This window comes from Eschrichtius robustus, chromosome 12, assembly GCF_028021215.1.
Source record: "Eschrichtius robustus isolate mEscRob2 chromosome 12, mEscRob2.pri, whole genome shotgun sequence".
Taxonomy (NCBI): Eukaryota; Metazoa; Chordata; class Mammalia; order Artiodactyla; family Eschrichtiidae; genus Eschrichtius; species Eschrichtius robustus.
Genome location: NC_090835.1, coordinates 89,182,928 through 89,471,285, shown reverse-complemented (window position 1 = coordinate 89,471,285; position 288,358 = coordinate 89,182,928). Strand labels below are relative to the sequence as shown.

General features: G+C 39.8%; 2 protein-coding genes across 2 annotated transcripts; one reads left to right on the top strand and one right to left on the bottom strand.

Annotated features, from left to right (window-relative positions):
* Positions 1 to 86,187: 86,187 nt before the first annotated feature.
* Positions 86,188 to 96,103, top strand: NRSN1 (neurensin 1). The gene is made up of 2 exons (XM_068558827.1): positions 86,188 to 86,376; positions 95,705 to 96,103. Exons 1-2 carry the CDS (start codon positions 86,188 to 86,190, stop codon positions 96,101 to 96,103), a joined length of 588 nt encoding a protein of 195 aa, XP_068414928.1.
* A 19,859-nt stretch (positions 96,104 to 115,962) lies between these two features.
* DCDC2 (doublecortin domain containing 2) lies at positions 115,963 to 273,165 on the bottom strand. Its single transcript, XM_068557832.1, has 10 exons — positions 272,828 to 273,165; positions 268,431 to 268,485; positions 219,208 to 219,284; positions 218,944 to 219,075; positions 214,560 to 214,706; positions 212,418 to 212,472; positions 202,639 to 202,801; positions 135,191 to 135,291; positions 118,110 to 118,409; positions 115,963 to 116,987 (listed from the first exon to the last, which is right to left on the bottom strand). Exons 1-10 carry the CDS (start codon positions 273,118 to 273,120, stop codon positions 116,889 to 116,891), a joined length of 1,422 nt encoding a protein of 473 aa, XP_068413933.1. The 5' UTR covers positions 273,121 to 273,165; the 3' UTR covers positions 115,963 to 116,888.
* Between the last annotated feature and the right edge of the window lie 15,193 nt (positions 273,166 to 288,358).

Here is a 288,358-nt window from a genome sequence, read left to right as displayed (position 1 = left end):
TTTAAGGCAGGGATGTTGCAGCCAGCAGTGATAGAGTATGCCTTGCTCCTCAGCTAGGCCTGGCCAGAGGGTAAGAATTGTCCATGGACAAGCTGGGGGTATAGTTTGTTCACTCACTAGCCTTTATCAGCCATAATATTGGGTTGGCCAAAAAGTTCGGGTTTTTCCATAAGATGTTACGGAAAACCCCGTATGAACTTTTTGGCCAAACCAATACATCACTTTCGTGAAACAGATTCCACATATGCACTTCCCTGAAGGAAGACTGGGAAAAAACAGACAAGTGGATTGTCTTGTCACAACCAGTTCTTACTCTATAAGGAACAGAATAAAAACTAACCCAAAGTGGGCCTTACCAATCATAGTACACACATGTTATTCTCTAAAAACACAGAGAGTTTAGTATGTTACACTCATTTTACAGGTAGATAAACTTGAGTTCCAAGAAGTTAAATACCTTGGCCAAAGCCAAATAGCTGGAAAGTGCAGAGCTGAGGTTCGAAGGTAAATTCCTTACTTTCTTACAGTCCCCAATACGAAATAAAAGGAAGTTGCACAAGAGCAAGTCAACTGATTCCTAGCGTAGTCCTTTACAGAGCTTTATTCAAAAAGATAATTGGCTTCAGAGTGTATGTTTGAATATACAGTATACGCAGTGGGATCTGCAATCAAGACCTTCAACAATAAATCTTCCCAGATGCTTGGCTGGTGAGATTGTTTTCCCTGTTTCTTCCACCCACTAGTCTGTCTACTTCCCTCCACCTTTGAGTTTTCATTTCTTTCATCAGTAGCCATGGTAACACCCAAAGATAAAACACAGGCAGGAGAGTCTCACAAGCATCTTGAAAGGCGGAAGCTTGCCAGCATTTTTCATCAGGGTAATACTGTGTACCACACAAACAAAGCAGCACCCTTCTCATTCTTCCCCATTCATTTCCCACCCACTCAGTGGCAGCCAAGGCCATTTGTGAAGCTTAGGAGATGACTGTCTGGTACATTTGTATTCATAAACTTGCAGATCAGTCTTTCAATGTTTCAAAAAATGCTTGAGCTGGAAATGGTTGGATTTGCCTCACCCTTCCCTATTAACCCTTTCCTAAGAACTAGGAATTAGCCAGAAATGAGCCTTTCTGTGAGATGGTCTGTTCATTGTTTACCTTAATCAGAGGTGATTTTAAATCATAGCACTCCTTCTGGCCTCCCACATAGACTGGGTATTCAATGGCATTTTACCACAAAGAGCCTCTTCTGAATTTTCTGCTAGATTGTGAATAGTGAAATATAGGAGAGTGGAATCTGAAAACAGGCTTGGTTCAATGTGTTTTACTTAAAAACAGCCTTGATTAGACTCATGAATATCTGGTTCACCCAGCCAGAATACCTAATTTTTTATTGCACTGCCATAAATCAGAGGAGATTACAAAATTATGATCATCTGTCTGGAACACAGTAATACATGGAGAGTTTGTAGGCATGAATGCACTGTGGATGGGCACACTGTATGTATGTTTGAGGATAGGTGTGAAAACAATAGTCTTTTTTTTTTTTAAGCTTTATTATATCTCCAATTGCCTGATTTGGCACTGATGATTATTATTTAGAGTTCTTCATTATTTTTTATGGGCTTTCTCTACAAAATACTGATGACTTTCTAATGGACAAAATCCTTAAACAAACAGCTTACCTCTTTAGGATGCAAGACACACTGACCTCATGTTTCCTTGACCACCTCAATTCTAGCAATAGATGTTTTGTAAGAGCCTATTAAGTCACAGCCACTGATGCTTTATATACATACAATAGCTCATTCATTCTCCCCACAACCTTTTGGGGTATGGATTTTTCGTCCCTGGGTCACACAGCAAAGTAGTAGCAAAATGGGAGTGAGATGAAGACCCTGTTACTGCTCACACTCTCTTCTTCCAGCTTCAAATCAATTACCCAGAGCTGCAGCACTTCGTTGGCATCTGAAGATATTCCCCTGACTGTGAACCCTCCTTCTGACCACCGCATTTCTTATCTTTGCATGTCTTCCACTGAGTTCTTCGGCCCATTATCCCTTCTTCGTCATAGTGCACCAGCATCTTTAGCACAAAATCCTTCCTAGCTCGACCAGTTCAGCCTTTCGTTCAGCTGCACACTTGATTCCTACAAATCTGTTTCCAATTCTTCAACTGTACTCACCTTGGCACTTACCCACCCTGAGTAAATCCTACACCTGGAGGTCACTGGCCAGCAATGGATAAAGGCAAGAAAACAAGTGGATTGTTTTCACATAAAGCAATGCTAATCAACCCCAGTTTAGTTCTCATCATTCCTTGGTAAGCCTTTACTACATCTCAATTTGATCCCCAGTCACATTCCTCAAACTCTATTCCAAAACTTTTGCCCTCAAACTCCTAGCCACAGTCCCTCATATCTTTATCTTAACAATAGGTTCACATTCCATTTTACCAAAGTGATTGAAGCCCTTTAACACAAAATGCACAGCTTTCTCCTCTTCATCTCAATCATTTTTTTTTTCTCTTTCTTCCACCTTAGGGGGAGAAAAATGATTCATCTCAGAATCTCAACCATCATGTATCGCCTTTCAACAAACTAAATGACACAAGAAGAAAATAATCAGTCAAATGCGGAATATGAGACATTCTACAATATAAGTGGCTCCACATTTTTAAATGGCATGGGAGAAAAGGATTATAGGGGAAAGACTGTTAGAAATTGAAAGAGGCTTAAAAGAAATAATTACCAATGCAATGGATAGACCTTACATTGATGCCGATGCAAACAAGGTGTATATAAAAGGACACCTGGAGACAACTGACGACAATTAAATAGGGGCTGGGTATTAGACGACAGTGAGAAATTGATGTTAATTTTTAGGTCTGATAATAGCGTTATGGGTGTGAAAACAAAGGTCCTTATTAGTTTAGAGACACATACAAAATTATTATGAGTGAAATGATACATGTTACCTGGAATGTGTTTCAAAAGACTTTGGCGACTCTTTTTTTCCAGTGTGGGGAATAGATGAAACAAATTTTTGAAAATGTTGACAATTGTCAAAGCTGGGTGATGGGTACCTGGGGAATTATAGATTGACTCTACTCTTGTGTATGGTTTGAGAATATATATATTGAAAATTTTGGAAAAAAAACAAAGTATAGGGGAGCAAAATTTGCCACCCCAAAATGTGTCTCTTCGGCATGAGTATTATTTTAGGCTGATTATTTTCAAGAAACAAACTACACAGAAAGTCTTTATTTTCACACCCCCTTTAGCTGCCTAAAGAATTTAGATAAAGGGCCTGTTCCCTAAATACAGCTATCACCAGAGGTATCTGCAAAGAATATGGGCTCCGAGGGGTGGAGGACTCAGCAGGGCCTAAAGAGCAGAGTCCACTCTGTGTCCCATTGTCTTTTCGTGGCCCGGAAAACATTTTTTTTTACCAAACATTTGCTTTTCCATCTCCGTGTGAATTGCCTTCCTCCCCTTTAAAGTCCCAAACCACTACCCACAATGTCCTGTTTTGTCTTTAGCTGAAGAGGGTATTTAAGGTGAGGGCTTCAGCCATTTTTGGCGAATTACTCAGTTCTCCTGGGTCTCTCCCATGTACCCACGTTATTAAACTTTTGTTTGACTTTCTCCTGTTAACCTGTCTCATGTCAATTTAATTCTTAGAATAGTCAGAAGAACCTAGAAAGGTAGAGGAAAATTTATTCCTCTCAGACAAAAGCAACTAAAAATCTTTTTTAAATCATTATTTAAAACTCATTCTTTTTTTCTAACATCTTAAATCTCCCTCTATTTGGTTGTTCACGCACCCTCCGCCTTCAAACAAGCTGGCCTCTTCTGTCTTAATCTTCTCTGAATAGTACTGTTTCCGGAAGCTGTAACTATCTCCCTATCTTTCTTGAAACCCTGAAATTTTAAGAAAGGAGTCCAGTTCACTTCTGCCTTTCCCAAAATTGCATTCACTCCTTATCCCCCCCATTTCCTCTCACCCCTGGCAATCTGATTTCTGCTCTCATCACCACTTTGCCAGTTCTAAAAATCTAAGGTGCTACAGGACTAACCTTTACACAAACAGAAGTCTGTCTCTCTGTCTCTTTCTGCAGCCACCGTCTCTTCTCTTCTAGGCCATTCTAAATGCTTTACTTACATTTATTAACTCACATAATCATAATCATCCTAACAATCCTATAAGGTAGGTACTATCATTATCCCCATTTTAGAAAAGGGAAAAATTGAGGCTGAGGAAGGTTGAATAACTTGTCCATGGTCACACAGCTAGCAACTGGTGGGGTTGACAGCCTGGGCATTCTGACCTTTTGCCCATGCCCTTGACTGTCATGCCAAATGCCTTTTATTGGAGATTAGCATAGGACTCTTTCTTCTCCACAAGCCTGTGTGTGTGATGTACAGTGCCACAAGGAGATAAGTACATTCAGGACTGTAAAAAATTAATAAACAGAAACCTCAATTAAGTAGAGTCTGGAGACCAGAAGGGTGAGCTTTCATGCCCTGTGATGACAGCAGAACCCAACAGGAAGAAGAAAGGCTCCTCTTCTTTCCTGGCAAGGACTCAGCCAATGAAAAACCATGGACTCCGTTTTCTAAAACCCTCCCAACTTCCTTTGCCTACCTATAAAAGTGTTCTCCGTCCCTTGCCGTGCAGGGGCTTGCACATATCTCGCCATGGTTGCAGACTCCAAACTGTAATTCTCTGCTGATCCCAAATAAACTCCCATTTGCTAGAGAAATATCTGGCAGTCTATTTATTTCAGGTCAACATTTTGGTGGCCCTTACAGGAACCAGAGAAGATCCCCGAAGGCTCCAGGGCTGGTGAGCAAACAAATGCTTTACCTACAAATTGACCTCCTTGAGCTCACTGCTTTTCTCGCCAGCCTTGGAGTTTGAAGGTACCTCTTTCTCCTGAATCCAAGATCACACTCTTTGCATTTGAAGCTCTCCAGGTTTTATTCAGGATCTGCTTAAAGGCTTTGTCCTTCTGAGTAAGGCCTTGTTCTGTATGTGAATACTCATTTGACACTTTGGTCTGATTTTGAGATTAGACTGTTTTAATCAAAGCTGGCTGAAAATGTCTTCAGCCCATTTTTTCAGAAACAGAGGTTGCATCTCTGAAGCTGCCAGTTTTTCAGCCTTCAGCCTATTCCTCTGGAAGGGATATTCTTGGGAAACTGGCTAAAAAAGACTTCGGTATGTCTCCTCCAGGACCAAGCTGTCTCCTTAGAACTGGCTGGGATTAGCCTACAAGCAGTTTGAATTGAGTTGCTTGAGCTGTTTGAGTTGTTTGAAAATTGTTCTTTTACTCCAGAGAAAAACCTCTGAGAAATGGGACCCTGGTTATCTAAATCTTCACACACACACACATACAGTTGCTCTGGACAATTTTATGTTTAAAAACCACAGTCCTTCCTCAGGCACATTTCTAACTAAATGAACAGACCTGACCAAAGGCAATTTAGAATACCAATGGCCATTACAGGGAACTTTTGAAATCCCAAACTTAACTTCCTTAAAACTGAATTAGACTACAATAGCTCAAAAATTTCCAAAATTGAGTGGAATGCTTATTACTTCAATTGGTATTTTGAGGTCTCCCTCCCAACATTATCAGGGGTATAAAATTGTGTCCCTGCCAAATAAGATTTTAAGATTAACTGAGGCAAACAAACAATTGAGAAAGATAAAATGGCTCCCAGGGCCTCAGGCTCTTCTTCTTTGGCTACTTTGTCTCAGGCTCTGTCTCTTTGGGCCATCTTATCTGTCTCCTTTGGCTCCTGTGGACCAAACTCCACCTCCAGTGGCCTCTTCCTCCTTCCCTTCTGTGTTGCCTATACCTCCTCTATACCCTCAATTCCCCCACACAAACTTCCCCTTTTCACTGAAACTCTCCCCACTCTCTTTTCCTCTGAACTTGTCAGAACCTGTCCCTGTAAAATGAAGCCTTATGAGGATCCAGAAGCTAAACCTTTAATTTCTTATATTCCTTGGACTAAAGCTGAACTGCAAGCCACAGTCAAGGATTTTCCCCTAAGTAACTGAAGATTCTCACAGATTTGCTGAGGAATTCAACATAGCCATTCACACTTATCAACCTGGTTTCTCTGACATATACCAGCTAGTTTATATGCTTCTCAGTGAAGGCCAGGCCAGCACTGGGTGAAAACCGCTACCTGGGAGAATCCTGAAAGATCTCTAGAATTACAGCTGAGAGACCAGCCCGCTAACTTACTGTGTGATCATGCTCAGGCAATTGCTAGACAACTTCATGGAGCTATTCCCAGGGCTTTTCCAAAGTCTGTTGACTGGAACGAAATTCAGCCTTGCACACAAAATTCTAATGAACCTGTTCATGACTATTACAATTGACTTCAGATTATTTTTAAAGAAGATCTTGGTCTTCCTTCAGATGTTGATTCTGCCAGGTAGTTTTCAACTCTGTATTTATTAATGGACTGAACTGAGATCCTTCCTTTCTAGTGAAAAGGACCAGGATGGAATTGGAAACTGTCCATTCCAGATTTAGTTAATCTGGCAAACCAGCTCTCTCACAATCTAGATAAGTCACCTAAAAGTAAGACTGCAAAGATTCTTAATCTTCACCTCCAGAAAATAAAGGCTCCTAAATGAAACCAAAATCCTCCTAGTTTCTGCTATTTTTGCAAAGATCCAGGACATTGGAAAAGAGATTGTTACAAATTTAAATACTTTTAGATGCCTTCAGTCCTCTAACCTGCCTTCCTCTAACCTGCCTTCCAACTGCTCCCAGTTCTCAATGACAGGGCTCCAAGGAACTACAGGAGGTTTTCCCAATCCCCCCTCTTAATCAGCTTGGAGAAACATTTCTCCAGATTCGGGATGAATCTCTTCCAGTCCTAGATGACACTGGAGCCACTCTCAGTGCTCAACCTCACTGCTGTAAAACAGCCCCTGCCTCAGAGTACTAAAACAGTTCAAATAATGGTAATTTCTAATGAACCTCAAGAGGTTCCTATCTCTGAACCTGCTCCCTTTTGATTAGGCCCTTTGAGAGATACACACCATTTTCTCCTTAGTCCCTCAGCTCCTACTCATTTATTAAGCCAAGACTTCCTAGAGAAGTATCATGCCAGAATTTCTTTCTCCCAAAAAAAGGAAATAATTGTAGAATTTGACAGTAGTCATAAAAGTACCCAAGAAGGTGAATTAAAGGACCCTCTGACATCTTTTATTTGTTCCATCTCTGATGGTACTAGAGCTGATTCTGGAAACACTGATCATTTGTCCTTATTGAATCAGCTACCACCTTTCTTATGGGTAAAATCACCAACTTATGCTGGCAGAATTCACAGCACACCTCTCATCAAGATTCAAATAGATTCCTCAAAACCTCTTCCCAGAGTTAACCAATACCCTATAAGTAAAGAAGCCCTTCAAGGCATAAAACCCATAACAGAGATTACAAGGCTCAAGGCCTCATTATCTCTCGTACTAGCCCCTGTAAGGCTCCAATTTTACCCATAAGAAAATCTAAGGGCCAAGGCTGGAGATTTGTCCAGGACCTCCCAGGAATAAATGACATTGTAATCCCACAACACCCTGCTTTTCATAACCTTCATACCTTACCAACATCCATTCCCACCAGAAGTAAATTATTTACTGTAACTGATTGATGCAGTACATTCTTTAGTATTCCAGCTAATGAAGCTAGCCAATACCTTTTTTGCCTTCACTCAGGAAGAAAAACAATTCACCTGGACAATAATGCCTCAGGGTTTTACTGAGAGTCCGTCTTATTTCCCACAAATCCTGACGGCTGATCTGGATAACATAAAGTCCCCTAGAGGTTCTATTTTGTTGCAATACGTGGATGATTTGCTTCATTGCTCTCCTTCTCAAGCCTCCTCACAGGAAAGCAGCATCCATTTGGCAAAGCTTTTAGTCTTAAAGGAATGTAAGGTTGCCAAAGAAAACTTGCAGTTTGTCCAAACCCAGGTTCAATACTTAGGGCATCTGATATCAGAACAAGGGCTACACCTACATCCAGATAGACTTCACAGTGTCCTAAGTTTCCCCAAACCCAAAACTAAGCACCAATTGCAAGGTTTTCTCAGACTAGTTGGTTATTACCAAAACTGGATTCTAAATTTATCTCTTATGGCCAAACCTCTATATGTTTTACTAAACAATAACAATCCTGACCCAATTTATAGGAAGAACCAGAAGATATAGCCTTCAAGCCCTGAAAGGAGAGTTTGATAAATCCACCTGCCCTTCAGCATCTCAATTAGCAGATTCCCTTTTTGCTTTTTGTATATGAAAAGGAAGGGAATGTCCTTGAGGTACTCAGCCGAAAACAAGGGCACCCCATCTACTCATGGGGTATTAGAACCAGCAACTGGCCCAGTGGCACTGGGATACTCCCTTTGCCTCACAGCCATTATGGCCACTGCCTTTTTGGTTAATACCATTGAGAAAATCATTGTGGGGACCCCTATAGCCATTTTTATACCTCATGAAGTTGAGGTTCTCCTGAATTCTCCTGACACTCAACATTTCTTAGCCAGATGCCTCACCTCCTATAAAGTCCTTTTGTTAACTGCTCCTCACATAACTCTTTTACACTGTAGTAACCTTAACCCTGCTGCTCCTCTCCCCTCCATCACGGACAAAGTCCTTCATGACTGCTTAACACTGATGACTGATGGACTACCTCCTAACTCCTCCTGATGATCTGCAAGAAGCTCCCTTGGGTAATGTTGACTTCTCAAGGTTCACTGATGGGTCTTATTTAAAAGGTAGCAGTGGCAAATATTGTGCTGAGTATGCTATTGCAACTCTGTTTGATGTTGTTGAAGCAGCATCTTTACCTATGGCTACTTCAGCCTAACAGGCTGAATTATACACCCTTACATGGTCTTGTACTTTAGCCAAGGACAAAACTGACAATATCTATACTAATAGTAGATATGCTTTTGAAGTAATTCATGATTTTGGAATATTGTGAAAGCAATTTGGATTCCTTAATTCCAGTGGAAAAAAAATGTTAAATGGCCCTTATAATTGGACGCAATACTTTTGCCTGCTGCTTTACCTGTTATTAAGAGTCTGTGGCATTCTGAACTTGACTCTCTGGAAACTAAAGGAAACCACCTTGCTGATATTTCCTCAAGGAATGATGGCCTTAAAGGGACCAACAGCAGCCAAACATCTGTCATGGTCCAAAGGGAATTTTCCCAAGTAATAACTTAGAAAAACTGGCTAGGGAAGCCCAACAATTGGCCTCAGAAAAGGAAAAACAAGATTGAAAATTCAACAATTTTTGGTTCAATAAAAATAGTTTGGTTTGGACCAAATAACAACCCAGTCCTACAGAAGACTAAAATTCCCACTCATCACCACTGTACATGCATTAAGCCATTGGCCTGCTGCCAAAATTATAACATTCATAAATCAGTACTGGTGCAGAAACATTAACAAGGCCATAAAAAGTGCCTACCTCACTTGTCCCACTTGTCCAAACTACAATCCAAGAAAGCCTGTTTGTTCTCCTCTCAGACGTTTTAAACTACCTAATGGACCATTTGAGGTCTGACAAATGGATTTCATACAGTTTCCTCTATCTCATGGATATAAATATGTTTTAGTCATGGTCTGCATGTTTTCACAGTGAGCTGAAGCCTTCCCTTGAAGACAGGCTGCTGCTTGTTTTGTGGCTAAAATCCTTTTGGAAAAGATTATGCCCACCTGGGGAACTCCTCATTTACTGGACAAGTACTTCAAAAAGTCTGTGCTGTTTGGCTGGTTTTACAACACTTTCACTGTGCTTATCACCCTCATCCTCTGATTTAATTGAACACATGACAGCATTATTAACACTCAACTGGAAAAATTTGTAGAGGTCCTCCAAATACCTTGGCCAAAGCATTGTGATTGGTCCTTCCAAATCTCAGATCCACCCCTTGTGAAACTCATAAACTCTCACCCTTTGAGATAGTCACAGGATGCTCAATGCACTTGGCTACTGCTTCTTTTGACCAACTACCGATAAAAAGGAGTATTGCCCATATTGTTTTTATTAAAATAAAAATTGCCTTAAAAAAATTGCCTTTATTAAAAGTAACCATGTTTTGGTAAAGCAATATTTTTACAGTGCATTCTCATGAAACAAAGACCTTAAACATCACACCTTGCAACCTAGAGATTTTGTCTATTGGAAAAGACATCTCCAAAAGAACTCTCGTTAATCTCACCAGAAAGCCCCCTATCAGGTACTTCTAACCAAGCTTTATGCCACCAAACTCCAAGGAAAATACTCTTGGATGCATATAACACACCTAAAGAAAGCACCAAACACTGACTGGACCCTCACATCATCTGATGACCTAAAAGTAAAGATTTCTCAGAACTGAAGCAAACAGCATCTGATGAGACAGCTTTCCCAAGATTACTGAACCAGGCCTGTTGGAAGTTTGTTGCCAACCCTTGATGATGACATAACACTTCAGATGATCGCCAATGTCTATCATCTTAATAACATATGGACTTTAGATAAAAAGTGCCTGAGAGTTCTTCCTCCTATTCCTGTTACTCACATGTGATCTCAATAGGTTTGTAATCTGTACTTTACCTCTGACATGAAACACTACACCTAGGAAAGGTCCTTCTCAACACTGAGGGACAAAAAGCTGCTGAAAATAGAAAATCTGACTCTTGATCAGTGATGGCTTTTAGAGAAAGATCTTGATCACAAGGGGGAAATGTAAAAAATAAATAAACTGAAACCTCAATTAAAGAGAGTCTGGGCATCAGAAAAGGGAACTCTAACACCCTGTGATGACAGCAGAGCCCAATAGGAAGAAAAAAGCCTTCTTTCCTGGCAAGGACTCAGCCAATGAAAGGCTACTACAGTCCTCCCAACTTCCTTTTCCCCTTTATAAAAGTTTCTTTTTCCCTTGCTATGTGGAAACTTGTACGTGGACCACCATGGTGGAAAACCCCAAACTGCAATTCTCTGTTAATTCCAAATAAACCCATCTGTACTGTAGAAATTATCTTTATTTCAGGTCAACAGCACTTGGAGGTTCTTTCACAGTGTTCTGAAAAAATCACACCTAGGATTTTAACCTGAAATCGGACACCTCATACATCAATCTATCTGCTCTACTGAGTTTTGACTTCTTGAAGGCATCAGTTATGACCTACTTGTCTTTGTTTCTCAATTCAAAGGAGATGTTCAACCACACAAAGATTCTGTCCATTGAATGAATAACTGTTTCACCTGAGCATATTTACTTGGCTCCAATTGGGAAACTGGGTATGGAATATGCTTGCTCTGGTTGTCTTATCTATCAAATCTTAAAAGGTCCAAATTTAATAAACTTCAACAATGTCATACCAAGATCCACCTGATTCAAATCTGTCCAAATATCAATTACAGTACCTTTTAATAATATGAAAAAAATTGTCTAATTTATTACATCCAGAATTAACACAGAACTGCTACTTGCATTGTCAAGTTCATCACATGCTGATTGATTCTGTTGCTCATGACAAAGGTTTCAAAAGTACTGAGATGACCAAAAAGTTTGTTCGGGTTTTTCCGTAACATCTTGTGGAAAAACCCGAACAAACTTTTTGGCCAACCCAATATTACAAATCTGATTCATGATCAGAATCACAAGATTTACAGTGATTATTATTTTAACTTCCCTTCATTCATTATTAATGCCAGTTCATCTCAGGAATATCTGATTCTGTTTAGCCTAGTTGTTTTCAGTTGTTTGGATATTGCATATTCTAAATTGTTGGAACTTGCATACAATGCCTTGAAGGTTTCTTTCTTCCCAGGCAATCTGCAGGGAAAGCATGGTATCAACACACCTAGAGGAAGGGTTGTGTCTTATGCCTCTTTCTCTTTCAGTATATACTACAGATCCTGTCATGCACTAAGGACTCCGTGTACATTTGTCAAATTGAATTGACTTACATTCTATCTTGAATGACTGATACTTGAATAATTGTCAGTATTACTTGGTCTTATTTGGAGGGAGAAGGGCTTATTTTGCGGAGCACAATCTTGTAGGGGCAGAAGATTTTTTTCCCGCTTTCCCTTCTAGTTTCTTTTGCTGGCCTAATAATTAAATTGACATAAAAGAGATTAACAGAAGAAAAACACTTTAATTATGTGCGTACAGGATCCCCATAAAGACATGAGACTCAAAGGCATTCAGGCAATTGAGGCTTATATGCCATCCTGAGTGAAGGAGAAGGGGGTAAGGGTCTGGGGCTTCAAAGGGGAAGAAGACAATGCACAGGAAGATGAGAAGAGCAAATATTTGGTAAACAAATGTTTGCCTTGCCATGCAGGTAAGTCTTCTTGATATAAAAAGTTATCACTGGTAATATCTCTCCTTCTTGGTACAGGAACCCTATCTAAAAAACAAAAAAATTTTTTAGGCAGTTAAGGGGAAGGTAAAAAGTTCTTCCTGAGTCTGCTGGGCCTTTATTGCCTTCAACTCAAAATAATCCACATGCCAAAGTGGCATATTTTGGGGTGGCATATTCTGCTCCCCCTCAATCTCTGGGTTATGACTTCCTGGTTTTTCTATTACATTTCTTCACATATATAAATTACATTAATAGAATCTTAGCAAACCATAAGAACATTTTAGATTTTATCATCTAGTGCCACCAGTCTTGCTTTTGACAAAATTAGATATTAACTTTTGATCGCACATATTTGCAGAATATTAAGCTTTAATAAAGTTGAAGATAATATTATTAAGTTTTATTAATCATTTGCAAACTGGTGTCCTAGGTATTCTAAAGAGATTGTTACTACTTCTTCCTTTGTTTATTAACTTTAAACCACAGAGTTTCTTTACTCACATCTGTTCTCTTTTTCATTTTAACATTCTGCCAGGTATTAAGTATCTTTTGTAAAGACTGGAAAAGGAGGGTGTTTTCTTGTGTAGAATGATGGTGCATGCTTGAAAAATATGTTATAGGTACAAAAACATGGCACAAGTAATAAAAAATACTATATGAAAGTCCTCAACAAAGCCATAAGGATAGAAAGACAATTAATGCCAAGTGAACTAAGAAAAACAGCCAATGCACAGCTTATTGCCTGTGTTACACAAGAAAAACAAAACAAAAAATCCTGTTTCCAGCACTTTGTGAACCTGCTAAAGACTAAATGGAATCGGATATATAGGCATTTCTCTGATAGTTAAAAGAGGTTAGTATCCAAGTACTTCGTAAAGACATTAATTAAATCCAGTTTCAGTCTGTGCTAAGGCACTGTTGTGTTGAAGTTGTAAATAAATTAGAACTGTTCTATATAGATTAAGTACACTGCACTCCAAAGAAAAACAGGAGTTTCAGCATGTAGATAAATGCATTGTGAATTAGCTCTTTTAGGAAAAAGAAAAAGGAAAAATAGAAAAACAAAAGTGAGATATTATTAACATCACTGAAATTCACAGACCACAATGCTGCTGTTGGTGGGCCTCTCATACATAAATACATATTAAGCCCCTACTATTTGTGCATCATACAAACATACAGTGCCCAAAGGCCTTCATAATCCAGTTGATTAAAAAACACATAAACACAGAAAAAAGCATTGTCATGATTTTCTACATAGAAAATCACAAGGGATATACCCCAAAAAAGCTCTAGAACTAATACATGGGGTTCGCAAGGTCACAGGATACAAGATCAACACACAAAAATCAATTACATTTCTATTCACTTATAACGACCACGCAGAAAACAAAATTTAAAAACACAATGTCATTTAAAATCTCTTCAAAGAAGATGAAATGCTTAGGTATAAACCTAACAAAACAAATACAGGATCTATATGGAGAAAATTACAAAATGCTGATGAAAGAAATCAAAGAAGGCCTACATAAAAGGAGAGAAATATTGTTCATGGATTGGAAGACTCAACATAGTAATGATGTCAACCCTCCCTAAATTGATCTATAGATTTAATGCAATTTCCATCTAAATCTCAGAAACATACTCTGTAGACATAGACAAGTTTTCCAAAATTTATATGAAAAGACAGGCTAGAATAGCTGAAATAATCTTGAAAAAGAGGAATAAAATAGGACGAATCATTTTATCCAATGTTAAGGCTTACTATATAGCTACAGTAATCAAGAGAGTGTGGTATTGACACAGAGATCATCATATAGATCAATGGAATAGAGAACTCAGAAATAGATCCACACAATTATGCTCAACTGATTTTTGACAAAGGTGCAAAAGCAGTTCAATGGAAAAAGTATAGTCTTTTCAACAAATGGTGCTGGAGTAATTGGATATCCATAGGCAAAAAATGAATATCAACCTAAACCTCAAACCTTATGCTAATATTAACTCAAAATCATCACAGACTTAAATGTGAAACAAAAACTACAAAATGTATTAGAAAATACATACGAGCAAATCTTTAGGACCTAGGGTTAAGCAAAGAGTTCTTACACTTGACACAACCAATGATATTCATAAAAGAAAAAATGAATTAACTAGACTTCATCAAAATTTAAAAATATTTGTTCTGTGAAAGACCCTGTTAAAAGGATGAAAAGATGAGAAAATATTTGCAAACCGCATATCAGACAAAGGACTAGTACTTAAAATATATAAAGGACTCTCAAAACTTAACAACAACAAAACAAACAAGCAATCCGGTTAGAAAAAGTACGAAAGAGATAAAGAAATATTTTACTGAAAAGAGGATACAGATGGCTAATAAGCACATGAAAAACATGTTCACTATCGCCAGCCATTAAAGAAATACAAATTAAGACCAAGATGGGATATCACTACATACCCACCAGAACAGCTAAAATAGAAACTCATGATAACACCAAGTGCTGGCAAGGATGCAAAGAAAATCAATCTTTCATACATTGGTGATGGGAATATAAAATTGTACAGCCATTCTGGAATACAGTTGGGTAATTTCTTATGAACACTAAACATGCATGTAAACAACAGTGTCCTACTATATAGCACAGAGAACTATAATCAATATCTTGTAATAACCTATAATGGAAAAGAATCTGAAAAAGAATGTGTATATACTGTTTTAAATATACAGTATATACACAAATGAATATATATATCCAGATTTATGTATCTGAATCACTTTGCTGTACACCAGAAACTAACAGAACATTGTAAATCAACTATATTTCAATTTGAAAACAAAAACAAAAACACACACACAAAAAAACTAAACATGCAGTGACCATATGACCCAGCAGTTGCATTCTTAGGCATCTATCCCAGAGAAATAAGAACTTCTGTTTACACAGAAACTTATTTAATAGCAGTTTAATTTATTATAGTCAAAAACTGGAGAAAACCCAAATGTCTTTCAAGAGGAGAATGATTAAACAAATTGTGAAAAAAGACAAAAGGTAAATATGTCAGGTGACGGATGTGTTAACTCAATTGTGGGAATTTTCATAATGTATACGTATATCAAATCATTATATTGTACACTTTAAATATATTACAATTTTATTTATCAATTATATCTCAATAACGCTGAAAAAAAAAAAACTATGGTACATCTGTACCATGGAATACTACTCAGCAATAAGTAGGAACAAACTATTTATGCTCATAAAATCTTGAATGAATCTCAAGGGAAATTCATTGAGAGTGAAAGAAAAAGCCAAACTCAAAAGGTTATATACAGTATTCCATTTTTATGTCTTTCTTGAAATGAAAAAATTAGAGATGGAGAACAGATTAGTGGTCGCCAGGAGTTAGAGATAGGTAGAGGGGGAGATGAGGATGGCTGTAAGAGAGCAAGAGGAGAGATCCTTGAGGTGATGGAATTGTTCTGTAGTTTGACCATGGTGGTGATCATATGAATCTACAAATGTGGAAAAATGAATAGAATTAAATACAAATACACACAGGAGGACAGGTACAACTGGTGAAATCTAAGACGGATGGATTATATCAGTGTCAATTTCCTGGTTGTGCTATTATACTATAGTAATGCAAGATGTTATCATTGGAGGAAACTAGGTGAAGGTTACAAGGGATCTCTCTGTATTATTTCTTACAACTTAACATAAATCTACAATTTTTTTCAAAATAAAAAAATTATTTTAAAAAAGGCATTGTCGCTTAATAATCTAGATAATGCGTACCACAGGAATTCATAGCAGTAGAGAAAAGTATGGTCTGGAGCTACAAGTCAAAGACAGGACTTTCCTAAGTGAGTTCATGAAGTATGGTAGGATCTGCTTAGGCATAAAGGAGAGAAGTGACAGCTTCATTCATAGACTAAAAATAAGGAAGCAAAACTTCCCAGTTTCTGCTAGGAAGATGTTCAATAACATGGTAGGCAAGCAATGGAGTTCCTCTGCCCATTTTTTAATCAGGTTGTTTGTTTGTTTGTTTATATTGAGTTGTATGAGTCCTTTATATACTTTGTATATTAACGCCTTATCAGACATATAATTTGCAAATATCTTCTCCCATTCAGTGGGTTGCCTTTTCATTTTGTTGATAATTTCCTTCACTGTGCAGATGGTTTTATACTAACTGGACCAGAGGAAGCAAAATCAGCTCAGATTTCATTCCTTCTTCTCTTTTGAAAAAATGCGTCTTTCATTTTAAAAGGGTAGAACAAACATGTTACAAAGGAACAGGGCCTAATATTCATCCATTCCTTCACTGATTCATCAATTAAAATACTAGGCTCATGCAATATGCTTGGTATTTTGCAAGAGGTACAAAAGTGACATAAACATGGTATAGAAATAAAAATGTGACAAGGGGCTAAAAGTGAGCAAAACCAGGGGGCATCTGTTTCCTCAAAAAGTTTACCAATTTAGTGTAGGAGACATGCTAATTCAATTGTCACCCAAACAAATGTAAAATTATATTTCCAACGTGTGATGAAGAAGAAGCTTACCGGGCCATGACAGCGTATATTAGGAAGATTTGATTTAGAGGAGCAAAGGATTGTGTGAGGAAGTGGCTGGGAAAGGCCTCCTTAGGAACAGATGACTGAGCTGGGATCTGAAGACGCATGGGTGTTAAATTAGGAAAAAAGCATGGCGGAGAAGAGCCTGCCTGGCAGACGAATTATGAATGCAGGAGCCTCTTAATAGGGAAGCAAGGGGTGCCTGCTCAAGTGCTGTAAAGAAGAAGGCAGAGTGCAGTGTAGCTGCAGAGGTAGGCAGGAACCCCCGGACCTCACTTTCTAAGCCACGGTCGAGATTTTATCCCAGAACAAAGGGCATTTGTTGATGGGATGGTATAATAAGATTTATATCTCAAAAAGACCACCATGCTTATCAGGATTAGACTCGTGGTGCCCAATTAGGAAATACTGCATTAGCCCAGGGGAGAAACGATGTATTTTGAACTGGTGTGGGAGAAATGGAATTAACAAGAAGGGGAAAATGCGAAAAGTATTTTTAGAAGGTATAATCCATTGAATTTTTTTATGGATTAAATATGGAGTAAGAAGGTATCCATATGACTATTTTCTAGTGTCCCAGTTTGCAGAACTGACCAGATGGTGGTGCCCTTCAACAAGCTAAGAAACAGTGAAGACCCCAGCTGGGGCTGGAAATCATAAGTTCAAGATAGTTTGAATTATGTTTGAGACATCCAAGTGGAGATACCAAATTGACAGTTGGATATGTAATTCTGGCACCCAGAGGCAAGGTTTCAATCAGAGAAGAGATTCTAAGAAAGCCTTTTGCTGATTCAAAGATGTTAAAGTCTCCCACATAGATATAGTTGTAGATCTAGAGATACAGAGAGAGACATATATTCAGGTATTAAGAGAAATTATAGAAATAAACTTGTATTTATGGTTCCAAATACTTTAAGAATTATGCATTAAAGTATCAAATACCAAAAGAATGCAAATGGACAAATATTTTGAAGGGAGAAAGGCTGATTCCACAAACATAAACTGGTGAGTTCAAAGTTAAGCACCAAAGGACCCTAGAACAGATGAATAAGAGGATGATTTGTGAGCTCTTCAGAAAGAAAACCATAATCACTAGGTGCCAGAACAGGCCAAAGATTAGTCAAACTCATTCTAATCCTTTTGTTTAAAGAATTATCATTAAAATGTGTCAGACTTAGGATCTGGATTTCAGCAAGGCATTTGACAAACACTCTTAAAATACCCTTATAAACAAAGAACAAGCTAGATGATGACATTGATAGGTGCTAGAAAGTTGGCTCCAAAGGTAGATTTGTGGTCCATCAAGAAGAGGGTAATGGTGATCTGCAGTGCTTTTACTACAGTGCTGTCCTTTTTCTAACATTATTACGACATTTACATTTTAACGTTTGGCTGTGAGAATATTGATCAAATCGGCAGATGATAAGGTTAAAATTTAAAATAAACAAACCCTGAATCTTAATGTTTCCAGAGAAGTCAGTAGTTTATCAACTGGTGCTGATTTTGCACCCCCTCCCAAAGATATCTGGTAATGTCTGGAGACATTTTTTGTTTTCATTACTAGGGGGAAGGGAGGAAAGGGGTAAAGTGGTGTCACTGACATCTAGTGGGTAGAGGCCAGAGATGCTGATAAACGTCTACAGGATGTAGAGGACAGCCTCACCCCTGCCCCCATCAACCAGGAAAGAATTATCCATTCCAAATATCAATAGTACCAATGCTGAGAAAACCTGATATAAATGAACAGATTAGAACAAGAATTCAAATGTAGCAAAATAAATAAAGATCATTATAACATCCTATATTTACTGCCTCCCAATATCAACTGTATAAATCATGGGCAAGGTATTAGAGTCCCTTCCTTCCACTACAGTAGGGGCTGGAACGAGTCTTCTTGCTCCAGCTATTCATTCAAAAAATATAAACCCATTTCCAGAGACTGATTTACTTTCTCAGGGCTTCTTTTTCTTTCTTTGTAGAAAAAGAGGTTGAACATGATGGTATTTATTGTAGGCTAGAAAATGCCCCCCTCCCCCAAAGATATCCACATCCTAATCTCTGGAACCATATTTGGATAAAGGAGGTTATGTGTGAGATACGTGCATAAAGTAACAGGTTAGATAACAGGTCCCAGGGGTCCATTCAAATATGATTCTATAATTCTACTGCCATTAGGAGGAGTGGAGTAAGTCAAGTTTCTATCCTACATTTGAAGATTTGTTCGTTTAATGCTTAGCTTCTTTTCCAGACCAAAAATTGTGACTTCTTTTGCCCCTACTGATGGTATTATCATCCAACATTAAAGCACTCTTGACCTTCTCTGAATACTCCAAATTCTTTTGGACTTCACAGCTGTAGAATCTCTTATAGAAACCAGTCCTGAATCCAGGTGTGACCAATTATAAGCAGAACTAGATAACAGCTGCCTATATTCTATTTTCCTGCTAAAGTACCTACCAACACAAACTCACATTTGCTTTTCTAAAATGGTGAACAGTTCAACCTTTCCATCTTTTCTGAGTATTTTTGAACTTCATTTTGTAAAGATCTTGCTGATCCTCCCCATATGAATAAGATAAACTTGGCAGGAATTGAACTTAGCTCTATTCGTTTCTGACCTCTAATTAAATGCTAATCCTATCCTTCAGAGGGCTGGTGTCCTCAGCCAACTTATAGTGTATTTTCTCTTCCCTTTCTCATGTTCTCCAACCAACTAGATAAATAAGAAAGGACCCAAGAGAGAACTCTGAACCCTCCTCTTTGGCTGTGCCTATAAAAGAGAAAAGCAATGTGGAAATCAAAGAGCCAGTTATTTAAGAAATATAATATCAAACTACTGTTTTTTTTCTAACATTTTAACTGCTTCTAGACCAGCAGAGCAGTTATTATCTCCTCCCAAGCCGAAAGTGCTTCATCAATTACCATTTTCTGGGCATGACCTATTATGCCCATGACTCCAGCCTGTGATATAATTACCTAAGAGAAAGCAAAACTTTGTCAGTGGTTTCTAAGTATTCCACAGAAGCCCACAATTCTAATACAGGTTCCCCTTTTTAGAAAGAGATCCTTGAAAGGTACCATTAATATGCATTATTATTTACAATATCCTCACTGTGATATTATAATTTATAATAAGAAATACATATTTGGCCTTCTTCCCCACTCCTGGCACAGAGCTCTAAAACTTCTGGAATTTTCTAAGTGATGAGAGCAATAATGATGTTCTTCAATTATGTTAATGAGATGAATTTGGAAAGCCCCTAGGTAACCTAAGGATGGGGGCTGGTTGTCAGAAGGACCAACCGTGTGATTAGACAGTTGGAATTTTCAGTCCCACCTCCTCACACCAACCTCCAGGGAAGGGAGAGGGGCTGGAAGTTGAATCAATCCCCAGTGGTCAATGATTTAATCAATCATGACTCTATAAGGAAGCCTCCATAAAAACCAAGAAAGGACAGGGTTCAGAGAACTTCTGGGTTGGTGAATACATAGAGGTTTGGGGAGAGGGGTGTACTCAGAGAGGTCATGGAAGTTCTGAGCCCTTTCCCCATACTTGCCTTATGTATCTCTTCTATCTGGCTCTTCCTGAGCTATAACCTTTTAAAATAAACTTAATATGGTAAGTAAAATGTTTCTCCAAGTTCTGTGAGCCATGCTAGCAAATTAATGGAACCCAAGAAGCAATCTATTGTAATCTCCAATCTATAGACAGTGGGTCAGAAGCACAGGTGATAACCTGGATTTTCAACTGGCCTCTGAAGTGGGGCGGGAATGGGGGAGTCTTACAGGACTGAGCTTTTAAACTGTGGGTTCTGAAGGTATCTCCAGGTAGATAGTGTCAGAATTGAGCTGAATTGTAGGACACAAGAGAACTGCTTGGTGTGGGGGAAAAAAAAACCAACGTATTAAAGATGGGTGCAGAATTGTACCCACCAAAAACACGTAACAGTAGGTACTAAAGGGCACACTACAGAAAATTATATTCGCAGCTACTTAGACTTGCTTCCACTGCACATAAAAACCTTGTCTAACCTATTTTTGTATGCCATTTTGATTTCAATTGTCCTGTAACAAAATTCATGAAAACCAATTTTAATCAATATGCCAATTTTATTTCTGAAACATGCAAACAAATCAGTAAAGTTTTATTTGAATCCACTGACAATAATATACAAGTGAATTCTAAAGTCAGGATCTTCAACTTAAATCTAAGCTTGCATCAAAAAATTGGAAAATGGAATGTTATATCCTAAGGTTGTTTCTGTTTTCTTTTATAGAGACAGAGCAATTCACTCATCAACCAACACAAATTCACTGAAATCCCAAAAGGTACATGATCATCGCCAATAAAAATGACTGGGTTTGAGATGCATTTTATTCATATAAAAATGCCATGTAAATGCTGAATAATTATAAGTCATTATTTCAAATCTGATTTGTGAGGCAAAGCATTTGTTTGGCAAAGACTTGTTCCTCTGCTCCTAATTACTCAGCAACCATGAAAATGACTACAAATGATTGACACCTTATTTACAAGAACTTTCATATTTTCAGGCTATAACATTTATGCTTATATTGACAGTTCTTATTTAGTCCACCTCATGGGGAGTCACAAAAGTTTAGACATGTACAGTGAATAGCAAAAATATTTTCTAGGAACTAAAAACTTGGCTTCCACAAGCAAGATAAATAGCATGCCTTCAAAAACATGATTAACTGGTATATTAAAGTGAGTTTACTAAGCCAATTAGGTATAAACTATTTATTAGCACAGAATGTATTAAACTCCATTCTCCCTAAAAGCTAAATGACTACCTCTTTCCTTCATCCTATATTCTATCAAGTATTATGGTAGTTTTCAAACTGTGTTCAAAAGGGCCTGAGGCATCCTGCTCTAGGCCAGAATCCTACATGTGATCTTTTGGGCCCAACCATAGGCTTTGCCTGGCAGGCCTCATGTTGAGAAAGCTGCCATTCCCACCTTAGACTTGGTGCAGAGCCAGTGCCCTGCCGTCTCTGCTGTGAGTTGTCTTCCACCCACCCCACCCACCCACTGGCCATGCCCGTATTTGCATTCCTAGCCTAGGCACCTCCTTTCAGAAGCCTCTTTGTGTATGTTGGGGGCGGGGGGCAGTGTCTCCATTCTCCTAGGCCCCAGGTCCATAAAATGGCAAGAGCCTTTGATTTGGGGCTCCCTTAGCAATGAGACCACCTTCTCTCCTATCTGCACCAATCCATCTGATCTTTGTCCAGTGCTAGACCATGGGGAAAAATGGGACATTGGGGAAACTAGCACCCTTTCTTTTTGGCTTCTTGCTTACACCATCACAGTAGTGAATGAAGGCTTAATTGTTACGTTCCATTTGACTTGTCCTGATTGAACACTACCATACCTGGAAGCTCCTTAATGAAAGAGTTCCATGGAGGGACCTTGAAGACGTCATGAGGGAGGTGAAGTCAGGTAACAACAGTCCTCCCAGCAACCCCCCTTCCCAAAACACACCTACTGGTTTCCATCAGAATAGCTCTGAGTCTACCTGTTTTATATGTTGATGTTATGAGCAAGATTTCAACTGAGAAAAGAATTGTTCAAGGCTTACCATAGCGCTTGGTACATCAATAAATATTGATAAAAAAGAGATCAATAAATATTAGTTGTTACGATTACTGCAAATTTAGAAAACATTATGCTAGTAGTTCTAGTTTCTAGATTCTAAATAGTCCTACCATTTTGGAAAGGAAAGAGCCCAGCGTAAGTATCAAGGTCAGCATTCATTATGGACATTCACCCTCAGACTAGGGAGGGCTCCACCATCACAGTAAAGAGGGATCTTGAGACCACAATGAAGTTGTAAAGAATATGACAGATGTTAGAGCCTATCATTACCGGAATCTTCCACTCACAGAGAGGAAAGAGATAGAAACATGCTGTAATCGGGCTCACAGATGAACAGAGATGAGGATTCTCACCATCATCCTGGTTGTCATCATACCCTAACAGCTACTGTTCAGTGAATACTTATAAACACACACCAGACAGGAAACTTACATGCTGTCAAGACTAATCCTTTAACAAAACCCTGAAGTATAATCTCCATTTTACAGATTAAGAAACTGAAACTTGAAGGGATTGAATAACACTTCGAAGGTCACACAGCAGATGAGGAACTCCAGCTATATTTTAACCAGTTTTATTACAAACCTCATGCTTTTATCCCCTACCAATAATGCCCCCTCCACCAACGTTCCAACTTGCATAGAGTGAAATAATATCTGTCCTATAATTTATCACTGTATTGGGTGCCTTAACAACAAACAACTAATTCTTCTAAACTACCAACAAAGAAACACTCCCAGATCATCAAAACAAATTACCCATCACTTGCTCAGACATATGCAGTTAAAGAAAAGCAAACAAACAAATTAAAAACAAAAATCTAAGAGCCTCACAAAATTTTCAACCAGTCATTGGCCCAATCCATACTTGATCTCTTAACCTTTCCATGTAACCATCTTCTCTCCTAGCGTGAATGGTGAACATGAATCTCATCAGCAAACTGCAGAGATATCTGATTGGACTTTTCCCCTAGCTCCTGAGATCACTTTCAGTTGCTCCACCCACACTCTCTCTCTTGCCCTATAATCCAAACTAGGTCTTCTGATTGTGACAATAGAATAGAAAGATGTTAAACTGGCCTATGTGGGATGTGAACACTTTACACCATGGGTTTTATTTACCTATATTTTAATTAATTAATTCACAGTTCACAATCCCCCACTCACTCTTAGCCTACTATGAAGTGCGTATGTTCAAAGAGAGAATGTACATTTCAGAATGTACAACACCTTAAAATTAGCCCACTGCCCAGCTATTTCTCACTTGAATTAATTTGCATCCATGAATAATTAAGCCAACAGGGTGTATTTCTGTGTCCTCATGAATGCCCTGTCTCTCACTAGTCAGTATGACTTTATTGTTAACCACTTCCCAGAAAGGAAATTTCTCCCACAACTTCTCTATGACTTTCATGGTCCTTTAAAAGAGCCCTAACTAGCTGCTAATCGATTCACCCAAAATTCAATGAGGTGTCACTATAAGTGATATAAATGGAAAGTTTGCAATCTACTAGGACAGGTGTCACATGGTCTCCACACTCAACCAAAATATAGATGCTCAGTGCTAGTCAGGGCACAGCTGACTCACTTGGTGAAGGATGCAGATGACTCACTGTGAAATCCAAAGATACCACCGATGAAAATGACTCTGTCTAGTGATGTCTTTCCAATCTGCCAACTTAGGGAGGGCTGTATTGCCCATTTCCTGTGTGGTTCTTTTTTCTGCCTGAAAACAATAAAAATATCCAAGTCACTTCTAGCCAGGCTGGCCTGTGTCTTTTTTTTTTTTTTAAAGACTATTGTCTGTGTTGGCCAATTATGTTCCTTTTTTATATATTTAAACTTATTTATTTATTTATTTATTTTTGGCTGCGTTGGGTCTTTGTTGCTGCACGCGGGCTTTCTCTAGTTGCTGAGAACGGGGTCTACTCTGACGTGGTGCCCATGCTTCTCACTGAGGTGGCTTCTCTTGTTGCGGAGCACGGGTTCTAGGCACGCAGGCTTCAGTAGTTGTGGTATTCGGGCTCTAGAGCACAGGCTAAGTAGTGGTGGCACATGGGCTTAGTTGCTCCACGGCATGTGGGATCTTCCCGGACCAGGGCTCGAGCCCGTGTCCCCTGCATCGGCAGGCGGATACTTACCCACTGCGCCACCAGGGAAGTCCTGACCTGTGTCTTTTTTGATGTTACTTCAAGACCATAAAGGGCAATGATTATAAGAAAGTAGTACTAGAACCACTAACACACTTGAAGCACAGTGACACTGTGCTCATTACCACCACCTGGCTGAGATGTGATACTGACAGAAACTGCAACTGTTTCTAAGTTGTGTGCACTCATACAGAGAGGAGCTGAGGTCAGTGAGGCAAGGAATGGACTCTGGACAAGGAACATTTGTATTTTAAAAGGAATCGACTAAGATGCCACTGATTCCAGGTTTCAAAATGTCGGTACCTCTGTAAACCCTTCCACAAAATAATAATAGCAATGATTATTATTTGTGGAGCCCTTACTATGTGTTAGGCATTTATACTAAGTGTTTTAATCACATCATCTCACTTAATCCTTGCAACCCCAGGAAGCAGGTAAGAATGACCCTCTATTCTTACCTGTGAGGCAGTTGAGCAAAGTGGTGATGGAATCTAGAGCCAATTGCTTAGGTTCAAATCTGGCTCTGCCACCCATTAGCTGTATCATCTTGTTCCTACTCCATGGAGTGGTTTGGATGATTCAAGGAACTGACTTATGGAAAATACTCAATGTGCAGGCTAGCTATGATTATTGCCATACCACCAATGGTTAGCTGGAAGCCACAGAGCTGGGAAGGGCACGTGAGGTGTGATACAATAGCTCCCTGGAGACCCGGCTCAAAGCAGCACTGCTAGCGAGGATGGTTGACACTTAGGGGCAGCCCTCATCAGGGATGTTAACACACATCTTCATCCTTCCATCTGCTGCTTGTTTATCCATCTACATACCAGGAAAAGGCAAGAAGATGCTATTTCTCTGTTATCACTAAAATCAGATCCCTGTTTCTAGGAAAAGAATGCACCCACAGTTCTAGTCCTTAAGTACAAATTCTGACCCAGTGGCAGCTGTCTATTCAGGATGAATCTCCCTCAGACTAAAGTAAGTATAGTTCTTGTTTTAAGTGGGGTTCCCTAGAAGCAGAGCCTGAGACAGGGATTTAGTGAACATGATTTATTGAGGAGGTGCTCCTCAGGAAAAATCTGAAAGGGAAAGAGAGAATCAGGATACGGAAAGGAAAAGAATTAAGCAAGGATGTGGTCTCAGGTAAACTGTAGCCTTAGCCTGATCCATGGAGGACTCTAGAACATAAATCACACCAGAAAGTTATTCCCACTTTGAGGCAAGGAATCTGGTACCTTTTTTGTTTTTTTGTTTTTTTTTTTTTTTTTTGGTATCCTCCTATTAGTGAGTCATTGGCCATGAGATGCTTCCAGGGGGAAGCAGCTGCAATCAGCCAAGGGCAACTCCAGGAGAGGCAGAGGATGCAGGTGGTGAGCCCAGAGTAGCCAGTCCCCACATGACCTGGAGGATTTGGGCAGAGCACCAACAGCATCTACTACAGTCCTATCAGGCAGTAGGACTATAAAAACAAAGTTATTGCCCCTCACACCCTTTATACAGGCACATGACTCCATAAAGAGCTTAATCCAATAGATTAAACGACAAATTTGCCTTCTTACTTTAAAAAAAAAAATCTAAATAAAATCTCTGAATCCTAAAGATCTACCCAAGCCAGGCAGATTCTCCAAGACTCTTTGTTTTAGGAGGGGATGAAATAGGCTGCGGCTCCAACAAGAAGTTCCTGTTAACTGACCTCTTGCCCAGCCCCTGAATAAATCTGTTCCTCTGACTTAGTTTTGCCAAAATGGACCCAGGCAAATGGAAATCATTCCTGATGCTTATTGGCAGGCTACCATATTTCCTACCTCAGAGAAAGTCAGGGCAGGGGAGGGTGTTCCCAACCTCCTTTCTCTAAGGAAATTACAAGAGTGAGACAGTTCAGTTACAGGAGTGTAATTAATGTCATTAAACCACTGTTGGGGAATGATTATGCCTTAAATTTAGAGGTCACCTCCCTGTAGGGATTCACAAAGGAAAAATCCTCACCCTTACATTGTCTTACTCATCCTGACAGCACCTCCTGTGAGACAGGCAGACAATCTGCTTTGCTCTATGAGGCCTCTCTGGGCAAGAACACACATTTAATTTAGCATCCTCTGGTACTTCCCCTGGAGGTCTTGTCTTCCATATCCCTTCCTGGGATGTACGTAGGTCCAGTGCCCTGGACAGTGGCACAGGGCACCACACTTAGAACTGCCCCATGTTTGGTTTAATGTTCTGATGTCATTCTCCTAGAACTCTTAATAATTTCTGAAGAAAGGGCCACGTATTTTCATTTTACACTGGGTCCCACAAATCACGTAGCCATCCCTGGATGTACGTTTTGAGCCGAACCTGGGATATGAGGAAATACTGCAGCACCCTGTAACCTCTGCAGGGATTGTGTACCCCATGGGTGTGCGAGTCATTAGTACTGTCGACCAAGTATTTTGGGTTCTCCTTCCAGACACAGGTAGGATTGAACCAAAACTTGTTGTTGATGAAATGTGAGGAGGAAATGATGATGTCACATCTGGGCAAAAGGTGCAGAGGCCAGCACTCCATTCGCCACATTGCCTTTCTCCTGCCTGGGTCATCAAGATGGAGCTTCCCTCAACCAGTCCCCAAGAAAGACAGAGCCCCCAGAAAACCTGTAGTAAACACGTTCTGTGAACAGAATAAACCTTTGTGGTTTTAAGCCACTGAGATTGTGGGATTATTTTCTCCCATAACTTAGCCTATCCTGATGGATGCAGAGGGTCATAAACAGATTCTCAAAGCATCCTTTGCAATACTTAGAGACAGCCTGGGAGAAGAAGCAGCGTGAATGGTGACAATGTCTGATAATGGGGAAGAAGACTCCCACACAAAGATATGATGGGTTAGAGGAAACCCACAGAGTATTGTTTAGTACTGATTTAGTCCAACTATTCACCACTGAACCTCAGAAAATATATACCATTAGCAGGCCTCACTTGTAATGGTCTCAACAGCAAATGCATTTGAATCAGAGGAAAAAAAGTTTGATTAAATTTGTATGTCCTTCCATCCCCACCATTTTGCTCCTCAAATACTCAGCAAATGCAAACTGCTTCTTTCTTAGGATGAGGAAAATAAGGAAAGATAAAATGACCCTAAAAGACCCCAAAAGTTTCCTGGGGTTGACTAGTGAAGCTCAGCAAATAAACAGTATTTTAATAAAATGTTTGATGAGCTTGGGAGATGCAGCAGCTGAAAATAAAATCACCCTATTTGATATTTGTCTCTCTCACAAGCAAGGAACCAAGGTCAATGTGAATTTACAGTAGCCCCTGGAACAGCTCTGTAAAGAAGGGTCTTGTCCTGCCTGCAAGTTGGAACATTTGCAGTGTTCTTTTATTCATGACCAAATGTTTCCAGAGTGATTAAACTGGCATTGTAAATGTGCAGTCTGTATCAACTGAGTGACAAGGATTAAGTGAGATTCAGATTAAAATGCTAAGGGAGTTTGTACCAAGATCAAGCCAGATATATAGTTAACACTAAGAAAATACGTGCTGAAGAAGAAGTGTAAAAACAACCACCTAGAGAAAACTTCAGAATAACAAACTGCACCAGAGAAAATGTCTTGAACGGCAAGTCAGTCAGTGGCGGCTGAAATTACCTTTTTGAAAGTACAATTGCTCAGCAGTATTTAGAAAAAAAATATGCAGCCAAATAAACAACAGATATATTCACAGTGGATATGGTTCAAAAAGAAGGTACAATAATAAAGTCCATTTTATTGATACAATAAACGTTGATAAACAAATTTCAGAACAAAATATAAGTTGGAAACCAAAAATTAAGAACTGCTAGATTTATTACTTCAAAAGAATAAAAATGCATTGAGTCTTACAGAGCTTTTCTCTCCCAGAATCCACAATTGAAAGCCAAAATGAATGGAAATTTATTATTTACCAAATATTATTGCAATAGATAGAATAAAAAAAGAAAACACCATTAGAAAAAATCTGTAACCACTATATGAACAATGTCTTAAATTTTTGTTGTGTAACGAATACAGAAATAAAATCACAAATCCCTTGCCAGTGACATTTAAAGTGACCTGAGACACTGATTAATTAACACACAGTCAGCCCTCCATATCTGCAGGTTCTGCATCCTTGGATTCAACCAACTATAGATCAAAAATATTTTTTTTTAAATTCCAAAAAAAAAAAATAAAAAATTCCAAAAAGTTCCAAAAAGCAAAACTGGATATTGCTGTGCACCCGCAACTATTTAAATAGCATTTACATTGTATCTACATCTATTTATATAGCATTTACATTGTATTAGGTGTTATAAGTAATGAGATGATTTAAAGTATACAGAAGGATATATGTAGATTACATGCAAATACTCTGCCATTTTATATAAGGGACTTGAGCATGTGTATTTTGGTATCCATGGGGGTCCTGGAACCACTCCCCCTCAGATACCCAGCGACGACTGTAAGTATGATGTTTGAACTGATCACCCTCCAACCTCCCTGTCTATGGATTTCTAACCTTCTCTAAATCAGCTCACATTCCATGGAATTTCTACCCCATTGATCTGCAGGCCTTTGCTACAACCTGCATTTTTGGATCTTCAAAGAGAACAAGAAGGGCAGCAATAGACTGGCATCTGTATGAATTCCAGGTAGCAGATGTAGGGGAGCAAAATTTGGCACCCCAAAATGTGTCCCTTTGGCATATAGATTATTTTGAGCTAAAAACAATCAAGGCCCAAAAGACTCAGGAAGAAACCTTGATCTTCCCCCTAACTGCCTAAAAGAATTTAGATAGAGGGCCTGTTCCTGGAAGACAGCTATCACCGGAGTTTTCTGCAAAGAATATGGGCCAAGTGTGGTGGGGGAAACTCGGCAGAGCCCAGAGAGCAGAGTCCGCTCTGTGTCCCATTGTCTGTGCGTGGCCCAGGAAACATTTATTTACCAAACATTTGCTCCTCCATCTCCATGTGAATTGCCTTCCTCCTCCCCCCCCCCCCCCCCCCCCCCGTGAAGTCCCAAACCACTACCCGCAACATTCTCTTGTTTTCAGCTGAAGATAGTATTTAAGGTGAGGGTTACTGCCATTTTGGTGAGTTACTCATTTTTTGGGGGGGAGGGCAGGGGGGTATCTCTCCCATGTATACATGTTAATAAACTTTTGTTTAATTTTCTCCTGTTAATCTGTCTCATGGCAATTTAACTCTTAGACCAGCCAAAAGAACCTAGAAGGGTAGAGGAAAATTTCTTCTTCCCCAACATGGCCTTCTGCCTGAGAAATTTCCCAAGTTGGCTTCATGGAAACACTCCTTCCCAGACATACACCCCCTTGATCCTGAAGCACTGAATGGGAACAGTGGACTGGTGATTCCCTGTCCATCCTCAGTGCCAAATGAGAATGAGGAAGAGGCCAGGATAACGTAAGTTAGAGGCCAAAGCACAGCACACTGCTTGAGAACAGGGCCTCTGAGTCCATCCAGCCTATGTGCAGACAACATATCTGTTATTGCTCTAGTTTCCACATCTGTAGCACAGGGATGGTAATAGTACAAAACAGACCATAAACCAAATAATCTTTATACAGAACTTACAGGTTATCATGCACACACAAGTCAGTAATATATGGTTGTCATTATGATTATAGTGAATTCTCTCTCTTCTGGGAAAAATTTAGAGACACTCTGAGCCTCTTGGCTCCTTCTATCCTCTTAGAAGAATCACGTATCTCTACTTGTGTGTTATGGATGCTGATTCTATCAAGTAGGTGAACAGATGTGGCTGTCCCAAAATTGGACAGAAAGATAAAATACAGACTGTTGAAGAAAGGTCAGGAGGAGGCAGCTGCACAGGAAGAGTAAGTCGAAAACAACATTCAAGGTCCAACCCCTGACGAGGTGTTAAATGACGGGTGGGAGCAGTCCCTGCTGTAATCCAGTTAACATTTAGCACCTAATTATCACTTCTCAGTGGAGTCCAGACTAGATTATTGTGAACTGCAACCTCCAAGCTACACAGGAAATGTTTGATGCTACTAAGCAACAGATTCAATCATTGAAGAGGCACTGGCTATCCAGAAGCAAGTAGCAAGAGATGCAGAATATTACTCTAGTTAATCAGTGAAACGTCATCCCTTTTCTGGATCAGCCTGCAGTTCAGCAGATTCTAGCCAAACAAGATGTAGATGATTTAATCCAAGATTTCCTTCTAAAATGCCTTTTATAACCAGCAATCATGAATATAGCAGAAAATGCTGTCTGAGATTCCAAACCTAGATTTTCCTTCACATAGGTTACAAAGCAATGCTAGTGATTCACCACCCTTTGCTTTTGGGGGGTGGGATGATAAATTTCCTAATCCTTTCAGTCTTCAAAAAAACCATTTTCTCAGTATGTAAGTGGGATAACTTCTAGGGATAGAATGATGACTAAAACACAGGTCCTACCCTTGAGAAGCTCTGATACGGAAGTCTAATATGGAACACTGAGAGAGGGGGTAAAGGTTTTCAAAACAGTAATAAGTATAACAAAATCATTTGAAAAAAAAAGATGGTGGGAACCTACAAGACAGAGCACTTAAATCTGCCTAGGAAAGGCTTGGAAGGCTTTCCACATAAACAATGATATTTATGTTACATCCTGTATTAACAATACAGGCATTGTTCTTACTGACAATTCCTTGGCCAGGGTATTTGAGTACCTGGTTCCTCTGCTGGAACAGCCAAATTAGACCTCAAAGTCCATATACCCAACCTGCTAGATACTATCACTTTTCCATGACACTCCACCAACCTGTGATCAAACAGTACATATGCACCCTCCAAGAAACACACTGATTTTTATTCTATAAAACTGAGTTGAATATTTTTGCTATTGAATTACACTAACCCTCAGGAAAGTTGAAGAAGGACTCACACACAATATACAACACACATACACACAAACACAAATTTATTTTGTAGGTATTTTAGAGAAAGACAGGACTTCAATGCTTTTAAAATAAAGGCAAAAGATTTAACTCTACATTATAAAAATTTTCAGGTCATATTAGGGTACCTGAAGAGAGAGGAGAAATTAGGGTAGTATATAAGGAGAAAGGATGAAAAAGAGGGGAATATAAAAACACCCTATTTCCTCATTCCTAAGACATTCCTTCACAGACCATTCTCTGAATTCAGAATGCATCATACAAGTGATAAAGTTTTATGATCATGAGGTAAATGTAATGCCAAAGTTTTGTGAAAATCTTCCCGTGACAATTTCTGAAAAGATCAAAATAGCAGCAGCATCAGAGCACACTAGAATTGGTGAAATGTAACAAGAAATGAGGGAGACACTTGGGGCAGTTCCATAGGCTTCAGACAAGCACTTTTGTAGAAGATGAATTGCTCTTTTCACATTGTAGAGTTCCCTGGAATTTGAGGGACAGCAAACTATGCCCTGGTCATCCTGCTCAACACAGAAACTGTCTTTTGTACCCTAAAAAACACATTCTATTTGACAACCATTGCAATGTCAACCCAAAGCAACCATTGTTTTTTTTTTTTTTTTCCAATAAGCACATTTTGGGGGGAAATTTTACAGTTTTTCAAAGTATGAAGAAATGACTTAGAATATTAAAATTGAAAAATGAAGGGTATTTAAGCGTTAAATTCTTGGTTTTACAGACTTAGAAAATCGAAAGACAAAAAAATTAAGTGATCTGTGCAAGACTGTATTTAAAGTATATTGAGAACTCAATATTCTAGATAGCATGTAGCTTTTTCTATTATGCCATGCTGCCTGTTCTTAGGTTTTAGTGAGTCCTAGGGAAAGACAAATGTAAATTTACTACCTATGCCAAAAAGCTGTTACATCATCTTATCCTAATCTTTAGGAGTTACGGCTGCTTCAATTGGTAATACCTGAAAGTTACACTGAACCTTTCAAATCAAAACCAGACTTCTGATCTAATTGGATCTTAGTTTGTACAATATATACTGTGTTTTCGTTGCAAAAAAAGTGCCAATTATTAGAACATTCACCTCAGGGACACTGCATACGATGCTTGTTTAGTATATAACAAACTCAAATAAAAATGAAATAGAACTCCTTCTGATATAACTGTACGAGAAGCAATATTCATAGATCTTCAAGTACTCTTACAAAGTATTAAGAAGTTCTTCTCTAATTACTGTGGCCAACAGCAATCCAGTGCTCAGCCATAGAAATATCACTCCATCTTCTACTGCAGGGTCTCCTACCTAGGGTTCACGGCACCTCTTTCAGGCTCTCTCATCTCTTTCTTCCATTCTTGTTTCTGGTGTTATTTCTTGGGCTTAATTTATTAAGCTTTCAAGAAGAATACCAATCAAACACATGCTTTCCCAGTCCCATTCCCACTTTAAGCTTTTCAATTCCCTTCACTATAAGAGGTTCTGAGAGTCTCTCTGGAAAATATTCCCAACTTATTCCTTGTTTTAGACTTAAGCACTGATGACCTATATTAAGGCACATGTAAAATTGCAAGGGAAATTTATGAATTGTGCATTATCAGCCATTACTACTGGAGCTTTAATTTGTTTATCAGGTTGAGCTGCCAGTAACCTAACAGGGCACCAAGGGAGGGACATAGGAGGGATAAATTTTGATTAAAAAATGTCTACATCATGGGTGCTCTCAGAGAAGGCAAGCATAGCTAAGCAAGCTCAGGGAGCGGTGTCAGGAAAACACTAGAGGCAAAAAGAAAAACAGTAATAATAGGGCTCCAGGAAGAAATTTTCCTTAGTGACCTGGGGTGAGATCTGACCTCTGAAATACTGTCTTCATCCTTCTCTCTCTCTCTCTCCCCTCGTCCCCCCCAACCCCGCCCCACCCTCTCTGTCTCTCCCTCCGACACACACACATACACACACAAAACAAATGCTCACACACCATTCCTATAATTTTAGCCCCATATTCAGAGGAGAGATAATATTCTACTTCATGATGACCATTATTGCTATTGCTATGTGGTTAATGAGTTAATATATGCAAAGCATTTAGAATTGTTCCACATATATGGTAAGTACTAGGTAAACGTTAGCATTTATTATCACTATGTCCACCTATTTATATATTTTTCAAACAAAATTATTGAGAATTTCGTAAATGCCTAGCTCTAAAGTAGGTGCTATAGAAGTAAGGGAAACTAAACATGATTCCTGATTTTGAAGATCTTGCTGTGATGAAAATACATGAAAACAGGAGTGGTGCTCAAATCCTTCTGATAACCTTATGAGTCAAGTGTTATTATTCCCATCATACTCATGAAGAATTTACAATTCAGAGAAGTGTCTTATGAATCCACATTCATGAAATCAGAAGTTAAAACCAGGTCTGTCAGAGAGACCTTCACGATGGCAGAGAACTAAGACGTGGAGATCACCTTCCTCCCCACAAATACATCAGAAATACATCTACATGTGGAACAACTCCTACAGAACACCTACTGAACGCTGGCAGAAGACCTCAGACCTCCCGAAAAATATTTTTTTCTTTTTCTCTTTCTGTGAGTGTGTATGTGTATGCTTCTTTGTGTGATTTTGTCTGTATAGCTTTGCTTTTACCATTTGTCCTAGGGTTCTGTCTGTCCGATTTTTTTTTTTTTTAGTATAGTTTTTAACGCTGCTTATCATTGGTGGATTTATTTTTTGGTTTGGTTGCTGTCTTCTTTCTTTATTCTTTTTTTTTCTTTTTTTTATTACTTTTTAATTTTTAATAATTTATTTTAATAACTTTATTTTATTTTTTTCTTTCTTTCATTCTTTTTTTCTCCCTTTACTTCTTTTTTTTTCACACTTTACAAAGAGCATCCTTTATTGTGCATAAAAGTCACTGAGAAAAATAAGGATCAGAGTCACTGGGATTTTCAAAGAGATGAAATGCACATAAACATAGAAAGGAAGAAAAGCCATCAAATATGGTCTAATATTTCTGTTCTTTAGGAACTATTCTGTTTCTGTCCAAATCAGGAAAAATACTCTAAAAACACTTAAGTAGTAGACATTTTCGTTCCTATATATATTATGTTCTCAAGGCATTTTGTCTTCTTTGATTCAAATTACATATCATGATGTGGTCAAAAACAGACATATTTCTATTTTGAATTTTGAAAGTTAGAAAGGTCAAATAATTTTCAAAAAGAAACAGGTCAATAACAGAGTCAGGACTCATAATTAACATTACTAATTCTCTATCTCAAAATTTGACCATGAATGTTATCCATTATAAAATTTGAAAAAATACAATTGCCTTAGGTTGTCCTATTTCAAAGTTAGATCACAAAAGTGACCTGTAAAAATTGAGCATTGAGGATGAAATATAAGATCATTTTATTTCTTCACATTTCTGCTCTTATAAGAGTCATCTAAAGTGAGTATTTCTACAAGTCTCCATTCTGACGAGGGCATGTATTCTGGATAATGTCTCTATACATATATCCACTGTATGCTTGTATAACTTACTATTGAGTTAGCATTTATTTAAATGTAAGCAATAAAGTACTTTAAATTGTTATAGACAAAAGAAAATCAACACGTAATCACCAAAGAAGAATATCTGTTCTACTCCCTGAAACAATATATTATCTATAAAATGTATTTATGTTAGAAATCGAAAACTTGACATGCTCTGTCTCTTCAAAGCTTCCTGTAAAATAAAAGTATTAAATTCTTACTTACATTTCCCAACACATGTGCATGCTCACATACAGATGCACATACAAACATTCAATAAGTAAAGGGGAAAATCACCTAAATAATCATATAAGATCTTTTTAAAGCCCTCAGAATGTGTACTATCACTATACAGGTTTGTGATTTCTTAAAAATAGATCTAAACTCACCAAGTAAGCAAGATAACTTCATGATCAGTCTTCAGAATAGTTCTTAGAATTTAAAAATTGCCTATAAATAAAATGACTTACAGATCTCTTTGTTACTCACATCACTCTGTTGTTGGTCAAATCAGTCATACAATCAACTGAGTCATTCTATCATTGGATGACTTGAATAATATATATATATATTTTTTTATACAGCAGGTTCTTATTAGTCATCAATTTTATGCACATCAGTGTATACATGTCAATCCCAATCGCCCAATTCATCACACCACCACCCCCACCATCCTGCCTCTTTCCCCGCTTGGTATCCATACGTTTGTTCTCTACATCTGTGTCTCAATTTCTGCCCTGCAAACCAGTTCATCTGTACCATTTTTCTAGGTTCCACATATATGTGTTAATATACGATATTTGTTTTTCTCTTTCTGACTTACTTCACTCTGTATGACACTCTCTAGATCCATCCACTTCTCAACAAATGACCCAATTTTGTTCCTTTTTATGGCTGAGTAATATTCCATTGTATATATGTACCACTTCTTCTTTATCCATTCGTCTGTCGATGGGCATTTAGGTTGCTTCAATGACCTGGCTATTGTAAATAGTGCTGCAATGAACATTGGGGTGCATATGTCTTTCTGAATTATGGTTTTCTCTGGGTATATACAGAGTAGTGCCATTGCTGGATCATAAGTAATTCTATATTTCGTTTTTTAAGGAACCTCCATACTATTCTCCATAGCGGCTGTATCAATTCACATTCCCACAAACATTACAATAGGGTTCCCTTTTCTCCACACCCTCTCCAGCATTTGTTGTTTGCAGATTTTCTGATTATGCCCATTCTAACTGGTGTGAGGTGATACCTCACTGTAGTTTTGATTTGCATTTCTCTAATAATTAGTGATGTTGAGCAGCTTTTCATCTGCTTCCTGGTCACCTTTATGTCTTCTTTGGAGAAATGTCTATTTAGGTCTTCTGCCCATTTTTGGATTGGGTTGTTCGCTTTTTTGATATTGAGCTGCGTGAGCTGTTTATATATTTTGGAGATTAATCCTTTGTCCGTTGATTCATTTGCAAATATTTTCTCCCATTCTGAGGGTCGTCCTTTCGTCTTGTTTATGGTTTCCTTTGCTGTGCAAAAGCTTTGAAGTTTCATTAGGTCCCATTTGTTTACTTTTGTTTTTATTTCCATTACTCTAGGAAGTGGATCAAAAAAAATCTTGCTGTATTTATGTCAAAGAGTGTTCTTCCTATGTTTTCCTCTAAGAGTTTTATAGTGTCTGGTCTTATATTTAGGTCTCTAATCCATTTTGAGTTTATTTTTGTGTATGGTGTTAGGGAGTGTTCTAATTTCATTCCTTTACATGTAGCTGTCCAGTTTTCCCAGCACCACTTATTGAAGAGACTGTCTTTTCTCCATTGTATATCCTTGCCTCCTTTGTCATAGATTAGTTGACCATACGTGTGTGGGTTTATCTCTGGGCTTTCTATCTTCTTCCATTGATCTATGTTTCTGTTTTTCTGCCAGTACCATATTGTCTTGATTACTGTAGCTTTATAGTATAGTCTGAAGTCAGGGAGTCTGATTCCTCAAGCTCCGTTTTCTCCCTCAAGACCACTTTGGATATTCACGGTCTTTTGTGTCTCCACACAAATTCTAAGATTTTTTGTTCTAGTTCTGTATAAAAGGGCATTGGTAATTTGATAGGAATTGCATTGAATCTGTAGATTGCTTTGGGTAGTATAGTCATTTTCACAATATTGATTCTTCCAATCCAAGAACATGGTATATCTCTCCATCTGTTGGTAACACCTTTAATTTCTTTCATCAGTGTCTTATAGTTTTCTGCATACAGGTCTTTTGTCTCCCTAGGTAGGCTTATTCCTAGGTATTTTATTCTTTTTGTTGCAATGGTAAATGGGAGTGTTTCCTTAATTTCTCTTTCACATTTTTCATCATAAGTGTATAGGAATGCAAGAGATTTCTGTGCATTAATTTTGTATCCTGCTACTTTACCAAATTCATTGATTAGCTCTAGTAGTTTTCTGGTAACATTTTTAGGATTCTCTATGTATAGTACCATGTCATCTGCAAACAGGGACAGTTTTACTTCTTCTTTTCCGATTTGTATTCCTTTTATTTCTTTTTCTTCTCTGATTGCTGTGGCTAGGACTTCCAAAACTATGTTGAATAATAGTGGCGAGAGTGGACATTCTTGTCTTGTTCCTGATCTTAGAGGAAATGCTTTCAGTTTTTCACTATTGAGAATGATGTTTGCTGTGGGTTGGTTGTATATGGCCTTTATTATGTTGAGGTAGGTTCCCTCTATGCCCACTTTCTGCAGAGTTTTTATCATAAACGGGTGTTGAATTTTGTCAAAAGCTTTTTCTGCATCTATTGAGATGATCATATGGTTTTTATTCTTCAATTTGTTAATATGGTGTATCACACTGATTGATTCGTGTATACTGAAGAATCCTTGCATCCCTGGGATAAATCCCACTTGGTCATGGTGTATGATCCTTTTAATGTGTTGTTGGATTCTGTTTGCTTGTATTTTGTTGAGGATTTTTGCATCTATATTCAACAGTGATATTGGTCTGTAATTTTCTCTTTTTTTTTTGGTATCTTTGTCTGGTTTTGGTATCAGGGCGATGGTGGCCTCATAGAATGAATTTGGGAGTGTTCCTTCCTCTGCAATTTTTTGGAAGAGTTTGAGAAGGATGGGTTATTAGCTCTTCTCTAAAAGTTTGATACAATTCACCTGTGCAGCCATCTGGTTGGACTTTTGTTGGTTGGAAGATTTTTAATCACACTTGCAATTTCATTGGTTGTGATTGGTCTATTCATATTTTCTATTTCAACCTGGTTCAGTCTTGGAAGGTAATACCATTCTAAGTATTTGTCCATTTCTTCCAGTTTGTCCAATTTCTTGGCATACAGTTACTTGTAGCAGTCTCTTAGGATGCTTTGTATTTCTACTGTGTCTGTGGTAACTTCTCCTTTTTCATTTCTAATTTTATTGATTTGAGTCCTCTTCCTCTTTTCCTTGATGAGTCTGGCTAATGGTTTATCAATTTTGTTTATCTTCTCAAAGAACCAACTTTTAGTTTTATTGATCTTTGCTATTGTTTTCTTTGTTTCTATTTGATTTATTTCTGCTCTGATCTTTATGATTTCTTTCCTTCTGCTAACTTTGGGGTTTTTTTGTTCCTCTTTCTCTACTTCCTTTAGGTGTAAGCTTATATTATTTGTGATTTTTCTTGTTTCTTGAGGTAGGCTTGTAGAGCTATAAACTTCCCTCTTAGAACTGCTTTTGCTGCATCCCATAGGTTTTGGATCGACATGTTTTCATTATCATTTGTCTCTAGGTATTTTTTGATTTCCTCTTTGATTTCTTCAGTGATCTCTTGGTTATTTAGTAACGTATTGTTTAGCCTCCATGTGTTTGTGTCTTTTACATTTTTTTCCCTGTGATTGACTTCCAATCTCATAGCATTGTGGTCAGAAAAGATGCTTGATTTGATTTCAACTTTCTTAAATTTACTGAGGCTTGATTTGTGACCCAAGATGTGATCTATCCTGGAGAATGTTCCGTGCGCACTTGAGAAAAAGTGTAATCTGCTGCTTTTGGATGGAATGTCCTATAAATATCAATTAAATCTATCTGGTCTATTGTGTCATTTAAAGCTTCTGTTTCTTTATTAATTTTCTGTTTGGATGATCTGTCCATTGGTGTAAGTGAGGTGTTAGAGTCCCCCACTATTATTGTGTTACTGTCGATTTCCTCTTTTATAGCTGTTAGCAGTTGCCTTATATATTGAGGTGCTCCTATGTTGGGTGCATATATATTTATAATTGTTATATTTTCTTCTTGGATTGATCCCCTGATCATTATGTAGTGTCCTTCCTTGTCTCTTGTAACATTCTTTATTTTAAAGTCTATTTTATCTGATATGAGTATTGCTACTCCAGCTTTCCTTTGATTTCCATTTGCATGGAATATCTTTTTCCATCACCTCGCTTTCAGTCTGAATGTGTCCCTAGGTCTGAAGTGGGTCTCTTGTACACAGTATATGGGTCTTGTTTTTGTATCCATTCAGCAAGCCTGTGTCTTTTGGTTGGAGCATTTAATCCATTCACGTTCAGGGTAATTATCGACATGTATGTTCCTATGACCATTTTCTTAATTGTTTTGGGTTTGTTTTTGTAGGTCCTTTTCTTCTCTTGTGTTTCCCATTTAGAGAAGTTCCTTTAGCATTTGTTGTAGAGCTGGTTTGGTGGTGCTGAATTCTCTTAGCTTTTGCTTGTCAGTAAAGCTTCTGATTTCTCCAGCGAATCTGAATGAGATCCTTGCTGGGTAGAGTAATCTTGGTTGTAGGTTCTTCCCTTTCATCACTTTAAGTATATCACGCCACTCCCTTCTGGCTTGTAGAGTTTCTGCTAAGAAATCAGCTGTTAATCTTATGGGAGTTCCCTTGTATGTTATTTGTCGTTTTTCCCTTGCTGCCTTTAATAACTTTTCTTTCTCTTTAATTTTTGCCAATTTGATTACTATGTGTCTCGGCATGTTTCTCCTTGGGTTTATCCTGTATGGGACTCTCTGCATTTCCTGGACTTGGGTGGCAAATTCCTTTCCCATGTTAGGGAGGTTTTTGACTATAATCTCTTCAAATATTTTCTCTGGTCCTTTCTCTCTCTCTTCTCCTTCTCGGACCCCTATAATGCGAATGTTGTTCTGTTTAATATTCTCCCAGAGGTCTCTTAGGCTGTCTTCATTTCTTTTCATTCTTTTTTCTTTATTCTGTTCCTCAGGAGTGAATTCCACCATTCTGTCTTCCAGGTCACTTATCCGTTCTTCTGCCTCAGTTATTCTGCTATTGATTCCTTCTAGTGTAGTTTTCATTTCAGTTATTGCATTGTTCATCTCTGTTTGTTTGTTCTTTAATTCTTCTAGGTCTTTGTTAAACATTTCTTGCATCTTCTCGATCTTTACTTCCATTCTTTTTCTGAGGTCCTGGATCATCTTCACTATCATTATTCTGAATTCTTTTTCTGGAAGGTTGCCTATCTCCACTTCATTTAGTTGTTTTGGGGGGTTTTATCTTGTTCCTTCATCTGGTACATAGCCCTCTGCCTTTTCATCTTGTCTACCTGTCTGTGAATGTGGTTTTTGTTCCACAGGCTGCAGGACTGTACTTCTTCTTGCTTCTGCTGTCTGCCCTCTGTCTCCCTTTTCTTCTGAGCCATGTGGCTGACACGGTCTTGGTGCTCCGGCCGGGTGTCAGGCCTGTGCCTCTGAGGTGGGAGAGCTGAGTTCAAGACGCTGGTCCACCAGACACCTCCCAGCTCCACGTAATATCAAAGGGTGAAAGCTGTACCAGAGATCTCTATTACAACACTAAGACCAAGCTCCACTCAACGACCAGCAAGCTACAGTGCTGGACACCCTACGCCGAACAACTAGCAAGACAGGAACACAACCCCACCCATTAGCAGAGAGGCCGCCTAAAATCATAATAAGGTCACAGACACCACAAAACACACCACTGGATGTGGTCCTGCCCACCAGAAAGACAAGATCCAGCCTCATCCACTAGAACACAGGCACGAGTCCACTCCACCAAGAAGCCTACACAATGCACTGAACCAAACTTACCCACTGAGGGCACACACCAAAAACAATGAGAACTACGAACCTGCAGCCTGCGAAAAGGAGACCCCAAATACAGTAAGTTAAGCAAAATTAGAGGACAGAAAAACACACAGCAGATGAAGGAGCAAGGTAAAAACCAACCAGACCAAACAAATGGAGAGGAAATAGGCAGTCTACCTGAAAAAGAATTCAGAGTAATGATAGTAAAGATGATACATAATCTAGGAAATAGAATGGAGAAAATACAAGAAACGTTTAACAAGGAACTAGAAGAACTAAAGAGCAAACAAACAATGATGCACAACACAATAAATGAAATTAAAAATTCTCTAGATGGAATCAATAGCAGAATAACTGAGGCAGAAGAACAGATAAGTGAACTGTAAGATAAAATACTGGAAATAACTACCACAGAAGAATAAACAAAAAAGAATGAAAAGAATTGAGGACAGTCTCAGAGACCTCTGGGACAACATTAAACGCATCAACATTTGAATTATAGGGGTCCCAATAGAAGAAGAGAAAAAGAAAGGGACTGAGTAAATACTTGAAGACATTATAGTTGAAAACTTCCCTAATATGGGAAAAGAAATACTCAATCAAGTGCAGGAAGCGCAGAGAGTCCCATACAGGATGAATCCAAGGAGAAACACACCAAGACAAATATTAATCAAACTATCAAAAATTAAACACAAGAAAAAATATTAAAAGCAGCAAGGGAAAAACAACAAAGAACATACAAAGGAATCCTCATAAGGTTAACAGCTGATCTTTCAGCAGAAACTCTGCAAGCCAGAAGGGAGTGGCAGGACATATTTAAAGTGATGAAAGGGAAAAACCTACAACCAAGATTACTCTACCCAGCAAGGACCTCATTCAGATTCGACGGAGAAATTAAAACCTTTACAGACAAGCAAAGGCTAAGAGAATTCAGCACCACCAAACCAGCTTTGCAACAAATGCTAAAGGAACTTCGCTAGGCAGGAAACACAAGAGAGGGAAAAGACCTACAATAACAAACCCAAAACAATTAAGAAAATGGTAATAGGAACATACATATCGATAACTACCTTAAATGTAAATGGATGAAATGCTCCAAGCAAAAGCCATAGATTGGCTGAATGGATACAAAAACAAGACCCATATATATGCTGTCTACAAGAGACCCACTTGAGACCTAGGGACACATACAGACTGAAAGTGAGGGGAAGGAAAAAGATATTCCATGCAAATGGAAATCAAAAGAAAGCTGGAGTAGCAATTCTCATATCAGACAAAATAGACTAACATAAAGACTATTACAAGAGACAAAGAAGGACACTACATAATGATCAAGGGATCAAACCAAGAAGAAGATATAACAATTGTAAATATTTATGCATCCAACAAAGGAGCACCTCAATACATAAGGCAAATGCTAACAGCCATAAAAGGGGAAATTGACAGTAACAAAATCATAGTAGGGGACTTCAACACCCCACTTTCACCAATGGACACATCATCCAAAATGAAAATAAATAAGGAAACACAAGCTTTCAATGATACATTAAACAAGATGGACTTAACTGATATTTATAGGACATTCCGTCCAAAAACAACAGAATACACTTTCTTCTCAAGGGCTCACGGAACATTCTCCAGGATAGATCATATCTTGGTTCACAAATCAAGCCTTGGTAAATTTAAGAAAATTGAAATCATATCAAGTATGTTTTCTGACCACAACGCTGTGACACTAGACATCAATTACAGGAAAAAATCTGTAAAAAATACAAACACATGGAGGCTAAACAATATGCTACTAAATAACCAAGAGATCAATGAAGAAATCAAAGACAAAATCAAAAAATACCTAGAAACAAATGATAATGAAAACACAATGACCCAAAACCTATGGGATGCAGGAAGAGCAGTTCTAAGAGGGAAGTTTATAGGCATACAATCCTACCTCAAGAAACAAGTCACGTGTCAAATAAACAACCTAACCTTACACCTAAAGCAATTAGAGAAAGAACAAAAAAACCCCAAAGTTAGCAGAAGGAAAGCAATTATAAAGATCAGATCAGAAATAAATGAAAAAGGGATGAAGGAAACAATAGCAAAGATCAATAAAACTAAAAGCTGGTTCTTTGAGAAGATAAACAAATTTGATAAACCATTAGCCAGACTCATCAAGAAAAAAAGGGAGAAGACTCAAATCAACAGAATTAGAAATGAAAAAGGAGAAGTAACCACTGACACTGCAGAAATACAAAGGATCATGAAAGATTACTACAAGCAATTATATGCCAAAAAAATGGACAACCTGGAGGAAATGGACACAGTCTTAGAAAAGCACAACCTTCTGAGACTTAACCAGGGAGAAATAGAATATATAAACAGAACAATCACAAGCACTGAAATTGAGACTGTGATTAAAAATCTTTCAACAAACAAAAGTCCAGGACCAGATGGCTTCACAGGCGAATTCTATCAAACATTTAGAGAAGAGCTAACACCTATCCTTCTCAAACTCTTCGAAAATATAGCAGAGGGAGGAATACTCCCAAACTCATTCTATGAGGCCACCATCACCCTGACACCAAAACCAGACAAAGATGTCACAAAGAAAGAAAACTGCAGGTCAATATCTCTGATGAACATAGATGCAAAAATCCTCAAGAAAATACTAGCAAACAGAATCCAACAGCACATTAAAAGGATCATACACCATGATCAAGTGGGGTTTATCCCAGGAAGCAAGGATTCTTCAATATACGCAAATTAATCAAGGTGATAAACCATATTAGTAGGCATAGAGGGAACTTACCTCAACATAATAAAGGCCACAGCCAACATCGTTCTCAATGGTGAAAAACTGAAAGCATTTCCTCTAAGATCAGGAACAAGACAAGGTTGTCCACTCTCACCACTATTATTCAACATAGTTTTGCAAGTTTTAGCCACAGCAATCAGAGAAGAAAAAGAAATAAAAGGAATCCAAATCGGAAGTGAAGAAGGAAAGCTGTCACTGTTTGCAGATGACATGACACTTTGCATAGAGAATCCTAAAGATGGTACCAGAAAACTACTAGAGCTAAACAACAAATTTGGTAAAGTAGCAGGATACAAAATTAATGCACAGAAATCTCTTGCATTCCTACACACAAATGATGAAAAATCTGAAAGAGAAATTAAGGAAACACTCTCATTTACCATTGCAACAAAAAGAGTAAAATACCTAGGAATAAACCTACCTAAGGAGACAAAAGACCTGTATGCAGAAAACTATAAGACACTGCTGAAAGAAATTAAAGATGATACCAACAGATGGAGAGATATAGCATGTTCTTGGATTGGAAGAATCAACACTGTGAAAATGACTATACTCCCCAAAGCAATCTACAGATTCAGTGCAATCTCTTTCAAACTACCAATGGCATTTTTCACAGAACTAGAACAAAAAATTTCACAATTTGTATGGAAACACAAAAGACCCCGAATAGCCAGAGCAATCTTGAGAAAGAAAAACAGAGCTGGAGGAATTAGGCTCCCTGACTTCAGAGTATACTACAAAGCTACAGTAATCAAGACAGTATGGTACTGGCACAAAAACAGCAATATAGATCAATGGAACAGGATAGAAAGCCCAGAGACAAACCCACACACATATGGTCACCTTATTTTTGATAAAGGAGGCAAGAATATACAATGGAGAAAAGACAGCCTCTTCAATAAGTGGTGCTGGGAAAACTGGACAGCTACATATAAAAGAATGAAATTAGAACACTCCCTAACACCATACACAAATATAAACTCAAAATGGATTAAAGACCTAAATGTAAGGCCAGACACCATCAAACTCTTAGAGGAAAACATAGGCAGAACACTCTATGACATATATCACAGCAAGAGCCTTTTTGACCCACCTCCTAGAGAAATGGAAATAAAAACAAAAATAAACAAATGGGACCTAATGAAACTTAAAAGCTTTTGCACAGCAAAGGAAACCATAAACAAGACCAAAGGCCAACCCTCAGAATGGGAGAAAATATTTGCAAATGAAAAAACTGACAAAGGATTAATCTCCAAAATTTACAAGCAGCTCATGCAGCTCAATAACAAAAAAACAAACAACCCAATCCAAAAATGGGCAGAAGACCTAAATAGACATTGCTCCAAAGAAGATATACAGATTGCCAAAAAACACATGGAAGAATGCTCAACATCATTAATCATTAGAGAAATGCAAATCAAAACTACAATGAGATCTCGTCTCACACTGGTCAGAATGGCCATCATCAAAAAATCTACAAACAGTAAATGCTGGAGAGGGTGTGGAGAAAAGGGAACCCTCTTGCACTGTTGGTGGGAATGTAAATTGATACAGCCACTATGGAGAACAGTATGGAGGTTCCTTAAAAAACTATAGATAGAACTACCATATGACCCAGCAATCCCACTTCTGGGCATATACCCTGAGAAAACCATAATTCAAAAAGAGTCATGTACCACAATGTTCACTGCAGCACCCTTTACAATAGCCAGGACATGGAAGCAACCTAAGTGTCCATCAACAGATGAATGGATAAAGAAGATGTGGCACATATATACAATGGAATATTACTCAGCCATAAAAAGAAATGAAATGGAGGTATTTGTAGTGAGGTGGATGGAGTTAGAGTCTGTCATACAGAGTGAAGTAAGTCAGAAAGAGAAAAACAAATACCGTATGCTAACACATATATATGGAATCTAAAAAAAAAAAAAAGAAAGAAAATGGTCAGAAGAACCTAGGGGCAAGATGGGAATAAAGACGCAGACCTACTAGAGAATGGACTTGAGGATACGGGGAGCTGGAAGGGTAAGCTGGGACAATGTGAGAGAGTGGCATGGACATATATACACTACCAACTGTAAAACAGATAGCTAGTGGGAAGCAGCTGCATAGCACAGGGAGATCAGCTTGGTGCTTTGTGACCACCTAGCGGGGTGAGATAGGGAGGGTGGGAGGGAGAAGCAAGAGGGAGGGGATATGGGGATATATGTATATGTATAGCTGATTCACTTTATTATAAATCAGAAACTAACACACCATTGTAAAGCAATTATACTCCAATAAAGATGTTTAAAAAAATAGATAAAATAAAATAAAATAAATTAATTTTTAAAAACAGGTCTGTCCAAACCAAATCAGAGCTATAGCTCACAGTGTAGGATGCATGGTTGCCATAGCTACAGTAGACTTGTGGTTCAATAGCTTGGGCACGGTAAAAAAAGAGCAAGGTAGAACTAAATGTACCTGGGGAAACCAGTGTAAGTTTCAGAGAGGAGGTAACACTTGAGCAGAGAGGATTTCAAAAAGAAGAGAGGGTAGGGAGGCAATGAGGCACTTCCACCTAAGGAGCAATCTCCTACTGGGGTTTGAGTGATGGGGATCAAATGAGCTCTGATAGCTATTTAAATCCAATACTTTCCACTTCCTTGTTTGGGACAGTTGATCTGTTCACTCCAGTAGTATTTATCGAGCAACTACTCTGGATGAGGCACCACATTAGGCACTGTCATGGATACAAAGAAGATTCCAAAGCACACTCCACCTCCAAGGATCTTCCCCAAGGAAGGAGCTGACTAGGTTAGCTCACTCTTTTTTTCTTGGCTGCGCTGCACAGCATGTGGGCATCTTGGTTCCCCAACCAGGGATCAAAGCCGTGCCCCCTGCATTGGAAGCGCTGAGTCTTAACCACTGGACCACCAAGGAAGTCCCGGTTAGCTCACTCTTTATCCCTTTTTCTTCTGGTCTCGCAATGCATGTGTAGTTCTCCTCCCACCCTGGTATAGAAAGCAGGTATAAAATGTTTCTGATTAGAGCATAATTCCTGTTACTCTAAGATTGACTATCTCAAATAACAGAATACAGGTTATAAAGAATAATTTTATTTTCAGGAGAAGCAAAAATGTGTCAGTGTCCAAAATAATAAATTTGAAAAATAATTAGGGCTCTAGTTTAACCTAGACTATGAATATGAAATGTGATCCAAAAGTGAGTTGACAGAGAGAGTATGACGTTTCCATGGAGCGCACTTAATGATGAGGAAATCCAAGCTGGAAATATGAAGAGGTGAGCTCATGGTGCAGGCTGGGGAGCAGAGTCAGAAATTGAATCCAGGTATAGACCAAATGTTAATGAGCCTTCGTTGAGCCTGGTAAACACGATGAGAGGTTATGTAGATGGAAGGAAAGTGATTAGAAAACCTACTGCACTTTTAATAAATTTGAAAACTTATTACATTTTCTATGATTGTATGACAAAGCACGATTACACCACTTGTGCACACTCTATTTGCCCCAGGGAAAGCTCACTGGGTGAACACGATGTGCCCCCTTTTCCTGTGCATTCATAGTCAAAGTTGATAGGAAAACGTGTAAATAAGCACTACTGTTACTACTAATGACAATAATAGTAGCTAACATGTAAGGACTGCCTTTTATGTGGCCAGTGCTTTATCTTTATTTTCTCTAATCCTTACACATACTCTGAGGCAAGTATTATTAACTCCATTTTACAAGTAAGTTGACCAAGACTCAGAGAAGTTTAGAAACTTTCCCAAAATGACACAGCTAGTAAGTAGAAAACCCAGACTAACTTCAAACCCAGATTAACTCGAAAGCCCACAGTTAAATGCCTCCTCCAAAAGGCTCATATTGCTCAGAGTAAGAGAAGAGATTGCCATCTCGGACATGGTAACTGGTGGCTGAACAAGATAACAACGCAAGAGACCTGGATTCAAATCTTGGGTGTGCTACTTGCTGAGTCTGTGAGCCTTGAGCAAGTCACTAAACACATGGACCTTATGTACAGAATGGAAGTGGTTCTTGAGAGAATTAGTATATCTCATTTCATGTTACAAAAGTGCCAGAACAATACATAGCACATAACAGATTCTCATTTAAAGCAAGTTGAACTGAGTAACCAAGTATATTTCACTTTAGGAAACCAAAACTAATACGCCAAAATTAGAGTTAACCAAACTCATATTTCCATTTCCAAAGAAAAGGATTCCTCTAGGATACCATTAACAGAAGGATATTCTTAATGTGTATAAAATATAATTTAGTTTATAAATATTAACTTTATACAGCTTCCCAGGCACATTTATTTCATTTAGCAAAGTGTACCAGAAGTCTAGTAATTGAGACAACACATTCTCCTTGCATTTCTAGATTTTAAAAACTGATCTCAAAACAAATCATTAGAAACATCATAAAACTTAATCACTCTATTATTTAATATTCAAATCAATGATGACTTACAAATGGTGAAGGAAACCAGACTGTACTATGTTTCTCTCATGCTAGGTTAATTACATAAGTTTCACTAGGCAGCTTTACTCATAAGGGCCACAAACACTACACTCTTGAAAATTCCAGACCCTGGGATCGTGTCAGTCATCCAAACTCCCAGAGGAACAATCAGTCTAACTACAGAGATTTCTCTCATCTGTAATTATAGTGACTTCAAATATTCTCTTATCAGACTATGTCTCCCAATTTTGAGTTTGAAAAATGTGTTCATGGTATCTTTAACTTAGAGCCTATTTAAAGCATGGGTTTCTCAGGAAGGAAGGAATGGAGGGAGGGAGGGAGGAAGGAAGAGGGAAAGAAAAGAGAGAAAGAGAGAAAAAGGAAAGAAAGGAAGGAAGGAAGGAAGGAAGGAAGGAAGGAAGGAAGGAAGGAAGGAAGGAAGGAAGGAAAGGAAGGAAGGAAGGAAGGAAGGAAGGAAGGAAGGAAGGAGGGAAGGAAGGAAGAAAGAAAAAGAAAAGAAAAGGAAGAAAGGAAAGAAAGAGAGAGAGAAAGAAAGAGAGAAAGAGGGAGGAATGAAGGAAGGAAGGAAGGAAACTTTCCCTTTGCCCACACATGGACCACATTAGGCATGCAGCACACTCATTTATCCAGGAGATTGATGTGATAGCCACAAGGGATTCATTTACCAGGGAAAACTACAACCCTCAAAGAGGCAAAAAGTATGAGTACATCAGGCTTAGCAGTAAAGCCTCGTGCATTTGCAGGTCTATCTGTCCTACCATCCCCCACCCCAACCTCCCCGCACCTTTTTATGTATTTCATGGTCTTTTGTAGAACTAATCAACTGCTGGAAGAGGTGTGAATTTGGGCTCCTTTGCTTGTATTTGGCAAGACTGCTTCCCCTACCCTGACAAATTAATTACCTGTGAATACCTCCTAGCAGCCCCGTTCTCTCTTACATGAAAGAATAGTGGGTACCCGTGCTCACCATTGCAAAACAAGAGAATAAATGAAGTGATCAAAACACAAGGCTCTGACCTGGGGCCAAGGACAGAGAGCCTGCTGGGGGTTTTTTTCGACACTGTTTTCCTCAGCATCAAGTACCACAGAGCACAAGTCCGAGGAATGCCAGCAGAATAGATTTAATATTGCCACATGGGAGGATGGAAAAGTCACAGGGGCAAAGGAGATGTTAGGAGAGAGGCCCCTAGTAACTGGGAGGCCTCAGCCTGGAAAGTTCTCCCAGAGAGGGAGAGCTTTTAAAACATGGAGGAGAAAGAGAAGGTGAAGCAGGAGAAGCTGCCTACCCTAATCAGAGACAGAACAAGGGGAGGCCCCACCTGCACAGGGTGTCAGAGCTGGTTCTGCGAACACCAGCTCCCTGTGTTATATTAGCACTTAGGGCTACATTTTCATTATATTTGCAGGAGCTTGCTTCCAAGTTACCTTGCAATTTCTCCTTAATCGTTCCACCTAGATCTGAGCCTCCAGCTGGTTTTAAATGTCTCAAGGGCAGGAACCAAGGTGGCCATTTATTTCATTTATAACTTTCTAAAGGGCTGGGCAGCAAAAGAACATTTGTGTAATGCTTTCTAGCTTACAGATGGCTTCTTGTACATCAGCCCATCTGTTCTTCATCATAACCCTGAGAGGTGGGAACTATTATTATCCTTATTTCATGTGGTCAGTGCACACATGAATGCTGCTTTATCTGTGGATGATTAGTCCATTTTGCTAAGAGGCTAATATATATTTATATATATACTTTATATACTGGGTACCTATAACATATACAGAGAGAAGAGGAAAACATGCACAATTTTTTGAAAGACGAACTATATACAAGTTTAAAGGCTTGGAGAACTTTAAATATAGGCTTTAGTTTCAAATACTTCCCAGGAGTATAAAAGGATGTGACAAAAAAATGAGATTACATAAGATAGGCCTTGGTCTTCAAGTACATCCAGCTGAGAGGCTTGCAGAATTCCCTGGAAGAGAAGTTCCTTATCTGTCAGCACAAGGGGTTCTCCAAACCTTGTGGACACCAAGCACCATCTACAGCTGAGTAAGTAATATGTCTTATACATACATATCCATTTTATAAGTGATGCAATCATACTCAAGAATTATTTCACTCACAGTAGCCTTTTATCATATATGTATTCTCAAACAACAATTCCTAGAAGAATAACTGCTTTCACATGAGAGCCATCATATGGGGGGGGGGGGTCTCCACACAGTAGGTGGTCTTACTGCCCAAGAGCCGGTGTAATATCTTGGAATGGACCCTGGGTTCCTGAGCCCCAGATGACCCTCGGGACGTGTGTGAACAGGTCAGATGCCACACTGGAGAACATACCAAAGCATCAGCTACTCCTGAATGATGCTTGACCTCCTTAATCAAAGGTCTCTTCAGATTGCATCTGTGCTTTGTTCTAAAGAGACTTCAATCAGGGAAAAGGGCTCATCTAAGGAGAGAAACAGTAAAGAGAGAAGATGGCTCATCACCATCACGATCATCTTCACTTGTCCCAGCTGATCCTATTTGGAAATCCAGGAAATGCTCTGACAGAAATCAGAAATCCATCTTTGTCTTCCTCATCAACAGGATCATTATCATCATCACTTCCCCCAGAATAAAGCTACGCATTCAACATGATTTCAATCAAAGCCTGGTAAATTTCTTCACGAAACATTCAAACTGATTCTCGAATTCATTTGGAAGAGCAAATGGGCAAGAAGAGCCAAGATAATTTTATAAAAGGGCAGAATTGGGGCTTCCCTGGTGGCGCAGTGGTTGAGAGTCTGCCTGCCAATGCAGGGGACACGGGTTCGAGCCCTGGTCTGGGAAGATCCCACATGCCGCAGAGCAGCTAGGCCCGTGAGCCACAATTACTGAGCCTGCGCGTCTGGAGCCTGTGCTCCACAACAAGAGAGACCGCGACAGTGAGAGGCCCGTGCACCGCAATGAGTGGCCCCCACTTGCCACAACTAGAGAAAGCCCTCACACAGAAACGAAGACCCAACACAGCCATAAATAAAATAAATAAATAAATAAATAAAATTAAAAAAAAAAAAAAAAGAGCAGAATTGGAACCAGCCCTCCCACATGTCAAGACATTAAACACTATAGCAATTATATAGTATCCGTGTTTGAATAAATGGATTATTTGAAGAGAATCAAAAATAAAACAGAGCTCTGTATATGTAGGAATTTATTTGATAAAGATGACACTGTAAATCTATGAAGAAAAAGATTAGTCAATAAGTGATGTTGGGAATAATGGACTTTTTTTGAAGCAAAAAACAATTTGTTCATATGGAGATTCTATATGAATTAAAGACTTAAATATAAAAAATATACATGTAGCTATAAAAGTGCTAAAAAATTAGGGAATATCTCTGTGACTTTGAGGATAGGGAAAGTTCTCCTTAAACAAGATGCAAAAATGTAAAAAAATCACAAAAAGAATGATAAATATAGGCACATCAAAATTTAAACTTCTATTTATCAAATGACATCATAGACTAATTGAAACATATGGAAAAATTGGAAGAAAATATTTGCAACATAGAGGACAAAGGATCAGTATCCCCTATTAATAATAGAAAAATGGGCAACATATATTACCAGGCAGTTCACAGAAAAGGAAATATAAATGTCCAATAAAGATGTGAAAGGCTACTCAATCCCACTGGTCATTAGCACATTAAAACCACAAATGATATATCTTTTCTTTTTTATCCACAAGATTAGCAAAACTGTTAAAAGTGTTGACAAGTTTGACAAGAGGATAGGGAAAAGAACTACTCTTATGTGTTGTGGTTTGAAATTTAAACTGGTAGAGTCACTTTGCTGGTCATGGTGCAGAAGTGGTTGAAGCTAAAAATGTGTGCACCTTATGATCCTACATATCTAATTCCTGATGGCTTCCCCTAGAGAAATACTTGCACAAGAGAGTTGGAAAGGTATTTATTGCAACATTGCTTTCATAAGTGAAACACTAGAATTTACCTAGATATCCATCAATAGGGAAATGGCTTTAAAACATATCATGCACACTTAATAAGGGACTCTGCAGTAGTTAAAAATAAAGTTATTTTACATCTATTAACTTGGATAGATTTTGAAAACATAGTGAGTAGAAAAAAAAGCTGTAGAATAATACTATTGATATGTACTTTCTCTGGGGCAAAGAAAGAAATTTTATATATTTCAATACACAGCAAAAGACCAGTAAAGATACACCAAAAAATGGCAAGAGTAATTACCTCTCAACAGAGGGGCAGAAGGCTAAGAATGACATTTTTTTAAAATAATTTTTAATAGATTTATTTATTTTTATTTATTTATTTTTGGCTGCATTGGGTCTTCGTTTCTGCTCGCAGGCTTTCTCTGGTTGTGGTGAGTGGGAGCTACTCTTCGTTGTGGTGCGTGGGCTTCTCATTGCGGTGGCTTCTCCTGTTGCAGAGCACGGGCTCTAGAGCGCAGGCTCAGTAGTTGTGGCGCACGGGCTTAGTTGCTCCGTGGCATATGGGATCTTCCCGGACCAGGGCTCGAACCCGTGTCCCCTGCATTGGCAGGTGGATTCTTAACCACTGCGCCACCAGGGAAGTCCTAAGAATGAAATTGAGGAGGAGAAATGGCTTCAAGGAAATGGCTTTGTCCTTATCTATAATATCTATAATATTTCAATATTTTTACAAGGGATGACATATCTGTATAAAATTAAAATTTAATTTAAAACTGAAACTGTTACTTGGTGTTTGTTGAAAAATTTATGTCAGACACTATGCAAAGTCCTTTATAGGCATTACTTCATCCAAAACCCAAAACAAGCCTCCATGTGTTATTATTCCCATTTTACAGGTGAGAAAGCTGAGCCCAAGAGATAGTAAGTTATGGGTCTGCTGTCTTCTCCTAGAGTGAGTTTAAAGAGTACTTAAAGATAGCATTTCTCCTGGCTCGCTTAAGTCTTTCTCTAAAACGGATGTCGGGAACTTGAATTTCTGGGTCATAAAGTACACACAGATTCAGCTTCAACAGATTAAGTCAAATGGACCCCTCAGGGATGCTATGCCAATTTATACCAGAGTAACCCTTTCAGCTGTTAGAAGAGGAGAGACTCTGGCCCAGGGACCAGAAGACTAGTTAGTCCCAGCGCCCAGGGTCACCATCTTACCCACTATATCCTACCACAGAACTTCATTCCAGTCCCAGACTGACGTTTCACACATGTTGAGCTGATGGGGCAATGGTTGACATCCATTAAGTGAGAGTCAAAGGCCAAACAGTGTTAATCTTCCATTGAAGGGGCCCTGTAGCTACTGGCAGTGGGTTTCAATTGAGTTTTCTTTTAAAGCAATTTTCTCCTCAGTGATGTATCATAAAGAAATGAGACAAGTCTCATTCGGAAACACTAATGAATTATTTAGCATGGACCAAGCAAAAAGGAAACACAACCTCTGTTAGACTCATCTGGGGTAAAGGAAGACAATTTTGAAGACACAGGTTAAGAAGAGTACAGGACATGGGGGAGCGGAGAGTTATGTATTTATTTTTTTTGGCTGCGTTGGGTCTTCGTTGCTGCACGCAGGCTTTCTCTAGTTGCAGTGAGCTGGGGCTACTCTTCGTTGTGGTGCGCGGGCTTCTCATTGCAGTGGCTTTTCTTGTTGCGGAGCACGGGCTCTAGGTGTGCAGGCTTCAGTAGTTGTGGCACACGGGCTCAGTAGTTGTAGCTCATGGGCTCTAGAGCACAGGCTCCGTAGTTGTGGTGCACGGGCTTAGTTGCTCCGCGGCATGTGGGATCTTCCCGGACCAGGGCTTAGAACCTGTGACCCCTGCGTTGGCAGGCAGATTCTTAACCACTGCGCCACCAGGGAAGCCGAGAGTTATGTATTAAAACAGCTCTCTACACAGTGCCCCTCCCTCCATGGGACCTCCCATCCAAATCTATCCTGTACCAATTCACAAATCTTGATACAATTCCATTTGACTGATGTCCCTGTTTTTCACTAACCCAGGAAATAAGGATAAAGGTCCTCAGTCTGGCGTTCCAATCTCATTCTGCTGTTTCCCCCCTTTCTGGTCTTTGCCTTTATTCTCCCATAGAAACAGGATGTGGCTACATTTCTGAGCTTCACAAATGTCTTCTTCTTTTTCTAATCGAGGTTAACATTGGTTTATAACAATGTTTCATGTGCACAATATTATATTTGACTTCTATATACACTACAGCATGCACACCATGAAGAGTTCAGTTCCAACTGTTGACCCTCTTTATCTATCCTGACCTCCCTCATCCCCCTTCCCCTCTGGTAACCACTACCATATTCTCTGTATCTATGTGGAATACAAAAAAAACCACAAACAAACAAAAATAAATAAGCCAGACAAAATAAACACGAGTGTCTTTGTAAAGAGCCTATCCCCACTGGTACTAAGCACCCCCTTACCTCTGCACAGAGGAGACCTGACTCGGGAAACTTAGACCCGGTTTGTCCTCACACCAACAACAGGCCAGACCTGTCCAAATCTAAAATCCCAGCACGTTCTCTAAAGATTTCAACTAAGCTTGACAGCAGATTCAATCACAAGCATGTGTGATAACGAGGAAAACGTCACAACTTACAGCAGCCATTTCTGCCAGCAATGGGAACAAAAAGATGTTTCTCCACAAAGTAAGCTTTTTGAAGAGGCAGTCTGCCGCTAAAATGGCTCTCCAAAAGAACACAAAAACAAACCAAAAGCAGAACAACAACAAGTTCGTAGCATTTACCAATGTCTATGGTGTAAACACTCCTGCTCTGGCCCATTTCAAACTATCCGTGGGCCCTAAATTCTTGAATATTGAATGATCACCTCTTTCAAGCCAGCACTGGCAGACTCCATCACACAGAAGACTCTGATTGGATTCTTTTAATAGGTAAGGTAAGCCCAAAGGCAGAAAAACAAATAGCAACTGAATTATCTATCTGTTCACTGAACCTGGCAGTTGACTCAAGCAACAAAAGCAGTAAAAGGAGGAGTTTGAGGAGGAGAGGAAGCCAATGAGAAACTTGTGATGATCTCCTCTGAGGACTTTTAAATCAGGCAGGTTATGTTTATTTGATTTAAGTGATTTGCAATGTTGTAATATAAATTCCCTCTGTAACTCTGAAGCTCTTGGTACGATCAGGCTCCCTCTCAGCCCTGTGGAGATAGTATTCTTGGGAGCAAAAGCACACCAGAGGGTTTCTAGCATGGAATAATATTCATTAATTCAACAGGGTGCTGAGGCTGAGACAATCCCTATAAACTGGATGAATTCAGTAGAAGCAAGTAAATAGAGTTAATGAAGGAAAACAATCCATCTCATCCTATTCATTCAAAAGCCCCCCAGACAGACTGGGAGCATCCCACTGCCAGAAGAATAAAGGTTCAAGTGAATTCCATTCGACTTTCAAAAGCCAGTGTGACCCCAGTGAACATCTGTATTACAGAGTCAAATTAAATTGCTTTCTTTCATGTTTTGCCTTTATGTATCATGTCTTAGACACCAAAAAATAAAATAAAATGAAATAAAAATAAGGCAGACTGGAAGAGTCAGTCCCAGTGTCAGTTGATGTGAGCCTAGCAGAAAATAAAGTTGGTTATGAGCAAAGTATGTGGCCAAGAAATCGTAAGTAGAACGACAGATCTGAACCAAAGTCCAGGAGGCAAGCATGGGTGAGGGAGGAATAGGAGGGAAGGGTTTTCCAAACGGGCAAGTGAGGTTCTGTGTCTAGAAAGTCAATACAGTTGAGTAGGACAAACATTGAAGTGAGCCAAAGATAAATGAGCAGCACCTCCGGGACCAGGGACTCAGCAGAAGCAGAAGGGAGAGGCCGGCATCCCAACAGACGGCTCGGAAGCTAAAGGGGCAGCTTTCCCCAGGTGGCTGGACGCTGATCATCAAAACAGCAGCAGATGCTCTCTGCCCAGGCGTGGGGTCCCCTCCTCCACGTGGGTGAGCCAGGTTGTGGCTGAGGTCTGCTAGAAAGAGGCGGGATCACAGCCTGAGGCTACCTACAGCTCACAGTCTCCTCTGGTGGTTTTAATGATCTCTCAGCTCTGCTCGCAGGGCACGTGGCAACAGCGTAGGCCACAACTTCTTTGATTCAACTACAGGCGGATGACCAGTCGTCATCCTTTGCCAGTTTTTTTCCTCTCTGTGCGAAGCCAATTCTTAAGGAGAGGCTCCTGCCAGCTGAAGTTTAGTTCATCCCTTGTAATGAGCCTGCTGACTCTATCTGGACAACTATCTTTCACCTTTGGAAACCATAAAGGAAAACACAATATAACAGCTTTGGTGAGAGGAGGGGAATATTTTAATGGAAAATTTGACCATCAACAAAATAAAAACCAGGAAGCATTAGTGAATACCAAATACCTCAGGAGCCCCATAGCAGCAGTAATGTAGACCAGGAATGTCACGTCTGGCTACGTGGAGTCCTTTTTGTCCCCCTTTGCACAGAGAACAATGAACTAAAGGAGCAACAGACTTATGAGAGGGCTGATTATTTTGAAACGCTTGCACATTTTTTTTCCATAGGAATAAATTCTTTTGGTCTTTAGCTCCATGCAGCTCAGAAGAGAAGGATCTTGGCAATCAGCATGCCACTTGCACACTCAGAAAATCTCACACAGTCAGATACACCCTGGAATTCATCTTGGTGATTTTATTAAGTCTCACTCAGCTCTAAATTACTGATTCTGAGCTCAGAAATGGCACCACAGGGGGCTGAAAGAGGTCATTTGGATTCCCAGTGTTTCCACGTCCTCCTGAGTCTTCTGGCCAACACACCATTGCTGAAGAAATTAGGCAAGAATCTAAGGATCTAACCATTTCTCAAAGCCCTCACTTCTCCCCAGCCCCCTGACACCCCCCCAACTCTGACCCCTGTCCTTTCCTGGAGGTCTTCCCACATCCAATCTCACCCCTTCCCAACTTCCACGTAGCAACGTAGAGTGATCATTCTAAAGAACAAATCTGATTATATGATTGCTCTGTTTAAAAGCAGGTTAAGGTCTGCTGAACGTGATCTGGCCTCTGCTTTCATCCGTAGCTTTATCCTTCACCACTGTCCTCACCACATGTCCCCTGCTCCAGAGACATTAAATTTCAGGTCCTGGAGCACCCTTCCTCTCTTCAGTCTCTGGACTTTCCTACTTGCTGTGCCCTTGGGCTGAAACAATGACTCTCTTGCATCTTTGCCTAATTAAGTCTGATTCACTCCTTCCAGGTTGGATGCAGTTTACTCTGGGAAGCGTGTCCTGATCCCAAGGCCTGAGTGAGGGACTCAGCAGTGCTGGCCAGCATCTGCCGCAGCCCTTATCACACACTCCTTTGTAACACGCTCTGATTGCTTGTCTGGTCATCGCGGCCACACTGTCAGCCAGAATTCTGCAAAGCCACAGGATATGGACATTACTGCACAGAGTACATGTACAGTCAATACCTACTGACTATATAAAAGAAAACAAGAAGCATAGAGTAAGTATAATACACTGCATCCGCATTATCTCAAGTAAATTAAAGAAAGATAGTAACACTTGCATAAAACCTTAACATTTTTTTTCTGATTTTGTGTGTGTGTGCAAATCTCTGAGCCCGTCACAAGTGTTAGATTAGGGGGCTGACAGGCAAGTGTTAGTTTGCAACCTCAGGAATTACCCCAGGTGAAGTCTGGCCCCCATGCAGAGAGGCAAGGAGAGACAGAAGAGACAGGCCATCCAGACTGGTAGGTGGTGGGTTTAATAAGCAAGGGGACTCACCTGCAAGGCTTATCTGGGTGGCTGCAAGACCAGGAGATCCGAGCACCCCCCTCCCCACCAGAATCTTAACAGCTTACATAGAGCCCTTAACTGGGTTCAGTCACATATTCAGTCCAGATGTTGATTCAGTCAACAGCACACTCTCTCTAGGCTGTGTCCTTGAAAACAGCTCCCACTGTGGGAACAGTGGGCAGAGTGTATATTCCAAGGATGGAGGAGGGGGCGTGATTGCCTGGCTCCAGCTCAAGAGTCAACTGGCAGGCACATCCTCTCGATGGCCTCCTCCAACAGCAAGCCATGAAAGTTGGGAGATTTGCACCTTGCCTAAGTCCTCGTGCAAAGTCTTCCTAAAACCTGCGCTAGATGCCCTCCACTGCACAGGCAACCCATTACTGCACATGGGGGAAAAAAATCTTGACTTCTGGCAAAGAGAAGAGCCTCAATGGGTTCTTGCATGCAACATTTAGAGAGCAAAAGAAGTCACCATGCAATCTATGATTATCTTCAGAGAATTTTTAGGTTGTCAACTGTTTTCCATTTTCTTCAAATTCTTGGAAGAAAAATAATCACATTGCAGACAATTTCATTTGTCCGTTTCATTTTTTAATGGGAATATATTAAGGTGAGAGGAGAAAAAAATCTAAAAATCAAAGAAAGAACCATTTTCATGACACTATCTAGCACCAATCAAAGGGCAAATGCAGGGAGGAGGCCAGCTGAGGTAGGAGAGGGAAGCTGGCCAATAAGAGAGCCCAGCTCGTCTGTTTCTCTGCTCTCTTGAACTTGTTATTGCTGAACAGACCTTGATTCGAGAAAGTGCCACCCACACCCAGCAGCTGCTAAGAAGCCCTGACTAATTACCTAACTGTCAGAGAGACAGAAAGAGAGAGAGAGAGAGGGAGAGAGAGAACCACAGCCAGTCGTTCCTAACTGCCTCCAAGGGAACAGCGCAGTTGTAAGGGTTTGAAAGCATTTGGTGGTAACAGCCCTTCCTCATCTGTCCTCCTTACAAAACAGTCTACAAAAGTTTCTTAGCAGCAAGAAATCAACAACAAGACATTAAGCACCCACTATGTTCCTGGCCTTGTGTTTGGTGTACTCCAGTATTTAAGGAAAGTATAATAGGCAGAGCCTCTGCCCTCACAGAATTTCAAATCTCACTGGAGAGCAAACGCACATGGAAAAGAGAAAGGTACACCATGGACAGAGAGCTTTGTTGAAAACAAAAACATTGAAGTCCAACTTGCCAAACCACAATGAAATACCATTTCACAACCACTAGAAGGACTAAAATCAAAAAGGCTCAGAACACCCAGTTGGTACTCTCTTACACTGCTGGTGGGACTGTAAAATGGTGCAACCACTTTGGAAATCTGTTTGGTGGTTTTTGATAAAGCTAAGCATATACTTAACCCAAAGATCCCACTGTGGTACACAAAAGACATGAAAATATATGTCCACCAAAAGGCTTGTATGAGAATGTTTATAGCGTTCTTACTCATAAGTAGTCAAAGCTGGAAACAACCTCAAATGCACACTAACAGGAGAATGGATAAATTGTGGTATATCTTTACAATGGAATGCAACCCAGTGATTAAAAATAGTTATCTACTGATATATGAATGAATCTCAAAATATTATGTTGAATGAAAGAAACCAAGCACAAATGAGTATATACTGTATGACTCCATTTATACGAAACCCAAATACAGGAAAAATGAATACACTGTGAGAGAAATCAGAAAGCCGTGGAGAGTACAAGTTACCAAAAAGATGCAGAGAACTTTCTGAGGGGGATGAAAATTTTACATATCTTATTTTGGGTGGTAACTATATAAGTGTATGTAACTGTCAATATTCATCAAATTTGTCTTAAATCCATGTTTTATTTTATGTTATTTCTCAATTAAAAAAAAGAAAAAAGCCTAATTTGCCAATTTGGCAAAAGTAGCCCTATTCAGAGTTGCCAGATCTTCCTGGTCTGTATAACTTTACTACCAAGTCCTTCCTTCTTAAAACTTTTATATGTCCCAAACCTCCCAGAAGAGGGACTTGTCAACATCTCCAGGTTTTGAGAATAGATACGGTCTTTGGGGAAGGCAGATATTATTATTCCATTTTACAATAGGAAACAGAAGCTCAGAGAAGTTAAGCAACTCTCCCAGTGTCACCCAGCTGGTGAATGACAGAACCAACATTCAATGTCAGGCTACCTGTCTTTAAAGTTGATGTCCTTTTCAATACCCCTATGACAGCATTCTATAGGGTAGATACTTCCCAAAAATTCAGTACCACGATTCTGCATCTGGTGTTCCAAAAGAAGGAGGAAATTTTATGACCCACGGAGTTTCTCAGGGAAGAGGAGATTAATACCCATTAACAAGGAAGAAGAGGAGATTTACTCAAGAACAAGGAAAAGCAAACCCTTGCAATGTATCTAACAAACAAATCTTAACCTCCAAAAGACATAAAGACCTCCTACAACTCAGTGAAGAAAAGCCATTAAAGAATGGCTGAAAGATCTGAAATAGCAATTTACAGAAGAAATAAAAAAGCCAAAAATCATGCACAATCTTTTTAACAATTAAAGAACCACAAGGTAAATAATGAAATATGAATTTTGTCCATAAGTCTGTCAAATGTTTTTAATCATTGATAACATCCTATGTTGGCAAGAATTTGGAGTATTCATATATGTAATGTAAGAGAGTTATATTGGTACAGCCTTCTGGGAAGACAACTTGGCAGTATCTATGAAAATATAAAACATAAATTCACCCCAACTCACAATCCCACTTTCATTGTACAGAAATACTAACACAAATCCACAGACATATGTCCAAGGATTTTCATTAAAGCATTGTTTGCAATGAGAATAACTAGAAGCAATATAAATGCCCATGAAGAAAGAACTGATTAAATATATGACACTAAACCACAGTAAAATACTATGCAACTGTTAAAAAGAATCAAGTGGTCTTAAAGTAGCAAAGAAAGGGTTATACTTGCAAAGTTGTCTATGATAAATACCTAATGGAAAAAGCAAGCTGCGCAGAATATAAGTAAAATGTTGCCATTTTTATTTTAGAGCAAAGTAGGCAGGAGCTAAACTATGCCCTGAGCAATGATTCCTCATTCACTAGACTTTCAGGTATTGAATAAGATTATGTATTTGAGCATAGTAGGAACTCAAATACGATTTGAAATTTAATTTCAAGAATGCTAATTTAAGTAACCAGCAAAGAGGACAGATGCTGATTCTTGGCAGGAATCCTAGGAGTTGAGGCAAGGTCCCATCTTGATAATCCACTAAAATATAAATGACAGCAGTGTTTTTTGTTTCTTCAGTACATCAGAGTTTATGAAGTACTTTCACGTGTATTCTCTCATTTAATTTAATACCCTCATCAATTTCTTGAGGTTGGCATTGTCATCCTCATGCTGTGACAAGGAAATCTTCCAGTAGGTTAAATGAATAACACATGCCAACTCTAGAAAGCCAGAGATCTAATCTGATCAATCCCCCCACAGGATCCCAGGCTCCTATCACAGTACATCACAAAAAGGGTGAGGGGGCACTCAAAAATTTATTTGATGAATGTGTGAATGAGTGAGTGAAAGTGAGCAAATTTGCCCCCAGGTCTTCAGTTTGTTGATTGAACCTCTTTCTGTTACCGACTCAGGTCCTTGGACTCTTTAACCAATAGAAATTGAGCAGAGGCCAGAAGAGGAATTCAGGCAAGGCTTTACTGGGACTCATGCTGCAGCACAAAGGAGCGAAAACAAGTAACAGGTGCCCTTGCTCGCTCCCCGAAGAGCGCGACCTAGTCCCTTTAATGGGGTGAGGATGGGGGCAGATCGATGGGTTGGGCAGGTGGGATGGGATGGCTTAGGTGCCCTGCTGACCCCTTTGGTGGTGCTGTGTGTGGGGATCACGTGCAGTACCCTGCTTTTGCTCCCAGCACCTCAGAAGTGGCTGTTAGGTTTCGGCCTTTTTGTATCTTATTGTTCATAATTTGCATGCAATTACTTTTAGTCCCTTGTAGTTTCTTTGTATTCTGTTGCTCGAGGGAACGCTTGTCTAGGTGTAAGTGCTCCAGTAAAGGGTCCCAGGTCCCGGACTATCTCATTTCCACTCGATGCCACCACGGCCAGGAGGTAGGCAGGCAGGAGGTGATCAATATGAGACAAGAAGGTCTCAAGAACAGAAACCAAAATGTCCAGCAGCCTCATCCCCATCTCCTATAGCAGTGAGAGCCAAACTCTCTAGGGCAGAAGCAATGGCACCTAGTTCTGAGCGCCTCTGCGGCACAGACTTAGCAATGCCAACAGATGCCAGCAGGGCAGTCTCTGGGGCCCTCCCATTACTGTGAGTTCTAGCTCCCACAAACTCCCTGATGTCTCTTGCATCAAAACGTGGTGGAGTGCGGCAGAGACCTGACTTCACATCTCTGCTCTGCCCCTCACTACCTTCATGGACTGAGGCAAATCATGTAACTTCTCGGAGCCTGTTTGTTCATCTGCAAAAGAGAGATGCTAATAGTTGCTACCCAGCAGGTATATGAAGGATTAATGGGATCATGAACAGCATCTGATACCTGGCAAACACTCAATAGTTTGCTATTAGTTTCTAATTATGACATGGTAGGAAAAACATCAAAAGTATGGCCACAGAAGATCTGCAGAGAACACAGGAAGCCAAGATTTATGTGTACAAATGTGTTTGTGCATGTGTATACATTCGTGTGTGTATGTGTGTGTTTAAGGAGAGCGGGGAGTCTGGGTCCTGAGCAGAGGTGGTTTAGTGTTTTGATAATAGAGAAAGGGCTATTTAGAATAAGCTCTCTGAAAAGTGAGGTTCTCAAACTGTGTTAATGCCCTTTTGGAAAACCATTAAGACAGTTCTCAGGCCCAGACTAAAGGTTGGAGTCACCCCAGGCATCTCTCCCCTGCCTGAGTGGCCTCTCTAACATCCTTTCACACACATGGGTACAATCGGGGCTCCTGTATAAAGAAGGCATTCTAATTGGAAGCTTGCTGTTCCATCATTCAGCCCCCCAAGTAGTAATGTTTCGTTATCTGATTATTGTAAAGAATGAAAGTGATGCCACAATTTGCTGAGCTTTTGTGATCCAATCGCATTTGTTAATCAAGAGTCTCTATTCCAACATGGTACCAAAGTGTTAGTCCTTCAAACTGGAGATGCCTCCATTAGCAATTTTTTTCAGAGTCTATAAACACTGGGAAAATGAAAAGAAATAGCTTTTCTGTTATCACTCTCATCTCCCACCGGAGATTCTTCACACTCCCGTTATTAATAGAGCAGTGCCAATCACAGGGACTCAGCTGTGTTTTTCCCACTGGCAATGTCGCCACGATACTCTTGAGCAGGCTGCACCGGAGGGGCAGAGCCTGGGCTGGGCTGTCTCTCTCACTAAAACCCTCTAATACAAGATCTTAAGAAATGTCATGGAGTGGCACAGGCAGCAGAGGAAGGCAAGACTTTTCAGAACAATCATGTGGCTCCCCACACCACACCAGCCCCTGCTCAAAAACTGAGCACCTCCCCAGCAAAACTGCCTCTGCTTTCTGTTTCTTTCCAAAAAAGTAAAAAAGGGCAGCTGTGGTATACTCCTCACCAGCCTGCCAGAATTCTAATGAGCTCACATGGGGATAGCCTGCAAGGACTGGTGGAGGCCGCCCATGGCACTTAGATACATAGTAATGCAGAAAGCCATAGGGTTGCAGGGGGCAGTGAGGAGAGAGGGAGAGCTGGCTGAGTATTGCTAAGGTAAAAGGAAACCGGTGGCCCCTTCCAGTAGTCTTTACATGAGCTGTCTGCTACAGTCTCCAAGTAATATTCCTAAAAAGGCCAACACAGAAGTTTCTGTTTTGGGACACCAACACGTGTAGATCATTGTCCTAATGCTGAGTATATAAAAATGAGCATAGCACAGTTCTGGCCCTTGAGGAACTCGCAAGCTAATATTAAAAGGTCCTCGGAATTCCCTGGCAGTCCAGTGGTTAGGACTCCACACTTCCACCGCAGGGGGCACAGGTCTGATCCCCGCTGGTGGTCGGGGAACTAAGATCCCGCATGCCGTGTGGCACGGCCAAAAAAAAAAAAAAGAAGGTCCACCTGCTTACCTGTTGCTCAGATTTTAAAAAAACAATGACAGAATATGATACTGTTACAGCTTGAACTGTGTTCCAGAAAAAGATATGTTCTAAGCCCCCAGTACCTGTGAATGTGACCTTGTGTGGAAATAAGGTCACTGCAGATGTAATCAAGTTGAGATCAGATCAATTAAGGTGGGCTCCAGTCATTATAAGTGTCTTTATAAGAAGAGGAAAATACCAGTGAAGACACAGACACACAGGGACAATGTTATATGATGAGAGAGGCAGAGATCAGAGTGATATAGCTGCAAGCCAAGGATTGCCAGCCATCACCAGAAACTAGGAAGAGCCAAGGAAGGATTATCCGGAGTCACAGAGGGAGCACGGCCCTGCTGACACCTTGATTTTGGATTTACAGCCTACAAAACTGTAAAAGAATAAATTTCTATTGCTTTATGCTACCCAGTTTATGGTACTTTGTTACAGCAGCCCTAGGAAACTAATAAACTCATCAAATACTGTTAAATGAAACAAAAAAATAGAAAACACAAAACTTTTATTCGCTAACTAGTGAGTTAGTATTTTTCACTATATGTTTACTGGCCCTCTTAGTTTCTTATGTGACTTATCTGTTCACACACTTCCAGGAAAGGTAATTCTTGAGGTTGAGAATTAGTCAGCTCTGGGTGCTCCAGGACTGACCCCTTGGCCAGTCCCCTTGAGTCTCCTTTGCTCTACTCAGAGCAGGAACTCAATGCTCTGAGGGTTAAAAATCTCCCCTCCATTGCCCCTTAGTTCCCTTCCAGCAGTTGGTCTGGCCACTGACCTGAGCTTCTTCTTTGGCACAGAACAGATTTAATGCAAAATTATTTAGCTTCAATTACTCCCAGTGTTTGAAACACATTTCCTGTTCCAGGACTACAGAATTAGTACAAGTACAATAGCTTAGGAACATTAAACACTGCATAAATTGCCTGATGGGACTCACTGTTGTCAAGCTTTTGGCTGACCTTCCTTGGAATTTAAGATGGGTCCAACTGGGCAAGATGCATATTCCCTCCTGTCCCTTTCCTTCCTCACCCAAGCCCTCCACTCTCAAAACCCAGCACTGTGAGGTGGGAATTCACAGGCATGAGAATCTGCATACTTGCCCTCCTCCCTCCATGCCCCTCCCCATCTACAGCAAGCCTCAGACTCTCTCCCTCTCCAGAGGAAGCTGGTCACAGGGAAAGGCTGTTGATAGGGGGGCAGGGCATGATCATTTTACAGGACACACTTTATGGCATCAGTTGCTTACTGAGTAGCTTCAAACTATTCACCTTGCTAATATGTAGAGATTTCTAAATATAATCTGCAGTCATTACTGTAAAATTTTTCACAAGTAACCTATTACCTTTTTTAATCCCAAAATAATGAGTCTCAAATTGGGACAACTCAAAGTAGCTATCGAGTATAAACCCTGATTCTCTTATAGCCTTTATGTGTTGTTTTATGTACAAGCATGGTTTTATGTACATGTATGGGTTTCCATACCAGACTATGAGCTCTTAAGTTCAGGGTCATGATTTTATTTAATTGTGTATCTTCCTAGCTTGTACCTTGCATGGTACATGCTCAATATAGTCAATGTTTTTTTTGTTTTTGTTTTTGAAAGATTGTCAAAAGCTTAATCTGAACATCTTCAGCCCCAAACTGGCACAGGATGGAGGGACATGTAGAGAGAGGTACAGAAATAATCAGGATACCCTTATGGAGTAGTAGTTGGAGCAGTTTAGACAAGGTCTCTCGTATGAGGTGACCTTTTAATTAAGCCTTGAAAGGTGACTATAATTTCATCAAATGGGAAGGGGAAATGATTCAGGAACCAGCACAAGATGGTGTACAAGCAAGTCTTTGGAAAACTGTAATTAGCCTGGTATGGCTGGAGCATAAGATGGAGAGAGGACCCAACGGAAACTTGCAAAAAGTTGCGAAGCGTTTTTCCAAATTAGCCCTTCACCAATAATGAGCACAATCATTGTACTGTGGTTTCTTCCTTACTTTCAATCCAACCAGTCTTTCTCTCATTCAGCAAGCACACTGAGTATCTACAGAATTTGGGGCACTTTGTTAAGATTCAGTATCTGCGTTAATCCCACCCCTACAGTAAATCATCCATTGCTTCAGAAATGTTATATGGATGTTTAATGTAGTTTGCCTTAGCTCTGATCTTACAGGATAAGCTAGAGATTGCATCTTTAATTCCTTAATATCTTTCCACACAATCTGCATAAACGATTTATAGACACTGTTGTTTAATAAATGCTTTTGAACTGAGTTAAGCTAACCTCGAGTGGAAGGATAGTAGAAGGAAGAGGGTTAATAGGCAGAAAGAATAAATGTGAAAAGGAAGACCTAGAAAGGAAAATATTAGTGCAAGGAAGGAAAATTAGAACTGAGAATAAAGGAGAATTAATTAAAAGATGTTAAAGAGCATAGAATCTTAGGTCTAAAAGGGATGAATCTGAGGTTTAGATGGATTTCTAGAAGCCTCCACTTAAGGATAACTAAATTTTGTAGAAGGATAAACAGGCCTCTAACATTCACTCTAATGTCAAGGTTCTAGGCAGCATACAGCAATATTACTTTGACTCATATTTGACTAGGCAACTGTAAGACTATTTAAATACCCCTCCCAAAGATGTGGCCCTTATGCCCACATTCTGAGCCATCTGGCAAAAGGTGGAATGGTAGTTACAGCAGCTGAAGTAACTCCTCAGTACTGGGAAAATTAGGTCGGTAGAATTTCAAAGCGTTTTTTAAAAATCACAATACTCTTTCTTCGTTATTTCAAAACTAGAGTGTTCAAGTTCTGAGCCTGTGAAATCAGAGGACCCTGTCTGGATTGCATTATGTATCCACATGCATTATTTCTGACAGGCCAAGTTAACAACACTGTTTCTACCTTGTGCGAATCACACTGCTCTTCAAATTTGCTGCTTCCTGATAGAAGAAACATTCCTCCAAAGTCCTATCTCTCCATTATGGTCTTGGTGGGCATATGGGCATCATAATAGTGACACATAACTCTCCTGTACTGTTGTTATTACATCAGGTTCAAGGGGACCTTGGGCAAAAGATGACTAATGACACCCCCTCCTCCTTCAGTGTGGCATAAATGAATCAGACACCACACCAGGAAGCAGTGGAAATAGAAGAAGACTATGAATCAGGAGGCGTGGGTCTTAAAGTTTTGTCTCTAGCTAGTGATGAACTCTTACAAAAGTCCTTCTTGGCATCATTGATGACCTCCTCTTTAAAATGTGTCCCCATTAAACTTTAATATTACTGACTCTTGACTAGTCCCCCCAATCTAATTGAATTGCTATTTATTGTGAAATAGGTTTTATATTTTCATTGTCTGAATATTTTGGAGAACAAAGTACTCTACCCAGGTACTTGGATACCTGCTGAGAAAAACCCAGCTTATGCTTCTTTGTCTCCATGACAGCAATTTAAAACAGAGAAAGCGTGCGGCACTGATTCCTCTGGAACTTAGAGAAGCTACTTCATACGAGGTCTGCCATTTAGTTAGATGGAACTTTTTAGGGCTTGTGCATGCAACCAGCAAAGCTGGAGCCAAGGTAAGCTAGGAGAAAGAAGCTATTGCACACACTTAGTCATTTTACATTATAAAATCATGCTTCCATTTCTTCAAGAATTCAAAGCATTCATTAGACTATCAGGTTATACTATTAGACAGAACCCAGAATGGAAGAAATCCGTAGTCACTTACTCCACAAGAGGCAGGGACATCATCAAATTCTTTGATCTACTCCATTCATCTTACAAAATAGTATAAATACACTAATATTGTTACTGATGGTATTTATATTTGCCATGACAACAAAGAGGGAAGTCATCCAGCTTTAACCTAGAGAACATAAAACTTCAGAAGGCAGCTATCATCATGATTGCCAAGCATTTATTGAGCATGTGCTAGGAACAGGAATTATAAAAATTTGAGAAGCTTCAAATCGAATTGGAAGGGGTAGGACATACGCAGAAAAAGAAAAAAAAAAAAAAGAACCCAGAAGTAAAAACACTTCGATTTCCAGAGCTATGAGGGTCCACAGGCATTTCACCAGTTCCATCTCTGAATTTCCTCCCTATAGTCATGAGTTTAAAAATCTTACTTATGTTTCAAGATCCACGCCATTCGCAGACGTATAGAATGGACTTGAGGACACGGGGACGGGGAAGGGTAAGCTGGGATGAAGTGAGAGAGTGGCATGGACATATATACACTATCAAATGTAAAACAGATAGCTAGTGGGAAGCAGCCGCATAGCGTAGGGAGATCAGCTCGGTGCTTTGTGACCACCTAGAGGGGTGGGATAGGGAGGGTGGGAGGGAGACGCAAGAGGGAGGAGATATGGGGATATATGTATATGTATAGTTGATTCACTTTGTTATAAAGCAGAAATTGTCACACCATTGTAAAGCAATTATACTCCATGTTAAAAAAAAAAAAAAGATCCAGGTCATTGACCATACGTTTCTCAAAGGCTTCCCAGATCTATCCCATTTATCCACATATCAGAAGTAATTTCTCAGCTCTTTTAACTCCAACAGCAGCTTATCTATTTCTCTCCTAGGGTACCTTCTACCTTGCATCATAATTATTTATGTACATGTCTTATTTCCAGGGCCTGATTAGATTAGAAACTTCTGAGAGACAGAATCTTATATATCTGTGAATCTCAACACAACCTAGTACAGAGCACTGGCCATAATAGGTAATATATATTTGAGGAGTGAATCATTCATTGTAACCTGCTCATTTGACAGTTTAAAGAAGTAAGAACTAGAGAAACTATTAAATATCTTGTCCAGGGTCACACTATCAGGGCTGATGTTCAACTGGGAAGCTCCGGTACGACCTTACAGGATGCCAGAATATTGAAACACATCTGTGTCAGTTCGTAAGTAGCTACTGATCCCAAGTGGCCTCCTGCTGTTCCAGCTGTTCCAGAATATCCCTTGGAATCTCTTGGGTCCCTCATCCAGCATCTACAAAAGTGATAACCAGCAGAGCAGGGGACTTCCAAGACACTGCTAGTTCTGCCGCTGACATCCACCTGGATTGTTCCATGCTCCTGCTGAACCAGTTATTAATGTTTTGAATATCACCACGAGCATAAAATAGTGACTTACAGGGCTCTGACAAGAAACAAATGTCTTACTGCTCTCCCCAATACATTGATGCTAATTTAGCATATGATAAACTGAGTTCTACAGAACAGAATTCACAGCAATGAGTTCTCAGTGACTGGACTTTTTAAAAGAAGTTGAACCAGACCTCAATGTTGAAAAAATAAGAAGGAGCTGAATAAGCAGAGTTTTGGGAGGTCACTCTGAGCATGAAAATGAAATCACAGAATGGCTTAGGAGCAGATCTTTGGTATGTTCTGTGTTGGCTACATAATTTGCAGAACCTGGTATAAAATAAAAGTGAAGAGCCTCTGGTCCAAAAAGCAGGAAAAAGTCTTTTTCCTTTCTTGTGGGATCTCTCTCCCAACCTGTCATGTGTTCTTTATTTGCTATTTAATGTTGTGCTCCCTTGAGCACAAGATAATCACAGAGCAAGTACATACCCTGATAGGAGTCCAGGGCCCCAGTTATATACATATGACCTCAATTCTCCCAGTGTCCCCACCAAGCCCAGGCCAGAGAGAGCTGAATGAGTGGCTGGGAATCTGTCCTGGGAAGGTGGGTGGGGAAGCAGCAGGAGGTGGGACCACATGTAAACCAAGGCTCCAAACCCCGAGCACATGCTCCATTTTCCCACGAGACTTCACTTACAAAACACAAATTAAAATATAAAATTATTAAGAAGTTCAAGATGGCAACCACAGAGCAGCTTTCAAGCACAGAGCCCTGTGTAATTGCACTGGCTGCATGCCCATGAAAGTGGAGCTGGATGTGTCCAGAAAGCAGCAAACAACAGAGTTAGGTGGGAGTGTGGGGTCAGTGTAGGGGAGGAGTAGGATGAGGTGGGGCAGGAGAGGTGTAATCTGTAGCGAAAGCCCAGAAGCCACGCATTGCAACACACAGCTTAATTTCTATGTCCCACAAATCAGTTACTTTGGGGACCCAAATAAAATTAAGCAATAACAAAGTTTCTGGCTACCCCTTTAAGACCCTCCCCTTGACTTACTTCTCCAAAACACTAAAAAAGGTAGTCTAGAAGGAGAGGGGAGGAGAGGAAGGAGGGGGCAGAAAGCACACTTGAAGAAATAATAGCTGAGAACCTCCCAAATCTGGGGACAGATTTGGATATCCAAATTCATGAAGCTCAAAGCTCACCAAATAAAATCAACTTACAGAGATCCTCTCCAAGACACATTATAATAGAACTATCAAAAATCAAAGACAAAGAGAGAATCTTAAAAGAAGCAAGAGAAATAAAGCTTACAGGGGAACCCCCATAAGGCTATCAGGAAATTTTTCAGCAGAAATCTTACAGGACAAGAGAGATGGGATAATATAGTCAAAGTGTTGAAAGAAATTGCCAACCAAGAATACCTTACCTGGCAAAGCTGTCCTTCAGAAACATTAAAGCGATTAAAGAGATTAAAAACATTCCCAGACAAACAAAACCTGGGAAAATTTGTCACCCGCAGACCTACTTTACAAGAAATGCTGAAGGAGCTCTTCAAGCTGAAATGGAAGGGCACTAATTGATAACATGAAAATATAAACCACACTGGTAAAGGTAAGTATATAGTCAGAAAACTATAATAATGTAGTATGGTGGAGTGTTAACCACTTAACTCTAGTACAAAGGTTAACAGACAAAAGTGTTACAAATAACTATAGCTATACTAAGTTGTTAATGAATACACAATGCAAAAAAGAGGTAAATTGTGACATGAAATAGGAGGGGAAATAGGACATACAAGGAGAGGAGGCAAAGGATAGAGTTCATGTGCAATCAGAATTAAGTTATCAGCATGTAATAGACTATTATATCTGTAAAATGTTTTATGTAAGCCTCATGACAACCACAAAGCAAAAACATATAGTAGATTCACAAAAATAAAGAGAAGGGAATCAAAGCATACCACTCTAGAAAATTATCAATTCACAAAGGAATGCAGCATGAAAGCAAGAAGTGAATGAGGAAAAAGAAATGAAATGGAGGTATTTGTAATGAGGTGGATGGAGTTAGAGTCTGTCATACAGAGTGAAGTAAGTCAGAAAGAGAAAAACAAATACAGCATGCTAACACATATATATGGAATCTAAGGAAAAAAAAAAAAAGGTCATGAAGAACCTAGTGGCAAGACAGGAATAAAGACACAGACCTACTAGAGAATGGACTTGAGGATATGGAGAGGGGGAGGGGTGAGATGTGACAGGGTGAGAGAATGTCATGGACATATATACACTACCAAATGTAAAATAGATAGCTAGTGGGAAGCAGCCGCATAGCACAGGGAGATCAGCTCGGTGCTTTGTGACCACCAAGAGGGGTGGGATAGGGAGGGTGGGAGGGAGGGAGATGCAAGAGGGAAGAGATATGGGAACATATGTATATGTATAACTGATTCACTTTGTTATAAAGCAGAAACTAACACACCATTGTAAAGCAATTATACTTCAATAAAGATGTTTAAAAAAAAAAAAGAAGTGAATGAGGGAATACAAAACAGCCAGAAAATAACAAGATGGTGTTAGTTAGTCCTTACTTTCCAATAACTACTCTAAATGTAAACAGATTAAACTGTCTCTCGAAAGACAGCAAGTGGCTGGATGCATTCAAAAACAAGATCCAACTCTATGATGCCTGCAAGAGACTCACTTCAGCTTTAAGGACACACATAGGCTCAAAGTGAAGGGATGGTAAAAGATATTCCATACAAGTGGAAACCAAAAGAAAGCAGGAGTAGCTATACTTTTATTAGACTAAATAGCTGTTAAGTCAAGAACTGTAACAAGAGACAAAGAAGGTCATTATACGTTCACAAGGGATCAATTCATAAAAAAGATACAACAATCTTAAGTATACCTGCACCCAACATCAGAGCACCTAAATATTTTAAGCAAATGGTAACAGATCTGAAAGGAGTATAAACAACAATACAATAATAGTAGGGGACTTCAATACCCCACTTTCATCAATGGATAGATCATCCAGAGCAAAAGCAATAAGGAAACAATAGACTTAAACTATACTTTAGACCAGATAAACCTAACAGACATGTACAGAACATTCTACCCAACAACAGCAGACTACGCATTCTTTTCAAGCACACATGGAACATTCTCCAGGATAGATCATATGTTAGACCACAAAAAGAGTCTTGGAAATTTAGGAAGACTGAAATCATACCAAGTATCTTTTCTGACTGAAATGGTATAAAACTAGAAATCAATAATTTAATATTATTATTAAATTATTAATAATAATAAATGAAACTAGAAATCAAGAGAAAAGCTTGAAAATGCACAAATATATGGAAATTAAGTATCACACTTCTGAAGATATGAGTCAAAGAAGAAAACAAAAAGGAAAATCAAAAAATACCTTGAAACAAAAATGGAAACACAACATAACAAAAACTGTGGAATGCAGCAAAAGCAGTTCTAAAAAAGAAGGTTATAGTGATAAATGCTTACATTAAGAAAAAAGAAAGATCTCATATAAACAACTTAATTATCTCAAAGAATAGAAAAAGAATGACAAAATAAGACCGAAGTTAGCAGAAGGAAGGAAATAAAGATCATGGCAGAATAAATAAAATAGAAACAACAACAAAAAAAAAAACAGAAAAGATCAACAAAACTAAGAGCTGGTTTTTGAAAAGATAAACAAAATTGACAAACCTTTACCTAGAATAATCAAGAAAAAAAAAGAGAAGACTCAAATAAGTAAGATCAAAAGTTAAAGAGGAGACATTACAACTAATACAGCAGAAATACAAAGGATCTTAATAGACTACTGTGAACAATTATAAGCCAACAAATTGCACAACCCAGACAGAATAAAAGGATAAATTCCTAGAAACATAAAACTTACCAAGACTGAATCATGAAGAAATAAAAAACCTGAACAGACCAACATGAGTAAGATTGAATTAATGTTCAAAAACTTCCCAACAAAGAAAAGTCCATGACCAGATGGTTTCACTGGTGAATTCTACCAAACTTTTAAAGAATTAACACCAGTCCTTCTCAAACAGTTCAAAAAATTGAAGAGAACACTCCCAAACTCATTCTATGAGGCCAGCGTTACCCTGATTCCAAAGCACAAGAAAAAAATTACAGACCAATATCTCTGATGCATAGAGATGCAAAACTTCTCAATAAAATATTACCAAACTAAATTCAACAGCACATTAAAAGGATCATACAAATTGATCAAGTGGGATTGTTAGCACTGGGACTCAAGAATGGTTCAACAAATGCAAATCAATAAATGTGATGTACAACATCAATAGAATAAAAGACAAAAATCATATGATCATCTCAATAGATGTAGAAAAAGCTTTTGACAAAATTCAACATCATTTCATGATAAAAATTTCAACAAATTAGGTACAGAAGGAATGTACCTCAGCATGATAAAGGCCATACATGACAAGCCCAAAGCTAACATCATACTCAATGGTGAAAGGTTGAAAGCTTTTCCTCTGATATCAGGAATAAGACAAGGGTGCCCACTCACCACTTCTAATCTACGTAGTACTGGAAGTCTTAGCCAAAATAATCAGGGAAGGAAGGAAGGAAGGAAGGAAGGAAGGAAGGAAGGAAGGAAGGAAGGAAGGAAGGGAGGGAGGGAGGGAGGGAGGAAGGGAGGAAGGGAGGGAGGGAGGGAGAAAGGGTATCCAAATTAGAAAGGAAGAAGTAAAGTTGTCTTTGTTTCTGAAAGATATGATCTTATATAAAGTCCTAAATAGTCCATCAAAAAAAAATAAAGTTAGAACTAATCAGTAAATTCAGTAAAGTTTTAGGAGACAAAATTAACACACAAAAGTTAGTTGTGTTTGTATATAGGTATACCTCTCATTTTGTTGTACTTTGCTTTATTGCTCTTCACAGACATTACATTTTTTACAAACTGAAGGTCTGTGGCCACCCTGCATCAAGCAAGTCTATCAGCACCATTTTCCAACAACATTTGCTCACTTGGTGTCTCTGTGTCACATTTTGGTAATTCTTGCAATATTTCAAACTTTTTCATGATCATTATACGCGTTATGGTGATCTGTTATCAGTGATCTTTGATGTTACCATTACAAAAAGCTTATAACTTGCTGAAGGCTCAAATGATGGTTAGAATTTTTCAGCAATAAAGCATTTTTAAATTAAGGTATGTACATTTTTTAGATATAATGATATTGCACACTTAATACATTACAGTATAATGTACTTAATAAATTACAGTAACTTTTATATGCACTGAGAAACCGAAGAATTCATATGATTCCCATCATTGCAATATTCGCTTTGTTGTGGTAGGCTGGAACCAAATCCACAGTATCTCCACAGTGTGACTGTATGCTAACAGTGCAATACCTGAAAGAGAAAAAAGTACTCCCTCCAGTCACCTGCTCCACCCGATCAAGGCTAAGTGCCGCTGTCGCTCCTGCCCACTGCACCCTCTGTCCACACTAATCTGCAAAGCGAAGATTTCCCGCAAAGAGGGAGGCTGGGCCTCAGAACTGACCAAACAGAATTTCTCAGCCCAGGATTTCAGAAAATGTGAAATTGGATCTTGATCATTGGGAACCTGCCACCATCATGAAGCAGAAAAAAGCAGACAGACATCTGTTCTGTCCAGGAACACAGAGAGCATACTAATCACAAGCTACTGCCTGGTACAGAACACTGTGGCCTTGGCATGGCAAGCTCACAGCCAGGCAGGCAGAGGCTGACCAGGCTGCAGTAATCCCTGGAGCAATCGAGGCCACCACCAAAGTGTCCAGTGGCTGAAGGCTCTGCCTCTCAACAGTGAGTAAATGAATAACATGGAGTCCCTTCTCCATCCTCCTCTTAGGGACCCTAAATTCGAGGAACAAATCTGAGAACTGAGCCTGCAAGCTGAATCTTGTGCTTTTTTATTCCCTAAGCCTGTCATAATACTCTCTTCTCTCTTCCTTTTATCCAAAACTTATCCACCTGTCTCTCCAGATGGCATCATTCATTTACTAATTTATTCATTTACCATAAATGAGCGCTTAATTTTTACAAAGTGATGTACTAGTCATTGTATAGATTACACAGTGAATTGTAGGTAAATCCTTCCTTCACGATGTTTACAAGCCTAACAAGGGAGAGTAAATAGATATATAAATAATGCCAATACAAGGCAAAAATAAAAGTGGCAGTACAAGACAGGTAAGGATAGATATGTTTATATATATGTATATGTACATATATATATTCAAAATAAAGAACAATGAATCAGGGCTTCCCTGGTGGCGCAGTGGTTGAGAATCTGCCTGCCAATGCAGGGGACACAGGTTCGAGCCCTGGTCTGGGAAGATCCCACATGCCGTGGAGCGACTAGGCCCGTGAGCCACAATTGCTGAGCCTGCGCGTCTGGAGCCTGTGCTCCGCAACAAGAGAGGCCGCGATAGTGAGAGGCCCGCGCACCGCGATGAAGAGTGGCCCCCGCTTGCCACAACTAGAGAAAGCCCTCGCACAGAAACGAAGACCCAACACAGCCATAAAAAAAAAAAAAAAAAAAGAACAATGAATCATATTCAAGCCTATCAAAGAAGGCTTTATGGAAAAGATACTCGCCATGCTAGGACCAAATGGCCAGCACTTGGAGACACAGATATGAGGGAAGAAGCATAGAGAACCACTGAAATAAATGGAAGGAAGAAAGTACAAGCTGTGTTTGAAAAACACCGAATATGTTCAGTGCGATGAGAAATGAACTTGGAAGGGGAACAGCATCCCTCTGGAAAACAACTCAGGAATTGGCAGTCTCTCCTGACCTCTCTCTTCTCTGTGACTTTCCAAAATGCTTCTGCTTGTACCTCACCCTTTGTGCTCTAAATGGCAGACACTAAATAAATGTGTGTTGAATAATGAATTAATAAGACATTCGCTGGTAAATATTTCTATGTAATATAACTCAGGCAAAATGTGCAGTGTGTTTGAAGTGAAAACTTAACTGCTTCAAAGTGATCTTCTCTGTTCCCTAATGTTTGCAAAACTCATTAATAAAAACTATGGTTTGTAAAATGCAAGATAATGGTGATAACTCACATTTTAAGGGCATCTTGGGGTGTTTAACTGATATCTTACTTTATCTCACTAATTCATGTTACTTCAGATAGAAAGAAAACCAAAGGCAGATGCACTAGTGAATCTGGAAGACCCGTATTGCCCCCAGGTTCCTGGATAGGTATGTCCATCCCTGTGTTACTTCATCAGAAACTTCCAGAAAGGCCAGAGATGGCACAGGTTGGAAACGGATCTGGTAAAAGGAGATGAAGCAAGTGGATAGTGCCTAGGAATCTTAGAAGGCTTGAGACTCCAAGCTGAAAATATTCATAGGCTCCCAAAAGGTTTAACTAAATCATCAACATCATCATCATCACATCATCATCATCATCACCATGGCTATCATTTATTGAGTAATTTCTAAGAACCAAGCATTGTGATAAATGCTTTATAAATATAATTTCATTTAATTCTCATAACTACCATATGAAGTAGGTATTACTATAACCATTTTTTAGATGGAGAAAATGGGGTCTACAGTGGTGAAGCAACTTGACCTGGTTAAACAGCAGGAGGTTATAGAAGCCAGGATTAAACCCAGGTCTATCTGATTCCAAGCCCTATTTAGACTAACTCTCTGGATTAATGGATGATAGATTCTTCGTGCATTGTCAAAAGAGACCATCACACTTAGCAGAAACCAACAAGAAGTCAGCCACGCCCTTCCCAAAGACTAATCTCTGAGAGATGTACAACTCTGAGCCCCTGAATTTTTCCACATGTGCTGATTCTTTTGGACTTTCAAGAATAGGAAAACACAGTAGCCACGTCACAATCTAAGAATAAATAAATCTTCACCAGATCCACACACTGAATATGGAAAAAAGCAAGTCAACAAGCCACAAGTCAAAACTCCTGAAAGATGCACTTTCATGAAGACTGGGAAGGGAGAAAGAAGTGGCACCTACAGGCTTAAGTGGTGTTGAAACTGGGACATGAGTTGCGAACCAAAACAACGTGGAAGACACAGCCATCTTTTGGTTCTCCTCGAAGCATCTGCTCGACATTTGCTTTGATATAGCCACTGTTTAATAAAAACAGAGTTGTTTCTTAGTTTTTTTAAGCAAAATATCACTTATACCCTAAATCCTCTCCAGGAGATAACCTTGTAGATTCCAGTGCCCCTCCACCATTTAGCAGCTGTGTGACCCGTGATGAGCAATTGTGAGCCTGTATCACCATGGGGGCAGGTCACTTCTCTCTATGCCTCAGCCCCCTCATTAGTAAAATTGGAATAATAAAGAATAACCCCCACACATAGAGCTGATGTGAGGGTTTAATGATTTAATATGCATATAATGAATATATATATGTACGATACTGAAAGCAACGCCTGGGACATAGTAAACACCATGTAAATATTGGATGTTATTATGTGTAGAATGGCTGTGCAAATATTAACTATTTTAGTCATCATTTTCAGCATTATGCCACTTACCAGGGGTCTGCAGAAAGTCTCCTGAAGCAGGGGTCGTTGTATTTATATGCTAACCTGCTCACACCTACACACATTTTTCTGAGGTGTTCACAGGTAATTTTCTAGTATGTTCTTGCCTTCGTGCATTTGTGTGTTTTTCTTGAATATCATCATTTAATTCATTTTCTCCATCATTCTTCCATCTCACCCATGTAAGGCTAAATGACCTTGGGATCGGGGGCGAGGGGAGACACTGAAAGTGCCCAACGCTGACAGAAGTGAGAAGGTTCTTTCAGTTGGGCACCGCTCTGCCAGCCAAAGTTCCTCACCTCGGGTCTCGTCAAGGACAAAAAACAGGGTCCGGATAAGCCTTTACAAATGGGGGGCTGGGGCGAGGGAGGGGTGTGGAAGAAACACACAGCAGGTCCGTCTGCCTTCCCCATCCATCTAAAAAATACGTGTATGGAGCCTGCTACGGCCAGATATTGTGCTGGGCAGGAAAAGAAAACTGGAGAAGGCAGAACGCGGAGAACATGCCCGTCCCCGTGGAGCTTCCGCAGAGCAAAGTAACCAGCCTCCCAGAAGACCAGCCACCCTCCTGTGCGGACAACCAGACTCGGGGCGCCGGAAGCGGGGCTGGCCAATCCGGGCCCCGCCCACTCGCCTCACGTCCGCGCAGCGCCGACCCGGCCCCTTCGGCGGCGGCTGCGCGGGCCTCGGATGCGCGGGCACGCGGGACGCCCAGCTGTCAATCACGCGCAGGTTGAGCTCAGCTAGGCTGGAGCAGCAGCGGCGGCGGCGGCGGCGGCGGCGGCGGCGGCGGCGGCGGCGGCGGCGGCGATGGGACCCCAGCGAGAGATCTGCGGCTAGCAGGCTGCATTTGCTCCACGGGTCAGGGGATCGCAGGGGGCAGGTAAAGCCTTGCGGAGCCCAGGGGTGAGGTTTTCTAGGCTCGATGTGTCCTTCTCCCGCTCCTCCTTTTTCTTTCCTTCCTCTCTCCACACGCACAAATATTCATATTTTCTCTCTCTCTCTCTCACTCACACACACACACACACACCACACCCCTAACTCGTTCACGTTTATTATATGGACACAAATCTCTACAAAACCCACGCGTATTAAAATCCACGAACACGTACAAATTAGGAGTAGCCAACTCCATGCTTTCGCGGTTTGTGGTTTGTGTTATGTAAGAATTTGGGAGGTATACAGGGAAAACTCAGGAGTTTCTTCCCTGTGAGACAAGAAAAGTTGTAATATTAGATAAGAGTAAAAATGTATGTATTTGGAGTTTGCAAAGCTGATATGATTTCTTTTCCAGGCTGAATTTACCCCCTCCTTGCCTTCCCCACTCCTCTGCCGTATCTAAAGACGTTTGAGGTTTTGATATGATCTCAGCACCTACTTCTTTATGTTATTAGAAAGGGGGCTTGGGTGGGGGTCCTACCAAAGCTGATGACCTCAAAGAAAACAGAGCTGGAGTTGAACAGCTTATGTTTACTTAATTGGTTCCTGGCTCTGTAGCAGAAATGTTTTCAGCACCTTGAAGAGCTCCTTTGGCTCCAGACCAGGCCAACCTTTGGTGAAGGGCATGTGTGGAGTCAATTCCCTCACAGAAAAGGGGGAAGGCTACAGATAAAAAGAAGGGACATTTACTGAGAGAGACAGGCACAGATGAGAGACAGACAAACAGACTTGTTTTCTTTTACTTATCCAGACCCAGAATCCTAATATAATTTGCTTCTTTGCCCAAATCTGCTCACATACCACCCACAAAATAAAATTTCAGGACAAATAAATGAGTCTTGAAGAAGGTTGGCTTGGCCATGGTACATACAGACTGAACCTGGAAAATACTGAAAACAGTTTTTCAGGGCTCAACTAGGCTTACACACCTCAAGTCTTTGAGATTCTCCTGCATATGGATGGGGAACTGTTCATCAGAAAGAATTCTTAATGCCTCTTGAAAAATATAGCCCCAGTTATTTTATTTCACATGACTACAGTAATGTAGGAAACCAATAGCTCTATAGCTGGCAATGGCTTTTTAATTAAATCTTGCATGGGCACCTGCTTTTCTTAGGCAGATGGAAAGTAAAATGATCGTGATAGGAAGAAAATGGATATAGGAGTAAAAATCAGCCTAATGAGTAAATCATCCAAAGAGCCTTAGTAAGTCTAAAATGCATGTAAATGGATCAGAAAATACAATGGCTATAAGATTAATTTATTTTACACTATAATGGGACAGGCACCAAAGAGATCAAGTCTGGAGTATCTGGGAAGCAAGTTATCTTTTTCTTTACAATTTGTAAAACACAAATTGGTCAGTCTAGTTGGTATTATTGACTACATGGAATAGAATTATATCAAAATGAGAATATATTTGTATAATGTGTTATAGTTTACATAGCCCTTTTCATTTATATTGTCTCATTGACTCTGTAAACTCTCATGAGAGCCCATTAAAAAGTTATAACATATGTTATGCTTTTGTAAAAAAGAAAAAACTATCTTTGCTCTTGAACAGGAAGTCCTTTGTCAATGTTTTTGTCAATACTAAATGACTCTTTACAAGTTATAAAAATGACTTATGAAGTTTAGACTTTTATCTGGATCACATTCTGCAGAGATTTTTGTTCTTAAATAGGTTTGAAGAATGAGCCATTAAAAGGAGAGGTCAAAGAGCAAACAACAAGAAGAGGAAGAGGAGAATTTCAAAGGTAAGACTCAAACCTTGTCACATGTAAATTCGTAAGCACCTTCTGGTCTGCACATCGATAAAGAAGAGGTTTAAAGAGAATATGGGTTCTTTTTCTCTTCTCATTGCGGTTTTGGACTTTATTTTACCTTACTTAAAAGTACATCTCAAAGGGGCAAAGTAATAAGATAATTGCGTATCATTACCCCCTTTTTTAAAAATTATAAAAGTGGCTGCATAGCCACTGACTTAGAGGAAATAAAAACTCACAGTGCAGAGCAACAATCTCTACCACTATTCCAGGACAATAAAATATCTCTGAAATGGTTCATTGGTAGAAATACATTTTCAAGTTTTAAGGTTATGCTTATGTAATTCCAGAAGCCTGATTTAAATATGAAAAAGCTGTTAGCAGGCTTTCATGCCTTCCTGCATCCACTCTTGAGTCTAACTGATTCTTTTAAGCGAATTGACCTTTTGGTGTAGTGTTGGATAAATGGTCTAAATCAGCTATGCGCCTATACCTTGCAGCACTGGCCCTGTGGAAAAGTGTCTCTAATGGGAACTTCACTCTCATTATCTCAGAATGATTTTATGGGAGAGAAAAGCAGTGTGAAAACTTGAGTGATCTTTCAAAGAGAATAAATAGAACAGGGCCTGTGCCTGGCTTCACAACTGACTCACACGTAGAGCCATGGGAAAACACTCATCCTTTTTGTGCCTCAGTTTTCTGCCTCTCTTCTCTCAAGGAGACCATGAAGACAAATACTGTAAAATCTCTGGTATTCTTAAGGTTTCATGAGGCATAAAGCCTTATTTCTATTTCCATGGCTATGAACATTTTTCAAGTAAAATAAAGAGTAACTGCTTCTATTAGACTGAAATTCAAATTTCCAACAAACTGATACTGTAGTGTAGTAGTACACATATAGATCATGGTAACACATACATGGGTTTGTTTGCTGAATAGAGTAATCATTCAAGGGATTCTCAGCATTTATACTTCTTCCTGCTGCAAATACCTCATTTTGGTGCCCATTTTGTTGCACTTACTGCCTCAGAAGTGTTTCTTCTTCTAACCCAAGAGTCAACTGAGAGCAAAATGTGTGCCCCACTCATCTTTGTAAGCACCGTCTCACGTAATCTGGCATATAACCAGTGGTTTAAAAACACTGAAGGAAGGGAGGAATGAAAAATCAAGCACCACTCAGGCCATCATCCACACCAACCCATCTGGAACTCTGTGCCAAGAAATTTCAAAGTGGTAAACAGGACAGAAAATGTCCCTGCCCTGGTGAAGTTTACATTTTATCATGTACAAGGTCTATCAGACCATCAAATAAACCACATAACAGAGGATCAGGTAATAACAAGTTCTATGAAGGGGAACAAATCTAGACAAGGGGATAGAGAGTGACAGAGGGCTGATATTTATTATGCTCACTGTAGAAAGCCTCTCAGAAGAGTTTGGGGGTTTGAACATCCATTTACTGTGTAACTGTGCATGCGGTTGAGATAGATACCATAAACAAATAATAGAAAGAAGAAAACCATGGATGGATCCTCACTTCTCAGCACCCATAAGGCCCTTCAGGAACAATGAAAACAATTCCCCCTTCACAGATGACCAAGTAACCAGACACCAATGCTGCCTGTGCTCCACCACGATGGCCATGCTGGCGGTGAAGACGCAACAGGCTCCACCAGAGTGTTTATAAAATGAAAACTCACAAGGACTCACTTAAATACAATACTGGAGAATATTTTCACTCACCTCCCCCTATGCATGTACTTCCTAGGATGTTAAGTCTTTCTCTCAAGAAAGGAGCCCCTTGAGGATCCATCACTAACAGCAGCCATAGATTTAACATTACTGTTTTTGCTGCCACTACTACACCTATTGAAACACAAACACCACAATTCTCATGAAACCTTACTCATTAAATAAATGCTGAGGCGAGCTGAAACGCCTTTGCACATACCTTCCCTTTCTTCTCAACCCTAGTTTATCGTATACTCATTGCCCAGCTTTTAAAGTGACTTTATGAAATGACCTCATGTATCCTCTTTATGATACTGGAGGTGTCAATCAACCAAGTAGATTCCAAATAACTGTAACATTTTCTATATTGGGACAAAAAGTTACCTATGAGGAATGTAACTCTGTGTTGAGATTTTGCAAGTGCAAAATTTCTACTCTAAAATGTTATATTTTAAAATACATGTTCTACCAAGTGATCCCCTCCTCTAACAGTGAATTCCAACAAATTATATGTTTGGAAAGATGTATGAAACCTCTAAGACCCCCCAGGGACTACTATTTTAGGCAACATACACTATACTGAAATAACTTATTGAACAAATAAACAATACACAACCATTCAGTCTACTGAATACCAAGTAACTAACCTAACTAGTAGCTTCTATACTCTTTTAAACTAAAGCTTCATGCACACTATAATAAAGCAATCTGACAATCAATCACTGAGAGCATGGGAGGAGATGGGAAATCCCTAAACCCAGTTGTTTATCGAACAAAAATAATCGACTCATTCTGTAAATTCATGGCCAAAGACTCTTGAAAAATCTATGTCTAGAAGGAATTAGAGGTTATCTGGTCCAGCCATCTTATTTTAAGGATGATGCAACCATAGCCCAGAGAGGTTACTGAGCTTACCTGAGATGTCAAAACCAGTAAGTTGCAGATCAAGAACTAGCATTAGAGCCCATTCTCTGCTCTGTGTGGTTATCACAGCGCAGGCCGTGTTCTTGTACTTTGTGTGCCTGGAGGAAAGAATAAGACTTGTTGGGATTTCTCTTCTGGAATGTATCTAACATCACTAAAAATCCATTCTGACTTAGAGTAGAGCCATCTATCACTCAGGCTCAAAAGCATTTGTTTTATGACATTTTCTATCTCTTTTATGATTTTACCTATATTGTGTTTAACCAAGTTGGACTACTGAGTCTCATCCTATAAAGCAGAAACATTTAACCTAGTGTGCTGGAAACAAGCAGTGCAGGGAATGACTACAATATGTCACAAGGTCCTGCTCTGCACCAAAGCTAAATCCTGAGAAAGAATGATTTTAGCATCTAAGGAAGATAACTCTTACTGTTGCTATGAGGGATTGTTTTTATTCCTATCATATCTATTTTTGTCCTTTTTTCATGTTAAAGTCTTCTCCAATGCTTTATTGAAAACCTGAACATATATATTTGTATGAGTTGGTTCTGATTATGCAAATATATGATTCAATCTATACTCCTGTTTACAGTATTGTCATCTTTCATCTGCTCCCTGACTCACGATATAACCTTTAGCAGATGATTTTTCTATGCCTCAGTTTCTTCAGTGACAAAGCAGACTTAGTAATACTAATCCCATTTCCCCTTGACTGAAAGTTTATTAGAATGTCTTAAAAGAAAGTGCCTTTAAAATTATTCTACTTGGATATCACTAGTAATGGGCCCTTATTAATCATCTTCATTGTGTAAGCATTAAATCAAAGGTACTGAAGAGATCATCCTAGCATTTAAAATATGAAAACTAGGTTAACAAAAGAATTTGGTCCATTGGACATTGCGGCTCTAATCAGACAAAGTCCCTTCTGAAATCTTGATTTTTTTATGAAATAATATCCTTCTGAAATGTTAAAAAGCAAAAGAAAAAAAAAAATTTCCTTCCCTGATCTCTCCTCCTGGGTGATTTCTTTAGATGGTAGCTGGACCTGAGACAGGAAGAAGTCACTAGGAGGTAGGCACTAAATGTTAACATTGACCAACACTTTAAAAGATGAGGTTATCAGTCACCATCAGTTATACCTGTTTGTATCATTTTTCTAAGGTCAGGGCCATATTTTCCTGAATTTGACCACATGTTCTAACCAAAACCCACTTGTGGCTGAGGGCACACATTTACAAGATATTCTTAAGGGTTCACTTTGTGGCTATGGGACAGTGGGTCCCTGGGTTCAACTTTGACTTTAGCCCCATGATTCTATACAACCAAACTAAGTGGCCACACAGGAACACCTGCTAGAATTTTAGATTAAGTTTTTCTTGTAGGTAAACATTACTACTTGGTTTCTTGGCAAGTAATTGGAAACATTTAATATGTCTTCTTATTGCCTGGATTATAGCACAGGTCCTGAGAACCTGGGTCAGTGGGAAACTTATTCTCCTTCTATATTGTTCCTTGCTTTGTCATGTTGAGACAGGGAAAACTGTCTAGAGTTTAAAACTATGTCCACACAGGGAAAACCATCTAGAGGATAACTGAACAATCTAAAAAAGTATTTCACATTTCTAGCTACCTATTTATCTGCTTATATGGAGATCAGAAAACCAAAGAACAAACAGAATAACTGAGAATTCTCTTACTCACCAAAATTTCTGCCCTTCAGTAATTCCTTTTTTTTTTTTTACCATGAATTATTAACTACATGCCTCTCTCTAAGGTCAAATTAGATCAGATCAAGTTGAAATTTCTATCTGAAGAAGGCAGAGTCCCAAACAACCCACCCAGAGCTTAGTTTCATTAAACAATTCTCTGTATTTTTTATTTATAGTAGACACTTAATGGAAAATAGTAAAAGGTAGGTCTACCCTCTACATTATGCTCTAGCATCCCACGTGGACAGATGTATCCACAAATAATGCCTGAAATATCTGGAGTTAGAGTCAGTGAGGTATCAATTATTGGCCAAGCCATTTGTGATAAAGCATGAAGTGTAAGTTGCTCAGCAACTTTTTAATAAAGCTTCTGTACAACTTGACAATTGTTAGAGCAAGATACGTGAGATCCGAAGGCAAAATTTCAAATAGCTACGTAACACCATGTAGTTCCCACAAGAGAACATGGTTAAGCATTGAAGAGGACAGTCCAGGACAAATTCCATCTGTAGCAAGTGAGAGTGCCTTCCTAATCCTTTAACATGGAAGTGTAAAGACTACTGGATTCTAAGAGATTAAAGATTTCTTGTCAAGACACTGAAAATCTCAGCTTCTTTGTTGCCATTTCTCATGTGCTTCCTGCTTAAATTTTTGCATCATCTAAGTGAGCTGTGCTGTTATGTCTCGTTTCATTTATGGAGAACCAGTTCTAGTCATTGAGTGTTTGGGATAATTTTGCGTTCAGTAGAGAAGAGCAGCTTGGGTAAAAAAGGCAGGTCTTTAAACGTGTCTTTTCTTGCCAGAAGAGAGCATTGTTCAAACAGGCTGACGTTATTCAGCCTGGTTCTTACCTTTAATTTGCCTTTTGATCCTGAGGCCAGAGCTCATGTGGTTGATGCCTGTGGGTGCTGTCATTCCAGCTGGGAAGGATGAGTTCTTGCAGCAACGTTTGTGGGTCCAAGCAGGCACAGGCTGCTACCGAGGGCGGGTACCAGCGCTATGGAGTCCGGTCCTACCTGCACCAATTTTATGAGGACTGTACCACCTCGATCTGGGAGTATGAGGATGATTTCCAGATCCAGAGATCACCTAACAGGTGGAGCTCAGTATTCTGGAAGGTAAGTAAAGAGCATGTGTTTAACTCAGGAAGTGGAGAAGTCATTTGATACAGGAAATAATTCAGCTATAGAGAACTGAGAAGTCTGGGACTCTGTGTGTGCATCCCTCTCAGTGACACTAAGTGCAGTTTTCTTCCTTAGGAAAGGAGACTATAACCCTTGGTCTGAAGAAAGCCTCTACACACAGCACAACTGTTGATTTGCAGGTTAAACATAAATAGATATAGTTGCCATCGTTAATTATTATTTTTGCTATTGTTATTAATGTGCCACTAAATTCACCAACTATGACAGCCGTCCAAAGGCAAAACATGCTTTAAGCCTCCCTTAAGGTTTGGTAAGTATCATTTGACAAATTACAATAATTATTAAAAGAAATAGTTGGATACTAGAGAGACTTAATACTGAGACATAATACAGTGGTCAGTCTGCCAGCTCTGCCTCTCCTGGATATGTGGTCATGAGGCTTTATGAGCTTCAGCTTCCTCAAGTGGAAGGAGCCTCACTAGACAATAAGTTCAGTCATTCAGCATATAATTACTGAGCACCTACTCTGTGCCAAGAAGTTGCAAAGTACCAGAAATTAAAGTGGCAAATGGGAGAAGAAAAAGTCCCTGCCCTCAAGGAACTTACAATCTATCGTGGGAAACAGACCATAAACAAATAAACCACACAACAGAATGGTAGTGGCAAGTGCTATGAAGAGAAATAAATCAGAATAAGAGGATAGGGAAGGATGGAGAACTGGTATTTAGTTATGCTGATCACAGAAAGCCTTTCAGAGGAGATGACCTTTGAGCAAATACCAGGGAGTATACCATAAAATTACGTGGCTGAAGGTCACTGTAGGCTGGGAAAATAGCAAGTCCAAAAGCTCTGAAATGGGAACACTGGTGTGTTTGAAAAATAGCAAGAGGTCCAATCTGGTTGGAGAGGAATGAGAGAGGGGAAAGAACAGGTGATGGATTCAGAAAAATAACAGGACACAGATGATTTGTATGGAGCCTTGTAGGTGACAGTGAGGACTTTGGTTTTTACCTTGAGATCCATGGGAAGCCACCTGAACATTTCAAGCAGATGAGTGACATGACCCGACCAGTATTTTAACAAGATCATTCTTGCTACAGTACGGAAAATAAATTACAGGAAGGCAAGGTTAGAAGCAGCTAGATTATTTAAGAGGCTGTTAAAGTATCCAGGCAAGAATAATCGTGGCTTAGATTACGGTGGTGTTAATGGAGATGGCGAGAAGTAGTCAGATTTAGCATAAAGTTTGAAGGCCAAGCTGTCAGGACATGTTGGCAAATTAGAAACGAAAGAAAGAAGAGTCAAGCATGACTTAGAGACTTGCAGCCTGAGCTCTTTAGTGGATGATGTTATAATTCACTGGGACGGAGAACACCAGGAGGACAGTGGGATGGGTGGGGAGTCAAGAGTTTGATTTTGGCATTGCTACACTGGAGTTGCCTATTAAACATGCAAGTGGAGATCTCTAGTAGCAATTTAAGTATACCAATCTTCAGCTCATGAATTGGGAGTCACAGATATATACAGTGTATATAAGGTACCAGACTAGATAAGATCACCTAGGAAGAGAGTATAGACATAAGAGAGAAGAGGGCATCGGATGTTCCAACATTTAGAAATCAAGAAAAGGACAAGGATGTAGGAAGGGCTACTGAGAAGGCACAGCTTTAGATGATGCCTCGGATTCCCTCCAGGTTTAATATTCTGTGTTTTGGAGGTTTCTGATCATCCCCAACTTTCTCCCAAAAGATCCCAGAAACTTTGACATTGATACTGACATACATTTACAATGTACTGGCAATAGAGTTTAACAAGAGGCAATGTAACATAGTGATGATTATGAGCACGGACTCTGTCCTCAGATTACATGGGTTCAAATCTCAGCTCTGTAACTTTGGGCAATTTAATTGACCTTAAATGAGCCTCTAACAGTGATACTTATAGTACCTACCACATAAGTTGTGAGAATTAAATAAGATAATAGATGCAAAGAGCTAAGAACAATGTCTGGTAGGCACTCAATAAGCACTTAATATATTAGCTCCTAGTACCAGATGTCATATGGAACACTGAGTTCTGAAATAGAAATAAAACTGGAAATCTAGTTAATAAATAAAATATTGGTAATATAGTTGTTACTATGGATTACCCAAGACCTGTGTTGATTCAAAATCTTACTAGTGTCAGGCACTCTGTATTAGAATTGGTCAAGCCAGCCTTCTTATTCTGTACAAGTGTCACCTCTGATGACTCCGTACTGGCCTGGACCAATGAAATACATAGCCAAGCTTGGCACATCTTGTATTTACCCTGGTAAGTGGGTGGTTGCTTCTCTATATGTCAAAAAAACAAATATTTGCCTCACAGGTCTACTGTGCCAAGAGCCTAAAATGCCACTGACATACAGACTATTGCAAATGCTAGTGGTTCCAAAGCACTAGTGGTGATATGAGTTGTGAAGCTATAAATCCATCAAATAATACATGGGTACGGATTTACAATAAAGAACTCTCAGTAAATTACCAAGCCTAGAATTCAGATTTCAGTATTTTCTCTCTTCTGTTTTATGCAAACAAGATCCAAAAGTATTTGTTCCCTGTTGTGCTGGACCTACTTAAGAGAATAAAACCGGGCAAAAGTCCATGGCCTCATAGAGATTATATTCCAGCAAAATCCAAATCTTAGACTCACATCCTAACCATAAAACACTAGACTGGGCACTCAGAAGCCTACAGTCAACCTGAAAAACCAAAGAATTCATTGTCTTAGAGACCTCACCTCTACCAAGGGAATAAACCAATCATTCTTGGGTTTCCTCCTAGGGAATATAAGGGAACTCATGCCAGCGAGTGTATGACGTGCTTTGAATCAACACAGAGAAAAGCACTGATTATGCACGTGTTTCTATTATGATACTTTTTTATGTTCTTTCTTTCATTTCAATCTGCATCCTGTAAGTGGTTCAAGATGTGGGCTCCCCCTTCCCCCTCTTCCACTATAGCACTGCTGAGGCCACATGGCTCTCTCACTGGGGGCCACGCTCACAGAGCCTCAGGAGGACTCTGCCGCTGAGCCAGCTCCTTAGCAGTGGGCAGCAAGGAAGGGCTTAATGAGAACACGGATTGGAATCAAATGGGCCTGAGCTAGAAACTTTGCTCTACCACATGGACCGATGTAACCTCGCTCTCACAATGCTGTTCTTTCTACACGTTTATATGTCCCCTGTGCACAAGCCTCTGTGGTGGGCTCTGGGATTCAGTTGTGAACACAACACTGTTCTTCACCTGACAAAGTTCACAGTCAAATAAGGAAGGTAGATGTGTACAGAGATTGTTACAATCCACCATGCCAGTTGTTGCAGTACTTACTGGACAGACCTGATGCAGCCTGGGGAGGAAGTGACTCCACAGAAGAGTTCACAGGAACAGAAAAGCACTATAGAAAGAAGAGCATCACAGAAGCTGCGTCATGAGAGAAGATGGCATGCTCAGGAGATGCCAACAGTTCACTGTGGCTGGGGTAAGAGTTAGGGGTGGAGGACAAAGGCCAAGAGATGAACACGGTAATGTATACAAGAGCCAGATCACAGAGACTCAAGCAAGGCTGTGAAGTAGAAATTTCTCCAGAACCTTCCTGCTTGATTGAGTACAGTGAGAAGGTAAGATAATAAAGCTAGGCTTTCTTGGGAAGGTTGTCTCACAATCAGGTGTAAACAGCCCCTACACACACACACACACACACACATATACAGTATTATACACATTCTCTGTGCCTCATAGCTTCTGGATTACTGCATGGTGGCCTCTGCCACTGCTAATTTACCTGCAACTGCTGCCATTTGCAAAAATCTATGCGACACGGTCCCACCTACCCCCTGCCACCCACTGCCTCTGCCCAAGGACCTAACAGGCTGTGGTGGAATTTTTCTTTCTCATCCTTGCACTTGACCTTGACTAAGACTGTTGCTACTTGATTGTGCAGCAGATAGCTGAAGTACTGCAGGTAATGAACTAATGGGAGTAGTTTTCTTACCCCAATCATTCTTTCCTCACCCCAGGATCCTCCTCCTCCTTACCTTTCCCTCAACCAATATTAGAAATCTCCCAAAGGGTGTTAAATAGCAACGGGCAGGTACAAGACAAGACCGCTTCCTCCACAGACTTACTAAAAGTGAAAATGATGCTGGTACCTGTCCTTTCTCTCAAGACCCTCCTCCTACCTGTCCCAATCTCTCCAGTTTCCCCCTTAAGCTAAGTCAGAGTTTAAACTTACATCTTGGATTTCTCTTCAAAGTCTTGCTGGATATTAAGGAGATGGTTGTATTCTAGAAATGAATAAGGAAGTTCCTTAAGAGGAGAAACCATGTGGTATTATTTAAAAAAAAAAAATTTCTCAGATGACTCTTGAAAAATGGACAAAGGATGAGACTAGCCATGGAGACCATCAGAATGCTGTTGCAATGATCTGGGCAAGAGTTAATAATGCTCTGTTACCATTAGAGTAGCTGTAGTGATGGAGAGACAAGATTCAAGAGAATTCTATGAGACAGAATCAATAAGATTTAATTATCCATTGACTACGAATGTGAGGAAGGACTCAGTGAATGGGCAGGTGGCAGGAATGCAGAAAAACTGGGAAGGAAAGAAGAAAGGAACACCATTTTGAATATTTGGGTTTTGCAGAGCCTTTGGGACATTTTTGTGTAGATCCTCCCACTGGCTGTCATAAATGTGGGGCTACAGCCCAGGAGAGAAATCTAGGCTGGAGTTGGACATTTGGAAGTCACTGGTATATAGGTGGGAGTTGAAACTGCGGCCACAAATTAAACCGTAGAGAGAACATATTGAGTAAGAGATGTGAGTCAGGGCTGGAACCCTGGGGGACACCAATAATTTAAGAGTGTCTGGCAAAGCAGGTTAAGAGTGAGTTGTAAAAGACAGAAGCAGAAGAGAGTTGTGTCAGGGATAACCATTGGTGAGGGTTTTAAGAAAGCCTAAGTACTTAAAATCAATGACTGCAGAATATGCAAATGAAGAAAAGAAAAATTGGATTTGACAATTAGGAGGTCATCAGTGACCTCAGAGAGAGGGGTTTCAGTGAAATGGTGGAGGACTAGGCTTGGCTACCAAGGGTAGGAATGAGTTCAAGCAGTAGCTAGTGGGGGACACAGGGCTCTAGAATAGGTTTTGAAGATGGAAGCGACTGAATGTGCTGACAGGCTGGAGGGACAGAGGCTCTGTAAGGCAACGGAGCCAATGCGGGATCCTGCTACCCAGGTGAAAGAGGGCTGTGGAGACTGTACCAGGTGACGCCTATGTGGAAGGACCTGATCCCAGCCCGGCACTGGTCATTGCTTTGCAAAGCTCAGTGTCCCTACAAGCAGGTCAGGCAAGAGGGTCAGGACAGACGAGTTAGAATCTGCCATCACTCTGGCAGGTGACAGCACTCCGAGCTCAGGTCCTGCTAAGGAGCGGTGGGCAGCAGCCCTCAGGGCTGATGGAGAAGAAGAAAAGCCAGTCTTCACTCTTGCTGTGCTTCTTCTGAATTTTACCTCTAACCCAGAAGGCTTCTTTCCCATTTAGCTCCATCCAGCAATCTCCCCCCACACGCCGCTCTTCCCTGCCATGCTGGTTCTTGCTTCCACCAGTCATTACCGCCTCCTCTCTGCCAGAACAGCTGCGTTGCTTCTGCTGCCAGCTCCGCTTATTGGAGTGAACTGCATTTTCAGATCTCATCAGCTCACAGACAGACCACGAAGGGGATGCTGGTCAAAACAACAGCAGCTTCTGGCTTGTGGCCCCCAACAGCAGAATTTCTGGAATCCAAGCTCTCCCCCCTGTCCAATCCTCCTTTCCAACAGCAGGGACTGGGTTTTCACCCATCCTTCACACAGTCAAGAGAGTCATCAGAAGTCACAGCACAAAAACTGCTCTTGCTGCTGTCTTTAAAGTTTGCTTTTCATCACCTGGAGAGGCCCTTCTCTCTCCCTATTGGATGTTGATCTAACATCCCACACCATCAGGCTACTCTGGGAAGCCCCTCACCCAGCAGCACTGCAACTCTTTGCATGGCTCCAAACAGAGCTGGTTTGCTCTCTTAGAACCTTTAAAAAACCTCTGTGTTGCATTTCTTAAACTATTTAATAGAACCCCTTTTCTCTTAGACCTGGGACCACTTCAACTTAGAGCTGTGTCCAGAGACAAAGTTTATGATACCATATGGCATCACTCCCAAAATTTTTATTCCATTCAGTACTCCAAGATGGTACCAGGATTAAGCTGATATATCCCAGCATCCCTCCTCACCACTACTACACTCTCAGGGAAGTATTCCCAGCATTTTCCCTTCATGCCTACCATCCCACGCTCTCCCTGACATGTTTGAACAGGTTTGGAGTCCCTCTCTGGGCACATCTTTTGGAGATCCTCATTAGACTTGCATTGATGGCACCCTCAGAATCCTGGGCATTACATACTATTCATTACGTCATGCTCCCCTCCACAGATGGCGGGCCTCTCTCTGATCCTCTGATTTAACAGGGAAAAGGGAGAAGGCTTGGGGAGGCCAGCCACTTTCTAATTCTTGAAATAAGCAGGAGTTCTGCCATCTGCAAGGCAGGGTTTGCCTTTTAGCTTCTGAGTGATATTCCAAAAGTGGATTTTAATCTATAAAGCACTGCTCAACTGAGGAACAGACTGCTCTGAGAATCAGTCACCTGGCTCCGGATTCAGCAGTCTGGTGGTTTAAGTTAGTCAGTCAGGAATATATATTGGACACAGGCTGAACTGACTGCTATGGAGAGAAAGACAGAAATAGAACATGGAGCACCCTGGCCTCCCTTGCTCTTAAGAACCTTAGAAACGCAGATGGATACATTTTTGCTGCCCTCAATTTTTGAGAATCTGTACCAGTTCTTGAGGAGGGAGGTAATTTAGTGACACATGAAGCATGTCACCATGGATATTTAAGTTAATTTAGTTTGTGCATTCAGAATATTCCAACATGAGTCATCTTTTAAATATTATAAATAATGGTTAGTCTTTGAAAGTGAACTTGACACCATTCTTCAAAAAATGTAGAAAGCCATCCAAAGTGTGATATTTTACAACCCAATTTTTTCTGCAGTACTTATATCTTATGTACAATAGTTTTTTTTTTTTCAGAAGACATTACACTGACTCTTTTTGTTGGTTTTTCAGTTTCTTTACACTATTACATAATGGAAATTTGTTCGTATATAGTGACTAAAACTTTATTGTAATTTTTTAAAAATTATACAAGTAATGTACAAAATAGTAATTGGTGAAGTATCATGGGAGAATGAAAGTGGGGAGTGGGGCTTAGAAGTCATGCAGACCTGGGTTAGAGACCACATGCTTAAAGAGTGGACTTTGGACTATGTTTCTTCAACCCAATAAACCTCAGTTTCTTGTAGGTGAAATGGGGATAAAAATATCTACATCTCATAAGATGCTGGTGAGGATTAAGTGAAAAGCGCAGTGCCTAGGTCATAATCGATGCTCAATAATACCAGGTCTCTTCCCCCTTTGTTAGAGTGATGGATTTGCGAATGTTTTCTATTATCCAAACCTTCTACTAAAGAAGTATCTAATAAAGTGTATTACCCTGAAACATAGTAAATAAGTTAGGTAAATATACTTTAGATGTTCAAGATTAAATGCTGTTATATATTTGGTTATTTTTCCAACCTTGTTATTTTAACTAAAAGCAATTAGGAACAGGAGGAAATGAAAAATGTGTTTAAAAAATAAGCTGTATTAGTTGTTCTTTATTCCAAGTACTGAGTGACTGTTGCAATGCTCTTGCCAATGTAGCATAATTTTACAAGAGGCACATTTTCAAATAATAATAATAATATCTACTTATTACAATGTATGACTTAAGCAGGCACAGAGCTGAGTGCTCTCATGCATGGTCTCGTTTTGTCCTCACAGCTTTATGAGGTAGGTACTATTATCATTTATCATTTTATAAATGGGAAAATTAACGAGAGTATTTAAGTAACTTTCCTTCTATGATTCAAGTACTAGTTGGCAGTGCTAGAATCCAAGCCTGAGTCTGTTAATTCCAAACCTCTGAGCTTAAACCACCAAATGGTATATTACTTTCCATTTTCAGTGGGTTACATTTTATTAGAACTTGAGCTAATGCAGTTTCATCTCCATCTGCTGCTCTTAACATTTCTCAACATCTGCACAAGCCCAAACAGCTATATGTTAGAAGAGAAAGAGCACTGGCCTGCAGGTCAGATCTGTGGCTTCTAGCCCATCCTCTGCTACTTGCCAGTTGTCCATCTTTGGGGCAGTGACCTACCCTCCACGAGGCTACATTTCCTTGCCTATAAACTGGTAATGATGGTTCCTTCTTCACTTGCTTGGGGAAGGGGTGAGTAGTTACACAGATTGTCGATGGCCACCTGCCGAAATCACCTCTATGTTGAACAAGTTGAGTATATTACTCATCACAGTGAGAGAGAATGACACCATAGGGGCTCCTGGGCATTTCAGTAAGAGAGTGTAAGAAAGGATGTATTATAGGATGTGGGCTTTAGTTGGGTGACTTGGGGTTGCAGGGGTTTGGGAAGTCTACAGGAGCCAGAGTTCACTCTGGATTATCAGGAATAATCCTATGATTGGGTAACTTAATAAATCTTATCTATACAGAGGGCAGACTAGAGTGAGACTAAGACTGTAACTGTAAAGAAGCAGCAGTCATTTATAATGCGTGGGGTGGAAGGTGCACAGAATCTTGTGGTTTGCACAATGACCTTGTTTTGTCTGCGCTTAGACAAAATTATGAAGTGGTCTTGGTTTGTCACACTTCATCATGGGTGCAGAATGAGCCTGTCTGATGTTGAGGTTCTCCACGATTGATTGTGCCCACAAAACAACATGCTATCAATGGGGGCCCCAGGCCAGCTTCTAAGAACATCAAAGCCTAGTGGATAGAGTAAGGCCAGCTCCTGGGTATCCGGGCTGCTTTTCTCTTGCTCAAGACCAAACAAGACAACATAAGCCTAAGGGGGCTCTGTTGATTGCAAAGCATTGGACAAACGGGAAGGTCAAAGGAAAAATCAAGGCAGTGCTGCAGTTCCGGGTTGGCATCAAAATCAGAAAAGTCCTCCTTCACTTTCTTTTTTAACTACAAAATTATGCAGGCTTCTCATACAAATTAGAGGTGACTGGGGAAAGTCTCTTCTCTCAGAAAACAAGGCCAGTCCTGCCCTGGAGACCTGAAGTACCAGGTTTACTCTGTCTTATTTCATTGTGTCTTTCGCTAGGTTGGACTCATCTCGGGCACAGTCTTCGTGATTCTCGGATTGACTGTCCTGGCAGTGGGCTTTCTCGTGCCCCCCAAAATCGAAGCCTTTGGTGAGGCCAATTTCGTGATGGTGGACACACACGCTGTCCAGTTTAATGGAGCCCTTGACATGTGCAAGCTGGCGGGCGCCGTGCTCTTCTGCATCGGGGGCACATCCATGGCAGGGTGCCTGCTGATGTCGGTGTTCGCAAAAAGCTACTCCAAAGAAGAGAAATTCCTTCAGCAAAAGTTTAAAGAGCGAATCACAGACATCAAGGCCCACACCCAGCCCATTACAAGAGCTCCAGGCCCGGGAGAAACAAAGATACCAGTCACTTTGTCCAGGGTTCAAAATGTCCAGCCCATAGCAGCAACCTGAAACGTTTTCCAGCCCGGTCCTCCCCTCTGTAATTTACGCCCAGTGTTACAAGGGAGGAGGCCAGTTTGGGAAATAAGGATTTGGCATTGACCTGCCCCAGGGCTGTGCTGGGCTGTGCGCAGTGTGGTGTGTGAGCTCACACTCATTCCGTTCAGTGGCCCTGGGGACCGTTGATGCCATGGGTCAGCCTAGGCACATGCACCCGGCTGCTTAAAGAGGTGCTGCTGGGTGCCCACCAGGAGCTCTCTGGAACTCCCCTCTCATATAGTGTGACTTTGTGTCATTTTCTGTGTTCTTGGGAAGCGCTGAACAGTTTAGACCAGCCTACCAATGGCTGACGTGGTCCGTTTTACTTTCTAGTATTGGTTTTTCTAATCTTTCCTGTGTGGTGCTGCCTTCCATTCCTGTCTCACTACATGTAAGATATTGTCATGTGTTCACAGAAAAATCAAGTTCCCTGATTTTGACCCAAACTTTGGTCTTTTAACTCTAACTTAACATGAGGTTCTTGAAATCAGACACAAACGTATCAGAATTCTCCATAAGTCTTTTTTGTTTTCTCTATTTTTTTCCCACTTAAAGAGCTCAAATTGCCAACTTTAGAATCTTGGGAAAGAAATTAATATTAGGAGAATCTATTTATGCAGTGTACAAAGGCACTGAATTAGAAGCCAAGAAATCTGAGTTCCTATTACTAACTAGCTGTGTGATCTTGGGGAAAGCACTTAACCTCCCAGGCCTGTTTCCCCACCTGTAGAACGGGCATCCTGGTCTGTGAGGTCTGAGATTATGTTTTTGCCATGCGTCATTATGTGTCCACGACCAAGGATGTTTACAGTGTTCTTGTGGCTCTCACCACAGTGGGATTCTTCCAGACCTGGACTCCCAGAAAGTCACCAAATCAGCAGCCTCCATGCCACCTACTTCTAAATATTCAACTCCAGCAGTTTATACAATGCAGTCATATTTTTATAGAAACAAAAGTAAGCCATCCTCCAATAAGAAACCCCTGAGTAGATATTAACCTTAAAGAGGGTTTTCTTTCTCAAAGAAGACATTTTCCTCTCCAGTAAAATGTTCATCTCATCCCTTTACACTTTTATTTAATCTGTGGATTTAAACTAGCCTGAGGGAAATGGAACACATGACCTTGATATCCTCTCAGAATCTGTGCCACCTTCAAAGTCTGTCTTTTTTTTTTTTTTTTTTTCCTTTCCTTCACTGGATAAATAAAATATGTGAAGAAGCAGAACTTGAATTGCATGGTCATTCATTTGGTGTGGCTGTTTTCTCTCCAACATGTAATTTTCCATTCTGAGGCTGAGTGAGCTCTGCTGGTCCCCTGGCGAAATGGAAGAATAAATGAAGCAATTAGTGCTTTTGTGCACATGGTTTGTTTTGCATCGTCCAGCATAAAACACGGGGCAAATCCGCATCCTTAACAAGGATCATTAGCTAGGTTTGGGAGAAATTGTTCAAGTTTCCTCAGGTTCTTACCTTCCTGTGGCAATGCCATTTTACTTTTGTTCTTTGAAGCCTTATTCAAGTCCCCAGGCACCTGTTCAAGGCAACATCGTGAGGCTTTCCATGTTGGCTTGTATTGTGTACCAAGAAATCTTTGAGGATGAGACGACTTTTAAAAGCCTCCAGAATGAAAAATGACTGTAGGGCTTGGGAATTTTTAGGTGCAGGCATGAGAGCAGCCATAAAAAAAATCAGCTCTGTGCCTCAGACAAAGGCCTCAAAGGAACAGAGATGGAGGAAGTAGGAGCTGAGTCTGAAAGAGGGATTCAGCATGCCCTGTCTTTCCTGTCCTGCCTAAGCTTTGTGGAAACAGGTACTTGTAAGGACCCTCCCAGTCTGTGGAGCAGGGATTGAGGGATATTGGAGGAAAGCAGAGGAAGGAGGCTGAATGGTATTAGGAAATACAGCTTGACGTTTGGAAAGAGTACAGGCCTGTGTAATCAGAGGGTGGGGAGCAGCCAACTGAAGACTTCACAAAGCCATTTTCAGGCCTGTTTGGGCAGATGTCAGGGGTATGGCAAACTGCAACAGTCCCAGAGCCTTGGTCTCAGCCTGCTTGCTGGCACTGAACCAATCCATCCCTTCAGTACTGAAACTTCTAAAGCAAAATAAAACCACACCCCTATAGTTGGGGAAAGAGGTGGACAGAAGATGCTGGGACTGCAACAGAAGAAACTCAGAAATGAGTTCTGGCCTAGAGATCACGTAAGCTGAGGCACATGCAGTCAGTAAAACCTCAAATGATGTAGGACCAACCCAGGCAGAAAACCCCACACCCACCCCACATCAGCTCTGATCTAGCAACCTCCATTTGCTCAGGCACTTCCAGTGACTGAAGCCCTCCTTCCTCACAGGACAAGCCACTATATCTTCTGATGGCTCTAGATGGTTAGAAAGCTTATCTTCACATCTTCCCAAAATCTGCTTTCTCACCCTTTCACGTCTTGGGCCAAATTCTCGAATTCAAGGTTACCTCCAACCCTAACCCCTCTTACAAAGGACCACCTAACCCCCAGTCCATCACCACCACCCCAGGCTACGAACGTTTCCATTCACTTATTTTCAATCCTGTCACCTCTTTGATTATCTTCTTCAGGGAGACATTTCTATAAAATCTCAATGTTCCCCGTTTGTCCATGTGAAACTGAGCAGGACCCTGTGGGGCTGCTGGACACAAGAGCCTTCCTGTGTCCCCTTCCCTGAGTTCCAAAGGGCAGTTTCAAACAGCTGTAATCAGGGAAAGGAGGAAATGTAGAGATAAGGGAGGAACATTCAAAAAACAATAGCATAGCCTTGGGGGCAGGGTCCTGGTTCCCCCTCAAGGGATACACATCACAACATCTTAGAACTGTTTTGCAGATACTGAAGCCCCCACCAGGTGGGAGAAGTTAACGGTATGCCACCCACTAGCAGGTAGACCCCAGACCAGTTGGAACCAGAAGGTTGATGATGCTGACTCCCACTTACCTCACCACCAACCAGTCAGAAGAATATCCATGAGCTGATCACACCCTCTTTGAACCCTTGCCATAAAACTTCTCACTACCCCTTCCAAGTTGGGACACACAGTTTTGAGAGCATTAGCCCACTGTGGCCCCCTCTGCCTGGCAAAGCAATAAAGCTATTCATTTCCACCTCACCCAAAACTGAGATTTAATTCAGTGTCAGGGTACAGAGGCCGGATTCAGCTTCACATGCCACCTATTAAATGGAGTCCCTAGAAATTTTCAATTTGACATAGGTTGTAGATTCCCTGACTTCATTAATTGCCTTGCTTACTATGTACACAGTACCTCAAGCCAGAAAACTGATTGTGTAAGCAGCAACTCCGTGTGCTTCCAAGGCCTCCTGTCATCTGGTCCAGCTCCTTTCTAGTTTTATTCTGACACATGCCCCGGAACCCTGCATCCTACTTGTACTCAACCACTCTCCTCTCTAAATGTGCCTGCACTTTCATGCCACTGCGCCTTCACTCACCATGCTTATTTTACCAGCAATAACCATCTGCCCATTCTCTGCCTGTTGAACTCTTCATTCAAGGCCACGTCAAGATACGATAGCAATAAAGGGAAGAACTAATATGTACTGAACGGGAAGCACCACTGAAGCATTTTGTGTATAGTAATTCATTCAACCCTCACATTAGGGGAAACACTGACTGAAACGGCCCACCCTGGCCAGGCAAAGACAGTAACAATATGCATGAGTTATTTTATGACAGGAGATCCTGGTAAAGAACATGGAACAAGCCACCATCAAGCGGAAGAATACGGGAAAGGTCAACAGGAGAGAGGAGACACCAGTCCACATGTCCTACCAACCTCCCAGAATCCTCCTTGCTGGAATCCATCTTGGCTGTGCGGTTCTGCTCGCCACCCGAAAGGACTCTGAGTCAGAATGATTGGCCAGAGACAACCCGGAAACTAATCCCATCACCATAAAACCCGAGACTGCGAGCCACGTGGCAGAGCAGTCCTCCTGGATTCCCTTACCCTCCTGCTCTCCACCTGGCTGCCCCTTCCCAATAAAGTCTCTTGCTTTTCAGCACGTGTGTCTCCTCAAACAATTCATTACCAAGTGTTAGACAAGAGCCCACTCTCGGGCCCTGGAAGGGGTCCCCCTTCCTGCAACACTCACAAAAACCCTGTGAGGTTGGGGCTATTATCATATGCCCATTATACAGGGGAAAAAACAGGCAAAGAGAGGATAACTTGTCCAAGGAGAACTAGTAAGTGACAGAAGCAGGATTCAAATCTAGGCAGCCTGGCTCCAGAGGCTGCAGGCTACACTTTGATCCAATATTCTCTTCTGCCTCTAGAAAGTCACCTTCTGTCTGCAGCTCTCGCTCTCGCTCTCTCTCTCTCTCTCTCTCTGGCTCTCATTCTCTCTCTCTCTCTTACTCTCTCCATGGTTCAGACTTAATGTCTCTTCCTCAAGTGCCAGCATGTTGTACAAACATATTCTATTGCACTTATTATAGTGATTTGTTTCCATATCTGTTTCTTCCATTAGAAGCTAGACTATTAGCTGCTTGGGTACAGGGAGTGTATCTTAATGAGTGGTGAACCCTCAGAAATGAATATATAAAAAGCTATGTGCTATTATATGGTCATTTAAAACAATTATTGCATTTTTACTTAGAGCCAGGCATTGTGCTGGCACTACAGAAAACAAAGAGATGATTAACAGGAACACTAAAGTTTTTTCATATCTAACGTGTGTGTGTGTGTGTGTATGTATGTGTGTGTGTGTGTGTGTGTGTGTATGTATGTGTGTGTGTGTGTGTGTGTGTGTGTATGTGTGTGTGTAGGGGTAAAAAAATGGATTTTTGGAGAGGACTAAAGACTGAGAGTATAGATTTGGGTACCCCTGAGCAAAGCTCTCCTCAATCTAACATTTGGGGTCGGGTGAGCCTGGTCTAATGGCTAGCTGGCCATTACTATACGTAAAAGCAAAATTCTCCAGCCAAGCAGCCCTGCTCTGGGGCGCAGAGCTACCAGCTGTACTTCCCAGTCCTGGAAGAAACTGATGGAATAGACCTGCCTAGTCATGAGCAAAGTAAGTTGTCTCCAGCAGTCCTAAATAAACAACCAGATCTTCATCCTTAAATATGAAAGTAAAATCAGAATCATCAGACATCTGAGGGAAAACCCGCACCTTGAAAGAGTATATACGTATCATAGACTTCATAGGAAACATAAGTATTTCAGAAATCACAGGAGAACTCTAAAAAAAAATCCAATTAGTCTTCAGGAAGAAATTGCATCTGTAAGATAAAAATAGAATACTATGAAAGGGAACATCATATAGTTTTAAAATAACTCATGAATAAAAGAATAAGTTGAAGAAGTTTTTCAGAACGTAAAATCTCCCTCACCCATTTAAAATTTTTTTTAAAAAATGAGACAAAAGGTAAAAGACATAGAAACTTAATCAAAGAGAAAAGTATAGGAAAAAAGATTAGAAGTTTTAAATGAATTAACAGCAGAAAATTTCTCAAGGCTATAGAATACAAAAATCTTCAGATTGGAAGTACCTGCTGAAGATTCAGCAATGTGAACGGTTAAAAAAGGTCCCATGATTTTGTGAAATTTTAGGACAGAAAAGATAAAAAGGATCCAGGAAGCTTCCAGAGAAAACAACCAACATCTATAAAAAAATAAAAATCAGACTGGGAAAAGAGAAGGGCTGTGATTTCATGCAACAGATGGTAAGGTAACTTTTAGTCTATGGAAAATACATTTACTCTTATCAACAAGGGGGAAAAAAAGCAATAGAAACTCCAAAAGGAAAATTCAGAAATTTACAAAGCCAAAATAATGCAAACTGTTTACTTGTTTTCAACTTTCAGAATCAAACTATAGACAAAAGTCTAAATTATGATTATGAAACTGACTGCATATGTGATAAATCTAATGATGTTAGAATAAAGGTAAAGCTAGCAAAAATCTGTAAGCAGAAGGGAAAAGATAATAGGAGATAATGGTAGGAATACTAACGTCCTCACCTAATCTAGTGAGAAGTCAAGACTAGCTGTTGAATGTTTATGGAAAGAAATAATGGCCTAAGTTTATAATTTGCAATTATAAAGATAACCCAACTAAAGAACTAAAAATGAAACATAAACACTGGAAAGGAGAGATGAAATAACATGAGATGTAGAGAAAGTCAATTAATCCCTCATCTTTCATTACAGGAAATCAATCATTACTGTGTCAGTTAATAAATCAAGATATTATAAATAAGTACATTATTTAGGGTCATGCAAGAAGTCACTAGAAGAATTTCAAACAGGAAACATTAAAAGAGGTTGCCCTGAGAAAGGCTGGGGGAGGCCAGGGGTAAGGTCAGACTGTATTTATTCACATAATGAAGACAAGACAGATGCAGTTCCTGCCCCTGTGGTCTTTATATCGACTGTAAGCAAATTACTGTTGTATTAAGCTACAGAAAGGAGTATCAAGGGATCTTGCTTAAACAAAGGGATTTTTCCTAGATTAAGGTTCTGGGAAGGACTCTCTGAAGTAATGATGTTAATCTGTGTCTTGAAATATGAGTAGAAGTTAACCAGAGTGATCCTGGCCTAAGGAGAAATTTGTTCTTCTGGTGTTGGGGGGCGGGGGCAGTGGACTATGAGAAGAGAGATGAGCTTTCAAGGCAGAGGCAACAGCACCTACAAACTCACAGAGCCAAGAGTGAGCACGGCACGGTGAAGGAACTGTACTTAGTACCTTCCAGATGAAGTGACCACATGCCCTGGGAAGAGCGTCTGGGACGCCAAGGCGTCTGGGATGAGCGTCTGGGATGCCAAGGCCACCCAGCAGCACGACCCCAACCTCCAACATGCACAACACCCCCTAGAGTTGTGCAACAGGCTGCATTAACGATCAGGGTGAGCAATAGTGCAGGGTAAGGTTCTCTACAGAAGACATAGATTAGGCCAGAGGAGACAAGAGAAACTTGAGGATAGCAGAGGACCGCTGAGAGCAGCCACTCTGGGGACAGCAGCTGGGAGTCGATCAGAAGTGAATACAGAGCTGATGGAGGAGAGGAGATGCCCGGTGCCCCAGTACTTGAGTGCTCTGGCTTCCTCTCCAGGTCCCTGCCTCCAGCACATCCCCAACCTCAGAGGCTAGTCCAGAGGACTCACTCCCTTGTCACTTCCTTTGCCTTCTGAGAAATGAAAAACGCCAGCAAGAAACTCTGAGCTTCTCACTCCCATATCTTGCCCCTGGATAAATTTACTATCTGCTCTAGGGGGTAAAAACAGAAGAAAGAATCTATCATCTTTGTTTTGCTAGACAGCCTCTTCCAGAGTACTGCATGATGCCATGGAACTCAGAAATGAAACAACGCCCAGAAAATAATCGAAACAGCTTATGCTTATCGAGAGCTTTCTCTGTTGCATGCGATGTGACAAAATTCTTATGCATTTTTGCATTTTATTTAATCTATTCTTGAAAGAATCCTAAGGCTGACTACTACTAATTCCTCCATTTTACAGATGAGAAAGTCCAGGCTGAGAAAGATGAAGCATTGATAATTCACCCAAGAACATGCAGCCAGAAAGTGATCAAACCAGCATTTACTCTCAGGTAGCGCCTCAATGATCTCCCTCCCTATGAACAGATTCTTCTGGAAAGGATGAGAAAGTAGGTGCATCTCGTCTCTGTTCAAAATGTCCCAGATTAAACATGTCCTTTATCATAGAGCTCTGCACTTCTATGGAGCATTAAAAAATGGGCAGGAAATATTACATATGTATGTTACCACTACATGGGAATTCAGTCTAAACCAGTGCAAGGCAAGACTCCCTCTGAACTCAAGTGCAAAGTTTATAAAAAAATCAGGCCAGATTGCTATTTCAGTTTTCCCAGAAATTTGATAAAGGGCAAATCTGCTAATCTGTGAGCTCCTTGAGGTCAACACCTTGTCTTACTTGTATTTCTCCCCAACACCTAGCACAGTATCTGGTTCCCAGTAGAAACTCAATAAATGTTTGCTGAAGCTATGTGTTTTAGTTCAAAAAAACTGCAAAAATTGTTCTCTCCAACCCAACCTCCTGGTGACCTCTACCACTCCAGATGGCATTGGTAAGAATCATGTTTCCCCTGCAGCACCCAAGTGCCTCGCATTGTTTGATCTGTCCTAAAATGCATTTGCTGGAACTCCCAGAAGGTATCAGTGCCTCAAAACTCACAGGAGGCGTGTGCATTTTTAACTATGTGAGCACAGCCCAACCCCTAATTGAGGGAGGCAACAGAGCCTACAGGTTCTGAAGGTTCTGGACACAGGCTCTGGAGTCAGACCTTGTCAAATCTTGGCCCTGTCACTTTGTAGACTACAGAACTTTGGCCAATCACTACAAATCTCTGTGCCTCAGTTTCCTCCACTATCAAGAATGATAACAGCATGCATCCACAAGGGTTGTTGTTGAGGATTAAATGAGTTAATGCAGCTAAAGCAATTCGGAGCAGTGACTTACATAGAGCTGGCACTTAATAAAAGCTAGTTGTTATTCACAGGGTGTGGCTCATTTAAAAGGCACCACTTAAGGCTACAACAGAAGGCAGGTGTCTCCTGCACACATTTGCAGACACCCCTACAATCACCCCTACTGTCGGTCTGAAGTGATTTGGAACACGCCAGACAGGGCACTGACCTTTTCAACATCAAGTTTAATTAAGGTTGGTGAGGAGCTAACATGAAATGTTTCATGGCTTTCCATGTAGTTCAGTGAGAAAGATTTATTAACTCATTAAAATGTCTTGTTAGTTATTTTCAGCTGCTCAAAATGACTGCTCTTTCCAGCCAGCGACTTGTCCCAGGAAAGACCAAGAATAGATTCCGACCATGTTGACTTCCTAGGCTAGCATTTGCGTCACTAGACCATGTTTCTCCAACATGAGTATCAAAAGCTTAAACAAGTGTGGTGCTTGATTAAAACTCACCTGCCTCTGGTAACATGCAGAAGGCTGTGGATATGTCATGGTGAGGCCACGTCAGGCTAGAACCTTCTCCTGCTTCTCCTTGCTATGGAGTGTTGCACTGGCCAGAGGAACCTGGTTCCAGGGAGCGGGGTCTCTGTGATGTGCTGACCTTGCTTCCTGAAGACCAACTATCTGAGCCCATCAAACTCAAGCTAATTCACCCCACTCTCCATTTAGCCCATCAGACTGTGTCCATTTCTACAATAAAACCACCCCAGCTGCTGCCCCAGCTGCCTCACCCTACCTCTTCTGTCAAGTTGCAGATGTCTCCTGTTTTTTTTTTTGAAGAGAGCAGAAATTCTCTTCAATACACAACTCCCGAAATTTCTTTCTCACCTCCATCCCACAAAATGTGCTTAACTCAAGTGGACAATAATAAATCCCCGCTTACATTGTTCGTGGATATATGCTTCCTCTCTGCTCTTTCTAGTGTTTTCTGGTTAGATTAGAGCAGTAAAACATAGTGGTTAATAATGTGAGCTAAGAAGGGAGGAATCCAGACACTTCTTTTTACTAGTTGTGTGACTTTGAGCAAATTATTTAATTCATGTCTCACACACTTTGTCAACAGCATGAAAGTCATAATAGTACCTTCCTCATACGGCTGTTGTATTAAATTTTTTAAAAACCAAATAAGGTGCTCAGAAGAGTGTTTATCAACAGTTATGTATCAAATTAATACTATCATTTTTGTTGTTGCAGTTTTGTTGCTGTTGTTATTATTGTTACAAGCTGCTAGTGGGCAGGGGTCGGATCACCCAGTCATAGTGCCAAGCAGAGATAGATATTTAATAAACTTCTTTTGATAATGGCTATTGATGAGGATAAGAATGAGGGGAGAAAACGCCAAATAAGGTCTGGGTTTTTAATAAAGTAGGCAAAAATGATTTCCCTAGCAACCAAATTTCTGAATGCGTTTCCACCATCTTCTCAAGCTTCCTATTTATTACAACAATTTCCTGCTTTCAAATATTGAACACTAAACAGGAAATTAGTTTGAGGACGATGGTCTCCAGCCAAGGAAAGTAAAGCAATTTCCGTGGCAAAAGAAACCAGACACTCTTCCTAGGACATTTCCTTCAGAAAATGGATATAATGAACATGGACCTTGAAATAATCTCAGTGGACTTAAAAGTTTCACTCCTAGAAATGAAGGGCGAAGTTCCACTTCATCTGAATAGCCCAAATTGTCATCACAATTATGGTTAATTTTCTAACTGGAGATTGCCTTTCATAAACACAAAGAAGGATCTGATGCTGCAAGTTGGAAAGTGGGTGGCCCCTGGCGACACCCTCACCGTGTCAGGGTCACTTACGTGTACAGGAGCAGAGGGGCCAGGATGCAGAGCCTGGAGGCACGGTGCTAAAAGTGCAGGTGTTACCAACGTAGGGTCCTTGGACACTTTAATCAGCAGAAATTGGTAAGAAGCCAGACAAATTCAGGAAAGGCTTTATTGGGACTCATGCTGCAGGATGTGGCAGTGGAAACAAGTAACAGACAGGTGCGCTTGCTCACTCCCCAAGAAGGGCGAGCTGGTCCCTCAAAGGGGGTGAGGGTGGGGGCAGATAGGTGGGTCGGGCTGCACGGGTGGCATAGGCAGTCTGCCCACCCCCTTGGTGGTGCTGTGTGCAGGGATCGTGCACAGGACCCTGTTTTTCGCTCCCGACACCTCAGATGTGGCAGTTGGTTTTTGGCCTTTTTGTATCTTATTGTTCATAATTTGCCCCAACGGTGCATGTGCATGTCTGCATTATTTTTGTCCCTTATAGTTACTTTGTATTCCACTGCTCAATAAACATTTCATTTAAATATTAACCTTGTGATTAATCCTTACACCATTAAAACAAAACTCCTTGAGCAACATCGTAATTTATATCTATACCTGTATTTGCATATAGTAAACACATTGAAAAGGATAAATAAAAATAAACATTTCATTAATGATGAAGATGATAATTTTTTCACACTAACGTGATGTCCAAACCAGTATCTGGTTACCTACTAGTATTTCATAGAAAGTCTACCACTTTGGTCATTTCACATTCACATAACAGAAACTTTCCAATATGCATCCAGATTATCTGTGGCTTTTCACTTGGGCTGCGTGGGTTGGGATTAACAGTAATTAAGGCTCTAAGGTAAATACAAAGATGAAATCCCTGAATTTTACATGTAAACAGCTTGTGTGATCAATGTAAAACTTACCAAAACTAATGCCAAGATGATAAAACGTCAAGCAGTATGGGTTTGATCCACCCCACTCTCATCCATACGCATACTCACACACCAGCATCACCGTCAACACCATCTCCCCCTTAAGATTAATCAGCAACTTCAGTAACAGACAAAAGTTGTGAACCTAGCCAGTCCAAGCTAACATAGGTACAGCAAGACCGAAAGTATGAGCTTTGGAGAGTATTTTTGTGAATAATGGAAAAACACCAATAAAGAATCAACTCTGGCTCAAAGGTGGATAGGAAAGAGGCAGTAAGAAGCCAGGGAAAGTTGGCAGGAGTCTCAAAAGAAGATGCCAAAAACCAAGTCAGAAAGCTAATAATCCTAATATCTAACAGCTGCGGAATGCTTACTCTGTGCTGACTACTGTACATGCGTTCTCTCTTTATGGCCTCCCGGGTCAACAAGGTAGCTACTATTATTTTCTCTTTTGCATAAATAAGCAAACTGAGGCTCAGAGAGGTTGAAAAAGTTGCCTAAGTCACACAGTAAGTGTTGAAAGACAAAACTCAAACCAGGTCGGCCTGGTGCTGAAGCCTGGGTATTTAAGCACGAGGGACAGTAGAAGTGACCCAAGAGGAAGGGAGTAGAGGAGGCAGCAGGAGGGGGACAAGCCCTGGTCATCCAGCACCTCCACGGATGAGGGATTATGGCTCAGGACAGCATGTAAAAAGCCAAGCTCATACTTGTCTGCTCATGGCATCTGTGTCTCATACAAAGTAAAGAAGCCAGAGACAGTCCTACACCAAGTCTTGGGGTCCCAGTTCTTCCCCACAGAGGACCTGACATTGCCACAGGGGACTTGCCTAGGCTGAGAATTCAGCCTTCTTTGAGTTCTTCGACCTAGGTTTGGCCTTCAGCTCTATCTGCCTTTGAATGTAAGAAAAAGTAATTCTTTTAAATGCTGCCAATGAGGCCCTCTGAATTTCACACTCAGCTTTAAATTCTTGATTAACAGACCCGAACTTGTCATTTTCTTTCTTCAATGTTTAAAGGATACTTAGCGAGAGCAACCTAATTCCATAGCCCTCCTTAGGGTAACTATTTCCCCACATACCTCTCAAATCCCAGAGACACTGCATTTATTGCACCCCCTTCCATTTATATACTGTCCCAATTTGCTACAAGTGACATAATATGCCAGAGACCATCAAAACTCCACCTACCCCAGTGATGGGGTATTGCTATCTGGCTGATGAGTTATCCACCTCCAGAATTCCATCCTAAAAATCTATTTCCAAAGCCTATGCTATTACAGTACCCCTGTCTTGGGTTATGTCCCCTAGATACAGGACCTGAGAAGGGGATTTTTATATGATTTATTGAGGGAGGGTTCTTAGAATAAGAGGAATGGGGAAAACAGGAGAGGGCAGAGGGGAAAGGAGAGCAAGGATGTATCTCAGCTAAAAAGTAGGCTGATCCCACAGGGAGTCCTGGAGCACAAATTGCACCACGGAGTTAGCCCTACCTTGAAAAAGAAGGTGGACATTTTTTCCTCCCACGTCAGTCAGTCATTGACTGTAAGCTACCAGCGTGAGAATGTAACCTCCTGGGAAATGCAGCTTCTGTTTGGCTGAGGGGAATTCTCTGAAGGAAGTCAGCACTCACAGCATTTGGTGGAAGGGTGCCCTGGCCAAGTAAAATGGGATCTGGATGGGGCACCAACAGCATCACCCATTTACCCAAGAGTCAATGAAGAAACAGAGAAAATTACAAGCCAAATGACGAAAAGAAACAATACGTCTCAAAACTTGTGGTTATAGCTAATGTGATACATACTGGTAAATTTATAGCCTCAAACGCACATGTTAGAAATGAATAAAGCCAAAATATATTAGCAAGGCATTCAACTTAAGGAGTTACAGAAAACACACAGAAAGTAGAAGGAAAGAAATATTAGTGATAATAAGAGAGAGCAATAATGAAATAGAAAAATTATGCAGAGGATCAAAGAAATTGAGTATTTTTAAAACATTAATAAAAACAAATATCTGGCAATATTGAACAAAAAAGAAAAACACATATAAGCCATGTTAGAAATGAAAAAAGAGAGACTATGACTAGATTTAGCAAGAGTTTTTTAAAGTTCTGAAAGAATACTATAAATAATTTTGGCAAATAAATTTGAAAACCTAAAAGAAATGAACAACTTTCTAGATAAATAAAAGTTGCCAATTTGATTCGATAAACAGAAAACCTGAACAGACATATAACTTTAAAAGAAATCGAATCTTTTAAAAAACTACTTCAAACATACAAACACAACACCAGGCTGAGGCAATTTTAAAAGATTCTTCCTTCTAAGGAAAGGCACTCATTAGCAGAAGATAAAAACTTAATGTTATCTTGAGTATAAAATAAACAGAATTTGTTAAAAAAAAAAAACACTTCTAAACTAATATCTTCTCATGTATATTCACTGACCAAAAAAAAAAAAAAAAAAAAAATAATAATAATCCGGGCTTCCCTGGTGGCGCAGTGGTTGAGAGTCTGCCTGCCAATGCAGGGGACACGGGTTCGAGCCCTGGTCTGGGAAGATCCCACGTGCCGCGGAGCAACTAGGCCCGTGAGCCACAATTACTGAGCCTGCGCGTCTGGAGCCTGTGTTCCGCAACAAGAGGCCGCGACAGTGAGAGGCCCGCGCACCGCGATGAAGAGTGGCCCCCGCTCGCCGCAACTAGAGAAAGCCCTCGCACAGAAACGAAGACCCAACACAGCCAAAAACAAATAAATAAATTAATTAATTAAAAAAAAAATCCCATTACATAATTTAGGACTCGGCAAAGAGAAGGAATTTGTATTAGTCGGCCCAGCCGCCATAACAAAATACCACAGACTGAGTGGCTTAAACAACAGGCAATTATTTTTCTCACAGTTCTGGAGCTAGAAGTCCATAATCAAGGTGCTGGCAGATTTCGTTTCTGGTGAGGCCTCTCTTCTTGGCTTACAGATGCCTACCTTCTTGCTGTGTCCTCCCAGAGCCTTTCCTTTGCGCCTGTCCAGAGAGAGAGCAAGCTCCTCCGGTGTCTCTTCCTCTTCTTATAAGGGCATCCTTATAAGCATATTCTTATAGAATAGAACCCCACGCTCATGACGACATTTAACCTGAATTGCCTCCATAAAGGCCCTGTCTCCAAATACAGTCACACTGTGGGTTGGGAGCTTCAACCTACAAATTTGGAGGAATGTGATTCAGTCCATAATAAAATTGTCCTCCAATCTTGGGCCAAGAATTTCCCTAAAACACATGAGAATTTGGTATAGTTCCCACCACAAATTAATGGGGGAAAACGGCGTGTTCAATAAATGGTGCTAGTGTAATGGCGGATGGGGCGGGCTGGCGCGCAGCCTTTAGCGCTCGACCGTCAGCCGGAAACCTGGATACCGCGAGACTGTCGCGCGAGACCGGGAGCAAGGCGGGTCGAGGGCCCGCTCCGCCAGTGGTCAGCGGGGTAGGGGTCCTCCCGGTGAGAGGCGGAGCGTGGCCTTTTCCCCGGAGTTCTCCAGGCTCGCTGTCCTCGGGCCAGCGGGTGAGCTGGGGGACCCAGAGACAGACTGGGAGCTGTGTTCCTGCAGAGCTCCAGAGCCCTCGCCACGGCCACCCTCTGGCCACGGCCCAGGCCTTGAGGCGGCGGCGAACCTCTCCCCCATCCCCGCCTCCGCGACCTGTTGGCGGCCGCGGTCTCCACGGGTCGAAGTTCGCGGGACCCAGCGGCCTGAGGAACAAATACGGTGAAACCAAGGGGAGTATCTCATTGAATTTTAAGCTCTGTGGGTAGTTTTTGCAATTTAAAATCATTTTTGTTATTACTAAACCTCATAATAAACGAAAAGAGAACTGCGGGACATTGCTGCATCATTGTCTGTTTAATGGAAGATTGAGTTTGTGAGGGCATTTGAGAGACCTGTACGACGATTTAATAGATTAAGGTCACATTCCGGGGAGAAAAAACACTTAGAAACCTGCAGAAAAGCTGTATGTTTAGTCTCATAAGAGTTTGATAACCAATGCATGCTAGCCATTTTACAGCACCTTGTAGAAATTACAGCCCTTGTTGGTTATGGGAAGTTTCTAATGTCAGTTAGCCACGCGGTCTAAAGAGATTTGACTTTGGCAATCTAGATGCCTCCTCAGTTGCCCAGGTTTGCTTATGGAATAACAAAGATAACAGGGGTCAACTGCACAAGAGATGCATTAATGAGTTCTCAGTGACGGTACCTGAATCACACATATTAAGAAGGCAAAATGCTTTTCCTTAACTGTTTTTGCTTCTCAAACATGAAAGGAAAACACAAAACTATTTTAATTCAGTAGAATGAAGGCAGTGAATATCTCACAAACTGAAGCAGAATTTTAACCAGTCTCTTTGTCAAACTGAATTTATTCCTATAGCTATATCTACACTAAGTGTGCATAATTTGTTCTGTTTTTACCTTTATCATAACAAAAATTCTGAACCTGTGTTTCTCTAATACCATTTCATAAAAGAAAAAACTCAGTTTTTTTAAAATATCCCTCAAATTTTTATCAACTAAACAACATGTATATGAAGCTGTAAAAAAAAATTTCTTTACATAATGAAGTTTAATATCTATGCCGAATAGAAACAGAAATATCTTTTAATGTGCTGAATTTCTACATGGTTTAAATCAAAAGTATCTATTATGCTTGTGAAAAAATGTCATAAAAACAATTAATACATGAAATATTAGCAACACAACATCATAAACAAACAATAAACTATCCAAACACGTTTTAATTATATAAAACACAGATCTATTTGCTAAAAAAGTTACAGCAAACTTACAGAGTGAGCACTGATACAGAAGTAAAAACCTAAAAGCTCGTAATTTGATCAAAACATAAATAATTGTCCTTACAAAGAAGAGTTCTAAACATAAATCATACAAACATGATGAGCTCAACTTAATCTTTACCTACAACTTCAATAATCACCCATTATCATTGTACATATTAAGGATTTAAGACACAAGAAAAACACTGAAGCAAAAAAAACAGAATAGGTTTTCTTCAATCTTCTTCTAAAATTGACTACTGTCATTCCTTCTTCCCATATGCCATTACATTTGTGACAGTAACTCAACCCCTCAATTAACTATGTGGTTTAAGTGGATTAAGCAACAGAGAACACATTTGGTTCCATTCATAGATTAAAGCTAAGTCGTTGTTGGCTTAAGTCAGCGGAGCTCCATTAGTTACCTCCTGATTTTATAAATGCTTTATTGTTATCCAGACATTTTTTAATTCCGCATCTCCTACAGTATGCTATGCCTCTTCAAAAATAATATTTTTCTTCCTCATCAACATGTAGGGGCACACATTCATTCTCCATCCAAGTCACTTAGACTTCATGGTAGGAAATATACAAATTTCACGTGGTAAGAACAAAACTCAGACCCATCTAAATACCAGTATAGTTTCTGAAAAGCAAAAATCGTACACTATTTACAAAAATGATATTTAATAATGAAGAACTGTATGTGCTCATCACCTTAGAAAAAACAGACTAACCTTAAAAAAAAAAATCCTTCCATTCCAGGATATCACACTCATACAAGGAAGCTAAAAAGCTTCTGCACTGAACTTGAACATTAGATAAACTAATAGACTAATAAGTCATACTTTTATTCTGTTTGTGGTGAACTTGGCTACTTGGTACCGAAAAGAGTCCTCTCTACATGTTCATGGAAATCACACACACATTCACAAGCAGTAATGACCTTTTGACAGAGCCTGTGTTTGGTTGGTACAAAATATTCTGTGCCTAAAGTATATGGTACTTAAGACTGATGACAAAGGACTAAAGAACTGTATTCTGTAGTTACTTCAGAAAAAAAAGATTTTATATATTAATATATATCTCACCCCTCCCTAGGATAAATTTTCCATTAAAATGCTGGTAGCTTTTTTATTTTGAGAAGAATTTTAAACCTCTTAAAGTCTTCGGGAACCAAGTTTTAAAGTACCATTGATATACATCATTTCTTAGCGTTTCCTTACCAACAGTTTTTGTCCATTGCTTCTCTCAAAAGAGCCTTATTCCATTAATAATGCTGTGCCTGAGGAAGGCTTTTCAACATTTTAAAGTGTGTGAGCGCATCTGTGTGAGTGTTTGTTATGTGTCTGTGTATATCTACATAGTCGATTTCTGTTCAGATTGCCAACAGTTCAGATGTGATGCTTTCTGCTTAGCAATTTATCTACTTTATAAACTTTTGCCTTGGCTCCTTGTTGAGCAGAAAATGAAAGGATAGAGCTAATTCTTTAGGAGAGTCAGTTAACAAGATAAAGAAGCCTTCCTGTTGTTCTGTGGCCACAATTTTAACTAGGTGAATTAGCTTTGTCCTTTGTGTAGAAGGTAAGTTATTTAGTGAAATTTTCAAGGATGTTGGTTTTTGAGGTATAACTGGAAGAGTTAACATGAATAAGCTCACACTAATACGGTTTCACGATCGTGAGCCTACAGAGAGATCTGAGTGACTCTGAGCCACATATATATAGGATGGGTCTGTGCTTACAGACGACAGCAGGAATTAACTCTCATAATAAAACGGGAGGCACGAGAGGGTATCATACTCTTCCTATGAGTCTGGCTTTCTAATATTCCCCCCCAAAATGTCTTAATAAACAAAAAGTCATCCTATGTCCATAGAGAAATATAATGAGTAAAAAGTTATCTTATGGCCAGAGTATCTTGTTTTATAATTAGAAATCCATGGATGCTCAAATGCAATTTTAACAGAAGCTAAACCAGGTAATACGTCCTTTGCATGAAAATGACTTCAGTTAAAAATCTTCTTTATTTGCGCTGCAAAACTCCTAATGTTCCATTTCAACTAACAAATCAGTTGCTGACAAATGTGTTAAAACCCAATTAAATTTAAGAAAAGCATTTCATTAAAATTAAAACTATGAAAATCTATCACAAAGAAAGAACAGATGAAAGCATTCTGTGATTGGTTACCACATAAAAGCTCCATGAGTTTTTCTTATTAACACCCTCTATAAAACAATACCTGAAGCCTAACCAAGATCTCTTCTGCTCACTCACATAAATGTTCTCCAAATCTGTCAGTGAGTCTCACTTAATTTGTGGAGCTACTCTGCCACGGAGGCCACCGTTCCCACAAGGAAAATGTCCACATTTGGAAGGCGAATTAACTTTCATCATGTGTGTTAAAGTCATCTCCACAATGACATTTACAATTTTAATCATCTGTCAGTGATTTCTTCCTTGGTTGGACGACATAGTTCTTTTTTTTTTTTTTTTTTTTTTTTTAGTAACTTATGCTTGCAAAGTGTTTTAAAGTTATTAGTGACTGTTCATCCCTCAAGTTAAGTCACAATTATATCCTACAGACAGGTGGTGAAATATGCACATAAAAGATAAGTATTATGTCCCAATTTTTAAATTTTTTGCTACAGGTATTGTAGCCTGTCACCTTCTTGAAGTATACTTAAAATACCAAACTTTGTTTTTCATTTAAAGTAACATTGTGCTTCACTAAGATGACTTAAAAAGTTCCTGAAAACCTGAATACTAAGTATGATGAAGCAAAGAACAGGGAAAAAAAAAAGAGACAGAATATCTTTATTGAAGAAGGAAGAGAGAGATAGAGAGAGAAAATCCTCATTAAAGAAAGAAAAAAGAATCACCTGGATAATCAGTTATAATTTCTTATATGTAATCCCATATTTTTATAAACTATTTGAAATCATTAACCCCAGGCCCAGTAATAGTGTGGGAATTTAACATTAAAAGACCAGGTAGTCTATTTCCCTAGCAACAAGGATTATTAAGATTGTTGCTTATAGTCTGCAATGCTTTATATTGTCCCATTTGAAAAAATAAGCCTATTAGTAGAAAGCACAATCTAGAGCTTATATTAGAAATATAGGACCCCATTTATAATCATCCTCCCAGATTAATATACCCTTATATCAGTATCTCTTTCCAATACTGTTAACATTATAGTCTCTGCATATACTTCCTATTTGTGGAAAATATTAAAATAGCTTCTAGGAAAAATACATCAGTTTTCTATAGTATTATTAAGTGCTTTATGTAACTACTTTGATTCCAAGTGATTGGTTATGAAACCTGGAGGGGAAAAAAGTCTTTTAAACTTATCATTAATAATGAATTCTATGAAAGCACAAGAAGTTAAAATTTCAAATTTATACCTTCTACGTAATTAACAAAAATATTCTTTAATATGAGAAAAACATTTCTATATTTAAGGAAGAACTGCATCATCTCTTAAGAATTCAAAAAACTAATATGATTATTTTTTTTCTCCATATATACCTAACAAGGCAATTTGAGTTAATTTAATTAACCCCTAAAACTGTAATCAGGAACTGGTTTCATTATGACAATTTTTAAACTTTTTTCAACAATTTCTATCCTATAGCTTCTAATTATATAGAAAGGAATCTGCTTGAAAGTCTAAATATAACTGACCATGAAAATAAATATTTGCTGATACCCCTAGGGGAAAAAATATGACAAGGCGGTCCTAATAGAAATAAGGCAAAAAGCAAGAGAAATTGAGGAGTAACAAACTCTTCATATAGCCTACTTTTTTTCTACTATGCTATCTTGTTCTTTTTGTTAAAAAACTGGAGAAAATTCAATCTTTGGAATAGCCAATATTGTGTTTTCTAATATTGAATACTAATGCAAAGGAGAAGAGAGGAGTACTATTGGTAATGGTAGACTGGATCAACGAAAATCCACAGGATACTAGAATTTGCAAAACACCCAGCCAGGCTCAGTGATATAATTGGGTGTTCCTTTATAATTCCTTCCTGAGTATGTGTCATTAAAGCCATAAGGATTAAAACCTGCAGCAGTTAAGGGAGGGGCATGACAATATTTGTCAGGAATACACTGAATGAATACTTCCTCCTTCCAAAATGAATACCTTGCATTTTCCTTTTTGTTCTCTTAAGGTGGATTTTGGCTAAGGAGGAAGAAAGAAAGGAGTGTCAACAAGACACAGAAACATTTCAATCTATTGCCATCTTCAAATTATCTCTGAAACTAAATTGCAATTTGTTTATTCAAGAGTTTATTGCTTTAAAAAAAATAGTACATGCTTTCCTATTATCATTTTTTTAAAATTCTGTGCCTTCTTAGATAAGTGCTTTAGCATAAGCTGCCATCTAATAATCTCACTTACCAAGAACAGGAATGATCTTGTTCTTTTTCATCTTTACAAAGACAAGTGGCCAATTGTCTTCCAGTGCAAATTCCCCTCTATTACTCTTGTTTAATTTTTCTAAATGACTTTTTAAAACACATCTCATAAAAAGTCACTCTGCTTTAGTAGCTATTCAGAGTTATCTAGTCTTTCCCATTAGTTTGGCCTCTAATTTTAAATTTCAGTAGGTAGTATTCAACCATATTGTCACATTATGTTTAGCAATAACTATATGCTTATTATTCGAGTATTATAACCCTTAATTTTTCTAATACTCAATATACTCTCTTTTTAAAAATCATCCATGCTATGACAGATTATCCTTGTTTTGTTCGTTGTTATCATTTTCTTGTGAGCTGGTGATTTTTACTTCTGGCTTTGGCGGTCTTTGAGGGTCCAAGTCAGCCTGGAGGAAAACAGATGAAAACAAAGATATTTAGCTCTTCAGTTACAGAGACAATAAAATTTACAAAGGAAAAATGACTCAATATTGCCTTTAATCTTATTCAACTAAAAATAGTTCCTTGGGTTCCCTATGTTGTTTAGTCTATCATCACCCAGTGGACACGACAATCTCAAACTTTACTTGTTCAGAAGCCCTTTCTGGGACCATAATCCACCATGTGCTTAAAGGGCACAGACTCACCTCTTGAGCTTTAGGTGTTATTTATCTCAATTTTTTTTTTTAATTTTATTTATTTATTTATCTTTGGCTGTGTTGGGTCTTCGTTTCTGTGCGAGGGCTTTCTCTAGTTGCGGCAAGCAGGGGCCACTCTTCATCGCGGTGCGCGAGCCTCTCACTATCGCGGCCTCTCTTGTTGCGGAGCACAGGCTCCAGACGCGCAGGCTCAGCAGTTGTGGCTCACGGGCCTCGTTGCTCCGCGGCATGTGGGATCCTCCCAGACCAGGGCTCGAACCCGTGTCCCCTGCATTGGCAGGCAGACTCTCAACCACTGCGCCACCAGGGAAGCCCTCAATTTTTTTTCTTTATTTCCTTTTGAGCTTTTCTTTTCAACAACATACCTATACTTTTCATTTTAGCATTTTCAGAGAAAAGGGAAGAGTAAAATGCAGCAGTTCTCCTCTCGTGTCACATTAATAATCCAGCCCCATACCAGATGTCTTTTATTAGTTTTCTAATTCTAGTTTATTAGTTTTATTAGTTTTCTAATTTCAAATTCTTTGTGACTATGGTACCAAGCACCATCAAGTAGATAAGAGCAGGACAGAAAATGAAAACATAAAGGCAGCTTCTGGAACAGCATCCCTGCCCCTTGGATTTCCCAAACGTTAATGATAATCTCATTACAGTTTGTCTTTTACCCACTGGACTGAAAACTAAGGCGGTAAGATTAGAATTAGCTGGTTTTCAAACTCTGCTCCATGGAATCCTGGAAGTGCCATAGCTTTCAAGTCCTATGTGCTTGAATAATTCCCTAAGTGTGAGCACAGATGCACACTCATGCACACACACACACACACACACATTTCATGCATGCACACAAGTGAGCAAAAGCAATAAAAATACCTCTTCACATCCACTGCCAGCTCCTTGAGACTTTATTTCCTCTTCCACTGCTTCTTGAAGCTCATTATTAACCTGGTCCAGTTCCTCGCCATTTTCTTCATTGGTGCCTCTGTTCACCTGAGCAGGACCTGCCTGCTCCTCCCTGTGATCCAGGATCTCCTCTGCTTGCTCTGGAGCTTCAGGAGCCTCCCTGCCTCCTTCCTCTTCAACTCCACCATTCATTCCTGAAAAGTCTTCCTTCTGTCCCACTTCCTTATCTTCTTTCTCTCTGTCTTCCTCATCTACTATTTCTGCTGGCCTCTGATGGATCAAAAGGAATAATGGATAAAAATAGGAAGTATAACAGAGATTTTCCATGGCACATTATAATAATGTAATAATTATAATATTACTGTCAAGTAAAACTTCCTTACATTTGCATATATACAGTATATCTTGTGTTAACCTTTACAAATATTCCACTCTTCACAAATATTTTCTCATTTAATTCTCACAATGATCCTGTGAGGTTGGTATTATTCCCGTTTTACAGGTGAGAAAACTAAGGTCCAGGGAGACCAAGTATCTAGCCCAAGATTCCACTGTTTGTAAGTGGAACAGCCAGAATGAGAATGAAGCATGTGACTCCAAAATCAATGTTCTTAATCCCTGTGAACCCTGGTTTTCTAAAAATAAACGTGGACAGCTTTCCACACAATGCCTAAGAGAGTTGACTGTATATCTCTAAATACAAAAAGTGATTGTCGTGCAGATCCAAGGCCAAGAAACTATATATTCTTTCTATAAAAATAATAAACGCTCAAGTATTTTATAAACTAGGCATTTTTACTGTTATTTGGATACATGTAAGTCTGTTTTAAAACAGAACAGGAGGCCAAGTTCCAGAGCCAAGACTTTGGAGAGAGAAAGACCCAGGTTCAAGTCCTGGCCAGGCACTTACTGGCTGTTACCTAACTTCTTTGAACTTCATATTCCCCACTGGTAAAATGAGAATATAATAAAAGTTCCACAGAGATTAAATAAGTTACATACAGTGCCTAGCAAAGCACCTGGCACATCATGATCCTAAAAAAAAAAAAAAAAAATTAAAATATCTTCCCATTTGTTATAATACATTCTTTCCTGAACCTACCATATTTCTTCATTGGCCTTAATAAAATAAGAGTTTTTTAAAGGATAGGGTAGAAACAGAATTTGTTTTATGTTAGGACCCCACGCCTGCCTCTTTCTAGTCATCTGACACTGGACAGATCAGTTAATCCCCTGGTATCTGTAAAACAAAGTTTTGAGATGCAATTAACTCTGACCTCCCTTCCAACTCTGGAAGTCCATTCTCCTCTAACTACCCAAATTCTTATTATGGGACTATTAATGGTCTTCTTATAAAAGTTATCATAATGCTCTCAGTTTAGGAAGTAAAGAAGGAAGGAAATGGAGCAGAGTAGACTAAAAGCTCAGGATAAAATTCAACACAACGTTATTTCGAAGAGGAAAGAGGCAGAACCATGAATTCTTATACTCTGTCCAAAATAAAGTCTCAGATTTGATTACATGATGTCAAAGATGCCCTTTAAAAAAATGAAGGTTAAAAGAATGAATTCTTAAAATATTCCAATAACCATCGTCTTTGTCATCATACAAATTAAATAATAGTACAGTGCTTCTGCGTCTTTCAAATTTCCATTCAGTTGCTTAATGTCAAACTGTGTAGAGCCCTAGTGATCCCTAAGCATGCTGCCCAGGGGGAGGCCCTTAGGAAGGCCAAATGCCGGACAGAAACTAAAGGTGGGAGGGGATGGATCTGCCAGATGATGTGGAAAGAAAAGGCAAGAGATTTATAAAATGAAACCCACAGCGCTTGGTAAGGATTTCTGGTTTTTATGCATAAGACCTCAATGAATGAAGGTGAGAAAAGTTTTCAATTTCCAAAGGAGAAAACACTATGTTCCCATCTCCACACGCTTGTCCCACCCTCTCTCAATGCAGAGAACAAACACGGCAGAGCATTGACGCAGACGCACTAGAAGTGATGACAGGAGAGTGTGGCGAGGAACAGGGTGGGCACTGTCATTGTGAAAACAGAGCAGAGGAAATGTCTGGGGCCAAAGATGACATTTATGTCACTGAGGAGAAAGGGCTTCTGAGGGACCCAGGGAAGGAATCGGCAGCACCAGGAGGTCCAGAGGCTTCCTCAATAAGACACTGGGACAGGGAGGGGACTCTGGGCGGGAGAGAGTTAGAATAAAGAGCCAAATGTAAAACAGATAGCTAGTGGGAAGCAGCCACATAGCACAAGGAGATCAGCTCGGTGCTTTGTGACCACCTAGTGGGGTGGGATAGGGAGGGTGGGAGGGAGACGCAAGAGGGAGGAGATACGGGGATATATGTTTATGTATAGCTGATTCACTTTGTTATACAGCGGAAACCAACACACCATTGTAAAGCAATTATACTCCAATAAAGATGTTAAAAAAAAATTTACAGAGGAAAAAAAGAAAAAAGAGCCAACTCAGAGAAACTTGGCGGGTGGCTCCCCAGTAACCTATCAGAAGAGGCCATGAAAAGGCTCAGGGGTCTTGGACCAAGAGATAGCAAGTTCCCTTGCTGGTGACTCTGAGGGATTTTTTAGGGGATACTCACAGGGGGACTCTAAGAGACACTGGAGGACTCTCAGTCACCATGACTCGAGCTAATGGGCCTGGAGCAGCTGTTTGTGCTGGGCTAGATGCCAGGCATTCAGAGACAAATAACGACTGTGACATCAAAGAGCCCAGAGCGGTGCAGTAGCACATCACGTGATCGTGGGGCAGGAGGAAAGAGCAGTAACTCAGGGTGGGGTGTGGCAGCCTGGGGCCACATCCCACACAGTCTGGGCACTGAGGTTTCTACAGCACTGCGTGAACGGCGTTCATAGGTGGAGAGCAAAGGACAGGCAGCAAATACACCGAGCACCCGTCACCCGTATGTGCCGAATGTCACTCTCAGCATTCATACATTCATCATTTCCTAAAACCCTCACAAGAACCCTACGAAACAGGCTCCTGATGCCCATTATACGAATGAGGAAAATGAGAAATCCCTCAACACTGCCTGCATCACACCGCAGGTGAACAAACAGGGCTAAGATGGAACCCAAGATGGTCTTGTTTCAAAGTCCTATATTCTTTCTCAAAGTAATAACACAAGCAGTTGCTAACGTACCTAGCACTGCTGCAAGCACACTCAAGTGTGCTTTCAATGGCCAGAAAATCTGACGTCTGCAGTAGGCAACATTACTTTTATTGTTTAAAGAATTACTGACCTGAGAACAAAACATTTCTGGATTTCTATTAAAGACTGGTAGATCTAGGGAAGGAACATTATAAACATTGTTAGGCAGAGTACTTGAAGCAGGACATAACGAAAATCCAGAAATACTACAGCACTAATGGCCAATGAGAGTAAAAAGATTTCTGTGCAAGTTACCTCTGAAAATTGGATGATCGTGTATCGCACTTCTAGAAATTGTAATCCTCACTGTGCCTGAAGTTGCCTTATTCAAAGCAACTTTGGGTTTTGGTTTTAAAGAGGAGTTATACAGCATTTTTAATACAAAATCTTTAATAATGATACCAGAAAACTCAAATTTTAGTGTAACCATTCAGGAATCTAGATATGTCCCTTGCCTCTGAGAATCTATTACAAGAGCTTGCTAAAGTCACCTACAGCTAAGGTGACTACGGCTGTCTAAATGGGAAAAAGTCTGTTTTCCTTTACTGATATCTGGATTTATACCTAAAAGTTACAGAATGATAGAGTGTTGGTTTCTAGTTTTTAGTTTTAAGCCTCTCATCCTACCCCTTTCTTTGCTCTCAATCCCCAAACGCATATACATTTTTTTTCCCTTTAATGAAAAGAGCTGGGCTGGGATATACCCTAATCTCTTTTTAGGGACGGAGACACCTAGCCCTAAATTCAGCTCTGTTCTCTTCGCTGTTATTACCACCACTAGTAACAAGCAGTATTATGCTTTCATCCCATTATTTCTATTAGACTTTCCCAGCACAGCTATTTTAGTAGTCATCAAACGAAGCCATATCTGGTTAGCTCAACTTTAAGAAATGCTGGATTATGGAGCTGAAATACCAATCTGATCAATTTAAATAAGATGGTAACATTAGTTAAAAGGCTTATAATCCTTTAAAATATCCTGAGTGTAATACAAAATTTATTATTACCACAAAACAACTCAGGACAAAAAAAAAAAAAAAAAGAAAGAAAGAAAAAAATGCTTCTATGACAGATCTGTAATGAATAAATGAAAAGCAATGCGCTTTTTGGTGTAATCTCCTTTGAAGCAAGTATTAAATTATTAAAGATGTTTCTAGTGTATACATCAATCAAATCATCCCCAGAAGGAACATTGAGTTTTACACCCATACACACTCACACAGATAAAATCTATACTGTGGTAAGGGCCTACAAAGAAGTAAAAACAATAAAACAGCACTCCTTCTATAAGAGAGTGGGTGTCCATTCTTAGATAGCCACACTATATTTGAATAATGTGTTCCCACTCCACCCCACCAAAAAACAAAACAAAACAAAACTTTGCAACTATTTAATTTCTTCAAAATTCCCAAGTAGTTCTCAGTCTCTGCCCGTTTAGCTGGCCCTGCCTGATTGCCCAGCTAAGCAGGGACAATCACAGCCAGCCAGACGCCAGTGTCAGCGCAGTGAGCCAGAGGTGACATGTACATGGAACCCACATTCCACCCGCACCTCAAAGAACCTTACAAGATTCCGATGATGTTTACAATTTTGACAGAGAAAAGTGGACACAGGAGGCAAAAGGGCGAGGGTGGAGGGTATGGGGAGAAAGGGACAGGGACACGGATGGAAAAGGTAAGAGTTAGACGTCGCAAGTTCAACTTGAGGGAGTGAGGAAGGAGGAAGAGAAGCAGGAAGGGAAGAACCCTCTTTCCCAGGTCCAATCACACTGTCCCTTTTACACTGAAGGGAAGCAGAGCTCCCACATGTGACGCTGCCTCTCCTTCCTGCAGAAGCCAGTTCTCATGTGATTCCCAAGAGACTGTGTTCATAACTGAAGAAGCTCACCAGGCAGGGGTGGGGGTTCCTGGACAAAATTTCTGCCTGCTGATGTTTCTACAATGGTGATGTCAACTGTGCGAAATGAAGCAGCTGTGGTCTGTTGGGAAGGCAGAGGTCACTCTGCAGCTTCAGGCTAGTGAATCCACCTCACCCTTTGGAAACTGAGGATAATAATGACCTCACAGAATTGCAGTAAGGACCAAATGAGATCATGCACATGAAAGACCACTATAAACTGAAAAAACTACAAATATATATATACATATGTGTGTGTGTGTGTGTGTGTGTGTGTGTATGTTTATTATTGTTACCACTCCAGTTTTCTTGCCCTTGGATGGAAAGAGTTGAGAGGTTGTCTGATGAAATAGTATAATACAGGATTTGCACTACAGTAATGAAATCGTATTCTAGTGGGCCACTTAGAGCAGTCTCCCTTCTAAATCTCATTCACATGAAAACAAACAAACAAAATATATCAAGACACTTAGCAATTATCTTGCCCTTTTTAGTTAATACAGTTAATATGCAGGCTGATGTTCAACTTCTGGTCCAATGAGACGGTTAGGTGTGATTTTCATAAACTAATCACTCTTGCTTTTAGTTACTTACGTTTATTCTTTGCTTCTGAGTTCCCTGGTATGCACTTTTCACAACAAATTTACCATCCAATAGCGTTTATTTTTTCTGAACTCTATTCACTCTTAAAAGTAATACAAATGTGCCAGCAGTAAATACCAAAAAAGGATGACCTCCATAAATTAGTATGTGCATTTAGGTAATGCACGACTTTGTCTTCAGTTGTAACGACAGGTTGGCAGTAGCCAGTTATCCATCCTGTTCCTCCTACCTTTACCCGGAAGGCTCTTCCTTCCCTTCGTTAGACCCACCTTCTCTCGAAGCCTTCCTGGACCCGTCAGGCAGTTGTCACCCCTGATTTGTGCCCTCAGAACACCTGTCAAACTCTAATCACAGTGTGCCATTATCCCCTACTTATGTTTGATATGAAAATAGTGAACGTGGGGCACTTCCCTGGCAGTCCAGTGGTTAAGGCTTCGCCTTCCAATGCAGGGGGTGTGGGTTTGATCCCTGGTCAGGGAGCTAATATCCCACATGCCTCTCGGCCAAAAAACCAAAACATAAAACAGAAGCAATATTGGAACAAATGCAATAAAGACTTTAGAAATGGTTCACGTCAAAAAAATCTTTAAAAAGAAAAAAGGAAAACTGTGAACGTGAATTGCTATCGAGTATGTAGATGCCTCAAACGATGTTTGGAATGATTGTGGAATAATGGGGAAATAACCTCAGCTCTAGGGAGGCCTTCTGGAAGTTTCTACAAGCAAGGGCTCTTTCTTCTTCATCTTTGTGTCCATCACCACATTTTCCACAGGACTGTAATTCATTGTCTTGAATTACACCCAAATGTGCCTCCCACAGATAAAAGCCAACAGAGTATGTGCCTTCAGGAAAGGACAGATGATGGTGACAAGGCTCACGTCTGTTGGGCGCTCTCCAGGGACCTGGTCCTATGTTCCATGCACCTCATATGCCTAATCGTATTTAAACTAACCTCACCACCATTTGAGGAAAATACTATTCTCATCCCAACTTGCAGATAAACAAACTGAAGCATAAAGAGTTAGGTAAACTTGTCCAAAAGCCCACCAGTAGTGACAGAGGGATATGAATGCTTTTTTGACCACAGGACTGTACTATTTCCCCAAGATAATGTACAGAGCAACATCCCAAACTCAACACGATGTTAAATAGTTACTCCCAGCCTCGTGTCTTCTAAGCCAATGCCTCTCCGTCACCGGGCATCTTGTTAAATGCAGATTCTGAGTCAGCAGTTCTGAGCCTCTGCATTTCCAGCAGCTCAGGTGCTGCTGATGCCGCTGGCCCCCAGGTGACACGTGGTGAGGCTCTAAACCACAGGTAACACAGGTATGGTCATAAATACACCACCACCCCCAAAAGACATCTTTGGTTAAAGTTTCTAGTTGTAATTATGCCTCATTAGATGAAGATCATATTTTAACTTAAAAAATATGAATTTTATTGAAAACTGGGAGAAAATAGTACTGAATGTGGACAGAATGATATTTAGCCATAAAGACAGTTCTACAAGATTTATTCTAATTACATCACCCTGCCACTCTTTCTTAGGAGTCACTTTATAAAAAAGAAACACATCATTGCCAAGGCGATAAACCAGGAAGATATTTTTACCTGTGCTTAAAGGTCTTCTCCCCCTGGTGTTTATGTCGAATTTAGTCAATTTGTGACTAAAATTTTAAGAGAACCAGTTTTCAGGTAGATACTGTTTCTCCATCCTGAACTTTCAGGACTAGTTCATTCCTGTGAGTAATTGTGTAATACTATATTCTGTATAAAGCACAATTCTTACGTTTCACTGGAGTCAAGAAAGGGTATTCATTATACCCTCCCCTATATACTCACTAAACTGATGTATATAATGATTGCACAAATCATTTAGATGGTTCCAGTCTCAAAGCCTCACTGACATCAAGAACATCCAGAGTGCAGCTAGATTAAGACATATTACACATATATGTACAATTACAGATAATACGTACCCTTAAACATAGAAGTTTTTATAAGAAAGGTGAGACTTTTACCTTTTAAAAAGCACTTTATTTATCATAAGCAATTGCTCTTAATATTGTTACTAGAAAAGTGACACCAGATTTTCTCCTTAACATGACACCAGCATTGATATTCCAAGCGCCTTTTTGCCTGCATTTGCCTACGTGCATATCTTACTATTTATTTTGTAAGGGACATCCTGGGAAAATGGTTGATTTGTATGGCAAGACAGAAAAGGTCTGGTAGTTATTATGGCTGTCTGCATCCTAGCAGGGACGGCTCAGGGGAAACCATAAGTATTCAGGTTTTCTAGAGAATATGCATGCAGTTACAAAGGTTAACTCAGGATTCCTGAGTGGTAAGAGGAAAGAAGATGGAATATGGAAATCATATGGAAATGAGCCACAAAATATCAGAAGCATCAATTACTTGGAAGGTATTTTCACAGACAGATGAGGCTGCTCAAGTGACTTACACTTTAAACTCACATCACACCTTTGACCGTAACAGCGGCACCAAAAATTAGAAATGGGAAAAGGCATCTAAACAGACACTACAGCTGATGTCCCACCCACTTTAGAAGTAAATGTTGGAACTTCCCTGGTGGTGCAGTGGTTAAGAATCCACCTGCCAATGCAGGGGACATGGGTTCTGAGCCCTGGCCAGGGAAGATCCCACATGACGTGGAGCAACTATGCCCACGCGCCACAACCACTGAAGCCCACGCGCCTGGAGCCCGTGCTCCACAACAAGAGAAGCCACCGCAATGAGTAGCCCCTGCTCGCAGCAACTAGAGAAAGCCCACGTGCAGCAACAAAGACCCAACACAGCCAAAAATAAATAAATAAAATATTAAAAAATAAATTTAAAAAAAAGTAAATGTTGCTTTTTCTTATGTTTATATCAGAATTCCCTGAGGAGTATATTTCAATGTTTAAAACCCTCGCTATCCGAGATAACAGCACACGCTACAACTTTCTAGGCAAGAGAGCCTACCTAACCATCCAGCTGTCCTCCTCATTCTTACCTGTCAGGTCTCCCTCCCTGAAATACCCTGGACCTAGAAACTGGAGCTCAGAACGCCCCCCCCAAAATGAAAATACTACCTTAAATGTCCATTTCTCCATGCAGCATTTGCTACCTTTGAAATTTAGGAGTAGGATTTGTTACAGGCTTTGGATAGAAGGTGTTTCTGTGGATTTGATGGCAGAATTCAGGCAGAGATGTTGAAAGTAAAGAAGTTACGACACTTGTTTTTATTTCTGTTCCCATAGAGACTAAAATCATCTCCTACCCAAGCTGAATGAGGTGTTTGGAAATAATCAGTTTCAATTTTTCATGACAGCAAAGTACTGCTTCCCGTTTTCAGCTTTCAGAGGCTTACTTTCACAGAAGGGAAAAAATGGTTTCAATGTGGTTTGAAGTACAATGACCTACAAAAAAGGGTGGTTCTATTTACAGACGTGACACTCGAAGGACACAGGGAGAGTGAAGCTTTGGCCAGCCACCTGCTGAGAGCTGGCTCACCCAGGCCTGCTGAACTCCACAAGTTCCCACGACACTCATAGGATAAGATATAATACCTTGAAAACTTATATTTATATAGCTATTTAGTCATCTTAGAAAAAAACCTTCCCCATTAAGTTTTCTCACTTTAGAAGTAAATGTTGATTTTCTTTCGCTTACATCAGAATTCGCTGAAGGCTATGTTTTAATGTTTAACACCATTTCCATCAATCAAACACAAATCAACAAAGGTGATGTCACAGAAGGCCTTGCTGATGATGCACAGGGAAGTTAAGAAGCCAGAGCGTCCTCATCTTAACTCTTCCCACTGTGTGTGATGCTTATAGCACCAACCATAAATAGGATTCACTAAGAGGAGGTGACCTGAAGGTAGAGAATGGTGAAAATACCGTTTGCACGCAATTCCTTTCATTTCAGGGAAGGCAGTGAAGGCCGAGTAGCCCTCCACACAGATGGAATCTGCTTCTGTTTGTGAGATAATCAGAAGCCCCTAATCTCCCCACTTCCCTTCCTTGAAGTGTTGAGACAGAGCACCAAACTGGAAGCCAGGAGCCCTGGGCGCCTGTGTAGACTCCCCAGCCCCCAGCAGGCTGTGTGTTTGTGGGAGAATGGCTTTCCCCACTACAGTATGGGGCTTTGTTTCTTCAATAACAAAGCAAGGAGTTTATTCCAGCCTCCTTTCTGGTTCTGAACATTTCCTAATTCTTATTTTAATAAATAACATTTCACTGAAATAGATTCAGGGGTCTGGTCAAAAGAAGCAGCCTCCTTTATCTTTCTGTGTATTTTACACATGAACATGAACAAGTAACACAAACAAGCTCTCCATTGAGCTTACCCTTCATAAGAGAAGCTGTCAGTGACTGCTGATTCTCCAGAAGGGACAAAATAGGTCAATGGGCATATTTGGACTTCAAACCTGCTGTTTCTGGTTATAGCCTCTAGGCTGCAGATTCTTTAAAATGGCATTGTGTTCTATATGTGTAGATCAATCATCACAAACTGAAATGCCCCCAGGGGCTGGGCAAATAACATAAATGTGTAATTCAGGACAGGTGTGAGGTAATAAGGAGTGCTGAGGTCTGCAGTAAACTGAAGAGTACACGCCCACTAAAGAGATTCCATATTGTAAGCCCTGGGCCAGCCAAAAAGATTCTCTCATAGGAGATTTGGTCACAGGCTGCCAGTTTGTCATCCCTACTGCAGATTCTATGAAGACAGTTTATTTTCACAGTGATGAATTAGTGTGAAAGAGATTTCCGGTTAAACACAGCAGACTGAACAAATGTGTGTGTGTTGGGGGGGGTGGTTTGTAGCTTCCTTCCAATTCCCCTCTAAATTTTAGGTAAGGGCAACTTTAAAAGAGATGAAGCTATAGAGACACAGAAGCCCGGAATTTGGGAAACAGCCACAGAATTTGGGAAACTGTAAAGCCATTGGACGTGGGGCCGGTAACAGCAGAACCGAGTAAGCTAAAATTTGAGTCTGTAGGGAGGGGAAGCCAAGAAGCAAACTTTGCACGTTGAAAAAACCTATAGAAGGCTTGGGGATTGGAGGCACCATCTGTCTCTGGAAGAAGGGGCATAGGTATTGATATAACTAAAAACAGGTGGATTGGCTTAGAGTCTTTAAATGAAGGAGGTAGACTCCCAAGATGCCCTTGCTGACCTTGGAGAAATAAATGAGGTTTATTCTTTAAAGATATTGAACTATAAGGAAGCTGGACTCAAGCACAGTGAGAACAAGGGCACCGTACTGAAACCCAGAAGGATACATCTCTCTACTTAAAGTCTTTTACTTAAGGTCCCCAAGCCACCTTGCCACAGTCAGATCCCAAAGTGCTCACAGCCAGGCTTACACCATTAAGGCAAGAGGTTGAAAGACTCCACTCAAAAGAAATAGACCAACCCAAAGGAACAACACAGATACTGAAAATTGGAGGTACGCCAATGAAATGGCAAAACCAGTCACTCTACAGTGAAACATCCCCAGCCTGATGAGCTCTGCCTGGGCACACAGAGTTTCCTTAATGCTTCCCTCTAAAATCTAACCAGACATACACCTTAAGTTTATACAATGTTACATGTCAAATATATTGCAATTAAAAAAAAAATCTAACCAGACAACCAAGGAGAGCCTCTAACATGGAGACACAGATCACGGAGATAGAAAGATAGAAAGAAAAAAGAAACAGAAGAAACAAACATAGTTCTGGAAAAGAAAGTTTAAAATAATAGGTTAATCCTTGGAGAGAGAAGGGAAGAGACCACATACATAAAATAAGAATAGGATGCTATAAAAAGGAACATTCAGAGAATATGAAAGAGCTCTTAATAATTAAAACCACGATGGCTAGAAAAAAATCAATAGATGGAAAATAAACGCTGAAGCTTGTTGATTTTTTTTTTAAAGTTGAGAAAGTAGAAAAAAATCCATAGAGGTGGAAAGTAGGAGAGATAAGTAGAGGATCAGTCTAGGAGGTCCTATATCTGAATACTTGGAGTTCCAGAAGGAAAGTAGAGAAATAGAGAGAAGAAAATTATCTAAGACATAATTCAACAATTTTTTCCAGAACTGAAAAACAAACATTTTCAGAATAAAAAAGCCCATTGAGGGACTTCCCTGGTAGTCCAGTGGTAAAGAATCTGCCTTACAATGCAGGGGACGTGTGTTCGATTCCTCGTCAGGGAACTAAGATCCCACATGCTGCAGGGCAACTAAGCCCACAAGCCACAACTACTGAGCTCACGCCTCAACTAGAGAGGCCGCGTGCCACAAACTACAGAGCCCATGTGCCCTGGAGCCTGTGCATCACAACTAGAGAAGAGAAAACCCGCACACCACAACTAGAGAGAAGCCCACGCGCTGCAACAAAAGATCCCACATGCCTCAACGAAGATCCCATGTGCTGCAACTAAGACCTGACGCAGCCAAAAATAAATTAAATAAATAATAAATAAATCTTTTAAAAAAACACAAAAAGCCCATTGAGTACCCAGTCGAATAAGTAAAAAGACCTGCACCAAGGCACATAACTGGAAATTTTCAGAACACCAGGAACAAAGGAAAAAGCCTAAAAGCTTCCAGAGAGAGAAAAAGGATTATTTACAAAGGATCAGGAAACAGAATGACATCAAACTTCCCAACTGCAAATCTGGATGGGAAGGCCAACTGAGCAACACATTCAGAATTCTGAGAGAAATTATATCTAACCTAGAATTTTATATCTAGTCATGCTTACAGTCAAGTTTGGTAGAGAAAAAAAAAAAAAAAAAAGACATTTTCAGACACGCAGAGTCTCAAAAAATAAAAGCTCCTCCCATGAAGCTTTTCCGAGGCAGCTGCTAGAGGTGAGCTCCACAAAAACAACGAAGGTATAACCAAGAAAGAGGAAGATGTAGAACCCAGGAAATAGGGAATCCATCCACGGGAGAAGCAGAAGAAATTCCCAAAATAATGGTGAAGAAAAATACCAGGATGACTCTGAAAAGTAGATCCAAAGAACAACTAACCAGCCTGAGGCAGATGATCGAAAGGCTTGAGAAAAAGATGAAATTGAGATTTATTATCACTGTGTACATCTGAGTACATCAAGAGGAGATCAACAGTTCTGGCAGAGTTTGGAGATGGCTTGGTAATGACTACAGAGAATAGAAAACTAATCAAATGAAAACTTAGAAAACTAAGCAAATGAAAAAAACATAGGCAAGTACTAAAATAGGGAGGAGGAAAAAATATTACACAAGAACATTTCTCTATTCCATGAGAAACAGCTAATAGCTCAAATCGGTTCGGTCTATAGAGCAGGAAGAATCCAGGTGGGGAAAGCTGGGGCAAGTGGTTGCTATTTTTGTCATAATTTTGTTGGATTGGTTGACTTTTAAAAAGAGTACATGTGTAATTTTGTTATTAAGGATTTATTAAGTTTTAAATCAATCAACAAATAAGAAAATAATATATATAACAACCTCCAATTTAAAAAAAAAAAAAAGCTCTCACTGCTCCTGTGTTCACGATGCTGGTTTAAATGCTATTTAATGAAACTACTTAGCATAAAAACATCTTGCAATTCTCATTTTATTACTACTCAAAATCAACTACAAATGGATGCAAAAAGCTATAAAACAATCCAAAACCACGCTGAAGTTACAATCCACATCTTCTGCTCTCTTCTCTCAAATGAAACAAAATCCAAAATATAATTGCGTCTTTGCCTCTTTTATAGGTATGTATTTGCCTGTGTCTTTGAGATGGTGGCTTCTCCTGCCTGATCTTTACTTACTAGAGGCAGTTTACTTAACTATAATGGAACAGTCTCATTTCTTGCCTCCTTAGCTTGAAAAGCATCAGTTTATAAACGGAGCATAATGACACATAAGTGATCGGTGCCAGGTATAGCCACAGATATTGGTTAATCAGGCACTTGCTTCACTGCTTATGGGAAACCAGATTGATTTAGAATGTGCATGCAAAAAAATTAATTTTTAAAAGAGTACTTTATTCTTATGAGACCTAAACTCTCCCCTGAGAAAAGGTATTTGTTCTGGCCTCCCCAAATCTATAAAGGAATGTGACATTCTTCAGTTTCTCATGGGTTTGGAAGTAGTATTAGATCCAGGATCATTAATTTGTCTCTAAAAAATTAAGAGTCTAGACCTTGGGACAGAGCTCAAACATGTTTTTAGCTGAAATTAGTCCACAGTGCCCCATTACACACACTTAAACACGTAAACACAATGCCAGATGGGATCAGTAGAGGCTATGAAAGACTATGGAAGATCTGAAATTTTTCCATACTTAACAAGCTAACACATTAGCCTGCCATCTTTTCATGGATGCTGGCAGAAGACAAGAGACTACTGGGTCAGAGACAAAGGACTTTACTGCTCACAGCAATAGCAGTGGCCAGAGGATCAGCATTTGCACCCACTCCCTGAGGCCCCATTCCCACAGGGCAAGGTGAAGGGGGTGATACACATGCTGGCTTACATTACAGGGGAAGGACCCCATGCTTAGAGAACCCAAATCTTTTTTCTCCAAATATCTTCATTGTGATAAAACAAACATAGCAAAAAATGTTACCATTTTAACTAGTTTTAAGTATACAATTCAATGGCACATCTTTTATAATGGATAGTAAACGTGCCTGACCTTTGCACCACAGGGAGACATTATCTTTATTATACTGGACCATCAACAAACCTAGCCTTTGCTCCACACCAGGATTTCTCAGTCTCAGCACTATTGACATTTTGCACTGGATAATTTTTTGCTGTGAAGACAGCCGTGTGCATTACAAGACATTTAGCAGATTCCCTGGCCACTACCCACTAGATGTCAGTAGCACTCCCTCACTTATAACCATCAAAAATGTCTCCAGAAATTGCCAAATATCCCCTCGGAGGCAAATCACCTCCAGCTGAGAATGACTGCTCCAGAGGAAGTCACTATCTCTGTCTTCTGAGGCTATTCACTACACAAACATCCTTGAAAAAACAGTCCAGAACAAAGGCAATCTGTGCCTCTACTCACAAAACATGCAAAAACACAAGAGATCCATGGAGAACTGCCTCTCAACAGAGGCCTTAATATTTACTTCTGAAACTTGATCTGCTTTTCAGGCGTAGATAAAGTACTTGGCCAATTTGCACATGATAGTACACGCACACACACCCTTCTTCGTGGTACTTTGACTTAAGTTACAACATGAACCATTTAGATGATGGGAAACAAGTTCAAAGATGTTAAGTAGGTATGGCCCGAAAGGAAATGTATGTATCATTTACAGCTGAGCCAAGTAGTATATAATAGACAGTTCTTTTCTTATGCAGGAATTTTTCCCCTCCTTGGGTTAATAACTGGCTTTTGTGGGGGAGGAGGGCATTTAACACTCTTCCCCAGATCACTCCTGTGCTTTGAAGTTAGACAGACCTGCACGCAAATCCCAATTCCTCTACTTAACAGTACAAACCTGGACATGTAATTCCACCTATGGGGGCTTACTTTATTTCCATACATAAAGTGAAGGTGATAAGACCTATCTTACAGGGGTGTCATAACAATTATATGAGATGAAAGTGCCTAGTACAGTGCCTGGCACTCAGTAGGTACTGAGTAAAGAGTAGCTACTGCTACTATTACAGGTCCTCAGAGTTGTTCTTACTATAATGGAGCTTTACACTAATTTCTCCACACTCTCACTTGGTTTTTCACAATATGTATAACATAGCTGCTTAGGATATGGAGCAAAAGACCACCAGGCCACAGAGAGAATGACTCTAAGACCTGACTTCATAAGCATCTCGTGCCAACCCCATGAGCTAAACAATCCTAACTCTATTACTAACAGGGTCAAAGAAGAAAGCAATTCTGACCTTTTGTCACCTGGTTTTCTTTTCTTCAAACTGACCTCAATTTGTTGATACTGCCCAGCTTTTACCAATCTGTTTAATCTGTCTCTCCTGCATACTTGTATTTTAATAAGCTAGCACTCCTGTGTCAAATAAGAAATCAAGCTCTGCAGACACTTTTCATGGCTGTTCAAGTATTATCAGAGATCAATTCCTCTCGTGCCCTCCCCTTCCTGGTGATCATCAAACTCACAAGTAAAGAAATAATACCTATCACAGATTTCAAAACTAAGTGATTAACAAAGAGATCTCTTTTTGGTAATAATGCTATGACTTTCTCTTGATATTTGGCATTTTTGACTTTGGAATATAAATTAGTCTTGGTTTCTGCTGCTATTAGGTGTTGTACATATGTGATGATTTCTCTTCTTTGTCTTAAAATATAATATTTAATTATAGCTTCACCGAAAACTTAAAATTCCAATTTCCCTCAGGGAAAAAAAAAATACCTATAACTGGAGCTTATGAAAAATTGTTAGTTGCAGCTAATCCTGGATAATAAATTGGATTTTTGAAATCTGTGTGATTTTTAACACATTAAGCTTTTCATCAGGAAGGTGATGCTTACAGAAACTGCCTGTGGAATAATCAGGCAGCAATCTCACTGCTGCAATGTTAAGACAAATACAACTGAGAACATCATCTATGGAATTTGCTGGATTGTGAGATTTGCTCTTTGAAAAGGAAATGTCACATAATAGTCAGGAAACAAGTGGCAATTCCTGGTGACTTTGTATTCCCTTGAGCCTGGGATTATGAATTCCCCCTCCTCACCTAAATTCCAATCCTCCGCTTAGAACTGTAAGAAACTTGATTGAATTCTATTAAAAAGCCTAAACAACTTTTATTTCTTGTACCATTTAGCCAGAATGAACACTACTTAGTTCCTTCTATAAGCACATGTGTGTACACACACACACTCCTAAAAGTACAGTGTCCCATTGGCCTAAAAAGAAAATCAATACACACTTAGCAAATATTTGAGCTGCATTTATATAAGCAATTCCTTTACGAAAAACAAATTCCAACCATCGCCATTTCAAGGACCCTAAAGGAGAGAAAATAACGGCACTTTTAAACTGCTTCTCTAAATGGAGGACTTTTTTTCTAGATTAAAAATGCCCAAGCCAATACTCTTTTTTGTATCAAACTTTCACCCTCTGTATCTCATACCTAACTCCAACCCACCTCATTCTTCAATGCTGCTTATTAAAGATATACCATTTTCTGTTAACAATAAAGACTCTGTCCAAATGGCTCCTCTTTGTGGGAATACGAGGAAGAACTGAAGATGTTTTGTTTTATTTTTAAGGTCGTTCAGCCACATAGCTAGCACCTGAGAGTGTTTAACTCGCATCTGCATAAGAACAGCACAGGGCAGGTAACACAAAACTTGAAAGAAAAATAGTATTTGGTTTACACATATTTTTAAGGCATGGAGACTACCTGGTCAACTGGAATCTCAACTTGAGTATCTTCATCTTCTTGGACTTCTGCAGCCCCCCGCGTTTCTGATCTTTCCTCTCCAGCTTTGAAAACGCCTTCATCTATTATTTGAGACAAATACACAGTGAGAATCAAAATCCAATTGTGACATCGTGTGGCTGAATGTTGAAGTTACAGTCAAATACCTAATGAAGATTATTTTTCGTAGGTATTCTGGTTCCCCTTGTATTGACAAGATTTTTGTAGCCCCCAATTCTTCTATATTTTCATTGGGAAAAGGTTCAGTGACCAAAGCAAGGCTGACCCAGAAGAGCAGGGCTATGTCCCAGCGTCTCCTCACCCCCTGGCTACTGATTTAATAACACAGTCCTTGGGAACACTGGACAGCTACATGTAAAAGAATGAAGTTAGAACACTCCCTAACACCATACACAAAAATAAACTCAAAATGGATTAAAGACCTAAATGTAAGGCCAGACACCATCAAACTCTTAGAGGAAAACATAGGCAAAACACTCTATGACATATATCACAGCAAAATCCTTTTTGACCCGCCTCCTACAGAAATGGAAATAAAAAAAAAAAAATAAACAAATGGGACCTAATGAAACTTAAAAGCTTTTTTGCACAGCAAAGGAAACCATACACAAGACGAAAAGACAACCCTCAGAACGGGAGAAAATATTTGCAAATGAAGCAACTGACAAAGGATTAATCTCCAAAACATACAAGCAACTCACGCAGCTCAATATCAAGAAAACAAACAACCCAACCCAAAAATGGGCAGAAGATCTAAATAGACATTTCTCCAAAGAAGATATACAGATTGCCAACAAACACATGAAAGAATGCTCAACATCATTAATCATTAGAGAAATGCAAATCAAGACTACAATGAGATATCATCTCACGCCAGTCAGAATGGCCATCATCAAAAAATCTACAAACAATAAATGCTGGAGAGGGTGTGGAGAAAAGGGAACCCTCTTGCACTGTTGGTGGGAATGTAAACTGATACAACCACTATGGAGAACAGTATGGAGGTTCCTTAAAAAACTAAAAACAGAACTACCATACAACCCAGCAATCCCACTACTGGGCATATATGCTGAGAAAACCATAATTCAAAAAGAGTCATGTACCACAATGTTCATTGCAGCTCTATTTACAATAGCCAGGACATGGAAGCAACCTAAGTGTCCATCGACAGATGAATGGATAAAGAAGATGTGGCACATATATACAATGGAATATTACTCAGCCATAAAAAGGAACGAAACAGTTATTTGTAGTGAGGTGGATGGACCTAGAGTCTGTCATACAGAGTAAAGTAAGTCAGAAAGAGAAAAACAAATACCGTATGCTAACACATATATATGGAATCTAAAAAAAAAAAAAAAAAAGAAAATGGTCAGAAGAACCTAGGGGCAAGACAGGAATAAAGATGCAGACCTACTAGAGAATGGACTTGAGGATACGGGGAGGGGGAAGGGTAAGCTGGGACAAAGTGAGAGAGTGGCATGGACATATATACACTACCAAACGTAAAATAGATAGCTAGTGGGAAGCAGCCGCATAGCACAGGGAGATCAGCTCGGTGCTTTGTGACCACCTAGAGGGGTGGGATAGGGAGGGTGGGAGGGAGGGAGATGCAAGAGGGAAGAGATATGGGGACATATGTATATGTATAACTGATTCACTTTGTTATAAAGCAGAAACTGACACACCATTGTAAAGCAATTATACTCTAATAAAGATGTTAAAAATTAAATAAATAAATTAAATAAATAAATAAATAAATAAAAGCGAATTGGATTGAAAAAAAATAAGCCAGTGTTGGGAAAAAATAAAAATAAAAAATAACAGCCTTGTACAAGTACTTAGATGGGAAGGATTTCCTACCTATTATCTCTGCTCTCTCCTCCTAGCCCTGAAACAGTGATGATGCTTGGTGCTTGAAAATACCCCTTTTAGAAGTTTGCCTTTCCCAAAAGAATGCTATACGCTGAAATAATGTATTGGAATAATTCTCTCCATTCAGAGTAACATAAAAAAATATTTTTTACTCTAACAGGATCATAGAGCTGACTCCACATCTCACACAAATCAATCTTTTACTTTGAAGGTGTCCACAGTATTTTCACAACCTATGTCTTAAAACCCTTAACTATAAAATGTAACCCAAATTTCTAAGACTTTAGGTTAAGCTCCTTCGACTTGTTCTCCCACGGGAAGCATTAAGAGCTGTTTTCCATATTTGAAGTAGTTTTAATGTCTTCCCTCTGTCTTCTCTTCTCCAGGCCAAGTAATCAAAGAATCACAGGACCATTTGTCATTCTGTCCATCTATTTGCCTCAAGGCAGGTCTAATGCTTCAGTCATTCGCATGGATGTTTTCTCTGTCCAATCATTTAAAATCCGTGGGGATGGAGATTTCACCTCCTTCTCTGATCATCTATTCCAGTATTTGATTACCCTTACAGTCTAGAAAATGTTTTTATCTTTTGTCTTAAAACCCCATCTATTTCTCAAATGGAAGCTTGTTTCCCAGAGCACAAATAGTTAACACATTTCACATGATAATACTTCATGTTGTTAAAGTTATGAAGTCACTCTTAATTAAGCATAAAATATATCTTTACCTTCGCTGAGGATCAATTATATGTAAGGCACAATATGAGCCGATGTGACCACCTAGGATATAAATGAGATGTAGATTTTTTCCAGTTGCTTACAGACCAATGAGTAGACAGAAATACATACACACCACTAATAAGGTGCCCTGAGGTAAGAGGCATAAGGGCTATGGCAGAGCCCTAGTGGAAGCTCAGAAGGTACAGCCAAGTGAAAAAGGAAGGAAGGAAGAGAGAGAGGAAATATAACCAAACTCAAGCCCTTTTTGTTTCTCCCAGAGAAACAATTTTCCTTTTTAATTACTCTTTAATTACTTCTCTACTATCCTTTTTAAAAACCAGGAACAACAGAGCTATCCCCAAAGCTGATTAGACATGTTAGATTAATTTACATGGATTAATTCCATTTTTTATTGAAGTATAATTTACAATGTTGTGTTAGTTTCAAGTGTACAGCAAAGTGATTCAGTTATACATATATACTATTTTTCATATTCTTTTCTATTATAGGTTATTACAAGATATTGAATATAGTTCCCTGTGCTATACAGTAGGTCCTTATTGTTTAACTATTTTATATATAGTAGTGTGTATATGTTAATCCCAAACTCCTAATTTATCTCCCCGCCCCCTCCTGCCACTACCCCCCCTTTGGTACCATAAGTTTGTTTTCTATGTCTGTGAGTCTTTCTGCTTCATAAATAAGTTCACTTGTGTCATATTTTAGATTCCACATATAAATGATATCATATGATATTTGTCTTTCTCTAACTTACTTCACTTAATATGATAATCTCTAGGTCCATCCATGTTGCTGCAACTAGCATTATTCTTTTTTATGGCTAACATTCCATTGTGTATCTATACCACATCTTCTTTATCCATTCATCTGTCATTTTGAGGATTACCTGCAGCAATAATTTAATCCCAGACTGGTTTTTCCTCTCAGCCAACAACCTTGTCACCTGATGATCCTTTCCTTCCACCAGCTCATGTGTGCATAAGCAATCCAAGGTAATTTTTCATTCACTAGAGTTTTCTCAGTTAAATCATCCTGTGTATATATTAATTGAAAAAAATATATATATATATATACAGGAATCACTACACAACCATCACCAAAATGATGATTTCTGCATAGGCAGCTATTTTGGGTTATCTCTGAAACCCATCTCCCCAAGGACACAGCTCACCTAGCAGGTCTAATGATTCTGTCCTAACTCCATAGCACCTTATAACTCAGAGCATGGATCCAAATGAAACTGCAGTTCAGCAATATCAGAAAAAAGAATATAGAAAACAAAACAGAATATGTGATGATGTTCTCATGTATTTGGCCTGGAGTAAATGCAAAGTTATGGTCACAAGCTCAACAAAGCAATCCTTGAGCTAAGAAAAGTACAGGGACGGACACTTGAAAGGGCAAGGAAAATAGCTTACAATTATTCTGTCCTAAAAGAAGTGAAAGGGAGAAATCCAAGTCTATAAAATTGGAGTCAACAAGGATAGGGCAAGCTGATATTTGTCTCTCCATCAAATTCTGGAACACAGAACTCAAGGAAATAATAAACATTACATTGATGGTAGAAAACATTAATTAAATGATAGAAAAATAAATTCCACTTTATTCACATGTGGAGTCCACAATTCTGAGAATGTATAGAGGCAGAATAAACTAATTTCAAATAGGGTTGCACATTTTATCAAATGTTATCTCCAAAATGGTTTAAAAAGGAAAGTTAAGGTGTGTTTGACATTCATTTCTACCTTCTGAAATACCTTAGGAGACAACAATCATACTCATCCACAAAATGTCCCTGGAGTCAACCTTTAGAGATAGATGCTGGTCTCAGTAGACTATGACCTATGTCCATGACTTTTTTGGACAACATTTTTTCATCCAAGTATGGCACCTGCTTTCAAGGGAACCACAAAGAGAAACCTACAGATACCAAAGAAATATATTGTTAATGCTCACATTCAATGAAATGTTTAACTGTATCCAAGCAGAGCTCTGAATGGCTTGCAGATGTGTTTTAGGATAAACATTTCACAAGAAAAGAAGAATGAGATCAATAATAACAAACAAAATGGAAAGGGCACTGAGATGGAAAATGGCAACCATAATGATATAAACAGCAAGGAGACCAATCAACAAAACTCAACATTGAGTATAGTGACAAAAAGAGAAAATACAAAGATAGAAGTGTTTGGTTGAGGCATGGCGTAGGATTTGTTCACCACTGAATGGAGATGTGTAAGCCAACTCCTTCAGCAGCACAGAGCAAGAAAGTAAGGTTGGAAAGGAATTCACAGAAATAAACAGTGATGGAAAAAAGAAAAGCAAGAAAGTTACTTTGTGATACGAAAAAGGACTTGAATTTTTATTAAAAATGTTATATAAAATTTAAAATAGGGGAATATGAATTTCTAGGGGAAATATTTTTAAATAGCATTTTCTGATTATAGATTATTTAATACACATGCATGCATTTTAGAAAACTTGGAAGATGAAGAAAATAAACATCCTAATCTCATGATCCAGAGTTTCTCTCTCTCTCTCTCTCACACTCATAAAACTGAGATCCTAATGTATATATAATTTCAAGAGATTTTTTAACTTTGAAATCATATCATGAGCATTTCCCACATCATTAAATGTTACCTGAACACATAATAAATTGGTGGTACCATGCTGTAATTAATGGACAATGAACCTGGATTCTTGCATCTTCCCATACTTAGAAAAGCACTAAAACCATTAACTAAGATGTCGCAACTAGCAATAACCTTCTGTCAAGATGAGCACTTGAACTGGGCGATTGGGATTGACATGTATACGCTGATGTGTATAAAATTGATGACTAATAAGAACCTACTGTATAAAAAGTAAATAAAATAAAATTCAAAAATTAAAAAAACAAAAGATGAGCGCTTGATTGCATGTACCCCTTTGTCAAAATCACATATGTACTGGCCTCCCCCCTTTAACTCTTCGAACAGTTCTCAGAGCTCTCAGAGACTGTCTTCCAGGTTATAATCCACAGATTGGCTCGAATAAAATTCTCCATTTCTTTCTTAGATTGACTATTGACTTATTTTTTCCACTGAAACTAATATCTTTTTTCCTATACAAACATACTACGATAAAGTTTAATTTCTAAATTAGGCACAGTACGAGAATATCCGAATTGCCAGCATCAATACTCTTGCACTTTGGGGTCATTATTAAGTAAAATAAGGGTTACTTCGAACACAAGCACTGCGATACCTCTACAGTCGATCTAGTAACCAAGAGGGTGACTAAAGTGTCTAAAGAGCGGGCTACACCAGACAAAGGGATGATTCACCTCCCAGGCAGGAAGAGATGGGAGAGCACAAGATTTCATGGCGCCTCTCAGAACAGACTGAAGTTTAAAATTTATGTCAACATAATAAAGGCTATGTATGACAAACCCACAGCCAACATCGTTCTCAATGGTGAAAAACTGAAACCACTTCCTCTAACATCAGGAACAAGAGAAGGGTGCCCACTCTCACCACTATTATTCAACACAGTTTTGGAAGTTTTAGCTACTGCAATCAGAGAAGAAAAAGAAATAAAAGGAATCCAAATCGGAAAAGAAGAAGTAAAACTGTCACTGTTTGCAGATGACATGATACTGTACATAGAGAATCCTAAAGATGTTACCAGAAAACTACTGGAGCTAATCAATGAATCTGGTAAAGTAGCAGGATACAAAATTAATGCACAGAAATCTCTTGCATTCCTATACACTAATGATGAAAAATCTGAACAAGAAATTAAGGAAACACTCCCATTTACCACTGCAACAAAAAGAATAAAATACCTAGGAATAAACCTACCTAAGGAGACAAAAGACCTGTATGCAGAAACTATAAAACACTGATGAAAGAAATTAAAGATGATACAAACAGATGGACAGATATACCATGTTCTTGGATTGGAAGAATCAACATTGTGAAAATGACTGTACTACCCAAAGCAATCTACAGATTCAGTGCAATCCCTATCAAACTACAAATGGCATTTTTCACAGAACTAGAACAAAAAATTTCACAATTTGTATGGAAACACAAAAGACCCCGAATAGCCAAAGCAATACAAGCAACTCATGCAGCTCAATATGAAAAAAACAAACAACCCAACCCAAAAATGGGCAGAAGACCTAAATAGACATTTCTCCAAAGAAGATATACAAATTGCCAACAAACACATGAAAGGATGCTCAACATCACTCATCGTTAGAGAAATGCAAATCAAAACTACAGTGAGGTATCACCTCACACCGGTCAGAATGGCCATCATCAAAAAGTCTATAAACAATAAATTCTGGAGAGAGTGTGGAGAAAAGGGAACCCTCTTGCACTCTCTAACACACCATTGTGTAGCAATTATACTCCAATAAAGATGTAAAAAAACAAAACAAAACTAAAAATGTATAAATTGAAGAAGTAAAATAAAATAGAACTTATAAACTGTTGTTTCTGGAATTTTCCATTTACTATTTTCAAACCACGGTTGACTGCAGAAAGCAAAACCACAGGTAAGGGGGTACTACTGTACTTCATCCAGGGCCAAGATCAGTGAGCCAATGTGAATGTTCAAAAATATGATGAACATTCATGATGAGTGTTCAAAGTTATGTGAATGCTCAAGGTGAAAGTTCAAAAGCAGGCCTGAAAACCAGAAAATTAAAATTAACACCAAAGAATTGCCAGCAAGGCCAAAATACAATGGTAAAGAATTTGAACGATACAATATGTTCCCCTTCTGTCAGTGCCACAGTAAAAAGCAACTAAAACGGGGAGGGGGCGGATAAATTGGGAGATTGGGATTGACATATACACACTACTAAATATAAAATAGGTAACTAATAAGAACCTGCTGTATAGCACAGGGAGCTCTTCAATACTCTGGAATGACCTATATGGGAAAAGAATCTAAAAAAGAGTGGGTATATGTATATGTATAACTGATTCACTTTGCTGTACACCTGAAACTAACACAACATTGTAAATCAACTATACTCCACTAAAAATTAACTTAAAAAAAGAAAATCACACACAAAAAAGCAACTAAAGACACACTCCATGGAAGAAGCTAAAGATGAAACATTAAAGCACCTTCTTGCAAGGACGGATTCCGCAAGAAATTTAAGTTTGTACAAAAATATTCAGTTTTTCATCAAGGGCAATATTATGCAAGCACTTCAAAACCTTACACTTTGCCTTTATTATGACTGCTCATTTAAACTTGCACAGTAAATTTAGATCATAACAGCAATCGTTATGCGCAATGGTTGTATAGTTATTGCTATAAATAGCTCAGATGTCCTAACCACCACTCACTAAGGGTAGATGCCACCTAGGGTAGGGGGTTTAGCCTCTAACGGGACACAGGATTAGTTTCAGCATCCCTCAGGATCTTCGTAAAAACAGAAATTTAGTCTTACTCGATCCCAATGTCAACAGGTAAGTGCCCCTTTTTGCCATATACCGCCCGTCTGTGAAATTTTGGTGTGCCAATAATCGTGTGGCACACATTCAAGATTTCTTCTAATCCCCTTATAATAAGCTTTAACATAATTTTCGACTGCTCATGAAATTATTTCTTGTTTGAGTCTTAGCAATTTTGCTTCCTCTAAATTTAATTGTACATTGTAAATGTAATAATAGAATGCCTGTGTATCATATAAAAATAAACTTTTCTTCTATAGGTAGGAAAAAGTAGGTTTTTTGGAAAAAAGTGATAATGCAATGATTTCTCATCTCAAAATGCCCTGCCCCAGCTGAGCACCTCATGCTAAGCTGTCTAAAATCACTGCCTCCATCCCTTACCCACATACTTAGCCCCACTCCTAGTCCAACCTCTGTAGCAGCAACTCATAAAGAATGCTCTTGTCAAAATCAGTGACCATAATGGTCACCTTTATGTTCTCATCTTACTTGATCTCTTAGCAGCTTTTAATACAGGCGATCTCTCTCTCTCTTTCTGTCTACCTATCTGTTTATCTGTCTATTTCTCCATTTCACTCTGGTTTCAGCAGAATCAACAGATGCTTCTCTTCAGTCTTCTTGGTCAACCTATCCTCCTCTGTTCAACTTCTAAGTGTCGCAGTACCCCCAGAGCTACATCGTGAGTCTACTTCTCTATTTACACACGCTTCTTAGATAATCTCGGCCTGATCATGGCTTGAATACCATTAAGATGTCAACGACTCTCTAATCTATTCAATATACCAGCCTCTCTGTAGGTCCCCAAGCTCATATATCCTATTGCCTAACTTGACAACTTGCCTTGGATGTCTAATGGGCATCTCAAACTTAACATGGTCATAAGAGAACTCCAGGTCCCCACCGTAAACTGTTCATCCTCTATATTCCTCATCCCATAACATGGCACCTCCACTCAACCCCCAAATCTGGAAATTATCCTTATTTCCATCTTGTTCTCACTCCCTATATCCATTCCATTCTTGGCCTGTCAATTCAGTCTCCTTTTAAATATATCCCGGGGGCTTCCCTGGTGGCGCAGTGGTTGAGAATCCGCCTGCCAATGCAGGGGACACGGGTTCGATCCCTGGTCTGGGAAGATCCCACATGCCACGGAGCAGCTAAGCCCGTGCGCCACAACTACTGAGCCTGTGCTCTAGAGCCCGCGAGCCACAGCTACTGAGCCTGCATACCACAACTACTGAAGCCCGCGCACCTAGAGCCTGTGCTCCGCAACAAGAGAAGCCACCGCAATGAGAAGCCCGCGCACCGCAACAAAGAGTAGCCCCCACTCGCCGCAACTAGAGAAAGCCCACTCCCAGCAATGCAGCCAAAAATAAATAAATACAATAAACTTTTTTTAAAAAATCCCGAATATGTGAATACTATTTCCAGCTCCACTATTAGCTTGGTTTAATCATCACTATCTGTTGGATGGGCTATTACAACAGCTTACAAATTAGTGTTCCTCTTCTACTCTTGCTTTCCTCTGAGTCATTCATCACACAAAAGCCAAGTTATATTTATAGATTATAAAAATTACTTGGAAACTCTAACACTTTCCAACATACATAGAATCCAAGTTCCTTACCATGGCTTAGAGAAATGTGTTCTGGTCCTGAACTCCCTCTTAGACCACATTTCATACCAATTTCCCTTTGCCATTAAACTCCAGGTACATTTTGTTTCTCCAACAGAAAACTCATCGCTATCTTACGGCTTTGTCCTTTTTACACTTTCTACCTGGAATGTTCTTTCCTCCCTTTTCCCAAGGTAAGCTGCTCTTTCTCATTCAGATCTCAGGAAACCCTCCTCCAGTTCAAGCAGTCACCCAGTCATTCACATTGCTCTGTTTTAATTCTCTCACTAGCATTTATTACTAGCTGATATTTTTCTTGTTTATTTGGTGTTTTAGTGTTTGTCAGTCTCCACCAAAGTGTAGGCTCCAAGAGAGCAGGTACCACGCCCATATTGTTCACTGCTCTGTAGCTCGCATGTAATAGAGCTCAGCACACAGGTGTTCAAAAGGTGTCTGTTGAAAGAATAAACAGCAGGCACTCGAAATTATTTGCTGCATTGAGATAGAATGTAAGGAGAGTACAAGTTAAAAGCCGCTAGCCCAGTCCATTAAGTCTCTGTGTTGCCCCAACCTGGCCACACTTGGCAGTACAGCATTTTGATGAGGAGGAGGAGGATAAAGAGGGGTGAAGAGAAAGAAGACTGGAGTACACCTACACAGGGATCAATAAATTAGGCTATGTGTGGTAAGTGAGATAATACCCGCCCCCTCCCCCGCAAGAGGTCTCCATCCTAATCCTCAGAAACTGAACATGTTACATCGCATGGCAGAGGTGAATTAAGGTTGCAGATGGAATTGCTAATCAGCTGACCTTCAGATGGGGAGATTATCCCGGATTATTCAGGTGGACCCAATGCAACCACAAAGGTCCTTGTAAGTGAAAGAGAGGGGCGGGGGAATCAGTGTCAGGGTGATGTGGTGTGAGAAGGACTTGACTGGCCATTGATGGCTTTGAAGATGGAAGGGGGCCATAAACGAGGGAATTGCAGACAACCTCTAAAAACTGGAAAAAGGCAAGAATAGAAACTTTCCTCTTAGAGATTCTAGAAGGAATAAAGCCTCACCAACACTGTGATTACAGCCCAGTGAGGACCATTTTGGAATTCTGACCTCCAGAACACTAAGATAATAAGCATGTGCTGTTTTAAGGCACCATGTTTGTGGTAATTTGTTACAGCAGCAATAGGCAACTAATACACCATGTGTCCAAAAACTATGGTCTAGAAAGAATACTGGGGCAGTAGCCCCTGCAAATCCCCTTTCTGACTCCTCCAGGTACTTGCTGGGTGAGGGCAGGCAGCTGAGACACCCCTGTTCCTCCTGCTATGAAGGCAGTGGTCCAAAACCCTCCTGCAAATCCTCTGCCTTCTGTTTTCTGTCTCTAAATGTTATTACCTCTCTCTCTCTCTCCCTCCCTCCCCTGCAATGTACAAAAAACACCCCTCCAGATACCCACATCTGCCAGAAAGAAGAAAAGGGATTCCGTTTTTTTAAGTCCTCCCCTACCCTAAAACCTTCGTAATAAAAGCCATTTGCTAACAAACTAAAGAGTGAGGATAAATTTGATACACAATACTGCTCTCATTCAATTACTACACTGAGGATCAAATTCAATGCTTGGATGCACACGACACTGCAATTCAGCTCTAATCTTTTTTCTTTGCATCATGAATAGACATTTTAGTGTATATTACACAGCAAAGCAATAACAAACACTCTAGTAAAAATAAAAATGCTCCTCAATTATTTCTCACTTATCCCTTATGAATTTTATTGCCTAAAAAATGAAAGCAGAGCTGCTGAGGTAGGGCAGTCATGTCATAAGTGTGTAGCTCGTAATAAATAAGAATCTGTTTCCCTTACAGAAATGGCAAACTAGTGCTTGTGCATTTTTAGCCTTTCTGCAACTAGAACGGCTGAAATGAAAGCATTTCCTAGTTTCAGTATATCAGTGTGTTAGTTTAGTAACATTAAAATATTTTAATATGTTAAAATTTTAATGTTAAGTAAGAAAAGTTACCAAATAACTAATGAATGATACATTCATGTAATTGCTGATAATCAGCATTTAAGCCCAACGATCTTGTTTAAAGGATACTTTCTCACCAGAATTATTAAAAATTCTTTTAAAATAATATTATAAACCATATTTGAATGTGTTCAGTGTTTGAAACTGATTGTAACTTATCAGGATAAATAAAAAGAAGAATAACAGAGTTAACACCCAGTTTTAAATACTTTATGGAAATATTAGATATCTATTATGTGGAGGCTCTATTTGTAAGCAGGAAAGTTTAGTGTGACTATAAACATTTTACTATGATTTACTACTGAGACTTTCTCATAAAAATGTTAAATTAAAAACAAAATATTAATTTTAAAAAGCAGCTCATTAAATCCAGTAGATTACTGAGAAAAAAATGTGAGCAACAAGGAGCTCATGGCTTTCAGTATATAAGATAATATTCTAAGAAGAAAAAAGTATACAGATCTGTTTAAAAGGAAGACTATGCTGTCTTTATCTGTGTCACATCAGTTACCAGAGGCAGAATTCGAAGTAAAATTGGTAAGAAAGTGACATACAAATTATTTTCATTAGCTAATGCTAATGAAACATATATTCATATGTGAAATATATTGAATTTCCAATAAAACTCTTCTTAGATACAGACTGTTGTCATCACAGCATCTTAATGAAATTGAAAGAAAGCACTTCCAGAAAGGTAACCCTATGTGAAGTTTAGCAAGTAGGGAGGTGGAGAGGAAGAGGGATTCCCATGTGACAACACATCCTGATGAAAGGATGCTGGCCAGCCCTCCTCCAATCCTTATAACAACTTGCACAATATCTTCCTCACACCACTCGCCTGAACTAAAGAATATTATCATTAGGCAGAATGAAAAACTAATCAAATAACAGCTAATATTCTGAGTGTATCTAACTTAGTACAGCCATATTACCCGAATGCTTTTTTTTTTTTTTTTTTTTTTTTTTACCCGAATGCTTTTTAATCACTAATTGTCTCCATATGTTTCATTCTGACCCATAAACTCAAATGGAAACTCTTTACGGGAACAAGAATATCGCAAGTGATATTTTTCTTTGGCAATTTAGAATATGACATGAAAATAACTTTATCCATCCACTTAGATAGGCTGAGTTTACTTAACTGCAGTTTGAAGTGTATCTGGCTTCTGTCTATTTCCTGACTCCCACTCCAGGTATTAAATATCATCTGTTATGCAATTGATGTTTAAATTTGACTATTAACTCTTTGCATAGACTTGATCTTAACAACCATGGTTAGTTCACCTTGACTTTAAATGGGTGTACCAAAATTTTCTAAGAGTAGACAGAAAGTAAAAGTAGGATTATTATCATTGATTTCCCCAGATCAAAGGTAATTTTGTTCTTATCCCTTCATTTCTAGTTTATTCTTTTCAGATACAGATGTTTTAGATTTTCATCAAAATCAGAAATATTCAAAGTACAAAGACTAAAACACATATATATATATATATAATATGTAGAATTCATGACAAAATTATTTTAAAATCTATATAAATTTTGATTTACTTTATAAAGTCTGAAACAGATACATGGATCTGAGAAAAATAAAATACTCCTGAGTTGGTTTACCTAAGCCAACAAGTATATATAGCTTTATTTTTCTTTTCATTTCTAATTTTATAACCTTATAAAAATTACACTGCAAATTAGTTTTAGTTTATCAGAATAATTGAATTGTTCCTCATTGGACCCCAGTGACTTGAAGTTACTTAATAAGTGGCCAAAAAATCATGATTCCTATTCTTAATTCTGGCTGGTCCAACTACCTCCAAATGACCTTGCGTATTTCAGTCTGTAAAAGAGCTAGCCATACTCGAATTACTTCTCTACTGTAGAAAATGTATCAGGGTAACAAATGGCGTACTTGCATGTAACAGAAATACACAGTACTCTTAAATTCCTCAATTTTTTGTTCATTCATTCATTCATTCATTTACTGTGCCAATATTTACCAAACCTCCTCATGCCCAGGCATGTGCTGGATACCAGCCATGGAAGAGATGAACAAGGCACTGGTCTCAAGATGCTTACTGTCTACTAGGAAATTTAAATGGAAAAATCAGTAGAACGGAATGATAAATGTAACTAGTGCTACACAGGCTGTCAAGAGTGCAGAGAGGTAGGCAAGGGTGACAGGTGGGCGTGGTGGTCAGTCAAAGAAGGCTACTGAGAGACAGAAGCTACAAATCAAAAGACAAGTAGAATTAGTTATTGAGGAGCAGAGGAAGGGCATTCTAGACAGCAAGATCAGTATATGCAAAGACTCAGAGGCACTGGAATGCATGGTCTGTTCCAGAGACTGCAGTCAGATGAGCATGGCTGCAGCAAGCAGGCAGGGATGATTCCGAAAACCTTGACTGATAAAACCAAGAATTTGAACTTGAGCCTGAAGATGACGAAGAGCAACTGAAGGACTTGATGCAGGGAGCATCGGGCTGGGGTTGTGCCCGGGAAAGAGGGCTGCCTAGGAGGGAGTGCGGATTCATGGCAGGGTGGGTGTGGAGGGGAAGCTAAGGAAGGAAGGTATTACTCAAGGGTCTCTAGGATGATATTGTTGATGTGGAGATAATGGGTCAGAGTGAGAAGATTAGCCAGGATTGTAGAAAGGAAAGCCTGTAATGTGGGTCAGACTGAAGTGACAGAAGGCTGGTATCCTGGAGAGTTCAAAGAAATGGAATGGGAAATAAAGTATGGAATGATGGGTCATGAGGTTCTGAAGCACAGAACCCACAGCCCCCATTGGGGTAGTGGGACAGGCACTGGTCTGTGGGGCTGTGGAGACACACTAGACGTTGCAGGTCCTGAATGAAGGCATTGGCAGCAGGACGGACAGGAGGGGACACGAGGGACACGTAAAGGTACTGACAGGACTCCGTGACTGCCTGGATGTGGGAGGTGAGAGAGACGAAAGAGTCAAAGGGGGAATCTAAGGTTTATGGCTTGGGTGTCTCAGTGGTTAGGAGAGCTATTTATCAAGACAAGGGACGGAAAAGGAAGGGGGGGCGTGGTTAAGAAGGGAGAGTATGAGTTCTGATTTTCGTATGCTGCTTTGAGTCCCCTGTTAGGCATCTTGAAAGACATGTCAATTAAGTGGTTGGAAATATAAATCTGTTAACCAGGATGAAGTTCTAGGTTAAGGATACAGATTTGGACACTGTCAGAGCACAGTTGGTAAATAAAGCCAAGGGTCTGGGAGAGAACTTGGAATGAGAATAGAAGATGGCTGGGGGCAGAATTCTAGAAAAAAAAATTGAAGGGATGGGAAGAAGAGGAACTCACAAAGACTGAAAAGAAATAAGGAAAGAACAAGAAAAAATAAGAGTGAGATGTTACGGAAGCCGTGGGAAAAGCAAAAGTCAAGTGCAAAGGAATAATCAGTATTAAAAAGTGTCCTCTGGCTTTAGCACCCTGTTGATCTGGTCAACTAGGTGAGAGTAATTTTAGCAGAGCATAAAATATCAGATTATATTGGGGTGCAGTATAAAAGGGTGGTGCCTATCACAGAACACAGGCAATATGGACCACTGTTTCAAGATGATTGGCTGTGAAGTGGAGAAGAGAGACCATAGTCCTGTAAAACCTAACTCAGAGGCCTGATGCCATAGAGGTAGTAAGGGCTGAACAGGGTTAAATCCCACCTCTTCTGACTCCTGCCTTCCAAAGAATTTGTCACAGATGTCAGCACCATAAAGCTGTTGCTAAACTTATGTCCCTAACGCACAAGCATGTCTAATGAAATCCAAGCACTCTTGCAAACTCAAACAATCCCCATTCATGCATGGCCAAGTTAAACCAGAACGGATCATCTTCATCTTGATAATATACATGCAGCTGGAATTGTATTTCATGAAAATATTATCCTTACTACACAGACATTTATCGGAGTTTGAACCTTAGCCAAAAATCCTAAATGGATTACAACATGCTAGTGTGGCTGCAGGGTGCAGGGGGATGTGGGGAGACAGAGTAAGAAGGAGAGAAGCCTATGGGCAGCACCCGTTCCAGGAAACAAGGCACCTTCAACTTGCACACCTGAGTTAAAGCATTCTATTAGCATGGTCATTCACAATCATTTCAGACAAAGAAATAAAAGACGCCTTGGCTTCAGAAGACTACTAAGAATTCATGAAAGGAACCTAAAAACCAAAGGCTAAAAGAGAAACCAGGATTGTAAATTTTCAAAATCTATCTGCAGTTGATCAACTTGAGATGGAAGACTGAGATACTTCTCTAAAAATTGTTTCCAAATTACATACACAGCATATACTTAAGGGATTAAATACCTACTCAAATATGAAAACAAAAATGAACTGAATGCACATTTTTTAAAAGTTGGTTATTAATCCCAATTATTACTAAATTACTCTTTCATCATCTAAGGCTCCAACATTCTTTCAACTTACTAGAATAATATGTTTTAAAATAATATGTTTAACAATGCTAATCCTACTAGAAGTATAAAACAAGTATCACCGCTTTCAAAGCTAATCTAATCCTGAGACAGGTGCTAGTGATTCTGTGAACCGTGGTCCTGACTCAGGGTAAAGTGACAGGTAGTGCAAATGTGCAAATCAGTACAAATCAGTCATCCTGAATAAAGGAACTGGATACTTTTTCATCAAACCTAATTGGCACAGGTAATAGACCTGAATTATTCTTTAAATCTGAGTGAGGGTGTTTTCAATTTAACTCAGCATTTTACAGTTTTGTATGCTTCTATTTGCTTTAGACAGTCAAAGTGAGATCTCTTTAAATGCTTAGCATTTCAAGTGTTTTAATCTGCTCCACAGCAATTTTTGAAGAGGATGCTAAATTGCTATCAGAGCTGACGCCTTGCTAAAGACATAACTTAGCTTTGATTGGTAGTTAATCTTCCATCTTAACATAAAATGGGAAGTTAAAATATACTCAATTTAGCATATCTTTAAAGACACATAAAGTCTACAATTCAAGAAACTGCTGTCAATAAATAGATAAAAACAAATTTTTTCATAAGATATTTTGCTCTGCAGTATCTGCTATGTCCCAAATTTTATTTAAAATAGCCTGAAATAAATCCATTTAAATGAGTCTATTGAACTCCATGTTAAGACGATTATCTAATCATAAATATGTCCATATATTTATGTCCATGTATCAGCAATTGATAGACAATCAGATATAAAGTGACTGTCACTTTATACAGATATAAACTTAGTACCAAATTTGAGAGAATCAAGTAAACATAAAATGTCCAGGCATCAATGGGAAGAGATCTCAACAGCTTCAGATGATAATGGGAAATATGCAAATTAGCTACAAAATAGTACTATTTATTATGAAACTATCAAGGAGTCAAAACAGATCAAAGCAAATCAGTCAGCATTTTGCTCACTTTGATTTAATGTTGTTCCAGCAACAGGTATTGACGGGATATCCACCAGATTCTGCACTCTTTTCATTTAATGTTATGACTTAGGGATTTAGTTTAGGTCTATAACAAAAATTGATGTTTGCTGTATGTTTGCAAAGATAGAAAACATTCTCCTCTAGCATTTTAACCTATGACTGAAGTTCATCATCTAAGAATTTCATTACAAAAGGAATAATTCTGGTTCCTTAAGCTAAGGAATGGTATCTTTCAGATATCCTTGCTTCTTTTTTAACTGATAATTGACAAATACCAGTAATCTATCTGTTTTAATCTTGGAGAGGAGGAACAGAAATAAAGCAACTTTCATTGAATTTTTCATCAAACTGTAATTTTTAAGTATTTTCATTGCATTAAGGGTGGTAAGAATTAACTTTCATTTGAATATTATAATATTTCCCATACTTGCAGTCAAGATAAAACACAAGTATTGGTAAACCTATTTACCAATATCTATTTTAGAATAAGTGGAGATGCTTACTGTTCAGTAAAGAAACACTTTTTTCTTCAGCATTTACCTAGAGCAAGATGTAAATTAATAATAATGGTAACAGTATTAACGATGATGATCATCTAATACTTATTGGATGCTTATTATACGACATACATCATTCTAAGCATATTACATGTATTAACTCATTTAATACCATAACAGCTTTATGAAGTAATTAATAATAGTTCCTGCATTTTATATATGAAAAACGGAGGTCCCCTAAAGGTCGTAAGTAGCGAGTGGTGAAGCAGGATTCAGACCTAGCAATCTGACACTAGAGTCTACGTTTTTAATGGTGGGTTTCCTAATCTGCCAGTCATGACCCATTAGTGGATTGTGACATCAATTTAATGGGTTGCAACTATGTTGTTTTTTTTTTTAATAAGACAGAAGAAAACAAAATATTGATTGTTACCCCAGGGTCAGCTTCATGGGCACGTGACCTATACAGTCTCATAGGGCCCCTTTCTATGAAAAGCCCCCAACTTGGCTTAATGATCTGCTGCCACCATCATGAAGTTCCTAATAATTTTATCTTTGAACTTGTGTTTCGTAAGTGAAGTCCAGTGAGACAATGGAGCGCACTCATGAGGGGAGGATATATGCATAATATGTGTGCCCATGGTTCCTTGCCTTAGGGTTTGTGATGGCTGGTGAGTACAGAACTCAGGTGGACTCATCAATGGGTGGACCCATCAGTCGCATGGGTGACTGTCAAGACTCAAATGAGTATAGGATAAGCATGTTACGTCTGCATCTGAGAAAGGCGTGGTGGGGCCACACTTTCCAATAAAACCAGAACTTGCTTCCAAGGAAGAAAGAAGGCAATGGCATTGTAAGAGATAAAAAAGACCAAGGATAACCCTAGCCTACTCTTTCCTACTCATGTTACTTCTCTGTAGCAGTCAATCACTTCTACTGAAAATGATGACATAGAAGGAAAGGGAAACATAAGGCAACCCATGGTCCCTTTTCTTTTCAGTCCTTCCTTACTCATCAGTACACCTAAGGTAGAGAGTGTTGATAGAATGTGCATATTAAAAGTGAAATAAATAGCTGAGCTAGTTTTATATACAGTATTTCCACTATTCTGATAAGAACAAAATGCATAGGCAAATATGAGCTAAGAAATACAAATTGTGCAATTTTGGTGATTCTATACACGAGTTAAGTGGTCTTATACTATAACATTATGGCATTGCATGTTATAAAGACAAATTGTATGATTCATCTTAGTAATTTTTTTTTTTTTTTGGTGGAAAGGGAAGTTTGCTTTCTTTTTTTTTTAATAGATCTTTATTGGAGTATAATTGCTTCACAATACTGTGTTAGTTTCTGTTATACACCAAAGAGAATCAGCCATAGGCATACATATGTCCCCATATCCCCTCCCTCTTGAGCCTCCCTCCCATCCTCCCTAGCCCACCCCTCTAGGTGGTCACAAAGCACCGAGCTGATCTCCCTGTGCTATGCTGCTGCTTCCCACTAGCTGACTATTTTACATTTGGTAGTGTATATATGTCGATGTTACTCTCACTTCGCCCCAGCTTCCTCCTCCCACCCCGTTTCCTCAAGTCCATTCTCTGTGTCTACATCTTTATTCCTGCCCTGCAACTAGGTTCATCAGTACCATTTTTTTATTTTTTTTTTAGATTCCATATATATGCGTTAGCATACGGTACTTGTTTTTCTCTTTCTGACTTACTTCACTCTGTATGACAGACTCTAGGTCCATCCACCTCACTACAGATAACTCAGTTTCATTCCTTTTTATGGCTGAGTAATATTCCATTGTATGTATGTGCCACATCTTCTTTATCCATTCATCTGTCGATGGACACTTAGGTTGCTTCCATGTCCTGACTACTGTAAATAGTGCTGCAATGAGCATTGTGGTACATGTCTCTTTTTGAATTATGGTTTTCTCAGGGTATATGCCCAGTAGTGGGATTGCTGGTTCATATGGTAGTTCTATTTTTAGTTTTTTAAGGAACTTCCATACTGTTTTCCATAGTGGTTGCATCAATTTACATTCTCACCAACAGTGCAGGAGGGTTCCCTTTTCACCACACCCTTTCCAGCATTTAATGTTTTTAGATTTTTTGATAGTGGCCATGCTGACCGGCATGAGGCGATACCTCATTGTAGCTTTGATTTGCATTTCTCTAATAATTAGTGATGTTGAGCATCTTTTCATGTGCCTCTTGGCCATCTGTATGTCTTCCTTGGTGAAATGTCTATTTAGGTCTTCCAACCATTTTTTACTTGGATTATTTGGTTTTTTTGATATTGAGCTCCATGAGCTGTTTGTATATTTTGGAGATTAATCCTTTGTCTTTTGTTTCATTTGCAAATATTTTCTCCCATTCTGAGGGTTGTCTTTTCATCTTGTTTACGGTTTCCTTTGCTGTGCAAAAGCTTTTAAGTTTCATTAGGTCCCCTTTTTTGTTGTTGTTTTTATTTCCCTTTCTCTAGGAGGTGGGTCAAAAAAGATCTTGCTGTGGTTTATGTTTATGTCAGAGAGTGCTTTTCCTAAGTTTTGCTCTAAGAGTTTTATAGTGTCTGGCCTTACATTTAGGTCTTTAATCCATTTTGAGTTTATTTTTGTGTATGGTGTTAGGGAGTGTTCTAATTTCATTCTTTTACATGTAACTGTCCAATTTTCCCAGCACCACCTATTGAAGAGGCTGTCTTTTCTCCATTATACGTTCTTGCCTCCTTTGTCATCACTTAGGTGACCATATGTGCATGGGTTTATCTCTGGGCGTTCTATGCTGTACCATTGATCTGTATTTCTGTTTTTGTGCCAGTACCATACTGTCTTGATTACTGTAGCTTTGTGGTATAGTATGAAGTTGGGGAGCCTGATTCCTCCAACACCATTTTTCTTTCTCAAGATTGCCTTGGCTATTCAGGGTCTTTTGTGTTTCCATACGAATTGTAAAATTTTTTGTTCTAATTCTGTGAACAATGCCATTGGTAGTTTGATCGGCATTGCATTGAATCTGCAGATTGCTTTGGGTGGTACAGTCATTTTCACAATATTGATTCTTCCAATCCAAGAACATGGTATATCTCTCCACCTGTTTACGTCACTTTTGATTTCTTTCATCAGTGTTTTATAGTTTTCTGAGTCTTTTGCCTCCTTAGGCAGGTTTATTCCTAGGTATTTTATTCTTTTTGTTGCAATGGTAAATGGGATTGTTGCCTTAATTTCTCTTTCTGATTTTTCATTGCTGGTATATAGGAATGCCAGAGATTTCTGTGCATTAATTTCGTATGCTGCAACCTTACCAAATTCATTGATTAGTTATAGTAGTTTTCTGGTGGTATCTTTAGGATTCTCTATGTATAGTACCATGTCATCTGCAAACAGTGACAGTTTTACTTCTTCTTTTCCAATTTGTATTCCTTTTATGTCTTTTTCTTCTCTGATTGCCATTGCTAGGACTTCCAAAACTATGTTGAATAATGGTGGTGAGAGTGGACATCCTTGTCTTCTTCCTGATCTTAGTGGAAATGCTTTCAGTTTTTCACCACTGAGTATGATGTTTGCTGTGGGTTTGTCATATATGGCCTTTATTATGTTGAGGTAGGTTCCCTCTACGCCCATTTTCTGGAGAGTTTTTTGTCATAAATGGGTGTTGAATTTTGTCAAAAGCTTTTTCTGCCTCTATTGAAATGATCATATGGTTTTTATTCCTTAATTTGTTAATGTGGTGTATCACATTGATTGATTTGCATATGTTGAAGAATCCCTGCATCCCTGGGATAAACTCCACTTGATCATGGTGTATGATCCTTTTAATGTGTTGCTGGATTCTGTTTGCTAGTATTTTGTTCAGGATTTTTGCATCTATGTTCATCAGTGATATTGGTCTATAATTTTCTTTTTTTGTTATATCTTTTTTCAGTTTTGGTATCAGGGTGATGGTGGCTCCGGAGAATGAATTTGGGAGTGTTTCTCACTCTGCAATTTTTTGGAAGAGTTTGAGAAGGATTGGTGTTAGCTCTTCTCTAAATGTTTGGTAGAATTCACCTGTGAAACCATCTGGCCCTGGACTTTCGTTTGTTGGAAGATTTTTAATTACAGTTTCAATTTCATTACTTGTGATAGGTCTGTTTATATTTTCTAATTCTCCTGGTTCAGTCTTGGAAAACTGTACCTTTCCAAGAATTTGTCCATTTCTTCGTGGTTGTCCATTTTATTGGCATATAGTTGTTTGTAGTAGTCTCTTATAATCCTTTGCATTTCTGCAGTGTCAGTTGTGATTTCTCCTTTTTCATTTCTAAATCTTAATAATTTAAACTTCCAATTTAAATTTTCTTTACTGAGAATGACAATAAAAGCAAAATAAAAAGACACCATGACAAGCTGAGAAAGAAAGAGACCACAGAAGAAAGGAAAAAGTATATATTTAAGTACCTTTAACAGCACTTTTTACCCGCATTTTGAACAAAAGGTCCCACATCTCCATTTTGCACAAGACCCTGCAAATTACAGAGTCAGCCCTGTGCAGTACACATAACCAGGGTAACAACTGTTTCACAAAACTTTTATTTCATGACACAAATATACATAAGCATATGCAGGTGTCCTGTATCATGATGTAAATATTTTTGTATGGTGAGTCACAGAGAGTTTAAAAATCACTTCACTACATTGGAGAAAATAAAAGGCATAAAAACCCTCTCTTCTTGCCACCCTGGAAGATAATCCACTTAACGAGGGCAATGCAATTACTTGAACTCCAGCTCCCTGTTATGTTCTATTTCAAGTCTAAAGTCCTCTGTTCAATTCCTAAAGACCATCATACTTTGGACTGACTTTCCAACACGCCCCACAGCTCTGCAACTAGACCCCTCACCCCCAGGGGAATGTGATGGCTCTCGCTTCCCTGTCCTCCTCACCTCCTGGCCTCTCCTCAAGCAATCTCCTCCCGGCCACAGCGCTTGTCCATCCTTCCCTTCAGGACACAACTCAAGGGCCCCTTCCCCCAATGTCTTTCAAGTCTCTGAAATTTTTATACTTACTCTCTGTACTGTAATGGTACCACATTATAGGCAATTTAGATATTGCCAGAGAAAGGATATTGAGACTGTCTCATACTCATTTCTCCCGAAGCCCATGACATGCAACCTGGCTGGGCTACACGTAGCACTCAATATGGAGCCAGGAGAGGGAGAAGGGACCTAGTTTTTTTGAACGCCTACTATGTATGCTAAGCACATTCCTCACGATTACCCTGTGAAGTAGGTGCTTTTATCCTACTTCATAAAGGATCTGAGGATTAAATAACTTGTCTAAGGCTGCACAGAGCCAGGACCAAGGCCTCAGCTTCTCCCAAGCTTCTGCCTTTTAAACGATACCTTGGAAGAAGCATCACCAACATTAAGGTAATGAACTACATGCTAATTAGACCAAACCTGAGCCAGTGCTGTAAGAGTCACAGGGGAGAGCAATTTTACTTTTGAACATTCAGGCTGCCTTCTAAGTTATGGATGAGAAGAAGCAAATTCAAAAATTGAAAATGGAAATAGCAGGTCTGAGTGGAGGGACATGTGAGGGAGGGTGAGTAGTTTTGAGATTATTTTGGGAAAACAAATGAGAAAAGGGGAGACAATACCCTTTAAAATAAGTAAAAATTGTAGGACAGTGTGAGAAATTAAACTCTGTAGGAATAATGGAGAACTGTCAATTTTTAAAAATTGATGGCTCGGGCATAGAGCTCAAGGCATGAGCTTGAGTCTGGCATGTGTTTTGGACAGAGCGGGAGGAAGAAAAACGTTTCCTGTGTGTTTTGTTTAATGAATGGAAAGTGGAGGACTCTATCTGTGAGCTTTTCTTTAAAAATTTTAACCTCCGATTGAATCTTCTAACCATCTTTTAGGATAACTCTTCTTCCAGATGAGGTAAAAACAATATTTTTTCCTGACTTAGGGTTTAACTGTTAGAATCCTTCCATAAAAGGCATAATTGCCAAAATAACCACAGGTTTAATACCTGATTATATCAGAAATCCCAGTGGAAATAAAAATGTTAATGTGGAATATGAGTGGAACAGGCATTAATACGCAGTCTGAGGACATCCATAACAATTTTATTCTTAGCTCAAAAGCGAAAAGCAAGAGATTTAATTTCAGGGTTAAAGAAATTCTGAAAAGCCATCTGTTTTCTTTAGATGTTCCTAAAGCTTACGTATATTTTTTTTCATTGAAAGAAGAGCTAAAAATAGGGAGAGAATAATGCGTTGAGCTACAGGTATAACAATAGTACATCCATAAGGCAGTGGAACAGACTAGAATGCAAAATAAAAATAATCAAAAAATTGAATAACTGTTTAAACAGTGAAGTCACTAAGTTTCATCATAAAGTTATTTTTATTTCCAATCACATTTGCTTATTTGAATATATTTTCTTTTGCGGGGGGCAAAAGCTGAACTTTCATGAAAAAAAGGACTGACTAAAATGTATATTTTCATATGGGGATGTGTGGATAAAAAAAATTGTTATGTTCCTTTTCAAAAAGTCCATGGCCAAATGAACTGAGCACAGATTAATGAATTCCACCCCTGGGTATAAATGTAATCTGGCAATCCTCTATCCGAAAACTTTTGGAAAAAGCTTTTAAGCAAAGAGGGAGTTCATAATTTCATTGCAACTGTGTCTAAGTGAATTGACTTCTTTATGAATGCTATTCTAAGAATTTTCACACAGTCCAATTTTACATTTAAATGTGTTACACGTTGTTCTTAAATATATTTTAAGCTGCACATTTTTAAACCAGATGATAAAACCATATGCAATGGTCTTGAGTGGTCACAAAGGAAGCAGAGACAAGGTTGTTATTTCTGTACATACCAACCTTGCGTGAGCTGGGCTAACTCTACCCCAACACAGACAGTTCTTCACTGTTCCTGCTAACTCAGCAACCGCAAAACTACCTTTTGTGTATCAAGCATCCCCTCTCACTTTCTCAATTCATCTGTTTTACAAAATTCATGCCGTTTGCAACAATTTTACCTTAACTTTGGAAAGGCCTTTGAATTGTTAGAGATGGTACACATTGGCAAATTAACAACTAAAGAAATAAATGCATAAAGAAAGAAATTTTTACATTAACTAAACAATCCCTGTAAATGTGCTGCACACCTGACATACTTCCTTGAATTGATTAGCCTGCAGAAAGAAGCTGTAAGTTGCACTGCATAGGGATCATGCCAACCAGGCTTATTATAAATTATCCTGTGTCTGGGGATTTGCAGCCAACAGTTGCCATCCTTGCCTATGTAGCCACCAAACTGGCACTTACAAAGAAAAGGAAAACTGACAGAGAGAAAATGGTTAAGACTACTATTCATTTGAAAGAGGTTAAGAGTAGAGACTGTTCTTAAATGTCACTGTACTGAGCTTTCCCACCAGTGGGAAAGAAAGGGAAAAAGTTGCTTTTCCTAATGCATTAATGACCTTGACCTCACCCTTGACCTTCTTTTTAACACAGAGGATTGAGACAATCTGGATCATCTGCAGATGCCCACCAGGCACTCAGATTCCCACCAACCCTATCAGGAAAGAGAAAAAGAAAGAGTTCGGGAAGGTCTCTCCCTGACAGGCAGAGGCAGCAGGGAACTGGCATCCCCAGAGTCCACTGGGAATGGGCTCTGGGTCCAGCTTTACAGTTTATTGGCCCTTCCATTTGTTTGTCCCATCCATTTGTTCGTCCCATCCATTTGTTCATCGTCTGAGCACCAACTCTGTACCAACCATAGCAGCTGCCCTTTAGGTGCTGAGGATACAAAGAATAAGACAGCCCTTGCCCTTGAGGGAAATGGCAATGACTGCAAATCAGCACAGCAGCTGTCCTAGAGGTCTGATGGGCATCAGCTTGGGGTACGGTGGTGCACAGAGGAGAGAGTCGTTGAATATCCAGGGAGAAGAATACCCAAGGAAATCATGCCTAAGCTGGTGTGAAAGAAGGAATAGCATGAGCAAGGCCATGCAAGTTACAGAGCCCACTTCGCCAGTACATATGAGGAACTGCCTAGAGGCACTGGAAGTGAGGGGTCAGGGTGGTGAGAGGTAAGATCTGCAGGGTGGGCTGAGGCCAGCTGGTGGAAAGAGCTTTGTAAGCCAAGTAAAGGGGTTTGGTCCTGCATAGGGGAGCCTCTGCAGCGGAAGAACATGCTGAGATTTGAGTTTTACACAGACCACTCAGGAAGTGGTTAGATTTGAGCTGTCGTAGGGGCAAGTGGGAGGCAGGAGAGCCCTGGGGGTGGACCAGTGTGTTAGCCTGGGATGTCGGGACAAACCCTGAGACCTTAACATTTAAGGGGAGGCAGAATAAATACGAGAGGTCAATGAAGACGGCTGAAGGACACAAAGAGGTGGGGGGACAACCAAAGAGTGCTGTCAAAGTTACCAGCATAGAGATTTTTTTTTTAGAGTTTTTGAGAGACTGATCAGGAGAGTTAAATAACAGTAGCAGTTAACTATGCTTGCTTTATACCAGGCACTTTGCATATATCAACTCAATCAATACTCATAGGCTGTGATAATAATAATCGTATTATTATCTCATTTTATATTTGAGGAAATTGAGACAGAGATCATTTAATGAACTTGTCCAAGATGACACAGTGCTAAGTGACAAGGTCACCCACACGGGGCAAAGAGGCCAAGTAAAAGGAAGCTGTAAAAAGGTCATTGGATTTAACCTTCCAGAGGTCAAGGACAACCTTGGCCAGTGTGTTTTCATTAGAAGGTTGAGAACTGAAAAATGATTCCAATAGGCTGAAGCATGAATTGTAGGTGAACAGTCAGAGATATCAAGGGTGAAGTATTCTTTTACAGAAGCCAATGAGATCTGAGTCTTGACTAATATGATCTGCTCAGTTCTTATTAGCCAGAGCATTCGGTGAGTGTGTGTGTGTGTGTGTGTAAGCACATGTACACATGTGTACACACACACGTGTTGTATATTGATGCTTGAAAATGAGGAGGTGATAGAAACCAGAAGGTGAAAGAGCTTATGAGACCCTCTCAGGAGTGTCGTCCTGAGGATGACAGGGGGCTGCTGACAATGACCTGACCCGCATCCTTCCCGAAGACTTCCACCTCCAGGAAGCTCGCCCTGGCCTCTCAGTCCGGTTTTGGCTGTCCCTCTTCTGTGATCCCCCAGTACCCTGGCCCTGCTCCTGTCATGGGTGGCACCCACCTCCACTCCTGGACTGTGAAGACGAACTCATCTGACTGTGAATGCCTCAAGGGAGGGGCCCATGTCTTGTTAATCTTCGTATCCTTAGCCTCTAACAGAGTTATGACATCGATCAATAAAAAAAGAAATGTGTGGATAAGTGTTTCTGCCAGATTATGTGCTTTGAAATATTCCTCTTGGAGCCATGTAGATGATGGCATAGAGAACATTGGAGTGAAGACATTTCTTTTAAACACCTTCTCTGCTCTTAGGTCTCCTCCAATTTGGCGGGGCAAGGGAGGGGGGATTTTTATAAATGGTTGCTGTGTCCGTGCTCCAACAAAAATTTGGAAACGCAGAGCTGCTGTGGGACTCTGCGTGCTTTTCAAAAATTTTGAAATGGAACTAAATGTTTGCATCATTTCTGTTAGATATACAAAGAAAATTAGGTTGTCAGTAAGTAACTGTTGAGTATCTGCTACATGTTGGACAACTTATTAGGTGTAATCAATCTAGAGTAGGCAGTAGACAAGTAAATGAGCAAGTTTGTCCCTGACCTGGACAAGCATGAAGCTTAACTGGACAGACATACACACACACACAAATGAGTGTGCATATATACATTATAATATATACACATATATACATATGTATATAGACATATTCATAGGAAGATGGATGGAAAGTTCACAAAGGAACATGAAAAAATGAAGTAGTAACCTGACTATGAAATCAGTCAACCACAATGAATATTCTAGCCTGCTTCCCTTCACAACCAGTCCGCAACTCCAGTCATTCAGTCATTGCTTACTTCTTTATGTAAATGATATAGAACTTCTAATGTTAGCAAGCCTTTGATTTACTTATATTTGACACATTACATAAAGAGAGCCTTAAACAGGAAGTTTTGCCTATACCATTACACACATACACACACTAATATGCATATTCTGAGACTACAGCTCTTTGGTGGGTCTGAAACTCCCTTTTCTTTTTTGACTAATCTCACCTAAATAAATATTCCCCCTAAATCCTGGCAACTGGTCTCTTGCTTTAAGATCATGTGCTCCCATTGATACCAGAGCAGTAAAACAGTACATCACACTAAAGCATAATGCAGCAAATCTCCATACACTCCCACACATCACTGTGAAACATTTATGTCCAATATTTCAGCCACATGCCTACGTCCTACAGTTCCACTTTCACTTGCTTACAGCTTTAATCACAAATTAGCCAACAAGTATTTATTCTTTGTCACCTGTGTGTTCATAACTGTATAAGGATAAAAAAAGTTTAACACATAATATTTGCCCAGTAGTGGATTTGTATTCTAATTGGAAGTGAACATCCATTGATTGACAAACTTTCGTTGATACCTGCCCCCCACCCCCTACGATCCAGGTATTATGCCAGCATTCAGGATACAAGGATGAACAAAGGCACGGTCCCTGCCCTAGAATAGATCATGTTCACGATAAATAACATTTTATATAATAGGTACCCTAATGAAGGTCTGTGGAAAGGGCAAATGGTACCCTAAAAAAAAAGAGTGCTTATTTTTGACTGAGGGCTCAGTGACAGTTTGACAGAGACGATGAAATCTGAGCAGACTCTCGCAAGGCTTTCAGGAGCCCAGTGGCTGGACCATCCCTGTCTGAGCACGAGCCATGAAGACTAGAGCAGACTCGACAGGACTTACAAGCATGTGAAAGAGACAGGCTGGGCTCTGGTGAGCAAGAAGCCACCAAAGTTTCTAAGATAGAGTCCTGATCCTGTCTGCATTTCAGATGATAACTTGTGACTGTCAAGAATAGATTAAAAATGAACAAGACTGGAGTCTGAGAACCCCTCAGGTTCTGCTCAGGTCGGACTGCTCATAGGTAGAGAGGATATGACCCAGGGAACGGCAGTGGGGTCTAAAGGCAAAAACTCATTCCAGAGATGTTAGAAATAGACCAAACAGCAGCCTGTGGGATGCAGCAAGGGAGGAACACAGCTGACAGATGACTCTGAGGTTTCTCACTTAGGCATCTGAGGAGAATACATGAGGAAGACATAACTGGAGGGGATCCACGAAGAACGGGTTTAATTTAGAATCTAATTTAAGTTTGAAAATTCTGTAATATCAGTGAAGGCATGCAGGAGGTAGCTGGGGTGCAGGACTCGTGTTCCAGGGAGATGTGGATACAGAAGAAGAGAGAGCCTGTGACCTAACTCTGAGGGACACTACACTTGAAAATAGATAGGTAGACAAAGGGGTTACCTTTCTTCTCGGACTGAGAAGGAACAGAAAGGGAAAGGGTAAAGCAACAGACAGGATTTTCACAAAACCAAGGGAAGAGCAGTGGAGAAGATAGCAGGGTGCCCACAAAACATCAGCTTGATCTACTGATTTAATTAAGCGATAAATAACACGGATACCTTTTAGCGAACAAACCTCTGTCTAAGATGCCAGTTTTGTGACTCAGTAAGGTCACAAACGTGAAAGGTTAAGATCAGTGTGAGCGAGGATTATAAAGTCTTCCCTGGGGGGAGCTGTACCACTTCTTCTGGACTTTCAGAGAATGTAGGCTATGCAAAAGAGATATGGTGGGGCAGGACACACCAGGCAAGAATTAAAAATAAGAACAGAGCATTGGAGGGGCAGGGATCATCAAGGGACCTAATTAAAGAGACCAGTTCTCCTGGATTCATGGTGAGGGGCGGTGGGAGATGAGTGGTACCAGTCGAGCGGGCTATCGTGGAGAGCCTTGAGGGGCAAGCAGAGACGCTGGGCCGTCCTAGGTTAAGCCATAGATCTGTCTTCAGTCTTGTCTGCCAGGAACTCCCTGCTCTGTACTAGTAACTGACCACAACAGCCCCGAATGATTTTTGGCAACTCTTTCCATACTAGCTTCTGCCCTGATAACTGGCTGGGCAAGAAAACAGAATGACAGAAACGGCCTGCTGGTTTTGCTCACAGGCTGCAAATGACCCCTCCTGCCCATTTTTCAGCTGACCCTGCCTGCCCAGTGTTCACAGCTGACTGTCCCTTGATTCATCTGGTAAACAGAAGGGGGCATTTCAAAGATGTCCAGTGGCTCACCCCTCGGAAATTCTCATTAACCTGACTATCAGGGTGGGAGAGAGAGATAAAAGGCCTGCACTTTCTCATTGCTTAAAAACTGCTCAAAGGTGGTGATTTTCACACCTGCTGATTTGGTCTTTAAAGAGCCTTGTGAGACGAGGAAGATCACTGTTCATTCTTTTTTCCAGCCTCTTCCTTCTCTTCTGTGGTTCGTGCAAAAACACCCTTATTTTAATTCCTAGGTGGAATGTTGGCAAGCTTCGATAATCTTCTTTCACAATTTCTACTAAACACACATAGCAGCAGATTATATGTGAATTATCAGTATCTTAAATAACTGAACCCGATGAACAGAAAGGGGTTACACTCTTAAGTAATTAGGTGAAAATCAGGTCTGGCTTCTCTTTGGAATCTGGAAGCCTCTTTCTACTGCAGACAGGAGCAAAAGGTTACAGTAAATTTGAAGAAATGTCTGCACCCAGCTTGGAGAAATTTACACACTGGCTTTTTAAACGAAGGCACTTTTTATAGCATTAATTGGAGATTTTAAGCAGCAGGTGGTGGTATTTCATTTTATTTTGTAAGGAAAAGTCTAACAGTGAATTATTTTGAGTTTTTCCTCAAGCTCTCTGAAATGAAGCTTTTACTGCCTGCCGCGTAATGGCCTTCTTTTGCCATGTAAACATGAGATCAATAGAGTTTTAAACACAAAGGTTTTTCTAATGCATTTTTGGTATTTTTCAAGCTGTGATACAGCTGATAGGAGTTCTTATAAAATGTGAATTACAGGAAATTCATATTTATAAGCTTCTGCAAGTAATTTTAGAGCGCTTTTTTTTTTTTTTTTTGACTGTGTTGGGTCTTCGTTTCTGTGCGAGGGCTTTCTCTAGTTGCGGCGAGCGGGGGCCACTCTTCATCGCGGTGTGCGGGCCTCTCACCATCGCGGCCTCTCTTGTTGCGGAGCACAGGCTCCAGAAGCGCAGGCTCAGTAGTTGTGGCTCACGGGCCTAGTTGCTCCGTGGCATGTGGGATCTTCCCAGACCAGGGCTCGAACCCGTGTCCCCTGCATTGGCAGGCAGATTCTCGACCACTGCGCCACCAGGGAAGCCCAAGAGCGCTGACTTTGAAACATCTGCCAATGAAGAATTCCAAGAGTAGCACTGTGCACTAACTTTCAATATTTCCCCATATACATCTCCTTCCCTAACCCGGGCCATGTGGAGGAATCATGGCTTGAGGCCTTGCCAGCGTGGGTCTCTTTTTGTGAGCTTCTGGTCACTGTCCTGAAGTGAGGGTGTGACTCCAGTCCCCTGAGGGAGGTTCATAGTGGCCACTGCCAGGTTTGGCCATCACAGTCTCCTAAAGTGCTTTGTGGTTCTGTCTCTGTCTTTTAATTTTCCCCGGAAGAATACTGAAAATACCATAGCATTGGGAAGGAGGCATGTGGCAAAAACACAAAGACAGGTTTCCCCTTACTCTTTCTGTATTGGTTTCCAATTGCTGCTGTAACAAATTACCACAAACTTGATGGCTTAAAACTACACAAGTTTGGGGCTTCCCTGGTGGCGCAGTGGTTGAGAATCTGCCTGCCAATGCAGGGGACACGGGTTCGAGCCCTGGTCTGGGAGGATCCCACATGCCGCGGAGCAACTAGGCCCGTGAGCCACAATAACTGAGCCTGCGCGTCTGGAGCCTGTGCTCCGCAATAAGAGAGGCCGCGATAATGAGAGGCCCGCGCACCGCGATGAAGAGTGGCCCCCGCTTGCCACAACTAGAGAAAGCCCTCGCACAGAAACGAAGACCCAACACAGCCATAAATAAATAAATAAATAATTTAAAAAAAAAAAAAAACTACACAAGTTTGTTATCCTACAGTTCTGGAGGTCAGAGTCTGAAATGTGTCTCACCACGCTAAAAAATCAAGGTGTTAGCAGGGCTGTGTTCCTTTCTGCAGGCTCTAGGGGAGAATCCATCTTTTCGCCATTTCCAGCTTCCTGGAGCCACCTGCATTCCTTGGCTCGTGGCCTCCTTCCATCTTCAAAGCCAGCAATGGCCCATCATTGAGTCCTTCTTACGGCATCATCTCTGTGGTTCTGACTCTTCTGCCTCCCTCTTCCACATTTAAAGGACCCTTTGGAGTCCATTGGACCCACCAAGGTAAGTGAGGACCATCTCCCTGTTTTAAGGTCAGCTCATTAGCAACCTTAACTCCCCTGTTGCCCTGGAACATAACGTATTCACAGATGCTGGGGATTAGGACATGGGTTTTGGAGGGCCATTATTCTGCCTATCACATTCCCACTAAATCTTTCAGCAAAGGAGCACAAAACATTTTCAAGACACTTTTAAAGAAAGTCAGCTGGTCAAATAGAAAGGTTGGTTTAGTCTGTGGGAGCAGTCTCTTCAGAACACATTCTAATATGATAAAAAAAAAAAAAAAAAAAAAAACCCGAACACTTATGACCATGTCTTCATACAACTTGTTAAATGAAGGTAAATTGTTAATGTGTCTCAGTTCCACTATTTTACACTCATGTCCTTCAGAACCAAACTACAGAGGGATGAGTCCCTCTGTCCGCACTTAGACCTGACTACTCTCAGGATGGGAGGAGAAGTCAGAGGGTCGCAAGCCCAGCAAATGGCCAGCTCCCACTCCTGCCATTTTCCCTTTGAGATGCCTGGGGTTGGGCTGCTGGAGTCCCTGCTCCCCTACCTCCACCCATACCCGCCCCCCCCGCTTGGATAATGAGCCCTCTCCTACCTGGGCCAGGACAGGGTTAGCACTTGCTTCCAACCCCTAAGTCCCCAAAACAAACAGACAGACCTTGTGAGATTTTCCTAAGGGATTTTACAGGTTGCTGTGTTGTTGTCGTGTTTTGGGTTTTTTAATCTTTCGTCTCTTTGAGGAAGAGGTGTAGCGGAGCGCAGGTCTGCCTGCACCTGCCCCTGCCTCATCGCATGTCTTTGAAAGATACCGGAAAGACACGTGTGGAACCAGAGGTGGCAATTCACTGAATTACAGCAGCAACATAAAATCTTTGGAGAAAGTGTGTGATGATTTGATCAAAGGCGTGAAGGGAAAGAATCTCAAAGTGAAAGGACCAGTTCGGATGCCTACCAAGACTCTGAGAATCGCTACTCAAAAAAAATCCTTGTAGTGAAGGTTCTAAGCCTTGGGGTCATTTTCAGAGGAGGACCCACCAGTGACTCACTGACACACATGGTCCTTCCGAGACTGTTAAGGTGACTTCTATCAGCATGGAGCCCCGGTGGAGGCTGAAGTCACCATTGCAGATGCTTAAATCAAACTTTTGAAAGTTGATTATAAGTTGTTAAAAAAAAAAACTTTTGTAATTCAACAATATTTATTGAGTACCTACTATGTACCAGGCCTTGTTCTAAGAACTAGGAATTCACATAAGCAGAAATCTAATGGCCTTGTGGAGGCTGGGAGCAGGAGGGACAGTGGAGATTCAATAGACACAATAATCATGAATATTACGTCATGTAAGTGCTATGGAGTGCTAGAGAGAGGGAGCAATGTTCAAGCAGTAAGGGCAGGCCTCATTTTAAAAACAACATATAAACAAAGACTTTAAAAGCATGAGGAATGGATATCTGAGGGGGAATGCTCCAGGGAGAGGGAATGGCTGGGTCAAAGGTCCTGAGGAGCGAAAGAACACAGAAGTCACCAAGTATTAGGAGGGTATAGATTTTTCACAACAAAAGCTAAAGTTCATTTGAATGCAAAAAGACTAGATCCGATTTTTTTAAAAATTCTCCTCTACAACTGTCTTCAATTTTTTTATCTGAAGACTGTCTATTCTTTTAACCACCAAATATTTTCCCATTTTCCATTCAGCAATGGCAGGGCCCAACCAAGGACCTAAGAGAAACTGGAAGAAGTCATCGCTGAGGGGCAAAAATGATACAGAAAAGGGGGGTTTGTGGAAGACACACTTGCCTGACCTGCGACTTGCTCTGCAGATGCAGAAATGGAGCCGTGAGGAGATGTGCGCTCAGGGCACCTCCACCCCCATGACCTCGACAGCATCCCTGCTCTCGGACCTGCTTTACTTCTCTGTTTCCTGGTTCGTCGTCTCTCTCCCTCATGAGAAGGTGAGAATATTCGCTGCCCAAGAGCAGGGATGGTGCCTGACACCCTTGATCACCAAGGGGACTCTGGCCCAGCCTAGCCCTCAGTAGCAGGATACGTGGGCTGTCCATTCTGAGACCAGGCCAGGAGCCCTGGTTATGGAAGCAGCCCCGAGTGAAAGGAAAAGATACCAGGCTGGAAGCTGAATCTTCCTCTGGAAAAATACTGCAATTACTACATGCAAGAAAAGTTTAGTTTGAAAAGAACAAGCTCCTGTTTCCTGGTACACTCCCTTCCAGCCAGCTCAGACCTGGGTCGTGTTGAGGCAGAGAAATGACCCTTCTCCTCACCCCCACCACTCCCACCAAGTGTCAGTACTTGGGGAGACCTTTATCTGAGAAGAGAGACGTTCTCCTTGCTCAGATGGAAAGCAACTGAGATGGGGAAGCAAGTAACGGCAGGAGGCATTAAAACAATCAGAACTGTAATTATTTACGTGATGAAAAGGTTGTGCTGTACAGAGACACCATGTGATGGAAATATTCCCATCACATTTATAATAATAATAAAAAGGTCTTCATCTCCCATGACAAGAAGCTGCAAATCTAAATAATTTTATCTTCTCCTCTGAATACTTCCCAGGGTACAACAGTAGCTCTCAGGCAGAAAGAAATTATTCACTGAGAACATGAAAATACTCCCTTTCAGAAATGACTTCAAGATAATATTTGCTATGTGACTTTGGTAATTTTATACACACACGTATAAGTTTCTTTTACTAAAATGCTCAATTTTGTTGATGGAGCAGTTTAAACTTTATACAGCAATTTCATCCACTGTAACAGACATAAAAAGATCTATGTCTCTGCCACGTCTGAAACATCAGTAATATCCATAAAGTCAAGCAGTGCATTTAAAAATCTGTTCATATAAAATGCCATAAAATCAAAGCACCACATCTCACTTAACCAGGCACGGAAATATTTTAACTATTCTCATATAGCATAATAAATATTAACTCATTAAGTTTTCAAATACCTAAGCAATGGAAGTTTATACCTGCCCTGCAAACAGAAGGATGTTTTCCCATTTAAATGAACACACCATTGCCATTGTATTTCAGAACTTTGTCTTCTGTGCAAGTTCACAAAGTTAACTCAATCAGCATGTTCAGGTACTAAACACACTCACAAATACTAAAGTGTAAGCCAGAAGGCCATCAAAATTAATTAGATCATTATATTTTAGAGCCCCAAAGGACTCAAGAAAGCAAATGGTTCAACCCTTTCATTTTCCAATTGAGAACAGAATTGTTGGATAATTTGCCCAAGGCATGACTAGACCTATATTTCTCACTTAACACAGGCAATGCTCTTTAATTTACAGGAGGCTATATCTGGTTGATAGACAAAATATTATTGCAGGGGAGAAGGGTGTTAAACATGGGAAATCAATTCATGGTGTTGCTTTAGCAACCATGGAATTCTCTCTAGAGCTTAACACAGTGCCTTTTGGAGAGTCAGTAAATAGTTGCTAAATGTGAATGAATGGATGGAGTTCTTGGAAAAAGTATATTTGCTTCAAAGTATACTTCCCTCTGGCCACGGGAAAACCTGGCAAACTTTCCTTTCTGCATTTGCCTAGGAGCAGCCTGGGAAACAGCTTTCCCCAGTCTGAAGACATTAGAGCATGACTATCCCAGGTAGCACTTGATGGTTTTCCCTATGTTTAATTCATTTTTTTTTCCTGTTTCTAATGTGTTTTCAAGTGGATGTAAGCTCAGCAGGCAAGAGGTTCTTATCTGATTACAGTGGTATCAGACTTCATAAGAAAGTTCTGATAAAACAGCCCCTATTCCAAACATTTCACAATTTTTCAATTTAGGTGTACTAATGTGCTCATTTCTAGAATAACCCTAGTAGCCTCACATTTGCTCAACATAAAATCACAGGAGGTCCTGTTTCCCAGACCCTCACCTGATTCCCTTCCTAAATAATTTATATTTTTTGTAAATTAAGCCTCTGCCCATTCAAATGTGGTGTAGCTGGTTGTTTGCTTTTTGTTTGTTTAAATCGCCACTGTTTCCAAAAATGCCAAACACTTATCATCGGTGCCATTCTTTTTGATACTGGACCACTTGCTGAATTCACTGTTACCTATTTCATGTGTATGTCTCCTTCTGCCAATGAAATTATAAACTGCTTAGTGTCAAGAGGCACATTTACAATATCACAGGGAATAGTCAATAAATTCGTGTTATTTCACCTCCAGGTTAATTGTTTAAAGCTACTGGAAAGAAAGAACCATGTAAAAAGTGATCTCCAATCAGGCAGTTTAATTAGAAATCTACTCCTTCCAGAATTGTTTGTGTGCATTTAGGAAAGGAGGCAATAATGGAAAGAAGTCCAAAATAAGTTCACTTAGCATGTCATTAATGAGGAAATTTCCTTATTTCTTTTTTACACGGCTGCTAGTTTGATAGATGAAGAAAGCATCAAACATAGAATATTTGTATTTCAACATAACAGTTAATGGACTCACTAGTCCACATATCTTTGTGTATATGATGGTAAAATTTGGGTTGGAAAATAACATGAGTATGTGTATGTAAGTGGGTTGATTCATCCATTATTTTACTTAACAAATATTTACTAAGTATCTACTAAAGACCAGATTAAATGCAAATTATGGTCACCCTTCCTTCAGTATCCACAGGGGAATACCTCCAAGACCCCTGTAAATCTCACATCCCTTATATAAAATGACATAGTATTTGCATATAACTTACCCTAGATTACTTACAGTACCTAATACAATGTAAATGCTATGTAAATAGTTGCCAGTGTGCACAAATTCAAATTTTGCTTTATGGAACTTTCTGGAAAATTTTTTTCACATATTTTCGATCCACAGTTGGTTGAATACGTGGATGCAGAACTCACGAAGGAGCATACCTAAGCTGAATCTTAAAAACAAGTAAGTTTTGACCAAAAAAAGTTTGGGTAGCAGTATGAATGGGGAGAATTTCAGATAAAGAAGCCAGTAAAAACCAAGAAGGAGTATAGGGCATGGAGGAAATCCCAAGCCATTTAATGTTGTAAGAGCATCAAGCCCAGTTTAGGGGGTATAGGAATACGATGCGAAACAGTCATGAACTTGAAGACTTCCAGCTTTTTCTGTGGGTGACGGGGAGCAACTGGAGGGTTTTAAGCACGTGAACCACACATAGCCAAATTTTGGTCCAGACAGGTGACACTGGAAATGAGGACAGAACAAAACTCAGGGGGAAAGACCAGAAGAAAAGGACACCTGTTAGGAAGTTACTGTTGCCTGTTGAGAGCAAAGGCGAGCCTAAACAAGGGCTGTGGTAGAGAGATGAAAATTGGGAAACTGTCCTAATATTTAGCAAGTAAAGTCAGCAGGATGTGGTGAACAGTTGGGAATATGAGGTAAGGAGAAGAAAGAAGTCCAGATTGTACATAAATTTTAGGCACAAATAAATAGTGATGACATTGATCGATATAGAAGGTGTTGCGGTGGGAGACGGTTAGTGTAATTTTAGGAATGTTGGGTACAAAGTCTTTGAACGACGAAAAATGCTCATCAGCATCCAGGTGTCAATCTGAAGAAGAGTCTCTCTCATGGACCCTATTTGCTTCAAAAAACTTATAAAAATAGTTGGATACCATGTAGATAGCACACTGCCAAATATACAGATTATGGTAAGATGGAAAAGATAACAAGTTACAAAATCAAGACCCAAAATTAGATGAACAGGCTGAAATATATACCAACAAGATTAAATTTAATAAGAAAACATGAAAAATCCTGCATTATAGGATGGGAGGATGTAACTTGACAGCTCTCCGTGTGAGTATAAATGGAAATTTTAGTAGCACTTAAACTTAATATAACCTATACTGAGTCTGAAAACTTGGACTCCATTCATAGAAATATGTAATACATTTTAATAATACATTTTTCAGATTGAGGTGGGTCACAAAATCCTGAGTGCCATAAAAATGTTTCAGCGGCCACCACAGTACATGAGAAGGAAAATCATGAGCAGGTGGGCCTCCCAAACTATCCAGAAAACTCCCTGCAACCAGAAGAGATCTCCGTTTATGTATTACACAAAGGGGACTTTTTGTAAAATTTCCTCTAATGAAAGGGTTCCACTTCCCAAACCACTGACTGTGATCCTAGGGTGTAATCAACCCATAGTAAATTCTGCACAAGTCAAACCACATCTTGGATGTCTGTGTTCGGTTCCAGGCATCTCATATTAAGGTGGCCACTGAAACACTCCAAAGTTTGCAGGTAGAACGTAACTGGGATAGGAAGATGAAGCAATCCTTCTCACTGAGGAGTGGCTGAAAGAATTCGGGATGTTTTAGAGAAACGTCTGGAGAAAGACTGAAATGAACATCAGCACCTGTCTCCAAATTTCTAAAGGGCTACCAACTGGAAGAGTCATATTCTCCACGCCGTCCTTCTGATGGCTTCGCCGGGAGCAGAGTGGAGATTACAAGCAAGTAGATTATGGGCCAACACAGAAAAGGATTTACATTTAGAGTAAGAGAAACGGTTGCCCTGTGAGGACAAGAGCTCCCTGAATATATGCAGGCAATGCTATCGGCTGGAGGAACCATTATTAGCTTTAACAGCTACTGTCTTGCAATTCTAGAATAAAAGACATGTGTAATCCAACTATATTTTCATTCGATGCCTCAACTCTGCAGTAGACTGCTATACTTCCCATACTCATTCTTTCTGCCAGTACCAAGCATTCACTGGAAACACGGATATTTTCAAACATGAATTAGATGTGATCCCGGCCCACAAGTAGCTCACAATCCAGTGCAAGAGGCGGATTTGTCAAGAAATTATTGCAGGTGCCTGTGGTAAGTACAACTGCGGTAAGGAAAAGCTACGAAACCCACCTGGAGAAGGAGTAACATGAATGGCATTCCCTTCACGTCAAACGAAAGGACAGGATACTAGCCTCCTGCTAGACTCAAGTCCCTTTTAGAAACACATTTCTCCCCAGCACCACTATCTTATTTTCAATAACAGGTGGACCACCTCATGCAAAGTCTTTTCTCACTTTATTTGGTAAGTCTGCTTCACCCAACTATTGTAGGCACCAATTGGGATGACCGCCTGGTTCACAGACAACCCTTTCTCCTTCTTGTAACAGCACTACTCCTCTAAACACTGAGGTGGTCATGTGACCCAGCTCATCATAAATCATTATTCCCCAGCCCTGATAGGCCCCAGGGGTGGACACATGCTTATAAGCTGGGCCAATCAGAATCCTTCCCTGTGATTTTTTTTTTTTTTTCCCCAATCTGAAGTTGAAAGTTCTCTTTACTCTCATGTTCCTGGGTTAAAAGGATATAATCCAGGAGCTGTCTACCGCCACATTCCCCTCACAGGAGGAAAGTTTGTGTGCAGTACGGGAGAATGAAGCCAAGGGGCTAGAAGAATCAGAGCTGAAAGATACAGAGAGAATATTGTGGATTTTTGTACCCCTGGTTCCAGGTTCTGAGGTCCCTGGCTTTGCCCTGGACTTTAAAATTCTTTTTTCAATTCTGCAAATTATCTATTTCAGTATTCAAAGTCACTTTCAACAAAAAAATACATGTAATGAGATTATTCTATAAAACAAAACTTAGGGAATAACACACCAACCCAAACGGGTGTGAGATGCACAAAAATAGAAACAATATGTATTTCCATTTTTCAACAAGAACATTTCTGAGCACTAACAATGTGGCAGGTGATGTGTAGGTGCTGGAGACAGAGAAAACAGATATGCAAACCAGTCGGTACAGGTATGGACAATGTAAGTGCATATAGATTTGGGTGTAGATGTAATGTAATAATTAAAATATGCATAAAGATCATACATGGCATAATTCGCAGGTTAAAAAGTCAAAATATTTGAGAACCAATGAACAGCGGCACTGACCAGTTAGAAATCATAAACAACTAGTGTGGCTATTGGCCATAGTAACAAGTACAAGCTGAAAATCAGCTCTTATTATCGTCAGATTACTTCTTTTAATTCACCCTAAAAATTAATTATCCTCCATAACTCCTCAGTGGCTTTAAGGGGATACATCAGAAAGTAGGAAGAGGTTAGAGGTAGTAACTGAACATTGAGTTCATGCCAGTTTTTCTGATTACAGGCATCATGCAATTTATCTGCCGCTAATTGAACTGTAAAGTTTTTCCCATGGGGGTTTTGGGCTACATTTGAAATGGGTGGACTTTTATAAACTCCTTTGGTCAACAAGATAAGAAAAGGCCTGTTCAGTTGTATTGCTTTTCAAGCTCTTTCCATGAGCTAATTTACACTGTGGGCCTCGGTGGTGGAAAATCATTAATGTTATTATTTTGATTACTAGGCATTTTGGAATAAATGACTTAAAGACTAGAGGCCTAGTCAATTTCAAAATCAAAGTAATCCAAAGAGGCTAATCAGCACTCTGCCATCACATATGGGCTGGATTGATAGAACATGTTTAATAGCATCACGCTGGGGGCAGAAACAAGAGCTAGCCCACACAGGGAAGTACCTGATAAAGGCGGGAAGACAAAGAACCAATCCCTTAGCAGCTGAGCGTTTAGGATATCCATAAAGCTTCCACTACCCAAAAGCAGCAGGGGCAACTTCGTCTCCACTAAGAGAATGGGAAGGAAATTGAATATTATAACAAGATAATGGGCTCCTGCTTGTGCACAACTACTTGTATGAAGTCAGAATGTCTGCTGACAAAGTGCTTGTTACTGGTATCGAGACAACCAGGAACAATGCACGTCATTTGTACACGCTTCCTCAGGTGAAATTCTTTTTCCCTAGTTGTGGGATGCAAGTACTCTTCAATCTCAGTAACAGAATACAGGCTGAAGTTTCACCATCAGTTGAGAAGACCTGTGGCCTTCAGCCAGCTGGGGTTGGACAGGGAGCAGTCTGATGATCCATGATAGCTATGCATAAGGAACATAAACATTTAAAGGGGAAAAAAAATTGCTCTTGTATTTTACTTTGTAGTTCTCGTACAGGAGGCCTTTCCAAGACTATGACCAAAAAGGATAGAAAGAACTGAGTCTTCAGCTTGTACAATGCTAGCATTTTCTACATGGAGCTTCCAGGATGGCAGGACATTTTACTGAAAATATATTTCATGTCATTTTACACTAAAGCTTGACTATATCTCAAATCACGTCTCACAGGTCACAATAAAAGGTACAATCACCAGCTTTCTTCATATTTTGATGGGAAGGTTTCAATGAAGAAGTGAAAATTAAAAGATCTGCAGAAAAAGTATGCAGTGAATCATATTTTCAAAATACCCTATGTCCTCTGGAATTTTAAAATAATTTCTAAAATATGCCCTAACTACAAAAACTCTACAGCAAAAACAAAAAAACCCACTACTTTTCCACATTCATGAAAAGTTCACTAGGGAGAATATTTAAATATCTTTTGGCAGTGTTTCTAAAGACTTACAAAGCACTCAGAGCATAATCTCAAGAGAGCATATTTAAATAGTCCACCCTCCCCGAAGTTCTTCCAACCTGTGATTATTTACTGTATGTCTTTCTATATTTTAATGCCTTATTCCTAAAAGGTCGTCGGATATGCGTATGCTTTGTATTTCACTGGCTTTACACATGGAAAATACAATTTTCTCCAAAAAAATGGCCCGATTTTGTTAATTAATATTTTGTTATTATTTAATGGCTCCTGTATCACCTGCAAAATAAAATCCCAACTCCTTATCCAGGTCCCCAGGGCCCTTTGAGTTCTACGCGTGGTCTCCTTTTCCAGCTTCACGTCCTTCCACCCCCTCCCATCACTTTACTGATCAGCCCCTAACCCACTGTATTCACCCGCGTCGCAGAGCCTGGGCACATGCCGGTTCTCTGCCTGGAATATCTTCCTTCTGTTTTTCTACCAGCCTCAGTTCTAGAGTCTTCCCTGACCTATCCTCGTCCTCACCCATCCCCCAGTCAGAGCCAAGCCTCTGTGACAGCACTGACCACAGTACAGAAGCCACAGCTGATCCCTCCTAGGGGACCCTCAGCTCCCTGAGGACAGACACTGCCCTTTGTCCACCCAGCACAGAGCATGATGAGGCAGGCAATCACGAGATGAATGAATGAATGAGTGAATGACTGAATGAATAAATGTATTCCATTGAGAAGGGACTGGAGATTTCCAGTCAAGACAGCCTTGGAGTCTATCCTCTGAGTTATCGCCTTTGTCCAAACAGATAGCAATGAGAGAGAAAATAGAGGAAAAAAATTTTAAAGATTGCCAGACTCAGAAATAAGCTAAGGCTCTTGGTAATCAAAAACAGAACAGAGAATTAAACTGGTAAGTAGGGCCGAAACCCTGGGCTTATGAATTCCTCTTCTAGAAAAAAGAATTAGTGCGGGAAACTCCACACCTGCAGGGTAACCAAGTCTTATCCCACTTGTGATAGGAACCAAAGCTAGGCCTGGTGGGAGGCTACCCACCTCTGCAGACTCAGACAGACTACATTTAATCCAGGCTCTTCCACCTGCTAGCTGTGTTACTCTGGGCAAGTTACCAAACCTACCTGTACCTCACTTTCCTTATTTGTAAGATGAGGCTAATAAGAGTCCTACCTCATGGGGCTGTTAGGACTAAATAAGTTAATGTATTTAAAGTGCTCAGAACAATACCTGGCACTTTACAAGTATTGAATATTATTAGTACTACTATTATTTTTATTATTATCATTATCATTGTCAAGAGAATGACAAATTCCACTTGCCTATTGCTACAGCTTATGTGGGACTGAGGACTAGTTTGGAAAGAAGGTGCAGGCATGGCCTGCGGCCAGAAGCTGGACCGAGTTGTCACTGGCTCCATGATTGATTCTGCCATGAGTTGGAGACCTTACGGGGCAGGAACCCTAGACTCCTGAAAGCAGATAGAGGCATCCCAAAAAACTGAGGAATGGGAGTGGGAGTAGAGTGGGAGTGAAGAGAGGTCAGGAGAGAGACAGAGCAGAGAGACAGACAAAGGTCTAGAGATAAAACTCAGTATGTCCTCACCACCTGTTTCACAATTTGAGTTAATATTTACTTCCTATCTCAACGCCTGTTCTTCATTTCAGAACTTACACCTATAAGAATCACTAATAAGGCTTATAATGCAGCTTCCTGCTAAGGAGAACATCTTCTCATCAACATATATAAGTATCATCCAAAAGACCTCTGAACAGACAACCAAAGTTTCTGCTTTAGAAGCAAATAGTTGCCATAAACAGAGCATTTTCAACCTAGAAAGAAAAATCCAGAAGACTTCAAAAGGGATCGTGTTGCTGCTAACAATGAAAATTTAATTCTGTTCCTAAAATCTCTAAAGGAAAATCCAGAAATGGTGACCGTCTGTGTTTGCTTCTAACAGTCCAGATAAAAATACAAGTAAGTGCAAAATGATTTGGAACCAAGAAGCCTAATCAAAAGATTTTCCTTAAAAATAAGTATGTGAGATGGGCTTAAGAGTAAATCAAGGGTGGTGAGGAAAAGACAGAAAACTTACGCACTGTAAAGTTACATGAGATGAGTTGTAATCACCCTGACCTTTCATCCCATGGATGCCTCTGACACCTTAGACTCTCCTTCGTTTGATCTGGCCAAGTAAAGGTCACCAAGTTCAATGAGAGCAACAAATTCTTTATCTCAAGGGCAGAATCACCCTTAAGCAGAGTACGAAGCTGGTCTCCCCACCTGCCCGTCTCCCGTTCTGTGTCCTTGCCTACACTTCCTGTCTAGTCTCTACCTGGAGACCAATGCTCCGTGTCCTCCTTCTCTGGCTCCTGTTAGTCCCCTCAGGGTGCTCAACGCCCGACCTTTCTTGGCAATGCTCTGTGTCCCAAATCATTCTTTCCTCCACCTGCAAACCCCAGCAAAACCCCTCAAGGCAAACTCATGTACCAGAAACTTAAAGCAACATGATGGACTGAGGTGACCCAGGTTCTCTCCTGCTACAAATACATAAAATGACAGATAAAATGTGAACACAAAAGTTTCATTCATTGCTGAGCTCTAAAGAAAGGGCAGTCCCCAGCTACTGTACATAAAGAAGGGTGCCTCAGGGATTCAAGGGGAGATGGAGAGGGATTTAGGCTCTAGGGTCTGGGAGCTAGGATTTTTTTTTTTTTAACATCTTTATTGGAGTATAATTGCTTTACAATGGTGTGTTAGTTTCCGCTGTACAACAAAGTGAATCAGCTATACATATACATATATCCCCATATCTCCTCCCTCTTGCGCCTCCCTCCCACCCTCCCTATCCCACCCCTCTAGGTGGTCACAAGGCACCGAGCTGATCTCCCTGTGCTATGCAGCTGCTTCCCACTAGCTATCGGTTTTATATTTGGTAGTGTCCACACGGTGGAGGGCTGGAACCAAGACCACAGCATAAACCTGGAACCATTTCAGGGGTTCCAAATCTCTGACAAGTGGACTTTAAAACCAGGTACTAGACTAGAAAGCAGCAAGAAAGCTTGGCATCTCCCTGGGGTCCTTGAGAAATCAAAATTCCAACCACGTACTATGCAAAAGGCTGTTAAGGTCTAAAGTTGTACCATCCAAGTACTGAAGAAACCTCCAGCCAAGAAACTAACCATAAAACTAGTCCAGAATCAGGAAAATTCCCATGGTCTTAGCAGAAGCACATGCACTCTGAAGGGATGCTGCCTCAATCCTAGGCACACAGGACTGTCTCAGCAAAACAAACAAGCTTCCTGTGGAAGATTAGCTCACTGTCAAAATTTGCAGATGAAGTGCAGAGAGTAACCACCATGAGGGAGAGTCAGTCAACACAACAAAGAGAATTAGCACTCCCAAGGGCAGGAGATAATAGAACAAGTTTAAAAGTGATCACTGAAAAGTGCATTCAAATAATTAGAGAAATAAAAGAGAATAGAAACAACGCTGAAGGAAAGAAACAGTACAAATAAAAACTAGCAGGTTTGGAAAAGGGTCAAATAAAACTTCTAGAAATGAAAAACATTGTCATTAAAGTTAAAAACTCAATGGACAAGATTAAATACCAAATAGATTAAACAGATTATCCCAGTTGCAGAGAGTATTTGTGATGTGGCAGATAGAGCTAAGGAAATCACCACAATGCAACACAAAGAGTAAAAATCATGAGAGATCAAATTCCATCTAACCAAATTCTAACAAAGCAAGTTGAATATTTTTCCATAAAATGGTTATAAATCATGAAATTATGTAATGTTTACTCTCAAAGGATTATTTATACTTCTTTTAAAAATTTATTGTTCCAAGTGACGAGTTTTTTAGCAGTAAAAATTTAGAGAATATTAATTCCCTAACTGATTTAATTATGTGCCATCTTACAGGTATTTACTTGATGAACCTTAGTGTAAGATCTGTCTTAGTTAATGATGAAAAGTCTCAAGTTGGTAAATGGAAGAGAGCCAGTTTTGGGTTTTTTGGTTGGTTTGTTTGTTTTTAAGCAACTCTTGTCTTTCCTATATGCATATATATGCTTCCTGATGCCTTGCTTCATAGAGCACATATAATGAAGAGAAACTGTTGTGAAATGAGTCCCACTTTCTCACTAATTTTCATTATAAAATCAGAAGTGTATATCTGTAGGAAAACGGAACCCCAAAAGAGATTAAAACATCCTGTAAAACAGCTTATTGGATCAGGTTGGTCTTAATATACATAAAGGGAGTCAACTACAGTCATGTTTTGAAGAATCCCAAGAAAAATCTTTTCCAGCCAGTGCCTACTACCTGGGATTCCACTAAAATAACCTCAGCAAATGCCAAACAACAAGACATTATTATCTTTAACTTGGTGCAACTGAGCTTCTTGTAGTCTTTTCAACAGGTAATTTTATTGGGAAGGGGGAGAAACAAGAGATGGCTGGAGGGCTCTAGTCATCTAAAGATGAGGTACTCTAAACTAAAGATGGATGTGCTAAAGAAGGGAAACAGATACTGAAAGAGAGGAAGGAGAACGCTCCAAACTTTCCAAATAAAGCTCCATCCAGTCTCTCTAAATACACGCTGGGCTCTCTTTAATTCAAGTAAGGACTGGTTATGGATCATTAACACACACAAAAGGAAAGTGGTTTAAAGGAGTGCTGTTTGGGACGTAGGTACAGCAATGGGCTCTGAAGCCAGAGTGACCTGTTTTGAAACTCAGCTATGTCCCTTAATAGCTGTGCGATCTTCAGTCTGTTCTTCAACCTTTCTTCAGCTCAGTTTCTGCACTGGCAAGTTGGAAATGAAATGCCTTCGCAGTTGTTGTGGGTATTCCATGAAAATGTGTTGAAAAGCACTTAGTAGAACACCAGCACTAAGTAGCTGCTCAAAAAATTTAGCCATCCTTGTTACTGCAAGACATGGCATGATGTAGTTCCAGGGAGCCGGGCTTTGGATGCAGACCTGGACCCCTTCACTTACCAGATCCAGGACTTCACACACAAGTTACATGGTTTGAACCTCTTCAAGTCTCGGGTTCCTTATCCATAAAACTGAGATAGTCGCTGCCTTGTGGCACTGTTACGAAAATTAAATTATACCGCGTGCATAGAGAATTTAGCATAGTGCCTGGCACATACAAGTCCTTAATCAGTGGTAGGCACAATTTGCTAAAACCAGTTTAAGTGGCAGGGGATGTGTGATTAAGCAAAGGTCACTATATGACCTTTGGAATATTAAGACACTAAGAGGCAAATTTTAATCTGTAATTCCCTTGAGGGCAGAAACATCTGTCTACTATATGCCTGATACTCCACATATTGATGGCTAGCCCATACAACAAGATGTGCTCATCCACCTCACGTAAAAAACACAACAAATTAAAATGACTATAAACATTTTCAAAATATGAACCTCTGCATAGGTGTTAAATTAAAATGGGAGCTCAATAGGGAATAGCTAGTAAGATGTTTGAAAATATAAAGCATCTGTCTTCACATTATGCCAATTAACCTAATGCCCTTACTCCTTTAAAACTGTAACTGCCAATGACCAATGTGCCATCCAGTGAAAAGCTTTAGTTTCTTTTTTGCGTTTAATCATTTTAGGTATTTGTTTTCAGAAATTAAATAGAAAGGTGTAAAATGAGGTGACCGTAATCTCGAAGGTTCCTTCTACTTTGATTTCTGTTATTCTCATTCAATATATTAAAACTCAATCCTACAATAGACCATTCATTCTGAAGTGACTCACTTAAGAATACTGGGTGATTCCCTAAACAAAGGAATTAGCAGAGTGAAAGGCTCTGCTTTATGATTCTATTTAAAAGAAGGTTAATGTGAGCTGATTGCTTTCAATGCCTCCGTAATTAAAAATATACTACAATCATAGCTTCTTGGAGATGGGTTAGACTTGCTGAAACCTATTTAACTACTATAAATTACTAAAATTCTCCTCAGGGATCTTATGGTTTGAGTTCCGTGGAGGAAGACAATTCTCTATTCACTACGGTACCTTTTTAAAAATTTATTCCATTGAGAAGTTCAATACAGCTTCTCTTCTAAAATTTTCAACTAGTAAAGCCCTAGCTTTGCTCACAGCTGTGCTGCTATGATATACAGTAATAGAGCCTTTCCTGAATGAATAAGTTCAGAAGTTTCAAGATAAGGAGTGGATGTGTGAGTTGCAAAATGCCTGTATTTTAAGTATCTGTCTCCATTACCCTGTGCGTATTTTATCCAAACCTAAATAAACCCAACCAAAAGTGTTCAATTAGAAAACAAAAATGTTAAGGGATGGAGAGTGAGGAGAGACTTCATTGAAAGGACTGCCAGTTATTTGGAGAACCACATTCCTCAGGAATATTGCACACTTAGCCCAGTGCTTGGAGATAGACTTGCTGAGTGAGTGATTCTGGTCCCTCCCTGATCCCGTTTCCCCTCAATATTACATTTAAGCTGCAATATTATTTGAATTGTAATTTTAAGAGTTAAAGCTCTTTTTTTTTCTGTTTCTGAATGAGATCACTAATAATGGTCTAACAGGATGAAATATGTTACATAGGGAGGAAAAATTACTTTTACTCTGCCCTCTGCCAACTAAAAAATTGTCACTTGCCATCTGGTTCCAGAGGAATGAAGTCACTAGCCACTGCAGTCACCGACCTTCAACACACCCTGAAAGGAGTTCAGGGTGGAGATGAGGAATAAGGCACTCTGTGCTCTGGGAAAAACTGGCAGAAGAGGCCTTCAGATAGTTAGATATTTTCAGGAGAAGACTTTATGAGCCCAATTTCTTGCATCGCCTTATATCTAGAAAAGCACTAAAATTAACAGAGACATCTGCTCCTTGGGACTAGGAGCAAGCCTCTGCCAAAATGTGTGCTTGACTACACGTACTCCCTTCACTAAAATCGATGGAATACTGACCTTCCCCCCTACCTCTTCAGAACAGTTCCTCAGAGCTATCTGGGAGGCCATCTCCCAGGCTACAGTCCTCATTTTGCCCCCAAAAAAACTTAACTCACAACTCTCACACTGTGCTTTTTTTATTTCAGTCAACACCTCTCATGTTTAGTGACTGGGGTTTGTGAATTAAACTGACAAAAAATTAACAGGGGAAAAGGTTTATTCACATGCACATGGAGGCTTCACAGAAAAGAAGAGAAAACCCAAAAAAGTGGCTAGGACTGGGGGCTTATATACCATTTTAACAAAGGGTGATAAACTGTAGAAAAGTGAGTAGACTAAGGGGCTTCTAGGGGTGGTAAATTGCTGGATGGTAAATATGTGGGCGAAACTAATGGAAGATAAGGGTTATTTTGGTGAGGTTTGTTTATACAGTCTTAAGTCAGTGCCATCTCCAGGGGTAAGAGCCTCCCCCGGTGATTAAGAGTTGTTCTCTTCCTGGTATGGGAGGGGGAGACAACTTTACAAATGAAAATTTATGCTCTGCTTTTAGGCAGAAAGGGAGAGGAAGGAGAGTTCCTCCGATGTCTGCTGTTTCCCAATGGTCTTCAGCTCAAAATAAGTCTTATGCCAAAATGGCATATATTGGGGCAGCAAACTCACTTTAAGAACAACCGTGTAGCAATAAGTGAAGATAGTAGTGGGTTCATTCATTAGCCACTGGTCTGTGCTTTAAGCACAAGTGTCATTTGAGAGGCTTAATTAGTAGGATCAAGTCCTTTGTGATTCGCTAGGTTTTGACCCCAGTTCCTGGCAGCCTCCCTCTCCCACCCTCTTGACTTCATCTGATAATCTCTCACCTGAGGGAGTAAGGGGTGGGGGGGCGCGATGAGTGGTGAAAGATACCAACTGGCAAAAAGAACCTCCAGGCAAGTTGGAATCCACTGAGCTAGAGGTGAGTGTAAACAGGTAACCAAGAGGAAAGAGGCAAATATCAGATTGTCAAGTCCAGGTTACAGGGCCAAAGGAAAAGAGAACAAGGCCAAAGGTCAACATAGGGTAGACTGAATCACAGGCCCTTGTCTGCTGCCAGTATTGATGGCTGACTAAGGTATAAGTGGCCCCACTGTGCTTAAAAGACAAGGACCAAATGAACCCCACAGAGGTAACAGGTTTGCAAATATTATACACTCCCTCCTTATGGCAATAAAAAATATGTTCTGAATATACATATATTCTATGCATTAAATTTTTAAAGGCATGTTGTGCCTTCTAGGGCTACAAGGCAAAAGTTATTGGTGGTACAATTATAACACACACAATATGCAGACACAGATATATATAAAATATGTGAACAATTCTTTAAAAAGACTGCTTTAGAATGGAAATAATACAAATTATTCTGCAAAATGTCATTTTCCAACTTACATTCCAATCCTTACACCTATCCTATTAATTCAGCACTAAAAAAAAAAAAAAAAAAAACAGAAAATATAAATCATACCCCTAAAGCCCTACTATACCAGACATCAAAATTATTATAATTATGGCACTTTCAAACAGCATTTGAGAGTGTGTCACAAGTGATGAAAAATGTAATTTATTTCTACTGACAGATATTAATTGCTCTGTGTTAGAAAATGTTTGAACCATTACTGATAAGCAAAAATGGTAACATAAATGCCTCAAAAACAACGGCAAGGGAAGAGGCATGGTTCTAATCATAAAAACTCCCATAGCATAAGGAAAGGCAACCTCTCAAAGAGGACATCTATTATTAAAATTTGTAAGTCGTTGCCATGACACAGTAGGAAGAGGCTCAAATGAGAAGCCGCTTCCAGCAGGTCTAAAGTGTTATTAATCTCTGATATAGCACTGGCTAATTGGGGTTTAGGATTTTGCCCTGTTTCCTCAGCAAATTGTCTTCGTTAAGGCGAAACTGGATGGTTGCAGGGGAACTTTCAGAACGAACAGGAGCGTATGTACAGAACAGATTATTCCTTTAAAACTGAAACCGAAATGGTCACAGATGAATTTCACTGGTGGTTTAGCAGGGCCGTGCTTTTCCCTTGTTACTACTAGGGCTACTATTACTGTTCATTGATTTCAGTCTGTTACTTTAGAGATTATGGAATTGGGGCAGCAATGTTAGGTTATGCTGGCTTCCATAGCTTGTGTGGCAAACAGAAGTCATCAGAAATCTCATGAAACTGCTATCTTCAAGAGAATTCTAGGTGAGCTCCTTCGGTCCACCAACTCCATTGCCTCCCAAAACCTATGTCAATACCCACACCCTTTTCACTATTAGAGTCTGTCTAATCTAATCCACACCTGTACAGCATTGCTTCCAACTCTCTGGCCTTGGGCACCATTCTGACACCTTGTGTCTAAATTCTGCCCCACATCCTTACATCTCTATTTCTGTCAATAGCACCGCTAGTCTCTTAAAAAGCTAGGCTGGATTTGTTGAATTATCATTGAATCCACCTTAACCCGTCCTCTAAGACTCCTGATTAATCTGTTACCACCTTGCTATGCACATTATCATCTCAAATCACGTAATTTTTTCCAGGGCCTTTCCAGACTCCTTCCAATCCCATCCTGTACACAGACATCAGATCATTCTCCCTAAAACACTACTTTCACCACATCGGAACACTGTGTGCATACTGATACTCTCCAATGCTTTGCCTCTGTAGCTGCAGAATAATTTCTAAATGCATTAGCTTGACATGTACGGCCCTGTATGATCTGACCTCAGCCTACCTCTATGGACCAGGCTACCATCACTTTGCTAACTAATATTGTTCCCTCTAGCTAGTGTGATCTGTGAAATACAAACACAGAGTAGTTAAGCTTTCTTGCCTCTGGATTTTCACTCAGGCAAATTCCCTGTGAACTCACATCCTTGTTTCCCATTTTTTAAAATTTCAGATCAAATTCCAGGTTCTCTGCAAAGCCATCCCAGCCCATAATGACTGTCTTCTTCTCCCTACGGCACTCATGCAGTTTGTATTATATCCTTCCTTGTACTGTCCAGTCTCTGTAAGTGGGGCGTCCTGATTCCAACCAGATCACAAGCCCCCAAGGGCATGGACTATGGCAAATGTTTCCAGAATCCCATAACCTATGCTCAATGAATGCCTGCTGACAGAGCTGTCTGATCAACTTCTTTAACAAGTAGAATCCAAAGGAAAGGGAGAATGCCATGCTGGTCTACGGAGCAAAGCCACAGAACCAAAGGGATAAGGGACAAAGGACTGGAACCAGAATTTTAAGTGGAGGATAAGACAGAGCGGAATGAAACCACGTGGAAACATATACAAATTCAAACACAGCTAGAGCAAAAGAGGAAGCCATGTAAAAGCAAACAAGAGAGCAAGAGGGTTTAATGGGCAAGAAAGTGGTAGAGCGGTGACCATTTTGCAGTGTATACAAGCACTGAATCATTATATTGTACACCTGAAACTGATACAATATTAACTGTCAATTATATCTCAATAAAAAAAAAATTTAATGAGCAAGAAAATAGAAAGCAGATGGTAAGGGTAGGATGAACCTGGAGCCATTCCAAAGCCAAAGTACAAAATTAAGAAATGTCACCTACCTGACAAATACAGGACATGGCTCTCAGCAGTGACAGCACAGAAACATTTTTCAAGGACCTCGGGAATTGTTACCAAGTTTGGCCCTATGCTGAGTCACTAAGCAAGTCTCAACAATTTAAAGAGATTGAAATTATTTAAGTATGTTCTTTGACCACAGTGGAATTAAGCTAGAAATCAAAAAAGATACTAGAAAATCCAAAAATTTACTGTTTTGAAATTAAGTAATACCATTTTAAATAACCCTGGGTCAAAGACAAAATGACCATGGAAATTTTTTAATATTTTCTATAAATAATGAAAATAAGACAAAGTAAAACATGTTGGATACAGCTAAAGCACTGCTTAGAGGGAAATTTATGATTTTACATGTATATATTAGAAAAAGGACTGAAAATCAATGTTCTAAATAGCCATCTCAAGAACTTAGTAAAAGAATAAGTTAAACTCAAAGAAAGGTGAAGAAAGGAAATAACAAATATGAGGGCAGAAATTACATGAAAAATAAACAATATATAATAGAGAAAAATCAACAGAGTCAAAATTAGTTATTTTAAAAGAATAGTAAACTTGAAGGACCATTAGCAAGATTGATTATGAACAAAATTTACCAATATGGGGGAGTGATAAATAGTACATTAGTATAGATCTTATAGATGTTTTTTAAAGATGATATAAGAAATAACTTTATACCAATAAATTTTAAAATTTAAGTGAAATTAACTTTTAAAACGTAACTTACCAAAACTAACACTAGAAAAGATTAAGAAGCATAAATATCCCTATAGCTATTAAAGAATTTTAAAATTCACATAAAGAAAATTCCAGGTCTAAGTAATTATAGCAACGAGATATAAAAAGGACAAAACATCACAGACAATTTTTTTATTCCTAAAATACAGTTAGTTTGATATCCAAAAATCAATATAATTCACCACATTAGAAGAATAAAGGGGGAAAAAGCATAAATATCATTTCAACAGTTACAGAAAAGCACTTAATATGATTCAAAACCCATTCCAATTTTTAAAAAATCTCAGCAAACAAAAAAGGAAACTTCTCTAATAAATAGAACCTCCTAAATCTGATAAAATGTATGAAAACTTAGACTAAACATCATTCTTAATGGTGAAATGCTGAAGGCTTTCCCCTTGGGATTAAGAACGGAATAAAGTTGTCTGCTATCACTAATTCTATTCTATTTTGTACCAGAAGTACAAAAAAGTAAGGAAAAGGGCTGTAAGAGTGAAAAGAAAGAAAGAAAACTGTCATTATTTGCAAGCAAAATGACACTGTATTTAGAAAATCCAAAAGAAATCACAAAAACTATTTTAAGTGTTAGGGGAACCACTGACCAAAACCACCCACCCTGGCCAGGCAAAGACAGTAACAATTTGCATGAGTTATTTTATGACAGGAGATCCTGGTAAAGAACACGGAACTAACAAGCCACCGTCAAGCGGAAGAATACGGGAAAGGTCAAAAGGAGAGAGGAGACACCAGTCCACATGTCCTACCAACCTCCCAGAATCCTCCTTGCTGGAATCCATCTTGGCTGAGTGGTTCCGCTCGCCACCAGAAAGGACCCTGAGTCAGAATGATTGGCCAGAGACAACCCGGAAACTAATCCCATCACCATAAAACCCGAGACTGCGAGCCACGTGGCAGAGCAGTCCTCCTGGGTTCCCTTACCCTCCTGCTCTCCACCCGGGTGCCCCTTCCCAATAAAGTCTCTTGCTTTGTAAGCACATGTGTCTCCTCAGACAATTCATTTCCAAGTGTTAGACAAGAGCCCACTCTCGGGCCCTGGAAGGGATCCCCCTTCCTGCAACATAAGTAACAGTTAAATTTGATAATGTTACAGAAAACAATGTCAAATATATAAAAATCAATTGTATTTCTAATAAATCAGCAACAAATAATTATAAAATTTAAATTTAAAACAACAGTATTTATAACATCACCAAAAAAGCATAGAATACCTATGAATAAATCTAATAAGAGATGTGCAAAACATAATATATATAAAACATAAGTGAGAAAAATTAAGAAAGACAAATAAATGGAGGGACATACCATGCTTATGTACTTGACTCAATATTTTAAAGATTGGTCTATAGATTCAATTCGATCCCAATTAAAATCTCAGCAGGTGTTTTTGTGGAAATTGGGAAGTGGATTCTAAAATGTACAGACAGTCTTAAAGCAGAACAAAATAAGCTGAAAGCTTTATGTTAACTGATGTCAAGACTTATGATAAAACTAAAATAAAGACAGTGTTTCACAAGGATAATAGACCAATGGAACAGAATAGAGCAGGCATAACTGGGTTCACACATAGATAAACATCAAACTTAAGACAGAGGAAAATGATGAAATTTTCAAGAAATGGTACAGCATCAACTAGATATCCACATGGAGAAAAACTAATCTTGACTCCTACCTCATACCACACACAAAAATCAATTACAGATGGACTGTAGCTTTAATAGCAGAAAATAAAACAACGAAGCTTCCAAAAGAAAACATGAGTCCTCGGGAGAGACAAAGATATTTTTTAAACAGGACACAGAAAATACTAACGCTAAAGAAAACTAATGCTAAAGAAAAAAGTTAATAAATTGGACTTGAAGATTACAGACTTCTATAATTCAAAAGAAATCTTTAAGAGAGTGACAAGACAAGCCACAAAATAAGAGAAGATATTCTGATATTCAACAAATGAGTCATTTATAAAGAACTACAAATCCATATGAAAAAAGGCAGACAATCCAACAGAAAAATGGACACAAGACTTGCATAGGAACTTTACTAAAAAACATATCAAAATGGCTGAAAGACATATGAAAAGGCACTCAACTTCATCAGTCATCAGGAAAATGCAAATTAAAATTGCAATGATATACCATTACTCACCTACTAGAATGGCTAAAATTCTTTAAACTGACAAGAATGCATGTTGGGGAGGCTTGTAGCAACTGGAATTTTCATACATCATTGGTGAGAATGTGAAGTGGCACAACCATTTTGGAACATTATTTGGCAATATCTATTAAAGATGAAATACATATCTCATATGACCCAACAATTCAACTGAAGTACTTGCATATGTTCACCAACAGATACATAGCAACAAAATGTTTATAGCAGCACTACTCACTAAAGCCCCAAACTGGGAACAACACAAAAGTCCGCCAACCGTGGAATGCATAAATAATGCTAGAGTAATACAATGGAATACTATACTGCAGTGAGAATAACAAACTATTGTTATGTGCCACAGAATGAATGAATCCCATGAACATAATTTTCAATGAAAGCCAAACATAAATAGGTTGCAATATAGCATATAATTCTATTTTTAAAAGTTCAAAACTAAGAAAAACTAATCTATGATGATAGAAGTCAGGATAATGGTTTTCTTCAGGGGGTAATGTCTGGAAGTAGAGGGGGCGGGTCTTCTGAGTTGCTGGTCATGGTATAATCTACACTAGGTCTTTGTCCCCAGGTCCTAGGTTCCTGACACAGAGCTCCTCCTAAAACCCTTGGAATTTCCTGAGTGACGAGGGTGACAGGAGGGTCTTTTGTTCTAACGAGGTGACTCTTGGCGGGCATCTGGATAGCTCCAACCTGAAGGAGCTGGGTGACAGAAAAACCAAACCTCGATTAAAAATTTGGAACTTTAAGCTCCCCTCCTTCCAGCCTCCAGGGAGGGGAGAGGGGCTGAAAACTGAGTTTATTATGAATGGCCAGTGATTTCATCAATCATACCTACATAACGCAACCCTAAATGACCAGGTATGGAGAGCCTCGGGGATGGTGGACACATCATGATGCTGGGAGACTGGCGCACTTGGAGAAGGCATGGAGGCTCCGTGCTCCTCCGCCTCTACCTTGCCCTGTGCGTCTCTTCCACCTGGTTGTTCTTGAGTTGTATCCTTTATAACAAACCAGTAATAGTAAGTAAAAGCACTTTCCTGAGTTCTGGAAGGGGGTGTAGGGGTGTGGTGTAGAAACCCCCGACTTTGTAGCAAGGTCAGACAGAAGTGAGGGTAACCTGGGGACCTGATACTTGCAGTTGTCACCTGAAATAAGATCTGCCTTGCGGGACTTATCCCTTAAACCTATGGAGTCTGATGCTGACTGCAGGCACTCAGAGTCAGAACTGAATTGAACCGTAGGACACCTACTTGGTGTTGGTGAATTGGAGAGATGGTGTGGAAGAGACACCACGTATTTGGTGTCAGGGGAAAAACAAAAAACAAAAAGCCTCGCACAGATAATGTTCTATTTCTCGATCTGGCTGCTGGTTACGTGGGTCTACTCAATTTGTAAGATTCATCAAGATGTCAACTTATGATTTGAGCACTCTTCTAATATATATGCTATTTGTCCATAAAAAGTTTTTTTTAAATGTGCCCAGTGTATACCAGTGTGTGTGTCTGTGTAGCCGCTCACTCTTCTGGGAGACACCGGGATGCTCAAGGGAAGAAAAGGATTTCCAAAAATTCAGACATTTCTGCTGCTTGGAGCTTAAGAGAATAGAGCGAGTAGCCTGGGTCTGTGTATGAACAAGAGAGGGATTCGTCAGGAGGCTGACTGAGCCTTTGTAAAATTTCGTTTGGTGGGAGGGTAAGGGGGGACTCAACTGAGAGTTATGCCCCACCATTTAACGTGAGAAATTAGAAATGTAAATAATCTCTAATCCAGAGTGGCTTTTAAATCCTCTATTAATGGAAAATCCAATATCATGCAGACAGCACTACACAAAGAATAATTTCGCATTATAAACTGAGGAAAATTCATCAACTCAGTTTGGTTTTAAGAGCCTCCATTTTTTAGTGGTATCTTCGTAAGGCTGTTATCTTAGCAGCACAGTGCACCAATTCAGGGGCCATCCGACCACGCTGAATTTTTTAATTAAATTATAACAAGATTAATTTTTCAGTTTTCCCCACATAGAGCCATATATTGCACCTCGGCTTTAATACTGATTTCTTAAGTCAAGGAAGCAGTCTTTTCCTTAACCTATTACCTCTCCTTGAATTTAAACAAAATGTCTCCATTTACATGGATGTATATCTCCTTTGCCTGGGCACTGTAGCAGGCAGAGACCTTGTTAATCTCTATGCCACTGGGAGATGTTTGGTTAGAAAATCTGTTTTAATCAAGCTAACTTTGATTAAGAAATATCATCATAAATAATTGCAATGCCTAAATTCAAATAAAAGCACAGCAAAAAAAAAAAAAAAAAAGTCATACAGTGTTTGGAAAAATTCCGTCATTCTCTCATCACACTTTACAGGGAGCTAACTACGTGTAAGAAACTGAGCCAGATGCCGGAGTCATGAAGATGAATAAGGCAATGATAAGGAGGAGGCCTGGCTCGCAAATTGTTCAGGGACCAGCGGAGAAGGGCGATGTAACACGCACTATGGCAAAGTCACGTACTGCTACTGCAGCCCGAGAGAGGGAAGGCTCAACGCTGAGAGTGTCAGGACCAATTTGACAGAAGGGATGATGCCACTGTGAGTCTTAAAGAGAATAAAGTTGATGGGAACCGGGAGGGTATTCTAGGCACATACAAATGACGTGGCAACAGCTCATGCCATCAAGAAAACTCTAAAAAGTTCTGTACGCCCGACATGCATGCAGGAGGCTGGTGGAAGATGAAGTTGCAAAGAAAGGCCATGAAAGTGAGACACTCCTGAGGGAATTTCATTAGAAACAGTTTTGTGGTTTCAGGACATTGCTGGCAGAGTTATGAAGGGCAGACTGGGAGGGCGCTCAGGAGACCTAATCTAGAAGGCTGCAGGGGTCTCTGTGTGAAACATATGGAGCTTAAATCAGGAATGACCAGGCGAGGAGGACCAGATTCAAGAGACTCTAAGAAGGTCAAATCTGTGCAAATTAGCCCTGATTGAGTGTGGAGAATGAGGGACATGGAAAAGTCTAGGCTGACTCTAACGTTAACAGGATTAAAATGATGGGAGAGGTAATGTGGAGGGGATTAGAAAGGAATGGGGCAGGGACGGGTCTTGTCCCGAACTTCCCCGCCAGCTGGCAGAAGCCTCAGACTCCTCCTCTGACCCCCACCCACCATCACACACCACTCCTGGGTTTCTGGCTCCATGGGACACTGACACAAGGAAGGAGGGAGGAAAACTAAGTATACAGAGGCAATTCAGAGTTTGGGGAATTTTTTTTAACATGTGCATGTAGGGTGCCTGTGAGAAATCAAGGTAGAAATTGCAAGTAGTCAGAAATAGGACCCTTAGTCTAAGAAAAGTGGTTGAACCTGGAAACACATTCCAATGTCCTGTCCGTAAGGATGCGTTTAAGGGCGTTTCCTAGCAAGGGACACATAATAATGAAAAATGAAAGTCCTTCGGTCACTTTAAGGAAAAATCACAATTTTTGTTGTTTTTATGGGCAATGGCCTTTCGTGTAAACTGTGATGGTCACTGTCACCATCATGATTTTTAAGAAGAGTACACAGGAACTTCTGAGTTAATCTGAGAAAGGATATAAAAATAACACTATAAGATTAAACCATCAAGGAAAAGCCCCCTCCTCCACCAAACAAACAAAAAACTACAGCAATTTTCCACTGTCCAATAAACAAACTGGTGAAATCCCTGTCCTTTCCTGCTCATGTTAAATAAATTACTATTCTAATTTGGAGGATTAATTAACATTTAACTACTCTGGGTTTAAAACGCATCCGAGATCTAAATGCTGAGCTCAGTCCTGGTTTTCCTTCCGCCCCGCCCCCCGCCCAACACACAACAATTCTATGCCCAGAACTTTCTCTCGCAAATAGATATCAATTCCCAATCTCAGCAGTCAGATTTAACCTCCCTCCCCTGCTCTCAAAGCCTTTTCCATGAACTCTATTCTGCTACTTGCCATATCTGACCTTGACCTAGAGGTGCTTTTGAGTCTCCAACTCAATTTTAATCTTCATGAGAAGAAAACCATGTCTTTTCCCCATTTTTATGCCTCTCCTGCAAGGAGAGGACTCACCATGCAGACAATAAAGTGCAATGGAGCAAGGAAGAGTAAGGAGATTAACCTAGAAACTAACTGGAGTGAAAGAGAATGACTGTGTAAGGTTATTTTTAGTTTTTTAAAATGTTTTTAGAAGGAAAGATTTTGTCCACCCAGCTGAACTTTTTCTTCTCTTTCCTTCTACTCCTTCCTTCTACTGACTTTCTTTAACTTTTTTGTCATTCTGCAAAGACTCTGTCAGCTTTGAGCTTCAGACTAGGGTGGCAACTGAGTCTTGGAAGGGAGAAGAAGGGCAGCAGCAAGAAGGCAGCTACCTGGGGCAACATGAATTAATCATGGGTACCCTCCCGAATGCAAATTGGTGCAGCCACTATGGAAAACATATGGAGGCTCCTCAAAATACTAAAAATAGAGTTGCCATATGATCCAGCAATCCCACTCCTGGGCATATATCCAGACCAAACTATATTCGAAAAGATACATGTACCCCTAGGTTCATAGCAGCGCTATTCACAATAGCGAAGGCATGGAAACAACGTAAATGTCCATTGACAGATGAATGGATAAAGAAGATGTGGTATTATGTATATATAATGGAATACTACTCAGCCATAAAAAGGAATGAAATAATGCCATGTGCAGCAACATGGACGGACCTAGAGATTATCATACTAAGCAAAGTAAGTCAGAAAGAGAAAGACAAATACCATATGATATCACTTATATGTGGAATCTAAAGTAGGATGCAAATGAACGTATCTACAAAACAGAAACAAACTCACAGATATAGAGAACAGACTTGTGGTTGCCAAGGGGGAGGGGTGTGGAGGAGGGAAGGATTGGGAGTTTGGGATTAGCAGATACAAACTATTATATTCAATATACGGGATGGATAAACAACAAGGCCCTACTGTATAGCACAGGGAACTATAGTCAATATCCTGTGATAAACCAATATGGAAAAGAATATGAAAAAGAATATATATATTTGTATAACTGAATCACTTTGCTGTACAGCAGAAATTAACACAACATTGTAAATCAACTATACTTCAATAAAATTTAAAATTTTAAAAAAATAATGGGTACCCTCCTCACTTCCCCATCTCCAGGCTCCCTAATTCCAGGTACTAAATAAAGTTCCTCATTTCTGACTTGGAGATGGTCTCAAACTAATTCCTATCTCCTTACATAGATATTGCTATTAACCACTAGCCTCTTCAGGCACTTTGTACTTTATAAAAGTGTTTTCACATTCATTTTCATTAATGTTCCATTATGATGAAAATGCTAAATAACCATAATTGTGCTTTTAAATTATAACCTAAGGGTGAACCTGGGAATAAAGTCTAAAGAGAATTTGATGATTCTCTCAACTAATTTCTAAAAATTAAACAGCCAACCTGACTCACAAATGAAAAATTGCCTTACATCCATCTACCTACTACAGAAACTTTTTATTCTTTTGTCCCTTCTGTCTGAGGCTTGCTCAGAAAATAAAAACTCCTGAGGGGTGAACTCATCCATCTAAATGCTATCGAGTGCTGTCGTAATTAGATCTGGAACTCTGTTTTAGTTAGCAAACGTTACCAAATTGAAAATGTAATAAAATCTCAAACATGCGAGGATGGAAAGCACCAGAGAAAACATGGAGACCGTTTGTTAGTAATGGTGCTTATTGGTTCCTTTTAAGTTTTTGTCCTGGGTGGCTAATCTTCTTGTCTCCTAGAACAATGACAGCCTACCCCATTCATTCCCAAATTAGATGAAATCATTGAGAACTTTGGTGCCAGTGAGGGGTAAAAGATGGTATTCTTTTATTTAATTAAGAAAAACAGTCATTGTTCCCTTTTGCTCCTAATACATTCCTGAGCTAGTCTGACATGGGAACTGTCTACGCATTCAATTGGATCTTTCTGGTAGTTTTACAGTTACAGAGGAATAGTCATTCATTTTCAGACTGCAAAATTTTCACCTCATACAAAAGCAATTTTAGAATTCTGAACTATCATTTCCTTCGAATCCCTCACTAAGTACAGTTTAAATCAATTTTCTTGCTATGATTTTTTGGTGTTCAATTTCTCTACAGAATGACTCTGCCTCTGTTTTTGATCTGAGATGTTAATGCATTTTTACCTTTCCTGCTGCTGTGCACACAAGGTTTATAACACTGCGCTAGGGACAATGTCTGGAGGAAGATCATTGCACTGATGGGAGTTCAGTGCCTTGCGTTTGGCCTTAGCTTTTTGTTGTTGGTGGTGGTGCCTTTTTTGTTTTATCAATGAATTTATTTCTTAAATTTATATAACATTGAGGCCCTGTAGGTAGCTTTTTTTTCTTATTAGTTATCTATTTTATACATATTAGTGTATACATGTCAATCCCAATCTCCCAGTTCATCCCACCACCACCACCACCCCCTCCCCTGCTTTCCCCCCATGGTGTCCATATGTTTGTTCTCTACATCTGTGTCTCTATTTCCGCCTCACAAACTGGTTCATCTGTACCATTTTTCTAGATTCCACATATATGTGTTAATATGGCCTTAGCTTTATATAAAATAGACACAGAATCACTCCAACACATTTAGGCTGTAGGCAACTGTAAAGTCTGATTAGGGAAAACTATAATCATGGGGAAGACTCTAAACTTGGGGGCAAAGGACCTTGTTCACAGGCTGTGATACCTTGGAAAGAAATCGCTGTCATTTATTAAATGCCTTCTGGCTTGCTGAAGACTGCAAGACACTAAACCTTTCTGCACTTTGGTCTTTGGCTCTGTAAAATGGAAATTATGATTTCCATTTATGAATAATATGATTTCCACTTACGAATAATACCTACTCCTCAGTGTTTGTTCCATGAAACAAGTGAGGAAATTAGAGGTACAGGTGCTAACCAAAGGTTTCTTCATGTCCTCTTCCTGTACTTGCTCCTTAAGAATCAGGTTTGGCCCTTCTCTTCTCAATCTGTGGGTCCTCCCTGGGCATCTTCTCCTTTACCTTGGCTTCAGCTCTCACCTATTGGCTGATGACCCCCATATCTCCATCTGCAAGGGGAGTCTTTCCCTTTCCAGCTGATCCATGCACACCTCCACCAAATGCCAGGTAGGTCCCTCTAACTCACCGGGTACAGCCTTTCTCTCCTCCTGAGCACATTCCCTGAGAGTTACCGACACCAACCATCCCCCTTGTTACCCAGGCCAAATACTGTTTTTATCTTGAGTCTCTTGTGACTGCGAACCATGCAAGTGCCTGAGCTGGTTCATCAGCTGAACCAAAGAAGCTCAAGCTTCCATGTCCCCTGATCTGACTCTGAGGATGGACCGCAGTAATGCTTCATGCTTGGGGCGACGCAGCAAACCATGTGCAGTTTGTAGCTATTAGAAAAATTCAAGAAAAAAATTCAAGTCACCCAGCAAGGTCATAATATTCAGACACCCTTTCCCGGCACTGCACCTGCTCTGTATCATTCATCAGGAGTCTAAACATCACACGTTCCTTGGAAACAATCAGTGAACGATACTGGGAGCAAGCTAGGAACTGCATCAAGGGTACTAATCCGTGTGTGCACACGTGCACGCCCACACGTGGAAACAGAAAGAGAATCACATCCTTCAAAATAAAACAAGTCTTGGGAATTCACTGGCGGTCCAGTGGTTAGGACTCTGCCCTTTCACTGCAGGGGGCACGGGTTTGAAAAGAAAACAGGTCTTGTTTTTGCTTACATTTTAATACTCTGCTTTTAAAAAGTATTTTTAATTATCAATACCACATAAACCATAGCGATAACAGACCAGGATATTTTCTCTGCAGTTTTCCCAATATTCTAAGGACCCCTAAACCCACTATACTTCCTGTGTTCCAAGGGGTCTAAAAAACACTAATTTTTTTTCATGTAAAATATTATTAAAAATATCAACACAAAAAAAATCAACAAATACAATCAATCCCAAAATACTATACAATATTTCAAAGCAATCATCATTACAACTTTGCTCAGAGAGGAGAGAATAGCTAGGTAACAGCCTCTAAAACCTATCTCAAGGCACCACTCAGGTGGAAAGTGCACGGAAAACATAACGCTGGTCAGTTAAGCTGGCATTTAAATGCAGCACTAAAAATGCATTTCACGCCCAACTTGATCAATCACCAACCAATCTTACTTTGCATCTTGGCTACCAAAAGAAAATGGGATTTGTTTCCCTGAAGAAATATGTCACTGCTCTGCTTGAATTATTAAGCTTTATTATTACAGAGAGAAACTGAGTCGGAAAAAAAGAAGAAACAAGAAAAAGAAATAAAATTAGACCCAGGTTGCCATCTACAGACTGTTATCAGCACTGCTCACTCATGAAGCATTAGACCTCAGAGTATCAGTAAATATCAGCAGTAAAATAAAAGGATAAATGTATGACTACAATCGTAATGATAAAAATCAAGACAGCCTACAAAGTCTCCTTTTTTCTAATTAACGTGAGAACACTAAAGAACACTGATCAAAAATTTGCATAATTTAACATATGCTAGAAAGGAATCAGCGATATGCATCCTAACTCTTAAAATTTAACTTAGAAATAAAATTGAATAGATTACTTAATGCCAAATTTAAAATATTTTTAAGCAGCAAAAACTGTTTCATCTCTATAATCAAATTCTTGCATTTTTTTTATGCCATATTTGTATATACTGAGAAATGATCACCACAGTAAGTCTAGTCAACATCTGTCCCCACACATGGTTACAAAAAGCTTTTTCTTGTAATAACTTTTAAGCTCTACTCTCAGCAACTTTCAAATGTGCAATACAGTATTAAATTCTTGCACTTTTGACTCACTGACTCACCATACACCTTCCCTTTCATTTTGCTTCAAGTCCTTATTGCTTTTCCCTTTCTAAGGAATAAGAGCCCTCTGGAGGCATGAATGTCCAAAATCGCGCACTTGGTTCTAATTACTAAAACAGATGTCATTAAAGCAAAAAGCAACTGCAATAATAAATGAATATGGAGGCTAAAGGAGTAATAAAAAAGAGAGAGAGATAAAGACAGATACTTTTGATAACATAACATAGAAAATTTCTATAGCCAAAGACATCTGGAGGCAGATCTGATAAGGAGAAATAGCTCAATTTTCAAAAGTAGGGATTTAAGCTAATATCCTTAAACTTATCAAGTGATGATTTAATCTCATAAACTACACAAAACCTTTTTTTCATTTTCCCTGGGAAAATTGTTTTTGGAAGCCAAGATTCATTTTCCAGGTCATATGTTCTCTCCATCAAGATGAAAAGATACAAAATGCTTCGTCTAAACCCTTATATATGCTTCTAGATCTGTGGTATAAGCCTCTTACTGGGGAAAAAAAAAAAATTCCCTAAACCTTCATGTGAAAGACAGCAGCCGTAGTTCTATGTTAACACTGAGATACAGCAGTGAAAAACCTATCATCTGCACATTATAAAACCAGATTGCAAAATGTACACTTAACATGGGCAATTAAAACAACTGCAGGATTCTCTAAAGACACGGTAAGAACAGCTGAGGGCTTCTACCTTTTCTTAGCACTTTAAAAATGTGACTTGTTTCCGTGGTCAACATGTTTTTGTTACTTTGACCCCCACAGATACAACTATTGTTGAAAATTATTTGTGAATTTCTATAAAAACAAAAACGCTGATGGGGGGGTGGTGGTGGGATGAATTGGGAGATTGGGATTGACATACATACACTAATATGTATAATATAGATAACCAATAAGAACCTGCAGTATAAAAAATAAAATAAAATAAAATTCAAAAAGAAATAGAGAAAAAAAAGTAAGTAAAAAGAGTGGATATATGTATATGTATAACTGATAAACTTTGCTGTACAGCAGAAACTAATGCAACATTGTAAATCAACTATACTCTAATAAAATTTTTTTAAAAAACACTGATAATTCGACTTTTTAATAAAGTTTACTTTCCTGTGAAACATGGAAATGCTGATTCAGCCTCTTGTGTTCCCAAGTTTCCACGAATGAAATAACCTGAAGAGATGATGGTCCCCTTTCTTTTGAGGAACAACTACTGAATCTAAAGACTTTCAAAAAACATATTGGAAGTAGGAGTTGGTATTTTCATAAGCTAATAAGAGCCTCGCAGAAAATAAAAAAGTAGCATTTTATAAAAGCCTTTAATCAAAAATAATTCAGGAAGAGTTTAACATGAGTCCTGTTTCTTAGTGGGTTTTAAAGTATTACAGAGACTTATCTATTTTGTAACTTCCATCATTCATCCATCAATATTTATTAAGCGTCTCATCTGTCAGACCTGTGCTAATTGTTGGGGACTGAAAAAAAAAAAACCAGTAAGACGTAGCTCACGGCCTTGGGAATTTCACAATCTAGTATATACTGATTAAAATAAACCCTCTATTATGTTTTTTAAATATTTATTTATTTTATTTGGCTGCACTGGGTCTTCGTTGTGGCATGCGGGACCTAGTTCCCTGACCAGGGATCAAACCCAGGTCTCCTGCATTGGGAACGCTGAGTCTTAACCACTGGACCACCAGGTTAGTCCCAACCCTCTATTATTTTTAATGCTCATGGCATGGCATGCTTTTCCAGGCTAGCTTTTTCCTTTGGTGCCTACCATACAACAAGCATTCAATAAACATCCTTTGACCGCACTTTACTGGCCTCCCTGTTTCAGAGTCACCGGAAAGGACTGCACAAACTTAAGGATAAAAGCGAAACTTTGAAGATAAATCTTAATATGAGCCCACATGTTGCAGAATGCTAATGGGGCTAAAAGAAGTTAAGTGACTTGCCGGAAGTCAAGAGCAGAACTGGGACAAGAATCTAGGACTCTCAACTTCCAGCTAATCTCCACCATTTAAACCTCTGAAGATTTTAAAACCCCTCCACTTTCTTCTCTATGGAATTGGCTCCTTTCATTTCACCTGTTATTTTAACTTAGTCTCACACATCTGTCTTCTGAAACTTTAATCATCTGAGCAGTGTCTTCTAAACACTCACACAAGTTCATGCTGTCTCCTCAGCTGTGAAGCCCACTTGAGCTGTAATTCTAATGTGACACTTCGTATGGACTTTGAAGTGAGCTGGAGCTCCCAGCTGGAAGGCAAGCTCTGGCCATGAATCTGAAACTTGATCCCATTCATCCTTTTCCAGGGCAGCCTGGCATGTCTTCCAGTGGGGGTAAGTGGATCCCAGGGGGAGGGAGAAGCTGTCACTCCTCCAGCCTTGTCCCAGCCAGCCCCCCGCCCACAGCATCACCCCACCCTCGTGCGCTTGCCCCACTGAGACCACGCTCCAAGTGAAGCCAAAAAGAGCTTGTCTTCACAAAAAACTAACATGAAAAATTCACGATTCTGACGGCACTCATCCTTAGTTTATCACACTTTTATCTTGAAATCTTGTACTAATGCAAAATGTTTTAAATTATTTTATACCGTCTCTCGCCTCGTCATGCAAGACACATAACTAACTTGGTACATATTGTTTATTGGTAAAGTTGTGTGTGTGTGTGTTCTCTCGGATATCAGTAAAACCAGTGAAACATCTTTTTGGAAAAAGTGATCTGTGACTAAAAGCAGTTCTTAATCAATGTGAACAAGGGTTGTAGACACACAAATAAGAGAGATCAACAGCGGTTGGCAAAAATGTTAATCGAGCCCTTTTAGCTGGAACACAGGATGGTAAAAGTTACCTTTTCCAATACGACCACTCAAGACATATTTTACCTCAAAACACATGTCCTTGGGACTTCCCTGGTGGCGCAGTGGTTAAGAATCCACCTGCCAATGCAGGGGACACGGGTTCGAGCCCTGATCTGGGAAGATCCCACATGCCGCGGAGCAACTAAACCCATGCGCCACAACTGCTGAGCCTGCGTTCTAGAGCTCACAAGCCACAACTACTGAGCCCGTGTGCCACAACTACTGAAGCCCGCGCGCCTAGAGCCCACGCTCTACAACAAGAGAAGCCACTGCAATGAGAAGCCCACGCACCGCAACGAAGAGTAGCCCCTGCTCGCCACAACTAGAGAAAGTCCATGCGCAGCAACAAAGACACAAAGCAGCCAAAAAAAATTTTTTTTGATAAAAAATTTAAAAAACACGTGTCCTTGTAGCAGAATCTCTAATTACAAATAGAAATTAAGCATGAAAAACAGCAGGATCTCTCACACGCAGAAAGTCTTCTTTGCAAACTCTCATATAGGACAATAAGGAGTCTTTTCTGTAGGCCCAGGAAAACAAATGGATCTATTTACAAATTAAAATTGTATCACAGCCTTAAGATAAGGATAATCAATAATAACAATATAATAATAATAACAACAAACTTACCACTGTTTGGAATTGTCTGCGGCGAACTCTTTAACTTTACATTCTGTTTCCCTTTCGTGGGTTTTTCTGAATTCACATCTTCTTTTTTCCCTTTCCTCTTTGGGGGCTGAGGAGATGAGTTGTCGCTGGATCCGACTGTTGACTTAGATTGGCGATCATTTCCCTACGTGGCAAAAGATTAGACCCTTACTATCGGCTGATGAACTCCCTAAGCGATTACTACTCAGTACAAGTCACTCACTAGTGGTAAAAAGGGCAGGGGCGGGAGATGGGGGTATTGTACTGATTCTGCTGCTGTCCACTACCTACATTAACTCTTCTTGGTGACAGAGGAAGGGTCTACCAGAGGAAGGAGAATAAAAATAACAGCACTTGACAATTGTTGAGTACTTAACTGTACCAGGTGTTCTATGAAATTGTCTCACTCAATCCTCATAACCTGAGAGACAGGTACTGTTATCACCCCATTATATAGACAAGCAAATGAGGCTTAGTGGTTAAGCCTGCCCAAGGTCAGACAGCCAGCAAGGAGCAGAGCGGGTCCGCTGTCTTAACCTTCCTCTCCCTCCTGCACCTTTCAGAAGAATCAGCAGCCAGCTATTGGATGAGGAATAATGACAAACCCGTTTGATCAGTTAATCTAGAAATACCTTCTTAACTGGTCGTCACTGTGAGTGTATCGGTATCATCATACAAGCACTGAGCTTGTAGAAATCCCCTGATATTGACTCATCTGTTGGTGACTGCCATGGTCTCTATGAATCACAAATCCAGAGCAACACAGACACAAGCAGCTCAAGACCACATGCCCTTCATTCCTGCAAGGCAGCCCCCAATGATCACACCTTTGGTGGTTGCCTCTGATTCCCATGTGCCTCTCGAAACGAAGACCTTGCATCTGCAAAGTGAGCTTCTCAGAATGAAGGCGAGGTTGAGTTCAGTGGCTCCTGTCACTGGCCCACATACAGCTCCTGGGGAGCCGCATAAGCATCCCTACAGTGGTGGCTACTGTACCCAAGGAACAGCTGTGCCGATACTCAGCCACTGCTTGGCCACTGCAAGAAACACCCTCCTAACAAGACAGCCTTGGCCTTCAGACGCTCAGGTGCTACACTTACCTGAGTGTGTAAGGTGTGAGGCTGCAAGTAGTAGAAAGAATGCACGTTTTAGAGACCCAAAATACCTGTCTCAGAGCCACTGCACCGCCACTAACCACCTATGGGACCTTGGGGTAACTAACTGCTACCTTCTTTCAGCCTGGATCCTTATCAATTGAATGGGGTTGATGTGCCTGCCGTTAGGTCTATCATTAGGATGAAATGGTAACGTTTATAAAGTAATGAGTACAGTGCCTGGCGTGTAGTTTTGTTCAAAGACTATCTGAGTGCTTCCTTCAAGAGCAGAGAGTTAATATCTTTTTCTTAAAAACCACACCAAACTCACACCATATTGGGTGCAATCTTTATGCAACATCTGTACTATGCTAGTATCTGAAAATAAGTGTAGCAATATTAAACAAACAAATCTGCCTAGAAACCTACTATAACTGCCCATTTTAAACATTTATATATTCAGTCATCCAGAAGCATTTAAATAGATTTAGCTATCACCCAATTAAGAATAGAAAAATTCACAGCCTTACAAATGAAGTTATTTATGCTATTTTGTCATAGCCTACAAGAAAATGAATTATGCATAAATTTATTAACATTATGAAAACTTGTCCAGACCTATAACACTTTTTTGCATAATTTAATTTCCTATTCCAACTGCAATTTAAACATACAGTTTCCATTTAATTATTGCATTAACTGCAACCAGAGTTGGGTTTTTTTCTTTCCTTTTCTTTAATGATTCTTCCTCACAAGGCCATAAACTGCCAGGCAGGAAAAATGGCTAATGTGATTATAGTAGAGATTCCAAAACCATCATGTGAGAAGAAACCATCCGCCAGGTCTCACATTCTAGTCTATTTTCAAACAAGTCTCTTCGTCCCAAGATTCTAAAACTTTAAAAGCCTTGAATGGAGGAGTAACCCTTCTAGCAAGCCTACTAGAATGTTCAGAGATGCTGTTGAACTTTCAAGGACTGAAATGAAACTTAAAGAATGAGAAACTCTGGATCTCAGCATAATAGTTTTTTACCGCTCTCTGGGAAAACTCTTATTCACAAAGGGGTAAAACAAGGGAGAAGCAGACGCCCCAACCTGGAGTGTCTGGGGATTCATATAATTTTAAAAATCAACTCTGTTGTTGAACATACAGGAAGTTCTGATTTACTACACCCTGTTAGGGACACTCAAAAGGGCAATTTGGAAGCATCAAGAAAGACTAGTTGATTCCAATAACTATATGAGGCATGGCTTTGGTAACTGACACTCATGCGTTCAAATATTGATTAATGACTAACCGCCAGGCACTTGGTGAGTAAGAACTAAATTAAACTGAGAAAAAAGGAAGAACTGTTTTGCAATTAGAAGATGGGAAAGAATTTAAATGCTTTTCTTTTTAAAAAAGAAAACATGTCGTATAGCACAGGGAACTCTACTCAGTATTCTGTAATAACCTAAATGGGAAAAGAATCTGAAAAAGAATAGACATATGTATATGTATAACTGAATCACTTTGCTGTACACGTGAAACAAATACAACATTATAAATCAACTATACTGCAATATAAAATAAAAATTAGAAAAAGAAAATATTGATTCATCTAAAAAGATAAAATAGATATATAATAAATACAAAGATATAAATAAATTATATAATATAAATTATATATACTCATTTATTTACATAGTTAATTATATAAATTATAGATAATATGTAAATAAATTACAGAGAAAGGGAAGGGCAAAGGAATGGAGAGATGGATTTTCCTTTCTTTTCTGAGACTTCTGCATGTGACTCATAACTTGGATACATCGATAGTCATTGCTATTTGTGGGGCATAGGGAATAGGGGAGTTTTGCCATCTCATAAGAGCTATGCTAGTTGATAAAACAGTATTACTAAGTACCTCTTGTGTGCTAAATACTCATAACCATAAATATTTACCAAATGTATAGATAGGTATTATTATCACTATTTTACAGATAAAGGAATTAACTTTCTCAGGGTTACCCAGGTCTGATTTTTCTGCTACACTGAACCTTCCTAATACCCAAGACACTAGAAACAGTTATTATATAGAATGGTTCCCTAAAAAAGCTACCTGGAAGTAATAGATTACGACTTTTTCCCAAAGCGGAAGAAATCAAGCAGCAGCCAAATTTTACAGCGTGTCCCATGCAAAAACTAAACCCCATGTGACACTTCAACCACTGTCCTGCCTTTGCTTCGCACACATACCAAAATATCTGATAGGAATAGCAAATCTCTGGCCCAAACAAACAAAAAACTAAGAAGAGCCCTTCGATCACCCCTCACTCTACTGAAACTGGGATTTTTTTCAGTAATTCCCTAGGTTCTTTGCAACAAGATCCAATCAACTCAGGTTTCTTTCATTACCAAGGTAGACTCATTTTCAGCCCCCATGAACATGTGTCAAAGACATACGGGCCATAAAGCATCAAGTTTAAAATAATTTTGTGAGGGATTTGCCGCACACAGCAGCCTTCACAGTGTGTGTATTTCAGCGATGCACCCAGGAGACCTTCTGAGCAGGGGACCAGACCCAGACTTAGGCTGGCATTTCTCTCACTGTGCATCTAGTGATGGGAAGTGTGAGAAACCCTTTTATCCAAATTGGCATCCGTTTCCCAAAAGGCAAAATGGAATTTGGGAAGCATCTGGAATTGACCTTGCTTCACCGTGACTTTGATCATGCCGTTTTCTTACCAAAACCTTAGCAATTACAATATTTGAACCTGTAAATTGCTGATCACAAGATACATCAGCCACGTGGTAATAAGGACAACTAAAGACAATTTAACGTCGTCTTTGGCTCTTTCAAATACGTCCCTGATTTTACATCTCTTCCACTAGAGGGTGCTTGGATTCCGTGTGGTGAGATCTCGCAGCTAGAGAACAGCCTCCCGCCGGTGGGTTAATTTTTCAAACTTAATAGGACTTCAGAGGATTCACTTATATCTTCCTTTTGTTTTCAAGGCTAGAATCACAAGGTAAAATTATTCTCAAGGTGCTCATTTCTGTGACTCCCCAGTCTGAACAGGTGTAACTTCTGGCATTCCCTGGCTGTTTTGAAAGGGTCTGGTGGACCCCCAGAACCCCCAGCCCCCGTTACCCACACTCCCTACCACAAGGGTGGGGCCTCGCGGACACGTCACCCCTGCACAGCAGGGTCCTCTATGCAATATGGCAGCTTTCTCTATCTCTCTCTCTTTTTTTTTTTTTGAAGTTCTATCAGGCCCCCACCCACACTCTCCTTCATGCTGCAATACAGCCATTCCTAGAAGGCGGTGTGGAGAAATGATTTCCTAAAAATCCAGTTCTGTGTCCCCTTTGATTTGCACCACGAGTTTGCGGATGCCTTCCCTTTGATTGGACAGTAGTTCCGAAAGTCTGAAGCCTGCTCGCCCATAGTCCCATTCACTCACAGCCCCACTCAGTGCCAACCGGTTAACGATCTTAAAAACACGTGCAGGGCTTCCCTGGTGGTGCAGTGGTTAAGAATCCGCCTGCCAATGCAGGGGACACGGGTTCGAGCCCTGGTCCGGGAAGATCCCACATGCCGCGGAGCAACTAAGCCCGTGCGCCACAACTACTGAGCCTGCGCTCTAGAGCCCCTGAGCCACAACTACTGAGCCCACGTGCCACAACTACTGAGCCTGTGCTCTGGAGCCCGCGAGCCACAACTACTGAAGCCCGCGCGCCTAGAGCCTGTGCTCCACAACAAGAGAAGCCACCACAATGAGAAGCCCACACACCGCAACAAACAGTAGCCCCCGCTCGCCACAACTAGAGAAAGCCTGCGTGCAGCAGCAAAGACCCAACGCAGCCAAAAATAAAATAAATAAAATAAAATAAATAAATTTATAAAAAACCAAACAAACAAACAAACAAAAAACACGTGCATTCTCCAGGGAACCAATTAATTAAAGGAAAGGAGCAAACTGATCCTTCTCTTAAAAAACAAGTTTGTGCTTTTGGAACGCCTGACATAGAATATTCTCTCTGTGCGGCTCACAGCACTCACTCACACATCCACTAGACGGGTTTCCTGAGAACCTACTGTGTGCCCAGCGGGTTACTCCCCTCAGCTGAATATAACCTCCTAAAGGAGGCCCACCCTGGCCACCCAAAGGATACTGCACCCTCTCTCACTTTCTCTTTCCATATCCTCACGCATTTCTGTTCAAGCTTATCCCTGATTAATATCACACGTGTATTTGTTTGTCTTTTTCCTCCTCCAGAATGGAAGCTTCATACATCTAGTTTTCTCTGGAATCTCTGCCTCCCCTTCCCCACAAGCACTAAAACAGTGCTCAGGACATAATATGAACTCAATAAACGGCTATTGGATGAACGGGTCAATCAGTGACGGCAGTTACAATATGCTCCAAGAAGTAGGATAGATGTCCATCTGCCCTGCTGCCTCCTGTCCAAGTCACCTGCATCACTCACCTGGATGCCAGCCGTCCCACTGCCTCCTGCTTCTGTTCTTGCCCCGCCCCCCTTCTCTGTAGACAACACAGCCAGAATGATCCCTTAAAACTGCAAATCAAATGATACCACTCTCTACTTGTATCCCTCAAACGGTGTCCTGGTAAGGGATAAAATCCAAACTCCATGCATGGCCTACACGATCAGGCCCTGACCGCCCCTCCAATTTAATCGCAGACCACTCCAGCCTTCTTTCTGCCCCACTTCTTTACGCCAAGCTCTTTACCAAGGGCCCTTGTGACTGTTTCTCCTGTGCCCACCTCGTATGACTGGCTCCTTTACATCATTAAGGTCCCACTCTCAGAGAATCTTATATCAATTAGTGTCCTAATTAGTGCCCACATTTTATTGTCCTCATAGCACTTATCACCATCTGAAATTGTTTATATATTTGTTTATTATTTATTTATTTTATTTATTTTTGGCTGTGTCGGGTCTTAGTTGCAGCTCACAGGATCTTCGTTGAGGCACGCAGGATCTTTTGTTGCGTGCGGCGCGTGGGCTCTTTGTTGCAGCCTGCAGGTTTCTCTCTAGTGTGGCATGCAGATTTTCTCTTCTCTAGTTGTGGCGCCCGGGCCCCAGGGCACATAGTTTGCAGCACACGGGCTCTAGTTGAGGCGCATGAGCTCAGTAGTTGTGGCGCGCCGGCTTGGTTGCCCCGCGGCACGCGGGATCCTAGTTCCCCGATCAGGGATCGAACCCACGTCCCCTGCATTGGAAGGCGGATTCTTTACCACTGGACCACCAGGGAAGTCCCTATATTTGTTTAGAGATTGATAGTCTGTCTACCCCCATTCTTCCACCCTCCCCACTCCCACACAGATACAGGCACTAGAACAAAAGTTCCTTGAGGTCTGAAACCTTGTCTGTCTGTTCATTAATCTATGCCAGTTGCTTGGAGCAATTCCTGGCACTCAGTAAGTGCTCACTAAACACACGTTGGATGGATGGCTGGATGAGCAGATGAATGGATGGATGAATCTATAGAATGCTTAGGGAGCATTGTGGAAAGAGAGGTAGACTCTGCTATCAATGTATTTTTCTAAGTCATAGCATGGCAATATAATTTTGAGTCTTTGCTGCATATGAGATGGAAATTCATCTCAAAATATAACTTGGAGTCTTCAAAGGCCACTTCCTCAAAGAGGTCTTTTCCTGACACACATACCTAAGTTCTCCTTTTATCTTCTTGCGTATTGTTCTATACTTTTCCTTCATTTTAGTCACACTTTGTAATTACATATTGCTTTGTGGCATCGCCTACGTAACCCTTGTCTCCCTGAGTAGGCCAGGGCTAAGAGAGAGTGTTGTGTCTTTTTGCTCAATACCATCTCCCTGGTGCTTAGTTCCACACCAGACACACAGAAGACTTCACCAATCATCATTAGATGACCCAGTATTCACAGCACAGATCTTCCAAACAAGTGAGCAAGAAAGAGGCATGTATGTGCCTCCTGTGTATGAATTTTAAAACGGGAAACACATTACACATTTTTTTTTAATAATCAGACATTCTAAATTTCAGAAGAGTAAGCACCTAATCCCGAAGTTCAGTAATTGTGAATGTAAGGAGCTGAGTCCTGATCTTGGTTCTGACATGAACTTTCCCTATGACCTAGGTCAGTTATTCAACTACACTTGGTCTCTGTTTAACCATCACCTTTCCAGCTATACTGTGAGAGTTAACGAGCTCATATGTGCATGGCACGTGGAAGAGATTCCACTCCAAAGTCCCGAAGAAGAGCAAGAGGACAAAATTTCCGAACCCTAAGTTCCTGGTTTTTATTTAGCTTTATAGTGGCTAAAATATATTTTTCAGTTACTAGAATTCTCTCTCTCCCCTTGCTCTCCACACGCATGAAGTTTTGGGTCCTCTGTGGTTCTCACTGCTCTGTCTCTCTGTCTCTCTGTCTGTCTGTCTGTCTGTCTGTCTCTCTCTCTCTCTCTCTCGGCTCCCACTCCCCCATCCTCTCACTCAACAGCGTGAAGAACCCTGCTCCCTGCCAGGCTGTGCTGGGTGTGAGGAAAGAACACCACCATGACACGTCTCTGCTCTTCGACGATGACCATCATGTGGATGAACTTGCAAATCAACATCTGATGTCCTCAGCCTCTGCCATTTACAACTACTAGCTGAACATTTTTCAACTAGATTCCGTGATGACACAACTCAATGCATTGGAAAGTAAGCAGGTCACTCTTTCCTATAGTTGCCCTCTTCTTAGCCATAGTACCACCATTTTCTCGGACATCCAAGCTCAGAATCTTGCAGTTATCTTTGGCTCCAACTGCTCCATTAATCCCCTGTATCCAATCACCTAGCAAGTCCTTTGTTTCTTCATGAGCAATAATCACCTACCGCTGCTCCCTCACCACCTACCTAGTCTAGGCTCTTACCACTTTATACCAAGGTTATGGAACTTGCTTTGTAACTGACACCTCATCTATGGCCTCTCACCATGTTAAGGTTTTCTCCACATAAAAGATCTGTCCTTTCTAGACTGGACTTGGATCAACATTCTCACTTCTCTGAAGCCTTCATGAGCTTCCCTTAACTCAAGGCTAAAGACTAAACTCTACATTCTGACATTCGAGGTCATCTCAAACTGCCACCACCTGCCAAGTGAGGCATGTCAGCCTCCACACCATGAGGGGCCCTCTGTTCCAGTTGGCCTGAGGGACTCATTGTCCCCCTGGGGTCAGAAGCATTAGCTCCCTCCAAGTGGGCCATCTAGACTCAATCCTTCCCCTCCATTTACTCAATGGAGCCTTTGGAGACGCTACTTCTACTATCTGTGTTTCCTTTTCTCATTTTTAAATGCAATAACAACAGTACCTGCCTCATGGGGTTGGGGTTAAATAAATCACATCTGTAAAGACCTTGGCATGGTGTTGAACCCTCGAGTGTTCACTAAATATCAGCCAAAATTACTGTTTCTCCGTGTGCTCATCTCTGCTCCTTTCTTCACACTGTCCTTTCTATCTCCCTTTCCTCTCACTAACCTTCACCTGAATCTTAAACAGTCCTCAAAGGCACAGCTCAAATTCAACTTCCTCCATGTACTTTGGCCAATGCACATTGATTCCTTTTGTCTCATTCCTTCTGTATAGCTATCTCAGCACATTTTTTTATATTTAGCTTTAGCTTGTTAGTTACCTTTTCAAACTATTTTCTCTATTTCAATTAGACTGTAAGTTTCTTGAGGGCAAGAGCTTTGTCACAAATAGTACAATAGTTACAGCGAATGAGTGGGTATGTCTGTTGCTTGTTATACTGAGATCAGCACTATTTCTTCACACAAAATTATTTTTCTTTTTCAAGAATTTCACATGATATTATAGAAAGTGGGGAGGGGAAGAAATATCTAAATCATCATTAGGAGACAGTATCATTGCCCAGCAGCCACTTACTTTACAAAACACCAGTATAAGCGTTTTGCTTATTTAATTCAGAAAGGGGAAATGTCAGATCAATTCTGACCACTACAGGTCAGGAAGTTCAACCAAAAGAGTAGAAAGAGAAGTTTCAGCCAAGAAGACCTGTCAAAGCAATACTCCAGCATGACATGAAACTCATCTCCATGAGGGGGTACAGACAAGAAATACAAATAGGTTAAGAAGTTACCTACTAAATACTTGTCACAGTTCCCATATAAGGGGTATTTAGTACACATTTGCTGAATTAACAAATAAATGAATGAATGATGGATGGAAAAGATTCTGATAAGGAGCTAAATATTTGGAATGATTCTCAATCTTTTAAAGGAACATAACTGAGGATTACCATTCTGTTACAAAAACTTTCTTTTCAGTCTTGGTCAGTGACAGAAAACAAGACTGGGCAGACCACTGGTGTGACCTAATACAGCATTTCTTCTCATTTGTATATCACTGCCTAGATTTCAACCATGGTATAAATTTTATCAGGTCTGTATATTAGGAAAAAGATATTTTGAAATCCATATTTTTAAAATGTTAGCTCTCCTTTAGAAACTTAGTTGTAACATTAATGTTCTAGTGTTGTTTCACATAATTGCTTATATACCACAAGGTGGCTAAGTTTCATTTCTTCGAATTTAATTGAAACCCAAAGGACAGTCTCTCTGTATCATACAGAAATATAGAACATTAATGAGTAAAGCATCTGATACTTACACTCCCTTTAGACTTTCTGGATCCTACAATAGGAGGTAGTGAAGAGGCTTTCTGACTGCGGAAACAAATTGCAATTTAGAAATCTGAGCATTATTCACAAATAATATATAAGGCAAAATAATCGTCATCTCAATTTGTCATCCTGACATGGAACTCAACTACTTACTGACATCAGTATTTCACAAAATGTCCCATAGACTTCCCCAATTTCACAAAGACCACCATAACATTTCCAAATTCCATTCCAAAAGACCGTTAATGTTTTTTTGTAGAGTATTTTTTAATATAAATTTATTTATTTATTATTTATTTATTTATTTTTGGCTGTCTTGGGTCTTCGTTGCTGCGCACGGGCTTTCTCTAGTTGCGGTGAGCAGGGGCCACTCTTCGTTGCGGTGCACGGGCCTCTCATTGTGGTGGCTTCTCTTGTTGCGGAGCACCAGCTCTAGGCACACGGGCTTCAGTAGTTGTGGCACGTGGGCTCAGTAATTGTGGCTCGCGGGCTCTAGAGTGCAGACTCAGTAGTTGTGGTACACGGGCTTAGTTGCTCCAAGGCATGTGGGATCTTCCCGGACCAGGGCTCGAACCCGTGTCCCCCGTCTTGGCAGGCGGATTCTTAACCACTGCGCCACCAGGGAAGTCCCTCTTGTATAGTATTTTAATTGATGCTTACAAATAAATTTAGTACTGTCTTAAATTTTTTCATAGCATTTAAAATCAGATCTCTAAATTTTCTATTTGCATTTCAAAAAATCATTTCCCAAGCCGAGTGATGATTTTGCCAGATGGCATTTAAAACTATAAATTTCCATAGTTTTTATCATGTCTATAATGTCTACCTCTGATAGAAGCATAGAATAGTAAAACACTGGCATGTTATTCAGGGAGTTTCTAAACCAGTCATTCTCACCAAAAAGTAAAAAATTCTCTTCGGCTCTAAGAGTAAGTTATTTCCCAGATGTTTCTATTATAGGAAAAGATCCATCTTGAAACCCAACCCACCTTGAAACCTAACCCTCTCTGAAAATAAGGAGGCCACAGAGATAAGGGTAAATCTTACTAATCTGTCTGAGAAAGGCCACCAAGAGCTAGTTTTCTCACTGCCATCAAGTACAAGCTCTTACTGCAGTGTGTACTGCAACGCCCAGCAGCCTAACCCAGTATTGTTTAGCAAAGGTTGTGAAGGATTTGATTTCATGGATGGGTAAGGATGGTTAGCAGTAAGTCTGCTTGCATACTTCGAACACCACCCCTGAAATTCCATTTCATCTATTACTTATGAAACCCTTGGCTAGCCTCTCCATCAAGCTACACAGATTGCAAATTAATGGAAAACAAATTGGTGACATTCTGCTCTATCTCTGCCACAAATCACCCACCCTAGCAGAGGACAGCTACAAAAAGTCAGTTTTCTAGCAAAGTGGACACAGAAAAGCAGCAGAGATGGATTGCAGGGCACCATGAGCAAGCCAAAGGGTCCGTGCATCCAGGGCTGGGGCTCTTCATGAAAATGCATGCCTCGGCGTCCATCCACTGGGCTGAAATAAGGCATTCTTCACAAATATATGACATCTCATACAGGAAAATGGTCCACTGTGTACTATGTGTAGTTAAAAGTGTAATCTTTAAAATTCTGCATGTAATAACTACACACCCAGCCACTCTACTTCTTTGTACAAAAGGAACTATATCATTTTTATATTTTACTGTTTTTATTTTTTAAAGTAGAAAATATTCATTTTTAATCACCTTTAGAAGTTTCTCTGTGCATCGACTGAAAAGTTATTTGGTCTAGCTAACCAGTTAAGATGTTATTAAAACTTCTAATAACGTATGCTGTATAGAAGCTCACTGCCCGCCCTGTATCTTTTTCACAAGAATAAGTCTTTATTATAAATTCGTAAGTGAATGGTAACAAAAATACTATATAGTCTATCATGGATTCCTCAAAATTATATTTTCATGCAATAGTTCTCAATCTCCAATCACGGCAAAATAAACACCGATCAATTTATTTCATGCATGCTTTCCATTTTAACTGATAAACAAGATTCTATAAAATAGACCACTGGTCAGCATAAGACTGAATGCTATTTCAAGTGATAGTTAAAATGTGAGAGGTGAATGAGGATGCAAACTTACCCGTAAGACCTTCTCATCGTTGACTTGTCAAAAAGTAATTCACTGTAAGGCAATTTCTTAAACTTATCTCTGCCGACAGCCACGTAAAACTGCCCATTCTCCAACTCTGCCCCACTCTCAACCAGTTTTCCTTCTAAAGTATAAAGTCTGCCAAAATATGAATGCCAGCGATTAAAATTTTAACAAGCATTGCAAGAACTGCTTAAAATCACAAAGTCAATTAAAAACTCTGTTCTTAAGTTGGCTCATTCGTTACTATGCTAATTACTGAATTATAAATGCGTCAAAGTCATTAGACTCAGCTAAATGCCATTGCTATAATGCAGATGCAGTTACTCTCTAGCTGTACAGTGTTTCATCCCAAGAAATCTGACAATCTAACATAATGATCCCCTATTGCTGCCCTATTTAGATTTTAGAGGGAAAGAATTAACTTGTAGAGAACGTCGTGCTTTAAATGAAGCTCGGCTTCCACTGAAGTTTGATTCTTCTACTTATATTCTGTGAGCACCTTTAAAATTCATTTTCTTAATGCATTGGTCAGGTTGACAAGCTACTTACTGCATTCCATGCAAGAGCAGCCCTCAGCCAAAATTTTACATCCAAGCACACAGAACTGGGTCAGAAAACAAGAGGTGAGAGGGCAGGAGGTAAAAGAACCCATTGCTAGTATTAATGATGCAGAACTGCATAGCGTTCATGCTTCCTTTCTTTTTTCTTTTGCCTTCCCTCATCTTCCCAGAATCAAGGGATTTCACAAGAACTTCCCTTTACTGTAAAACTGCTGCTGCAAACTACAATATGTTACTTATTAAAAGAACAGTGATAACTTTGCTAGACGATTTAAAGTGTCCACAGAACTTGTTTAAAGAACAAGAAAAAACAGACTATTAGAAAACTACACCACAAAGACAATGCATGTTTTTGAAGGTGATAAACAAAAGAGTTAGTAACTGGAAGGGTTTTAAGATAATAACTTTTAAGATTCTCAGACTTCTTATATTATATAATTAAGGGCAGTGATAGTTGCCATTGACCTGTCTACTTGTTTACTGATTATGTAAATGGCCATAACATATGGAGTCAAGAAGTAAAACAAAAACAGCCACCAAACCCCCTAAAATGTGTTAGTACTGAGTTAGTATAAAGATTCTAAAGTCTTTCTTTATAATGTAATTCTATCCCTCAAAGTCTAAATACCAACACTTAACCCAGATATCTGGATTTTCTGCCTTGACCTACACCAGGGTTGCTGAACATTATTGACATTTTGGACCTGATAATTGTAGGAGAGGTGGGGAGGTTGTCCTGGGAATTGTAAGATGTCAACAGCACCTTTGGCCTCTACCTACTAGATGGCAGATGGTAGCTGCCCCTATTCCCTATGACTCCGGACACCGCAAGCATCCCCTAGTGGCAAAATTGCCCTGGTTGAGAACCACTGGCCTAGATCCAGATATTCTTCTTCTTTCGTTTTCCTTCAAAATAGGAAGATCTGAATCAGTAGTTAACTTTTATAGCTAGAAATTAAAAGGCAGCAAAGCTGTGACTCTGGAAACAGCCAAAATTTGACTGGTTTCCTCAACAGGTAGGTAAAAGATACTGAATAAATTCTAGCCTGTGATTTTAGCCTTCTTTTATATGACTCTTGTTGACCTGCTTTCTTACTTTGCTATAAAACGCAAGAATCATAAACAAGGAGTTGAACCAATTTGTGTGGGATGCTTTTGATATATATACTGATGCACAGGGAACCCTCCCTGTTCTGTTCTGTTAAGGGAGGGTAGGCGTGTCCCAAGTGAGCAGCAACCAAACCTCATTCACGTCTGGCATTACAGTAAGAATTAAGCCTCTCCAAGTATTCAGGTGTTCAGGGGACATATAACTATATTCTCATTTCTGTATTTGTTCTGGAATATATTTTATTTCTATGTATTAATTTGTTCATATCAATATATGTATGAATAGGTATATCTGGGCATGCAATTGTGTGTATGTATCTTTGTGTGCTTCATATTATTTATTGAGTGGGTTTACATCTATGTATGTGTCAAAAGACAAAACTATATATCTTTTAAAAAAAAATCAGTGTATAACTGTTGAGATCTGCCTTTACTTCTGATGCCAAAATGAAATCCAAAAGGATCAAAGATTTAAATGAAATTTAAAAGTTGAAAGACGAAAACATGGGAGAATATTTTTATAATCTCAGAGTGAAGAAGACCTAAGCTAATCATAGAACCTAATGATCATAATGAAAGATTGAAAATTTGCATCAAAATTCATCATATCTGTGTGCAAAAAGAAACATAAAGAGTTATAAAAATACAAATTGGAAACATAAATATATTTAAATATGGAAACATTTAAAACTCATATATGAGAAAAGGCTAATTTCTGTAATATATAAAGAGTCCCTATAAATTAATAAAATAAATGTGCAAAGGCCATGAGAGATATATATTCATATTCATATGTAATGAATATGTTCATTCATATATAATGGGAGATAAATGTATGGCATTTATTTACAGACTAGCTTGGCAGTTAACAGCACAGGCTCTGGAGCAGACTGCCTACTAGGTTTGAATTCCAGCCCTTCTACTCATTACCTGAATAATCCTGGGCAAGTAAATTTCCCCCTCTATGTCTCATGTTTCATGTCTATTAAAAGAGACTAATAGAATTAGTCACCTCATAGGGTTGCTGAGTTAATTAAGTTAAAAATGTAAAACACTTGGAATAATGACTCGCACACAAGAAATGATCAGTGATGTTGTTGTTGTAGTATATTAAATAAATAAAATTCAAGAAACAATGAAATACTACTTTTACCAAGACAAGATGTTTGTTAGTTTTATAGTATAGATGAGAGCATGAAAAACAGGCCCTCTCATGCACTTTTGGTAAATTGGTACAGACTCTTTGGAAGACAGTTGGCAGTATCTATCAAAATTTAATAGCATTCACCACTTGATACAGCAATTCAACTTCTACACTTTCATCTCTTAACAAACTCTGCTTAGATACAAAAACACGTACTGTAATAGCAAAAGGTTGAAAATGACCGAAATTTCCATCAAGAGGAGACTGTTAAGTAGATTAAGGTACACCCATAAAATGGAATATTTTGTAGTCGTTAAACATAATAAGATAGAGCAATTTGTGCTGATAAGAAAACTGTCCAAGATTTGTTGTTACAGGGAAAAAAGTAAGGTGTATTTACATATTTATTCATGTGTGTGTGTGTTCCCATTTGTGTTTCTATGAATTCCAGTTTCCATCCTGCAATGATGCAGAAAAGTACTGGAAAGAAAGACTGGGGAACCTGAGGTGGGAGAAATAGTTTTTATTTATATTTCTTTCCTATTTGCATTTTTTACTGCATGTGAAGTATTATATTTTCAATTAAAACAATTATATTTAAAATCACAATGGTTGTGAAACTATATATACTAATATATGTAAATATGCATACATTAATCTGTACCCACATTTAACTGAAAAACATACAACCATCTGAGAGCTTATTTTACCCTCTATGTCTATAGTGTTCTCTACCAGTGGAGTATGTCAGAGAGACTGGGTGAGGGTAATATTCAAGAATAACTACCAGAAAACTCTTTATTGGATTTCAAATATTTGTGTGTCACATATTATATATAATCTCTGTACATGTCTATATTATTTGTAACCCTCCCACCTATGAGATAATAAATAAATGAGACTCCATCAAGGTATAGTTTCATAGGCTTCACAACTTAAAAGCCATGATTTTAATCTTCACTTAAATATTAGAATTTGAGAAAAATGTTTTTGATTTCTCAAGTTTAGGCAACCCCACTTAATTATCCTCTCTAACTTGCCTCCTTCCTAAACCCACTAATACCTCCTGATGTCTGATTTTTTTACCTGAGGCAAATAATTTGGACCATCAGATAATTATAAATATCTCCTAAAGAAAAGGACAGTTAATTAAGAGTCAAGAAGCTGGCTCACTCAAAAAAAAAAAAAAAAAAAAAAAAAGTCCTCCTCAAATAAAACAATGCTGATGCTTGCCTATTTGCTGTAAATCAAAAGAAAAAAATAGTTAATATTTGTTGATGTGCTCTATGTGCCAAAGAATATAAACAGTTAATATTTGTTGAGAAGTTACTATGTGCCAAGTACTGTTCTAAGCTCTTTATGAGGATTAACTCCTTCCTAAAACAACCCTACAAGGTACGAACAATTATATACCCATTTTACAGATAGAGAAACTGAGGCATATAGAGCCTAACTGGTGAGCTGAAATTCAAATCTAGGGACCAGTGACTACAGAGCCTCTTGGGAATATCCTCAGCAATTCTGAAACCCATCCACTTGCAAGATTACTTTGACATACCTGTGGACAGCCCCACTCCTCAGAGTTATTTTTTCCGTGACCATTTGTAGTACATGATCCCACTGATTCAAGGTTTTTCTAGGGATGAGGAGTCGAGAAGCTGGGTTTATAAGGTCTCCATTTGCAATCAAGCTGGAAAAAAAGCAAAGCCAGTGAGCCAAACCATTTGACACAGTTATGCCTTTAAAACTACAAAATAAATCCCAACCCAAAAGGAAACCACCACATCAATTTTAACTCAAAATGTAAAGGGCTCCAACTTACAAGATAGCGCAGGGTTCCAGAAGCGGTTTTCTAAAGCGAGCTGACACATTGATCCTGCTGTGGATTACTGGTTTTACCTTCAAAAGCAAAGAAATACAAATCACCGAGCTTATGAAATACAAAGCACCGAGTGCTTTTTTTTTCCCCCTATGAGGAAAAATTACAGGTTTCCAGGGAACTGGCTGAGATCTGTGTTGCCTTTGTTAAAACCTTGCTTTTTTCTCCACTTACATAAACACTCTGGGCTCACCCTCTATCGATGGTATGTTGCCTTAACAGAGCTCTCAAGAAAAATTTCACTTAAGCGCTGGGCATACTGCTCATGATCTGTGCCAACAACAGAAACTGTTGAGCTATTATGAGAATTTTAAGGCAACTTTTTTAAGCAATTACTTTCTGTAAAACAAAAATAAAATAATAAAATAAAATAATCCTATAAAATCTTGGACTCCCAAGTGTCCTCCCCCTCCAGCCACAACATAGTGTTTGGTCATCTCTCCTCACCCGCCTGCTGCCTAGAGTTTCTGGGTCCCCACCAGGCACTTGACCCCATCCTATTCTCTTGAGACTGACTTCATCAGCTTTTCTCGACTTCACTTCTTCCTCTATCCACCAGCCAGACACTGACCACCACCCTCCATTCCTGAACCCCTTGCATCTGGGTAGGTCTGGTCATCTTTCCCGCTCCTTTTGCTTCCAGGGTTCAGGCTGCTGTACCGAGAACCACATGGCCCCTCAGGCACCTTGGTCTGAGACAAGGCCTTGGCATCGGCCAACCCTGTTCTCCCAAATCAACTACTTCTTACATTTCCCACAGTGAACTGTCCAAATCCCTACCTTTCATTCTAAATCCTAAAATCACACTCCAGGCACACTCACTCTCAGCAAATCATTTCCCTCCAAACTTCAAGAAAATAAAGGCCAACAGGCATGAAGGCTTTCAACCTCCCTTCCGTCCATAACCCACTTCTTCTACATCTTCACCACTTTTCTCCTCTGCTGCCTGTCTCAGGAGAAGGATCCTTATCCCCTTACAAAGCAAAGCCCCCATCTTGATTTTATCCCCTGCTGCCTCTGCTTGTTCCATTAAATAGCTAGGACCCTTCACCCCCATCTGGTGTCTTCAGTTTCTCCCTTGACCCTTTGGCCCTTTCTCTCCTCTTCATCATTCCTCTCCCTAATTCCTCCCACCCTATCCTCTCCTCAGTCTTCTGCTATCTGGTTTCCACTGAACGAAAGATACACCCCAACTCTTAAGTTTGGCCTACAAGGACCCCCATGACCAACCACTGCTTCCTTGGTTCCCTCATCTCCCACCAACACTCCTTCCTCCCCGGCCTCTAGTTGTGACTTTAGGTCAAACCAGCCTACCCTCTTCCCTTCCCAAAACACACACTGAATCCTCTTCCGCGCCTTTGCTCATCAAGCCCCTCTGCCCAAAACGCCCTCCCCCTTCCTCCACCTGCTGAAATTCCATTTGCTAATCAACGCCCAGCCCAGTCATCACCAGTCCTTCCCTGTTCACCCTTCTTTACTTTTCTGTCTCAAACTGCTACGGCTACTATAGTATTGATGATCTCACTTTTGTTTTTAGGGCTTTTTTTTTTCCTTCCTGATTTGAAACGGAGCTGATTAATAAAAATAGCAAAGGGAACTGATTAATAAAAACAGTCAACATTTATTTCACTATATTTAATGACAAGCACTGTACTGAGCAATTTACATGCCTTATATATCATTTAATCATCAAAACCATGCCCTGAATAAGTACTTACTATTTAACCCCATTTTACAGATGAAGAAACTGGAGCTTAATTAATTTGCCTAAAATCACACATACTAAGGGGCAGGGCTGTCCATACAAGTGAACCACTATTTGCTTTGCACTTTGGTAGTTATTTTAGAGATAAGTATTAACCCTAAATAATTTATGGGACTCTCTCTTCAGTCAAATTATGCCATTTTGAGAAGAACAAAGGGTAGAATTCTTCTTGACTCTCCAGTGCCTAAAACAACACTTGGCAATGCCTGCTAGTTGAACAATAAATGCTTATTGAAATTTAATTAAAAGAGACTCTAATTTAGAGTAAAAAATTTTTAATCAATCACAATAATTTTTTTTTGCATTTTAAACCCAGAGATTCTTGGCCCTAAGCTAATATTTGCAGCGATGTCGACTTTTTTTAAAAAAAAGTTTAACAGATAATGTATGCACCTGACCAAAATTCAAGTGGTAAAATGGGGCATACAGTGAAAAGGAAGACTCTTTCCCATTCCTGTCCCACAACCACAAAGTTGCAACCAGAATTAGCAATATTCATTCAAAGGCAGCCTATACCTACATATACATATTGTCTTATGTGGCCATTTTATACATGTAATTTTTAAACATAGGGATAACTTGCTGTACCCATTCTTCTGCACCTTGCTTTTTTCATTTAACAATTACCATGGCGGTTGTTCCATACTGGTAGTTACAGTAAGGGTTGCTACATTCTTTGTAATAGCTGTGTATATTCCACACCATGGATGTGCCATAATTTATTTAACCTGTCCCTCAATGACAATCCTATTGGTTGTTTCTAAATTTTGCTATTGCAAATAATGCCATGATAGATTTCCTCATAAATATTTATTTGCATAAATATGTAAGCATTTCTGTAGAATAAATTATTAGAATTGAGAATTTGCTGAAATAAAGAAGAGGCAGTTTTTTCGGTTTAATGGAATGTATTGCAAGCTTACTCTTGATTGATCCCAAGGGTCCCTTGATTTATTTAGTTCATACTATAGCATAAGAAAATAGATTCGATTTACAAGGAATAAAGTTCTGTGGCCAGGGTTGTAGTTTACAGCACCTTGGATGACTACAAATCCCTCTCCCAGCAGATTTGCTTCCTCTTAAGGCTTAGCTTGTTTAACTGCAAATGAGTCTTTGCCTGTGTGAAGGACAGGCCTTTCTGATTCTGCGTCTATGCTGATAGTATCTGCCTCGTGAAATCCTCCCCACCTCTTAATACTGACTCCCTGGCCACTGAACTTAAAGTTTCTGCCACATCCCTGGTTCTCTATTGCCCTTCCCTGCCTTTTTGTTTTTTTTAATAGCACTTACCATCGTCTAACATACTGTACATTTTACTTACCTGGTTTTTAATTTATTGTCCCTACTGTTACTTTGTAGTTACCCTCAATATTAACTAGTAATGTACTGAGCACATACGTCATACCAATTGTTATTTTTTCAAATGTCTTTCCTTCCAACCTTGATTGCTTAATACCCTGTTAGACTGTTGAATTAAAGATGAAGGTGACTACATTAGATAAACAAATAACTTGGAAACTCCTGTTGAGCTGCCTGATATATGCTATTTTTCTTTAGCGCATACATGTCTATAGTTATTATATACAGAAATTCACAAATAGATGATTTTTTAAATAATTATATAACTTTATTCTGAGTCTGTAAGTTGTTGCTTGAATTAAATTAAACCATCTGTCTTGAATAAGTTGTTTTCCTCATTCAGTATGACAAAAATACTCTCCAAATGTTCATGATTAACCAGCTGAACTGAAGATTAATCTTAAATATATATTTCTTTGAGTCATTTTAGTTAAAATAACTAAATCAGTCTGTTTCCAGATATACTAATAAAATAATTTGAAAAAATAATCCAAGTAATATGTTTGAATTGAAAAAAAAATGTAAGACCATTGTATAAAACAATTAGGACTTTTGAGGGGAAAAAATACCATTTTTCATTAAAAATGCATTTTTCTAATTGGCATTTTAAATAATAACTTAAATCACAAAAGAATTAAGCAAATGAACTACATATAAGGGGAGCTTTCCCAAAGCCCTTATCAGAGATTAAGTGTTGGTCACTTGGTCACTTGGTGCTAATCTAGAGACACTGTGGCTTAGATATGGGAAACATAATAATCAATTAGAATATATTTTTAAAACACGAACATTTTCTTATTAGGCTGTACACTTTCCCTTGCCCTTTGAAAATGAATAATGTTTGAAATATGAGAATAATGTTAAGTATCAACACACCTGGTTATGGAGGGATGGACCCCAAAGGATTGAGTATGAAGTACTCCCACTGAGACCCCCGTGTACCAGGAATGTCTTGCTGGTGGGCATCCTGACCAGTGTTAGGTGTAATCTGTGACTATGGAACCAAATCAACTGAAAAGGCATCAATGCAAAACTCGGACATTCATTTTGGACTCAGCAGAGATCATACTCCCGGTTGGCTTTGTCAGTTAGTGAGGGAACCACCACCAGGCAAAAGCAGAACATGCTTATAGCTGACCTCTTACCTTGATTCTGAACTGGGTTCAACGTTGTCTTGGAAAACCCAGTTTATTTGGATATTGAGAAGTAGGTTAGCCTGGTGAATCAGAGGGGAGTCACTCCCTGAGTAGAAATTAGATAGCTTGGATGGATGGATAGATAGATTAAATATTTGGCTAACATTTTTCTTGGAAATATTTCAAAGTCAAAGATGGCAAAAGTGACTTAAGCATGTTCACTCTGCTAGAATGGGGTGAGCCAGGTCTTTGAATATAAATCACATGCATCTTTCAATATATCACTCTGCCTCTGGTATCTCATTTAGATTGTGTTTATGTCACAGATGGCTATACCAAAAACAAACAAACAAACAAAACCCAACAACAAACAGAAAAAAAACGTTATGTGAATTTGACAAGTCTAAGTATATAATTTAACTCAAGCTCACAAATTCCACGTGACACTTGGACAATATCACAGCTGGGTCAAATTCAAGTTAAAACCTGCATGACTTAAAAATATGAATTTTTATTTAAAAAAATAAACTCAATGAAACTAAAATTGTTGTGAACATACATATTTGGATTAATAAGAACAAGATCTACAAACTGAGGAACTGACTAAAGGTCTGAAATTCTGAACTCCAAGACAGATTGCCAATTCAACACCTCACACCTCATTTTCTTGCTCTGTAAAAATAGGGATAATCCTGCTAAACTAGCCCTAAGGGATGCTTCATGAACTAATTAATGAAGTGGCAATACCATTCCCTGGGGCCGCTAGGCTGAATGCTTCAGATCCACCTGCCTCAAATCTCAGCACTCACCACCTCTTGAAACCCTAGGCCAAGTAAACCAAAGTCGGTCTAAGGACCTGAGGAAATGATGCCATTAAACGACACCACCATGAAAATCTAATGACCACTGATCTCTTGTAAAAACTCCTGATACAATTTTAAAATTCAATTTTAAATTGCTTTTTTAAAAAAAATCACATGGGCTTCCCTGGTGGCGCAGTGGTTAAGAATCCGCCTGCCAATGCAGGGGACATGGGTTTGAGCCCTGGTCCGGGAAGATCCCACATGCCGCGGAGCAACTAAGCCCATGCGTCACAACTACTGAGCCCGCGAGCCACAACTACTGAAGCCCGGGTGCCTAGAGCCTGTGCTCCACAACAAGAGAAGCCACCGCAATGAGAAACCCGCACACCGCAGCGAAGAGTAGCTCCCTGCTCGCCGCAACTAGAGAAAGCCCGCGCGCAGCAACGAAGACCCAATGCAGCCAAAAATAAATAAACAAAATAAATAAATTTTTTTTAAAAAATCACGTTTTTGTAACTGTCCATATGATAGACTTAGGCATTTAGGAAAAAAAACATACTGAAGCCATTTATTTGCAAAATATAGCCCAACCTACACAAAGAGGCTTCAACTCTATTTTCCTTCACCGCCTTCAGATGAAGTCCACATGTCCTGGACTTGGGTATTTGAGATCACATCTGAGCTGGCCCCATCTTTTCACACTCTAACCTCATTTCTCACTATTCTACCGCCTACCCTTCACTCATGTGGATATAATTCTCTCCTCAGAAATTCCGTATCATTTTGTCTGAATCTCCATACAACATTTTTCATAGGTATTAACATATTCCCCTTATGTTATCAATATTTTCATGGACTGCATCTCTCTTTTATTTTTTTAGTAACGAGCCTCATCTATAACTCAAAGATCCATTCATGGCGCTTTGGACATAGAATTCACTCAGTAAATACTTTTTTTAATTGAAGTATAGTTAATTTACAATGCTGTGTTAGTTTCAAGTGTACAGCAAAGTGATTCATAGATAGATAGATAGATAGATACTTTTTCAGATTCCTTTCCATTACAGGGTATTATAAAATATTGAGTATAGCTCCTTGTGCTATACAGTAGGTCCTTGTTGTTTATCTATTTGATATATAGTAGTGTGTGTATGTTAATCCCAAACTCCTAATTTGTTTACCCTCCTCTCCTCTTTGGTAACCATAAGTTTGTTTTCTATGTCTGTGAGTCTATTTCTATTTTGTAAATATGTTCATTTGTATCATTTTTTTTTTAGATTTCACATATAAGTTATATCATATATATTCATCTTTCTCTATCTGACTTAATATGATAACCACTTAATATGATAATCTCTAGGTCCATCCATGTTGCTGCAAATGGCATTATTTCATTCTTTTTTATGGCTGAGTAATATTCCATTGTGTGTGTATATGTGTGTGTGTGTGTGTGTATACATCTTCAGTAAATACTTTAATTAAACAAAATTGGGGCCAATTTTTTGAGCACATACCATGCCCAGAATTGTATCAAACACTTTCCACATGTTACCTTGACTTTTTGTAATACCTTTATGTTAGTTATTTTCAAATAAGTTTACAATTGTAAAACACAACAGAATTTATAAAATGCTTTCACACTTATAGTGATGTCTATTCCTCAAAATAATATTATGAGGTTAGTATTATTCCAGTTGTACAGAAAGGAAAAGATGAGCCTCTCCACCCCTCAAGGTCACACAGTAAGCAAAGAAGCAGTCATATGGGTCCACTTCTGATTCCCAGTGCAGGGTTCATTCCTACTGCTAATGTTGCCCAAGACAGAAATTGGCCACTAGCAGAAATAGTAGACACATTTGTACCCATTTAAATAAGAGCTTTCTTGAATTATATACAACTGAATATCTGTAAACTTTTATATATATTGGCATATCTAGACCACCCTTATTCACTGGTTCCAGTATCTTCTCAAGACCACCCAAGTTTCTCTCCCCTTCACTGCTACCTGCCCACTATTCTATACATGATCATATCAGTATAATTTATGGAACTCCAATGGAATGAAAATTGAAATCTGTTAACCCCCTGAAATTTTAGAAATTCCAGAAAGGCATGGTGGCAAAATCAGCCCAGCCACTGAAATATTTTCATCAGCATTGTTATATAATAATAAAAAATTCCAACCACTCTAACTTCAGCGACAACCTAGTTATAGGAGATGTCTCTAATTATAATGAACCCGCTGTTTAGAACATTCCCAGAAGGGTCCAGTTAGTTTCTATGAGCTGATGCAACCACTCATCTGTATCTGGGTCCTCTACAGGTCCCTGTGTTGTTGTACTCAGTCCAGGGGTTGATACCCAAAGGAAGGGTTAGGATTCATCTATCAGGTGTGAATTATCATCTCTTATTCAGAGGGTCATTTTTCTGACAATAATGGATATCTTAGCATCAGTTTGCATATTTGGCTTTTGAACTGTTCTCTAAATGAATGTCTCCCCCTTCACTGAAGCAGGAAAACAAGTCAAAACAAATTCACAAAATGACATGGCTATTCAAAACAGCAAGGTAAAAGATTTCTTTTTAGCTTAAAAGTGAGCCAAAAGTTACATGTCATTATACATTTGTCTAAACCCATAGAATATATAACACCACAAGTGAACCCTAATGTAAACTATGGACTGTGGGTGATTAGGATGTGTCAGTGTAGGTTCATTAACTGTAACAAATTTACCGCTCTTGTGAGACTATGCATGTCTGGGGGCAAGGGCTATATGGGAGATCTCTGTACCTTCCCCTCAATTTTGCTGTGAACCTAAAACAGCTTTAAAACGTAATGTCTAAAAAAATATTTTTTAACTTTTAAAAAAGTAACCCAAAAGACAATATACCCATCATTAGTAATACCTTCCTTGAAAAATTCTTAAGTGTAAGCATATATTTAAATGTGTCCATACTGCTAAATCTTTTTGTCTTAAAAAACAAAATGCCCACTAATTTTCATCAAATTTTGAACCGTCAAATCAATTTCCCAGCATACCACAAATTTTTAAACTATTGGCTTTCTGGTTTAATTTTCTCTCTCTTGCATTTTGTGGAATATTTTGAAAGGTCAGATAATCTCAAGCATTCTGAATATATAATGTTAAACCTCACATTTATTAACTTTATTCTAAAATAATTATTTGCAATGGACACTCTATCTTATAGCAAAACTAAACAGGACTTGAGTCATTTTTAAGGCATTCGTAAGTCTGCATGGGTTTCCCTAATGCTATGCTGAAGAGAATAACATGACCCTCATAAAGTTAAAAAATAACCAATTAACCCAAGAGAACTCTTAGGAGTAATTACGGAAACCACTACTAACAAAGCATTGAAAAGAAAAAATTTTTTGGATTGTTTGTCTTTTCTTTAATATTCTTCTTCACTTACTACAACTTGCTTTCTATTTCACCATTGTCATTTTTGTTTGGTTTGTCTTCCCAAATGGTATTCTGGTTACCGAACCAATCTAGGCAGTGGAATGTAAAATTTCCACTAAGAATGCAGAGCAGCTGGAAGTGTGTACATAACAATGCAAGATGAAAGGTTAGCAATGCCGAGCATGCGGGGCCAGAGTACAGCCTCCACCTGCATTTAAATAAGTCATTTGGTCCCCAGGATTCCCACTGAAGAATGTGCCAACTGTACAGGATCTAAATGCTGTCTTTCATAAATACTAAGAAAGCTATTAACATGTCAACGGATGGCAAGAGAAAGTACACTAACATATTTAGCAACTATTAGTGGTTCACCCACAATGCACTCAGTGCTCTGTGTGGAGGATTCAGAACTGTGCACGAAGGGCAGAGAGCACCTCCATTCTCAGTGACTGAGCTTCTGCATAGGGTGGGATGCAGGAGTGAGAGAACCATGTGATTAGAAGGTTGGAACTTTCAGTCTTACTTCCCGAACCAATAGGAAGGGAAAAAGAACTGTAGGTTGAATCAATCACCAATGGCCAATGATATAACCAACCATGGGTATGTAATAAAAAAAAAAAACCAAAGGACAGGGTTCTGAGAGCTTCTGGATTGGTGAACACATGGAGATTCCGGGAGAGTGGCCAGCTCAGAGGCATGGAAACTCGGTGCCCTTCTCTAGGCATCTTGCCCTATGCATCTCTTCCATCTGGTTATCCTTTTATAACAAACCAGTAATCTACTAGGTAAAATGTCTCTCTGAGTTCTGAAAGCCACTCTAGCAAACAAAAAGAGGGGGTCACTGGAACCTCTGATCTATAGCTGGGTCTTCAGAAGCACAGGTAACAACCTGGACTTGAGATTAGCAAGTGGGGGCAGAGAGACGGTCTACCTATCTCCAGGTAGATAGTATCAGAATTGAGTTGAATTGTAGGACACCCAGCTGGTGTCAGAGAACTGCTTGGTGTGGGGGGGAAAAAAACCACACATTGTAACTGGAATCAGATCGTTAGGAATATTTTTTGTAATTATAAAATATTAGAAACAATCTAAATGCCCACACATAGGAGAATGGTTGAGAAAAGTATGGTACATCCATACAATGAAGAGCTCTGAAGTTGCAATTAAGAATGAGAATGACCTATACATAGATTCCCAGGATATATTGTTAAGTGAAAAACAGCAAAGTGCCAAAGGATATCTATAGCGTGGACCCTTCATATAGAAAAGAAAGGAATATAGATATAGAGATAGAGACAGAGGCAGAGATACATATCTGCTCATTTGTGGAAAAGGATAGGATAAAGACAGGATAAATAAACCAGAAACTAAGGAGAATGGTTTCTTATGGGGAATGGACAAGAACCAGGTATAAAGAATGCAGGACTAGGAACTAAGTAGGAATGGGAGTCGGGCAGGGGGTGTGTACAGCTTATGACTTTCAGGACATGGTAAATAATTAAAATCAACCACAATGTTGTGTACCCAAAATAGAACATAAACAGTAACAAATGAACCTAACTGTATTATAATAAATAACACAACCACACTGAAAGTTAAAAGAGGGGAGTCATCAGTTAGATCCCTTAAACTATAACTTTCTTAATAAATAATATCCTGTAACCTGCCTTCACTAACCAAGCTTGCTATAATTGTTCTTGCAAACTGCATACCTTCCAAGTTTCGCATAGCTTAGACATACATCACAAGACTTCTTTGACCTCCCCCTATAGATAATACTTCTGACATATAATAACTATTGCTTAAAATGTTTTTCAGGAACATGGAGCTAGTCTTGCCCAGCTCAAACCTGTCAAGACCACCGACCATTCAATGGGGCCTGTACAAGTGTCCGATGGATGACCTTTTGACATCAGAGAGCCAAAAACTCCACCCTCAGATCATGTTAACACTGCCATTTTCTGAACATACATCCCATGAAAAAGCATGCTCAGCCTCTGCAGAACACAGATTATTTCACCTTTTTCTTTCCTCCAATCATCTTTCCCCACACCTCAGACCACCCTGCTCCCTTATCCCATCAATATCCCAAGCCCCTTGCCTTCAGGGAAGTGGATTTGAGATTTGTTCTTGGATCTCCCCCCTTGGCTGCCTTGTGAGTAAAACTTTTCTCTGCTGCAGACCTCAGTGTCTCAGTGTTTGGCTTGCTGTGCATCGGGCAAACGAACCTGGTTCCATAACAAAAGGGATGAGGAAGAAAAAAACTAACTTAAGTAACTTGGGACAATAGTGTCCTTACTGTATACTGGAAAGCTAAAGACAAAAAGAACTACACAAATACTGACTCTAGTCAATTAAATGTTTCTCATAGGAGTATGAGTTAGCAATTTTAAAACTATTTTGTAGGTACATTAAAACTGAACAAATACATGAATATATTGTGGATAATGAGAGTGGGGTTTCCCAGTTTAGAGAAGTAAGTTTCATATAAGGAATGGGAAAGGACAGAATGAACCCTGTGCTGCTGGTGTGGAATTGGAGGTATCAGTATGAACTCAGTTTTTTAAATATATATCTGCATATATACACAGATGGATAGATACAGAAATAAATGTAGATGTGTGTATTTGCATATATACATATATTTTCTAGCTCTGTCTATTGAGAGGCCCTAAAAGCCATGACATCTCAGTAGCAAGGAGCACTCCTAATGTCCAGATATTGGTTTCTAAATACCATTCTCCACTAAAATGAACTAGGTTTCTTTGGAGAAGCAGTTGATTCTAAGGGCCAGAGAAGGAAAAATACAAAATGAGCCTGGAACATCTTGTAGTGCTAGAAAGTAATGAGGTGCTCAAAAAAATGTTAGGACCATGTCAAAACGACACAGAAGCCATCTGCAAAGAGTCCCCAATGGGCAAAGCAGGAATAATTTAAGTAACAAAATGAATAATGATGGTACTGGATTTTAACCCAGAGAATAAAATAAATATCCATGAGTCCATACTGATATAAAGAAATAACTGAATGAATGAATGAACAAATAAATAAATGTGAGAGAAAGGACAACTCTCCCATACAGTAGAATTCCAACTAATAAATGTAGAAGGCACAATGGAAACAGGAAACTATCATTAGGTAAACACCATTGTAATAACTGTTGCAGGCAAGAACCATCCATGGATAATAAAATGTGTGAGTGATATCCTGAATGATGAGAAAAAGTATATTTGCATAGGTTCAAAGTATCTCCCCTCAAGATACTTGCTAATTACAAAGGAAACACAGTAACTTTACAGCGGAGAAAGCTGTTAGATTCCACCTTAACCAAGAGATCGAAGCTAGCTAGTATCACCAGTAGAAGACAGAAGAAGACATAAGAAGAAGACACATCAGCATTATTTACTCCAAGGACAAATACCAATTGAAAGAGGATTAATTCTCCCTGATGAAATCAAGAGATTTCCCTTCCCAACTTTTTCTCAGAGCATTTACTTTAGAAAACTTGCAACTGTAAGCACTTTCTCCTCTCTTTGAAAGGTATGTATAATCTCTTTGAAGATTAAGATAGGACTTTGTCAACTTTATCACCTGGTAATGTCTTTCTCAAAGACCTAGGATGTAAACATCAAGGGAGATAGCACCCCTATTTCCCACTTTCTGTTGGAGGACAGAAGCCTAATTTCAATGAACACCTTGCTCCAAGTGGCAAAACTACCTCCTTTCATAAAGATATGAATACTATAGTTTGTTTTTCTTCTGGATAAAGCCAACTAGCTAACACAGATGGTCACCCCAATTACCAGGTGAACTGATGATGAACTGTGTGTGACAAATGGTACCCTCAAGTCCTCACACTTCAGGGCTAGTTATTGTTTATCTTGAAAACATGTATGTATGTTGTGGGTGGCACCTGCTTGAGTATATAAAAGAGTAAAATTTCTTTCTGTCATTGCAATTTCTTAGTAGATTGCCTGTGATTCACATCATATTCTGATTTAATGCATATTCAGTAATAAAAGTGCTTTCTTTCTCTACTACCTTTGAGGAGAGGATTTCAGGATTGAGAGATTTTGTTTTCAATTTCTGGATTGAGGGATTTTGTTTTTAATTATATTTCCCCAACAGTACCTTCTGACATGATGCATTGAACAGGGCACAAGATCATCTCCTGGTATCCTTGCCAAAAAAAAAATAACCTCAAACCCAATCACAAGAAAACATCAGGCAAACCCAAACTAAAGGACATCCTACAAAATAACTGACCTTCAGAGTTGTGAAGGTCATGAGAAACTGAGGAGCAGTAACAGGTTAGTGGAAACTAAGGTAACATGATAAACTAAATGCAGTGTGGGACTCTGGATTGAACCCGGGACCTGAAAAAAAGACATGAGCATGAAAACTGGCAAAATTTGTATAAGATTTATAAATTAAGTCATTGTATCAGTTTTAATTTCCGGCTTTCAGTAATGATACTAACGTTATGTAAGATGTTAAAAGAGGAAGCTGGGCGAAGTAAGGTGTACATAAATTCTCTGTACTCTTTGACAACTTTTGTCTAAAATTATTTCAAAATAAAAAGCTAAGCAAATGTAACCTTTAACACCCCTTACCATAACTAAAGATCTGATACATAGGAGGCGTCCCTTGCCCTGTGTTCACCTCCCTCACCCTATCTTCTCTCAATAATCATGCACAACTCTGCACTTAAAATGTAAAAAAAAAAAAACAACAACAACTTCCTGAGATAACCAACAACAGTTTCCACTTGTAACTAGAATAAACTTAGGCACTCTGTCATGTGATTACATTTGGGTTTTGGTGTAGTTTCAAAGAAACTTGACCTTCTATTACTTTGTTAAGCCGAGAGACAACTTGGAAAGAACAAAAAAATAGTCATCCTAAATTCGACACTAAATTAATAATTTCTTGCACCGCTAAAACAGAGAAGAAAGCACAGTTATCTCCCAAAGATCAGTCATGAGTTTTGTCACGAATACACAAAAAGTGGTGGGGGAGATTTTTTTCACATACCAGGCCTACTAGCTCAGAACAATAAGAAACAATGATTTGTTGTTAACCAGTGAACCTAGCTTAATTGGGAAAATATCTGCAATCCCTTAGGGGAGAACTAGGTCAAAAGAACCTCACCTCCACATCAAAATTGCACCATCCGGGAGGTCAAAGCACATGATGTAGATAAAAAAGAATGTTCAAGGTTCAGTGAGGTTTTATTTCTCAAAAAGCAACAGTTCAAGACTCTCTATGGCGCAGAGACCCTCCCTTCTGTAAGTAGCTCTCCCTCCTGTGAGCTTATCTCCAGCCCTTCCCACCCCACCCCCCACAAGCCCCAGAACCAGAAACAAATACCTTCACCTGAGAACCAAAGACGACTGACAGCACAACTCTTTTAAGTAAAACACACAAAGAAGTAAAATCTGTATTTGGCCCAGACCCTGCATTAGGACCTAAGACCTTCAAAAAAACCAACAGTTTATGATTACTTTGTGTCTCGCTTGTAAATCATTGTTAGCAAGAAAATCAAAGTCTATTCCCTCTTTGTCCCATCTTTTTCATACTTCATTTCCTTCTCTATCTAGATTGCTTGGATGAGGGTCACCCATTCAAGAGCAATGGCATTTGGGTCATTTTGGTATCTAAACTATTTGGGCTGCAACACAAGAGATTAGAAGAAAGGGCTTCACATCAAGGCAATTAAGTAAGGCCAAGTTCATTCTACTCCCAATCTGACTATTGCAGGGAAAGCCTTGGAATCAGGAGGTCCTTGAAGTGAACTGAATTGGAATAATCCAAAACCAAAATCTTCAGAGAACCCACCTGGTTCAAACTCAAACACTCCATTTAGAGTAAGGGAACAAGACATCCACTTCCTCATTTACTGCCTCTTTCCTTCCCAGGTAAAGGCATTCACTCACAGGCCACCATCTTTAATTATTCCATGAACAGTTTTTGCATTATTGTAAATAAGAAACCATAAAGTCCTCATGGTGGTTGGAAAAGCAGCATGGAATATAGGTTCTTATGCCCTATGGGGGAACTCTGAAAGCACTGAAGCCTCAAACTATCCACCTTGGAAGGATAACTTAGACCTTGGCTCCCACCTGCAAAGACAGAGGGGGTTTTGTCCTCTACCCTGAGAGGCTAGATGTCCCTCACATCCTGAAGACATCACAGAGGAGTCCTGGAATCGCAAAGAATGAATCAAAGATTTCAGTTACATTAGCACTTCTAGTCCAGAAATTTTGAACAAATGTGTTCCACAAAATTTTCCATCATTCCAAGTAACATTTAGCAGATAGAGTGGATTTTTATTATTTTTTTAAATAAGTTACTAGAGAAAATCCAAAACATTTTTGTCACTATGTCTCTCTCTTCTTTGTCACCACACTCACGTCTCAGCCTACATCAGGGCTTAGTCCTTAGCATAATATCAAGGCCTGTTTACATAAAACAAATACTATACACGTAAGCGGGAGATGAGTCACATTTATTTTACCACATCTCTGATTTTTAAATAATAAAATTTAAAAGACTGAAAACTGTCAGTCTCACAACCTCCCTATTCTTTTCTTTGTTTTTTTTTTTTTTTTAAATTTTTGGCTGTGTTGTGTCTTCGTTTCTGTGCGAGGGCTTTCTCTAGTTGCGGAGAGCGGGGGCCACTCTTCTTCGCGGTGCGCGGGCCTCTCACTATCGCGGCCTCTCGCTGCGGAGCACAGGCTCCAGACGCGCAGGCTCAGTAGTTGTGGCGCACGGGCTTAGTTGCTCCACAGCATGTGGGATCTTCCCAGACCAGGGCTCGAACCCGTGTCCCCTGCATTGGCAGGCAGATTCTCAACCACTGCGCCACCAGGGAAGCCCTGACCTCCCTATTCTTAATACCATAATATTAACTTGCTATTATTTCAGGTCTCCCTTCCCCACTGCCATGGTGAATCCCAGGCCACAAACCAGTATAATTTCTCTTTATTACCATCATACATGGGAATATGGAATTTGAATTGTTGATCAAGTTTCATGCAAAGTTCCAAAGCCAAAAAAAAAGGAAAAAAAAGGAAAGAAAGAAGAGAAAATTTCTGTTCTGGTCAACAACTGAGGTAATGGATGAAGAATATGTACCTGTGTATAATTTGCAATTTTGTTAGTAAGCACACCTACACAAAACTTCCAATTCTCCCTGTTGATAGAGAAGAGATACAGATAATCAAAGCACTAGCTAATCCAAAAGTCATTTAAAATTAAAATTTACTCAATCAGCCTTTTTCATTTTGCCAATATATTAATTATCTCCCTTTCTGACTCAAACTAATGTCTAAATGAATCTTTATTCTTAGAACACATCAACCAGCAAAAAGACATCCCCTCATAGCTCCCGGATAGTAGAAAAACCAGTCCAGATTTTAAAATTTACTGTAGATGATCCATAAAATCAAAAATCACACAAAGATTAAGAGCTGTTAAAAGGACTGACACGTATCTTAGCTATAAAGAGAACAGATGTAGAAAAAAAACCAGTTTAGCCAGGGGAAAAAAACACCATCATTCATATCAATAAAAACCAAGAATGGGGCTTCCCTGGTGGCGCAGTGGTTAAGAATCTGCCTGCCAATGCAGGGGACACGGGTTCGAGCCCTGGTCAGGGAAGATCCCACATGCTGCGGAGCAACTAAGCCCGTGCACCACAACTGCTAAGCCTGTGCTCTAGAGACCTCAAGCCACAACTGCTGAGCCTGCGCTCTAGAGCCTGCAAGCCACTACTGAGCCTGTGAGCCACAACTACTGAAGCCTGCGTGCCTAGAACCCGTGCTCAGCAACAAGAGAAGCCACCGCAATGAGAAGCCCATGCACCGCAACGAAGAGTAGCCCCCACTCGCCGAAACTAGAGAAAGCCCACACGCAGCAACGAAGACCCAACGCAGCCAAAAATAAAATAAATTTATTAAAAATAAACATGAATGTATGAAGAACTTTCACTTAACATTCTTCTTTAACCCATCCTGTGTTCTGGTTACAGGATTTGTTGCCTGCTGTCTCCTCAGATAGATGGTTCACTCTGTGAGCCCAGGGACTCCGTTTTTTTCATATTTCTAATTCCTCCAGCACAGCCCAGGGCCTGGCACAACAGCAAACATCTGTGGAGCCCTCCACGTGACCATGAACCAGCCAGTCAGGGTTCCTAGACTATCAGGGCTTACCATTAATGCAACAGTATGTGTTTGTTGAGTTGAGTTGAATTGAATTACAAGGAAACCTAGGTTAGAACAGTTACTGTTGTCATCAACAACTCACAGCTGAGGAAACTGAGGCCATAAAGCAACCGAGCCAGGACTTTCAACTCTAACTCCTGAGATCTCCCTGCTTTACATAACAAGCATTTTGTTTTCATTTCTATTGACACTTTCTCTGTGAACCCTACTTACTTAAAACTAATCTCTTCTAATATCTTCAGTGTCTTTTAGTATGCGATGTGTGTGAATTTCACACATATCATTGGTTTTCATTGCAGCGAGCCACATTTAATCAATCTCTTAACATTATAAACTTATAATGAAGACATGAGATGTTACAAGCAAACAAAATGAATATTCTTTAAACAACAAAGTTTTATAGTCCAGTGAATGTACTAATATGTCTTTCTCCTTGCATTTATTTGTCTCTGATTAATATATATTTAGCTTGATTTACACTTTAATGCCCCACATTTGTTACTCTCCAACAGATGGCTAAGACGGCAAGCACAAGGAAATGAGGCCTAAATTAATGTCCTTCCATTTTCAAGGAAGAAAATACAGACTGCCTTCTGAGTGTAGTATAAATTCCCTGACAATGAACAAGAATAGTTAGCACATCAGAAGATGTCAATAAATAGTATTTGTTTAGGAAGCAAAGAGGAATACTTTCTCCAAGGGCATATATCTCCTCCACATATACAGAAACTTGATAAGCTCTCCTGCTCAGTCACAGAGTAATTCTAAATCCCCTGCCTATTGGCACTGAATTGTTGACAACTGAGGATTTTAAAGTGGATTCCCCTGTGTAGACTTACCTTTACAGTTATTAGATCTCAAGGTAATAAAGAGTTTAGATTCCTGTAAAGTTCACTACCAGGGATATTAAACTAGCTGTGCTTTGGACATCTGAATATGTGATGCTTATGAATTCAACTAATTGAGGCCACAACTTGTGTATCTGAATTATCTTCAGGCAGAGGGGTAACTTGTATAGCTAGAATAACCCAAGAGTTGAGAATCACTGCTTTGGGGACTTGATATAGCCAAAGCACATTTCTGTCAAGTGTGAGGCCCATGGCCTACCATACCCCAGAGGTCATTGCTCAAACTATTGGCCAACACAGCTACGAAAGTTTATGCGTCTATGTTCTTGCTCATGGCCTGCTTACCTCACCCTCAATATGTCTACGGAACTACTGATTTTTCAAGACCCAGCTCCTCTCTGAAGTGTCCTTTCTCTGACCCCACTTGCCATGCAATATTAATTGCATTCCCCTTGGTACGTTCATCCACATCAGGCTTACACACTGTGTGCATTTATCACACTTTACTACTGTTATCTGCGTGCACATCTATCATTCCTGTGAGACAAAAAGCTCTTCCCTGGAAAATAGGGGTCACGTTTTCTCATTTTTCACCCCAATCATCCGGTTCAGCATCTGACACATGGTATTCACTTAATATTTCTTTTTTTTTAATATAAATTTATTTATTTTATTTATTTTTGGCTGCATTGGGTCTTCGTTGCTGTGCGCAGGCTTTCTCTAGTTGCAGCGAGCAGGGGCTACTCTTTGTTGCAGTGCGCGGGCTTCTCATTGCAGTGGCTTCTCTTGCTGTGGAGCATGGGCTCTAGGCACGTGGGCTTCAGTAGTTGTGGCTCACGGGCTCTAGAGCGCAGGCTCAGTAGTTGTGGCGCACGGGCTTAGTTGCTCTGCGGCATGTGGGATCTTCCCACACCAGGGTTCGAACCCGTGTCCCCTGCATTGGCAGGCGGATTCTTAACCACTGCGCCACCAGGGAAGCGCACACTTAATATTTCTTGATAACTACAACTTCAAGACAGAGATAACTTTTTCCAGTTTCCAACGAGAAAACAGTACTTTAGGTCCCAGGATCAGGGTTGAAACTCAGGCCTATTTAGTTCCAAAATCCATGCTCTTTCCACTAAGCCCTGCCCTCTCTCAATGATAAACGATGCTAAACTGAAGCATTCAGATAAAAATGGATGGGCACTCACCTACTGACGGAAGCGTATAAATTAAAGTTTGGAGAGATAATTCAGGCTCAATAAGTTTGGTTACCCAAAATGCATGTAGATGTGTAGTGAGCAGGGAGACATGTACAAAATAATAAATAACACAACTGAAGGAAAGTGTTTACCCTCATTCCCTTTCCATGTAAGATAGACTTCTTGGAAAGCCTTTACCATGTTTGTTTGTTTGTTTCTTTGTTTTCCTGAGCATAAACTGTCATATTAAGAAGAAAAACAAGTTCAATGAAATCTTTTATCAACTCAGGTTTGTTGAAAGATTAGTTTGAAAAAATATCACTGCATTTTTGCTTCACTTCAACTCCTCATTTCTACCCTGCAATCCCAAAATTATAAAGGTAAGGTAAGGGAGAATGGTGATAGCTTGGAACTAAGGATACAGTGGAGACAGACAAGCAACATTAGCCACCTAATGTCCCAAACAGAATGGGAAATCGGAGAGGGATTCCTTCTATCATCCCAAAATTGGAACCAATCTATTTCTGTGATTAATCTAGGTTTTACAAGAAGAGGCCTAGCTTACTTTGTGCCTAATTACATTCAATACAAACAACTCAAGAAATCCAAGTGATGACACAAAATCATTTCCACATGAAACATTGAGTCTTCCCTGGGCTATCTTCTATTCCACCTGCGTTTATATTTATAGTGTCAAAATGAAGATGTGAATGAATAAAACGGTCAGAGGGGTGTTCAAATTTCCACGCTGTGTTCCTTTCCATTTTGTTATAGTGTTTATATAATGTGAAATACTGAAGGGAAAAAAAAGCACATTTATTTAAGAAAGCAAATCTCTTACGCTTGCTTGGATATGGAGGAAAAGACAGCTATCTTAACCTGCAAATGAGAAAGAATGATACTTCACCCAGTAAGTCTTCAGTGAACACGTTACCAGGAACTGTGGAATTTTTCTTTTTTTTTTAAATTCCACTAAACATGCTTCTCATTACTGTACCCCAATTAGCAATAACCATAAACTAGAAGCCAGTTTTGTTTGCAAGGGCTGTCTGGTCCATTCCTGGCTGATCCCTCCTGGTGTTACTTTCATTATGCGCACTCAGAAGAATAACTGTGTTTGGATGGCTTGTTGTTGCACTTAGGTTTCCAGGTTACCAGTTACCAAACAACCCTGGACTAAATGTAACTTCTAGACATACTGTTCCAGAGATTCTGAAAACTGCCATATGCATTCAAAGATAAATTGCAATCTTCACACCCACGGGGAGTAGAATAATAAATCAAAGTAAAGGGTCACCCTGTATAAACAGTATTGGTTGGGCAACCTTGCAGTAAAGCCATTCTGTCTAGCTTCAAAAGAGGAGGAATTTAGCCTCCCAAAGTATCTGAGAACTTGGCCTTTTAAAATGGACCACCACAAAGAACACTTAGGAATTTTTATCTTGTAAATTTGATTTGTGGGCGTGTAAGGCAGGCTGTCTTCTTGATTCAACATTGGTCCATCTCTTTCTAGATTGCTGGGGGCAGGTAGGATCCCACAACTCAAGAAGGACAGAGAGAATTTGGAGAGGAAAGAGCCACAGCCACTGAGGGGCAGGAAAATAGGATCCCAGAGGAATGATGTTTTAAATGGACACTATTCGTCTGAATAAGAGGGGGTTAGGCTGTGGTTTAATCATATTTTTCAACTTTGTGATGAATCTTTCCCTAACACAGGGGTGCCTGTTTGTGCTCCCAAAAGGCTTGAATTGCAATTTTAAAAACTTGAGTATTTTCATCATTAAAATGAATTAGAATGAAAAGCAGCTGGAGCATTTTCTCTACTCTAAAAACACAACATTGGGGGAGAAAAGGAATACTGAAATAAAAGGAAGGCAAAAATTGAATGCCTTTTCCTTGTCCTTTCTGGCATGACAAGGACACATACTGTTATGCATCAGCTTGCCGTCTTGTACTCCCAGCTCTTCCAGATGTCTCCCTTCTTTCACTCAAACAGCTACTGAAACCTCACCCGTTCTATAAAATCTCTCCTATCTAACTGGAGATGGGCAGAGAATTCTCCCTGGTGACATATACTTCCCCCAGCTCTCCTTTCACTCACAGTCCTATAATATGCCTTGAGCCATTGCTTATACACAGTGTTAATAAATCAATCTAAGTCCTAGTTCAATGTTTCTTAAGTTGTCCTATACCTTTGTCAGCACTACCTGTCTTGTATTACAAGTTCCTAAATGACTGCCACCCTCTCTTTTTTGGTAAGCTGCCTGGCTCGGTAGCTTGATGACTTGGAAGCATCAAAAGAAAGCAGCAGATTCACCCTCATGCAGTGCAAATAGTTTGATATGAACCGCTTTATTTTCTAATTCTATGTGAAGTCTTTTTAAATTTCTTTAAATAACAAAGAAATCACAAAGTTGACAGGTATTTGCTTCTGAAAAAGAAAATGTACCTCAGATCAATTAAGGAAAAAAACCCTTATGTGGTTTAAAGAACAAACAAAACTGACACATGCTTGTTGGCAGTTACACTTCTACTAAATACATGAGGCCCTTTAATTTTGATTAACTTCTAAATCATATACATCATTTATCCTCTCTGAAAGAAACAGTTATTACTTTTGCCAAATTCCTAGTAAATTCTCTAAGTCTTCGGGTTAGACAGGAAAGATTCCGTATCATATTCTACCTGACTTCAAACATTTTTAGCAAAACAGTCTTCAAAACTTCGCAACAGAAAACTCTATTTCCTCTAATGAGAATGGATGATACATTATATATAAAATGGTAATATTTTAAACCCGATCCTTTATTTGACAACAGTCACTAAAATTATCTAAACATGGTGCAGACTCAGTGACATTCAGATGACAGCTCAGACTGGTATTGTAAGGAGTTACCTCATCACTCATTCACTCATTCCTTAAGCAGCTCTTTCATTTATTAAATTTTGCTAATCATAATTTGTTTTTATCTTACCTATAGCTTTGACTCCCTGTTATTTCAATCCCTCTCCTATGCTAATCATTAAGCCAAGTCAACCGCAAATACCAATTGCAGAAATGATCTGGAGTATTTTTCACCAAAATTAACATGTTAATAAAAATGTTACCAAGAAATAAAAGGCGGGACTGCCCTGGTGGCGCACTGGTTAAGAATCCGCCTGCCGATGCAGGGGACACGGGTTCGAGCCCTGGTCCTGGAATACCCCACACGCCACGGAGCAACTAAGCCCCTGCACCACAACTACTGAGCCTGTGCTCTAGAGCCCGCGAGCCACAACTACTGAAGCCCACACACCTAGAGCCTGTGCTCCGCAACAAGAGAAGCCACTGCAATGAGAAGCCCGCGCACCGCAACGAAGAGTAGCCCCTGCTCGCCACAACTAGAGAAAGCCCGTGCGCAGCAAGGAAGACCCAACACAGCCAAAAATAAATAAATAAAATAAATAAATTTTTTAAAAAAGAAATAAAAGTCAATTGGTGTGGGGAGGGGAGGTGGTAGCCAACAACGTATGCACTTGATCAAAAATATCTTCACTTAATCAAAAATATCTTCACTTAATCAAGACATCACAGCATATATACTTTTTAACTTTGAAAATAAGACATGAACACACTGGCAAGAGATGAACTGAGAAGCTGGCAGCTGAAGTTTTTTTTTTTAATCATGTTTAATAAGCACAGTAAAGGCTAGAAGCTGAACATGGGAAGAGTTTAAAGAATAGTGAATAAAGTAAGAAGATAAAGAAATGAAAAAAATTAAGAGAGTAAGGATGAGGATATCCAAAATGCTAAATATAAGTCACTTAGAAAGAAGAGAAAAAAAATATTTGGAAAAAACGTAAATGTGACCTAATTTTTAAAAATTAAGCACAAAAGTTATTAAATAATTATATTTAGAATTAACTTCTCTCTATTACTTATATCTAAGTATATATATTTGATTACAATAAAAATATTTGATATAGTTAGAAATATCTAAATTCTTTCAAATATTTCGTCATAATTACATGAAGTCACTTTTTTAGACTATCTGCATGTGAATGTTCAAATTTATCAGATTAAATTCTACATGTTAATAGAATGTTTCTACTCAGTTCTACTGACAAATTATATTTCAGAAGATCAAATTAAATGGCTCCTTCATGTTCTGTTTTCTGTGTTGTCAATACTCTACAGGAAAAATTTCCCAGAACAGAGTGGTACTTCCTGAGCAACCAGAAAACTAAGGAGAAGTTGTTTATATTGGGATAAATCATATATATACAGTGTAGTTAATTCTATAAGCAATTAAGTGAAAAATCAGTTTGTTTCAGGATACTCAAAAATAAGAGATATGAAAAGGTGGAGAGCCTTTGTACTAATTCACAAAGTAATCATCAAAATATTGACATCTGAAGGTATGCAATGACAGTATCTAAATGCTATAACAGAAACAAATTCCCAGTGTGGCAGAGGGTGTGTTCCAAAAATGGCCACAGCGATATTTCTGGCCCACTTCCTTTTCCAGAATCTTGCCACTCCCCACTAAGACGTGAAGTCTGTTTCCCCTCCCCCCAAACCTGGACAGGACTTTGGACTGCCTGGAAGAATAGAATGTAAGGGAAGTGATGTTGCATGACTTCTGAGTCTGTCTATCTGCCTGTCTGTCAGATTCTCTTTCAACACTTGCCCTTAGAAGCCCACCATTCTGTGAAGAAGCCCAATCTAGCCCACAAGGAGATACAACGTGGAAACGGGCAGGTGAAGAGGAAGTAAGGTCCAGCTGACAGCCAACATTCGCCACCATTCATGTGGGTGAACAGCCTTCCCATGATTCCAGCAGTCAGCCTGCAAGTCTTCAGCTAGGGCTCCAGACTTCATGGAGCAGAGAAAAACCATCTCTGCTGTGCATCCCTGAATGCCTGACACACAGGACCCATAGGCAAAATAAATCATTGTCTTATGCTTCTAAATTGTGGGGTAATTTATGTTGCAGCTTTAAAAACTGGAACACTTCATTTTCAAAAAAAATCTAAAAATTTTTAAATATGAAGGAAATAGTAGTATTTAAAACAAAAACTGGTTACAGCCATTTTCATATACCAGGAAAGTAGCATGATTACTATTCATTCAAAAAAAAAAAAAAAATTCTGTGTGCCAGATACTGTGTTTAATGCTGGGGTGGTACAAAGATGAGTGTAAACAGATATAATGACTGACCTCTTGGAGTTTATAATCTAGGGGGAGAAAGGACTTCAATCAACTATTCAGCTACACAAAGGTAAATGCAACTGTAACAAGGAGAAAGGCCCAATATGCACCAATAGTGGGGGAATTTGATCTAGTTAGGAAGGTCAGAGAGGGCTTCCCTGAAAAAATGACACTTGAGTTGGGGTAAGTATGAGCAAAAGAGGCAAAGAGAGGAACAGGGGAGAATGTTCCAGACTCAGAGAACAGCGATGTGCAAAGGTCCTGAGACAAGAGGTAGCATGGGTACACCATGGACTGAAGGAAGTCCAGTAGTCATGCAACATCACTTCTGTTGCATCCTATTCTCCCAGGCAAGCCAAAGTCCCATCCAGGTTCACGGGAAGAAAAATTAGACTCTACCTCTTGATGGAGAGTGGCAAGGTAAAGAGAAAAGAAAAAAAGAAAGTGTTGGAAGAGTGGATCTGGAAGTATATGAAGGTACAAGAACACGTAAGACAATATCCTTCAGACTTTTATTGACCACCACTCAAAGAAAGGAATACATCTTACACTGCAACTTAATTCACATGCACACACACTCAATCAAAATCCGTTTCACAAAACAGGAGTTACCTTCACTACTTATCATGCAATCTACTATCGTCTATTCTATCTTTGCATGTATTTGTCACAACTAAATTGATTTTCAATGTACTAAAGGGTCACAACCTGAAGTTTGAAAAGCACTGGCATAAGGCCTAATAGGGTAAGTTAAGGAATTTAATGGGAAGTCACTGAAGAGTTTTAAACCCCATGGTAACATAATCAAATCTGTGTTTCCATACTCTGGTTGAAATACAAGAGAAAACAGAATGCAGGAGAAACAGAACGAGTATAAGACGAGGTGGGAGACTACCAAGGAAAACTGGGCAAGATATGATAGTAGCTTGAATTATCGTGATAGTGGGGGTAGAGGTGGAGAGAAATGGATGAATTTCAGATACTTGAGAGTTAAAACTGATGGGAGTGATTAACTACACACTGAGGATGAGTGAGGTTTTCGACTCTCAAAACAAGATGGGTAAGTAGTACCATTCTCTGAAGAAACAAAGGAAGAAACCAAGTATAGAGCAGGGAAGACAGCTCTTGCAAACAAAGCTGACTTCTAGTTTATGGTGATTCCTCATTGGGGTACAGTAATTTTGAAGCACATTTAGTGAAAAAAAAAATTTTAAATAACTTCACAGTCCCAGATAATGTGTTCATTGAAGAATAGTTGAGACTAACACTGGATGAGGTATCACCGTGGGTGTACTTGCCAAAGACTGGACACAATATACTATCTTGAGCAGCTAGACATAGCCCTGAATTTTTGCTTAACTAGTTTATTAAAACTGGGACTTAGTGGTGGTCCTCAATAGAGAAGTTAAGATGCCAAATTTTCTTCCATATAATTCAGAGCCAAGGTCGGCAAATTATTGCCCATGGGTCACATTCTACTTGTTCTCTGGGGCACAGCCGCCACTCACGAGCCGCCAAGAGCTGCTTTCATTCTACAACAGCAGAGCTGAGTACTTAGAGCAGTGACTATATGACCCAAAAGCCTACGATATTTACTGCCTGCCCTTTACAGAAATTAGTTAAGTGACTCCAAGGAAGGGAGCTGCCAAAGACTCCAGGAGACAGAAATCTTGGAGTAGAATTTCATGAGCGCTTCAGCCACTAATCTCCTACCTATGTAACTCAAAGAAGGATCCCAAGCACCCTCCCTTCAACAAGGCCTTGAGAAACCCATGGGTGAGGAACATTGCTCCAGCCACTCTAAAAGTGCGCTGGTGCTTGTTCTCTCTAGACCACGCACGCATGGAAGATGCTGCATTTGAAATGGGCTCTCTGGTTCCAGCGGGGTATCAGGATTGTGGGGTGGCAGAAGGAGAAAGCAGCACTTCATCTCCAGAGACAAAGCAGGCAGAGTAACCATAAGAGGCAGCAGAGTCAATGTCGTAACCACAATAAACTGACCTGTAAGGCCCTCTAATGCAGCCTGAATGATCTTGGGACTTCTAAGATTAAAAGAGTTGTGCGACTCACTACTTGATTTCTATAACAAAAATCTCCAGATCTTGTAAACAGAAGCCTGACTCAAACTTCCAGTTGTCATAGCCCACAGTCAATTATCAGACCTCACAGCCCCTGAAGGTATCCTGATACCTGAGGCCTGGCCCTTGCCAAACGATCCTACAATATCACAAATAAAAACTTCTGAGTCTTCCTCAAAGTCCTTTCAATGAGACCTGAAACCATTCACCAGAGAAGTATGCCCTGGGCGGGGGGAGTGAAATACTCAGCCCATTGAGGAATGAACAGACATTGGCTCTTGGGCACAAACTCTCAATATATCTCTTAGGGAGAAACTCTTGTGTTTATGAACTGAGATATGCCCAAAATATTTTCAATAGTAATACAAAAAAGAAAGAAGGAGGAACGATTAGAAATAATCCAAATGTTATCCATTGGAGAATGAATAAATAGTATTATATTTATAAAATGGAATACAGTGCTGCAAGGTGAATGAAAGAGATACAACTCCCCACAACATGGATGAATACCACAAATAATGTTGAGCAAAATAAGCAGGTTGCAAAAGAACGCATAGAGTATGATTCCATTTACATAAGTTCCAAACTTAACTACATATTGTTTAGGATTACATATATATGTAGCACAACTATTAAGAAAAACAAAAGGCAATGAGATGATAAGTATAAAATTCAAGATAGTGTTTACATTTTGGGAAGAAGCAAGAAATGGGACTAAGGAGGGACATAAGGAGGAGCTTTAACTATATTTGTTCTGCTCTGTTTCATAAGCTGAATGTAGTACACAGATGTTAATTTTATTGTTCTACAAACTGTAGCTATGGTTTCTCTTTTGTATGTTATATGTAATTCATAGTTTCTTAAAAACAATGATGTTAATGGAAAACATCAGCACTCCCATATAGGCAACACTACCAAGAGCTCAGATCCCTCCAGAACAAACATTTGGGCCACCCAACCAATTAAGAATCCTAAGCAGATGAAGTATAGGTTGGTCAAAAAGTTCGTTCGGGTTTTTCCGTAAGATGTTACAGAAAAACCTGAATGAACTTTTTGGCCAGCCCAAGGTTAATTAAAGGTAGGAAGGAGGGTAGAAAAGGAAATCATGAATACTATCTCTAGTCTCATGATTCTCTGAAGAAATACCCTATTTCCTTTCTTGTGATGTCTTGTATATCTTGGATATTGTCTATAACTAATATCCTTCCCCCCCTTATCTCATTGACTCATATGAGGTAATAATAATTACATTTATACCAAAATATTGAGTTGGGATAGCAGCAGAACAAGAAGAAGAATAGACCTCACCCAGAGATCCTGACGTGGAACAAGATACAATAACTAAGGTGACAATGGGTAACCTCCTTCTGAGGAAGAGGATGAGTATGACTTCAGAGGTAGCAGAAACGTTAGCATTGATTTGGGCAGAAAGATGTGTAACAAATATTTGTCAGATTTGGCTTTCCAGCATCTGAATGCATCTTCCATAAGAATAGAGTTCCCATCACATGAAGCTTGGGGAGAAGCAGATCCTACCACTAGCCACAGAAGGTTAAAAAGGCCGATGTCCACTTTATCAGCCCTACTGTAAGCTAAACCATCAGAACATGACCTTTGCTTGGCCCAGGAGTCCCATCCAGGGCTTTAACACCAGTTCCAGTGACACAACAAAGCAGAGAAGGTAAAAGTGCTACCATCAGTAGCAATGAAGCCCAGTTTCTAGGGGTAGGGTTTACCACACCTACTGTGAAAAGTTTGCGGCAGTGGCCTGAGAAGCTGAATGTCTCCACTGATCAATGGTGGTGGCAGTACCATCCTTAATGGCCTGGTCCTGTGGCATAATGTGGTCTGGATTCTAGCTGCTTCAGTTCCCTTGTGACTGCTCATTCTCTGAGCTCAGTTCTGCAGCTCTATCAGAAGTTTTAAAGGATATCCAGTATATTTTTTTAAACTCCTTTTCCACTAAAATAAGACACAGACATTTTCTTTTCCTTCCTGACAATATCCTGACTAAGTCAAGTGTATATTTTTCACTCTCTATATATCTCAGTCTTTGTGAAATTATGTAAAGCCTCAATATTTGAGGAACAACTCCAAGATTCAGTGTCACGCCCAAGTTTACTGTATGCTACTTGATTTACTAATGTACTTCCTCTTTCATGTATTTATATAATAATAATCTCAACCATTTATTAAACATCTAACCTATGGTCACCCCAGCCAGAAGGAGTGATACGTATCACGTAGCATCCGTAGAGGGTTTTGTACTCCATCGAGCATTTACATTTACATTTTCTCCTTCTGGACATAGGCAGTAAATGCAGCCGATACGATGTCAGTGATCCATCTCTTATTTCACTTACCACAGGGCTCTTGTTAACATCAGCAGCAACGTGGCGTATTCTCCATTAACTGAGCTCTAACTATCAGCACAGCGCTGGAAGTTTAGTCTTGTTAACATCAGCAGCAATGTGGCGTATTCTCCATTAATTGAGCTCTAACTATCAGCACAGCGCTGGAAGTTTAGTCTTGTTAACATCAGCAGCAATGTGGCGTATTCTCCATTAATTGAGCTCTAACTATCAGCACAGCGCTGGAAGTTTAGTCTTGTTAACATCAGCAGCAATGTGGCGTATTCTCCATTAATTGAGCTCTAACTATCAGCACAGCGCTGGAAGCTTAGTCTTGTTAACATCAGCAGCAATGTGGCGTATTCTCCATTAATTGAGCTCTAACTATCAGCACAGCGCTGGAAGTTTAGTCTTGTTAACATCAGCAGCAACGTGGCGTATTCTCCATTAATTGAGCTCTAACTATCAGCACAGCGCTGGAAGTTTAGTCTTGTTAACATCAGCAGCAACGTGGCATATTTTCCATTAACTGAGCTCTAACTATCAGCTCAGCGCTGGAAGTTTAGTCTTGTTAACATCAGCAGCAACGTGGCATATTTTCCATTAACTGAGCTCTAACTATCAGCACAGCGCTGGAAGTTTAGTCTTGTTAACATCAGCAGCAATGTGGCGTATTCTCCATTAATTGAGCTCTAACTATCAGCACAGCGCTGGAAGCTTAGTCTTGTTAACATCAGCAGCAATGTGGCGTATTCTCCATTAATTGAGCTCTAACTATCAGCACAGCGCTGGAAGTTTAGTCTTGTTAACATCAGCAGCAACGTGGCGTATTCTCCATTAATTGAGCTCTAACTATCAGCACAGCGCTGGAAGTTTAGTCTTGTTAACATCAGCAGCAACGTGGCATATTTTCCATTAACTGAGCTCTAACTATCAGCTCAGCGCTGGAAGTTTAGTCTTGTTAACATCAGCAGCAACGTGGCATATTTTCCATTAACTGAGCTCTAACTATCAGCACAGCGCTGGAAGTTTAGTCTTGTTAACATCAGCAGCAACGTGGCATATTTTCCATTAACTGAGCTCTAACTATCAGCACAGCGCTGGAAGTTTAGTCTTGTTAACATCAGCAGCAACGTGGCATATTCTCCATTAAGTGAGCTCTAACTATCAGCACAGCGCTGGAAGTTTAGTCTTGTTAACATCAGCAGCAACGTGGCATATTTTCCATTAACTGAGCTCTAACTATCAGCACAGCGCTGGAAGTTTAGTCTTGTTAACATCAGCAGCAACGTGGCATATTCTCCATTAATTGAGCTCTAACTATCAGCACAGTGCTGGAAGTTTAGTCTTGTTAACATCAGCAGCAACGTGGCATATTCTCCATTAATTGAGCTCTAACTATCAGCACAGCGCTGGAAGTTTAGTCTTGTTAACATCAGCAGCAATGTGGCATATTTTCCATTAACTGAGCTCTAACTATCAGCACAGCGCTGGAAGTTTAGCGTGTGCCATTCCGTTAAGCTCCAAACCCTCCCACCCGTAAGAAGGTCTAAAATAATAACAGAAACACAGAGCACCTCATTGCCAGACTCCCCTTGTCCACACACCGCAACAAAGCCTTCTTCTATTATCGTTTAGGATCGCTTAGATGGAGTCCTGGAAGACTGCCATTATGATTCTATAATTCTGCCTATATACTCACAGTAATCCCATGGTGTCTGGGACACAAGCTAAACTGACATTGCTACAGATTAAAATGCAGATATCTAACCAAGATTGTCTTTCTAGGATAATTTTATTTATGATAAGCATTGGACAGGTTCTCTTGGCACCAAATCTGACGCACACAACTCCACTAACTTGACACCATAAGCTAGAGCAAAGGGAATTCATAAACAGAGAATTACAATTTGAATATGGTTCTATATAAGCAAGTGAATTAGGGAAGTGGAAGAGAGGAAGAGAGTTTAGGAATAAATAAGAGTCACTAAGTAAAAATGCTGAAAAATCCCAATGACAAATCACATTGCCTATGCCTATACTTCATTATATACATATCCATGTATACATGTTTAGATAACAGGTAAGAAGAGTCAGACAAAGTTAATCAATATTATTGATAAAATAATTGAAACAGGAATAACACAAGGGAATAGCAACCTGATTAGAAGAAGTGCCAGCTAGAGGAAAGTTAATTCAATCCAACTTCCATATACTATTTGACTAATTTAAATATTAGCCAATTGAGAGTTCATGAGAAACAGCTACATTGCAAAAGCCATACTAAAAGAATCTCTATGCTATAGTAAATATATATATTTGTAATTTTTAAATTGATATTTCAAATCTTTTGTTGTTGTTTTTGCTTTGGGGTTTTTTTGGTTTTGTTGTTGTTTTGGCCACGCCTCGCAGCATATGGGATCTTAGTTCCTGGACCAGGGATCAAACCCATGCCCCTGCAGTGGAAGCGTGGAGTCCTAACCACTGGACCACCAGGGAAGTCCTCAAATCACTTTTTTAATCCAGCTTTTTCTTTTTTTTTTTAAATTTATTTTTGGCTGCGTTGGCTCTTCGTTGCTGCGTGTGGGCTTTCTCTAGTTGCAGCAAGCGGGGGCTACTCCTTGTTGCGGTGCGCGGGCTTCTCATTGCAGTAGCTTCTCTTATTGCAGAGCACAGGCTCTAGGCACATGAGCTTCAGTAACTGTGGCACGTGGGCTCAGTAGTTGTGGCTCACAGGCTCTAGAGCACAGGCTCAGCAGCTGTGGCGCACAGGCTCGGTTGCTCTGCGGCATGTGGGATCCTCCCAGACCAGGGCTCAAACCCGTGTCCCCTGCATTGGCAGGCGGATTCTTAACCACTGCACCACCAGGGAAGTCCCTTTAATCCAGCTTTTAAAAACCAGTTGTGGGAGATCCCACAGCACACAAGCTAATGCAAAACTCATAGTACTGGAAATTGAGTTATCTGTTCACTTCTAGAAAAACAAGCTGTGACTATGGAGTTTTATCAATCACCATATAAGTTACAAAATGGAACCTGGGTAATATCAGATGATTTCTTTCATAAATATTGCCAGAAGTCGGCAGCCCAGTTACACTAGGTTGTATAATTTGAAATAGCAAGATGGCCACGGAGGTTCATAAATCTTTGAAACTCAAAAATACTGCCAGAAGGTGAGGGAAAAAAACACAAAGCAGCATGGACTGACTGCCACTAGAAATTTCCTAGACAGAAATGTCCCAGGTTAAACATTAGACATTGCAAATATACCAAGTCCATTTAGTTTTCACTCTCCCACAGTCCCTTACCACTTAGTTTTGTCCCCAGCTAACAGGTGGGCTGAAATCAACCTTATTTCAACAAACCAAACATCCAAACTATGTAATCATGGGATGACATCTGAGCTTGATCTGGCTGGCTGCTTAAAAAGGAGTCTTTCACAATAATAAATGGGAATTTTCATTGTTGACCAAGCTAGATACTAAAGCACACCACCTTTATACTTCAGGCTGAAATAAACCAAATGTAAATAAATCGCCCTACCTTTAAAAAGTGCCTCCATGCATCCATTTTGAAGTACACAGAAATATGTTTTATTTTGTACACAAAGATAAGATTATTAGCCTACTACCTGGGGGACACAGACCTTTTTAGTTGTTCTCCAATATGGTGATAGATGTAAGCTGAATTTCACATACATTCTCACCTATGCCTTAAACAATGCCACACTTGAGAGGACAGCTAGATGTTTGGGGGACAGTCTGGGGCCAGGGACCTAGTAGAACTGAGAGTCCCATGGGGTCCCAGCCCAAGTCCCTGGCTTCATTAGCATGGTGTTCTCACCATGCTGTTCCATGAGGAACAGTCTAAGGGTTTATTGCTGCTCTGTGCTACTCTGGATCTCTGAAACAAAGTTTCCACAAGTTAGGCATTTAAGATTACCCCACACCTAGGATGGAGGTGGGAGAGCTGCCTGGCCAAAAATAACAGCTGGCATGTCAAGGGCATTGGCCTGGGGGCGGCACCAGACCTTTGAGGAGGGTCCTAAAAGGTCGTGACAGTTGAGCAGTGGCCCCCGGAGCTTGGGATCTGAGACCTGGGTTCAGGACCTGGCTGTGAACACTGGCAAATGACTTAACACGCTTGTGCCTCAGTTTTCTCATCTGTAAAATATAAATAATTACTCGTCCCATGTGATTATTTCAAAGATGGCATATGTGAAAGATTTTTAAATGTAAGGAGTTATAAAAGTATAATGTATTATTATTACAATTCATATCATCATCACACATTATGTAATATATAATTGGTATGCTATGTGATATATAATTATGTTACATTTTATAACAATATATATTGAATATATATTAAATATCTTTCCTTTTTTCAGAAAAAAAAAAAAAAAGATTACCCCACGCGCGCACGCACACACACACACACACACAAATCTGTTCTTAAAGAGAAATATAATTTAAACTGTTTCTATATCCTAATAAAAAATGGATGCATCATCACAGATGACCTTATATGCTTGTTTATTATTACTGATTCCTTTGAGTTTCACTTCCCTTATTCCTTTAACACCTCACTCTCTTGGGTTTTCTTTTCTGAATGTACAATGTGTGGGGAAGAAAAACTGAAACATCTCTTTAGATGGTTGCTGTATCTGTCGAGGAGGCTACGCTACAGTTCCAAATACAAAAACCACATTCCAAAATAGGAATATTCTCCAAACCCTTTACTTTCATGGTGTGCCTTCAAATTTTGTTGCTTTTGAAAAATTCTGACTGGAAGTACCAGCACATCACAGCACCGCCTGCTTATTTACGCAGAAGAACTCTCTGAAACTTGAGAAATCACAGCAGAAGGTACCAGCACGGATTGCTGCCAGTCACCTGGGCAGGTCCCTCCCACACACTGCTGCCTCCATGAGGGACTGTGATGACAGCCTGGGCAGTGGTCCTTCTGGGCTTTTCCAGGAAGACTCTGACAGCAACCTAACCCACAAAGCCTTAGGTTAGAGGGAGACCTCAATTCACCTCTGCCATTTTGGTATGCAACTGAAATATGCAAGTCAAAGGAATGGATTTATAGTTTAAAACAGATGAAAAGAAGATACGACACTTTCTTTCAATAAATGCTTAGTAGTCTTAACCAAGTTTTTTAAAGCTTTCTTTCAATCTGACTGAAATTCTTCAAACTTCACACCACAGCTTAAATTTTTTTCCCCTTTTCGGTACCCAGCTATGACGGAGAAGACCTAGTCACCATATTCTTTAAAAGCATTGAAGCCAATTATTAATTAGGTCTAAATAAAAAATTCTCTCCCCTTGGATTAACAATCTCTGGTATTATTTTTCCCATCTTTTGTACTTTTTCACACAGCTTTTCTTTGAAAACTCTTTTCAGCGTCCTCTGACAACAATTACCTTGTTGTAATTTCTGATTGGCACATACTCAGTGTCTTTTTATATCTGTGTGGTTAGAATCTAGCCCACTGCCTGGCATTCAGCAGGCTCTGGATAAATATTCTCAAGAAACTGTGAAATCGTACATGAGCAGCATTCAATAAATGGTCGAGCATAATTTGTCTTCCTTGACTATACTTTGCTATTTGGTCACATTTTCCTATTATTCCTACTATGTGGAAATAATCATATTTCCATCATGAATTGTCCCTTTGACTCACAAGAAAATGCAATAAGCTCATTCTAAAAATTATCCTAAAATGTGAACCTAAGTATTGATTTTCTAGTAGATGCACAGTATCCATCAATGAAAAGTTTGGTATACCTTGACAGAACTTCAAATCATACTAAATATGCCTAAAATTTCATCTTCTGTGTTTCCAAATCTCATGCATCATAAGAACACGAAGTTCTGTTGGTGTTGCCAAAAGGACTTTGTTTTAGTGGGGCCAATGAAATGTCTTACTGAGAATAGTTCAATACTTAGATTAAGTGATATTTTTAAACACACACAATTAGCTAGCCATTTCTTTTATTAGATACATTTTCTATTTTTTCTTAAAAGGTTGATAATTATTTCATAACTGTTTATTAAATGTCTGTCTTTGCTTAGAACAGCTTATTACTATAAATAAAAAAGATATACATACTCCAATTTGCACATCTTCCAATTTCACAGACATTCTAAAATCATGTCTAAATGCCAAATAGAAAATGCAAGATATCTGGAACAAATGCCATGGCACATGTTAATGGACAAACTAAAATCACCAGTCTTTTAGCTTTTGATCAGAGCTGAATAGGGTTATTAATGGATATTTTTCATTAGACCAATATTTTCCAGGTTGACATAAACACTTCTCTCTTTCTTCCTGTTGTTCACACACATACACACACACACACCCAGACACACACACAGTTCAATACTGAGAAAAGCAAAAAGACAAGAAAGTGTGAAAGAAAAATGAGGGACTTCCCTGGTGGTCCAGTGGTTAAGAATCCGCCTTCCAATGCAGGGGATGTGAGTTCAATCCCTGGTCAGGGAACTAAGATCCCACATGCCACGGGGCAACTAAGCCCACGTGCCGCAACTACAGAGCCCTCGCACCACAACTAGACAGAAGCCCTTGCACCACAGCAGAGGATCCTGCATGCCGCAACTAAGACCCGACACAGCCAAAAATAAAATAAATAAATAAATAAATATTCTTTAAAAAGAAGAAAGATAAATGAAATATAGCCAGTTTTGTTCTTCAACAGAAAACTCTGTCTTCCCAGAGCCTTGGCAAGGTCATAGACACCTTGGAATCACCATGACCACTGATGTGAACTGGCTGTCCTTAAAAGAATGCTTCTCACTTAGCAGATACATTAGAGAGATGGGGGAAAGGTGTAAAATAAAAGATTGGAAAGGGGCTTCAATTACTGTTGGAAGAACTCACAAAAGTGGGTTTCATTTTCTTTGATTCTTCGATAAATTAGTAAACTTGACTAACATAATCTGGAAATCTTTCCCCAAGTTAAAGAAAGAAATATTTAGGAGTTTAACTATTTTGTACCTCCCCCTTTGAACTCAGAATTCCCAGGCTAAAGATTAGTTAGTGAAACCACAGAGCCCCATGCCTTCCTGCAGTAAGGTTAATAATTACACCCAGTTTAATGTCTAGAAATCCATTCCCAACCCAAAGCCTTTAAGTAGCAAATCTCATAGTATGTTTCACTGGAGATGATGCCTAATGATTAAACTGAAATGTGAAGTTTTGATAATGTATTCAAAATCTTAAAGACATTCACTGGAATGACTGACCAGAAGTACAACCCATGTTCCCACAACCTTTTCAGACCAGGCCAAGTTCTGAGGTTTCAAAAACTCACTTCCTTTCTTTCCTCCTCTCCAAGGTACTCCTGCAATACTCTACCCCATTAAGAAGAAACAACGGTTATCCAAATTCTCCATAAATGAAAATCTAAACTGAGAGAGGTGTATTCAAGAGGATCCAATATGATGTTTATCCAACGAGGAAGCTTCCACTCCTTGGGAAGACAGTCATTGGTGTCTTTGGATTTTAATTTGAAGATTTCTTTTTAAGACAGCAGTTCGGGACTTCCTTGGTGGCGCAGTGGTTAAGAATCCGCCTGCCAATGCAGGGGACATGGGTTCAATCCCTGGTCCAGGAAGATCCCACATGCCGCGGAGCAACTAAGCCCGTGCACAACAACTACTGAGCCTGTGTGCCACAACTACTGAAGCCCGTGTGCCTAGAGCCTGTGCTCCACAACAAGAGAAGCCACTGCAAAGAGAAGCTCGCACACCGTAACGAAGAGTAGCCCCCTCTCACCACAACTAGAGAAAGCCTGCGCACAGCAATGAAGACCCAACGCAGCCAAAAATAAATAAATAAATAAATAAATAAATTTATGAAAAATAAAAAAAAAAGACAGAAAGAAAAGCAACTAGAGTGGGAGTAGAACAGAGAAGAGAATGGCAGAGGGAAAAAAAAGAAAGAGGGGGTCAAGAAGCAAGGTCAAAGACTAGAACCTGAACTGGCATATAAGACCAAGCTATTTTTAAGAATGAGGAAGTCTGATATTAAGTTTTGAGTTGTTGGCACTTCTAGATTACCTATAAAACCCACTCCATTTCTACAAACCATTGGTAAATTTCACCACACACAAACTTGTGGGAACGGGTTATTTGTGTGGACATCAATGAGAGGATTTCACCTCTGAGTTGGTGGGGCCTTAAACAAATACAACCCGTAGAGGAACAAGACAGTCCATGAACTCAGCTAATACTTTGGAAGCAGAAGCTCAGGCAAAGAGGTGAGCATGAGGTAATAATCCTTGCAGGAATTCACAGAAGTCTTGGGAAGAATGTAGGACATTCCAAAGGCTAAGTAACAGAGGTTCAAGCCTATTTTATCTCGACCATAGGAGATGGACAACTCCAGCCATTATTCAGGTTACAACTAGCAGCTTAGGTGTTTATAACTCCAGGAAAATGGAACAAATTTTCCAGAAATTAGGAGTTTATTGCTCCTCAAAAATTAGTCCCATTATTTCCTGACCCATTATTGATAAAGTTCAAAAACTGTTTAGCCCTTAAAATGTGGGCTTTTGAGCCAAAGAAATCTACAAGTTCTACAACAAAGATCAATGTTGGTAGAGTTAAAAGTAAGGCATGGCAGGCAAGGAAGGCTAAAGAGTAGTCAACTCCATGAGGACAGGGGCCATGTTATTTGGTTCTCAGGTGACAAGCACAATGCCTGGCACATAGCAGTCACACAATAAATCCATGTTAAATGAATAACATTCATTTAATATAGCTCCAAATTATACTAGAGACAATAAATGAATCACACAAAGGTTTAACTAAACTAATTTTATCCCTGAAACAAAAGCTAGAGAGATAGTGGCCATGAAGACTTTTAAGTTATTTGAGACATCCCACTCATATGTGAAATGCAGAATCACCTGGCACGCTTGAGGCAAACAGATGTCTCCCTTAACTATGATAAGGAACATTCAACACTATAGAGAATTAAAACGACTACCAGCCTATTAATGCTAGGTACTATACAGAATTAACAGACCTCCTAGGGACGTACAATCTAACAGGCAGCTCTGACACGTGTTAAAGCCTCATCAGTTGATGACTACCAGCAACAGGAACAAATCTGTAGTCAGACAAAATCAGATTTATTGATTTGGTGCAGCGAGGGATGGCACTCAGAGAAAGCACAAAATGACGCTGAGAAAGACGGAGAAGGGAATCATCTTTTGTAAGGTTTGGGTTCTCGTTGAAGGATTCCAAGGAGGGTCTAAGGGAAGCCGATTCAGTTCTGGAGTGACTGCAATTTTGAGGTGAAATTAGATGTGGGGATTAACTAGGGGTTGTTATGAGGCGAGGGCGATTTAGCAACTAAAGATGCCCAGTAGGGAATTCCCTGGTGGTCCAGTGGTTAGGATTCCACGCTTTCACTGCTGTGGCCCGGGTTCAATCCCTGGTCGGGGAACTAAGATCCTGCAAGCTGCGCGGCGTGGCCAAAAAATAAAAATAAAAAATAAAGATGACCAATAAAATATGAGAACAGCAAAGCAGTTCTGGAGTGTCAGTGCAAGTAAGCATTAATCACTGAAAGGGAGGCCCTTATGGCATCTTACAGCTGTTGCATAACTGGGAGAAGCAGTGTTCTATGATAACTTTGCAGCTGGCCTGCTATGTGTCTGTCCTCCAAGCCTGACTAGTGGCAAGGCTGCCTTTGTTGCTTCTCCATCCAGCTGATTTTCACTCTGTCAGAGACAGGATTTGATCTTTACAAAGATACAAGTATTAAATAATCCTCCTTAATCAAGGAGTAGAAAGGGACATTCTCAAAACCTTAATCTAAGAGAAATGGGCCAAAAATAAAAGATTCTGTTATACTTAAAATCTTTTCAAAACTGGCTGACCCATAAACCTAATCCCATCTACCCTTCTTCAGTCCTCCAAGCATCCCTCTAGCCCAGCACATGTGCCCTGGATAATAATAGTTGGTTTATTTCCCTGTCTTCTCCCCTGGACTCCAAACTCCTAAAAAAGCAGAGAAGTGCTCATTTTATACCTGGTGACTCACAGCTCCCAGCGCACCCTAAGTGCTATGTAGCCAAGCTGTCTGCTTGTCTCCTCTGTCCAGAATGGCCCTATCCAGCGCCTCTTACACAGTGAAACAGATTTTGCTCTCTAAATAAGTATTAAAGAATGTCATAATCTAAAGGATTCACTACATGGATGAGACAGGGGAGAGCTGATCAGCCAATCAGCAACATCTACAACTCTAGGTCGAAGAAGAAGGAAGCTTCCCTTGGAAGAGTTCACCGATGGCCTTGTTGCCGCCTGATAAAGTCAAAAGCACTTGAAATAAACAGCTCAGCGCAAATGGAGTTGAACCCCTACCAAACTGAATCGCTTATTATGCAGTACTGGAGATTTTCGTGTATCTGTCTTTTCAGCAAGACTGTAAATTCCTGGAGGTGAGAGGTTACACATGTCTTGTTCATTTTGCTCCCCTGCTCTCTGCCTACCATGCTGCACAGTACGGGTGTTCAATCATGTGAAAGCAAAGTGGATAAAGCAGAAAAATAAGAAGACCCTCCTTCAGTTAAAGGGAAAAGGTAAAAGCACAATGCGGGCTGGTAAGCAAGAAGAAAGGTATCCCACATGCGGATCAGAGGCTCCCAGTGCATGAGGACAGAGGGCTCCACAGACGGCTTCCCTGAGAGAGGAAAGGAAGAAGCTGGTGAGTGGACTTGGAACATGGAAACATAGAACGAGATCTGAAACTGGGCAGAGAGGAGGGGGGAAAGGAAGCAGACAGAGGACTGGGAAGACATAAATAAGGAGATGAACTACCAAGATCAGAAGATGAGAACACTGTCTTTATTAAAACCACCACCGATGCAGGGAAAGTGGGAAGAAAGATGAAAATATAGCTCAACACAATGACTGGGGAATAGAGGCAGGAGTCCAAGGGGGGCCTAGAAGGTCTCTTTATCCGGATGTTATTAAAAGCAAGACCTGGTGTCAAGAGGTAAGGGAGGGCTCAGACCCCACAGCGCAGCCCAACTTTGGAGCAGGTGCAAACCACCAGTCACCATTTTGCTTTTCTTTCTCCCATCTCCTTTTTCTTCTCTGTCTTTCCTCCACTTCCCCTCCCCCTTCCTCCTGCTGCAAAAAGCGTGGGCCACATAAGACCACGTACTTCTTTCAGATTAGTGGAACAGGTGCATTAGAGTTCTGCCTTTGTCTGTCCTGATGACATGGCTACAAAGAAGAAGAGGAATAGGACTAGCTGTCCTTTCAGTGTCTCTTCAGAGATGAGTTTCGTGGCACAGAAGGGCAATGACAGAAACCACAGCAGAACCTGGAACATCCTGATGACATGCCCATTCTCATTACGTGACCTGCAGTCAGCAAGTGGATACCACTGTGTCTAAACTGTGTCTTAACTGTCTAAAGAACAAGCAAACTGTATTATAGACTTGGGCAGGGGGTGCTCCGGGAGGAGGAGAGGAATGCTGCTGACCCCCAGCACCCACTGGCTGGGTTTCCTACCACACGCGAAAACCTAGCCACAGCTGTGGGACCCAACGCCACACGTCCTACAAAACCCCAACAAACGGCAAAAGTCCTTCTGTTATAACGTGCACGGTGAATAATCAGAATTAATATGCTTCAAGCAATTAGAAAAATTGAAGCGAGGATTAACCAAGATGGCGGAGTAGAAGGACGTGCTCTCACTCCCTCTTGCGAGAGCACCAGAATCACAACTGGCTGCTGGACAATCATTGACAGGAAGTCCCTGGACTTCACCAAGGAGGATACCCCACGTCCAAGGACAGAGGAGAAGCCACAGTGAGACGGTAGGAGGGGCGCAATCAGAGTAAAATCTAATCCCATAACTGCTGGGTGGGTGACTCACAGACTGGCGAACACTTATACCACAGAAGTCCACCCACTGGAGTAAAGGTTCTGAGCCCCACGTCAGGCTTCCCAACATGGGGGTCCGGCAACGGGAGGAGGAATTCCTAGAGAATCAGACTTTGAAGCCTAGTGGGAATTGATTGCAGGACTTCGACAGGACTGGGGGAAACTGAGACCCCACTCTTGGAGGGCACACACAAAGTAGTGTGCGCATCGGGACCCAGGGGAAGGAGCAGTGACCCTGGGGGAGACTGAACCAGACCTACCTGCTGGTGTTGGGGGGTCTCCTGCAGAGGCGGGGGGTGGCTCTGTTTCACTGTGGGGACAAGGACTCTGGCAGCGGAGGTTCTGGGAAGTGGTCCTTGGCGTAAGCCCTCCCAGAGTCGGCCATTAACCCCACCAAAGAGCCCAGGTAGGCTCCAGTGTTGGGTTGCCTCAGGCAAAACAACCAACAGGGAGGGAACCCAGCCCCACCCATCAACAGTCAAGTGGATTAAAGTTTTACTGAGCTCTGACCGCCACAGCAACAGTCAGCTCTACCCACCACCAGAGCCTCCCATCAAGCCTCTTAGATAGCCTCAACCACCAGAGGGCAGACAGCAGAAGCAAGAAAAACTACAATCCTGCAGCCTGTGGACCAAAAACCACAGTTACAGAAAGATAGACAAGATGAAAAGGCAGAGGGCTATGTACCAGATGAAGGAACAAGAAAAAACCCCAGAAAAACAACTAAATGAAGTGGAGATAGGCAACCTTCCAGAAAAAGAATTCAGAATAATGATAGTGAAGATGATCCAGGACCTCAGAATAAGAATGGAGGCAAAGATTGAGAAGATGCAAGAAATGATTAACAAAGACCTAGAAGAATTAAAGAACAAACAAACAGAGATGACCAATACAATAACTGAAATGAAAACTACACTAGAAGGAATCAATAGCAGAATAACTGAGGCAGAAGAACGGATAAGTGACCTGGAAGACAAAATGGTGGAATTCACTGCTGCGGAACAGACTAAAGGAAAAAGAATGAAAAGAAATGAAGACAGCCTAAGAGACCTCTGGGACAACATTAAATGCAACAACATTCGCATTATAGGGGTCCCAGAAGGTGAAGAGAGAGAGAAAGGACCAGAGAAAATATTTGAAGAGATTATAGTCGAAAACTTCCCTAACATGGGAAAGGAAATAGCCACCCAAGTCCAGGAAGCACAGAGAGTCCCATACAGGATAAACCCAAGGAGAAACACGTCGAGACACATAGTAATCAAAGTGGCAAAAATTAAAGACAAAGAAAAATTATTGAAAGCAGCAGGGGAAAAACGACAAATAACATACAAGGGAACTCCCATAAGGTTAACAGCTGATTTCTCAGCAGAAACTCTGCAAGCCAGAAGGGAGTGGCATGATATACTTAAAGTGATGAAAGGGAAGAAACTACAACCAAGATTACTCTACCCGGCAAGGATCTCATTTAGATTTGATGGAGAAATCAAAAGCTTTACAGACAAGCAAAAGCTAAGAGAATTCAGCACCACCAAACCAGCTCTACAACAAATGCTAAAGGAACTTCTCTAAGTGGGAAACACAAGAGAAGAAAAGGACCTACAAAAACAAACCCAAAACAATTAAGAAAATGGTCAGAGGAACATACATATCGATAATTACCTTAAACGTGAATGGATTAAATGCCCCAACCAAAAGACATAGACTGGCTGAATGGATACAAAAACAAGACCCATATATATGCTGTCTACAAGAGACCCACTTTAGACCTAGGGACACATACAGACTGACAGTGAGGGGATGGAAAAAGATATTCCATGCAAATGGAAATCAAAAGAAAGCTGGAGTAGCTATACTCATATCAGATAAAATAGACTTTAAAATAAAGAATGTTACAAGAGACAAGGAAGGAAACTACATAATGATCAAGGGATCAATCCAAGAAGAAGAGATAACACTTATAAATATATATGCACCCAACATAGGAGCACCTCAATACATAAGGCAACTGCTAACAGCTATAAAAGAGGAAATTGACAGTAACACAGTCATAGTGGGGGACTTTAACACCTCACTTACACCAATGGACAGATCATCCAAAATGAAAATAAATAAGGAAACAGAAGCTTTAAATGACACAATAGACCAGATAGATTTAATTGATATTTATAGGACATTCCATCCAAAAACAGCAGATTACACGTTTTCTCAAGTGCGCACGGAACATTCTCCAGGATAGATCACATCTTGGGTCACAAATCAAGCCTCAGTAAATTTAAGAAAATTGAAATCATATCAAGCATCTTTTCTGACCACAACGCTATGAGATTAGAAATGAATTACAGGGGAAAAAACGTAAAAAAGACAAACACGTGGAGGCTAAACAATACTTTACTAAATAACCAAGAGATCACTGAAGAAATCAAAGAGGAAATCAAAAAATACCTAGAGACAAATGACAATGAAAACACGACGACCCAAAACCTATGGGATGCAGTGAAAGCAGTTCTAAGAGGGAAGTTTATAGCTATACAAGCCTACCTCAAGAAACAAGAAAAATCTCAAGTAAACAATCTAACCTAACACCTAAAGAAACTAGAGAAAGAAGAACAAACAAAACCCAAAGTTAGCAGAAGGAAAGAAATCATAAAGATCAGAGCAGAAATAAATGAAATAGAAACAAAGAAAACAATAGCAAAGATCAATAAAACTAAAAGTTGGTTCTTTGAGAAGATAAACAAAATTGATAAGCCATTAGCCAGACTCATCAAGAAAAAGAGGGAGAGGACTCAAATCAATAAAATCAGAAATGAAAAAGGAGAAGTTACAACAGACACCGCAGAAATACAAAGCATCCTAAGAGACTACTACAAGCAACTTTATGCCAATAAAATGGACAACCTGGAAGAAATGGACAAATTTTTAGAAAGGTATAACCTTCCAAGACTGAACCAGGAAGAAACAGAAAATATGAACAGACCAATCACAAGTAATGAAATTGAAACTGTGATTAAAAATCTTCCAACAAACAAAAGTCCAGGACCAGATGGCTTCACAGGTGAATTCTATCAAACATTTAGAGAAGAGCTAACACCTATCCTTCTCAAACTCTTCCAAAAAATTGCAGAGGAAGGAACACTCCCAAACTCATTCTATGAGGCCACCATCACCCTGATACCAAAACCAGACAAAGACACTACAAAAAAAGAAAATTACAGACCAATATCACTGATGAATATAGATGCAAAAATCCTCAACAAAATACTAGCAAACAGAATCCAACAACACATTAAAAGGATCATACACCACGATCAAGTGGGATTTATCCCAGGGATGCAAGGATTCTTCAATATACGCAAATCAATCAATGTGATACACCATATTAACAAATTGAAGAATAAAAACCATATGATGATCTCAATAGATGCAGAAAAAGCTTTTGACAAAATTCAACACCCATTTATGATAAAAACTCTCCAGAAAGTGGGCGTAGAGGGAACCTACCTGAACATAATAAAGGCCATCTATGACAAACCCACAGCAAACATCATTCTCAATGGTGAAAAACTGAAAGCATTTCCTCTAAGATCAGGAACGAGACAAGGATGTCCACTCTCACCACTATTATTCAACATAGTTCTGGAAGTCCTAGCCACGGCAATCAGAGAAGACAAAGAAATAAAAGGAATACAAATTGGAAAAGAAGAAGTAAAACTGTCACTGTTTGCGGATGACATGATACTATACATAGAGAATCCTAAAACTGCCACCAGAAAACTGCTAGAGCTAATTAATGACTATGGTAAAGTTGCAGGATACAAAATTAATGCACAGAAATCTCTTGCATTCCTATACACTAATGATGAAAAATCTGAAAGAGAAACTATGGAAACACTCCCATTTACCATTGCAACAAAAAGAATAAAATACCTAGGAATAAACCTACCTAGGGAGACAAAAGACCTGTATGCAGAAAACTATAAGACACTGATGAAAGAAATTAAAGATGATACCAACAGATGGAGAGATATGCCATGTTCTTGGATTGGAAGAATCAACATTGTGAAAATGAGTATACTGCCCAAAGCAATCTACAGATTCAATGCAATCCCTATCAAATTACCAATGGCATTTTTTACGGAGCTAGAACAAATCATCTTAAAATTTGTATGGAGACACAAAAGACCCCGAATAGCCAAAGCAGTCTTGAGGCAAAAAAATGGAGCTGGAGGAATCAGACTCCCTGACTTCAGACTATACTACAAAGCTACAGTAATCAAGACAATATGGTACTGGCACAAAAACAGAAACATAGATCAATGGAACAAGATAGAAAGCCCAGAGATTAACCCACGCACCTATGGTCAACTAATCTACGACAAAGGAGGCAAAGCTATACAATGGAGAAAAGACAGTCTCTTCAATAAGTGGTGCTGGGAAAACTGGACAGCTACATGTAAAAGAATGAAATTAGAATACTCCCTAACACCATACACAAAAATAAACTCAAAATGGATTAGAGACCTAAATATAAGACTGGACACCATAAAACTCTTAGAGGAAAACATAGGAAGAACACTCTTTGACATAAATCACAGCAAGATCTTTTTTGATCCACCTCCTAGAGTAATGGAAATAAAACCAAAATTAACAAATGGGACCTAATGAAACGTCAAAGCTTTTGCACAGCAAAGGAAACCATAAACAAGACGAAAAGACAACCCTCAGAATGGGAGAAAATATTTGCAAACGAATCAACGGACAAAGGATTAATCTCCAAAATATATAAACAGCTCTTTCAGCTCAATATTAAAGAAACAAACACCCCAATCCAAAAATGGGCAGAAGACCTAAATAGACATTTCTCCAAAGAAGACATACAGACGGCCACGAAGCACATGAAAAGATGCTCAACATCACTAATTATTAGAGAAATGCAAATCAAAACTACAATGAGGTATCACCTCACTCCTGTTAGAATGGGCATCATCAGATAATCTACAAACAACAAATGCTGGAGAGGGTGTGGAGAAAAGGGAAACCTCTTGCACTGTTGGTGGGAATGTAAATTGATACAGCCACTATGGAGAACAATATGGAGGTTCCTTAAAAAACTAAAAATAAAATTACCATATGACCCAGCAATCCCACTACTGGGCATATACCCAGAGAAAACCGTAATTCAAAAAGACACATGCACCCCAATGTTCATTGCAGCACTATTTACAATAGCCAGGTCATGGAAGCAACCTAAATGCCCATCAACAGACGAATGGATAAAGAAGTTGTGGTACATATATACAATGGAATATTACTCAGCCATAAAAAGGAACAAAATTGAGTCATTTGTTGAGAAGTGGATGGATCTAGAGACTGTCATACAGAGTGAAGTAAGTCAGAAAGAGAAAAACAAATATCGTATATTAATGCATGTATGTGGAACCTAGAAAAATGGTACAGATGAGCCGGTTTGCAGGGCAGAAGTTGAGACACAGATGTAGAGAATGGACATATGGACACCAAGGGGGGCAAACTGCGGTGGGGTGGGGATGGTGGTGTGCTGAATTGGGCGATTGGGATTGACATGTATACACTGATGTGTATAAAATTGATGCCTAATAAGAACCTGCAGTATAAAAAAACAAACAAACAGAACAACTAATACTAAACTTTCATTGGGTTATTTGTATGGAAATATGTTAATATAAATGTTTCAGACATTACATGAAATTTCTAAAAATCTTAAAAAAAAAAAGAAAAATTGAAGCATCTACCTCAATGTGGTGGCTTTTATTAGGTAACCCCAACACTGAAAACTTAAACAATATGAAATACGTCAGATTTGAGGGAAATGTCCCCAGTTTTGATGAATAGGTAATTTTACTAACTCTTCATATTGAAACGTCTTTGAATAGACATTGTTTGTGCTACTACTGCATTGAAACTTCTTCTCTGAAACAACTCTAAACTCTCCAATTCTATGTATTCATGTTCCCACTTCAAAATTATTTCTGTGAATCCCTCCCTGTGATTGGGAGAAAGATGTGTTATCTTCCTCAAAGAATAGCAGTCATCAATAGTATTTTACCAGGTGTGCACTCTTTTCTCAGTAGACACAAATGTTGAAAGGAAATCACCACCTTAGATCAAGAAAATAGAATCTATAATATTGTGAAAGGCCAGTGTCTGTCAAGTTTGTTCTCAAATTTTGAACATAGATTGTCCTCTAACTTATAAACTTGTGGAATTCTAAGTCTGATGGTTAATCACTTGTGAAAAAGAGAGAGGTATTTCTGCCCAGTAAGAATTACACACACAAAAGTGAGGTTCTCAGCTCAGCCTACAAAAGCCTTTCTGACTTGTGCTCCACCTAAAACAGCAGCAATAAGACTGCAGAACCAACAGTGAAAGTGATATCTCTATGGGAAAATGCATTCAGAGTTCCTATTTTGGATGCCCGGAACCCAAAACTCTCCCTTTCTGGCAATGAAAACAGGGGTCCCCTTGCTCAAAGCAGGCTATGTGTGTGGTCATGGTGTGGACTTTGGGGAGGAGGGTGTCTGTGTTGAAGATCAAGACTGGAAATGCAAGGGACTTCCCTGGTCCAGTGGTTAGGACTCCTCACTTCCACTGCAAGGGGCACGGGTTTGTTGCCTGGTGGCGGAACTAAGATTCTGCATGCCGTGCCGTGCGGCCGGAAAAAAAAAGACTGGAAATGCAAAGTGAGGGAAGTAAATACACTGCTGTCTAGACTGGGAGGGAAGGTTGAGGGGGACAAAAGTGGGAGAGTGGGGCTTGGGTGGGTGAGGGAAAGTGCTGAAGGTCATGGACAAACAGAACAGTTTCTCACCACCTCTTCCCACCTGCTCTGCATCCCCAAAGTGACCCCCTTTGGAAGACTGCGAGGGGAAGGACTGAGAAGAAATGAAAGGCTACAGCAGGATCCATGCAGTTAGAGCAAATGAGAAGGGGCAGGAATCACCAGTAAGAAGAAAAGTGGGAGAGATACAGCGTTCTAGAAGAGGGAGAGATGCTGTCTTCTAGTTGGAGATAAGGGGTGGATTTGTCACATGTAAGACTTGCATTCATAAATCAGAACCTTGTCTCTGTGGCCCGTGCACAGGCCCCAAGTAAAGAGAAATCAATAGTTACTGCTCCAAAGCGGAAGAACAATTAGCAAATTAAATTCACTAGAGTCCTTGTGAATGTTTCTTTTGTTAAGGATAACCTTTTTTATTTAAGTATATTCCAAAAATTTTTTGCACACCTCTTGCAATTTGCCAGACCCAATGTCTTCATCAAAGACACTGGAATCCAGAGTAAATATACGCTCATAATTTTTTTGGAATTCACACATTTCAAATCCTACTGCAGAAATTCGGCTTCAGTCACTAACTTCAAGCAAAGTATTGATAGCTTACCTCAGGCGGTTGTGTGTCCTTCAAACAATATTATATCCAGAACTAATACACTAATGTCTTTTCTTACTACTTGCTACAGATATTAACTAGCAGTCATTCTTTACCTGTAACATAAGCACCACCTGAAAAATTTATATTTTTGTCTACGTTAAGCTATAAATCGTATCACTTTCATAATGAACTTTTCATACATTGAAAATCAAAAATACAAACAATATTATTTTAAATAATGTCTGGGATTACCACGTTTTCCCACAAATTATTTGAATCATGAATTTAATCTTGCGTTATTAAAAATACTGCACAATTAAAATTTTTCTTATGTAGTTTTTTTTTTTTTTTCCTAGAGAGACCAATTTGGTCCTGTTGGGCATAAACCCAGCATGGGAGGAAATGGCCAGAGCTGAGGAGTCTCCCTGGGGCTCTGCACTACAAATGAGGAAAAACTCCTTTTCCTGTTAGTCATTTCTTCACTGGCAGGACACACCCACTGGGAGCACTTGACTCTGTGGGGTCCAAATGGGAGGAGGGCAAGTCTGGCTGGTGAACAGAATCCCAATCTGGGTTTAACTATCATTTTCCCTGTCTCACTGGGACATTTAAGGCTATTGCCTTAATTTTGTTTTTAATCTATTTTTTCATCCATAGACTAAGGAATACATCCTATAGAATACCCACTAGAGATGATTCCACTAGGGATCCAGATGCTATGTGGAACATAGTGGAAAGAATATCTATGTCACAAGACTCATTGCCAGTCTTCATGCAAGCTTCTGGTGACCACGCTCAAGTGAACTTTAATGCAAGTTAACATGGAGGTGTTTTCCTGATATCACAGGAAGTCTTTTTTTTTTTTTTCAACAATTCCCACTGGTTTATTAAAATAAAAATTGTAGAAAAAGTGCACATTTTTGTAAACACTCAATTCAAATCACATATTATAGTGTTTTTTTTTTTTTTAGATTCAAATCGCCTTTATTTTTTTATTTATTTATTTTTAAAAACATCTTTATTGAAGTATAATTGCTTCACAAACAGGCTCCTTTGAAAGCCTCAGGGCCAGTCAGAGTGATCCTGGCCATTTCAGACATTGGACTGTCAGAAGCAAGTCAGGACAGGGGATGTAGTTTAGGCAAAGGTTGGTATCACGGTGCTCAGAATCTCTTCTCACCTGACAGGGAAAATCCCTATGGGTTTCAACCAGAGAACACGCAGCTATAAAATGGGAGAATAAGAGCATGTTGTGTCTAGTCCTACACATCTGAGGACACCTACTCGGTCTGTTTGTTTCTGATAATGATCCACAGAAAGGGTTATCTTTGCCTTAAGACATCTAATGTCCTCTTTATATACATTAGACAATTTATCTCGATTAGAATGCCATCCAAATCTCTAAGACAAACCATAAGAAACACAAAGTAGCACTGTTACTATTATTTGCATTACCTCTGTATTCACAACTTCCATTGGTCTTTTCTTGATTTCTCCTATGTCCAAGTAACTGGGGGGAAAAAAACAATAAGGGCTTCTTTTATTACTTTTGAATCAGCTATGTAAATGTCTTTTTATAAATTATTGAAAAGTAAAGCTAGCCATAGGAAATACTTAAGCCTAAAGCAAAAATCAATGGCTACTAATTAAAAGCCATTATAATAACAGGAACTGCTTTCAGGGCTGACACATGTCCATGCTAAACTTCAATGAAATTGAAGTCTTAGAAATACATACTTCCATTGGGGAACATTTTTCCCCACAATGGTCAGCTACTTACTATATATATGGTATTTCTTATTTTTATATCAATTTTGATATAAAGAGTGGTTTGTGTGTAAAGCTGCTTAACAGTTAGTTCTATTAATCACAGACTTTAGGCCAAAGAAAGTAGTACTGATCCCATGCATTAGAGTAACAACTGTGAAAAGCTGGGAAATCTTTTTTCCTAGGAGAGCACTTTAATTATGCAGAAATGCTCAGCCATGTGGGATGGTTGAGGCATTGGTTCAGCTAAAATACAGATGGGTAAACTAGTTAACCTCTGGAGACCCCTATTATTCCATTACTATTTGCTACATATATTAACTAGTGATCATTCTTTAGCTATAGCATAAGCACAACCTAAAAACTTTATACCTTTGTCCACTTCAAGCTATCTGTCCATCACTGTGATCTCGTTCCACTGTGCTTCGTACATAGAAGGTGCTAAATAAATATTTTAATATTAAAAATAAATATAAATCTAGGATTTAATTTATAACCATAGATAGAAAGATAGATACATTCTCTACCTCAACTACCATAATTGCTGAGTTGCCAAAAATTTTATATTAGAATTAATTTTGGTTATGTTTTATTTTGTTGTTTTTTGGACAGAACGCTTTAGTTAATCCATACCTCTGGAAATTATCATGTATTTCTCTTACATAAACAGTATTATACAAGACAGTGAAAATTCTCCCTCTGCTTAACAATAAAATGGGTCTTTCAGAAATATTCAGGGAATGATTTCCAACATAACAATAAAACATTCTAACTGTCATGTGCAGGAAAGTGATTTCAGATCCACATGTAGTAGAGTCAACGTCCCAAAATGCATAAGGAAAACTCTGGGGAAAATAACAATCTCTAGAATTCTCTGCTATAAAATAAAGGTTTAATAGCTATCTGAAGTTTAATCACCGTTTCAAAAATATTAGAAGAAATATGAGTAAAAGATATGCAAGAACAAAGTTGATCATTTTCATTTGAAAAATATTTTTCCACCTTTGCTGTCTTCCCCAACATCAATTAGGGTCTACATGGCATGAATTACCCTCAATATCTTTTGGGCTTTCTTTTGTTCTGCCAGTTTCTTCATTTGTTATGTAAACTTAAAACTGCAAAGCTTCAAATATATTCAGCATTTAAATCTTCTTGGCTTCTATCATTATAACCATAGATATTACCACTTTAACACAAATAAATATTCATCTGTCAGCATGGAAAATTAACCAAGGACACTGTTATAACAAACTCAGGGTTTTTGTGTGTGAGTTAAAAGCAAAAATAACCATGCAAATCTCTTATATATATATATATATAAAGAGTGATCTGAAGTGCACTTTCTATTTGGTTTAAACTGTACCTGTTTTTATCTTTTGAGTTGGTAGCACAAATAAACAAAAGAGAATACAAATTATTAAAGTGAGTCTGGAATTGCAGATTTACATTCCCATGAAATTGCTTCATATGAAAATTATTTAATTTAAAAAATTAACAAAGTATATGATGAAAGGAACTGGACACAGAGATGCTTTGCATTTATAACACTTCGTTGTTTACAAAACACATTCACATCCATACCATTTACTTTCTACAACAAGACTGTGAGGTAGGAATGGTTATGTTCCTTTTCTGCGTTAGGAAACTGACTAGCTGTGTCAAGTGAATTGCACAAGGATGCAGAGCTAATAAACAGCTCAAACACAAGTCTCCTGACTCTCAGCTTTAAGTTCTAAGTTATTTTGAAGTACAGTTTCATTTGGCTCTTCTCTAAGGAAGTTAGACAAAGCATACTAAAGGAGGTTCCAGGGAAGGGAAACTAAATCCAAATGTATCCCTCACCTCCCACAAAAAGAACATCTGGCATAACAAAAAAGCAGAACACCTAGAACTCAATTTAAACAAACTTAACACAAGCTAGGATGATATTAGATAACTTTAGTGATACTTGGGAAAATAGTTCTACACAGTTAAAATCAGAACTCACAAGCATAGATTTTATGGTAAAGGTATGTTTTTTGCCATCCTGAGGCCCAAGCTGAATTTTAATTAAAATATTATATTAAAAACTATGGGGGGAAAAAAAACCTATGGAATATAGACTTATCATACAATCCAGCAATTCCACTCCTAGGTGTATACCCAAAGAGAAATGAAAACTTATACATACCCAAATAATGAAAACTTGTATATACCCAAAGAGAAATGAAAATGTTCACAGCAACATTATTCATATTAGCCAAAAGTGAAGCAATCCAAATATCCATCAACTGATTAACGGATAAACACAATGTGGTATAGCCATATCATGGAATATTATTCAACAATAAAAAGAATGAAGTACTGATACATACTATAACATGATAAGCCTTGAAAACATTATGCTAAGTGAAAGAAGACAGAAACACAAAAGGTCATATATTGTATGGTTTGTTTTACAGGCATACCTCATTTTATTGCACTTAAGAGATATTGCATTTTTTTACAAATTGAATCAGGTTTGTGGCCACCCTGCATGGAGCAGATCTATCAGCGCCATTTTTTCCAACAGCATTTGCTCACTTCATGTCTCTGTGTCACATTTTGGTAATTCTTGCAATATTTCACACTTGTTCATTATATTATATTTGTTATGGTAATCTGTGATCAGTGATCTTTGATGTTACTACTATGACTTGCTAAGGGCTCAAATGATGATTAGCATTTTTTAGCAATAAAGTATTTTTTAAATAAGGCATGTACTTTTTTTAGACATAATGTTATTATTGCACACATAATAGACTACAGCATAGTGTAAACATAACTTTTATATACACTGGGAAACCAAAAAACTCCTGTGACTTGCTTTATTGCAATATTCACTTTATTGCAGTGGTCTGGAACACAACTTGCAATATCTCCGAGGTATGCCTGTATATAAAATGTCCAGAATAGACAAATCCATAGAGACAGAGAAACTAACCACTACTGATTAGTGGTTACTAGAGGATGGGGAGAAGGGGAAACTGGGAAGGTACAGGGTTTCTTTTTGGAGTGATGGAAATGTTCTAATATTAGTTTGTGGTGATGGCGGCAAAACTCTATGAATATACTAAAAACCACTGTGGTTTATGTTATGTGAAATATATCTCAGTAAAGCTATAAAAAAAAAAAACCCTATGGAATATTAAATTCTACCTGTCCTACAGTACCCACCCCCACGAGGAATAATTTCTCTCAACTCCCATATAACTTTAACTATTTTTCTAATTGCACTCATTCTTTTGTACTTTGCATTAAAATTACTGGTGTGCATGTAGTCTATCTCCTGTTAGATTGTGAACTCCAAAAGACAAGGAGTCCTGTCTTATCTCTGTTCCCTTCAGAGAACTAAGCACAGTTTGCTGATTCACTGAATGCCCACAATAAGTGAGCGCCCTGCCAGGAACTGGGGATAAGCACCACTAACGACCCCTGTCCTTGAAGGTTTAACCATCAAGTACCTGGTGACAGACATGTACACAAATACAGTAAGCCAGTAAACTTTTCCAAGCATTAAGGAAATAACATAAACGTGCAGGAGGTGGGAGGAGGGTCACAAAGTGGGGTGTGGTCAGTTCTACTTGGAATTGAAAGGTTGAAAGCACTTTTCTTCACGGGTGACAATACTTCCAAGTGATTTTTAAGAAGTCTTTATTTAAACTAAAATGATAGGTTCCAACATTGTAAATCAACTATACTCCAACAAAAATTAAAATGATAGGTTCCAAGCAAAAGTGGAAAGAGAAAAAGCAGAACAGAAAATGCCAAATATCTAACATGACGTTTGTGTTAGTCTTTCCAAATAGCTAGTCACGGAACACTTTTTTTTTTGATTCCCACTCCTTATACACACATTTAAAGTCCGTTCCTACTGCTCCGTACGTGAACTTTCTTTTCCAATCACACTTTCAACCTCTGACCCCAGCTGCAGCGGGAGCCTTGAGTGGCATCAACCCGCACAGTCACAGCCCCTGGGCGCACCGAGGTGTGGGGTGAGGCAGGGGTTATTCCATTCCACCTTAGAACCCTCTGAAATGGCGGGCGGAGGAGATAGAAGGACTCACTTGAGTTTCTTGAAGGCTTCCTGGCCCCCAGCCACGTAGTTGCCCCCGCTCTGGATCTGGTCTAGCTTCCGGATGCGGTGCCCAGCCCGCGGGGTGTAGATGTTCCTGACGGCCCCAAAGGGCGCCTGAACGCCGCCCGTCACCTCCTTGAGGAAGACGTCGAAGCTGGACACCTTCTTCTCGTGGAAGACGAAGCGGCGCCCCGCGAAGAAGGGGTCCCCGTTGCGGTACACCAGCACGCTCTTCACGACCGGCTGAGACAGGTGGCTGGACCTGGCGCTGGTGCCGCTCATCTTCCCCACGGCACGCCGCTCCGGCTCGCTTCTCAGCGGGGAGGCACCTCCGCTGCCCCAGCGGCCTCACGGCGCACGCGGCGCGGGGTCGCGTCCTGAAACGAATGGGCAACAGACAAGCTCACAAGCAACTGCGTATGCCCGGCGTTCACCCCGCGAAGACCCTGCAGCTGCAGGACACGTTCAAGTAGTTCACCGGGGTCTGCACAGCCAATCAGCAATCGCGCTGCGCGCACGACACCTGTTTCACTCGCTACCGGCAGAATCAAGGCGTAACCACCTCTGCACTGGAGCCGCGCGGGGGGGCTTGAAACAGGCAAACTTCGTGCCCCCGGGAGGGCGGTGGGAATACACACACACACACACACACACACACACGAATTATAAAATTATAAATGTGATGAAACTTCTTTCCTCGCCTGGCTCTCTCCCCTCTCAATCTTTTGTTTGTTCCCAAAGTAATTAGGGTTCTGGCTGGAATTGCCCAGATTTTTCTTTGCCGAGAAATAAATGCCTAAAGTGCATTGAGAGAGTTTCCCAGACCCCTCACCCCTCCCCAGATGACCTGCACCGCCCCGCGGCGAAGCTCCCATGGGCATCGTTTGAACACATAGGGCAGAGGCAGGCAATCGAGTCCCAAGGCGGGGGGTAGTGGGTGGGGTCCCGGGAGGCGCCCGCGGCCGGAGTACCTACCGACACCCGAGGCCCAGTGGGGGGAGGGGCGGCTCGCGCCGGGCGGGGCAGGGCGGGGTCGGGGGCAGGGATGCCGCGGTAAACTCGGCGGCGGCCGCGCGTCGCTGCCGCTGTTCCTCCAGCTGCCGTTTCCTCTGCGGGCCTCCCTCACCCGGGGCGCGGGGGGGTGGGGGGGGAACGGAGTTGTTATTTCTCGCCGTTTCCATAGCAACTGCAGCCACGCGCAGGGAGCGGAATCAGTGAACTAGGCCTGGCGCGCTCCTGGATCCCTCGGGCTTTGCCCGCAGCCTCCGGCAGAGACTCGAGAAGTGAGTGTTTTGGGGGTAAGAAGGGGAAGCCTGGGAGTCATTATCATGCAGTCACTCTATAAATGGACGCCTACTGGGTGCCAGGCGCTGTGTTAGAAGTTGGGGGATACAGCGGCATAGAAAAAAATCTAATATTTTGAAGTGCCTACTATATGCGTAGCTTTATGCCGAGAAAAGGTTGCCTCAAGAAGGCTAAGTGGCTCTCGGTGAGCAAGAGCCCACATCCATGCTGTTTGTATAGATTGGATCGGTGTACCGTAAGATGGGGGAGAGGAGCTTTGAGAACTTCAGTGAAGAGGTGCTTTGTCCAAGCTACTCTGGGACACATATTGTGGAAGCAGGAAAATTCTCTTTAAAAAGTTGAAATCTTCCAGCTCATCTCTCCCAGTGTTCCCTTTGTCCCTCCTAAGACGTCCCTACTATGTGTCATGTGCGAATTGCATTACTGACTGTTCCTAATTCTTCATCTATGAATAAAAATAATGTTAATAATAACTACCATTATGGTAGTTAACTACCATAATGGTAGTTAATAACTACCATTAATTGAACACTTACCATGTGCATTGTGTTAAGCACTTTAGATTATCTAATTTAATTAGATTATCTAATTTAATGTTCACAGCCTTCAGAGGTAAATATTCTCTCCTCAGATGAGGAAACTGAGGCGTAGAGAAACAGAAGAAATTCACCTCAGGTCGTGTGGGAAAATTCAAACCCAGTTTTCTGTGATTCCAGGACCACCTTAACCACCATGTCATACCAATCTGAGAGATGAATATACATTGCAATCTGGGGCAGAAATGTTATTATTAAAGTTACTTAATACATCAATGCCTTGAAAGTTAACAGTTTTCAAAAGAAGACTAAAGAGAAGAGAACAATACAGAGGGAAGGTAGAAGAAGGAAATTTTGTGAGCTGGTTGTGAAGAATACACAGGTCGAGGGAATGGATGGGGAAAATATCTGTGGGGATGTGCTACCAAGTAGGTGAATAGGAGAGAAAACCTGTTTTGAGGGATGAAAGGCAGTAAATCAAGCCACCCCCAGACCACCTAAACCTCCCTACCATCCATACCCATACCAGCCCAGAGCAAAATAAAAACATGTGGCCTCTTGTTCAAAAATTACGAATTTCAAGATGGTGGCCACAGAACAATAAACTAAGCACGAGGGTCTTCTGAGTGTGAAGCCTTGTCATCAGCCCATGAAGCAGCCCCACATCTGTATTCTGATGCCTCCCCCAACACTATCTCCAGTCCAGATTTGTCTCCTGAGCCCAGACTCATTTATCCATTTGCCTCTTAGACAGTGATATGGTGATAAATGTTTAACTGCTGGTTTGCAAGGTGGGGAAAGCCTTGATTCACAGCACTTGCCAACTTTTGTAGTTTAAATAGTGCAAACAAGGCCAATTTCCAGCTCCAATCTGACATCACTGAAAACATGAGATGTGCAGTAGCATGTATGGTATTTCCACCATTCTGATACAATAGACATATAACCTGAGAGATAATAGTTAAATGGAGGTGGTGATGAGTTTTGAGTAGTTACTATCTTTATTTTTAATGTAATTTATTTAATTTATTTAATTGTATATTTATGCAATGACCATGTTTAAAATTCCTGGAAATTTAACAAATGAGTCAGGGCTTCTCTGGTGGCGCAGTGGTTAAGAATCCGCCTGCCAATGCAGGGGACACGGTGCAAGCCCTGGTCTGGGAGGATCCCACATGCCGTGGAGCAGCTAAGCCCGCGAGCCACAACTACTGAGCCTGTGTGCCACACCTACTGAAACCCTTGCACCTAGAGCCCATGCTCCACAAGAGAAGCCACCACAATGAGAAGCCCGTGCACCAGGCTTAACTATATTTAACTATGGCGGAGAAACAACAACAGAAATAGTCATATGTTTGCAGTCTTTCTCTCTGCTCCTTTTGCTTGCTGAATTTGTGTTAGAGCTCTTCTCTGTTATACAGAATCCCAACACAGCAAAGGGAGAAGGATTTCAGAAGCCAGAAAAGTTAGATAAACACTGATCATGGTTATCATCAAAAAGACCACAAATAACAAATGTTGCTGAGGATGTGGAGAAGAGGGAACCCTTGTGCATTGCTGGTGGGAAAGTAAATTGGTGCAGCCACTGGAGAAAACAGTATGGAGATTTCTCAAAACACTAAAAAAACACTAATTCGAAAAAATACATGCACCCCAATGTTCACAGCAGCATTGTATACAATAACCACGCTATAGAAGCAACCCAAGTGTCCATCAACAGTCAGCTGGATTAAGAAAAGATGATCAACAAAGCTAAATGTTGGTTCTTTGAAAAGATTTACAAAATCAACACAACTCTGGTGAGATTAATTAAAAGAATGATAGCATAAAGAACAATGGTAAAAAAGGAAAAGGTGGGACGTACTGTATATGCCACAGACCTTTAAAAGATAATAAGATTGATACCATGATCAACTTTATGCCAATAAACTTAAAAAAGAATGAAATGGACATAGTCTTAAACATAAATAACTTCCCAAATCTGATTAAAACAAAAACAACTAACAGGACCCAAATGACTTCACTGGCAATTTCACTGGTGACTTCTGCCAAACATTTAAGGAACTATAATTTCAGTCTAACACCAAATCTTTCAGAAGCTAGCATAACTTTTATACCAAAATCTTGCAAGAACAATATAAAATGAAAATTACATAAATGCAAAAATTCTAAGCTAAATACTAGGAACCAATAACCATGAAGATATACCATAACTAAATTGGGTTTATGCCAGGAATGCAAAGTTGGTTTGACATTAGAAAGAGCCATTAATTTAATTCTGCATGTTATAGATTAAGGGAGAAAATCAGATGATTATGATTTTGGATTTAATATGGATTAAGGGGACTTCCCTGGCGGTCCAGTGGTTGAGACTCTGTGCTTCCACTGCAGGGGGCATGGGTTTGATCCCTGGTCAGGGAACTAAGATCCTGCATGCTGCACAGCACAGCCAAAAATAAAACATAAATAAATAAATAAATATGGATTAAAATTAAGAATTTATGTTCAAAGAAAGAAACCAAAAACAGAGAAAAAAGCCACAAACTAGGAGGTGATATTTATAAAATATATAACCAATAAAGAACTACTACTGAGAATATATGAGCTATTCAGTATACAAAAAGGTAAAGAAAAAAACCCTAACTCAACTTTTTAAATGGGCAAAAGATTCAGACAGCCTCTTAACAAAGGAGGAAATCTAAATTACCAATAAACATATGAAAAGATGTTTAGCTTCATTAGAAATCAGAGAAATTTTAATTAAAACCTCCAATATTTTGCCCCCAGATTGGCAAAAATTAAGATATGACAAACCAAAGTCATCAAGAATGGAAAGCAACAGGAACTCTCATCCACCACTGGTGAGACTATAACCTAGAACAACCACTTAGAACCAGCATTTCTTCTACTTTCTAAATACCCTAGAAAAACTCCTGCACATGGTACATCAGGAGACATCTACAAGAAAGTGTGTAGAAGTATTTCTCATATTAAGAAAAGAGACAATCCAAATGTGGAAGAACAATAGAATGGATAAATAAATAGATAACAGACAATAGAACACCATATACAGCAGTGAAAATGAACTCAACAGCATACACCAACATGTACCAACATGGAAGACTATCCACAAACATAATGCTGAGTCAGAAAAGCAAGGCACAGAAGAATAAATATAGTATAATTTCACTAGTATAAAATTCAAACGCATGCAGAACTAAAGAATTCACTGTTGAAGGATCCAAGATGGTAAAACTATAAAGAAAAGTAAGGGAGAGTGATAGACACAACACTCAGGCTAGTGGTTACCTGTTGGCATGGGGGGTGGGGTGGGGGGAATACAGGGGATGGGATCTGGCAGGAGCATTACGATCTATTGTAGGAAAATGGTAATATCTCACTCTTGGACTGGTGGGGGTGAGGGTGTGGTGCACACATGTCTTTGTATTATTGTTAATATTTTATATCCCTCATATACCTTATAAATATTTTGTTATATATTCAAAATTTAGGTTCTTTTCCCAAAAAAGAGTTGGGATAAATAAGCTAATTCTTATTTAGAAGGAAGGAGGAGAAGGAAGAAAGGGAGAGGGGAGAGAGAGGGAAGTAAGAGAAGGGAGAGGAAGTGGGGAGGGAGGGAGAGGAAGAATTGGGATGCTTGTAGGCATTCAGCAAAGAAGAGATTAATGGGAGCAATAGCAATTGGGTAGGGCCACCCAGAGGTGAGTCTTGAGGTGGGCCTTGTAGAATTGATTGGATGTCATACAGTGAAGAGATGGGGGAGAAATTAAAGGAGGCTTCATGAGGGAAGGATGATGAGCAAAGACAATATGGAGGAATAAGCCTGGGAAGAACCCAAAAGGCAAATAGTCGTCTCTGACCCAGGCCTGGCTCAGGAGACGATGGGAGGCCTGTGTCTGCTGGGGGAGCCTGTGGTGAAGGGGACAGTGAAGGCTGGATGGCGGAGCCCCAGCAGAGAGGGCCCCAGAAGCCAGGTAAAATCAGAGGCTGCCTGAGGAGGCCCAGCCTGTGGTGACCAATGTCCCTCCCCTCTGAGGAGTTGAAGGGGAGAACCTGACCCCCTTGGGCATGCGAGAGCCTCCTGAGTCGCTTAGCCATCTTGAGGAATCCAGGTTTTATCAGAAATGCCCCACGGTGATTGGAGAAATCCCTACTTTTCATCTTCTAGGGCTTAACTATGTGGAATCTGGAATTCCCTGAGAATAAGGAGGATGCGGGCTTCCACTGCCTTCTCCTCACTGTGATCTTGCACCTGGGCTGGGATTTCCCTGAAGGTCCCCTCCCTGTGGAATGAGGTTAGAAACCCTGAAAACCATATGCCCAGAGGCCGCATTAGAGTGTGTGGTGAGTTGGGAATATGGCTGTACCCCGAGAGGGATCTACGGAGGATCCCTCCAGCTGAGGGCCCTGTGAGACAGGGCCACTCATGTGGGTGACCCCAACATCAAGACAGACCCTAACATGATACCTGGGCGAGTGGAACAAGTCAACCAGGGGTGGGTTCAGAGTAAAATCCCACTTCGTACATCTTTAGGGGCAAGGGATGCTCTCTAAGGCAGAGTATAACATATAATATACATAAAGGTATAAGTACTGCCATTTTCTCTGAATGGAATGCTTAAGTACCAGGTTTTTAAGTACAGTTGAGTCTTTCTTGTCATTCAGCTCTCAGCTGAACGTTTACCTCATCAGAAAGGCCTTCCCTAATAACCTTATGCAAAGTGTCCCCTAGTCACCATAGGTCACAACGCCCTGTTCTGTTTCTTGTTTGTGGCACTTGCCACTCTGTAGAATGTCCAGGAGAGTGGGACATTGTCTGATCTGTCACTGCTCTATATGAAGTACTTAGAACAGTGCCTGGCATATAGTCTAGCAAATGAATATTGTGTGTGTGTGTAAAAAGAGAGAAAAGGGAGTAGGAGAGAAGAAGGAGGGAAGGAAGGAAGGGAGGGAGGGAGGGAGGAAAAGGGCAAAGGAAGGAAGCTGTCCTAGCTCAGGTCTCCACTATGTCCCCTACAGTATTCATGTATGTCTGAGCATGTCTGCCAGACTGTTAGATAGACCCACCAGGAATGTGTTTTTATGAAAAACTAAGGCATCACTGGAAAAAAAAAACAAAAAAAAACTCATCCTAAAGTAAAAAGCTGTAAGAGAAGTAAACCCAGTACAAAGGCTAGATCATGAGAGAGGGGCAATCTGAAGTTTAGCATCTCACCTGCCAGGTTCCAATCCCCATGTACTCATTACAGGGAATTGGATGTGGCTGTCAGCAAAATGTGAAATAAATATTTCACTATAAATTCTATAAAGCATTGAGCACAAGCAGCTCTTCTTTTATACTGTGTGTAAAATGTAATGTGGAAGCGAGATGGAGAAGAGAGGCTTTCTGGCGCAGGGAGCAGAGTCACCTTGGCGGTGCCTCCCTGGACCCTGTGGACTGTAACGCAGCATCCGTGGCGCTGGGACCTGGCAAGAGCCAGCACCACCTCACAGGCAATGGTACACAGGGGGCAGTACCCGGCTTCACAAGCAGTAGAGACCTCAGTAGGAAATAGCACCGAAAGGAGCTAGAGCAGGGAATGAGGAACATGCAGAAGCTGGGCAGACTTAAGAGCTCACTCCCTGGGAACTCTTCGAAGTAACTGGGGGAAGTTTCAGGGGGACAGTTATGGGATGCACATGTATGTTTCATAGGAAGCAAGAACCTGCCAAGCTGTGCCTTAATAATTTTGACCAGTTTTACCCACTGGCCTGATATGACCTGAGAAAATATAGGGGTTTGAGATCTTGAAAGTGAGAGAGGTATACGCAAAAAAATTAATAGAACCTAGTGATGTTGAAAAAGACAAGAGAGTAACTATTTTAAATATCAGTGTGGGTTTTTTAAAGATAAGAAATGCCTCTGTATTAGAGAGTTTCATCCAGAGATTCTGAAATGCAGCATCACATCTGCTTCACGATTGCTTCACAGACATGCCACTTCTATAGATCCCGTTGTAAGAGGTATGATTAATGAGATTCTTCGGCCAATAAGGCCACTTGTGAACTACAGAAATCCTCAGAGGGATTCATCAATGCCCTATGCCTTCTGGAGGCATTTAACTAGCCACCTGAAGGATTCCCTTGTCTCTAGACAATTATTCCACGGCAAGGAAGAAAAAAATTGCCTGAGGTTTCCAACCACAGTCAAATTCACTGGAGTCAATAAACATTTCAGATGGTCCATGTGGCTGCCACACGATGGTTAAACAGAAAACTTTACTCTTGAAAGATTGCTCTTTTTCTATACTAGAAAGCAGACAGATGTGACCAAAAATCATATATTCTAGATATCAGAGGATCTGACCTCTGTAACTGACTTCCTCAAAATGTATTGGTAATGATAGAATTTTATTATAAGAGAGAATGAAGAAAATTGCTAACTAGGGATGTTTTATGTTTTAAAAGGCATACACATTGCAATGCGGTCATCAAATTATGTAAATCTCTTAATTTAGGAAAGATTTGCATCTATTTCACAGGGATGATCTCATAATTGATTTTAACTTGCTTCACTGAAAATGTTAATGTACTTCAAAGTAGATTGGTTGTGTTGTTTTATTTATACATAATACTTGTAACCTGGTTTTGAATCTTGGCTCCATCACTTAATAGCTCTGTCACCAGGGGTCTGTTGCTTCACTTTTCTAAGTCTTAGTTTCCTCATCTATAAAATGAGCAACAAAACCCTACCCATATAGGATTAAAAGAGATAATGACAAATGTATAGTGTTTACAGTATGCACCAAATAAATATTATCTCATTTTTTTAAGAGATAATTTTTTTTTTCTTCTTCTCTTGTGTAGATGAGTGTGGTCAATTTTAGATATTACATATACAACATTTGGCCAGGCTCAGTAGAATATAACAGAGCAGAGAGCAACAATCCTGCTTGGGGTTTAGTCTTGAGGCCACTTGCCTTACTACCCCAAGATGAGCAGTGCCAGCACTCAGCCCAGATCCTCTCGGATCCCTGAGACCCTGTGTGTCCCACCCCTGGCTTCTATGTTCCATGCCTGTGACTCTTCTTCACAGGCAGCCTCAGGCTACTGTAACAGCAGCATCTGAACTGTCTGAGAGTAGACAGTGCCTGAGAGTTTATCTTTCCCCACCCCTACCTCCACCTACCACCAGCCCACACCTACCCACTGTCCCTTACCCTGTGACCAACCAGTGCAAGAGTCTGAAAGCCCTCCTCCCTTGCTTTAGGTTGGGTTAATTCTAAGGCATAAAGTATACTTCAGAGCTCCCCTGTGGAATCACGTTGAAGTGGCCCTCAGTGAGATATCGCCTGAAATCACGCCCTTACCTGGCTTCTTACCAATTCCTTTAAATGCACTTCCATAATACGTCACTATATACAAACCTATGACCCTACCCCTTCTGACTCTCTAACCTCCAGTTCTGGACCTTAGCTGCCTACCTAATGCATGCACACATTCATTCATTCATTCATTCATTGCCAAATACTAGCTCAGAACCTACTCTGGGCAAAGCACTATTTCTCATTTATAGAGTATAGTAAATATTCTGCCCTTTCTCCACCTTCTGTGCCCTAATTTCATCTTCTTAAAAGGATTCCTGTCATATTGTATTAGAACTTACCCTAATGATAATTACCTCTTTAAAGATCTCCAAATACAGTCACATTCTGAGGGAATGGGGCTTAGGACTTCAACATATGAATTTTTGAGGGGTACACAATTCACCTCATAACATCCATTATTTGTAATTCAAGTAGTGCCAATTCTGTCAGATCACCACTCTCTTTATTTTACATATTGTTTGTTCTAAAGAACGTCTAGTTTATATGTTAGTTATACCCATTTACTTCCTTCTTGGGAAAGTGGATAGACCCATAGGTCTTAGAGTGAACCCAAGCTGAGTTTCAAGCTGGTGGTGAATGAAAAACACTAACCATCAAATGTCTTAACGAACCTATAAATGCTAGCTCAGTGGCATGAGGTACCAGTAAAGGATACAGCAGACCTGGGACTATAGCGATTTTCAATTCTTTCAGTCAAGTCATTACCAATTGACTTACTCTTTGATTTGTTTCAGTGTATCTGTTGGCAATATACATCATTTGTATCATCGATTTGTTTTGTTCTTATACACTATAGTTTCTGGAAACCGAAGAACAAAGTATTACACTATTTTACAGGAAACCAGAACCCCCTTGAGACTTGATCATTTATGACAACTGAGGACTAGAACAAAGAGCTTCGCTTTTTAAAGGGTTTCTGCCTCAGTTTGGGAGGTGTAGGAAGCTGCTAGGCTGCCTTTGCTTGCCTGCAGGACTGCTGGAAGCTGATGTAATGTTGATACTTTTCTTTGCATAATTCCCCTTACAACACAATTTACTCTATCCTACAAGGAGTTTGTTGTGACACTTTGATTCTTTAAACAGAAAAGCTATTTAAACAAAGCAATTTCTCCTCCATGGTGATTTAACAGTCCAACTATAGGGAGGGGAAAAAAAAAAAAAAACTTTCACAAAACTAGGCAAGCTAAGCTCAAAATCCTTTCAACACTTCATGCAATTCTCCATTCCCTTCACTTACAATTAAATTATTTGTGTCACAAAAATAAACTCAAAATGGATTAAAGACCAGACACTATAAAAGGCCAGACACTATAAAACTCTTAGAGGAAAACAAAGGCAGAACACTCTATGACATAAATCACAGCAAGATCCTTTTTGACCCACCTCCTACAGAAATGGAAATAAAAACAAAAATAAACAAATGGGACCTAATGAAACTTAAAAGCTTTTGCACAGCAAACGAAACCATAAACAAGACAAAAAGACAACCCTCAGAATGGGAGAAAATATTTGCAAATGAAGCAACTGACAAAGGATTAATCTCCAAAATTTACAAGCAGCTCATGCAGCTCAATATCAAAAAAACAAACAACCCAATACAAAAATGGGCAGAAGACCTAAGTAGACATTTCTCCAAAGAAGATATACAGATTGCCAACAAACACATAAAAGGATGCTCAACATCACTAATCATTAGAGAAATGCAAATCAAAACCACAATGAGGTATCACCTCACATCAGTCAGAATGGCCATCATCAAAAAATCTACAAACAATAAATGCTGGAGAGGGTGTGGAGAAAAGGGAACCCTCTTGCACTGTTGGTGGGAATGTAAATTGATACAGCCCTTATGAAGAACAGTATGGAGGTTCCTTAAAAAACTAAAAATAGAACTACCCTATGACCCAGCAATCCCACTACTGGGCATATACCCTGAGAAAACCATAATTCAAAAAGAGTCATGTACCACAATGTTCATTGCAGCACTATTTACAATAGCCAGGACATGGAAGCAACCTAAGTGTCCATCAACAGATGAATGGATAAAGAGGGTGTGGCACATATATACAATGGAATATTACTCAGCCATAAAAAGAAACGAAATTGAGTTATTTGTAGTGAGGTGGATGGACCTAGAGTCTGTCATACAGAGTGAAGTAGGTCAGAAAGAGAAAAACAAATACCGTATGCTAACACACATATATGGAATCTAAAAAAAAAAAAAAAAAATGGTTCTGATGAACCTAGGGGCAGGACAGGAATAAAGACGCAGACATAGAGAATGGACTTAAGGACACGGGGAGGGGGAAGGGTAAGCTGGGACAATGTGAGAGAGTGGCATGGACATATATACACTACCAAATGTAAAACCGATAGCTAGTGGGAAGCAGCCGCATAGCACAGGGAGGTCAGCTCCGTGCTTTGTGACCACCTAGAGGGGTGGGATAGGGAGGGTGGGAGGGAGACGCAAGAGGGAGGAGATATGGGGATATATGTATATGTATATCTGATTCACTTTGTTATAAAGCAGAAGCTAACACACCCTTGTAAAGCAATTATACTCCGATAAAGATGTTAAAAAAAAGAAAATAAAAGTCCCTTCCTAGCCAAAAAAAAAAATTATTTGTGTCACCCTCAACAGGAGCAAGACTTTCTTCAATGCTGAGTTAATAAAATTAACTCATCTTCTTCAGCTTGACTCTACAAACTGGCCAATACTTTTGGAATGGTTTCACTATGCCAAACTAAGTTCTGTTTTTCTACATCCCAGTTCTCTGTTTATATGCATAATCATTAAGTAAGTAGGTATAACTATCTTATTTACGTTAAGTCAGGAGTGATGTTTATAAAATGAATATACTTATCTTTAAATATAAGGAAATAAATTAAAAAGAAATAAAGCCAAAGCTTAGTAGTCAGTTGATACCTTCCCCCAGACCCCACAGCCCAAAGAATTCAAGGTCCTCTGGTCTCTGATGGGCTCGCTGCCTCTCCAGGTTGTTATCAGATTTCATTAAAGTGAAAATAAGAGTAATGCATATCTGAGGTTGATTTTTTGTTGTTGTTGGTAAACTGTGCTAATCCTTTTGTAATTCAGATTTGGAGCAATAGAACCACACAATGAATGTGGATTGGGCCTGTCTCCAACATTCCAGGGGCTTCTTTCATATTTTCACACTACTAACAGGCTACATTTCTCCACAGACCTTAATTCTACACAACCTCAGAAGAGAGTTTTTCTTTTCTTTCCTTTTTTTAATTCCAAAATGAAAATCACTATCCTTTAACACCAACAAGTATGCTTCGATGGCTAATTCTCTGCCTCTACCGTCATTAAAAGGTTACTTCTGTGAAAACCTTAGATGTCCACTTTGGACTAACAATTTTTGAGTTAGTGTTTTAAAGGATTTTCTTTAGGTCACTGATAATTATTGAGGTAAAACGGTATTATCTCTTAGTACCTGGGGGGGTTTGGTTTTGTTTTCGGATCCAATGTGGTAAGCCACAGTGAATTTATAATAAATAGAAGACTTCCATGAAAGAAAACTACCCCCTGCTGTGAACAAACCAAGAGAGAAGTTAACCATTACAGAGTAACAATTTTGCAGGAAATTATGTCACTAATACAGAAGTTATTGGTTAACTGCAGTCCAGTTTCTGGATTAATGGAGGGAGCTGCTTTAGGGAACTATGATGTTCTGATGTTATTTAAAGTTTGGGAATTCTAATTTAAAAATTTTTTATCAGTCATTAAGAACCACGACCAGCATAGGAGATAGTATTATTAAGGCTAGACACCCTGATGTTTGCTCCTCACATATATTGATTTCTAACTTAATTATAAACTACAGAAGTTTCAGTGATTGCACAATATAACATTTTTTCAACCCTCTGTTTTATGACCTATTTGATCACTTCCCAATGACATGTTCAGATAGTGCAGCAAACCCATACTGAGTGCAGATTTGAAAAGCACTTCTTAAAACATCTATGTGAGTGGATGACAAGGTTTAAATACCATATAAGTTAAAATGCAGTAAAACCTTTCCTGATAAGAACCCAGGGAATTCCCTGGCAATCCAGTGGTTAGGACTCTGCGCTCTTACTGCTAAGGGCCCGGGTTCAATCCCTGGTCGGGGAACTAAGATCCAACAAGCCATGCGGCGCAGCCAAAAAAAAAAAAGAAAAGAAAAGAACCCAGCACACCCTGAACGCTGCCTAACTGACTTTTTCCCATGATTAACTCAAATTTAATCTGAAAGAGACAAATGACAAAACAATATCAGAAACTTACTCAAGCCAGAAGGAAGAAGAGAGGAAAAAAAGAAACAAATAACTACATTACATTTATTTAAGATGCACATTTTTTCCCACCACCTTTACATCTCTGAAATCGGGATGTGCCTTACAAAGTCCTACACTTGTCCTTGAGCAGGTGGTGTATTGTGTGAGCAGGTAAGAACCTGGCCATACTGTTCACAGTGTCACCACTTGAGATATGTTCATGGTTGGTACCTCATATGTTAGGTTTAACTGACTTTTAAAATGAATTTTTTTAAGATTTTTTTTAAGATTAATTTTTTTTAAGATCATACCATGATTTAGCATTGAAACAAAAAAGTTTTAGAAATGCCGTAATATTTTGCTTACATTTTCCCATTTATATACAAGAATGTCATGTGATAAAGAGCTATGTCTAAATAAGTCTAAAAGAGGACTTTCAATAAGTATATAATTTTTTAAATCTATGTTATAAGAAAGCATTGTATCATCATTTAATTGAATTTAATATTTTTCTTTGTTAGGGGTACATAAAATAACGGTGCATCTTGCAATCATGTTACCGAATTGGTCTTATGGACCCTGACTTGGGCCCTAGCCCAGCCAAGGCCTCCTGTTTCTTTTCCTATTCAGATTCACACAGCCAATAATGAAACTGATGCTGAGACTGAAACAGCACAAGCTTTGTTGAATGGCCGTTCAATGGCTGAGAATGGAAGTGGAAACTTAGTTCACAAATCAACTTCTCCTCGGGGAGGATCAGGGCAAGATTTTTAAAGGTAAGGTTAATGAGGCGGAGGCCTATGCATTGGTTTTCTGGGAATGGGTGGGGTTCTTCCTGGAACTGGACTGCCATCTCTGTTTCTTCCTTCTATGGTCCTTCCTGTCTTGGCTGCCAGTAGGTGTGTCATTTAAAATGCTAATGTAGGGACTTTCCTAGTGGCACAGTGGTTAAGAATCTGCCTGCCAATTCAGGGCACATGGGTTCGAGCTCTGGTCCGGGAAGATCCTACATGCCGTGGAGAAGCTAAGTCCGTGTGCCACAACTACTGAGCCTGTGCTCTAGAGCCTGCGAGCCACAACTACTGAGCCCGCATGCCACAACTACTGAAGCCTGCGCGCCTGGAGCCCGTGCTCTGCAATAAGAGAAGCCACGGCAACGGAAGCCCGTCCACCACAACGAAGAGTAGCCCCTGCTCGCTGCAATTAGAGAAAGCCCGTGCGCAGCGACGAAGACCCAGCACAGCCAAAAATAAATAAATTATAAAAAACAAAGTAAATAAAAAATAAAATAAATGCTAATGTAGTACAATGAACGTATAACGGGGCTCAAGGTCTGCTGGAGGTCGGGTCTTCTGCCATCTTGGATTTGGCTGGTTGTTCTAATCAGTTCTGGTGGCCTCTTGTTTTTCTCTTCTGGTGGTTTCCCATAAGACAAAGATAACACTTGCCCACAGCTTACCTTCCCTCAAGGAAGGGAGAGGGTTAGAGCCCGAGGCTAACAGCCATGGTAACAATCCCAAGTGTCTTAGATTGGAAGAAGTAGTGCCGTTCCAGTCCGTAGGGTCACTACTCATAAATCTCTCCAACAGCTTTACATGTACAGCTGGAATGCCCCACCCCAGGATCTTCCCTGACAAGTCTCTGCCCTAGTTGCCTCCATTATTTCTCCACCACCAAAATCAGAGTTTCCCGGGAAAGGAGGAAGCAAAGCTGGCAGCCGCTTTTTCAGGATCCAGCCGTCACCTTTTACTCTCATCAGTCAACTTTGATTATAAGATATTATGGAACTCAAAAGCAAGCCTACCTGGTATAAAACCTAGTGCTAGGGTATTAATCAGTAAGAAATTACATTTAGAATCATGACCCAGATTACCAAAGATTCATTTACTGTTGCAGAAAATAATAATATAGCTTAGAGGGCTTCCCTGGTGATGCAGTGGTTAAGAATCCTCGTGCCAATGCAGGGGACACAGGTTTGAGCCCTGGTCCCAGAAGATTCCACATGCC

Excerpts from the sequence above, each read along its gene's own strand:
- NRSN1 (XM_068558827.1), top strand. The coding sequence starts at position 86,188 with ATGAGTTCTTGCAGCAACGTTTGTGGGTCCAAGCAGGCACAGGCTGCT. Across the intron at positions 86,377-95,704 it reads GGAGCTCAGTATTCTGGAAG|GTTGGACTCATCTCGGGCAC; the intron begins GTAAGTAAAGAG and ends GTCTTTCGCTAG.
- DCDC2 (XM_068557832.1), bottom strand. The coding sequence starts at position 273,120 with ATGAGCGGCACCAGCGCCAGGTCCAGCCACCTGTCTCAGCCGGTCGTG. Across the intron at positions 214,707-218,943 it reads AGGAGTGGGGCTGTCCACAG|ACTTTATACTTTAGAAGGAA; the intron begins GTATGTCAAAGT and ends ATATTTTGGCAG. Across the intron at positions 135,292-202,638 it reads GCAGACAATTCCAAACAGTG|ATGAAGGCGTTTTCAAAGCT; the intron begins GTAAGTTTGTTG and ends CTCAAATAATAG.